A 282,974-nucleotide genomic window follows, 5' to 3' on the forward strand; every position below is an offset into this window, starting at 1 on the left:
CCAGGCCCTGCACTGTGCGGTGGGCACCTTCATGTGCCAACCCGAGGCGGCCAAGGTCCTGCCGTCGGTGGAAGGCCAGTCTGGATGGTGCTGGGCTGGCTGGGTTGCTCTTCTCCAGGTGTGTTTAACTTTCACATCAGCAGACTCGGGTGAAAGAGCTGACAGTCTGGAGTGAGACCAGCGGCCCCCATGGAGGGAGAGTCCCGCCTCCACCTGGCCTCGGCTCCCCCGGTCTCCAGCCTGGGCTCACGGTGGCCACAGTGACACGAGCCAGTTCCCGCCAGCGAGTCTGTGTGATCTGTCGAGCTGGAGCACGTTCGCGCTGGGGGGGGGGGTGGGTTCTGGCTCCTGTGAACACAGGCGAACAGGACCTGAGGCCCTCCCGTCAGTGCCTGGGGACAGACCTGGCGACCCGGAGTGCTGGGGCACTGCGCTCACTCTGGAGGAGCACCAAGCTGCATTCCACATTCTCTCTGGGACAGGCAGAGTGACCGAGGGACAGAGAGGTCTTCCATCTGCTGATTCACTCCCCACGTGCCCCAGTGGCCAGGGCTGGGCAAGGCCGAAACCAGGAGCTTCCTCCAGGTCTCCCACGTGGGTGCAGGGGCCCAAGCACTTGGGCCATCCTCCACTGCCTTCCCGGGCCACAGCAGGGAGCTGGATGGGAGGTGGCGCAGCCAGGGTACCAATCAGCAGGCTGTGGCTTGTCTCACTGTGCCCCAACGCCGGCTCCCCATTTGGCATTCTTACCACAACACACACGAGTTCCGGTTTCCCCGTATCCTCACCAACTCTCCTTTTCTCGCAGTACTCACCCCAGTAGGTGTGAAGTAGGAGTTCTGCGAATCTTTCCATGTCCTTACTGGCCACCTGTGTGTCTTCTTTGGAGAAACTTGGCCAGTTTTTTATCCTTTGCCCACTTTTGAATTATTTTTGATGACGTTTCGGCTGCACAGGCACAGCGCATCACTACCATCGTGGCCGTGTGACTGGGGCCTGGAGCCGTGTACTGCGGGGAGCGGATGGACAAGACGTGTATCTCACGGTGCTGCCGGCGGTGAAGTCCAGGATGTGGTGAGGGCTTTCTTGCTGGTTCACCACGCAGCAGGAGGGCGAGGCTCAGCCGACAACCTCCTCGTACCAGCACCCTGCGGGTCAGGGTTTCCGCCGGTGGGTCTGGGGGCGCACGCAGCCGAGGGCTCACACACCTTCCCACACCTTGCTGTGAGGCTGGGAGGGGCGGCAGGCTCAGGCCACCACCATCAACGCCCCTGTGGCCCTCCTCCGGGCTGTCCTGGGAGCGGGGCAGCCTCTACCACAGAGTGGCGTGGCCATCGGGAGACGCAGACGGGCGAGCTGGGAGCCGTGGGCCAGAGCCAGCACTTCCCTGGACTCCTGGCTGCTGACCGAGGGGGCGAGCAGTCCTGTGCTTCGTCTGCGGCTGGATCAGCCTGCGGCCATCAGTGGAGATGCAAAGCCAGAACGGAACTCAAACAGCAGGCTGGCAGTCAGCCGGGCTCCCGGCGCCTCGGTCTGGGTGCACACAGATGCAAACCTGCGCAGATCGCCGGCCTGTGGAGGCCAGGCGGGGCGTCCTGTGGACGGCAGGGTCTGCAAGGGGGAGGAACAATAGCTATGAAGGCACAGGGACCGGGGGGCGGCGCCTGTGAGAACCAAGGCCCCCGGAGAAGACGCCTCCATCCAGTGGCCCCGTCCATCCTCCGGCTGGGCAGCCGCTGGCCAGGGCTCGGGTTCTGTGCCTCTGTCCTCCCCCAGAGCCAGGGACCGATCCTGAGGGCTGGTCGCTGCCAATACCCCATGGGGTCATGGGCGGCTGTGAGAGTTTACTTCCCCCTGTAGCCCAGGGGCCGGGTCGGGCTACTTTAAGACAAGTATGATCACGTAAATATATTATAAATCTAAGCTGAGAGTGCCACCAGTGATTTGGCCTAAGGCAAAACTGGGCAAACAGACGACAACCAGCGACAAATCAGCCAGGGATCCCACAACCAAGGGAAGGCGCTGTCCAGAGAGTGCCGTTCAGAGCGGGCCACCCTGGGCTGCTTCCCACGCCACCGTCCCACTTCCCGGCCGTCCCAGTGCCCATCTGTGAGGCGGACGGCGACACTGTCCGCGCTGTGAACCCCGCGTCACCTGAGTTCTGACGGCCAAGAGCAGCATGGCGCGCGAAGCCACGGGGAGGGACCGCAGGCTGCAGGCGTCTGGCAGGGAGCCGCGCGGGCGTCACTCGGGAAAGCCTAGGCCCAGGGGAGCCCGAGATCATCTTGTCTGACTCAAGACTCATGTATTTATGTGGGAGAGAGAGAGATAGGGAGAGAGACAGAGAGAGGGAGAGAGGGAGAGGGAGGGAGGGCGGGCGAGCGAGTGCGTGCGCTTCCACCTACCTGCAAGTTCCTCTCTAAGGGCTGCAATGGAACTCAAACTGTGCTCCTCTGGGATGCTGGCGTCCCAGGCAGCGGCTTAACCGGCTGTGCCTGAGCGCTGGCCTGGGCCCCCTCCACGGAGCCAGTCTACCAGGGCTGGAGGGCGTGGCTGCTTTTCCAAGAACTGATTTCCAACAAAAGATTACAAGGTCCACTCATTCCCAAGACCAAAATATGTCCGCAGAGAGCATCCCTAGAAAACGTAAGCACAGGGCTCAGTAGGCAGACGGGGCCGGCGCTCTGGCACGGCACAGTGCTAAACCACTGCCTGCAGCGCCGGCATCCCGTATGGACGCCGGTTCAAGTCCCAGCAGCTCCATTTCCAATCCCGCTCCCTGCTAATGCACCTGGGAAAGCAGTAGTAGATGGCCCAAGTCCTTGGGTCCCTGCACCCACGTGGGAGACCCAGAAGAAGCTCCTGGCCTCAGCCTGGCCCGGCCCTGGCCATTGCAGCCATTTGGGAAGGGAACCAGCAGGTGGAAGAGCTCTGTCTCTCCAACTCTTTCACATCAATAAATAAATCTTCAAAGAGACAAATTAGCTAGATTGTTCCTAAACCAGTTGTCCTGTAATAAACATCATGGTGCACATGAAAGATGCGTACGATCTTATCTGCCTTGTTTTAGAAGTCTTAAAAAATGCTCAGAAAGCTACAGGAAAATATGGACAAATAACCAGAGGAAATGAGAAAAACCAGACGTGAATAAAATATCAACAAAGGGCTAGAAGTGGGGAAAACGAAACACAGAAATCCTGGAGCTGAAAAATACGACGAACTGAGAGCTTCCCTGAGCCGGGCTCCGAGCAGAGGACGACTCCGTGGGCTGGGGGAGTTCACTCAGGATGGTGAAGTAGGAGGAGCAAAAAGAAACAGCGAGCAGCGCCCGGAAGGATCTACGGGACGGCATCGGGTGGCCCAACACACGCATCGCGGACGTCTCAGGACAGGAGACTAAGGGCAACGAGACTTCACGAGGAAACCGTGTCCCCCCCGTTTCCCAGTGAGGAAAGACATCCAGGAGGCTGGACAGACGCCGAGGAGGACTAGCCCAGAGACCGCACCGGGCTACACTGTGCAAACTGGAGACCAGGAGCAGCTCCTGTGCGCGGGGTGGGGTCCCCGGCGAGATCCTAATGGGATTTCTAGAGGAAGCCGGGGAGGCCGGGCACGGCAGTGAGACAGCCGAGCGTCCTGGCAGTTCTAGCTGAGTGTCCTTTGCTTAAAGAAGCAGGACATTAAGGCATTCCCGGATCAACAAGACTTAGGGCATCCGTTTCCACCAGAGCTGGAGGGAGATGGAGGGGGAACACAGGGCGCCTGCAACACACACGCGAGTGGGAGGGGCTCTGAGAAAGGCAGACCGACAGCAGCGCACCCACCCTGGCTTCTGACGCCACTCTGAATCTGCTAGTGGTTTACAAGACAAACACACAGAAATTATTATAAAGCAATGTAAGCAGCACACGGTACGTGAAGGTGCCATTGGTGACAACGCTGCACAAAGCGTGGGAGCAGGACTGTAAAGAAGTGCGATTTTTCTATAGGTTAAAGTTGTGAAAACTCCAACTCGACTGCTGTGACTCCAGGGTGTTCAGAGGCAGCCCTGTGTCAGCCATAAAGAAAACAGCCACAGAACATACACAAGGAGGGGCTGGGGCTGTGGGGCAGCAGGCTAGGCGGCTGCTTGTGATGCCAGCTTCCCACGTGGACGCCAGTTCAAGTCCCGGCCACTCCACTTCCGATCCAGCTCTCTGCTGTGGCTCGGGAGTGCAGTGGAGGATGGCCCAAGTGCTTGGGCCCTGCACCTGCATGGGAGACCAGGAGAAGCACCTGGCTCCTGGCTTTGGATCAGCACAGCTCCAGCCGATGCTGCCAATTGGGGAGTGAACCAATGGATGGAAGACCTTCCTCTCTCTCTCTCTCTCTCTCTCTGCCTCTTCTCTAACTCTGATTTTCAAATATATATATATATATACATATATATATATATATTTTTTTTTTTTTGACAGGCAGAGTGGACAGTGAGAGAGACAGAGAGAAAAGTTTTTGCCGTTGGTTCACCCTCCAATGGCCGGTACGGCCGGTGCGCTGCGGCCGGCGCACCGCGCTGTTCCAAAGGCAGGAGCCAGGTGCTTATCCTGGTCTCCCCTGGGCTGCAGGGCCCAAGTACTTGGGCCATCCTCCACTGCACTCCCGGGCCATAGCAGAGAGCTGGCCTGGAAGAGGGGCAGCTGGGAAATAAATATATCTTTTTAAGATTGGAAGGGCCAGCATAGTGGGCTAAGCCTCCGCCTTATCCCAACTGCTCCACTTCCCATCCAGCTCTCTGCTGTGGCCTGGGAAAGCAGTAGAAGATGGCCCAAGTGCTTGGGCCCCTGCACCTGTGTGGGAGACCAGAAGAAGCTCCTGGCTTTGGATCAGCTCAGCTCTGGCCTTGTGGCCATCTGGGGAGTGAACCAGCAGATGGAAGACCTCTCTGTCTCTAACTGCCTCTCAAGTAAATAAAATCTTTTAAAGGAAAACAAACAAAACTAGAAACACAAGACAGCCGAAGTCTGCCCTTCCCCATCAGAAATGTCAATGTATCCACTGCCCCATCAAGAGAATAGACTGGTGGAATGGATAAAGTCACGTTAGGGCCGGCACCATGGCTCAATAGGCTAATCCTCTGCCTGCGGCGCCGGCACCCCAGGTTCTAGTCCCGGTCAGGCGCCGGATTCTGTCCTGGTTGCCCCTCTTCCAGGCCAGCTCTCTGCTGTGGCCTGGGAGTGCAGTGGAGGATGGCCCAGGTGCTTGGCCCTGCACCCCATGGGAGACCAGGAGAAGCACCTGGCTCCTGCCATCGGATCAGCGCAGCGCGCCTGCCGCGGCGGCCACTGGAGAGTGAACCAACGGTAAAGGAAGACCTTTCTCTCTGTCTCTCTCTCTCACTGTCCACTCTGCCTGTCAAAAAAAAAAAAAAAAGTCACGTTCGATCTAAGTACAGACACAGGTTGAAAGGAGAAAAAGCCCAATTGAGCAGGGGTTGCTCTACTACTATCAACCAGACAAACCGACCTTAAATAGCAGACTATTCCCAGACACTCAGAGGGGGGTTACGTAACGACAGAACAGCTACCACCGCACATCAGAACCAAACACCCGCAGGTGGAACACAGTGGACAGAAGAAAAGGCAGAAACAGCTCCACCACAGTCCCTGGAGACCACTCCCCACTTCCGCTTCCAGAAACCGAGCCAGCGAGAGCGTTAGCAAGGCAGCAGGGGCTGGGACAGCGCTCGCTGCCCCCAGCAAGAGCAGAACACAGCAGAACACAGCTGCCGCTGCTTTCAACACGCGCCCCCCCCCCCCCCCAGCACCGGCACAGAGTCCCCGCTCGCTGTCCCCCAGCAAGAGCAGAACACAGCAGAACACAGCTGCCGCTGCTTTCAACACGCGCCCCCCCCCAGCACCGGCACAGAGTCCCCGCGCACTGCCCGGGAGCCGGGCCCTGCTGCTGCCCCCCAGTGTCACGGGAGGGTACCGCACGTTGCAGCACAGAGAAAGATGCGGTTTCTAAAGCTGATGCAGCTGCGGCCGACTGCGTTTTGCTTTCGAAGCATCAGGAAGGCAAGTCATAAATTAAGCCGCTATGAGCTGGGGACCATCTGTACATTTCTGCAAAAAGCATATGGGGTACTCTCCAGAACCTACATGGCCTGCGTGTTAAGCTGCAAACCAAGTATTACTAAATCTAAGGGGAGCGGCAGCACCTTGGTGCAGTAGGTTAAGCCTCCGCCTTCGACGCCCAAATCCCAAGTGGGCATAGATTTGAGTCCCTCCTGCTCCATTTCCGGTCCGACTCCCTGCTAACGCGCCTGGGAAAACAGCAGAGGATGGCCCAAGTCCTTGGGCCCTGCACCCGCGTGGAAGAAGCTCCTGGCTCCGGCTTGGCGTGAGCCAGTGGGACGGAAGATAGCTCTCCTTCTCTCCAACTCTGATGTTCAAATAAGTAAAATAAAACGTCTTTTAAAATAAGATTTTTAAAATGTTAAAAAAAAAAATAAAAGGGTTGGAATCATACAAAGCATCTTTCCCAACAGGAGGAAGAGTGGAAGGCCAACCACTATGTGAACATTAAATCTAAACATAAATATCCCCAAAACAATCACCAAGCGGTCAAACGAGATGGTGCAAGGCAAGTTAGGACAGATACGGAAACGTAAACTGGAACTCTCCTAAGACCAGGGACAGACAGTCTGACGAGGACCAGCCGGAGCCACTGGTGGGAACGAGTCTTAACTAAAAACCTCCCAGCGACGAAAGCTCGGGGCCAGCCTGTCCCAAACTCCACCTAGAAACAGGCAGGAAGGGCGAGACACTCGTAGGCCGGCGTGGTCCTGACGCACAGCTGGATGGACGCATCTAAGCCAGCCCCAGGCGGGCAGCGTCTGTGAGTCCTGGGGCAAACGCGCCCTTGGAACCCCAGCAAGCCACCGCACAGCGCACGAGAAGGGTTCTTGCCCTGGGCAAGCTGGGTGTCACGGCTGGAACGCACCGGGATGGCTCACCAAGCGCAAGTGTGGCCATGGATAAGCCACGTTCACAGATGGGAGAGCAGACAGCTGTGGGAACACACCGGACAACGCTAACTCCGCTTTGGACAGCAACACGCGCAGCAAACCCGGAGCAGGGGACGGCGTCACGTAAAACCACAGCAGCCGGCCCAAGGTCCAGACTCAACGGCGAGCCGAGGCGAAACCAAGACAAAAGCCAGGTCCCCCCTGCAAGGGAAGGAGGAGAATCGGGCTGTTGGCAGACGGCGGCACAGCTGTGGAATACAAGATCCGCCGGGACAGCTGTGTCCCTCACGCAGGGGACAATCCCACCCACAGCGCCGTGCAAGAGTAGAACAGGCAGAACCTTAGCCAACGGGAGCTCAAAGACTTGGACCCCAAAGCCACACACACTCCCCCCGCCGCCCCAGGCTGGAAGGTCAGCAGAGACCCGGCGGCCTTGACCGGACGGCCACAGACCCGAGGTCGCCAGCAGAAACCCCAGTGCTTCTTGTAGACAGCAAAGGGCATCCTCAAATCCAGCGGGAATCGGGAGGGGTCCCAAAACAGCCCCGAATCCTGGAGAACACTGGTGGGGGTCTCCTACTCCCTGACTTCTCTAAAAGCCACAGGAAGCCACACAGGGCGGAGGTGGCACTAAGGCCAACGGGCACCAGCCAGCAGTCCAGAAACGAGCCATCCCTACACGCACTCGGCTTTGGACGACGCTGCCGAGGCAGAGGAACTGGACCCCCACCTCACGCGCCACGCACAAACTCAACATGGATCAAAGGCCGACACAACCAGCACTAACATAGGACCGTTAGTGGGAAGCCTCACGACACCATACATGACACCACACACGACACCGTACACACCATACATGACACCATACATGACACCACACACGACACCACACACACCATACATGACACCACACACGACACCACACACAATACCATACACGACATCGTACATGACACCGCACAACACCATACATGACACCACACACAACACCATACATGACACCGCACACGACACCGCACACGACACCATACACGACACCGTACACGACACCATACGTGACATCGTACATAACACCACACACGACACCATACATGACACCACACACGACACCGCACGCGACACCATATGTGACATCGTACATAACACCACACACGACACCACACACAACACCACACACGACACCATACACGACATCGTACATGACACCGCACAACACCATACATGACACCACACACAACACCATACATGACACCACACACACCATACATGACACCACACACGACATTGCACACGACACCATACATGACACCACACGACATCGTACATAACACCACACACGACACCATACATGACACCACACACGACACCGTACATGACACCACACGACATCGTACATGACACCATATGTGACACCACGCACGACACTGCACATGACACCATACACGACACCATACGTGACATCGTACATGCCGCACATGACACCGCACACACCGTACGTGACACCACACACGACACTGTACAACACCACACAAGACATCGTACATGACACCACACAACACCGCACACGACACCGCACACGACACCGCACACGACACTGCACTCATCAGCTGTTTTGTAGACAGTAATCAGAAGCATAGGCAACAATAAATGACTCCATCGAAGTTAACTTAGGTATCAAAATACACCATCAGTTAAGTGAGGAACTGTCACTAGGACTCAGAAATGACTTGTAAATAATTTATCCGTAGGGCAGCTGGCGCTGTGGCATAGCGGGTACAGCTGCTGCCTGCAGTGCTGGCATCCCCTATGGGCGCCGGTTCAAGTCCTGGCTGCTCCTCTTCCAACCCAGCTCTCTGCTATGGCCTGGGAAAGCAGTAGAGAATGGCCCAAGTGCTTGGGCCCCAGCACCTGCATGGGAGACCGGGAAGAAGCTCCTGGCTCCTGGATTCGGATCGGCACAGCTCCAGCTGTTGCAGCCATCTGGGGAGTGAACCTGTGGATGGGAGACCTCTCTCTCTCTCTCTGCCTCTCTGTAACTCTGCCTTTAAAATAAATAAATAAATCTGAAAAAAATTATCTGTAAAAGATTAGTATCAGACTATAGTAAGAACTACAACTCAGGCCAGCATTGTGGCACAGTGGGTTAAGTCACTGTTTACAACACCAGCATCCCAAGAGTGCTGGTTGGAGTCTCAGCTGCTCCGCTTCGGATCCAGCTCCCGGCTAATGAGCCAGGGAAAGCAGCAGAAGATGGCCTAGAGTGCCTGGGTCCCAAACCTATGTGGGGCACCATAATGGAACTCCATGCTCCTGACTTTGCACTGGCCTAGCCTTGGCCATTGTGGCCATCTGGGCAGTGAACCAGCAGATGCAAGATCTCTCTGTCTCTCCTAACCGCTGGTTCACTCCCCAAATGGTCACAACAGCTGGAGCTGAGCCTATCAGAAGCTAAGAGTCAGGAGCTTCTTCTGGGTCTCCCACATGCATACAGGGACCCAAGCGCTTAGACCATCTTCACAGCTTTCTCAGGTGCATTAGCAGGGAGCTGGATCAGAAATGGAACAGCCGGGACTTGAACCAGTGCCCATATGGGATGCTGGCACTGTAGGCCGGGGCTTTAACCTGTTGCGCCACAGCTCTGGCCCCAAAATAAAAATAAATAAATAAATAAAAATAAAAAACTCAAAGGCGAGCAAAGAACTAGAATAGACATTTCCCCAAAGAAGAAATACAAGTAGCCCATAGGCACATGAAAAGTTGTTCAAAATTACAAAGCTAAAAGAAACACAAATCCTCACCACAGGGCACCATTTTGCACCCATTAGGATGGTTGTTACTAAACACAAACAGGAGTTAGCAAGGATGTGGAGAACTGCAAACCCCATGTGTTGCGGTTCCTGTATGGTGCAGCACCCCACTTCCGGCTGAGTGCCCAGAGCTGGGAGCAGCGACTTACGTACTTAGAACCATGTCGTCTCGGCCCTCCCAGTGGCCCAAGGAGGGAAACGACCCAGGTGCCCACCGACAGCCGAGGGCGCAACGTGTGACGCATGCACCCCCGGGAGTACTGTTCAGCTTAGAAAAGGAAGAAAGTTCTGACACCTGCCCCAACAAGGCCGGCCCGTGGGCACAACCGTTCACAGTGAAACCAGTGGGGTATACCAGGACCCACGGCAGAACCCACGGCAACCAGGCGCCAGAGCTGTCAAATCCAGGACACGCCACGCAGGATGCAGGCTGGAGGGAGGACCTGTGCGTGACAGGCAGGGTGGGCGTGGGACGAGCCAAGTTCCGGGGAGTCGGGTGGTGGTGGCACTGGGGGTGCCCGACGCCCCCAGACCGTTCCTGCAGAAGGGCTCAGGATGGTAGATTTCACGGTACGTGTGTTTTACCACGATGCAAAAGCTGTCTTACCGCCCTTACCCTGAAATTGTGTTTGAGGCATCACGGGCGTGATGATCATCACCCTGGGCAATGAGCCCACTCAGCTCCCTGAGGCCCAGTCCCTGGCCGCGTCTCCCGGTCCCCCGTCCACGTGCAAGTTGTGGCTGCCTCTCCAGCAGCACAGGCTCCGCCCAGCCTCACGGCCCCTGGCCCCTCGCAGGCGCTCCAGGAGCTCAGGGCGGCTCCAACAGTGGCTGCCCCACCCCGTCAGGCCCACGACACTGCCAGTTGGCCACCTCCTGTCCCCTTAGACTCACGGCTCCTCCAAGCATTCCAGAATCCGAGACGGCTCTGCCAGAACTGGGCGGGCAGCTTCCAGAGCTGCAAAGACAGAAGGAAGAGGCCAGTCAGCCATGCAAACTGGTCCCCAGCCCCCGCCTGCCACGCGGGGCCAAGCGGGGCGAGGTTCAACCCCGTCTCCACGGGTGCTCCGGGACCTGGGACGAGCAACTCACCCTCTTGCCAGAAATCCTCTCTCCGTGCAGCAGAAGGCCCTGTCTGGAGGACGGCGCTCGGCACGGCCTGCTGGACACCCTTGCTGCTCGGTCCTACGCCAGCAACACCACTGGTCTCCGGCTTCCAAGGGCACGCGTGGCCACACCCCTGAGCCTTGTCAGGTGTCAGCTACGTAAACCCAGGCACAGGCATCACCGTGCATCCGGGGACCAGGCGAGTCAGAGGGAGGGGCTGGCCTCCTTGGGGACACTCAGCACTGCCCGACAGGCAAGTCCTTCGCAACTCAGGAGCCATCTCTGCCCGCCTGCGGGCTCTCGTCCTGCCGCCACGGGCTCGCCGCCTCCTCTGGAGGCACACGGGGCTGGCGGGCGGCAGGACCAGGCACACACAGGGGGCTCCAGCCCGAGGCGCCGGGCCCACAGCCGCACACCAGCAGCCCTGGCAGCTGAAGCTCCAGGCAGAGGGGCTGCAGGGCCCGGAGCAGCCACACTGCTGAGGTCAGGAGGAGCGGGCAGCCACACCGGGCACTGCCCCGCGCCCCCAGCGGCCGGAGGCCTCTCACACCAACAGTCACTTCAGCACAAATAAACGATGACAAATCCTTTTATAAAATATTTATTCTAAAAAAATCACGCTGTACAAATTTAGATAGAACATTCTTGATGTTCACATTTATAAAAACGGGAGCTTAACAGAAAGACCAGAGTTAACACACTCCTGTTTCTTCTTTTTAAGTTATGGAGGAGAGTGATCCATGAGGCACAATGTCTGTCAATGCCTACTAACCACAGAGCTGGCGACAGGAAGCGGCCAGCCCGCTCACTCGGCTTCACCCGGCTCAACGTGAACCCCAGACAGCCAGGGAGGGGCGTCCCGCGGAGTGGCGCGGCTTCGCCGACGCTCGCCGAGATCCCCAGGCCAGCTCCGTCTGGTCCAGTGCGGTCGTCCTCGGTGTCCTGCTGCTGACCCCACAGCGCAGCCCGTGCACTCAGGCCGGGCCGCTGTGGCGGTGACTTCTGGGAGGGTTACAATCGCACCTGCGCACGGCCTGTGCACATGCAGCGGGAGGGCACCATAAACAGAGCCACGAAGCAGTGGCCAACGGTGCCCCGCTTCCATGAGACGTGAGAGCGCACTGCGCTGGGCCCCCCACACCTTCGGGGAGCAGCCGAGCCGGGTATGCAAGCCGGCGGGCAGGAGCCCGGGCGGTCACAGCCACGGGTGCCAGGCGGGGTCCATGCGGCACAGGTTGTCCAGGCTGTTGGCCGCGGCCACCAGCGTGTTCACCTTGCTCTCCCCGCCCTCGAACTGGGCCAGGTTGTGCAGGCGGGTCATGACGGCCGTGACGGCCTTCTGCACCAGGGAGACCAGCTGCTGGCTGTCCATGTTCTCGGGCTGCCCCGCGGCCGACAGCGGGGAGGACGTGTCCTCCTGCGTCTTCTTGTGCCAGGCGATGATCTCGTCCCGGAGCACGGTTTTGAGAATGCCGTCCACCTGGGGCAGGGCAGGAGGCAAGGCCCACGTTAGCCGACACGAGCCCAGCTGAGCCGCACCGCTCCCGCTGCTGGGGGTGTGAACGGGCAGCTGAGCTCGTCATGCTGCCCGAGGGGCACCAGCCCCTGTGTCCGCCAGAGCCGCCCCCCGCCGCCCGCCATGAGCTTGGCTTAAAGACGGCCACGAGATTCAGGCTGCTGAGAAGCGTGGGGTCGGGGGTGCGGCAGGCCCGGCTCCTCCCTGTGCGCTGTGGGGACCTCGCCAGGCAGACCCAGCGCCCTCCTATGGGCTGCCCACCAGCCGTCTGCCCAGCAGAGGGCTACCTTCAGAGTTCACAGAGAATGAACGCAGGCTAAGTGCGCTCCGACGCACAGAGATACGGCCATGGCAGGGCTCACACAGGCTGAGGCCCCGCGCCAGCGAGCTAGAGGTTTCCATGGAGACTCTACAGCACAGCCCTGTAACATGTGCACCTCAGCAGAACTTCCGCCTTCCACACTCAGGCCAGAGGCGGGCAGCAATGGCCCTGGTGTCTGCTGCACTGGGACAAACCCTCACCACGGGGGACCCGGGGCCGGTCCTCACCACGGGGGACCCGGGGCCGGTCCTCACCATGGGGGACCCGGGGCCGGTCCTCACCACGGGGGACCCGGGGCCGGTCCTCACCACGGGGGACCCAGGGCCGGTCCTCACCACCGGAAACCCGGGGCCGGTCCTCACCACGGGGGACCTGGGGCCAGTCCGTGCTCTGCTTCCTACGAGCTCAGCCCCAGAGAGCAAGGCGTGACGGAACACGCAGACCCTGACCTGGCAAAGAGCCACCTGCTCATTTCAGCGCTGTCCTGAGGGTGGGCGTTCACCACCGTGTGGGATGCCCACTTCCTGTGCTGGAGCCCCCTGCTGGCGCACACTGGGAGGCAGTGGGCGAGGGCTCAGGCAGAGAGTCACTGTCACCCTCAAGACGACCCAGACTGAGTTCTGGGTCCCGGCCACTGTGGGCACCTGTGCAGTGCACCAGCAGGCAGGAGCACTCTCTGGCTGTCACTAGGAGTAAGGAAAACTTTCTTTAAGAGCCTTAAAATGGTTTTGGGAAGCAACAGGTTTCAGAAGCCTTTCCCAGATGCTAACTGCTTCTCGGAGGAAATATGTGTACAAATAAAGAAAGGTGTGTTTGGTCCCCACTGTGAGGAATGATTTCGGTAGTGAGGAGACAGGCTCCGAGCCAGAATGAACTAGACATGAACCCCAGTCTGGGCCCGCTCCCTGCCCTAGGACCCCTGACACATGGCCCACCTCCCCGAGGGCTGCTGAGAATCCAGAAAGCACCTGGCACAGCGCTGGGCACAGGCCGGGCGCCCAGGGCACGGCAGCCACGGCTGCTGTCCGGCCACTGTGGGCGGCTGTCAGATGCTACCCAGGGCGCCCAGGGCACGGCAGCCACGGCTGCTGTCCGGCCACTGTGGGCGGCTGTCAGATGCTAACCTGGGCACCCAGGGCACGGCAGCCACGGCTGCTGTCCGGCCACTGTGGGCGGCTGTCAGATGCTACCCAGGGCACCCAGGGCACGGCAGCCACGGCTGCTGTCCGGCCACTGTGGGCGGCTGTCAGATGCTAACCTGGGCACCCAGGGCACGGCAGCCACGGCTGCTGTCCGGCCACTGTGGGCGGCTGTCAGATGCTAACCTGGGCACCCAGGGCACGGCAGCCACGGCTGCTGTCCGGCCACTGTGGGCGGGGCTGTCAGATGCTAACCAGGGCTCCCAGGGCACGGCAGCCACGGCTGCTGTCCGGCCACTGTGGGCGGGGCTGTCAGATGCTAACCAGGGCGCCCAGGGCACGGCAGCCACGGCTGCTGTCCGGCCACTGTGGGCGGCTGTCAGATGCTACCCAGGGCGCCCAGGGCACGGCAGCCACGGCTGCTGTCCGGCCACTGTGGGCGGCTGTCAGATGCTACCCAGGGCACGGCAGCCACAGCTGCTGTCCGGCCACTGTGGGCGGCTGTCAGATGCTACCCAGGGCGCCCAGGGCACGGCAGCCACGGCTGCTGCCCGGCCACTGTGGGCGGCTGTCAGATGCTACCCAGGGCACGGCAGCCACGGCTGCTGTCCGGCCACTGTGGGCGGCTGTCAGATGCTAACCTGGGCGCCCAGGGCACGGCAGCCACGGCTGCTGTCTGGCCACTGTGGGCGGCTGTCAGATGCTACCCAGGGCACGGCAGCCACGGCTGCTATCCGGCCACTGTGGGCGGCTATCAGATGCTAACCAGGGAACCTGGCCCTGTGCCTCCCACCTCACCTCCATGCTGGCCTCACCGCAGCCCACAGACAGCGGGAGGACATGAAAAATGGACATCAGAGGCTGCTGTGTAAACTGACGCGCAGTGCCAAGACTGGGGAGAATCAGCCGGTGGAAGCTTCTAGAGCCTCTCTGTGCCCTGGGTTCTGGACAGTGGACATTTCAAAGCCTTTTCCCCAAACAGCAGACGCCCGGCATCCAGCGACAGCCCACGGTGCCCACAGCTCCTGCAAGGCCTCAGCTGCGGCTGAGGAGACGCCGCCCGGACGCACCTTGAAGTTGGGCTGAGCGAAGCACCGAGCCACGGCGATCATGGAGGCGGTGAGCGGGCCGGAGACGCCGATGGTGGTTAGGAACTCCGAGACGTTGGGCGTGAGGCGGAAAGGGACGGGGCGGTTGGCGTCCAGGTCCCCGGTCGCGTCATTTATGTCAAACCGGAAGTAGGCAACGTTCAGCTTCCCGGTGTCCTGCATTTCAGAGAGAGACGTTTCAGGAGCGCCGGCCGGCAGCAGAAGGCGGCCACCGCGAGGACGAGGCCGGCCGTGCAGGCCATTACCTGCGCGATCTGCAGCATTTCGGGGTTGAGCCTGTTGAGGTGCAGCACGAACTCCGCGAAGCCGATGAGCGCGAGCTGGATGGTGAACATCTTGCGGAAGGTCCAGTAGTCCGTGGCGTTGGGGAAGGTGTGCAGGGCCCACTCCTTGAGCATGCTGCGGGGCACCATGTTGCTCTGCACCTCCTTGAGAATGTCCCGGAGGACCTGCAACACACGCACGCACACCTCTGCCACCTGCGCCCGCCTGCAGACTGACCACGCAGTGCTGGCCGGGGTGCACGAGGCCGCCCAGTCCCCCTTATGCCTCAGCTGTGTGACGTGTGGGTCAGTCCCTGAGAGCGAGCGATGCCGCGGACTCTACGAGGCCGGCTAACAAAACACACAGCAGCAGAGAGCTGGACACAACAGCACGGCTTCCGGTCCCAGACTACGCAAGACAAGAGCTCCATGAGGAGCTGGCTGAGACACTTGGACTGCAACGCCGCCCGGGGGCTTGCGCTGTGCAGCACCACAGAGCCAGGGCGGGCCTCGACAGGAGCTGCCCGAGTGCACCGGTTCCTGGCAGGCCAGACGGGAAGGCTGTGGTCCACACTGCTCATCTGCTCCACGCGGGCGTCAATCACAGGCCGCCAGCAGCGCTCACGCCTTGCTCCTTCCCTCATCTAAGGAACGGAACACAGCTCTCCCGGGACTGCAGAGGAGTGACTTCCAAAACCCACTGTCACAGCAGCAAGCGCACGGGCAAAACCGACGCCAACCACGCGTATGCCCACGATCGGCCTCAGGAGGCCCTGGGCTCGCACTCTGGCCGACTCCAAGGCTCCGTGCTGCCCAGGCTGAAGCCCTGCCTCCCACACACAACAGCTGCACGTTAAATCTGTCAACCACCGCTGGCCCCTGAACTGACCGGGCAGGGCCTTCAGTGGCAAAGAATCCAGACTGTGAGCATTCGTCCAGGAAAGCCACTACAGAAACAGCAGCAGCAGCAGCAAGTCTGGGAGAATCCGATTCCCAGATCTGCCAGACCCAGCTCGTCAAAACACTTAGCTTTCTTCTTCTTCTTCTTCTTCTTTTTTTTTTTTTTTTTGACAGGCAGAGTTAGACAGTGAGAGAGAGAGAGAGAGAGACAGAGAGACAGAGAGAAAGGTCTTCCTTCCGTTGGTTCACCCCCCAAATGGCTGCTACAGCTGGCGTGCTGTGCCGGTCTGAAGCCAGGAGCCAAGTGCTTCTCCTGGTCTCCCATGGGGTGCAGGGCCCAAGCACTTGGGCCATCCTCCACTGCACTCCCTGGCCACAGCAGAGAGCTGGCCTGGAAGAGGGGCAACCGGGACAGAATCCGGTGCCCCGACTGGGACTAGAACCCGGGGTGCCGGCACCGCAGGCGGAGGATTAGTGTAGTGAGCTGCGGTGCCGGCCAAAACACTTAGCTTTCAAGAAAGAGTTGTGAGACACACAGCGATAGGAAAACATGGCCAACACACAGGGGAAAGTGAAAACCCTGGTGTCCAGTTACTAATATTCAGACCGTCAAGAATTCCTAGAATCAACAGTAAAGACAAGTCACTCAAATTAAAGATGTGCAAAGGGCTGGAGTCACGTTTTCCCAAAGACCACAGTCAGCCAGCCAACAAACACAGGCCAAGACTCACACACTCCTACTCACCCACGCTGACGGCGCCCCACCTCCCCAGAACGGCCGTCCTCAGAGGACTCCATGCTGACGGGACGTGCACAAGTAGAACCCTCACACGCCACGGCAGCTCATGACAATGAACGTGCACGTTCACACACCAGAACGTGAAGAGAAAGCAAGAAGGAATGCTACAAGCAGATGAACTTGGAGACGCGCTAAGGGAGAGGCCAGACGCAGTGGCCCAGCCCCTCTGAGTGCGTCCACGTCGGTCTCAAGCAGGCAAACGCACAGAGGCAGGAAGAGCCGGGGCTGCCAGCGGGGGGCCGCGGAGGACAGGGGCCCCCTGGCTGCGGCATGATGCCGTCTGACGTCATGAAACTGCCAGACAGTGGTAAAGGCTGCACAGCTGTGGGCGCACTGACAACACAGGGTCACACACTTCCTAAGACTGAACTTCACGGTGTGGGAATTCTAGCGAACAAGAGGTTATAGAAAGAGCAGGCCCGAGGCGTCGGCCCGGCTGGTGTCCCCTGCACACTTCGCAAGCCCCAAGCTGTGTCAGTTACAGAATGAGGACCGTGAAGGCAGCATGCACAAAACCACCTCACTCCACAGCCGAGTCCACAACCACCGGGCCATGACCTGTGCCCCCAGATCCCTGGGGGCCGAGTCCCTCCGCCCACAGAGGCCCACCAGAAGACAGGGAGCCCCTCTTTGCCTGCACAAAGCTCACACTCCAACACCCAGGTGAAGGGAAGCAGAGCCCAGGATATGCCAGCTTTCACAGCTCCCACCCTGGGCTCGCCCCCTCTTCGGGCTCCACAAAACCCCAACCTTCTCATCCAAGGGCAGGCACACAAAGGGAGGGGGCTCTCCACCCTCAGTGAGAGCCACCCAAGACTCCATGGCCAGCCCTGGGCTCCTGCCAAGGCAAGCCCAACAGCTGGGCCCCAAATGTTTCCATTCGTGGCCTTTTTTTTTTTTTTAAAGACTTTATTTATTGGCCGGTGCCGTGGCTCAACAGGCTCATCCTCTGCCTAGCGGTGCCGGCACACCGGGTTCTAGTCCCGGTTGCCCTTCTTCCAGGCCAGCTCTCTGCTATGGCCCAGGTCCTTGGGCCCTGCACCCCATGGGAGACCAGGAGAAGCACCTGGCTCCTGCCTTCGGATCAGGGCGGTGCGCCGGCTGCAGCGCACCAGCCGTGGCAGCCATTGGAGGGTGAACCAACGGCAAAGGAAGACCTTTCTCTCTCTCTCTGTCCACTCTGCCTGTCAAAAATAAATAAATAAATAAAAGACTTTATTTATTTAAAAGATAGAGTGAGAGAGAGATGGATAGATATATCCTCCATCCACTGATTCACCCTCTAAATGGCCACAACAGCCAGGGTTGTGCCAGGCCAAAGCCAAGAGCTAGGAGACTCATCCAGGTCTCCTGCATGGGTGTAGGGGCCCAAGGACTTGGGCCATCTTCTGCTGCTTTCCCAGGCGCATTAGCAGAGAGCTGGATTGGAAGTGGAGCAGCCGGGACTTGAACCAGTGCTCATACAGGATCCCAGCACTGCATGCAGAGGGTTAACCTGTTGCACCACAATGCTGGCCCCCAACGCTGGCCCCCATTTGTAGTTTTATTTTAGCAAAAACAAACATGGTATAGAGGCTGCACACTCCCTCATGCCCAGCAGTGACCCCACCAGACGTGGACACTGAGGGGGCCCATGGAGACCATGAGGCTCCTCCTGTGTCCCCAGGTGGCGCTGGCTGCCAGGCCAGTCTTTAAACTGTACTCCCTGAGCATCTTTGTAAGCATAGGGGAAAGACAATGGATGTGATGTGGGGCCGGCACTGTGGCATAGCGGGTAAAGCCGCCGCCTGCAGTGCTACCATCCCATATGGGCGCCAGTTCAAGTCCCGGCTGCTCCATTTCCGATCCAGCTCTCTGCTGTGGCCTGGGAAAGCAGTAGAAGATGTCCCAAGTCCTTGGGCCCCTGCACCCGCGTGGCAGACCCACAGGAAGCTCCTGACTTCAGCTCAGCACAGCTCCGGCTGCTGCAGCCAATACAGGGATGGAAGACCTCTCTCTCTCTGCCTCTCCTTCTTCTCCCTCTGTGTAACTCTGACTTTTAAATAAATAAATAATAAATCTTAAAAAAAAAAAAAAGACAATGGATGTGGCCAAGGTTGAGGACTTCCTTGTGTCCCGTCCTAACAGCCGTCTGATTCCCAGCTGCTCACGGAGTGGGGGCGGCTATGTCGACGCGAGAACGCCTGCCGCCTCCTGAGCGCGCCGATCACAGCGAGCACGCCAAGCACACCGAGTGAGCACACTCGCCATCCAGGCCCTGCAGGACAGCAGCTGTGCCCGGAGGCCCCGCCCGCCCGGCTGGTACCTGGTGGCTGGCCTGGGTGCCCCGGGCCTGCACTGTGGCCAGCCTGTCGTAGTAGCGGGAGATGGGATTGTCATGTTCGATGCCTTTTTTGGCACAGCGCTGCTTGTAGATCTCCACGAGGGACAGTGAGGAGGGGTTGTCCTCCACGAGGCGCATCTGCGGGGACACGGCCACCACGCGGGGCACTGCAGGGAGAGAGACCACAGTCAGCACCAGCCCGCCCTCCAGGCCCGGTGTGCAGAGGAGGCCGCCGTGCGTGCTGGGGCGAAGCTCACAGGGCCCTGGTCACGCCCCCTTTCCTCAGCAGACGCCAGCGTCACCCGCCTTCAGACAGCCGTCTTTCCTCACAGCGGTCGGAAAATAAAATCAAAGAGCTGCCACAGCCTCTCCCCGGGGCTGAGCAGGTCCCGGCGTTCAGAAACCAGGAATGCGCTATTCCTGCGGCCGACATCCACGCCGCAGCTCATGCTGCGCCATGTTTGAATGCACACAGCTTTCTGACGCTCGGCAGGCTTGCTTTCATTCGAGATATTAACTTCAGCGTCAGAGACTTCAGGCCAACAGGCTGGGCCGCGGCTCAGCCGTCCGCAGGAACACACGCAGGCAGCGCAGCAGCCTCGGCGGCCGCACGCTCAAACACCAGCTCCCCTCCTGTCCAGGGGATCTCAGGTCTCACCTATGCCCGGTACATGCATAGCTGGGTCCCTGACCACCCAGCCACAGACGACTCCGCCCACTGTGGCCACGAAGCAGCACCTGGTGCCACGTGTCAGTGATGCCTGTGGCTTCTCTTTCCTGAGTCTCGCACTCTGCCCCCTCGGCAAACTCGGGCAGTGCCCACCGAGGGTGTGGGGTCCAGGAGGAGCAGGGCGAGGTCTCGCCCACAAACAGCTCAGCCAGGGGTTCCCCAGGGCAGAGAGGGTCCCGGGGCAGCACAGGCGGCGGGCACAGGGCACAGCCCGACCTCCAGCTGAGAAGACCTCAGAGAGACAGGGGTGAGAGCCCGAGGGCCAGGAGCAGTGCCAACTCTGGAGCCGGCGCACGGGAGGCGCCGTCCACGTACCTGTGAAGAACAAGTGCCTCTTGGTGGTCTCCTTCCGCTTCTCCAGGCAGGGGTTCAGCAGGCGGAGCAGCTGCAGCACGCGCTCCTCGCGCCGCGACTCCGTGAGGCAGGCGTCATTCATGACGAGGTACGGGTAGATCTTGCCATTGTGCCCGCGGATGTACAGCCTCCTGGCCGCCGTGTTGTGCTTCTGCACAATCTCCACCCTGGGCATAAACCTGCCGGAACCAGGGAGCCGAGCGTGAAACCAAAGGACGCGCTCAGCCTGGCGCGTCAGCAGTCGCCGACGGCCTCATCCGACAAGGTGGCCATAGGGCGGCCACCCTGTCTAAGTGAGTGGCTGCCCCCCAAGGCAGGGAGAGCAGCGACCAGCTCTCGAACCAGACTGGGAGGGAAGGGAAACATGGTGCTGGGTTGGAGCCAGAAACATCGGATATACCACCGCCGACAGAGCCCCACGCGGGCACCGCGCCTGTGTGCAACAGCACGGTAGTGCCCCAGGGCTTCCCAGCCATCCATGGGAGAGTTTACCTTGTGCAAGGTTCTAGGGCGAGTCAGGAAGGGGTTTGGAACACAACTCCAGCCCGCTGGTGAGATCACACCCTTCCAGCTGCCGCCCGATTCCGGCAACCAAGCCCGACAGGTGCAAGGGCTCACGTGCACACTGCCCCGCCCCCAGCTCTGCGTCCTGGCACGCCAGGCCAGGCTCACTCACCGCGCGATCTTGATGTAGTAATGTGTAGGCTTGGGCATCAGAAACTCCCCTGGGATTTCCACTTCAGCTGTTTGTGCCGAGAAATTGCTCAGAAACCGGCACTTCTCTTCTATGAGGAAGAATTTTGGGAGCTGCTTGGTTTTGGCCTCCAGGATCTTGATCCACTTTTTCAGTTTAGAAATAAGATTGTGAAGCTTCATGGACCCCGGAACGCTGAAGTCGAAATCTGCAAAGGAAAGCGGTCACAAACAGTTTGGTCGTCCAGGCCATGTCCACTTCCAGCCACAACCGGGCCTGTTCCACACATGGGGTGGGGCAAAACAGCCTAAGTCTCTGCTGCCCTCACAGCCGAAGCCACTTGGGGGCGCTCTGGGGAGGAAGAGGAAGCAGCACGACCCCCCACTGAACACAGATGTCAGGGGGAGCCGCACAGGGGGCCCTGCGTGTCCACCTTGGCACCCTCGGGGCCGCACAGGGCTCAGGAGCTGCGGGCAACCTGTGAATCCCAAACAGCAACAGCCTGGGAGCCCCGGCACGCTGGCCACGCCCCTCCCACCACACTGGGAAATGGAGCCACGGGGGCCATCACGGGGACGCAGAGGCGCGACCGAGGCCAGCAGATTCCTTGGCGATCAGTGGGTTCATCAGGAGGGGGGCAAGACACAAAAATGACCCAATCAGAAAACATGTTCACTTGAGCAGTTACAAAGGCCCTGGTTAGGAACAGGCATTCCGCCTGGATGCTGGATATGAACACGCCTCTGTCCCATAGGAGAGTACTGGGCTCAGGGCCAGCGCTGTAGCATGGCAAGTAAAGCCACTGCCTGCAGGGCTGGCATCCCACATGGGTGCCACTTTGAGTCCCGGCTCCTCCACTTCCAATCCAGCTCCCTGTTAATGCACCTGGAAACGCAGTGGAGGATGGCCCAAGTCCTTGGGCTCCTGCACCCGCATGGGAGACCCAGAAGAGGCTCCTGGCTCCGGCCTGGCCCAGCACTGGCCATTGCAGCCATTTGGGAAGTGAACCAGTGGGTGGAAGGTTCTTGTCTATTCCTTTCTCTCTTTCTGGCTCTGCTAGATATAGATTAGATAGATAGCCTAAAAACATTAAAAAACAAAACAAAACAAAAAACCCACAACACGCCTGGGCATGATTCCCAGTTCCAGCTGACTCTAGCTTCCTACGAAAGCACATCCCAGGAGGCAGCAGTGATGCTCAGGTGATCTGGTCCCTGGCCCCTATGTGGGAGATCTAAGCTGAGCTCTAGGTCACTCCAGGCCCGGCCCTGGCCTATGAGAGATTGGGGAATAACCAGGGGAACAGAACTCCGTCCAACTGCTCATCTCAGCAACAACCCTGGTTCTCCTGCACCCTCACCTGCTCAGGCTCTACTTCTGATGCAATGCCCACGGGCCCAGGCCCTGCCCAAAGCCCTCTGCCCCTCTCCCTCCATTCACCCCTCCCTCCTGCAGGTGGCTGGGATTCTAACAGAAGATGTGGCACACGTGAATTCCCGTGTCCTTGCATGGCATCCCACGGACGAGGGCTTTCGGGGTCATTTTCTGGTCAGTGCCAACTCTGGAGCCCAGCCCTGAGGAACTGAAGTTGGCTGGTGGCTCTTCCTGCCAGCTCAGGGCTACCGAGCCCAGAGCACGGCACTCAACCTCGCCTGGCCGCATTTCTCTCTCTGTCAAACAGGAGCAGGACCCTTCGAGGACCACGCTGGACAAGGAGCACACAACGCCTGGCATCGTCATTGTCTAAATGCAGGTGCAGGTGCACTGGGACACGTCAGCTTCGTGGAGCCCGTGGGCCTTCCTACGGCCGTCTCTGGTTCCACTGCATTTCAAACTCGCACCCTGTTCCTTGGTACTCCCCTCGGTGCACGGTCTCACGCTGAGTGACAGGCACTGCTGTCATGGGGTCCACCTGTCTAGGACCCCAGCAGGGTTGTGCACAGGCCTATTCCTCCGCTCTGGACCGAGACGGTGTAGGGAGCACAGGCCTCCTCTGCCTCTGAGGTCAGCACAGCCCTGGCAGGGCGCCCCACACCCACAACCTACACAACCGCAGTCACTGACAGCCCACAGGGCTGAGCCAGACGCCTCTGGTGACACTGCTCCCTTGTGTGTGGCTCTGTGCGGTCTCACACCGCAGTCACCAAGACACTCAGCAGACGTGACCAGACTCCCTCTGTCACCCTTCACAGCCACGCCCTCCCCTTTGTATACCTGCTCTGGCCACCACCGCCCCCTCCCCCGCTCTACAGCAGTCTGCTCACAAATGCTTCATAAGAATCACTCCAGGGGCCAGCGCTATGGTGTAGCGGGTAAAGCGTCTGTCTGCAGCCCAGCAGCCCAGCATCCCATACGGGCTCCGGTTCGAGTCCCGGCTGCTCCACTTCTGATCCAGCTCCCTGCTAATATGCCTGGGAAAGCAGCAGAAGATGGACCAAGTGCTTGGGCCCCTGCACCCATATGAGAGGCCCCGAAGACACTCCTGGCTCCTGGCTTGCCTATCCCTGGCTGTTGTGACCATTTGGGGAGTGAACCAGCAGATGGAATTCCTCTCTCCCTATCTTGGCCTCTCTATAATTCTGATTTTCGAATAAACAAATCTTTCAAGAAAAAAAAAAGGGGGCCGGCACTGTGGCACAGTGGGTAAAGCTGCTACCTGCAGCACCAGCACCTCATATGGGTGCCAATTCAAGTTCCGTTTGCTCCACTTCCGACCCAGCTCTCTGCTATGGCCTGGGAAAGCAGTGGAAGATGGCCCAAGTCCTTGGGCCCTGCACCCATGTGGGAGACCTGGAAGAAGCTTCCGGCTTCAGATCGGCCCAGTACGTACTGGCCATTGCAGCCATCTGGGATGTGAACCAGCAGATGGAAGACCTCTCTCTCTGCCTCTCTATAAGTCTGCCTTTCAAATAAATAAATAAATAAATGTTAAAAGACCCGGTGGTGACTCCCATGGAGGCTTAACTACAAAAGAGAGGCCGCGAATTTCCACACACAAGCACCTCTGGATGAACGAAGGCCCCGTGCCTGCACGTCCTCCTGCCTTGACACAGACAGCTGGGCCCTGGCCCTAGGACCACGGCGAGGGGAGCAGCGTGGCCCACGGGGATCGGCAGGAATGCTGGGAGCATGGCTCTGGAACCTGTCAAAGCCCACGCTCACTCTCAAGCTCCCATTTTTGTGATTTTCTTTTCCACATCAAACCCAGACACCCTTTCCCATTTCTAGTTCTCTAGCTCAGACTTCACTCGCGCTAAGATCTGGACGCAAGATAAAGACACCGAGGAGCTTCCTTCAAGCAGAAGCGGATGGGTTCTGCACAGCTTTCATTCCAGACGCGCCCGTCTTCAAAGGCTGACAGGACGGAGACCTCACAGGGACCTCAGAGAAGGCCAAGATGATGCAAGGCCCTGGGCGCAGACACGAGAGCTCGTGCCGACACCTGACCGCGCGCAGGGCGGCTTGCTCACATGCAAGCCCCAAGCCCAGGCGCATCGTGCTACCCTCAGCGCCCACCTCACACCAGCCACAGCACACACGGCGCCCAGGGCTCATGGGACGGTGACAAGCAGCACAGCCCGTGCCCCAGACAGGCCAGAAGTCATGGCATGACTGTGGCGTCCCGTACAAGTAATGGGACGCTTCATTCTGCACTATTCAAACTGCTTTACGTACAGATACTCTTAACCGTGCTGAGACACGGTGAGTCTTTTAAAAGCATACTTCATCTGGGTTGGCACTGTGGCGTACCGGGTAGAACTGCCGCCTGTGAGGTCGGCATTGCATAGTGGCACTGGTTTGAGTCCTGGCTGCTCCACTTCAGATTCAGCTCCTTGCTAATGGCCTGGGAAACCAGAGGAAGATGGCCCAAGTGCTTGGGTCCCTGTACCCATGTAGGAGAACCAGCAGAATCTGTGGCTCCTGCCTTTGGCCTGGCCCAGACCCAGCCTTTGCAGACATCTGGGGAGTGAACAGTGGATGGGAGACCTCTCTCTAACTCTGACTTCCAAAGTAAATACATACATCTTAAGAAAAAACAGATTATCTACAAATGAGAACCACCGATTCCAACCCATCAGTGAGAAAAGAATGCTTTGAAGAATGAGAGAAGCACTAAGTAGACTCAAGAGTTTTAACCACTGGAAATTGCGCCACACAGCTGTTCTCACAGGGTAATTCACGCGCTGATAACCAAACGGCCTGCAGAAGCCGCGCAGGTGGCTGACGTGACACCTCAGACCAGGCGCTCCAGGCAGGAGAGAGCCCACCCCAGCTCCCTGACAGACGGCTGTTCGGTGGGTAGAGGCAGAATAATGGGCGAGGGTACACAGTGGTGGGTGTGAGGTGGCGGGCGTGTGAGGGGTGAGGGCCCCCGTGTGGCTAAGTGAAACAACCTCCCTCACACCGTGCAGTAAGACCAGCACTCGTGTGCCCGTGGGTCTGGGAAAACTCAACCAGCAACAAGGAAGGAAACTGCTCCCTGTCAGGTGGCCACCGGGATGCGGTGCCACCGGTGCTCCGCGGGTTTCAATCCCAACACCTGACCTCACAGCGCCGCCCCCACCACAGGAACAGGAAGGGAGGGGAGGGCAGTCTGGCCCGAAGGCTTCCCCGTGCCTGAGCCCTGCCCCGGGGCCGGCAGCTCTTGCTCCAAACCTCCACCCACCATGGCAGAGGAGGAGGCCGCATCAGCGGGGATGGCCACAGGTGCCTTGGGTTCTGACGCCTGCACTGTGATCGGAGGCTAACGGCACAGCCAACACAGAGATAAAGCAAAGGACTATAGCCCGCTTCACCCTGAAGACAAGATTCTGGGTGCAAACGCCCACGTGCTGGGAGAGTGGCGTGGGACTCACCGGTCGTGAACTGGCCTTTGAGCTTCTGGAAGACGGGGTCCTGGGCCGTGGCCTGCGCGCGCCTGGCCAGGGACTCGGAGGCAGCACTGGAGAACATGGTGGACACGTTGGACACGTTCTCCAGGCCCACCCCGAACGTGCTCACCAGCTTCTTGACGAAGTTGAGCGTGTGCGGCGTGATTTTGGCATCTGACACGGCTCCGCTCTTCTCGAAGGCCACCGAGTAGCACTTCGCCAGGCCCTGCTGGAGCTGCCGCAGCACCTGGGGCAGAGGAAACAGAGCGGTGCTGAGGACGGAGCCTGCGCCCCCGCCGGCCTCCCCACAGGGCTGTCTCCAGACCCACCCAGCCGCCAGCGTGCTCAGCACCGTGACTGGCATCCTTAACCAGGAGGGGGATGGATGCTGAACGTTTTTAAAGAAACCCGAGGCGGGAAAGCCCTGTCTCCTGCGACCCACACACCCTGGCGGCTACAGACACCTGACCTCCCCTTCAGGCTCTGGTGTCCACACTGCAGGGCCGCACAGTTCATAACCAAGGACACAAACGCCTGGATGGCAACACACACACTACTGATCAGCGGCTCAGGCCAACACTGTCATGGGGGCGGCCCGGCTGCTGCCAAGACCCCCGAGGAACTGAGTCCCACCTCTGGGAACCACGCTGGGGCCACCGGCCCTGCACACCAGTATCGGCTGCCCAGCAGCACTTGCCGACTGCAGTCAGAGCAGTGGGCAGGGTCGGCGCCGGAACAGCAACTGCGCCCCCGCTCCAGGCATTCATTCCATGCTACAGTGGCATTTAGAGCCAAATGACGCGCCTGGTCCACGGCTCCTTTCAACAACCAGGTGTCAATCCCAGAACACAGGGCCACACGAGCACACAAGATATATTCCCTGACACGTCCACAGAGGGACCCATGCCCTGCACGCGTAGCACACAGAGAGACCCATTCCCTGCACACAGAGAGACCAATGCCCTGACACGTACACAGAGGGACCCTCGCCCTGCACAGAGAGACCCATCCCCTGCACGAGTAGCACACAGAGGGACCCACCCCCTGCACACAGAGGGACCCATTCCCTGACACGTACACAGAGGGACCCACGCCCTGCACACAGAGGGACCCTCGCCCTGCACACAGAGGGACCCACGCCCTGCACAAAGAGGGACCTGCCCCCTGCACACAGAGGGACCCATCCCCTGCACACAGAGGGACCCACGCCCTGCACACAGAGGGACCCACGCCCTGCACACAGAGGGACCCATCCCCTGCACGAGTAGCACACAGAGGGACCCACCCCCTGCACACAGAGGGACCCATCCCCTGACACGTACACAGAGGGACCCTCGCCCTGCACACAGAGGGACCCACGCCTGCCCTGCACACAGAGGGACCCTCGCCCTGCACACAGAGGGACCCTCGCCCTGCACACAGAGGGACCCACGCCCTGCACAAAGAGGGACCTGCCCCCTGCACACAGAGGGACCCATCCCCTGCACACAGAGGGACCCGCCCCCTGCACACAGAGGGACCCACGCCCTGCACACAGAGGGACCCATGCCCTGCACACATAGCACACAGAGGGACCCACGCCCTGCACACAGAGGGACCCACCCCCTGCACACAGAGGGACCCACGCCCTGCACACAGAGGGACCCACGCCCTGCATGCGTAGCACACAAAGGGACCCACCTCCTGCACACAGAGGGACCCACCTCCTGCACACAGAGGGACCCTTGCCCTGCACACAGAGGGACCCACGCCCTGCACACAGAGGGACCCACGCCCTGCACACAGAGGGACCCACGCCCTGCATGCGTAGCACACAAAGGGACCCACCTCCTGCACACAGAGGGACCCACCTCCTGCACACAGAGGGACCCTTGCCCTGCACACAGAGGGACCCACGCCCTGCACACAGAGGGACCCTCGCCCTGCACACAGAGGGACCCACGCCTGCCCTGCACACAGAGGGACCCACGCCCTGCACGCGTGGCCATAGTACCTCTTCGTGCCAGTTCTCTCTGAACCAGACCATCTGGTCGACGATGCCTTCCAGGGAAGACAGAAGGGTGGGGTGGAGCTCCCGCTGCATGTGCATGATTCGGCTGCAGCGCCACATGGGTGCTGTCGCTCTTATGGGCCCTGGATCTGATGCAGAATGGGACTGGTTACCCACTGAACTTGGCTGCTGCTGTCCAGAATCTGAGAGCAACACACACAATGCCAACGTCAGCGCAAAACCGAGCCACGCTTCAGCTCAAAGGAACGCCGGTTCCTGCCGGTGTGGGCATCAGCACCAGACCCTCTCCCCAGGGGCCGTGTGGGACACACCCTGGTTCTAAGGACGGGTGCACCGAGGGACTCGGGGACGGTGAGCGTGCTGGTCTACGACCTGCCTTCAAAGGCTTGCGAGAAAACCCAGTGTGCGTGCGTGCTGCGTGCTGGGAGAGGAAGCGGACGAGACACAGTGCTACCTGGCGAGTCCAGGGGAGGTGCACAGGTAGCTTTCCTCAAGTTTCAGCACTTTAAAAGGAAACGTTTGGAAAGTTACCTCACGATACACTCTGGACGCTGACGCTCAGTAGTCACTTAAGGCTACACTTTTCACCCAGGAATGCCACACCACACTTGTCAAATGGTATTTTTTGGGGAAAAAAAAGTCCTTTTCTCAATGAGAAATACATTCTAAAACCCTAATTCAATTATGCTGGCGCAGGCTCGCTTAGTTTTAAAACTTAAAAAAAAAATTTTTTCTTACTTTTCAAATGGCCAAGACACTGACCTGCCAGGCACCCGCACGGACGGGGCCGCTGGCACGGGACACCTGTGGGCATTCAAGCACTGTGCAGTGGCCGGTCCCTCAGCTGCTCACCGAGTACTGGGTTTAGAGCACAGGGGACGCTCTTGAACTGGTCATTTTCTACATACAGGGCTACTCAGTACAGACTCAAAGTCTTGGGTCTAGAGTCGGGTTTCACTAACAGCTGGTTCTTCCGATACCTGTTAACCCTGAACACCACGCACAGCACTTGGCACATCACCCTGCTTATGGGGACGCGCTGTGAGCATGGTGCGAGGCGAACCGTATCACATTCTGTAGACCAAAATCCCCAATCTGTTCTAGTTACGGCTCACTCAGGCCATGTCGGGGCAAAGGACACAGACCCACCAAGACACAGATCTGAGGTTCTCTGGAGGTCCCCAGCGTCCTGTCTGGGCTAAGAGCAGACCAGCTAGAGCCGGGGTGCCCACAGCAGTCCAGGGTGGGAGCCCGGGGGACAGCAGCGCCCACTCCCAGACTCACCGCTCTTGTAGCGCTCCCGCTGCTCTATTTTCAGGGTCAGGTACAGGGTCCGGATCGGAAAGTAGACAGCTTGGGGGTACACGCGTCCAACCTGCTTAGAGACAGGGGCTGTGAGCAGCAGTGCTCCCAACTGTGCGTCTGCGCAGACAACACCCCGTCCCAACACGTGAGCTACATGCAAGACGCCGGCACCCAAAGTTCAGCCCATGTCAGGTGCAGGTGGCGCCCCCCGCAGTCAGGAGTCAGGTGATGCTCAGGAATGCTGCAGAGCTGAGCCCAACGGTGGGATCTGCAACCCAGTCTGAGCTGTACCTAGGTGTCTACGGTCTTATCCACCAGGCTTTCCACAGAGACATCCTGGAAGCATTCTCCAATGAGAGACAGGAAATGCTTTCTCCAGGACCTGGCCTGTCAAACCCCCAGGCACCACCCAGGTCCTGCGAGAACTGAGTGACAGCGGTGAAAGCTCCGCGGGGTGGGTCAGCCCCCACAGCACAGGGCAGGAACCAGAAATAAACTCCTGAGCAGACACACCTGTCACTCTCGCTGCTCTCGCATCACACAAAGATGTTCATGCAAAGAAATTACAACTTGATACGTCATATTTCCTCTCAACCCTGACGTACACTTTAAGAACTTTTAATTAGGCTCGATATTAACAGGTATCTGAATGCGTTAAATCTTCCCATCTCCTGGGCTTACTCTCAATACTCTGAGCATTGAAACGTGCTTTCTGGGAGAAAAAGAATGCAAGCAAAGACACAGTTTGGATTTGGCCAACACAGACACCTTGCTGTTCCCACCTGGCTAATAAGGTTCAGGAGCAGCTTCCCCTCGGAGCCGACCAGGCACGTGAGCAGCTGGGGGATCCAGGCCAGCCACTGGATGGGCGGCACCCCGATGCAGTACTTGTCCACGGCGTCTGCCAAGGTGTTTTTGTCGTCATCAAAACTCAGAAGCCAAAGCACCTAGAACAGAAGCAAAGCCCCGTAGCTGAACAGCACTTCCGAGGGACCTGTCAAGGGGCCTTCGTTCCGACACTGACATTCCACCTCGAGTGGCTTCACTGGCCGAGGTCGCACTGGGCTGCAACTCTCCCTGCGGTGCAGGGGGTAAGCCGCCACCTGCCACACGTCCAGACCTGGCTGTTCTGCTTCTGATAGAGCTCTCTGCTGATGTGCCTGGCAAAGCATCAAAAGATAACTCAACTCCTTGAGCCCCTACCACCCATGTGGGAGACCTGGATGGAGTTCCCTGCTCCTGCCTTTGGCCCGGCTATTGTGTCCATTTGGGTAGTGAACCAATAGATGGAGGATCTCTCTGTGTGTAGCTCCCTATCACTCTACCTTTCAAATAAATGAGTAAATCTTTAAAAAATTATTTTTGGATAGTTTTTCCCTTGGTGTAGCTTTTTTTTATATAAATCTGATTTTTTTTAAAGATCTATTTAGTTATTTGAAAGGCAGAATTACAGAGAGGCAGACAGAGAGAGAGGTCTTCCATCCACTGGCTCATTCCCCAGATGGCTACAATGGCCAGAGCTGCGCCAATCCAAAGCCAGGATCTTCCTCCAGGTCTCCCACGTGGGTGCAGGGGCCCAAGGACTTGGGCCATCTTCTCTTGCTTTCCCAGGCCACAGCGGAGAGCTGCATAGGAAATGGAGCAGCCGGGACTTGAACTGGTGCCCATACGGGATGCCAGCACTGCAGGCGGCAGCTTTACCTGTTTTACCACAGCGCAGGCCACTTGATTTAGCTTTAATGACCATCAGTGACAGCTCCAGTCCGCTGGTGAGCGCAGCCAGTGGGGCGGCAAGGAAGCAACAGGCAGGGGCTGGGGCTCACAACCTGCACATACACTTGTGTGCTCTCAACCAACAAAACCCACTTCCCCTAAAATCTGAGATGACCAGGACCCCACTATCAGGAAGGCCACATGCTGGCAGCCTGGTACCTGCAGATGTCCCAGACAGCGACAGTGAGAGGCAAACAACGCCCGAGTAGGGTGTTTAGGCAGTGCTTCCGCGGTCAGCTCACATTTCCGTGGCTGGCTCAAACTACCATGTGCTAATGCACACTGCAAATTTTCCTGTTAAATTGAAGAATCCTAAAAAAAAAGAACCCAAGCCTTTAAATGGGTAAAATAGCAAAGACTGGGGGTCGGCGCCGTGGTGCAGGTTAATCCTCCACCTGCAGTGCCGGCGGGATGCCGGCTCAAGTCCCGGCTGCTCCTCTTCCAATCCAACTCTCTGCTATGGCCTGGGAAAGCAGCGAAAGAAGGTCCAGACGCTTGGGCCCCTGCACTTGCATGGAAGACCAGGAAGAAGCTCCTGGCTCCTGGCTTCAGATCCGCCCAGCTCTGGCTGTTGTGGCCATCTGGGGAGGGAACCAGTGGATGGAAGACTTTTGTCTCTGTCTCTTCCTCTCACTGTCTGTAACTCTACCTCTCAAACAAATAACTAAAATCTTAAAAAACAAAAAACAGAAAAAGAAAGAACAAGTGATTCTCAAGCATTCTGTAGAATCCTCCTGAGTTTTATTTCTGCTTCCTGGGGGGAGGTGGAAAGCAGCGTGGAAAAGTCCACCTCAGGTGATCTCGGGTGTGGAAAACACAGGACCCCCACCACCCTAGGCCATGCTGGGGCCACGTTGTGGAAGGAGACTCCCAGCCACTACGCATGGGCGGCAGCTCCGACCGCAGGGCTCTGTCTGCCCAGACAGCTCCAGACACGGCCCCCAGGGGAGGCTTCATCACCTGCAAGACTGGGACACTGAGGATGTCCGGGCCTGAGCCTTCTCTGCTTGGAGACGGAACGGCAAAGATGCCCTGGAGGAGGACGGACGGGGAGGCAGGGTGCGAATCCGAGCCTCACACCACGTGGGCGGCTCAACTGAGCGCGGTCTGGACACAGCTCCCTCCTTCGGCCTACCTTGGCTAAGTACTTCCTCGACTTGCTCTCGTTCTGATGGCGACAGGCGTGCAGGTAGCAGGTGATGGCGGACACGCCCAGGTGCAGCTGCCGCTCCTTCACGAAGATGTTCTCCAGGTAGTCGCCCCACATGGCCCAGGCCTTCACCAGCACGTCATGCATCTGCACGGCCGCGGAGAAGGCCTTGTTGGCCTCCTCGGACCTGCCGGGGACACGGCTCCACGTAACACAGACCGTCTCAGCGAACGCTCCCGCCAACTTAGGACATTCTGTAGTCTATGTGCAGCTGTCCCCAGCCTCCAGCCCCTGGCGTCCGCCACCCTGCTCTGTCCCCACAGATGAACTGAAGCCACACATCCTACGCTCCGTGGGCTCTGACTTCTTTCCTGGTTGTAGCAGGGTCAGGTGCACCATCGCAGTGCCCCACTGTGTGCCTAAACCACACATGCTTTCCTCACTCCTGTGCTGTTGGCACAGGCTACCTCCTACGACCACAAACATGCCGGCCTTTTGGCTACACACTGAGCGGAGCCTACCTTGACTTTGCTGTGAACTGCCAGACTGTTTCCCACAGCAGCTCCGCCACTTTACTATCCCGTCAACAATGTGACGAGCACATACACTGGATCAAAGGACAATGTAACAGAGGAGTATCATTTAGGAGCCGAGCACCACAGGCCCTCGAGAAAAACTGGCCCACAAACTCCGGAGACCACCACCACCTGGGATTTAATCCCACTGGAAAAAAATCCAACCGCCTGAGATACCACGTGAACAGAATAAAGGGGAAAAATCCAGTACCAGAAAGAGCCATCCGACAAAACCTGACATCATCTCATGACACAACACACTCGGCACAGCAGGGAGGGAGCACCTGTACCCGAGAAGGCACCCCTGCGAGGCGCTCACGGCCACCACCACACACCGGAGGGACTGAACACCCCTCCCCACGACACAGCAAAGGGCCGGTTCACTGCTGAGCCAACAGGAGAGGCTCAGGGCAACTGGGCCAGAAATGGAAACTAAAGGCATCTGACTGGAAAGAAGCTGTAAACCTGTGCATAGATGACGTGATCCTACTTACACAAAACCCTCGGGAACCCACCAAAAAGAAACCTCTGGGGAAAACACACTTGACAATGTTGAAAACCATTGAAGATCTTTATACAACAATCAACTGCATTTCTGTATGTTACCAAAGAACTATCTGAAATTAAAATGAAGAGAACTCCATTTATAGTATTACTGAAGGGAATAAGTCTTTAGAAATCGCTTTTTTAAAAGAAATTTTATTGGGCCGGCGCCGTGGCTCAACAGGCTAATACTCTGCCTTGCGGCGCCGGCACACTAGGTTCTAGTCCCGGTCGGGGCGCCGGATTCTGTCCCGGTTGCCCCTCTTCCAGGCCAGCTCTCTGCTGGGGCCAGGGAGTGCAGTGGAGGATGGCCCGGGTGCTTGGGCCCTACACCCCATGGGAGACCAGGAGAAGCACCTGGCTCCTGCCATCGGATCAGCGTGGTGCGCCAGCCGCAGCGCGCCTACCGCGGCGGCCATTGGAGGGTGAACCAACGGCAAAAAGAAGACCTTTCTCTGTCTCTCTTTCTCACTGTCCTCTCTGCCTATCTAAAAAAATAATTAATTAAAAAAAATTATTTTAAAGAGTTACAGAAATAGAGGGAGAGACAGAGAGATATTTTCCACCTGCTGGTTCACTCCCCAGATAGCTGCAACAGCCATTGCAGGCAGTGGCTTTACCTGCTATGCCACAATGCAGGCCCCAAGGAATAACAAACATGAAGAAGGACAGGGCTTATAGACTTAAAACTGCAAAACATTGTGGAAAAAACTGAAGACCTAAAGTAATGGAAAGATGTTCTATCTTTCACAGACTGGAAGACATATCACTGAATGGAAAACCTCCCAAGATAATACACATTCAATGCAGTTTCTATTACAACCCCAATGCCCCCGCCACGCCTTTCTGCAGAAATGGGTAACCTAAAATTTGTATGGAAATGGGGCAGATGTTTGGCACAGCTGTTGAGACCTCGCTTGAGAAGCCTAGCCTGGAGTCCTGGCTCTGATCCAGCTCCCTGCTGTGCACCCTGGGAGGCAGCAGGTGACAGCTCTGGTACTCAGTCCCTGCAACCCACATGGGGGCCAGGATTGAGATCCAGGCTTCTGACTTCAGCCTGGCCCAGCCCTCACTGGTACAGTCATTTAGGGAGTGAATCAGTAGATGGAAGCTCTCTCTGCTCTTCAAATAAATAAAAAATTAATAGACATTTAAAAAAAAAATTTTTTTTTTTTAAAAGTTAAGGGACTCCAAGGACCCCAACAGCAGATCAACAGGATACAGAGGCCGGCGCCGCGGCTCACTAGGCTAATCCTCCGCCTTGCGGCGCCGGCACACCGGGTTCTAGTCCCGGTTGGGGCGCCGGATTCTGTCCCGGTTGCCCCTCTTCCAGGCCAGCTCTCTGCTGTAGCCAGGGAGTGCAGTGGAGGATGGCCCAAGTGCTTGGGTCCTGCACCCCATGGGAGACCAGGAGAAGCCCCCGGCTCCTGCCATCGGATCAGCGCGGTGTGCCGGCCGCAGCGCGCCAACCACGGCGGCCATTGGAGGGTGAACCAACGGCAAAAAGGAAGACCTTTCTCTCTGTCTCTCTCTCTCACTGTCCACTCTGCCTGTCAAAAAATTTAAAAAATAAAATAAAATAAAATAAAAAACAGGATACAGAGTCCAGAAACAAGTCCTTACATGGTCAACTTTTTTTCATTTCAGAAATTTATTTTTGACAGAGCTCTAATCCATTAATCCATCTTGAAACGGCCACAACGGCCTCTATTTCAGGCTAAAGCTGGGAGCCAGGAACTCAATCCAGAAACCCAAAGACTTGAGCCAGCACCACTGCCTTCCAGCGTGTGTGTCAGGAGGAAGCTGGAGTCAGGAGTGGAGCTGGGAGTTAAACCCAGGCACTGAGATATGGGTGGGCACCGTCACAGCCAGGCTGAACTCCTGTCCCTGGTCAACTGATTGTACAAGGTGCCACTCCACACAGAAGAACAATGGTGCTGAGACACCTGGAGATTCACCTGCAAATCCAGGAATGTGGCCCTCCATCTCACACCACACACGAATGACTCAGAAAGGATCAAAGACCTAAACAGAAGAGCTACATCGATACAGCTCTTTGAAGCAAACAAGATGTGATCTTGGGTTAGACCATGGATTCTCCCTTTTAAAGATTTATTTATTTGAAAGGCAGTTACACAGAGAGAGAGGGTGAGGCAGATAGAGAGATCTTCCATCTGCTGGTTCACTCCCCAAATGGCCACTGATAGCCAGGTCGACCCCGGGCCAAAGCCAGGAGCTTCATCTGGGAGTCCCATGGGTGGACAGACCCAAGCACTTGGGTCATCTTCCCCTGCTTTCCCAGCTGCATTAGCAGGGAGCTGGATCGGGCGTGGAGCAGCCAGGACACAAATAAGCACCCACATGGGATGCTGGCACCACAGGCAACGGCTTAACCGGCTATGCCACAGCGCTGGCCCCAACCATGGACTCTGAGATGTCACCAAAAGTATGAGCAAGAAAACAAAAACCTATGTAAGCTGCACATCATCAGAATAAAGCCCTGTGCATTAGAGGACGAGTGTGAGACGATACGTGCACACTGGGTAGTGCAGACTTACACTCAGGATCGCACATGCAAAGATGCCGCACAAGCACAAACCGAAGCCACGAGGACACGTAACTGCACGCTCACTACAGTGCCCGCTAATCAGAACATAAAAAGTAGGTGCTGGTGAGGACGTGCAGAGACCAGAGAGCTCAACCAGTGCCGGCGGGAAGGTCAAGCAGGGCAGCCACGGCAGAAGACCGGCAGCCCCTCAAACCCATCAACAGAGGAGGACCTCCCGTGAGCCAGCAGCTCATGCCACGCCAAGATTGGGAATGCTCACAGTGGCACTGTTCCTCGCAGGAGGAACGTGGAAATGCCCAATCGTGCATCAGGTGCTGGACACATGGAGGCACAGTGCAGGTTACCCGGCCCTGAAAAGCGCAGGTCCTGTGTACGACACAGCCTGCAGGAGCCCCGCAGACACCAGGCACCAACGCCCTGAGCAGGCAAACCCAGAAGAAAGCAGGCCTAGTGGGTGTCCAGAACAAGAGAGCGAGCGAGCGACTGCTAGCAGACACAGGGTTTCCTTCCAGGATGGGAATGTTCTGGAATCTGTCAGTGGTGATGGTTGCACAACATTGCAAGTAGAAAAACCACAGGCTTCCAAAGGGAATGTTTTACAACACCTCAAGAAAAGCAAAACCCTTTCATCTTGACAATACTGCTTCCTTATTTAAACCCAAGCTGGAAACATGATCCCCGTATTGGGAACACGTGAATTGCGCTGCAGCATTGGTGCACGGCAATAGGCGTGCCTGCGAGAACACGGTGTTTCCATACTGCTCCCCACATCCCACGTGACGTCCACTTCTCTCAACAGAACATGGCAACCTTTTCCTGTGATGGGCTAGTGGGCGGGTCAGGCTTTGCACATCACAGGACCTCTGCAATCCCCATGCCAGCACGCTGTGCCGCACGGACAGCACCGGTGTCCCTGACCCGAGACCAGTGACAGAGCCAGATGCTGGCTGGACGGCACCCACGGGCCAGTCCACTGACCCGTTCTAAAACAACGATCGCCTCCACAGAAGGAACTGACTGTTCCGAGACGCTGAGCTGAGAAAACGGGGACTGCACACGCTGGGACCAAGCCACGTGCACCTGCACAGCTCTGCGCGACACGTCATCAGCTCTGCAGAGGGCCCACGCCTCAGAACTGCCCCAAATCACGCCGACCCCTAGCTTGAGCCTCCCGTGCACTCCAGCTGTAAGGAACTGTAAGTGCTCTGACAGGCCTTTCTCTGTCAACCCTGCCAGTGGGACACACATACTTGTTGATCTGAGCCAAAAACATCCCCTTCAGGGCATAGAACTCCGCTGTCATCTCTTTTGTGAAGTATTTTAAGTTTGTAGATTCAATGACTTCAAGGCCCTGTTTGGAAAAAAGAAATAAAGAAGTGTGTGGAAAAATCTTTGTAATCGAGGTAACAAAGAACTTCACAGAAGTGCTCATCAACACAACAAATCCTGTGGGTCCTTGCTAAGCCCACCGCAATCAACGGTAGACTCGACGACCGCATCTGATGAGTGACTGAACCCGAGACGGGTGTGACAGAGGCCTGACGTCCTCCAACGTGCCCCAGCCAGCTTCATTCCTGCGCACAGCTTACATCTAATTATGCTCTATGGTTCGGCAGCTGCTTTCTTTCCTACGCCCATCACTAAGTGTGTGGTAGAGAAAGACCACAGGTGCACCAGGGACACTTGAGGCTTCCCAAATCTGCCTTCCCGGTGTGGCAAGGCTGTGCTCCTGCTGAGGCTGGGGAAGTTGGCGTGGCGTGCCCCAGCTCTGGCTCTCTGCTCGCCGAGGGGCGTCCCCGTGCGGGTTGGGGCGGGGTCCGGCACACCCACCTGCATGCACTCGTTCTTGCCCATCACACCCGCCAGCTGCAGGTAGCATTTCACTTGCTGTCGAATCTTCTGGAAGCAGTCCACGATGGGCACGGTTGGAATGGTGTGAATGCGACTCAGTATATCCAGAGCTACGTTGACCAGCCCTTGCTTTCGGGCAATCTTCCCGTACTGGATGATGGCTGAGGCGGACGCGTGGACCCCAAGCATGGCATTATTGGAACTCGGATCGTGCTGGGAGCTATTTTCATACGCAGTTACAATGGCTGGAGGGCAGAAATGAACCATCAGTCCCGTCCAACGCCTTCCCGAGCGGCCACGATGAGGCTTCAGTACAAGTCAAACACGCTCAGGGCTCATGAGGACGGGGGCTCGGCCACAGCCTTCCTGACCATCCCTCTTATCCCGCAAGCAAGTTAGACGCTAACCATGGAGCAAACCACGAAGGCTGTGAACATGAGGACACCCCGCAGGTTCCGGGAGTGGGCAGAAGCCAGACAGCCCCCAGGACTGCTCCTCCAGGAACGGGGCTTTCAACCAGGAGCCCACGCCCCGGGATGCCACGGGCAGTCCCTGGCAGCAACAGTTCTAACAGGGAAACTCACCCAGGTAGGACAAAAAGCTTTCCCCTCCCACTCCCTTCCCTCTTGCCCTCGCCATGACCATGGCCACCAGCGACACCCACCCCCCAAGGAGAGAACTGGGCAAGAGAACACGAAACAGACGCGAAGGCCGCCCCGCGGGCGTCGGGAAATTACATGATGAGTGCATGCCGGACCAGGTCGGTTTACCCTGGTAATGGTGCTGCCGCCACATGAAGATGCTGCTCCAGTGCGACAAGTCGTCCGACACGATGGGCAGCCGGTTCCGCCAGGTCTTCACCACCGTCTTCATGTCGTGCAGGCTGTTGTTCCTGCCCAGGTTGCTGGGCTGGAGACCGGCATTTATTTGAGCAGCTTCCTGGAGCTCAATGATTTGCTGGGCTGCCTAGGGGTCGGCACCGGAGATGGCACAGTGAGTGTTGCGAGAGATGGGGCAGAGAGGCGACCTGATCACTGTCCGTGCGAGCCCTCACTGACAGACGCCCCAGGCCACACTGCAGGGCGTGCACCGCCGCCTTTGCTCCCCACCCGGACGCCGACCTTACAGCCTCCGCCATGGCTCCGGAGACGGGGCACAGACGCCACCCTTGCTGAGGGGTGGGTGGGCCTCGGACCACTCTTCCTCCTTCCTGCTCCCTCGCATGGCTCCGTGGCTGCCAACGTGTGAGAGTGGACGGTCTTGCCCCTCTTTGGCCTCCAGCCAGGTGCGGTCCAAACCCCAGACCCAGCAAGCTCCGAAGACACGGTTCTGGCGAGCTCTTCGGGCTGACGAGCACGTCCTGAACCACAACCCTCAAGTCTGTCTGCTTTATCCCCTTAAAGCCCAGATGTGCCGCCGGCCCCTTAGCTCCGACGCTGGCTCCTCACCTGGCACACAGCCCCCTGCAAATCCACCTGCCTCTTTCCTGGCTGCCTACAGCCCACGGGGACTTCTCCCTGTTCCAAGTCTTTGTTTTTATTTCCTGTCCCATTGGCCCAGCACTGAAGCAGAGCCACCCCTGCTTTTTCTTCTCTCCCAGGCTGCTCACGGCTCTGAGGCAGTTTCCCAAGCACTACTCTGTATCTTCTCGGCTTTTTTTTTTTTTTAAGATCTATTTATTTATTGAAAGAGTTAAAGCGACAGAGGGAGAGACAGGGCAAGATCTTCCATCCGCTGGTTCACTCCCCAGATGGCCCCAACAGCCAGCACTGGACCAGGCTGAGGCCAGGAGGCAGGACCTTCATCCAGGTCTCGCAGGTCTTCCCTCGCTTTTCCCAGGCCATTGGAGCTGGACTGGAAGTGGAACAACGGGGACAGGGCCCAGCACCCCCTGGAATGCTGGCATCACGGTGATGGCTTCATCCACTGTGCCACGATGCCAACCACAGGTATCTTACTTGATTTTCAAAGCTGCCTAGAAGAATGTAAGCTTTCAAGTTTGGTGCATTGCATTTAGATTTCTGAAATCTTTGTCTAATCTCATCCCTCCCGCTACTGCCTGCCAAACGCTTGCTGCAAACAGAGGGATATTGGTTTCCTAACAGCTTCACCGAGATGTCGCCAAAACGGCACGAGGCAGAGGCTGTGGAGCGGCAGGTGAAGCCACCATCCGGGACGCCCAGGCCTCCCATCCGAGTGCCTGGCTGGAGTCCTGGCTACCCAGCCTCCTGCTCGTGGGCACCCTGGGAGGTTCAAGTACGAGAGCCCCTGGCACCCATAAGGGAGACCCGGTCAGAGTTCCAGGCTCCTGGCTGCGGGCTGGTCCAACCCTGGCTGTTGCAGACATCTAGAGAGAGAACCAGAGGATGAAGGCCCCTCCCTCTTTCTCTCTAATGTCTTTTAAATAAAATATAGGAAACAATTACCCTCAGCCCTTGGAGTACACAATTTGCTTGTTTTTAGCATGTTTCAGAGCTGTGCAGCCACCAGCACTAATGACAGAAATTTCACATCACTTCCCCAAGCACCTCCAGGTCCACTAATAGCCATGCTCCACGCCTGTCCCCTGACCCCTGACCACCACTATTCTCTGTCCCTGTTCTTTGCCTGAAATCACCTAAGGTGTGGCCGTCAGGACAGGCTCGCTCACTCAGCAGGTTCTCAAGGTCACCATGCATAGCAGGTATGCACACTTGAGGCCTTTTTACAGCGGAATCCTGCGTGACCGTGTGGATGAACCACATCCTGCTACACATTTGGCTGTCATGACTGACGCTGCCACAAACACTCCTGTACAGGTTTCCGTGGCCCTATTTCCATTTCTCCGAGTGGAACTGCAGGATCACAGGTAACTCAACCAGTTCGAGGACTCTTGGACATACACACCCACTTCCTGTTTTCACGCATCAGTAACTTCCCTAATAGCTACAAGAATAGAGAACTCATCTTGCCACTTTCAGACTGAAAAATCAAACCTTACTATTTTAATAATCTGGATTAGAAATGTTACATTTGTACAAAACAAATACTATTTTAAGAAACAGTAATAAAGTATTAACATCAAAAGAAAACCAGCGACCATCCCAATGAACTTCTGGTCCACCAGGGCAGACAAGTGACTACACTATGCCACCCATCAACGTGCTGGATTAACCTTGAGCTGCTGGTGACGTGCTCCTGCTCTCTGCTGTGGGCTTTCTCCCATGGCACTCAATGTGTAACACGCCCCCCACCACCCTGTGCAATGCCACCATTCAGCCCAGGAAGGTCCCACCCCCCAAGACACTTTGGGCTACTGGGGGAGTGCCCGGGCCTGGCCCCTCCTGGGTGCCATCTACCCTTTCTGACAACTCATTCCAGCCACACCAGCTGCTGTTCAGTGGCTTAAATTTACACCCCCAGAAACTGCCAAGAAGAGCAGCAAGGCCCCTTCCTGTGTCTGCCTCCGCCTTCCTCTTCTAGGGCGTGAGCTTCCGAGTGCGGGCAAGGCGAGGGAACCTGTTCTTCTCCGCTGCCTGGCTCAGCCAGTCTCACCCGGGCCCGAGCTGCACCGAGGTGGGCGCCACACTCACCTGCAGAAGGGGCGTGTGCACGTGGGACACGACGTGGGGCAGCCGCCGCCACTCGCGGATGGCCAGGCTGCTGGCCATCTCCACCAGGCGCTCTATGAAGCTGAGCTGCTGCTCCTCGGGGTGGCAGATGGCCAGGTATCCTCGGTACATGTTAACTTTCCAAGCCATCTCTTTAGGGCAACTCACTTCCACCTGAGAGAGAGAGAAAGACGAAGAACATTACATAGGAAGTGACGGCCGTTCTTCTGTGCGTAAGGCCCAAAAAGGAAACAGTCCACTTTTTTCATCAATTATGCAACGTGATAAACAGAAGCTAAGCTCTAAACGCGTTTTCTTTGCTGAATTCACGCATCAGGCGTCCTATTCCGGCTTTTCCTCCTCCTCCTCTTGCTTTCTAGGAAGGCAGACCAGGCCGCTGGAGAGCTCCCCAACAGGAAAGTGATCAGTTCTGCGGACAGGTCAGCTGAGCAGTGCCCCTCTGCCGCAGTCAGCCAGCGTGCCGGGGTGGGGGTGGGGGGCAAACCGCTCCAGAATGGTGAGCACTGGCACAATTCTCAACTGTCTCCAGTTCACACCACTATCCCAGGCAATAATTCTCAACCGTCTCCAGTTCACACCGCTATCCCCAACCACTCAAAGTGGTTCTGGCACCAATACAGGGGCATTCGCAGATTCTGCTGCCGTCACGTGCAAGCCAGGCTTTGCTACCCTCTAGGAAATGCGCCCCGGGTGCCGATCTGTGCACATGGGGCTCAGGGCCAGCTGCACACCACAGGCTCTACTCCTGAGAGCCCCTCCTTTTTAAAGAAAATAAAGAGCTCTCTAGTTGAAAGGAAGTTATGGGTGTGCGGGGGGATATCTTTTATCTGCCGGTTCACTCCAAGCCAAAGCCAGAAGCCAGGAGCTCCATCTGGGATACCCATATGGGTGCAGAGCCCAAGCACCTGGGCCATCTTCCACTGCGTTCCCAAGCCACGAGCAGGGAGCTGGAAGGGAAGCAGAGCAGCCAGGACCCGACTGGCACTCGTCGGAGACGGCAGTGTCACAGGCAGTGGCTTCACCTGTGACGTCACAGCGCCGGCCCCGCCAAGAGCCCTTCTGAGGGCAGCAGCGTGGCTCAGCAGTTCTATCAGTCTCTTGTCAAGTGTTTGCAAACAGAACTGATAACAAATTCAAGCCCGCGACACCACCTCCGTGGCGACAGATGGTGGCATGTCTGTGGGAGGAGCCCCACAGGATGCGCTGCCAGGACCCAGAGCTGCGCCTCCCGTGGTGTCCCTGGGGAGCAGCGAGCAGACCGCCGCGTCTGAACCCTGACTCAGCACCAGTGACCGGGGTCACACAACACCCGGTGGGCGCACTTCTGACATCCTGTGTTTCTGAAGCACCGCCACAGTGGAGAAACCCAGGAAGACAAGCTCCACACACCCATCTGCTGTCCGTGCCAGCGCGACCCTGAGGACGCCGATCGCCTGTCTCCTGGGCTGCAGGTGAGCCAACATCTCCAGGTTTTGGCCATCGCCACCCCGTCCACCCAAGAACACTGAGAGCCAAGGCATCACTTTCCCCTCACTGGGAAAAAAGTCAGACCAAGACACACATCACAAGCAGCACACCAACACATCACCCGCTGAGCCCTCCCCCTGCCAGTCAGAACGGCGTGAGGCTGCGGGACTATGGTTCTCCGGGATGCTCGTCTGGCATGTGAGCTCTCTCCTCCAGCAGTTAGGGATGTAACAAGAGGAAACACCGGTCAGACTGAGGGACAGCGTGACACCGCACACACCTGGCCACGCCAGACTTCGGGAAGGAGGAAGAAGATTCCAGTGAGCTTAACTCACTCAGCCGAACATTTTATCAAAAACGGAGAAGAACCAACTGAAAGAGCCCTGTGACAGCAACTTCCATTCTCCCGACAAGAGCCACAGATGGCTTCTCCACAAATGTGCAAGTCAAGACCTGGGCCCCGGCCCACCCTCCGGGCAACAGTCGGACACTTCTCACAGTGCTCCTCCATCTATGGGCCGTCAAGGACCACACGGCAGCCACAACACAAGCTAGAGCTTCAGGCTGGGAAGCGCGTGCCCACCCCACCCCAGCATGCCGCTGCTGCTCAGGCACTCACGCACCCCCCCCCCCCCCCGTAACAAAGGCAAAGTCCTTCCTGAGTCAAAGGTGAGACAGGGGACAGCACTTCCTCCCCTCGCCCTCCATGTGAGCGCCACACGGAACGGTCAAGGACAGACAGGCAGAACAAGGAAAGGGGCTGGGACGCAGGTGGCAGGAGCAGGGACGCTCCCAGCATGCTGGGACAAAGCCGCTCCTGGGAGAACCCTACACCGGGAAGCACAGTCTTGGAAAGTATCGAACTGCTGTGCACACACGGACAGGACCCGGTACCATGGGAGGGAAACAGACACTAAAGCAGGGAAAACGACAGATGGGCCCAGGGCGGGGAGAATGAAAGCCCGCCAGGGCGGAAAAGTGCAGTGTGGCTGTGGGTAGAGACGGAACTGCATGGCCCAACGCCCTCAGTGCCTCAGGCAGAACCACACCGGGGACCAGGAACCTGCACTGAGTCCCCATCCTCCCACCATACTCTGGATTCCTGGGGACAATCAAAAAAAGAAAAAAAAAGAAAAGTGCAGCCGAACCAAGTCAGTGACCCCGTCGCTCCCATGGTGCTCTCGCCGGTTCGGCCACATGCAGACTGCTTCACACAAGAGGCTTCCGTGGACTGCCAACAGCACCCTGGGGTCCTGGGCCTGCACCTTGGTTCTCACAGTACTTCTACTGACACAACCACCCACCGTCCTGCAGACCTCCCCTGCCTTACAGGCTCCCAACCCCGGCACGTAGCATCACCACTGAGCGACGACCTAACACCGAGTCCATAACGGACACCGACTCAGGAAAGCATCCGATAGCCACAGGGAACAACCACTTCTTCCCATGAGCCACCTCTCGGAGCAGAGGCCCAGCTGTGAAAAGGGCCCCTGCTCTGAGGGAAGAGGACCTCCCAGGAGACACGTGCTCCGGCGAAGGGACCGCAGAGAGCTGTGGGACACTGCAGCCCCGGGGGGCGGCGGGGTGGGGAGAGTCTCACCTGCACTAGCGCCTCCTTCATGGCAGTCCAGTTGGACACCCGCCACGCGCACTCCAGGACCAGGTAGGGGTTGATGTGGCCCTTGGACTGGCCGTATTCCGTCAAGGCTTCCCACTGGTTCAACTCCTTAGAGCACCTGCAAGCCAGGGCGAACAGAGCTCAGTCCTCAACCAGCCCACGGGCACAACAAGGCGGGGGATGGAATTTTATTTATTTAATTTCAGAGGGAGGGAGAGTCCTGTCCACTGGCTCCCTCCCCAAATGCCTGCAATGCCGAGTGGGGAATGCAGCTGGGAGCCAGAACACCATCCAGGCCTCCACGTGGGTGGCAGGAATGAGCCTACTGGGCCACCCATACTTCCTCCCAGGGTCTTCATCAGCGGGAAAGCCAGAACCAGAGGTGGCACTGAGGAGGCAACCCCAGGCCCACGGACAGGGGATGCGGGCATGGGGGCAACTTAACCGGCATCAACACCAGGCCAGGTGCCTGCCCAAGGGGACAGGACTTCAGCAGCTTATTTCCGTTCTACAGAAGAGAACAGCCTAAGGCGGCTGCCTCGGGTTTCTGAAGCCTGCTGCACCGCAGGGAACTGCCTGCCCTGGACACCACGGGTGGCCCAGCCCTTAGCAAGGGCCCAGCGTGTCCACCGCATGCAGGATCACTCAGGACTGTAACTGCTGCCATGGCAATTCCTGTCCTTTCTGCGGAGCCAAAAAGTAGTGACGTCCCCTCTGAAACACCCTTAGGAGAGAATCTCCCTGTGGGCAAGGACAGGCTCACCGGATCCAGTGGTCCTCCCAGAGCTGGTACTCGGGGAAGATGGCCGGGGACGCGTTACTCCTCTCGTGCTCCTTCTTGGCTTTGTCCATCGCCTTCTCATACGATTCTTGTGCCTAGGAAAGTCACAGATGCCTTCAAGCCAGGGCTTAGAAACCGTGGCTTTTTCTTACTGCCACAGCTCGACTGTTTGGGACAAGCTGGGTCCCAGACCTGGGAGAGCTCAGGCTCAGGTCACATGACACCTGCACCTTTCCATGCAGGGAGGCTGCCTAGACCCAGGATTCACTGCTCCATGTGTTAGTGATCAGAGCAGGAGGCACATGGGTCTCTGTGTCCCACACTGCTGGGAGCCACGTCCTGGACCAGCGGCCCACACCACAGGGAACGGACAGCTCTGAGGATTAAAACGGAGGACTGGATGCAATCCGCCTACCATTCCTACAGGAACAGTGGCTGCAGACCATAGCACATCCATGCTAACACAGTGGATTTAGGACTGTGTTTTAAAGATGCTCATCATGGGAGCTTCCTCCTAAATTGAGACTGTAACCAAAGAGCCTTTCCACGCAGAACTCTGTACACATTCGGTTCTATTCATTTGAAAGGTAGAGACAGACACGGAGATCTCCCACCTGCTGGCCTGCTCCCCGAATGCCTGCCACACCAGGGCTAGGCCAGGCTCCAGGCTGGGCCACATCACCTATGTGCAGCATTTAAATGCTTCAAGCTTCGTGCCTAAATGTGAACTCTGACCTCAGAACGTTCAAGAACCAGGATGAGGGGGCTACGAGTGAGCACACAGCCCACCATCCCGTTCGCCATGGCTACCTGCTCAAAGAAGCCGTGCTGCTCATAGGCGATGGCCGTCGCTGTCTCCGAGTACTTGCACCGCTTCTGCCACAGGCCGGCCCACATGTCTTCCTCTTGGAGCAGGGAGTAGAGCTCGGCGAGGGAGTCCAGGATCTCCTGCAAACACAGGCCACCGTTCTGAGTGCCCGCGCCCCAGCAGGATGCTGTCCAGCAAAGCCAGGTCACCGCCGTGTGGGCCCGGCACGGAAGGCGCAGTGAGCGCGCACCTGCTGGGGCGGTGTGATGCTCTCCTGCTCGTAGAACTCCACAGTCTGCTTGGGCTTCATCTGTAGGCTCAGGCCCTTCTCAAAGGCCTGGTGCTCCAGCATGAGCGTGGACCGCAGCCAGAGGTTGTGCGTCTTGCCCAGGTACTTCAGGACGCAGGGCCGGATGGGGATCGGGGGCACGCACTGGGACATGGCTTCCACAAAGCAGTTCAGCGCACTGGGCTGACAGTCGCGCTGCACCTGGTGGCTGCCGCTGCACAGGAACGGGCTGATCTCGCCTGCCAGCGCCTAGAACCACAGAGCACACGGATTCAGGGCTCAGCGCACAAACCGCCGGGCACCTCCCTCTCTCGCTGCCTCCGGGGTGCTTCTGGGAATTCACTCCTCGATCGCCGTCACAGGACTTCTCTCTGAAACTCGAGACCGAGAATCCAGAATCCTTACCAAAAGCTGAACTACACTTCCCCAAGACAGGATTAGGAAAACACTCACGTGCTGCTGTCTGTCCGAGAGGATTTTCCACAATCTGGGAAACAGCTGGACCCAGGTCTTCTCGGCCAGCGTCGTGGAGATGTGGCACAGCTGGACAAAGGCACTCAGCAGCGCCCCAGTCTGCAGTAGAGGAAGACAAGCTTAGCCGGCCAGGGGCTGGGCGGCACCGCCACCCACGAGACACCACGCCAGGCCCCACACTGGACGAGAGGCTCCTCCACTTTCAAAGCCCTGAGTGAACACCAGGTCGGAACGCAAGCCCATGGTGCACTCAGCACCACTCACCAGTGTGCCCCAGGCTCATCAAGGCCCCTACCCCGCTGTGCTTAACCCTCGAGGGCTTTTCCCAGCGTCAGTGACTCCATCAGCTAAGAAGTGTAAGAGCCCTGACACCTGCGGAACACGGACGCCACCAAGGCAGGGCCCCGCGGGCACAAAGGTAAAGCAGGAACACCAGGCCCAGGAGGGAAAGCCAAGTGCCAAGGAGCTCCATGCTGAGGCACCCAGCAGGACACAGCCAGGCCCGGTCTCTACACTCGGCCATGGATGAGATTGGGAAAGTGGCAGCAAAGGACCCGAACCAAACGGAACAAACTGGAATGGAGCATCCCAGGCAGCTGGGGTTGGAGCCCAACGACAGGGCCCGGCAAATGCAGACGCCATTGCCCTCTGTCCACGGCGCCAGCCAGGCCTCTGGGCCACCTGGAGCGGAGCTGGTCCCAGGGCCCAGCTTCCCACAAGGCATCAGGCAGCAGATGGCCAACACAGCACCACAGGGTCAAGGACATGTGCATCACGACTATGCCAGCCCAAGATGGAATCACTCTCTTGTCCACATCTCGATGGAACATGCAGAAGCCAAGGACACACACACGTCAGACAACGGGACACTGGCACGTGCTGGCGCGAGGCTGTGCGCGCGAGGGGATGTGATGAAGGGAGCTGGGCTCCCACGGCGTGGCAGTGCTTCACCGGCCCGCAGGTGGCTGCTGCCTCGGGCTCACTGCCCAGGAGCTGAGGGCAAACTGGCGGTCAGAGGGAGGCACAGACGGTCTACGCCGTTCCAAGAGACAGGAAGCCGGGGCACAGACACAGCAGCCACGACGTCAAGAGGCAAAGAAGTGAAGAGGTGAAGAGTCCAAGAGGCCGCGGCTGTGCCCGGAGGGAGAGGCCTCCTCGCTCTAATGAGAAACATTCACCCGCCACTTCCCAAGGCAGAGGCAGACAGGCGACACCTTAGAATCTTATCTCGCTTTATGAAAATTGCTATGTAACTCTCCTTCACACACAGAAGACAAAACAGCAACCTTGGGGCAAGCGCTGTGGCATAGTAGGCTAAGCCTCCACCTGCGGCGCTGGCATCCCATATGGGCGCCGGTTCATGTTCTGGCTGCTCCTCTTCCAGGCCAGCTCTTTGCTGTCTCTTGAGAAAGCAGTGGAGGATGGTCCAAGTGCTTGGGCCCTTGCACCCATGTGGGAGACCTGGAGGAGGCTCCTGGCTCCAGCCATTGAGGCCATCTGGGGAGTGAACCAGTGGATGGAAGACCTCTCTTTCTCTCCTTCTGTAACGCTGCCTCTCAAATGAAAACAACAATAAAACAAAACCCAGCAACCTCTACACCACCCTATCCAATGCCCTCATCCATGCCTCTTGTCTCCACAGCACTCATCTCGCTTCCTATCATTTCACTCTTTTTCTAAGATTTGAAAGAGAGATCTCCCACCTACTGGTTCCCTTCCCAGATGGCTGCAGGGCCAGGGCTGAGCCAGGACAAAGCCAGGATCCAGGAGCTTTATCTGGATCTCCCATCTGTGTGGTGAGGACCCAAGCACTTGGGATATATTCCTCTGCTTTCCTAGGCCATTAGTAGAGAGCTGGATGGGAAGTGGGGCACTCAGGACTCAAACCAGTGCCCACGTGGGATGCTGCCATCACAGGTGGGGACTTCACCTGCTATGTGGCAATGCTGATACCTTCTTTGCACTTATGATTTCTTTCCCCTCACTGGAATTCCAGTCCTGTGAGAACTGCCTCCTGGGTCCTACGCCGTGGCACAGAGAGCTAAGCCTCCGCCTGTGACACCAGCAACCCACATGAGTGCAGGTTTATGTCCCAGCTGCTCCACTTCCAATCCAGCTCCACGCTAATAGACTGGGAAAAACAGTAGAAGATGGCCCAAGTGTTTGGGCCCTTGCCACCCTCGTGGGAGACCTGGAGGAAGTCTAACTTCAGCCGTGCCCAGCCATGGCCATTGTGGCCACCCGACAAGTGAAGCAGCGGAGAGATGACCTCTGTCTCTCTTAAACTCTTTCAAATGAAAAGAAATAAATCTTTGGGGGTGGGGGTGGGGGTGGGACTGGCCCCTGGCTCCTTCTGTCTCTTCTGTTCACTGAAATTATTTCCAGAGCCCAGAACACTGCCTTGTGTACCCAGAGCAAGCACTCAGGGAACCTATGCTGAATGACCGAGTAAGAAAATACAGACGATGTGATGTGAAGGAGGAAGAAGAAACAGAGAGCCACACGCTCGTGGGCACGGGTCTGCCCCTGCGCTGTCAGGGGATGGGTAGCACACCTGGCTCCGACGGCCATGGCGTCCTCACCTGTGCTGAGGACAAGTTTGCGTGTCTGGGGGCGTAGCTCTAGATTCCCAAGGAAGGATGCACAGCCTATTAAGGGTGACAAGGACGGGGCTGGAGAAGCAGGTCACGAGACGACCACAGGGACACAGTGGGCAAGATTCCTGTGCAGCCAGATCGGGCCTCCCTGGGCCACAATCCACAGCACAGGCCAGGCCCTGGAAGGAACAACGTGGAGGGCACAGCTGTGACCAAGTCAGCCAAGAAAAAGATCTTAAAGGAGAAGGACCAACAGCAACAGCTTCAGCACTGGCCTACTGAAGCTTACCCTCCCAGGGCTGGCACTGTGGCGTGGCAGGTAAGGCTGCCGCCTGCAGGCTGGCGTACCATATGGGTGCCGGTGCCAAGTCCCAGCTGCTCTACTTCCCATCCAGCTCCCTGTTAATGTGCCTGGGAAAGCAGTGGAGGATGGACCAAGTACTTGGGCTCCTGTACCCACGCGGGAGACCAGAACGAGCTCCTGGCTCCTGGCTTCGGCCTAGCTCAGCCCTGGCTATTGCAGCCATCTGGGGAGTGAGCTAGCAGACTGAAGATACCGCTCTCTCTGCCTCTCAAATACACAAATAAATCTTTACAAACAAAACAAAAAACCTTACTCTCCTGATAGAGCTCCCACAATGAGTGGACCATGAAAGGGGCTACATGGTGACTTACCCTAGTGACCATCAGCCCAAAAAGGCCTTGGGGTTTGGGGACCTATCAAGTTGTCTTGCATGGGATGAGTATCTCATTTGCATATGCATAGATGCCCCACCTCCTATTCCGTCCCACCCAGGAACAAGTGTTTCTATGCTCACTCAAGATGACCGTGGTGTCACTCAGAGATAGATAAAGTTCACAGACTAATTAAATGCATAAATTCAAGACAGGTCACCACAAATTTCTGGTGTAAAAATTGTCCGTGACAGGTGGATCATTCCTAACTGTTCTCCCCTAGCCTTGGCACGAACAGAACCATCCCCGCTTCTCTGCTGCACTGTGGAAACGACTGGGGACCCGAAGCCTGGATGGAGTCTCGGTCTCTAAGCAGAAGCAATGACCTCTGCGGTGAACCAGTCTGTGCAAGCAGCGAGTTTGTATCTGGGTAGCTCCAAGACACAGAGGCGCCGGGAGGTCTCCACCCGCAAAGAGCAAACCTGACTGGCCACTTCTCCCAATGTCATGGTCTTCTCTCACTGCACTTGACAACCATCCGACATCAGTCGTGTGATGTGTGGTCAAGCATTTTACCATCCCTCCGAGGACAGTAATAGGACAGGAACCTGTTTTTCTTATTCTCTCCCATGAGACACTGTCATTGTTCCTCAAGCCCATCCCCACACATCCATCGCAGGGTTCGAGGGCTGAGACAGGAAAGAGCTCAAGTGGTAAACGATACAGGACCGTTTCACACGGTTGTGGAATCATCTGCTTTAGGCGGGAGGCAGAGCGCCAACCCTCTTCCAGACACACACACGGACCTTCACCTCCCGGAGGGTATCGAGAAACTTGTCGTGTCTGTTGGTCAACATATGCAGCTGGTTCCCGATGTCCTTCTCGGAAAGCTCTTTGGTTTTGGGCGTGCTGGTCTGATCTCCGGGAGCCAGCTCAATGTCTATCTCTACATCCTGAAACACAACAGCAAACCAGCAAAGCCAAGAGGTCAAACAATTAAAATCCAACAAACACAACTTCTATAGGCTTCTTGCTACATTTTTGGCAAGTAAGATTTTTACAAGTTTCCTGAAAATCTAAATATTTAAATAATCTTGAATTCTAAAATAAACAAAAGCCAAATTAACTAGACTAGACCTATCTCTCTTCAAAAAACATGATTATTGAGGCCAGCATTGTGGCATAGTAGGTATAGCCGCCACCTGCAGTGCCAGCATCCCCTGTGGGCGCTGGTTCAAGTCCTAGCTGCTCCACTTTCAATCTAGCTCTCTGCTATGGCCTGAAAAAACAATGGAAGATGGCCCAACTCCTTGGGTCCCAGTACCCATGTGAGAGACCTTGAAAAAGCTCCTGGCTTTGGATCAGCCTAGCTCTGGCCGTTGTGGCCATTTGGCAAGTGAACCAATGGATGGAAGGCCTCTCTCCCTCTCTCTGCCTCCCTGTAGCTCTGCCTTTCAAATAAATAAATCTTTAAAAAAACAAGTGACTGGGGCCGGCACTGTGGCGTAGAGGGTAAAGCTGCCACCTGCAGTGCCAAAATCCCATATGGGCGCTGGTTTGAGTCCCAGCTGCTCCACTTCTGATTCAACTCTCTGCTATGGCCTGGGAAAGCAGTAGAAAGAAGATGGCCCAAGTCCTTGGGCCCCTGCACCCGCGTGGGAGACCCAGAGGAAGCTCCTGGCTTTGGATCGGCGCAGCTCCGGCTGTTGCGACCATCTGAGGAGTGAACCAGCAGATGGAGGACCTCTCTGCCTCTCCTTCTTTCTGTGTAATTCTGACTTTCAAGTAAATAACTAAATCTTAAAAAAAAAAAAAAAAAGTGAAGAGCCTCCTCACGGTTGGCACCGTAACCCACACAGGTGGAACAAAGAGCCAACCATCAAGTGCCCGAGTGCTGACTACAGGAAAGAGAATTCAGATCTCGATGATATGAGCAGGCGTCCCGCACATGGGAGGGCCCCCAAACTGCCCTTCCAGAGGAGAGGGTGCAGGAACCCCGCCTTCCACCTGGATGACTGTGGTTAAGCCCCCGCGCTGCACAGACCCCAGCAGAACCAGGCTGTGCCTGGAGTAGTGCCAGGCCCTCCCTCATGGAGGACCAAGGCTGTCGGGACACAGGTTCCAGCCTTGGTTCTCGCAGGAGCCACCGGCTGCAGGCTGCGCACCCAGGACCAGCAGGCTGCAGGTGGAGCCAGGGAGAGCTGCACTTCCTTCAGGGGCACCACAGAGCTCTCTGATGTGGCCTGGGCCTCTTCCCACCCGGAGAGGACAACCACAAAAGGGCAACACGTCTGGGCCAAGCAGCCCCGGCTCAGGGTGAGGTATCGCGGGCCTCGGCCGCCCACTCGGGCCCTCAGGCAGAGGCAGGTTCCGACACCCCACTCGCGTCCTAAGAAGCCCAAGGCTGACGCCCCATGTGCCTGAGGACGCGGCCCTGACCTCCTCTTTGGACTCGCTGTTCTCTCGCTCCCGAGGTTCCTGCTTGACGTGTGTGACCATGGCGAAGGCGGCTCGGTCGTGGCTGTCGGCCAGGTTGATGACGTTGGTGATGGCTGGAAGCATGGCCCCCTGGCAGCTGGTACCAATGGGTGTGCTCTTCTCACACACGGCCAGGAGGAGCTGCAGAGGTAGGGACAGAAGACAAGCCTAAGACAACTAACACTGTCACCCTAACAAGTGCACACACACACAGGTGACGCTGGAGCCTACTGCTCACAACTGCAGCTCTCCCTGAGGCTGGAAGGGGTCTGGACTTCCCTTCCAACGGCCCTTGGCTCAGGCTCTCCCGACTTAGTGCGTGTAAGCGTAGCTCACATCTCCTACGACCCCACCCCAGACAGCTTCCTCTCCTGTCCCCTCAGAAGCCACCGAGTACCTGTGCGTCACCGCCCTCCCTCTCTTCGCTCACGGCCCACATCACAGCCCACACTCTCCCACTTTCTCTCCAGCCCTCAGCCAGTCTTCTTCCACACAGCTGGCCTCTAGTGCTGCCCCTCCCCCCCCCCCCCGACTCAGGGCACAAGGCACGCTCTTCAGAGTGACTCAAGTTGTATGTGATGTGACATGACTGCACTCAGTGGCCAGGCCACTCCCCACCCACACACGCCACTGCACAGCCATTCCCTGCCTGAGGGCTTCACGAGCCCTCTGCTGGCACTAGACTCGACCAGCCACTTGCGCAATCCTGGGGCACCAGGGGCTGAGGCCCTGGAGGGTCAGTGCTCAGCTCCCCACACCTGCACCTCTGCCTCTCAGAGCTGAAGCACTAGAGGGAAGCACAAGACCAGGCATGCGCTCACTGTGATGATGTGGCCAAAGAACAGGTGCACAAAACAGACCAAAGACGGGCACCCACGTTAGCCTGAGAGTCCAGAGTGTGGCCCATTTGAGAACACCGAAGACCAAGGGTACAAAATCTGACAGTCGCGGAAGATGACCCAAGGGCTTGGGCCCCCGCCACCCATGTGGGAGCCCCGGATGGAGTTCCTAGCTCCGGCCTGGCCCAGCTCTGGCTGCTGCAGCCATTTAGAGGATAAACTGGTAGATGGAAGATCTCTCTCTCTCTCTAATTCTGCCTTTCAAATAACTATATCTTCCAAAAAAAAAAGTATCGTGGCTCCCAGGCTTCACTCAGGTAAGCCGACAACAGTTATGGAAACCTAAGCTGCATGGCATATTATGTTGACGAGTAAGCTGAAGATTGAAGGGGACCGAGTCCAGGGGCTGGCTGGCAGGAGCGCCTGATCTGCCCCCACTGACACGGCAGCCCCCTTGCGCGCCACATCACGGCAGGGAGCATTTCACGCATGCCCGTGCCATGGCACCCAGCTCCGCAAGCCCAGGAATCCAGACCGCCCGTCAGGCTGTGCTCGCCCTGGTGCAAGAATGGGCACAGCTGGCGGCCACAGCACACAGCCGGGGTTTCCAGTGCACTTGAACTCAAGCATTTCAGTATTTGAGGAGAAATGAACTTTGCCTGGAAACTAAGAAATGCAATTCAGCCTTCCGATAACGTGTCTAACTCAGCCAACAACCTGGGGGTGACCGCCTGACCAGTCCCTCTCTTCCTGGCGATTCAACATTCACCTCACCAAGTGCGAGACCCCGGGGCCCACTCCAAACACCTCCGGCTGCCCCAGCCGCAGAGGCAGAGCCGGGTCCATCCTACCTCGATGCACTGCTTGATCCAGAAGTGGTTCCCCATGGCCTCCCAGTTCTGGGAGCAGGTCACGTACAGCAGGCGCTCATAGACCCGGCGTTTCATGGAGTTGTCAAAAACCTCGAAAAACTTGGCCCGGATGAGCGGCTGGGCACACCGCAGCCCAGACAGGAAGGCAGGCTCGAGCTTGGCGGTGAGCTCGCTGCCCGACAGCGTCTCGTCCCTGAAACCCGAGTCACAGCCAGAGGTCAGCGCGGGGCACGTCGGCAGGCTCCCCAAGCCACCAGCAAACCACAGGAGATGGGAGGCACGAGGGAGGCCAAGGCACGGTGCCGACCTGCAGGCACAGGTGGCACTGCAGAAGGCTAACGACACGGCGCGCGTCAGCCGGCAGTTAGAGCCATCAGTGTTGGCTACCGCTCAGGATGTAGAGGGACACTTCCTACAGGCAGAGTCCAAGATTAAAGCCACGCTGCACTGGTTGGTCAGAGAACAGGACACGGAGCGATACACACAAAACACCTGGGGAAGGGCGGGTACTTACCTGTAGACATAGTTAACAAGGTCTAAAAACTGGGCGTTCAACTCAAGGTCTTCCGGGAAGCGCTTTTCTATGTAGGTCATCATTTTCACAAGCAAGATGGACTTCTCCCGCAGCGTGGGTGTCTGCACGGAATTCGTTTTTTAGAAGAAAAGGTCACTTCTGTTTCGGCAAAGACATTTGTGCTACTACTTTTTAAACTCCTACAGTTGTATCAAGTACAGTAAGACAGGTCATCACTAACCAGAAAAAAAAAATCCAAGATAGCTTTGGTGACCATTGGATGCTTACAACTAAGACATGCCAGCAGGATTTCTCCAGGGCCTACAAGTCACTTTGGAGAGAAGGCAGTTAAACTATGGAAGTCTATCAGAGGTGTGCAAGCATCCCGCTACGTTAACTAACAGTGCCTTCTTGTCACTAGTGTGTTCTGGCTTATCTTCACCACGGTCAAAGGCTAACAAGGACGGCTCACTTAGCGTCTTAACTCCAGTAAAGCCCCAGCAGGGAGCAGCTGACCCCGAGTTTCTACGGAAAACCTGCCAGGCCCTCTAGGAAAACTCCGTCTTCAGAGAAGGCGTCAGGAATGCGGGTACGGCGGGCGCTTGCTTCCCAGAAGTCTGGGCAGAGCAGGAGGCCAACCCCGCGCGGCCCTCACCTGGTTGGCTGCCGTCGGGGAGCTGCTCTTCACCCACTCTTCCACGATCTTCACCACGGCGCGGAGGATCTTGGCGTCGGGCGACTTCTCGATGAGGGACGTGAGGATGGCCTGGATGAAGTTCTTGCGCATCTCCATGCTCATCACAGCCAGGCGCGTCTTCACCAGCTCCAGGCTCAGCATCACCAGCTCGCTCGTCCCTGCCGTGCCCGGCAAGAAAACAAGTCCCCAGGGGTCCACACAGGCACGCTGGCCTCTGCCCACAGCACCCAGAGCTGCGGAGTCTGAAAGGGGCCATCGCTTTCCTACTACCGCACCTCGCCAGGGCAGCCCAGGCCACCCCAGCCTCTCCATGTCCATCCTGGATCGCACGCTGGGCACTTGGGTTCTGCACCGTGGACAGCAGCCATGCCACCCACAGCCTCCAGCCAGCTGGCACCCACCCCACCTTCCACCTGGATTCCTGGAGCCCTGGGCTCAGGTCCGGAACCCGTGACGTATCCATCAGAACCAGAGACTGCATTATGGCAGACACTGCAAAGTGCTCACTCAGTGGTGACTTCCATAACAGTCCAACCACTCTGCCATTTCTTCACTTCTACAGGGAGTCTCCTCTGACGGAAGAGCCAAGGGCAGCGGACCACACAGGCGCGACAGCTCTCCCAGGGCCCCGCAGCCCCGCCCCGCCGCTCACCTGAGGCTGCGTCTGTGCTGCCCGCCGCCTGGGGACTCAGGTGCTCGCGCACCATCTTCTGCAGGGAGCGCATGAACACCGAGATCAGCCTGTCTATGTAGCTCGGGTTGTTGCTGCAGGCAGACTTGAGGATCATGAGCGTCCCTGCGGCAAGGAAAGGCAGTTGTCTCACAGGAAGCCAGCAACGAGGCACTAACAGAAACGTGCAATTCCAAATACGACTCAGCGGTCCCCTCTTACCTGTGTCTTCTCTTTGTAAGGCTTTAGTTAGCCGAGTTCTGGAAACACGACGGGGACATTTCAGAAATAAGCAATTCATACATTAAACTGCAAGGCATCCTGGGAGCGTGGTGAAGTCTCATGCTACCCCTGCTGGAGGGGACCCTCCCTTACCTAGTGCACCCACACTCATCACAGCGACACCCTGCAGTCAGCTGGCAGCCTTCTCAGTCCTGAGGCGACTGTCACGGTGTCACAGTGCTATGTCCAAATCCCCTCTGCTTAACTTAACAATGGCCTCAAGGCACAGAGGAGCAATGCTGGCCACTGGGATACACCAACAAGAAGCTAGCTGCACATGGGGCCGGTGCTGTGGCACAGCGGGTTAACGCCCTGGCCTGAAGCACCAGCATCTCTAAGGGTGCCGGTTCAAGACCTGGCTGTTCCTCTTCCAATCCAGCTCTCTGCTATGGCCTGGGAAAGCAGTGAAAGAAGGCCCAAGTCCTTGGGCCCTTGCACCCACATGGAAGACCCGGAAGAAGCTCCTGACTCCTGGCTTTGGATCAGCACAGCTCTGGCTGTTGCGGCCATCTGGGGAGTGAACCAGCAGATGGAAGACCTCTCTCTCTGTCTCTACCTCTCTGTAACTCCTTCTTTCAAATAAATAAAAATAAATCTTTAAAAAAAGAAGAAGAAGCTACACAATGCTTCCTTTAAAAGAGAATGTTCTCAGGCCAAGTGTTGGTTAAGCTGCCTCCTGTGTGTCGGCATCCCACATGGGCACCAGTTCAAGTCCCGGCTGCTCCACTTCCAATGCAGCTCCCTGCTAATGCACCTGGCATATCAGCAGGTGCCCGGGCCCCTGTACCCATGTGGAAGACTCAGATGGGAGTTCCAGGTTATTGGCCCCAGTCTGGCCCAGCCCTGGCCTTTGTGGCCATTTAGGGGAGTGAACCAGTAGGCAGGAGATCTGTCTCTCTCTCTCCCTCTCTCTCTGTAACTTTTTCAAATAAATAAATAACCCTTAAAATAAAAAGAGAAGTGAAGCTTCTCTACTTCATAGCATAGGCCTCTATGCCAAGAAGGAACCTTCCACTCACCTAACTGTGAGACAAGAACAAGAGGTGCATGCTAGTTTTGCGGTCCCACTTCAAAGTACAGAAGTCATGGTGACAGCGCTTAGTTACGATGGAAAAAGCATTAACTGTGTGGTGGGCACCATCCACTGGGCATCGGGGGACCACTTGCCATACCAGGATCCAGCACAGATCGACCCAATGCCAACACCACACTCTCCCACGGGGCACCGTGAAGCACTGCTCCACTCCTGCTGCTGCTGCTGCCAAGGCCGCCATGCACACAGCCAACTGGCAGGTGCAGTGCACACAGCAGCCTCACCTCACCTTCAGTTTGGGATTCATTTTCAGACCATGGTGAACCACCCCCTAAGTGAGGCTTTTGCTCTGAAGACATACTTGTGGGGGAGAGGGGGCGTGGGGAAGAAAACTTTTCCTAATCTGGCCTATCTGAACATGACCAATATTCTGAAACATGGCAATAGAGGGGCAGGTGTGTGGCCAGCAGGTTAAGCCACCAGCGGGGACACCCGCATCTCACGTTGGAATGTGCGGCTTAGATTCCCACCTCTGCTTCCGAGTCAGCTTCCTGCTGATGTGAATCCTAGGAGGCGGCAGGTGATGGCTCCAGTACCTGAGTCCCTGCCACCCACATGGGAGACTCAGATGGAGTCCCAGGACCCTGGCTTCAGCCTGGCCAAGCCCCTGTTGTAGGCATTTGAGGAGCGAATAAAAGATCCTTCTCTGTCCCTATCTATGCCTTCCAAATAAGAAACTTCTTAAAAATTCCATGAGACCAATAAAAATCAGCAATGCCAAGACCAGAACATGAACAGGCAGGGTAAAGAGAACATTTTCCGTCGTCTCGACCCTGACCTGCACCTCAAGTCCCGTTTCTGAGTCCATGGACCCCATCACAGACAGGGGCATTTACAGGGGCACCCCCCACACTTGCCCAACACCCTGCACTGCTCAAAGGCCTATTCCAAACAGAGCAGTCGCAGCTCCTCTGTGCGATGTGGAGCACTGGATCAGCAGGAGCTATGGACGACAGGCAGTGGCCCCACAACCAAACTGGAAGCACTGGGATGGAGTGGAGACTCCAAGGAACAGCGGCCTTGAGGGCACCATCACCACACAGATCCTCCAACAGCACAGCAGCCCAAGTTCCTCCCAGAGGCCGCTCTGGGACCACAGCGGACGTCCACTCACCGAAGAGCTGCGAGGGGTTCGCGTTGGCGGCCTTCTCGTAGTTGGTGAGCCCTTCGTAGATGACCTTCCCGACCGCTGCGTACAGGCACTCCAGCTCTTCGTACTTGGAGGCCACGCTGGACGTACCTGGAACACCAGAGGGCACCCGGGCACTGAGGGGAGGGCTCCCCACGCCAGGGGCTAAGCTCTTGTCTGGGGTCTACAGCACATGGCCGGAGGCCTGTCTCCCACTGTGGGACAGGACTCACCTCCGGGCTGCTCCCATGTCACACAGCAGAGTGACAACCTTTCCCCTCACCCTGCCTCCCCACAAGTGCTCGACATTCGCTGACCGCGCCATTTGTTTGACATGTGATACAACACTTCAACCGCGCTTCTCTTTCCGATCTAAAGAGACAGCAGTATTTGCTGGCAAAGAACCCAATGTCCAAAGCAGACAAAAAAAAAAAAAAAAAAAAAAAAAGCAACGGCTGCTGCAGTTAACACATTCTCACATCTTTAAAGAAAGGTTGAATCATCCTGGAAGAGGCGGCAGAGCTAGGCTGCCTCTGTGGCATCAACACGGCCCCTCCGATGACCCCAGGGACTGGAGAGGTGGCCATCAAGAGCCCAGCCTTGGGACACGTGTAAGAGACCAGCTCCGGAGGGAAGCGGCTCGCCATCAGGAGGCTGTGCCCCGGGCTCACGTGACCTTCCTCACTGCCGCCTCTCCAGCAGCACCTCCACTGCCCCCAGAGGCCCCGCTGGCCCGCCACTGAAGACCTGCATCGTGTTCTAGGAAAACAAGCCTCGAGGGACTCAGAACTTGCCCCTGCGTTGGGGGCCTTCGCCCAGGCCAGGGACCCCCTGCCACACTGCAGCTTCCTCCTGTCTGCCCGCTCTGCCCACGGGAGTGTCCAAAAGCCAAGGGGAGCCCCTCAAAGGCTGGGCCGGCCAGGTCCTCGACTTGGGGCAGACAAGGGCTCACTCAAGGCCCTGTCTTAGCGGGAAGGGTCAGGCCACGCGAGGGGGGCTGCCACTCTCAGGGCCCACCCTCGCTCCCCAGGCAAGCCGGAGTCCTGTCCCTGAGCCAAGTGAAGGGCACCAGAGCCACTAAAGGATGCTGGACACAGCCCTCAGGGGTCCTGCTGCCTGCTTCCACCAGCCATCCTAACAGCTTCCTCCCCTGCAGTTATCCAGGCAAAGGGAGAGGGGGAAGGAGCCACTGTGGCGAATGAAGAGGACCCTGAACAACGATGAACGCTGTGCGGAAACTAACGGGACGCTGGCCTGGAACACAGCAGGGGGAAGAGCTTTTCTGAAACGGGGTTGGGAAGGGCCCCTCTGACAGGGAGCAATTGAAGCAAGACCCGAAGGATGAGGGGCTGTGTCTGGGGAGCAATCCGGATGCCATCTGGGACACCGCCATCCCTAACCGGAGCACCTGGGTTTGGGTCCCTGCTCGGCTCCAGGCTCCAGCTTGCTGCTAATGTGCCTCCTGGGAGGCAGTCGGGGACAAGCAGCCAGGTCGCTGCCACCCATGCAGGAGACCTGGGCTGACCTCTGGGCTCCTGGCTTCAGCGTGCCTGCCCCAGCCGTTGTGGGCATTTGGAGAGTGCACCAGCAAAGGGAATGGAAATCTTGTTGTCACCTGGTCTTTCAAGTAGACAAAATTCTAATTTAAGAAAAGAGGCGAGGGTGAGAGAGTGCGGCGGCCCAGAGGCCCGGGGAGGGGCACGTACTCGGCTCTGTCGGGAAGATGCTCATGAGGCGCGAGAGCAGGCTGTGCACGGCCCGCAGCACCTTGGTGCTGCCGCACGCCATGCAGGCGGCGATCCCGCGCTGCAGGGGCTTGAAGCTGCTGAGGATGGCGGGCGGCTGCAGCACCGTCAGCAGGAAGCTCAGCACCTCCAGCCCCGTGCAGATGTTCCCGTAGTTCACTTGGTTCGGCTGCTCCTGCAATGGAGAACACAGGCCAGTCACGGGAGAGGGAGACACACAGAAGCCCAGCAACAGTTGCCACCAACTCTTTGGAAGCTACAAAAAATAAATAAATAAATAAATAATCACTCAAGAACAAATGCATCATATGCATAAAAATGTGCAAGCACAATATAGGATCCCATAAGAACGCTTTTATAAATTTGCTTAAATATTTAGTCAAAATACTCTATAAAAGACTAATACTACTCATGTTCAATGACATTTTAAAAGTCACTGAAATTTGCACTAAAAAGGAAAAGTTCTTGCAATGAATTCCCCTTTTGGGGCCAGTGTTGTGGCACAGGGGTTAAGCCATCACCTGTGATGACCACATCCCCCAGCTACAGGCACCAGTTGGGAGTCCCGGCTGCTCCACTTCCCATCCAGCTCCCTGCTAATGGCCTGGGAAAAGCAGCAAAGAATGGCGCAAGTGCTCTGCTACCCACAAGAGAGACCTGGAAGAAGCTCCTAGCTCCTGGATTCAGCCTGGCCCATCTGGGAATAAACCAGCAGATGGAAGATCTCTTTCTCTCCCTTTGTAGCTCTCATTTTCAAATACATGGGTAAATATTTAAAAATAAAAATTTATGGGCCGGCGCCGTGGCTTAACAGGCTAATCCTCCGCCTTGCGGCGCCGGCACACCGGGTTCTAGTCCCGGTTGGGGTGCCAGATTCTATCCCGGTTGCCCCTCTTCCAGGCCAGCTCTCTGCTATGGCCCGGGAAGGCAGTGGAGGATGGCCCAAGTCCTTGGGCCCTGCACCCGCATGGGAGACCAGGAGAAGCACCTGGCTCCTGGCTTCGGATCAGCACGATGCGCTGGCCGCAGTGGCCATTGGAGGGTGAACCAACGGCAAAAAGGAAGACCTTTCTCTCTGTCTCTCTCTCACTATCCACTCTGCCTGTCCAAAAAAAATAAAATAAAATAAAAAAATAAAAATTTATGGCCGGCGCCGCAGCTCAATAGGCTAGTCCTCCGCCTGCGACGCCGGCACACCGGGTCCTAGTCCCGGTCGGGGTGCCAGATTCTGTCCCAGTTGCCCCTCTTCCAGGCCAGCTCTCTGCTATGGCCCGGGAGTACAGTGGAGGATGGCCCAGGTCCTTGGACCCTGCACCCGCATGGGAGACCAGAAGCACCTGGCTCCTGGCTCGGATCAGCGCGATGCGCTGGCTGCAGCGCACCGGCCACGCCGGCCATTGGAGGGTGAACCAACGGCAAAAGGAAGACCTTTCTGTCTCTCTGTCCACTCTGTCAAAAAAAATAATAATAAAAAATAATAATAATTTATTTTCAATGTGAAAATGAGCCAGTTACAGAGAGAGGGGAGAAGAGACTCTCCCACTCACTAGTCCGAGCACCAGCGTTAGCCTCTGCAGGCCCATGTAACAGATGTGTACAGGATTTGTGATCCTGACAGTGACCGTTCCCAAATTCCATCAGAAATCAGACAAACGGAACCCGCGATGGCAATGAAACGCGACGAGCTGTTGTTGCCACCAGACGATGACGGGCTTGTGGCTTTTCCAAGAACAGTGAGAGCAAAGCAATCAGCACACAGGGCTAGGACCGTGTCAGCGCCCAAGCCCTTCTGAGTACAACCCAGTGCTCCAGGGCCAACTGTGCATCCACCCTCAAAGAGCCATCGTCAAAACCCAGTTTATGTTAAAGGCTGCTGCACACACAGCACTCCGCCCAGGCCGGCTGGTCTGAGTCCAGGCAGCACGCGCACAGAGGCAGAGCCGCTGCTGTGTCTTCAACCCTCCTCAGGGCATCTGGGCGGGGGGTGAGAGCGGAGGTTTAAAAACCATGTTCAGGGAGGCAAACGGTCTCCCCTCAGCAGCAGCCAGAAGACAAAGTAGAAGAGGCCGCAACTGGTAAAGGGCGTGGAAGACTTCGGGTCCAGGACGGGTTCGCACCCACCCAGCCCCGAGCCCAGGAGAGAGGCTCTGGGGGCCTGGCCGGCCGCAGACCCTGGCACGTACCACAGTCATCAGCAGCTTGTCGAACCACTGCAGCTTAAGCTCGGACTTGGACCACATATCCGGGCGCAAGGCGGTCTTCAGAAGGTTGACACAGCGGCGAGACAGCACCTCCCCAGGGGACCCAGCCGTGTTGGTGTTGTCGTTAACCTAGAAATCCGTTCCCACTCACGCTGGTGTTTCACTGCGTCCGAGCTTAGGCAGTGACGAAGCTTCCCGACCCCCCCAGGCCCTCTCTGCGCAGACACCCCTTCTCCTGCCTGACCTCCCGCCCGCCCGAGCGCGCCTCTCCCCCAGTGCTCCCCCCTTCTCCGTGCGCGTCAGAGGCGTGCCCTGGCCGTGCTGCAGGGACGCGAGGCAGAGGCACGGGAGCAGACTCCTCTCGGGACTCGGGCCCTCTCAACAGCAGCACGGACGCACGCTGCTCGGCGGCACAGTTCTCGGGCGGACCTGTCTCCCTGCATGGTCTCGGCTCTCACGCTCCGTACCTGACAGGCCACGCGGATGAGGAAGTTCACCACGGTGTCCGTGTGCTGCTTGTCAATGGGCTTGGCCAGGAGACAGTCAGCGCCTGGCAGTGACTGGCTCCGCCCGAACACCTAGGGCAGCACACACTCAGCCAGTGCCCACCACGGAGGTGGCACCTCTCGCTCCCTGCACACCTGGCAGGTGCGCGGACAACTGACACAGAGTAGCCACGAGCAAGCGACGGAGCAGCAAGAGGACGGCGCTGCACAGCAGCCTTCGAGGGAAGCAGGCAAGGGTGCAGGAGGAGGGGGTAAGAGCCAGCGCACGCGTCCTAGGCGAGCAGAGACCCTGGGGGGAGGGGGGTTTGCACAGTGCGGGGGAGGGGCAGGAGCTCATCGGACAGTGCGGGGGACGAGAGTCCCAGCTCACCAGGGCCCCGGACAGAGACAATGCAAGGGTACACGTGGACGCAGAGACAACGGAGGGGTACACGTGGACAGAGACAACGGAGGGGGTGCACGCGGACAGAGACAATGGGAGGGTACACGTAGACGCAGAGACAACGGAGGGGTACACGTGGACAGAGACAACGGAGGGGGTGCACGCGGACAGAGACAATGCGAGGGTACACGTGGACGCAGAGACAATGGAGGGGGTACACGCGGACAGAGACAACGGAGGGGGTACACGCGGACAGAGACAACGGAGGGAGTACACACGGACAGAGACAATGGAGGGGTACACACGGACAGAGACAACGGAGGGAGTACACGCGGACAGAGACAATGGAGGGGTACACGCGGACAGAGACAACGGAGGGGGTGCACGCGGACAGAGACAATGGGAGGGTACACGTGGACGCAGAGACAACGGAGGGGGTACACGCGGACAGAGACAATGGAGGGGTACACGTGGACGCAGAGACAACGGAGGGGGTACACGCGGACAGAGACAATGGAGGGGTACACGTGGACAGAGACAACGGAGGGGGTACACACGGACAGAGACAACAGGGGGTACACATGGACAGAGATAATGGAGGGGGTACACGTGGACACAGAGACAACGGAGGGGTACACGTGGACAGAGACAACAGGGACAGTCCCTGAGCTCTATAGAGGGGTACACGTGGACAGAGACAACAGAGGGGGTACACGTGGACGCAGAGACAACGGAGGGGATACACATGGACGCAGAGACAATGGGGACAGTCTTTGAGCTCTATAGAGGGGTACACGTGGACGCAGAGACAATGGGGACAGTCTTTGAGCTCTATAGAGGGGTACACGTGGACGCAGAGACAATGGGGACGGTCTCTGAGCTCTATAGAGGGGTACACGTGGACACAGAGACAATGGGGACGGTCTCTGAGATCCATCAGAGGGGTACACGTGGACGCAGAGACAATGGGGACAGTCTCTGAGCTCTACAGAGGGGTACACGTGGACGCAGAGACAATGGGGATGGTCTCCGAGCTCTACAAAGGGGTACACGTGGACGCAGAGACAATGCGGACAGTTTCCGAGCTCTACAGAGGGGTACACGTGGACGCAGAGACAATGGGGACAGTCTCTGAGATCCATCAGAGGGGTACACGTGGATGCAGAGGCAACGGGGACAGTCTCTGAGCTCTACAGAGGGGTACACGTGGACAAAGAGACAACTGGCCAAGTGCCCTAACTGTCGTGGCCGCGACGCTGGAGGTGGGGAGGCTGGGATGATGATGTCTGCTCCCAGCCACGCGTGTGGGGAGAGGGGAACGCCAAGCACACACACAGCCAGCTTTCTCAGAGCCCAGGTGGACAAGGAGCTGGGAAGGTAGAGGCACAGTGAGGGTGGGAGAGAAAAACCGCAAGCCCCATGTGGGCACGCATGCTGACCCAACTCTGAGGGTGTGGAGAGGGCGCCCCGGGAGGACCACGTGTGGCACAGTGGGAACCCAAGGACGGGACTCGCCGCGGAACACCCCCCGCCGAGCCCCCGCTGCCTCGGGCGGCCTCGCCATACTCAGCCCACAGTCTGCACAAGCCAGAAGGGGGCGTGCTCCCAGGGACGGCCTGGGTCTTACCGCGCTGATGGCGCCGGTGGCCGTCCGGAAGCGCTTCACCTCCTGTGCCGAGTCCACGGACAGGCCCCTCTTGATGGACGACGACACTGACGGGACGCCCTCTCCGCTGGAACCGGGGTCCATATCTGAATCCGGCTTAACACGCACACACACATGGCTGTCACCGGCCCGTTCCCGGGGAAGCATGGGGCACCGGCCCCGCCCCCGGCCCCGCCCCGGCCCACCTGCTGGTCCTTGATCCTCTGCAGCTCCCACTTGATGACGACCTCAGACAGGTCCACAGCCAGCCGCCTCTGCTCGATGGTGACGCTGGGCGTGAAGCCCAGCCGCTGCATGGCGCTCACCATGTGCTGCACCAGGTGGTGGCGCACCGGGTAGTACACCTGCAGGCAAGGGCGGCACCGCTCACTCTCTCACACCCACAATCCGCCGGGGCCCCCACAGGCCCCCAGCCACACGCTCAGGGAGCGGCAAGCGTTCCCTCCTCAGCCTGCCAGCAGCACCCTCAGAACTTGACAGACCGAGTTCTCTTTACGTGGCCACCCGTGTCAGATGTCACATCCGACACCATGCAAGTTTAAGACACGGAGAAGCAAATTTCCAATTTGAAAGAGCTGGCTTTAGAAGAATCCCTTCTCCACTCTCCAAAATCTGAGCGACATTTACAGAGAAACAGACCCCACGAGGTGGGTGATTTGGCCATAAAGAGGGGACGGCGACACGAGTCCTCATTAACCACCACGCCGCCATCCTGCCAGCAGTCACCTGTCCGCGCCCAGGGCAGGGTGAGCCGAGCCTCACGCACTCCACGCTGTCCAAGCCACGCACATGCACACGCACAGGCCCACCAGGGGACAGCTTTCCTAACAGGGGACACGCACACGCACAGGGGACAGCTTTCCTAACACATGGATGCAAGCAATGTCCACTGCACACCACCCTCTCGTACTTTCCACACACCTTAAAATGCTGCACTATCAGATGCAAGATGTGAACGAGCTGCGGGACCGTGTGCCCCTCCTCCACGATGATCTTCCGGGTCCAGTGGGTCAGCATCTGGTGCCCGTCCTCCATCCGGGCAGGCACCGCAGGCGTCAAGATGGCCATCGCCTGTCTGACGATGGCGCGTGCTTCCATGGCGTGCGCCTTGAGAAGGCTGTGGAATACCTAGGAGGAGAAGGAACCTCTTAGGCAGGAGACGAACGTCACTTGGCACCAAAGTCCGCAGGACTCTCTTATCCGAACAACTTAATTAAGCTGCCTTCTTGTTCACGGCTTGGCCCGATGAACACGGTCGTTCTGCCATCTGTGGGGGACCTGCCACGGACCCAGCCCTCAGCAACAGAAGGTGGGTACAGGAGCTGACCCCTCCGGCTGCGAGGAGGGGGATGCAGTGGGAGGGGCCGGTGTCAGAGACCTCAGGTCAGAGGTGATGGCCTGCGCAGGGTCACGAGGTCACAGGGACACGAGGACGCCACGACTGGCACTGAGGGTAGAGGACAGGCCATCGTCTGTGCTGGCCGACGGGACAGGCCATCGTCTGGGAGAAGCAACAGAAACGCCTTTGGTTTCTCACCGAGGCAACTGAGGGAGAGCAGTATCCATCACAGGGGCTGGAGCTGCACCCAGGTGCCTGTGGGGGTGACAGACTACTACCTGGGGTCTGGAGCTCTGCCCCCTGCAAGCTCACAAGAGGAAATGCTCAGGGGAAAACTGTCCAAGGCGGCCCCACAGAGCAGAACCAAACATATCAGGGATCGCAAGTCCACACAAGGGGCCGGCACTGTGGCGTAGGCGGTTAAGCCTCCACCTGGGGTGCCATCATCCCATATGAGCGCCAGTTCGAGTCCCAGCTGCTCTTCTTTTGACCCAGCTCTCTCCTGTGGCGTGGGAAGGCAGCGGAGGATGGCTCAAGTCCTTGGTCCCCTGCACCCGCATGGGAGACCTGGAAGAAGCTCCTGGCTCCTGATCAACCCATCTCCGGCTGCTGCAGCCATTTGGAGGGTGAGCCAGCAGATGAAAGAGCGCCCTGTCTTTCCCTCTATGACTCTGCCTCTCAAATAAATTAAAAAAAAAAGTCCACACAAAATCAAATGAACACAGAAGTGTCTTGGTGGAGAACATTTCTGCACTCCACGTGCTGTTTCGTAACCCACACTTCCCATGACTCCCTGTAGACCCTCTGTTTGGCTTTCAGTTCTAACAGGGACATCAAGCTGCCCAGAGCACAGCACCCCGACAGCAGAGCCTTCACCACGAGAGCTCGGGAAGAAGTTCCTGAAGGATCCAAACGTCCTGGCTGGAAGGGGCCGAGTGGACTGGGACTTGACAGAGACTGTCAGAGGACGGTCAGACCCCCAGGGAGAGGGGAGGGAGGGGGACAGGCCGCGGGGTCACCAGGAGGGTGGTAAAACACACCTGCCGTTCACTGCCATCTATCTCCCTGCCACCCTCTGCCACCTCCCCAGCTGGAACTCTGTCCCCGGTGAACACCAGCCCCTGCTCCCAGTAACGCCACTTCTCCTAGGGGTCCGAGCACCCTCGCGTATCCTCCCCCGTGGAGCCACACAGGACTCGTGTTCCCAGGGCTCGCAGGTCGGGGGCAGGCACCTGAAGCACGATCTTCTTGTGGATGGCGAACTTGGCGATGATGTGGGCCAGCAGCAGGTGTCCGCTGTACTTGCAGGCGGGGTCCACGCAGGCCTTGGAGAGCAGGCAGGGCCAGGCGAAGGTCATGAGGCGCCGCAGCTTGCTGTTGCGGCTCTTGTTGTTGTCATGGATGTGGTGGGGGGCGTGCTCCACCAGCAGCGTGGCGTGCTGCAGCAGGTAGATCCTCAGCGAGTCCAGCATGTCGGCCTGCTTCTCGGGGTCCAGGACCTGCCCGCAGAGCAGACGTGAGCCGCGTTACCGCCCGAGGCTCGCCCAAGTTCAAGTCTCTCTATCCCTCTCTCACACACACAGGCTATACTGCACGTAATGTCAAGGCAATGACAGAACCAGTATCTCGTCTCTTCTCCTTTTGTAAGGAAGGACCACAAAGTCACTCTTATAAACCACACGTGGGCTTCGAATTCAGAACGCCAGAGGGGAGAGGGGCTGGGAGGCCCCTCACGCCAGCAGATGCAGGACCGAGTTTCCTAATTTCCTAGTAGTTGAGATTTTTTTTTCCTTGTCAACTTTTAATGATCTATTCTTTGTTTTTCTGCTTTTGGATGAGAACATGTGACCCGGGGAAAAAAAAATCTCTTTTTAACCAACCGTTCCAGCTTCCTATGTGACCAAGTGGCAGGTCGATTTTGGTGTGTGTTTCATGGAGAGAGTAACACAGGTGCAAGCTTGGAGAAGATTCCACCCGCCTCTACTGAACCAAGAATCAAGACTTCCTCCTTCAACTCAATCAGGCGGCTCAGCTGCTTTTGGTCCACCAGACCTGTCAGGTTCTGAAAACAGCCTGGGTCTCCCTCAGAACCGTGTTCCCCACCAGACTGAGGCACAGCGCCCTCCCCCCAGATCTGCTCCTCTGGCTCTCCGGCCCGCCCAGCATGCCTCACCTCCACCTGATGCCCTCAAAATCCCCACCCTTGAGTGGTACCAAGTCAGAGCCCCTGACCCAGAAGATACACAAGGCCAAGGTCAAAGCATGGACCAAGTAATTCTGGGATGGGCTGGGTCAAAAATGGCAGGGAGGAGGAGGACCCTGGCTTATGCAAGGACCATTAATCTGTCAGCCACAGCGCCCTCTGCTGGACGTGTGAGAAGAGCCTCACTACACACGGGCAGCTGCCTCCAGACACTGCCCACCCACACTCCAGTGAGGGACACCACAGCCCACTCACATCCCTACACACACCACCAACATGCGACACTAGCACACTCAGCCTAACATCTCAAGGCCAGCAACAGCGGGCGCAGAAGCCCACACGACAAGCCTCAGGCAGGAGACTGGAAAACAAACTCCCTGGTGCCGGCTGCAGACATTCCCGTGAAGACACAGGGACACAGGCGCCTCACGGGGACACAGCCAGTGCCCGCCCCCAGCGTCCCGATAACCGGCAGCCACGGATCACAGCGGAAACAGGAGCCAGGGCAGTACTCTCACTGGCTTCCAGCAGGCTCTTCGGTAAAGCCGAAGATGAAAACAAAACATCAAGAATCTGCTATGCAAACAGCTGTCGGGTCTGAGTTATCATGGAGCTACGTTCTGCTTCCGCCTGGGACCTGCTCATGAGCGAGGGCTCATTCAGGACAGGACCCCGCCCGTCAGAACAGCAATGTCATGTCCTGCCACCAGCGACTGCCAGAGGAATCAAAACCTCCCCCAGTAAACCCCCAGCACACGGCACACGCTGGTCCCTGGCGAGCCCTGCCAGCAACGCTACCTTGGTGATGAACACGCTGGTGATGCTCTCTGGGCTGTCTCCTTCTGGGTTGGGAGGTCCCAAGAGCTGCTCTCCTTCCCCCTTCTCAAAGCTGTACAAGAAAGCAGGATTCAAGATATGCTGCAGGACCTACAAAGGAAGTCAAACCAAGACACATGGAAACACAGCCCTGCTGCTCACGTCTCCAGCACGCTGGGGAGGACAAGCAGTCTGGCCACACGGCACTGTGAGGTCGGAACAAGCCCAGGAGGTGCCCACCGACAGTGACCTCTGTCCATGGGCAGCCTGGAAGGAGATGCCAGCCGGTTCTTGCCCACTTCAAGCAAGCTGTTTTCTGCAAACGAGGAAACTAACACACACACCACTCTCCAGCGCCGGCGTGCTGCGAGATTGGCCGCACATTGCTTCCAAAGGCATCTCCTGGTCCAGAGGAGACGTGGCCTGACGGGAACCGGGTCCAGGCCCCCCCGCCCGAAAACCAGCCCCGACACCTGCCGCCTTCCACTGCCTCACACGGGCTCACCTTGGCTTTCAGTTCATCTCCAAAGTTGGGGTCATTGAAGTCGACAAAGCGAAAAAACAGGGCGCGTTTCTGAGCGATGCTGTAGTTTTTGGGAATCTCTTCCTCCATATACTCTTTCAGGAACGTCATGTTGCAGAGAAAGCGCCCAGTGAAGGCTCGCAGCAACTGGAAGAGCAGTTCTATATCTCCATAGTTCCTTCTAAAGACCAAGGGGACAACTGGTTAATGCGCACGAGTGGCCTTCCAGCAGCTGAGTGGGAGCCCAGCCCCACCACCGATGGCCCGACTGCATGCAGAGGCCCCGGAGCAGTCATGGACGGGGCCCTGTGCGTGACGCCCTGCGGGCACCCACTTGCAGTAGTTGAGCAGACAATAGGCCAGCAGCTTGGGCTCCTTCCAGTTGGTGGCCGCCATGTTCTCCTTGCGGTGTCTCTCTTGGAAGGCCTCGCTGACCCACACGCGCCGCAGCTGGCTCACCAGGGAGTGCTGATTGGCCAGCCACGAGTCGTCGTTTTTCACAATGATGCTGATGATCTGTCAGGGAAGAGACAGTCAGGGACGGTGACGCGAGCAGACGCTGGGGCTCCGGGGGCCCTGGCAGAGACGGGCTACCTTGATGGCCTGGAACTGGAGGTCCAGGCGCATGGTGCTGGGCGAGCCGGGGCGCACGGCCGTCTGCGCGCCGCCCGGCAGCAGCAGCGTGATGAACCTGTTGGGGTTGGCTGCCAGCACGTCCCGCAGCGGCTTGGCATCTTTGTGCTTCAAGAAACTCTGGAAACACAACAGTAGGGAACGCTGCTTTAAGATGATTCAACACACAAAAGGTGAGAGGACGTGAATTCCCAGGATCTTTCTAATTCTCTCTGGACGGGCTAAGAGAGAATTCACTGCCAACATCCCTGGGAGATTTTTTTCACAGAATCACACTTCCGGGTTCCCAGTCCTGGCAGCAGGTCCGTTTGTGCCACGGAACCCCTGAGCTCACGCAGCGGGGCTGCCAGTGCCCCGAGGCCAGACGTGGGCCGCAGCTCTCACCATGAACATCCTGCTCCACTGGGGGTCGTTGAGCGTGGCCTCCATCATGAACAGCTCCACCGTCTGCGAGGGGTGCCGAGTGAGGAACCTGATGAGGGGCTCCCGGAACGGACTGCCCGCCTGCAACACACGGGGGGGTGCTGTGTCCCTGCGCCGCCACCACCCCACGGCCTCCCAGGCCGGTACTGCCCCGTCACTCATTTCCCATAGCACAGAGTGAACGCAAGGCCTGGGCAGCAGAGGGGAAGGGTCAGGAGCGCCCGGGCGCCCCCACCTCAATCAACATGGCGCGCTCTGTCTTCATGACCACCTCCAGCAGAGGCTTGACCAGGGTCTGAGGCGCGGCTGGGATCAGGTGGAAGAGGTTTATGATTGCCGAACAAATCTTCATTTCCTACCGAAGAAAACCAGAAATCATAAAGAGCCAATCAGCTTTGCTGGTGCAAGAGGCAGCGTCACTAGAGCCTACCACGGTCTCATAGCTCTCAAGGCTGGCCAACGAAGCAGAGGGGACAGGGACAAAGCTGCGACTTACCCATCGCACACTACCCTGTGTGGGGCCTGCGCGAGGGCACTGCTGGAGCTTCAGAGCCCGAGCGTCAGTGGGAGGGGCCTGACCGTGCAGCCCTGGCAGGAGGGCGCGGACAGTGTGGCTGCTGTGCGCTGTGTCGCCTGTGCTGCCCCTCACCGAGGGGACGGGCACGCCGAGCACCGGGACTGCCCACTTTGAGCGGCACCACAGCCTCTTCCCAATTCACTCAGTTCTAGCAGAGAAAAGTTTCTCAAAAAATGCTGACGTTTCTACCTTGGAAACGACATGTCCATGTAAATAAGGCGATGGTGGTACCAGGCATTGCCAACCAGGCCCAAGGGTCAAGCTGACAAACGCAGGGGCTATGCTTGGAGATGCTGGTGGCACTGCTTGGCACTCACTCCACCTTCGCATCCTGTGGCCACAGCTTTCGCTCCTGCCAGGCCCCCTCCGTGTGGCCTCTGCACAGCCCTGAGCCAGGGCAGGCGGGTAAAATGGGGATGATTCGCATTGGACCCGAGGGCCGCGAGCTCAGCAGCCTTGGGGTGCACCTCAGAGGGTCTCCTAAGACCAAACGGAGATGGGGAAGCAACCACAAAATCAGCTCACCCGAGTTCTCTTCTACAGAGCGTTCGAGGCCTCCACCAGGGACGTGCTATGCTGACTCTGCAGGGCTCTCACGTGGTGCACGCACCCCGAGGTTTTCTACTTCTGCAGTGCTGTTATGACCCCCAGCACCGCAGGCACAGAGGACCAATGCTATCACCCCCATTTTCCTGAGGACGGAGGGCCCAGGAGTCTAAGGCTGCATAGGGATGCGACTACCTGTGTGTGCTTCTGCCTGCACCTGTGTGTACATGTGTGCCTTGTACGCGTGTACCTGCACACGTGAGTACACGTGTGCACCTGTGTGTTCGTGTGCCTGAGAGAGAAAGGGGCTGAAGTGCTGACCCACGGCAGGAGACACGAGGACTCCCCACTGTAGCAGGGCTAACACATTCTGTGGGGAGCTTCCTCTCAGGAGGCTGCTGGCTAGCTGAGCAAAATCCAATTCCATCTCACAGAGGCTCGAGAGATGGCGATTCTGACAGGGAGCGAACAGAGGAACTTCGGATCTAGCTTCAAAGGCCCTGATGGGAAACATGCTTAGCACCCGGACACGTCACAGCAATGGTACTGTACGACTCCGCCACAGACAGACACACAGGTCACTGCACTCCAAGGCACAACGCACCGTCCAGTACAGAACCACAGCACAGCTAACAAGTCACGGCAGAACCAGTACGACAACAACCCCCTCCTGCACCTCCACTCAAATTCTCACCTCTACCCCTTCCATGGCAGGCTGAACCAAAACAAAAATTACAGCATGAAAAAAGGCAACAGAAAAGTCCAAAGAAAAGAAAAGAAAGGAAAAGAAACTGTTCTTCACATTGCACATCACAAACTGGCTTTTAATCGGTTGTTCTCACCTCAAACTGACAGAATGGAGACAAGGAGCACCTCCCGCACTCTGAAATGCTCTCCTGAGGATGGGGAGGAAAATCGGCTTTTCTATTGGTGTTATTTACAGAACTCCCCCGACACTCAAGCACGGCAAGGGTCGTTGGGGTTGACAAGACAGTGCAGACACAACGAGGTCAGAGAGACACGGTAACGAACAGATGGACGATCAAGAGTACGCGGGGGGAGTGGCTGACGGCACGCTCCTTCCCCAGGGGAGAAACTGGAATCCTGCTGTATGCAGACGACTCACAAAACCCCTGGAGTTAACGTGCAATGCTCAGACATTCAATGTGAGGAAGACCCAGCGGCACATCCCTCTTCCCAGCGAAGGCCAGACAGGACAAGGGCGTTCGGCCTCGTGGGTTAGGCCACATGAGGACGCCACACAGCTCACGGGCCATGAGCGGGTCACCTTGTGAAGTGACAGCCTGCATGCCACCAATGTGGTGTGTGTGTGTGCGTGTGTGTGCGCGTACAGAATTGGCCTGACAGGGTCACGTGCTCTCTTCCGCAACATGGTGACTGTGCAGAGCCCTGATGGTCAGGGGTACACCAGGTCACACAGGAGCTTGTACTTTTCTCAGGCATCTCATTAGCACCTCTGTGATCACAGCTTCTCAAATAGGCAGTGGTACCCAGGGAGCGTTCTCCACAGAAACAAACTCCTGTCCAAGGCTCATTCCCCATCCAGAACGAAGAGCAGACTCCAGAGCTCAACGCAGGGCCTGGGTGGTGAGGCCAGGCCTGAACTGCAGACGGGTAGCCAAGCTCGCGGTGCCCGCGGCTCCCTGGCTACTCAGGGGCGATGAAAGGATCTGGGGGTGAGGGACGGGGTGGGCAGGGGTGGGGCGGGAAGGGACACTGCCAGTCCCGACTCCATCCCCTCTGCAACTGCCCCACTCCACATCACTTGCTCTCCCCGCTTCCGGGATCTCTGATTCAGTGGAAGCCGCCAGCTACCCAGTAGGTTTTCTGAACGGCTGATGGGGCGGGTGGAAGGGCACGGGGGCCCCACATCTGCTCCCAGGGGCCTCACTGACGCACTGTGCGTGCCTCCCACAGGAGTCCCGCAGTTTCCTCCTGCACAAAAAATTCCCAGCCCTCAGAGGGGCTGCTGCAGTAACAGTTCTGGCCCTGGTTGGCTTAGCTGGCTCTTCACACGCAGCAAGCAACGAGGCACACAGCACACCTCGACACAGAATGGTCAAAACAAAGCATAACAAAGCCAGAAAGAAAAAAAACTCCAGGCTGGGATGGAAAGCGGCGTTCCACGAGCAGGCACAAGACAGACAGGCCGCGTTCACGATGCCTCTGAGCAGCTAGGAGGGGTTCCCTATGGCGACACCGCTGTGCGAGGTCACCAGGCACCATGGAGCTACGGAAAATGCAATTCCACTGACAGGGTACCATCGGGTTAAGAAAAAAAAAAAAAGCATTTTTAAAATGGACACAAATAGTGTTAGATTCAGAACAGCAAGAAGTATACATTTTCAGGAGACAAAGTCATAATAACCAACATCGGATAGTTAGAAAAGATTGAACTACGGTGCTTTTCCCTCAGATACGTTCTGAAGGAGTCGTTTATTGTCTGGCAAACCACTGAGGCGGGGAACTCAGGCCTAGAACACATCCATGCCAGTGTTTCTACGATGTTTCCTTACGTTCTCCTTAGCACTGTAAGTCCTGAAAAAGCTCTAGAAGGTTCCTGCAGGCGCAAACAGTTACACACAGACGTTCCCGACCACCCAGGGATGGAAAGCACTGGACGACAGCTGCGGGGCACGCCCCCACGGTGGCGGCTGCTGCCGTCTGGAAGACACACTGTGTGAAGCGGAACTAGTCAAACGGAAACACTAACGTTCGAGCTGCCCCCAAGTCTCATCCACAGCAACGTCACACGCACACGGACACGTGGGAGACTTTAAAGAACATGGAATGTTCAGCAACTGAGAGAGACAGAAGCAAAACGCAAGGCTAACGGATGGGGCACGTGGACTGCAACCGCACACGCTGGCTTCTGCCCGGCAGTCCATCAGAAGCACTGCTCCAGCGGGAAGGACCCAGCGGCACGGCCCGGGGCCCTGCCCAGAAACAAGCAAGTCACTCACGTTTCCGTCGCTCCTCTGGCCCCCTTTGTGGGTGATGACCACCACCTCCATCCACTTGCGCAGATGTTGCTGTGGAAAGAGGACATCCTTCAATTAGCGCGGCCCCCACGACGGCCGCGGTTCCCCTCCGAAGTCTGCTCTACGGTCGCCAATTCCCGCCGTGTTCAGTGTTCCCGTGACTGGAACAGCCCACGCAGCAGGTTCGCGAGGTGAGCGACTGGCACCTGCGTGCGTTCTGCCCACAGAAAGGTGCATCCTGACATCTGGCTGGTCCTGCCGCTCCCCTGCGGGAGCTGCCCTCACAGCCATTCTCTGAGCACGCAGGTGCACGGGCTACGGGACAGAGCAGGTACAGAGAAGGGAAGCAATGATGCTCGGCCGCCCATGCCCGTCCTGTGAAGCTCGAGGTCCGGCGGAGATCAGATAAAAACAAAGGGACACCCTAGGCGCAACACAGGTATCAGAGTGTTACACAGGAGGGACAGCAAGCTGCTTCAGAGGAGGGCTGGGGATGAGGAGAGCCTGGCGAGGCTGTGACCTCTGTGCAGGGGCTCAAACGAGCGAGGCAGATGCGCTCAAACCAGGAAAGAATGCTGATGCAAGCCAAGAGAAGAGCGCCAAAGGCCTGGGGCCAGAGAGGGAACGGTGGCCACTGTGGCTGAGGAGCAGAGAGCAAGGGGACCCTGGGGAAGGAGGATGGTCAGACAAGCATGGCACCGCACCCAGCCGGGCAGCAGCTCCCCTTGGGCTGACAGCAGGTAGGGATGCTGCACTGGGAGCAGGTGCGTGGGAAGACAGCCCACCCCACTGGTCGAACTGGCAGCCTGTGTCTGGACAAACCAGAAAGACAAGTACTCAGAGCCCAAAGCTCAGACCTCACCTTCCTGCACTGACGCTCAGATCACAGGTACAGTCAGCCACACGGGAACAGTCAGCCACACGGGCGCCCTCACCACCCTGCGCTGATGCTCGGACCACGGTACAGTCAGCCACACAGGTACAGCCAGCCACATGGGCACCCTCACCGCCCAATGCTGATGCTCAGACCATGGGTACAGTCAGCCACACGGGTACAGCCAGCCACACAGACACCCTCACTGCCCTGCGCTGATGCTCGGACCACGGGACAGTCAGCCACACAGGTGCCCTCACCGCCCTGAGCTGTGCACATGACCTTCAGGACACTGACGTCTGGGGAAGTCAGCATGCCACTTCTGTAAGGATTCCGTGGTCAAACAGGCTCAGGGCACGAGGGCACGATGACTTCAACCATCGAAGCCTGCTTCCCTAGGACAGGTCTTCACCACCTGTACCGTCCTTGTCAAACTTCTCAAGGCTGTCTTCCAAATTTCCAAATTCACACAGCCCACGAACTGGTGTCCATGGAATGCCTACCTCTTAAAGGGCCAGTGTTCCAAGGAAGAACATTGAGAAAGACACAAAGCCATACACATTTCCACCAAGTACCAACGTAGCAACATCTGACAACAAAATCCCTGAAGAGCATCCATCACCAGGATGCAAATTCCTTAAACCCACGTTCATTGGAACGGCCGCTTAGAGAAGATTTAAATGACAATAACAGAACCAGACGTACAGGCAATGATCAGACCATGTCGTCCTTTCTGCTTCCAGGTTTCTCAAAGGAAAAACACGACGCTAACTGGCATAGAAAATCCACTTGGAGTTTAACAAGCAGACCGAGCAAGGACCATGCAGGAGACTTCAAGTGTCAAGTGGCTCAAACTCCAAACACAGGAACTGGGTGCCACACACGAAACAAGCAGGCTGACCCCCGTCTCCACCACACACAGACAGTAACTCCAATCACCCACAGAGCTAGATACAAACTCTGCAAGGAGGAAACTTTTCCGAACCGTTAAAACAAGGCTGAAGGCTTGAGCTAGCAACCTCAACACGCACCACGCGAGGGGAAAGCTCCGCCACGGGGCGACATGTTCTCGACCACAGCCCACTCAGGGTAGGTCAGGACAGCCCGGCCAGCACGGGGCAGGACCCCCAAGTGCTAGGTGCCCTGCAAACACCTGGATAACAGCAACGACAGCCATTCTTCTTCCGAGGACACTGGCACTCTGCTTCGGAAGGCTTTTGCAGTCATGCCAGAGAAAGCAGGTTTTAGGGAAAGAGCCCTGGCCTTCGTCAGAAACCGGCGTGCAAGGCGGTTCTCTCCACACTGCCCTCGAACCTCTGGACAGCAGTGCAGGAGGAAGTGCGATTTCTGAAATCTTGGAACGAATGACAACGTATTGGAAGATGGAACACATACAAAGCGTCTACTAGAAATAAACACACATGTGGAACTACCAACAACTTGTTCACCGCATCAGAATCCACAATGGCAAAGGGCTAGGAGCAATCCGAGCGTTCAGCACAGGGAACAGGTCACTGGAGCGACAGCAGGTCGACAGCAGGATGAGACGCGAGAGTCACAGAACAAAGCAGTGCGCCTTTGGACTAACCTGAACGATGGGGCCGAGCAAGCACGGTGTCAACCACACCTCCTCCATGGGGCCGCGAGGACGCACCTGGGTGCTACCACAGGTGGGAGGAGATGGCACCTGTCCACAGGTGTGCCACACCTCCTCCGTGGGGCCGCGAGGACGCACCTGGGTGCTACCACAGGTGGGAGGGGATGGCACCTGTCCACAGGTGTGCCACACCTCCTCCGTGGGGCCGAGGACGCACCTGGGTGCTGCCACAGGTGGGAGGGGATGGCACCTGTCCACAGGTGTGCCACACCTCCTCCGTGGGGCCCACGAGGACGCACCTGGGTGCTACCACAGGTGGGAGGAGACGGCACCTGTCCACAGGTGTGCCACACCTCCTCCGTGGGGCCGCGAGGACGCACCTGGGTGCTACCACAGGTGGGAGGGGACGGCACCTGTCCACAGGTGTGCCACACCTCCTCCGTGGGGCCCACGAGGACGCACCTGGGTGCTGCCACAGGTGGGAGGGGATGGCACCTGTCCACAGGTGTGCCACACCTCCTCCGTGGGGCCCACGAGGACGCACCTGGGTGCTGCCACAGATGGGAGGAGACGGCACCTGTCCACAGGTGTGCCACACCTCCTCCGTGGGGCCCACGAGGACGCACCTGGGTGCTGCCACAGGTGGGAGGAGACGGCACCTGTCCACAGGTGTGCCTGGCAGAGGAGGAGACGGCAGATCCCCTTCACACCTGCCCAGTCATAACCGCATCGACCGACACACCACTCACTTCACAAGCATCGTAAGCTAATGTTTTCCCGTCTAGCACACAGTGAGTTCTCAAGGCATCTGGCTTACCATCATCTGATCACAAAATTTATCGTTGAAGGAATTTGGGAAGAGCCTGGTGACGGACGTCAGCCGATTCACCACATTGAGGGTCAAGCTGCGGTAATCTCCCAGCATCATCAGCAGAGGGCGCATGTGCGTGTGGATCTGATCGACCTCTATCGTCGCGCCTTCTAGAAACTGCCAGAAGGGAAGAGTTACAGGGACAGACAGCACCAGAACGGAGCTCCTGTTCCACCCTGGCACCCAGTGTGTGCTCTCCCCTTAGGAAACGCGTTAGTATGACTATGTAACAAGTAGAGACATTACCACCTCTCGTGAGGCGTGCCCAGGTTTGCAGACCAATTCTCTCTCACGCTCGCTCTCTCTCTCACATACACACACACACACACACCCCTACCTTCCTCATGCAGGCTTCCCCAGCCTCCTGCAGCTCACTGTTGGTGGAGTTGAGGGCTTTGAAGAGCGCAGCGATGATCTTCTCTCTGGACTGAGGAAGGTAATTGCAGGCTGCAAGTGCATCTTGGGAGGGAGACATCAACACGGTCTCATCATTAACCTGAAAATACCTGAGCAGCTTTCCTCTCCAAAGCCTCCTCCCAAAGGACACAAGACTTGACCACTCGCCCTCTCCCTGTATCTGATCTCGAGAAAGGGAAAGCCGGCGTCATCGAGGAGCGATGTCACTGGCCAGCCCCAAGGCCGCGAGGGAGCCAGATGTCTGGCCTGGCAGTTCAGACCCTGAGCAGGACGCCTGCAGCCCACACGGGGTGCAGGTCCCAGCTCCACTTCCAGCTGCAGCCTCCAGCCCTGGCTTGACCCGGGAGGCTGTGGGGAAGGCTCCAGTGCTTGGGTTCCTGCCACTCACGGGGGAGACCTGGAGCGAGTCCCGGGCTCCCCGTTCCAGTCTGGTCCGGCTCTGCCCATTATGGGGGCTTGGGAAGTGAACCAGCAGATGGGAGATTGAGATTTTTCTGTCTGCCTTTCAAATTACAACAAGAAGCCACAATAAACCTCACGCCTCCTGAGGCTAGAGGTGGGTGGAGGAGGGGTCCCCGCTGACATCGTTACCCCCAAGTCATCCTCAGAGGGCGACAGCAGTCACATGTGAGCTACCTGAGGGGTGCAGCCTCTGATATGGCCTGTGACGGGTGATGCAGGGTCACACGGCCCCCTTCGTCCCAGTGCCCAAGTCTATTCAACTTGGGGATTAAGCTCTAAGTCTTTCAAAGTGCAAACGTTCCTTGGAAAGGAGACACACCACCATCGCTGTTAGTTAAGGGAAGTGAGCGGACAGCACCGACAGGCACTCACAGGTGGGGCGTCCCGAAACATCCCCTCGGTGCGCTCGCCTGCCACACAGTGTCCCGGCCCCGGCCCTCAGCTCACCTTGCCCTGTCTTACCATCTGCCTCTCCGTCATCCCACCTCTCATTCAGAAAGGACTCTGGCCACTTCCATCAGGTGTGAAATAACCAACAAAGCTACAGTCAACTAGGAAAGCTTCTACTAGGCATGCATTCACACACAGTGAATAATGACCGGGGCAGTCAGTGTGGCTCTCTTCCTAAACTCTGCACACCCTGTGCACAGGAACTCACGTCCCCAGTGGGGCAGACTTCAGAATCTCAAATGCTCTGGCTCACGAAGAAGCCCACAGAGGCTTCAACGCACCTTACTGCAGCCCTCATCCTAACAAAAATGGCCCTACAGCCAGAACACCTGATTCACACAACCACAGAATACAGAATTACTACATAGCAAAACGCACTGAACTACAGGCAACGGAATTCTTAAATACTAATAACACAGGCAATCTCAAAACATCTAAGTACTTCAGTAAACAAATGAACTTGCTGATCTCACCTTAAGACGACAGAACACCAGAAAGTTCAGACAGTAGCAATAGCAAAGCCACTGTCTCTCACTTAAAAAAAAAAACAAACAAAACAAAGATTTGTTTCTTTGAAAGGCAGAGTTAGAGAGATTCCATCTACTGGTTCACTCCCCAAATGGCCACCATGACATGGGCTGGGCCAGAACAAGGAAGCCACCTGGGTCTCCCACGCAGGTGCAGGGGCCCAAGCATTTGAGCCATCCTCCGCTGCTTTCCCAGGCACACGAGCAAAGGAGCATCAGGGACTTGAACCGGTGCCCATGTGGGTTGACGGCATTGCAGGCAGTGGCTGAACCTGCTGTGCCACAGCGCCAGCCCCTCTTCACTGCGGCTCACCTCGGACCCACGTGAACTTACTCAGGGCTGCGATGCGCAAGGGCACGAGCGAGGGGAGACTTTTGTAGCAGGGCAGCTTCGTTAAAGCCGAGTCTTCGGCCTCACACAAGTTCAACAGCTGGAAAAGACAAGATGACGTCATTTAGCCCATCTCACTGTAGGACAGTACAACCTTGCAAGTACCACAGCACAGCAATCCTCCACACACACTGCAGCACAACCAGCAACGGACAGACAAGCCCAGTGAAGAACTCGCAGAGCGGAAACGGACAGAGCTCCCTGATCCTCCAGCAGCTCACGCCCTCAGCACTGCCAGCCCCTGATCTCGGCTTAGTGAGCGGACTCCAGAAAGGCCGAGGGACCCTGTCCTCCCAGTTCCCAGAGGCGTCCCTGACACAGGGACCCTACCAGGCCTGGACAGTCAGAGCTGGCCCCAGGCCCACAGGACTCAGAGACAGAGAGGGAAATCTTCCTGACCGAAATTCAGACAGCGTGGACTAAGAATTGGCTCGCTGGTGCTCAGAGCTGGACTCAGGCCCACAGGACTGAGAGAGACAGAGAGGGAAATCTTCCTGACCGAAATTCAGACAGCGTGGACTAAGAATTGGCTCGCTGGTGCTCAGAGCTGGACCCAGGCCCACAGGACTGAGAGAGACAGAGAGGGAAATCTACCTGACCGGAAATTCAGACAGCGTGGACTAAGAATTCACTCGCTGGTGCTCAGAGCTGAACCCAGGCCCACAGGACTGAGAGAGACAGAGAGATAAATCTACCTGACCGGAAATTCAGACAGCGTGGACTAAGAATTGGCTTGCTGGTGCTCAGAGCTGGCCCCAGGCCCACAGGACTCAGAGAGACAGAGAGGGAAATCTTCCTGACCGAAATTCAGACAGCGTGGACTAAGAAGAATTCGCTCGCTGGGGGTGCTCGCCTCAGCTCCCTCTGACGCCTACCGAAGTGTGATTCCTGTCCCCTAAATTGCAAATTGGCACTGACCACCAGACCACCGCAGCACCCTGCCTGCGGTAACTCGACTGTCTCCACAGTGTGACGACTGCCATCACTGACGTCACCTCTCGCTGGAACATTCACGGCGACAAGAATCTGTAAGATGCCATCTGCCAGCACATGGATTTGGGTGGGGGCAAATCAAGACCACGGAAGAGCACCAGGGCCCGGCCAGAGGCCGGAGGACGCGCTGACGGGGAACCGTGCTCTGAAGGGACTGCCTGGGTTCACTGCGGAGCCTTGCAGCTCACCTGCTCTGTGGCTCTGGGTGCACCTTAACATTAGAATCAACAGCGTCTACACTCACAGAGCCCAGTGTGAACAGTGTGGGAGCACCTGCTCTCCACCAGCCGTACCCAGGGCGCCTGTGAGCTGGCTGATGAAGGCCACAGGGAATAGCCTACCCTTCAACACACGCCAGGACCCTCAGTCAGAGCCGGGCCCTGGAGGGCTGACATGGCTCTTAGGATCCGAGGACACCGACCCTATGCTGAGCCTCTCCTGCCACGGGGCCTCCCTTCCACCAGGTCCAGGGGCAACACCCCGGCCCAGAGCACAGTGCCAGGCCAGGGCTGGTTACCTGCATCACTTTCCGAGCCTTCTCTGAATGCAGCCTGACCAGTCTTGGCGCACGCACAAAGACGGGCTAGCAGACACACGGCAGCACCACGCACACGGCCCCGCACCCCCGCCCCTACCTCTGTGTAGAACACCTTATGCTCCACCACGTTCAGGTCCATGGTGAAGAGGCGGGGCTGTAACGTGGTGCAGAATGTGTTCCCCTCCATGAGGCCGATCTGGGCGTTGGCCGGCTGGTGTCGCAGCAAGTGCTTCTTGGGTGGGACCATGTCCTGGAGGACCTGGGAGGGCCGAGGGGGATGCACCGCTCACTGGCGGCCCTCGAAAGCAACACCTCTCAGCACAGCATTTCACAACCATTAGTTTACCAACGATCACAGCTGCCCTTACACCAGGGAAGGAAGGACGTGACCTGCGCTGGCCTGGCCCTGGGAGGCACAGCAGGCACGGCCAGCGGCCACGGGGCAACCACCAGTGCTATGCAGGCCAGCAATCTTCCAGCCTCCCAACACCAACAAGCCCCCCACTACCCCAGCGTGAGCTGCTCTAAACCGAGCAGGCACAGCAGTACTTTCTGGCGTGGACACAAAAGTGTCAAGAGCAGCACCCACAACCCAGACTTGAAAACAAACACAAGGATCTAAAAAATGCTATCCCGATCATCCGCGTCTTGGCGACAGAAATCTCACCTCTTTGTGGGGTTCCATTATCACTGTCACACTTTTTCCAGTGACCTGGGCCAATACCTGCAGGGAGTGCATAGCCTGTTTTCTCACGGTGGAGTTCGGAGAGGTGACTTCTCGAACCAGGTCATGCGTCACGTGGTGGAAGGACTTCTCCTGAGCAGCCAGGATCTCCTCGGCCCGCTCCTCGTCTTTCAAAGGTGTCGCACACCTCATCAGCAGCTGTTCCAGGGTGGTCTTGGCCATGGCGACAGCCCCATTGGAAACCTACAAGTCAAGGCTGCCTCAGAACAAGGGGCTGATGCCACTCACCACACCCTCTGCCTCCCACCTCCGTCCCAGGGTCCCAGGGCAGGTGGAGGAGAACCACGCCCCTTACACCAGCTGCGTTAGCAAGACTACATTGTAACTGCTCAGTGCTTCTTCCTGTAAGTAGCTCCTGCTTGTCAACCAAGAAAGAAAACATGGATCGAGCCACGAACCAAGAAAGAAAACATGGATCAAGCCACGAACCAAGAAAGAAAACATGGATCGAGCCACGACCCCAGCGTTTAGCACATGGCAACGCCTGGCATAAGTTACATGTGGACATCAGTCCACAAAGAATGCAACTCGGAGGAATTATCTCTGCTTCCTTTCAGATGTATGCCGATGAACACTCTGGACGTCCCTTCTCACAGCCAGCAGGTATCCAAATACCCAGAGGGCTGTCGTGAAATCGGAGTCTCTGAGCACCTGCCGCGAGGAAGGCACTGGCACAGCTGTCTCAGGCAGAATGCCCTCCGGGCAGCCCAGCACCTACCTCTCCGGTCAAGTCCATCATAACGAACAGGAGCGCTTTGAGGAACGTCTGCTGGTTCTGGAGAACCCACGTGAGAGGCAGCCGCTCCATGAGGAACTTGATGGACACCACGCCCCCCAGCTTTGCATACCAAGCCTGCTCGTAACAACACGCGCACAGGCGCTCCACAATGTAGGAGAACAGGGGTAGCTGGCATGCCTGCGGGGAGAGAACAAACCCCAATGCCCAGCTGCAGTGGCCGCACGTACAGACACCCCAGACCGGCACACCGTGACCGCTCCTCACCCTCTCCTTGGAGCCTAGGATGATACTCGCAACATCAAATATCACAGCCAAGGCCACCTCCCCGATCTTGCAGAGTTCCTTTTCCTCGTAGGCCATGCAAATAGCTATGGCGTCGATCAGAACCAAGGGATCCATTCCCTTCGACCCGTTTTCTTCACTGTGAAACATGGCTGTGCTGGGCTGGCTGCCCACCTGGTAGCAAGGCAGCAAGAACGGACCTGAAAGGAGAGGGGAGGGCAGGAGAAGGTCAAGTTCACTGACATGGGCCCTCATCCCTCACTCTTCTCTTGAGGTCAGGAACTCGATGCAGTGCACACACTTATAAACTAAGTGGCCTGATCCTCACCAAGGCTGATTGCCGAGTGTTTTCCATGACACACCGTGTCTCACATTTTCTCTCCCATTACTCAAAAGCATACTGGTTTAAACCGAGACTCCCAGTCGGGTATCTTTAAACATTATCATGAAACAGATGAAGGTAGGAGACATGGGAATGACCCCAGGTTACACTCCACATAGCCGACACTGGAACAATGCAGCAGCAGCCAGCGGTGACGGAAGGAGAACACAGCCGGACAACAGCCGGCTGCGGCCACCGGCAGTCACCACCTCATGAGTGCCCAGCACCAGGCAAGATGGAATCGCCGAGCAGAGACCAAGGCACCCCCCTCCACAGCGCCGACTCTTCAGGCCGAGAGGTACGGGGGGAGTCCCGAGTGCTCCGCAGCGTCCGGAGACACTGCCTGCTGATCGTCAGTGTGAGGGGCTCTGAGGACAGAAACCAGGGCAGGGGGTCTGCAGACTCAGGGCCCAGGGTTTTCAGGCACTAACAGCAGCTGGCAGGGATGTGGCCACTGTGTGTCATTTACAAACACACCAACTGCAACGAACCGGCAATGAGACTGGACGAACTCAATCACCCTTCACACCAGAGTCTGGGAGCCATGCAGCTGGGTGTCCCAGGTGGCTACCCCGGAGCAGAAATGGGCACAGCTTGGCACCCAGTGGAAGGAGGAAGCCCGGCCTCGGGAGAGACCACCCAGGGGAGGAAGAGCATCACCCAAAACACCATCCGGGATTCAGAAGTGCAGCGTCCACCAGCACCGGGACCCAGTTCTCACAAAGATAATCGGCCACACGACGTTCCAGCCGGCGCTGACATTTTTTTTTTTTTTTTTTTTTTTGACAGGCAGAGTGGACAGTGAGAGAGAGAGAGATAGATCTTCCTTTTGCCGTTGGTTCACCCTCCAATGGCCGCTGCGGCTGGCGCACTGCGGCCAGCACACCGCGCTGATCCGATGGCAGGAGCCAGGTGCCTATCCTGGTCTCCCATGGGGTGCAGGGCCCAAGGACTTGGGCCATCCTCCACTGCACTCCCTGGCCACAGCAGAGAGTTGGCCTGGAAGAGGGGCAACCGGGACAGGATCGGTGCCCCGACCGGGACTAGAACCCGGTGTGCCGGCGCCGCAAGGCGGAGGATTAGCCTAGTGAGCCGCGGCGCCGGCCGGCGCTGACATTTTACAGCTGAAACTTGGCAATGCCCTTCACATCGGCCCAAGGTGCCCACCACAGAAATGACCTTTGCCAGTGCAGCGTGCGGAACGTCAGAACACAGAGGCCCAGACGCAGCGGGGCAAGCTTAGCCTCTCAGAAACAAGGCAGCCTGACCAAGTTTTTGCGGCGGTTCTGAGAGATGAAGTCACCACTCCCTCCCGCCAACGGAGCCCTCACTCACCACACTGCTGGGCCACGGCCACCATGGTGTAGTGGCGAATCAGGCTGGCCACGAAGGGCAGGGCGCTGGGCCGCAGGTCCTTGATGACAGCCGACATGAAGGCCCCCGTCAGAGCCTGCTCGAACGTCTTCCGGGCTGGCGTGTCCTGCGCCTTGTAGCGGTGGGATATGATGACGTTCGGGATGGTCTTCTCTGTGAAGCTGGGCGACACAATGAAATCATCAAACCCCCAGTCCCGAGCTGCTGGTGCCACAGGAGCCCTGCCACTCGTTTCCCGCCTGAGTGAGCTCATTTCTGCTTGGAATGCAGCATTGTCTGGAATCAAGGATGGTTCTCATCGTGAACCTCATAGCCAGTGCCAGCAAATACCCAAATGTACTTTTTTTTTTTAAAAAAAAAAGATTTATTTTAAAGTCAGAGTTAAACAGAGAGAGGAGGAGAGGTCTTCCATCCACTGGCTCATTCTCCAATTGTTAGCAACAACCAGAGCTGCACCAATCCAAAGCCAGGAGCTTCTTCCGGGTCTCCCACGCCAGCGCAGGGGACCCAAGGACTTGGGCCATCTTCCACTGCTTTCCCAGGCCACAGCAGAGAGCTGGATCGGAAGTGGAGCAGCTGGGTCTCAAACCAGCGCCCATATGAGATGCCGGCACGGCAGGCAGTGGCTTAACCCGCTACGCCACAGTGCCAGCCCCACAAATGTATGAGCATGGGCAATGACTTAGAGGTGGACCAAGAAATGTGATCTTCAGTCTTTCAGTCATTATCCTCTATTTTAAGAAAGTCAAAGTTTTTGATATTTTATAATTAAATAAGCCAAAATTCTAAGTAACTCTGATCAATGATCAAACAGGCATGAAGGACACTATGCCCTAAAGGTACTTACTCAACAGTTAACGCTTGAAAAACCACTCCAAGAACACAGAATCACGTGGGCCAACGGACCTAAGCAATAAAGCATTTCCTGCCAGTTGCTACATGAGATTCACTCAAATTCCTTAAGGCAGTCAGGGAAACACACCCAACACTGAATTGCTTAGTAAGAAAAAGCCACAGTTCTCCATCATTTTAAAAACAGTGTTAGTGGGGCCAGCGCTGTGGCTTAGTGGATAAAGCCTGCAGTGCCAGCAGCCCAAATGGGAGCTGGTTCAAGTCCTGGCTGCTCCACTTCCGATCCAGCTCTCTGCTATGGCCTGGGAAAGCAGTAGAAGGTGGCCTAAGTCCTTGGGCCCCTGCACTCTGCATGGGAAGACCCGGGGGGAACTCCTGGCTTCAGATCAGTGCAGCTCCAGCTGTTGTGGCCAATTGGGGAGTGAACCAGAGGATGGAAGACCTCTCTCTGCCTTTCCTTCTCGCTCTGTGTAACTCTGCCTTTCAAATAAATATATCAATCTTAAAAACAACAACAAAAAAGTCATCTTGAGGCTGGGACTGTGGCATAGCCAGTAAAGCCGCCACCTGCAGTGCCGGCATCCCATACGAGTGCTGGTTCAAGTCCCAGCTGCTCCACTTCCAATCCAGCTCCCTGCTCACGTGCCTAGCAAAGCAACAGAAGCTGGCCCAAGTGCTTGGGTCTTATACCCACGTGCAAGACCCAGAAGCAGCTCCTGGCTTCAGACTGGCACAGCTCTGACCACTGTGGCCATTTGGGGAGTGACCCAGCAGATGGAAGACCTCTCTCTCTCTCTCTCTGCTTCTGTCTCTCTGTTACTCTTTCCAATAAATAAAATTTTTCTAAAAAAAAATAGCGTTAGCTTCTTCCAATCTAACACAGCTCTGCGAACCGAGCACCTTGCAGAATTCGTCCCAACTGCCTCGTTCTACTTCTGAAGCCAAAAAACCCTTCAAGGCTCTTCATTATCAGACGTCCCCAGACGTGGAGAGAGGGTGGTCACGCACCCAGCTGGACCTGCGAGGCCGTCCCGGCTACCCTCGTGTTTGTGAAGGTGCCCTAAGTGTGCTGCCGCCGTCCTTCCAATCTGCTCTTGCCCAGCGTCCCTGTGGGTTAAGCTGAAGCCTGCCGTCAGCCAGGAGAGCAGGACCTTGCGTTCGCCTCCTTGACAGTGAGCGCACTTGAAGCTCCCGGCAGGCACAGTTCAGATCGGCTCTGCCCAGCTCTCTCCGTCTTACCTACTGCAGGCATGTGGGAAGTGAACCAGATAGGAGCTTTCTCCATCAGTCTGTCTCTCCAAAAAATGAATGAATACTTGCAAAAGTGATAACCTTACAGGGGACAGACCAGACAGGCCTAATAATGCCATCTAGGCAGCATCTCTTGCTGGCCTCTTTCACTCGTCGGAGACGACACACCCACACTGCGCACGGGTCAGCAGTGCACTGGTCTCATTGCTGAGCGGCTCCTGTGTCCACCAACCACGTATTTCCTATCTACCAGACAGTAAGCACTCGGACTGCTCCAGTCTGTGTGATCTTTAAGGTGGAAGCTTCCCTGTAACTGTCACTTTAGCTGTGTCCATCTATGTCCGGCCACCGTCCATCAGGCCTCAGGATCCGCGGGTTCTGTGTCTGTGGACTCGGCCAACAGCACAGGGGAAGGTCTGACTGCACGTGCACGCTCTCCTCTCGTCCTTATTCCCCTCACGATGCAGTGCAGTGCTCCTTTATGTGACATTTAACATGCCAGCCAGGGTTCAGTCTACATGTGACCACAGCAAACACCACCTGCAATGCCGGCATCCCTATGAGCGCCAAAGTCCTGGCTGCTCTACTTCCAATCCAGCTCCCGGCTAATGCGCCTGGGAGAGCAGCAGAAGATGGTCCAAGTGCTTGGACCCCTGCCACCCATACCACAGACCCAGATGGAGCTCCAGGCTCCTGGCTCCAGAGCCTGGCCCAGCTCCAGTGCGGTAGCCATTTGGGGAGTGAACCCTCAGTTGAAAGATCACTCTCTTTCTTCCTGTCTTTTAAATAAATCAATCAGTCTCTTAAAAAAAAAAACCACCACACAAGAAGGTACACGCGGGTTCCAAGCAAATACCACAGAGTTCATTCCAGGGACTTGAGCACCTGTGGGTTCTGACATCGGCAGGGTTCCTGGAGGCAGCCGTGACCACAAGGAACAGCCGCACGGCTGCACTGCCGCTGTCTCTACTTTGTTCCTTCACCGTCTCACAGCTTCCCTGGGGGAGCTTGGCTGTGTCTGCATCTCCCACCTGGAACATCTGTTCTGAGTTGAACATACCTCTGTTTCCTGAACGCCCTTCACGGCGTCTTCTCACCTCAGATCTGCTCTCTCCCTCCACGTGGAGAGCCCTCTGCGGCCTGTGGCTTCACAGCTGCCCACCCACCGCCCACAGGCAGCTAGCCTCATGGTCACCCAGCCTGGAACATGTCCCCCGTCTTATGATCTGTGGCTATTTCCCCATCCTGTGTCCACGTGTGGATTCGTGTTTCCGTGTCCTGCTCTGGACTCACTGAGCAAGAGCCTGTGTCTCTCACTTCTCGGCCACCCCCGCCCCCGTCCCTGGGGGCCTCCGGCAGCACACACCTTCCTCTGTCCTTCACCTCACTCCCTCCCTCTTGGACTTTTCCATCTTTCTCTCTGCGTCCATCACCGGTAAGCACTGCGCTTCTTACCTAACAGTTCTGTTCATTCTCAAGTCTAGACAATTTCTGTAGGTCTTTACCTCTTGGAGGGATTCTGAGGTTCGCCTTTACTTTAAATTTCCTAACCCAGGCATGATAACCCAGCCTGTGCAGGTCTGCCCCTCCCGCTTCCTGCTGCGCTCTCACTCACGTTGCTGTTTCCCATGGAACGGCTCCCTCCAATGCCCTTTATATATATGTGTGTGTGTGTGTGTGTGTATGTCATATAATTATATATTAGAATTTATATGTGTGTATACACACACAATCTCCAAAAGACCATGATATATATGAAGGTCATGCACAGCCTTAAGTTGTAAGAGGAAAATACACACATCACATGACAGGTGTCTGGACAAAGATCAGTGCCAGGTGCTGGGACAACACAGGGAGCACCGGGGGAATGGGACAGGAGCACGATTCCCTGTGGTATAAAACCAAATGGAGGGGCCAGAGCTGTGGCACAGCAGGTCAAGCAGGTTAGCTGGCATCCCACATGGGTGCCAGCTCGTGTTCCAGCTGCCCCATTTTCAATTCAGCTCCCTGGTAATGACAAGTGTTTGGGCCTCTGCCCGCTACATGGGAGACCAGGATGATGCCCTGGCTGTTGCGGCCATCTGGGGAGTGAACCAGCAGATGAAGATCGAGCTCTCTGTCTCTCCCTCTCTGTCTTTCCCTCTAACTCTGTCTTTTAATTACGTAAAACAAATCTTAAAAAAAAAGTGGAAGCAACACGGCAGACAGCAAGCGAGATCACCCCAATCCCCAAGCACCCGGATTCTCCTCTGTTCTCCAAGGCTAAAGGAAGAGCGTGTGCAAACACAGAAACCTGGGCAGTCCCTACCCACATCCCATAGCGAAGACCCACACCGGCTGGGGCAGAACGCACTTGGGGAGGGCCAGGAGCTGGCAGAGAGGTCCCCCCACCCCGCCCACATCCCACGGCGAGGGCCCACTCCCACAGGACAGAACGCACTTGGGGAGGGCCAGGAGCTGGTAGAGAGGTCCCCCACCCCGCCCACATCCCACCGTGAGGGCCCACTCCCGCGGGACAGAACGCACTTGGGGAGGGCCAGGAGCTGGTAGAGCACCCCGCACCCCGCCCACATCCCGCCGTGAGGGCCCACACCCGTGGGACAGAACGCACTTGGGGTGGGCCAGGAGCTGGTAGAGCGCATGCTTGTTGTCCTCCAGGCTCATCATGGCCACCAGGAAGCACCGGATCACCTCCCACGCCTGCCGCCGGTAGTAGGGCTCCGTGTTGGCGCTCTTCAGGCAGTCCAGAGCCGTTTCGATGGCCTGCAACACGAAACACAAAACCGCGGCGTGTACGGACATCACGATCTGGAAAAGCCTCCCTGAAAGCACGGGTGGCACACATAGACCCCAACAAGCGCTCCTCCAACAGGCCTTCGGCCATCCCCAGACGGGACTGCACGGCGCCAACTAAAACCTAAGACCCAGTCCAACACTCAGGGGAAGACCATGGAAGTCTCCGGGGACACATCTGCTGGCCTGAACCTGCAGCTGGGAGCATGCACACACACACACACACACTGATCCTGTGTCATCCACACTCAGACTGATCCAGATTCTGTGTCATCCACACACACGTCATCAGTTTGCTGTCATTCATACACACATGTCGAAGTTCTAACAACAAGAAAGATGTGTTGGGGCAGGCGCTGTGGCACAGAGGTTAAAGCTGCTGCCTGCTGTGCCACAGAGGTTAAAGCTCCTTTATGGGCACTGCTGCTTCGAGTCCCAGCTGCTCCATTTCCCATCCAGCTCTCTGCTGTGTCCTGGGGAAGCAGTGGAAGATGGCCCAAGCCCTTGGGCTCCTGCAGCCGCATGAGAGACCCAGAGGAAGCTCCTGGCTCCAGATCAGCACAGCTCTAGCAGTTGCGGCCAATTGGGGAGTGAACCAGTGGATGGAAGACCTCTCTCTCCCTCTGCCTTTCTCTCTCCCTCTCCCTCTCTCCCCCCCCCACACCTCTGCCTCTCGTTCTCTCTCTGTGTAACTCTTTCAAATAAATAAATCTTTAAAAAGAAAGGAAGGAAGGAAGGAAGGAAGGAAGGAAGGAAGGAAGGAAGGAGGGAAGGAGGGAGGGAGGGAGGGAGGGAGGGCTTAGGGAGGGAGGGAGGGGAGTTTCTTGAGGCCACAGACTCTGAGATCAACCTAAGAGACGGCCGTGTAAGCTTTTTTTTTTTAAATTGTCTCTTCAAAAGAGAATAAGGTTTACATCATTTTTCCCCCAGAAAACCTACACAGACAGCTACACACACATTTTTATCATGCTCATTTCAATTAGCTCCATCAGGAACACGGGGTGGCACAATCACACACAAAATTAACTTGAAGCCTTCATGGTAATCATACACAACTCAAGGAACAGGTCTGTGTTAACAGTTAACACCTCTCTCTCTGCCTCTGCCTCTCTAATTCTGCCTTTCAAATAAAAAAGATTTATTCATTTGAAAGGCAGAGTTACACACAGAGAGGAGAGAGAGGTCTTCCATCCACTGGTTCACTCCCCAGATGGCGGCAACAGCTGGAGCTGTGCTGATCTAAAGCCAGGAGCCAGGAGCTTCTTCTGGGTCTCTCACAAGGGTGAGACTTGGGCCATCTTCCATTGCTTTCCCAGGCCATAGCAGAGAGCTGGATGGGAAGTGGAGCAGCCGGGACTTGAACCAGCACCCATATGGGATGCCAGCACTGCAGGCGGCAGCTTTACCTGCTACACCACAGTGCCAGCTTCAATAAATTAATCTTTAAAAAAAGAAGAAGAAGAACCAGCAGTGTATCCTGTGCGTCAATGACCTGCGAGGAAGCCAAGGGTTGCTCACTGTGCCAAACGCAAAGCTGCCTCACGCAGTCATGGCACCCGGCCTGACCAGGGCCCGTGGGCTGTGCTGCAGCCAGCCGTGCCTGCAGCCCACTGGGACAACACCTGCTCGCCCAGAGGCCTCCGCAGTACCTCCTCCTGTCCGGGCAGCTCAGCGCAGCACCCAGCTGCAAACCCTTACCTCTCCCAGGCATCAGCTGCTTTGGGCCAAAGCCACTTCTAAGGGATCTGTTTGCTCTCCTCAGTCTGTACAGAGGGCAAGCAAAATCAGATGCCTTAGTCTCCGCTGCTTCCACCAACCCTGCCACTGCCAGGGTGCAAGCCCGGGGACACCAACCTGAGGAAGTTCCCAAAGACGCAGCCAAGTGCTTCAAGCACAGAGATGTTTGCAGGAGTGGTTTCAACATAAACAGAGAATCCTGGCCGTCGGTGCTCTCTGGGGAGCAGTGTGCTCCCTGCAGAAGGGCTGCACGACGGGCTGGGGTGGGCAGCCCTGCTCCGTGGGGCCGGCGAGAAGACACAGCCCTGAGAAGTCGAGGGGCAGGCGGAAGGAGATGGCCAGAGACAACCAGTCCTCCCTACCTAGCATTTGGGAAAGTCTGGTATTTAAAAAAAAAACCACCAGACCCACTGTGGGGGGAGCCTCTCACACGGGAGAGCCAGCCGGGCCCGCTGCAGGCCGAGCCTGGCCCAAGGAGCGGGGAACGCGGCTGCAGGCCGCACAACACTGGTCGGCAAGGCGCATGGGAGTCCGGCTGCGTCACTCCGCAGCACCCCACCCACAAGGCTACCGCAACGTCCTCTCAACAAGCAGCCGACGTACAGGAGCCAGCTAAGAGTCCCGGACCACAAGGCAGAACGCCAGGACGTGAGCAGGAAAGGAGCGGCCAGGACCGTGGGCCGGCCCACAGTCGGCGACAAATGCAAGCGTGAGGCAGTAAAGGGGCGAACAACACGCAAGTGCTGAGACCCATCACAGCGTCTGGCAAGATGCCAGGAACCCGGAGAGCGGCCCAGGAGCCGAGCCGTGTCTAGGGAAGGGCAGTGACCAGGCAACCCGAGTTCTAGATGGAGCTAGAGCCCAAGGGACCGGGAAGCCAGAGTCTAAGGGCACGAGGGGCTGGGCATCACCTCCCAGTCACCAGGACAGAGGGAACCGTGCCAGGGCCCCAGGGCCCCAGATTCTTGGACAAACATGCTGCCATGGGCGCCTGCAAAGCCACCTGTGCAGATCGAAGTGATCCGGAGCGGGAAGTTCCCCCAGGGAATCCCACCGTGTGTACATGCTTTCACACAGACGTCCACTCTAACAAGGAGACACAGAATCCGCAGCAACCTGCCCTGCCTCCCACTTTACCTTCTCCATGGGGAGCTGAAGAGACGCTTTACAGTCGGCAAACTCCACGGTAATGCTGGGGCCTTGAACTTCCGTCACGACGTAGTGCAGCTTCTGGGACTCCTTTAACATCTTCCTGTTGCTGCCGCCAAATTTGCCCAGGACACGGTAGGCCACGTGAGAGATGCTATCGGCAGGATTGCGTAAAGTGCGCCACAGAGCCTAGAACCCAACATGCTTGTGTGAAATCATCTCGGGGAACACGGTCACAACTCCAAATGCCAAGTCACAGCACAGCGCGACGGCAACAATCCCACCCCCCCACGCCCCAGAGGCAGCTCCCTCCTCAGGCACACATGCCCACGAATGCGCCCTGTGCTCCCGCGAGATGGACGAGGGAGCGCGCTCCAACCACGCACGGAGCACCACAGGAAGACTGCCAAGCCAGAGCAGACAGGCACAACGGCCAGGCGTGAGCTGAGTCGGGGAGAGCCAGCGAGTTCCCAGGCTTTGTAACATACAGACTGGGTGAGTGAGTGCCACATACAGGTCAGAGAGGACTGGACACGGGGAAGGCGCGGGTGCTGGGGTCACCTCCATCACAGAACTACAGGAGCAGCGAGTTCGTGCACAGCCCCAACACTCAGCTGTCACCACCACCCAGTCAACGCCTCGTCTCTTCCCTTGGATCATCCTAAATCCTAGAGGTTCCCACAGTCCACAGCTACACTACCTCTCCAGCAGGGTAAGCACCACCACCCAGTCAACGCCTCGTCTCTTCCCTTGGACCATCCTAAACCCCAGAGGTTCCCACAGTCCACAGCTACACTACCTCTCCAGCAGGGTAAGCACCACCACCCAGTCAACGCCTCGTCTCTTCCCTTGGATCATCCTAAACCCCAGAGGTTCCCACAGTCCACAGCTACACTACCTCTCCAGCAGGGTAAGCACCACCACCCAGTCAACGCCTCGTCTCTTCCCTTGGATCATCCTAAACCCTAGAGGTTCCCACAGTCCACAGCTACACTACCTCTCCAGCAGGGTAAGCACCACCACCTGGCAACACTCAAGCTGAACACACTGTCTCAGCAAAATCCCCATTCTCTCGTTTCTCCAGGCCCAAAGGTGGGTCTGAGCCCTTCCCCAGCACCAAACCTCGTGGTCCCCAGGAGCAGGGGCCTCAAGAGACCGCCACTGCGCCACGTGTAAGGACTGCGGGGTTACTGTGCTGCAACCTTGCCCAGCTTAGGCATCGCCGGCCTCAGGATGTGGCAGGAAGGCCTGGCTCCCGCACACCTGGGTCAGGACCGGGCCTGCCTGCCAGAACCAGCAGTGCTGCTCCTAGCCCTCTAAGTGACTGGAGACCCACGTCCCACCCCCACGCCGCCTCCTCCCAGCCCAGATGCAGCCCAAGGACTGAACATCAGAACGGGCAGGAAAGCCTCCCAGCCACCTTCTCAAGTCCACACTGCAGAGACCTCCGGCCTCTGGAGTGACCAAGTCTCTGTCCCACAAAACAGGCACCCCGACCCCTCCCCAGATCCAGTCTTGTGTCCTAAAGAGCCAGATGAGAATGTAACAGCCCAGACCTGCCTTGAGTCCCAGCCACATCAGCCATCAGCAACAGCAGCAAAGCATGAAGGGAAACCCTCAGACGCTGAGCACACCATACCCACGGAACAAGAGCTTCGTCTTCCGAACAACCGCACCACCAGCTGCCCCTCCCCAGGGCGGGGTGGGGCCTGCTGCCCTTTGCTATCTGACCGCCGGTCTTGGGGTTCGTCTGTGGCCACACACTGACAAGTCGCCCTCCTAAGTCACCACCTGAGACCACACCACTTGCAGAAGTGCTCTGACGACAAGGGAACCCCGCAAAACAAAGATCCGTTCAACGATCCCAGTATCTCTTTCCATCTTCTAATACATCAGCCAGCAGAGTCCACAGGAGGCAGAGGCCAAGAGAAACTGGAGTCCAGTGGCATCTGGCGCCCCCTGCTGGTGAAGGGAGCGCACACTTACCTGCATGAGCTCTGCGCGCACTGGCTGGATGTGGTCGTACAGGAAGTCGGGCTGCAGGTTGTCCACGCACAGCTCCAGGGTCCGCAGGCCTTGGCTGACCAACGTCTGCGAGCCATTGAGCGCGGACACCAGGGGATCCATGAGCATCGGCAGGTAGGGCAGCAGAGAGCTCAGCCGCACGGGCACCGTGAGACACAGCTCCACGAACAGGTCCTTCATGTGCTGCTTGTGCAGGCCGCTCTGCAGCATGTTCAGTCCTGCAAGGCGGAGGGCGGTGAGTGCCGGCACCGGCAGCACGCGCCGAGGGCAGAGTCCCAGGCCCTGTGTCCCCTCTGCTCTGCCCCTGCACCTGCGAACCCTTCCATGGTAGCCACAGCACACTGAAGACTATAAAACTACTAAGTTCCGTATGTAATATTAAATTTAATTATGTCCTGAAAATGTAAATAACATGGGCCAGTCCCGTGGCATAGTAACTAAGCCAATGCTGCGGTGCCAGCATCCCATAGAGGTGCCAGTTCAAGTCCCCATTGCACCACGTCTGATCCAGCTCCCTGCTGATGGCCTGGGAAAGCAGAAGATGGCCCAAGTGCTTGGGTCCCTGCACCCATGTGGGAGACCTGAAAGAAGCTCCTGGCTTTGGTTTGGCCCAGCTCCCGCCACTGCAGCCATATGGAGAGTGAACCAGCAGATGGATGACCTCTCTGTCTCTCCAAGTCTGCCTCTCAAACAAATCTTTAAAAAATTTCAATGAAAAAAAAAAAATTTTCAATGACAATACCAGTCATTTTTCAAAAACCACATTACGCTATTGATAAGCCCTATCTAAAGCACAGATGTCAATGGGATGCGTTCATGTCAAGGCCACAGTTGGCAAACTTACATCGTCGGGCCTCCAACAGAACATGGTTAAGGTCCGTGCTCTAACAGAAACATTTCTTTTTGAAACATTTCAATTTGAGAGGTAGAGACGCAGAGCCTGTGCCATCCACTGATGCACTCCCCCAACACCCCAAAGGTCAAAGCCAGGAGCCAAAACGCCACCTGGCTCTCCCACAGGTGGCAGGGACCCGACCACCTGAGGCATCGCTGGTGCCTCCAGAGTCAACACCAGCAAGGAGCTGAAATCGGGAGCTGGAGCCAGGGCTCGAACCCAAGTGTTCCAGTGTGGAACGTGGGCATCCTAACCAGGACCTTAACTGCTAGGTCCCCTTTTGTCTGTTACAGGGAGGAGCCTCCTGGGAAAGCCAGCCCAGCCACCTGCAGGACGATGAGCCACCGTCCCACTGAGGACCAAGAAACAAGAGTGGGCACCGAACACGGCACATCCGACGTGGCACAGGCCGCAGCAGAATGGCACAGAGCTCACCCGGCAGATATCACAAAGCACGAGGATCACACTCAGAACACAAAGGAGGAGACCGTGGCGAAGGGGCCCAGCGCCAAGCTGCCGGGAGAGGATCCCTGTTAACAGCCAGGAGGGGAGAGAGACGCTGGGGACAGCAACGTGAGCACAGCAGGGGACGTCAGCCAGCCTGGGGGCGGGGACGACTGCACGATGGGTTAGCGTGGACACGGGAAACTTCAGTCTCTTCCCAAGGGCTCATCTTAGAAAATAAAACAAGAACCCTAGGCCGGAATTTCCAGTCAGTTCACACCCATGAATACTCCAGGGACCAAGCTCCCTCGAACCGTGTGTCACTGAAAGCACCCCTGATCACAGGACTTTAAGTTTCTGGCGGTACAAACAAGAAACTAGAAAATGTAAGTAACTGCAGATCAGCTTTCCAGCCCGCGTTTTCCTTCTTTCTCTTTGTCTAGGCATTCCTGACCTGACCAAGCCCCTTTCTTTCTAGACTTGCTCACCCTGCACCACAAAAAGGCAACCGCGTTGAACTGGGGTAACCCGCATCTCCCAAACCCCATTCCAGTCTGGGGAGGGCACAGAGCACCCTGCCCACAGCCTTGGAAGAAGGGCAGGGAAGGCACCGGGGATGAACTCCAGCAATCCCCCAGCAGCCCCCGCACGCTTACCTTGCAGGAGGTTGGGGAGGAGGGGCAGAAACTCCTGGTACAGGAGGTCGTGGCTGCCCCCGCCAATGGAGCGGAAGAGCGCCCGGAGCAGCAGGAAGTAGTTGTAGGGCTCCTTGGCTGTCTGTGCGAGCTCCATCGAGCTGTTCACAATCTTGTGCAGGTGAGGCTGTGGGGGGAGGAGACCAATCAGTGGGCTCCAGATGAGGGTCCCCACACCCGCCTGGAGCAATCCACAGCTTCCCACAACCCAAAGCAACCCAAGGCAACTTGGATGAGTGCGTTAGGAAAGAAAACGATACAGTAAGCCCTTCCCATCGTTTATTTACTCAGATTAACTTCTCCTGAAGGGCAGCTCGTCTGGGGGAGCAGCAGTGCACAGCCCCTGCCCACAGGAAGGGGTCAGCCCGCTGCACACTCCCAATGCACGCACGGTCACTCCTGGAGGGAGCCACACAGGCAAGCCCGGTTCCTGTGACCACCTTCACGTGAGATGTGACCTCAAGGAACTGAAATCTCACGAGCAATCCAACCAAAGATCGTGTTTGCAAGATTCAAAAACAAAGCATTCACAGTGACCCTCCTTTAAAAAACCTGCTTGTTCGCTCTTAAGGGGCTTTAATCCACACTGTAAAGCGCGTTAGCTTTGCACTTCAAATGCCAGTCTTGGCTTTGACGTGTCGGGGGCTGTTTAACCTGAAACCTTCCCGCACGTGTCTGAGGGCATGCAGACTGCTGGCAGTTAGATCTGCTTCCAAACTGCACTGTATGTGGCATGATTACAGAATCCAGAAGTCCTTCTATTCAGTCTAAGTGCTATCACGGGGCCGGCGCTGTGACACAGCGGTTTAAGGCCCCGACCTGCAGTGCCGGCATCCCGTATGGGCGTGCTGGAGTGTGTTTCTGGCACAGTATCCAGCACGCTCGCCTCTCAGTGCGTCCTGTTTGCGTTTATTCTCCTTCCTTCGCGTCGTCCTGCAGTGCTGGTGAGAGGCGCTGCACTGATGCTCACGGATCACGGGGAAGCTTCCCGTCTTTAACTTCCACGCTGTCACAGACACCGTGTGAGCTTGCCGGTAACTGAACGAGGGACGGCCCCGGCAGCACCAACCCCCACCTGCACACTGCCCCCAGGAACAGCACATCCTGCTGCGCCCGCACTCTCCCCGGGAAGACGTCTCCTCAGACCCCAGTGGGGACAACATCCAGCTTGCTGCAGGGGGTAAAACGTTGTGCCTTAAGAGGGAGTGAGTTTTGGCGAGGTTTGTTCTGCCACCTGCTGCTCCTGGTAGGTAACAGTGGGCAGGTTTCAGACACTTGCTAGATTCAAGTTAACTGGTGAGACCCAATGAGGCAAGATCTGTGATCTCTGGGAATGTGTGGTGAGACACTTCCTCCACGGTGGTGATAAAGGAACACACACTGGATTTGACGTGGAACAGTAAGTAAGAGCTCCTGAAACACACTGCTGCTCATGGTCAGAGCGAACACCAAGACGAAGACCTGTGCTCCTTCTGTGTCCTTGGCCTCACTTCATTTTAAAACCAGTAAGGACGATCAAGGTGCTCCTGACCCGGGGGTCCACAGAGAGAGATTAACGGTGGCACCACCAATCACAACGTGCCAGCTCACCAAACGGCCTACGAGACAAACTGGGTACTCAGCCAGTTTCCACTCAAAGTGACAACCAAATCTGACGTCAAACCCTGAACACATGAACCACCCCAACAGGGAGCCAGCCGTACCTTCAGCATCTGCTCGTTTTCAGCTGCGAAGAGGGAGACGGAGCCAAAGACCAACTTAAACAGCTTGAGGTACAGGTTGGAGAGCTCCACGTTGGAGCCCATCTCCGGCAGCCGATCCAGGAGATACTCCACCAGAATTGTGGCGAACAGCGCAGAGGTAGTGGGATTCGCCAGGAAGGAATTGGCAACAATCTGTCAAAACAAGAGCTGCGTGGGACTCACGGCATCCCTCCCCCAATACACGAAACCGAACCCCAGTCAGGCACCACTAGGCAATTAAGCATCCACCGAGGAGGAAGCCAACACCATGGGTTTGCTGAGCTCCGAGCAGAGCTTCAAGCACTGACTGCGACTTCATCCTCACTACCAACAATGACAAGCCTGCGGTTAACGCACGCTTCATTTCTGCGGAGGGGGACATTTCCAAGCGCGCGTCCCAGCCATGTCTCTGGATTCTGCTGCACAGGCACAGCTTTCGCAACGCTGTGTTTAACATCTCTAAAATAAAGGTCGCCAAGGATTCAGCAGACAGCCGAGGACGGTGACCGCACCTGCAGAGCGTAGTTCTTGGCGATCCTCTCCACCATGTAAGGGACCGTGGTCTGGAAAATCTCCTTGAACGTCAGGGGGTTCATCATGGTGAAGACGCCGGCGAAGTGCTCCAGCACCTCCTTCTCCTCCTTCATCCGCACCGTCTGGCAGTTGGCGACGCGGATGTAGGTCTGGCCGCTGCCTGCGATCTGGACCTGGTGCGGGGGAAGCACCGCGGGCGTCAGAGCACAGGCCCTGTGTAGACTCTGCCACCGCTCAGGTCACTGAACACGGCCCTCAAACTTCCTAATAAAGCATCCTCCCATCTTTTCAATTCATTTTTCTCATCATAGTTGTAGAAAAGAGTATTTTTTACAAAGTCTTCGCTAGGAAAAAAAATTAGCAGACCCCAACTCTGTTTCTACTGCGTTCCATTTATGCCACCTGCACTACAGCATGCACCAGCTGCGACCCTCACCGGTAAGAACACTCTCCACGAATGCGAGGCCAGGCTGCCGGGCGCGGGCGCGGGCGCAGGGCCGGCGCCTCTGGCTCTAAGTGGCATCCTCCCACCTCCCACAGGGCACGCCCTGACCTGGTAAATATCCAAAGCCTGCATGGCGTATTTCACGAGCTTGATGTAGATCTGTGTTTCCTTGGGCTGCAGCTGCTTGTTGGGGATGAACTGAGCTTCTGGAACAGAGGGAGCACCGTGAGCGCGGGCCAGGCCCTGCCTGAGAGGCCCGCTCCCCACGAGGCTCGAGGGCGGAATTACCACCGGGCGCTTTGCAGGACGTGATGCCCCACGTGATGGTCTTGACGCCACACACCAGCGTCTTCACCAGGCTCCGGCAGTCCGTGACCTGGAACGTCTGCTTGTCTTCCTTGTCCTTTTCTCCTTGCTTCTCAAAGGGCGGCACAGGGGCTGGGGTCACAGGGGTCACAGGGGTCGCGGGGGTGGGAGGTGGGGGCGGGGCGGGGGAGGGGGCGGGGCCTGGGGCCGCGGGGGCCGCAGGCACCCCAGGCAGGGCGGCTTCCACAGCTCCGAGTTCCGACTGAGGCTTGCACTTCTTGAAAATGGCAGAGAGCTGGTACCGGGCGATGGTGTGGAATTTGAGGACAAAAACCTGACGGGAAGAGAAGGTTGAGGAGGGAAGACAGAAATGAGGTCACCCCTTACTCTAACAGAGGCGGGGAGGCGCCCTCACCCCTGGCCTGTCTCCACCTCTGCCTCGGGGGAGGGGGCGACTGGCCAGGTGGGCAGGCGTGGGTTCCACCCAGGCCACCGGCCTCAGCAATCTGCTTTACCCCTCACCCAGGCACCCACCCGGGGTCTCCCCGGAGGTGTCCACAGCCGACTGCGCACTTGGCCACGGTGCCTGGAAAGAACTCTTCCAACCAGTCACGGGCGCTTCCGTGTGGGACTGTTACCCAGTGCTCCCGGCACTCGGGGAGCAGACACTCATCATCCATGCCTACGGGCTGCAGGAGCAGGCACAGCAGGGCAGCTCACGTGGCTGGGGGCGCGGGGGTCCCTGGGCTGCACCTGGCTGGCTAACCGCGGGCCTAGTCAGTGTAGTGCCGGGCACGAGGAGGAGCAGGGGGCAGCAGGCGCCTGGCGAGCGGTACCTCGAGCATGCGCATCAGCACGTCTCTCCCGTTGCCGCTCTCCTGCTCGCTCTTGGAGCGGATGCAGTCCACCAGGTTAAGCAGGAGCTTGCAGGACATGGTCTGGATGCTGCTGGGCAGGGACTCATCGTCGATGTTCTTGGCGAAGAGCTGGACGGCGAGGGAGAGGTCGCTGAGGGGCAGGTGCTGGCGGACGTGGTGCACGAGGTCAGCCAGTGTGCTGTAGGCGAGCGGCCTGCGGGCAGAGACCCCCCAACCTGCGCTCAGCCCACCGCCAGGAAGGCACGGCCATGGGGCGCACTGCACACGGGCACCGTGCCCCCCACGTCACCCTCCAGGCCCCCCACTTCCCAGGTTACGAGGCCGACTTGGAATGTGTCACACAGGCCCTAACAGTCGCCAGCGGGATCATGCGCTGGATGGGTTCTGTAGCTCACAATAGTCTGTGTCCACTAACACCTGACAGACTGGTCACTCGCACGACATTAACATGCAGGCTGCTAGTTCTTCCATTAAACAAGTGGACGTGTGCCACGTGCCAGACCCTGGGCTAAACACCAGGGCCCCCCAGCGACCATAGTTAACAGAGCCCCAGCCCTCACGAAACTTACTTATAGGAGGGGAGCTCGCAAGAAAGAAGCTACGCATGTTGACAAGAGGCCAAGCGGATGGGACGAAGGCAGGGTGAGCTAAACCTGTGGGGTCTCCTTGAGGACAAAAAGGAACCAGGAGGCAAAAACACACCAGAGAAATTTCCAGATGGGGCAATGGGAGAAGACACAGGCCCGAGGGAAGCTGCCCGGAGCAGCTGAGTAGCTGCAGGGCCAGAACGGCTGCGGCAGGTCAGGGAGGGGACAGCAACACTGGCAGACGCAGGCCGGGTAGGCAGAGCTGACCCACACAGAGACTTCTGTGCCGTGGTCGAGTCTGCGTTTTGTCTAAGGGCAACAGGAAGGCACTGGGGGTTTCAAAAGGAGCCACAGGATCTGATGTCCGATTCCAGGCAGACCCAGCTCCCAGGGCTCACGTGGTCTCACTTGATACTTTCTAACAATATTTTGATACAGAATACAGTGTGTCCATCCAGAGCGCCCTGTGCATTCTTCAAAAGACCCATCATACTCCTCATTAGGAGCAAAAGTTGACAAACATTGATGCATACACGTAAAGGCCACGAAATACTAACTCCCTCCTTTAGAAAGGGTAACTTGTCACGTTTTCGTAAGTGCAAGCGACAGAAGAAATACTCTAAAATATCAGCAACACCGGGTGAGCTCCCTGTGCAACAGCAGAAATCCTCGAAAATATCCCCGGTGTCACGTGAGCTCCCTGTGCAGGGCCCACAGGCTTTTTCCCCGCTATTTCTTAGCAGATTATCAAATATTCTTTACCCTTTTTTATTACTTGAAAGGCAGTCAGAGGAGGAGAGACAGAGAAATAGAGGTCAGCTCTCCATCCACTGGTTCATTCCCCAAACGGCCGCAATGGCCGCGGCTGGGCCAGGTCAGAGCCAACAGCCTGGAAGTCAGGGCCTGCACTGTGGCATAGCAGGTAAAGCTACCGCCTGCAGTGCCAGCATCCCATACAGGCACCGCTCTGTCCTGACCGCTCCACTTCCAATCTAGCTCTCTGCTAACGGCCTGGGAAAAGCAGGGAGGAGGGCCCTAGAGTTTGGGACCCTGACGCCCAGGTGGGAGACCTGGAAGAAGCTCCTGGCTCACATTGTAGTCTGGTCCAGACCAGGCCACTGCAGCTAACTAGGGAGTAAACCGGCAGATAGAAGACCTAACTCTTTCAAATAAAATTTTTTTAAATCTTAAAAAAAAAAAAAAAGAGCCCGGAAATCCATCCAGGTCTCCCATGTGGGTGACAGAGAGCCAAGCACAGGAGCAGGAAGTGGAGCCGCTGAGACTCAAACCGGCATTCCCACGAGCGGACAACTGCACAGCCGCAGGCTCAACCTGCTGCACCACACCAACGCCTAGATTATCAAATAGTCTTAACCAGATCATCAAATACTCTGATAAAATACAATCTGCTACACAGAAAGCCAAAAAAGAAAGAAAAAAAACTAGTAAAGTTTTTACCTACAATTCAAAACAAGACAGTTCTTCTGGCTTCTTCCTTTAAGCTACGACACAAGAAGCAAACTAAGGCCTTTCCAGATATCCAGCCATCCTAACTCCACGCTTCTTGAAAGGCTCAGGACATTACGAGCTGGCGGTCGCCACCCAGCGCCTGAGCACCCAACGTCCAGCCCAGCCTCGTACCTTAGCGTCTCCCGAGCGGTGTACCCCGAGCCAATGAGAATGGACTCGTCGAACAGCTTGTCCATGCACGGGATGAACTCTGCAAGACAAAGGTCCACACGCAGGTCACTCACAGCCAAGCACAGTGCCCGGGACAGCAGGCCAGACTTGAAGAGGACAGAGAGGACACCAGGAAGGTCACGTGCCTCCGTCTAGGACGGTGGCGAGGACGGACTGAGAGCTGACACTAACACGCCACTGCTGTGAACACGTCATTCTGTCTGAAAGGTTGCTCCCACCCACCCAACCCGAGACACGGGGTGGACCTCCAGAAGGCATCCCCAACGGTGTCACAGCTCATCACTCTGAGCAAACAAGGTCACCCAGGTCCGCTACAGAGGTCGAGCAAATGTCACTGTGTTCTCACAGGCACGGCTCCTGGCCCACTAGCCTGTCACAGGACTCCCTCCTGCTTCAGTCCCACAGGTGGAACCATCGCCAACCTCTGCTGCTCCCTACGCGCCTGACCCTAATCAGAGTCCTGCACAGTGGCCACCATGTAGGGACGACCCCCATTTCTGAGGATGTGCGGCAGGGTGGAGACGGCGTTCCCTGAGCCCCGACCTCACCCACTCAACGGGACAATCAGATTCTGGCGCAGGCCTGACCAGGGGGTCAGATGAAGCCCGTTTTCACCAGCAAATAGCCACTGAGGGCCAGACACTGAGAGACCCAGGGCGCACCCTGCTGACCTCTGAAGGAAGGAGCCCAAGGAGAGCAGCCGCCAGCAGCCCCCGAGGTCACAGGCAGGGGCCTGCCGGGACTGTCCTCAGTGAGGCGTCCAGGGCTCAAGAGGAGGCATAGAAACACTTAGCAACCACGCCACGGCACGGGCCAGCACAGAGCCCAGGCCCAGGGAGAAGGTACAGGAAACTCTAGGGGTTTCTGAACGCTCTCCATGACCACAGCAGCAGCCCCGGGAAATTTGACCTTTGGCTGGTTTTCTCAGAGCTCGGGCAAACGCTTCACCACCTGGCGTCATTCCAGATGCCACAAAGGCGAGGCTAAGAGGCAATGCTAGTATATGTGGGCATTTGAACCAGGACATGCGTTTTATATTTTATGATAATTATGGCTGATAATTAACACTGAAGTTCCTAAGTTCCCTTCAAACAAAACTTGGAGATCTGATGTTTGTTACCTGCTTGAACCCAGAAAATACTATGAGCTTCAAAATAGGTTCCTCCGTTATCGTCTGACCAAGAAAACCAATAGTAAAGGGACCCCAAAAAGGAAGACTCTGAGAGCTGAAGTCAACAAGTCTGAGGCTCAAGCCTGGGCCTTCCCCCAGCACTCCCAGCAAGCAGGTGTCCACAGCCAAAGAAGCCATCAAAAGGTCCACGTGCACAGTACGGGCCAAGGGCAGCCGGGAACAGAGGTGTCTGACGTCACCACTCAGAGGGTGGAGACGCCCAGGGCCATGGAAGCATTGCCCCCTGGCAGGAATCCCAAGAGGTGATCTGAGAACAGCACCTGAGTGTGACTCCCTCACTTCAGTGAGCAGACTAAAACATGTGCCACTTAGAACCCTTCTGCTGTGGCGCTGCTCGGAGGGGAAACTCGCCCAGCACAGGCAGCGCCGCTGAGCTGCCCCGGAGCTGAGCAGGGACTGACGCTCTGGCCCCCAGCCTGGGCGGGGCTTGAGCAGGGCAGCTCTGGCATCTTGGATGACATCTTTCTTCAGTGCACTCTGCTCTCGGGGCTGCGTTCCTAAACAGGGCTTTGAAACTGTTCCTCTGGGATTTCAGCTATAGCACACAAACACTAGAGACTCACTGCACTAACGTGAGACTACACCCTCCTGCGTAAGGAAGCCCAGTCTGTTTTACATTTGCTCCGATTTACAACCCAGTCCACACGCTGCAATACAACACTTAAGTATAGAAACTTACTCCGAAAAGTGATTATCACCTGTAAACAATTAGATACAACTTCAAACTAACAGTTTGGACATATCAAATATGCAAGATTATTTAAAATGATCAATCCATGCTGATTTGAGAAAAAGCCTAAGTATTCTGTTTTTATGCCCAAGGATCAGCCCTGTGCATAAATACAGAACCAACCCATCACTCCCACAGCACGGAGAATGAACTCACTGCTTCACGCTCACCGTGAAGGGACAGAGCAGAGATTTTTGCAATTTCAAAAGATGTGCAGTCAAAAGGCAGACAAGCGCTAATGCTAGAACGTAAGCTATACCAAGGAAGCTGGATTCGCTGTTTAATTGTGAGCATGTTGAGAAGTGAATCCTGGTGCCAGGCAAGAGGGAGCAAGCAGAGGAAGAGGGAGGCCCGGGCGGGGGGGAGGCAGAGGCAGAGAGGACAAAGAGGAAGCCCCGGGGGAGCCTGCGCCCCACGCCCACACCCCCGACGAGGTCGGCGTACGGTTTCTCAGCTCGGTGGTGAGGATGTGCTTGGCGGCAATGAGAAGCTCCTTCCGGAGGTGCGCCGTCTCCGCGGGGCAATTTGAAAGCAGCTGTAACATGCCTTTCACCATCTGCTGGGAGTACTTGGTCACCAACTCCTGTGAACAGAGGGACAGGTGCAGGGCACACAGCTCGCCCCCAGCAAGAACCCCTACCAGACAAGAGCCGACCGGCACGGCCATGCTGGGAGAGACGCCCGCCACCACAGGCAGCCGTTTCTTTTACACAGCCTGTGTGTGGATGTCTGCACTTTTCTTAGAGTCCCCACTTCTGGAGTGCATGCACGTTGTCAGCAATGCCCTTCACGCAGTCACCTCACTGATCTAAGCTGTGGGCGACCCCAGAGACAATGCTAACAGACCGGGTCACGGTCTCCCTCCCAAGTTTAAGGTCAGTCCCCAAGGTAACACAGGCTGACTAGCATACCAAGGGGAATCCAGACGTTTCAGCATTGGCTTTGAAGGGACAAAGCGAGCACCGTGAGCGCACACCCACACACCTGCTGCTGCACTCCCCAGCTGCCCTGAACAGCAGGTCTCCCACAGGGAGGCAGGAACTCTGCTGCCTCCCACCGTGTGCCCTGGCAGGAAGCTGGAGGCAGGAGCCAGAGCTGGGGCTGAACCCAAGAACTCCTGGGGGTGCAGGCAGTTTACCCACTGGCCCAAATGCCCACTCCCTAACCGAGACTTCTTAGCCAACGCTCTCATTTCTCAGTGTGTGTTCATTACCCTTACCTAAATACATTCAGGGAGAGTCGGGGAGGACAGGTAGGTTAGAGACTTTCAAACAGTTTGTGGGTTTTGTCCAAACATGGTTTTTACGTCTAGCATGTGTAGGTTTTCACTTCTATTCTATGATGTTCTGCATCAGGCACAACAGCTGGGGCACAAAACCAGGCAGCGCTGTGCAGCCTGGGGAGAGCACAGCTGACAGGCGTGTTCAGGGAGGGTGGGCGCCTCTACACTGGGAGGGTCAGTGCTCCCCAACAATAAGCCCCTGGAGCACAGCTGACAGGCGTGTTCAGGGAGGGTGGGTGCCTCTACACTGGGAGGGTCAGTGCTCCCCAACAATAAGCCCCTGTGGACCCAGACGTCCACACCCGCCACAGGTGAACTTCACCACACGGAAACTAACTCAGGAAACGTGACACCAAACAAAGTGAACCAACTTACCTGGTAAATTCTGATGATGTAGGCTAAAAACGACAGTGTTTTAATCTGGGCAGCAATGAAGTCAGCATACAACTCCTTGTTGTAAAGCTTATGTTGCCTGAATGAGCATGGAACAGGGGTCACAGGATGAGTGCCCAGCCTGCGGGTGACATCAGTGCTCCCAGTCGCCTGCACCCACAACGAGACCCCAAGCTCACAGGAGCTCTCGAGACCAGAGCACCACAGCAGCACACCTGTGTGCAGTCCCAAAGAACCTAACGGGTTTAAGAACCCAAACCGAACAGTTCGCCAAACCATTCCACAGTGGCCACACAGCACGCGCCTGTCCCTACAGAGCCAGAGCCACAGGATCTAGTGCGACCCAGGAAGGGCGGATGGCCTGTGGGCGGTCAGAGGGGCCTCCTCCGCAGATCCTGGCCTAAGGGACTCAGTGGGACAGTCTGACACGCACCGTCGGCCTGCTCAGAAGTCCGGGGGACAGGGAAGGGCACGCATCTAGCCCTCCAGCAGGAAGGATGGGCAGGAACAAAGTTGTGACCCGAGAGCACCTGGCGGGCCCAGGGCTGAGACGGGCACAGCGATGCCTCGTGAAACACCCACACTTACACGCTCCACACCCCAGCTCAGGACTGGATCTCATCTCCCCAGGGTAAGGAACTCAAGCAACCACAATCACTGACACCGGAGTGCAAAAGGGCGGACGTGTGCGATTATCACAGACGCTAACACTGCTGGTTTTCGTGTGTTAAGAATGGTGCCAGCCAGTGTGTTAGTACTTGGAGTCAAAGCGCTGGCAGCCAGCTGTGTCGCTGTCCGCAGAAGTCTCACCTGGCCTGCGCAGATACCTGAATCGCAATGGTATTCATGATCAGAGGCACAAATTCAGCAACAACGTTGTGGATGTTCAGTTTGTAGAGCTGAAAGCAAACACAGCAGATGGCCAGGCTGGTGCACTCCACCAGTCACAGTCATCGGGCCGTCAAGGGGACTGCGGGGTTCATGCCTTCGGTCAGCCCGCATCTCATGCACACCCTCCGCCGTGGAGATTAGAGGGGACGTTGTCACAGTCCGCCACAGAAAGGTCAGGAAAGCAACGGGCAACACGCTTACCTGGTACATTAAGACAACAATGATGGGCAACTCGGCCAACACCTTCAGGGACAGCGAGCCTCTGGGAATGATGGAGTGCTGTGGACGCAAGCGGAGAGGCTGCAGTCAGCGCTGTGCGGACCTCGGGCCCCCGCCGCTGCCCCCAAACTGAGCACAAGGCTAACACGACACCGGTACAAGGCCCCAGCTATTCTGAAAACCAAAGTGCACACAGCTCTCACCTGACAGAAGGGTTTTTATATTTTCCAACACAATCACTGACAGTAAACACTTCCGGAAGGATTTAAAATTATCACCTATTATCCTACTTAGAAGAACAGCAGGAAAGTTCAGTGATCCAGCAGTTCTATTCAAAGCTATTTCCCGTGCTTATTGTACAACAAGGCCTGCTGGTGGCTGGTGGTTACCAGCTACAAGCCACTGTGAATTCAAATAGGTCCAATGGATGAGAAAAATGAATAGTCTTAATAGATGAGGACTCGGGGGCCAGCCCTGTGGCCACGCGGGTAAAGCCACTGCCTGCAGTGCTACCATCCCACATGGGCACTGCTTCAAGTCCCAGCTGCTCCACTTCCGATCCAGCTCTCTGCTATAGCCTGGGAAAGTAGGAGAAGATGGCCCAAGTGCTTGGGCCTCTGCACCTGCGTGGAAGACCGGAAGAAGCTCTTGGCTCCAGATTGGCGCAGCTCCGACCTTTGTGGCCAACTGGGGAGTGAACCAGCGAATGCAAGACCTCCCCCCCCCCCCTCTCTGCCTCTCCTTTTCTGTGTAACTATTTCAAATGAATAAATAAATCTTTAAAAAATAATAGATGAGGCCGGAGCCGCAGCTCACTAGGCTAATCCTCCGCCTGCGGCGCCAGCACCCCAGGTTCTAGTCCCGGTTGGGGCGCCGGATTCTATCCCGGTTGCTCCTCTTCCAGTCCAGCTCTCTGCTATAGCCCGGGAAGGCAGTGGAGGATGGCCCAAGTCCTTGGGACCTGCACCCACATGGGAGACCAGGAGGAAGCACCTGGCTCCTGGCTTCAGATCAGCTCAGCACGCTGGCCATAGCAGCCATTTGGGGAGTGAACAATGGGGAAGACCTTTCTCTCTGTCTCTCTAACTCTGCCTGTCAAAAAATAAATAAATAAATAGATGAGGACTCCAAAGAAAAACGTCACATTCAAAATACAAATGGGCAATGGCTGTGAAAAGGGGGGAAAAAAACGAAGAAATGACTCACAGAAATCAAGTACTTAATTCAAAAAATGCCAGGAGAGCGTAGGAACGGAAGTTTCATCCTCATCCTAGCACAAACACTCCACGTGCAGACACGTGATCAAACAGCTTTAAGTCAGTGAAGGGAAGTGGGTCACAGAGAACGGCCAACAGCTGCCGCCTCTGCAGGCACACCTCCCGCGGACAGGAGCAGCGTCACCTCTACAAACCGACGGGCACTCAGAGCAGGAGAGGAGAATCAAGGTCGGAAGGACGACCGTGGGACTTTGCTCAGCCCAAAACCCGAGCGCTGAGGCTGGGACGTGCCTGAGCCACTGAGCAACATTTATCTGCGGTTCCCAGGGACCTCGTCAACGTCAAGACAGTCCACATTAACGACAGGACAGGGGCCCTCAGCCGGCCTGCGGTCCTCCCAGCAGCGCTAGGGTGCCCACACATCTCCACATCCTGGCATCAAGGGTGCCCGGCAGTGCTGGTCACACAGCAGAGCGCCGCTCGGCCACACACAATGCCTCACTCACCCAACGCCACCAAGCACTCAAAGGAAAAACTCGGGAGGACTACACAGTCTCGTTTCCCCCACGGAGGAAGGGGGTCCAGCAGAGCCGGACGACCACACTCACCGTGCGTGTCTCGCTGTCCTCGCGCTCTGGGCTGACCTTCACGGCGATTGTCGTGATCATACCAACCATTTCCGGGGGAGGGACTGTGTTCTCAGGGATCACCTGTGGGTTCTCAAAGTAGCGGTTCTGCACGGAGAGAGAGAGAACGTCATGCTACAGTTGCACGCCACTCCTCACGGAAACCTGCTAGCCAGGCGGAAGAAACCAAAATGCTCCACCTGCTTCTGTACCTCGGGCTCGAGCCCCCAAGTGCAAGCCGGCGCACACTCGGGGCCCCCTCCATTCTCAAGCCACAAACCCAACTCCTCCGACACAGGGCAAAGACTCACCTGGCAGAGCCCCTACTCCTTCCTCCCTGGCCAGTAAGATCGAGCACACGCTATAGTCCATTCCCGCCTTGTGGAGCAGCATGGGACCCACTCCACCCCGCTGGCAGCACCCCCCACCCTTCAGTCTCCCCAGAGTGGAGCCCACTGCCATCTTCCTCCCAGAATTTGGCGTCCATGTTAGACAAGACAGCTTCTTAGGCAAAGCAGAGAACTGAAACAGCTGGCATGCCAAGCCAAGGTGAAGCAAAGCAGTAAATTCTCAGTTTTGCACACTCTGACCAGACTCAAATACGTAAAATATAAAAAGAACCCGGGACTACACTGAAGCATGATGGGTTAAGCCGCCACTGCAGTGCCAGCATCCCATATGGGCGCCAGTTCGAGTCCCAGCTGCTCCCTTTCCGATCCAGCTCCCTGCTATGGCCTGGGAAAGCAGTGGAGGATGGCCCAAGCGCTTGGGCCCCTGCACCCATGTGGGAGACCAAAACGAACTCCTGGTTCTTGGCTTCAGCCTGGCCCAGTCCTGGTTGTTGCAGCCATTTGGGGAGTAAACCAGATGATGGAAGATCTCTGTTTCTACCTCCCTCTCTCCCCTTAACTGCCTTTCATGTAAATTAAAATAAACCTTAAAAAAACATGTGTAGTGGCTGGCACTGTGGCACAGCAGGTTATCACCCTGGCCTGAAGCACCGGCATCCCATATGGGCACTAGTTCGAGCCCCGGCTACTCCACTTCCGATCCAGCTCTCTGCTGTGGCCTGGGAAAGCAGTGGAAGATGACCCAAGTGTTTGGGCCCTTGCACCCATGTGGGAGACCCGGAAGAAGCTCCCAGCTCCTGGCTTCGGATTGGCACAGCTCCAGTCATTGCAGCCAACTGGGGGGTGAACCATCAGATGGAAGACCTCTCTCTCCCTCCCTTCTTCCCTCCCTCTCTCTCTCTGTGTAACTCTGACTTTCAAATAAATAAATACATCTTTAAAAATGTATATACATATACACACAAACACCAAAGAACCAACCTTGTTAACTTAAATTGTTCTAAGTTTAATAAGAAACCTTATTTAAAAGCCAACATAAAAATGGATTTAGGGGCCGGCGCCGTGGCTCAACAGGCTAATCCTCCGCCTTGCGGCGCCGGCACACCGGGTTCTAGTCCCGGTCGGGGCACCGATCCTGTCCCGGTTGCCCCTCTTCCAGGCCAGCTCTCTGCTGTGGCCAGGGAGTGCAGTGGAGGATGGCCCAAGTGTTTGGGCTCTGCACCCCATGGGAGACCAGGATAAGCACCTGGCTCCTGCCATCGGAACAGCGCGGTGCGCCGGCCGCAGCGCGCTACCGCGGCGGCCATTGGAGGGTGAATCAATGGCAAAGGAAGACCTTTCTCTCTGTCTCTCTCTCTCTCTCACTGTCCACTCTGCCTGTCAAAAAAAAAAAAAAAAAAAAAAAAAAATGGATTTAGGCACAGTAATATTTACCAAAGCATTATTTGTGGTAGTAAAAAAAAAAATCGAAAATCAGAATAGCTACTAACAGGGAAACAATCAAGGGCTATGCATGTGCCAGAAAATGCTGTGGCCACTGAGGATCACAGCTGCCAGAGTCTACGGAGAAGACGTTCCAAGCTCGACGCTGGCTTCTCCTGAGTGACAGCAAGGGGGAGGGGCGCTCCTCCTCCTCCGCCCACACCTGTGTGCTGTGGGCACTGCTGTGCCGAGTTCTTAGCAACAGCGGAGGAAAAGGAATCATGCTGAAAACATACAGCACCTGCCCAGAGGGCCTCAGCACTGTGAGCTGACAACCATCCACCTTCCCAGGAAACACCGCAAAGCCCTCTGGGAGACTCCGTCTCCCCCTCCCGGAGGGCACCGCACGGAGCAGGCGTGAGAGAGCAAGCTGTGCCCTGCGCCGTGGACAGGCACCACAGACCTGAGGGTGTGGGTTCCAACTGGGACGGATGTCCATGTACACCCGTGCAGACAGGTTAACTAAAATGTACTTCAGGAAGGGGGAAAGCCTATAAACAAACCGATTTATAAGCTAAAAAAAATAAAATGTACAAAACCAAACCTCAATGTTAGTGTTGAATTACAAGTAAGGAGTTATGGGTGGTTACTGTCGCCTTTTTTCAAAATTTCTACAATAAGAATATAATGCATTTATGTAAAAAGATTATTTAAACTAAACAGGAAACCAAAACTGAATGGCAGATTTATCAGCCATGTTAACAATCACTAACATTCATCATCCTAAAGTTAACATCCTCTCTAAGAATTTCTACAACCACACTGGTCCAAGTTCCCTGAGGGAAAAGCAGGTAAATGTAATGGATTCAAACTGCAGTAAAACATACCACAACTTTCGGAAGCTCCTTATAAATCTGTTTCACGAAATCCAAAAAATGATGGATCTAAAAACAAAACAAAAAGACACTTTCATTTTAGAAGCTAAATGCTTAGAAACATAAAAATTTTACAAGTTGTAATACCCATGTGAGAGACCCAGAAGAAGCTTCTGGCTCCAGATCAGCCCAGCTCTGGACACTGTGGCCATTTGGGGAGTGAATAGCAGATAGCAGACCTCTCTCTCTGTCTCTCCCTCTCTCTGTAACTCTACCTCTCAAATAAATAAAATCTTAAAAAAAAAAAAAATTAGCTTTATAAGGAACTTTTTATGCACAAAGAAGAGATTAAGAAATGGAAAGGCTAGCTGCCTGGTTTGATCAGTTTATACCCTATACATATATACATGGAAATTACTGCACCACAACCCATAAAATGAAAATATTATATCAATCAAAAATGGTTTGAAAAATTAAGAAAAAACAAAAAATTTTATGACTGAGAAAATGCTTAGGGGCCAGCGCTGCGGCACAGTGTGCTAAACGCTTAGGGGCCGGCGCTGCGGCACAGTGTGTTAAACGCTTAGGGGCCAGCGCTGTGGCACAGTGTGCTAAACGCTTAGGGGCCGGCGCTGCGGCACAGTGTGCTAAACGCTTAGGGGCCAGCGCTGCGGCACAGTGTGTTAAATGCTTAGGGGCCAGCGCTGCGGCACAGTGTGTTAGACGCTTAGGGGCCAGCGCCACGGCACAGTGTGCTAAATGCTTAGGGGCCAGCGCTGCGGCACAGTGTGTTAAAGCCCTGGCCTGCAGTGTCAGCACCGCATGTGGAAACCGGTTCAAGTCCTGGCTGCTCCACTTCCAATCCAATTTCCCTGCTGATGTGCCTGGGAAAGCAATGGAAGATGGCCCAAATGCTTGGACCCCTGCAACCACAAGGGAGACCCAGAAGAGGCTCCTGTCTCCTGACTTCAAATTGGCTCAGCTCCAGCCATGGCAGCCATTCAGGGAGTGAACCAGCGGATGGAAGACCTCTCTATCTCTAACTCTGTCTTTGAAACAAATAATCCTTTTTAAAAAAGTGTATCCATTTAAAAAAAAAAGAAAATGCTCATACATAATGTGAAGGGAAATGATCAGGATATAAAATGTTGAATACTATACAGTATGAGAATTATGCAAGAAATATTAAATATTTTAAAGTGAGAGAAAAGGAGGCAAATCACCAATATACTAAATGTTGTTTTTAAGGTGGTAGGAACCCTATTTCATCTTCACGCTTTTAATGTTCCCATGACCTCCAACAGGCCCTTGCTGAAGCTACCACAGAAGACGCGGCAGCACGCTGAGGCTGTGAGCTTGCCGGGCCACGAGGATACGCCACAATCGTCCCCAGGCCACAGGAAAGGAGCTCACCCCATGTCACAGAGCTGAGATACAAACCCAGATATGACTTTGAACCATGTCGCCATGAAACAACAGGTGTCCCTGGGGCAAAGCACATGGGTAAACAGAGCAAGCCACACAGGCCCACCCCCGCTCGGCCCAGGACCACATTTCAGCTTCTGAACAAATCCAGAAAACACTGAGATACACAATTTTAAAAAAAAGTCATTGTTAGACCATGAAGAAATGCCCCCAACTTAGGCTGCGTTTTGAACATGGGCAGCAGTGTGTGTTCAGTCAGGCCTAAAGGAGAGAAAGCCACCCACCCAGCAGGCACAAGTCACACATGCTATTGGAAAAACAACTTACTTCTTGCGTGATCGGTGGTCGGAACTGTTTATGTAGCTCAATAATTATTCTTAGACAAATAAGAACATTTTCTTCATTTTCCGTCTTAAAGAAAAAAGCATTAAAAAAAGTTACACTTCTGAGATCTGGTTTTATCTAAAGAGGAAAGACTGATTTTCTCGGCATCTTCTGCACGCACACTAGTTTCTATTTAACTTGTTGGAAACTCGTGCACCCTGCCCAAGGCAGGGAGCCTCATGGCTTGGCCGACCACGAGATGGCATCTCACCAGCAAGCCAGGCCCACCTGACACGTCTCATGACTTGAAAATACAGGCTGAACAAATTTAATCCAAAATCGGAAATTTTCTGTGCACCAACATGAGACCACAAAAGGAAAATCCCATATCTGACCTCCCGGGACAGGGTTACAGTCATAACATGGTGCAGTGGAGCTGGCTCCGTGGCACAGGTTAATCCTCCGCCTGCGGCACTGGCATCCCATATGGGCACCAGTTCTAGTCCCGGCTGCTCCTTTTTTTTTTTTTTAATGACAGGCAGAGTGGATAGTGAGAGAGACAAAGAGAAAGGTCTTCCTTTTTTGCTGTTGGTTCACCCTCCAATGGCCGCTGCAGCCGGCTCATTGCGCTGATCAGAAGCCAGGAGCCAGGTGCTTCTCCTGGTCTCTCATGCGGGTGCAGGGCCCAAGGACTTGGGCCATCCTCCACTGCCTTCCTGGGCCATAGCAGAGAGCTGGCCTGGAAGAGGGGCAACCGGGACAGAATCCGGCGCCCCGACCGGGACTAGAACCTGGTGTGCTGGCGCCACAAGGCGGAGGATTAGCCTGTTAAGCCACGGCGCCGGCCTGTTCCCCTTTCAATCCAGCTCTCTGCTATAGCCTGGGATAGCGGTAGAAAATGGCCCAAGTGCTTGGGCCCCTGCATCTGCATGGAAGACCAGGAAGAAGCACTTGGCTCCTGGCTTCGGATCGGCACAGCTCTGGCTGTTGCTGCCATCTGGGGAGTGAACCAACAGAAGGAAGACCTTTCTCTCTGTCTTTCCTTCTCACTGTCTGTAACTCTACCTCTCAAATAAATAAATCTTAAAAAAAAAAAAAAAAGAAAGAAAAAAAAATACACGGTACACTAATAAAACATGGTACAAAATTCCTTCAGGCTCTACGTACTGGGGATACGGTGAACATAAATTAATTTCCTGTCTAGACTAGGAATCCGTCCCCACGGTATCCCAGTACGTACATGCAAATACTCCAAAATCTGAACAATTCCCTTCTGGCCCCAAGCATTTTGGGGAAGGACTACTCAGCCGGTATTGCAGAGGAGCACAGGCTGCGGGCCACAGCTGCTGCCAACACTCTGTGCGCAGCAACGCCACGTCTCACTGACAGGGAAGCGAATCCTCAGAAGTTAACACGGCTAACACAGCCCACGTCTGAACCATACTCTGTCCCCTCCAGAGCACGTCCTTCCAGGGGGCCCAGCACAGAACCCTCAGCGCACCAAGGTCAAGGACAGAGCCATCGGTCTCAGCCACTGACTTAACAGGCACCACAGGGATTCCAGACACTCTTGGGGGTGTGCACGTGGGTCAACACTGTGCTTCTGACACATGATGCAAACAAGCCCCATCTCCGAGCTCCTCCACCACTGCCCAATTCATTTCCCACAAAGTTTTCATTTATTCCCACTGTCTAGTCAAGTCTCTGGTCATAGTTTTCAATCATGTCATCTTTCCTAATAATTTAAGTTGGGGACATGGAGGAACAAGGACATTCACACAATTTTTTACTCTGGAGGACGGCATTGTGGTGCAGCAGGTAAAGCCCAAGCTTCCAATGCCCATCTCACAAGGCATCGGTTCAAGTTCCGGCTGCTCCACTTCCAATTCAGCTCCCTGCACGGCCTGGATGGAAGCTATCTCCCCTGGGCCCCCGCTGTCTCTCTCTCTCTCTCCTCCCCTCCTCAGCCCCACTAACTCTGACTTTGAAAGAAATAAATCTTTAAATTTTTTTTGCTCCTGTGATTCAAAACTTAAGTGAAAGAGGAATAGTTGTCTAACACCGAATTTTACCCTAAGAAAAATCATCGAAGGCTTTCTAAAACAGCTATCCATTGAGAATTTTCCAAAAGTTACCTCTAAAAAGCGAAACATCACAGACAAAACATTTTTTGTATGAGGACGAAGATGTTCGTTGGTTGGTATTCGATGAATTATCTCAAGTACTAGTTTCCGAAGTTGCTAAGGAAAAACAATAAAAAAAATAAAGATAAAACACTCAAGAGTTTCAATGTCACCAGCTCGTAGGCATGAGCGTCACACATCGTCTGCACCCAGCAGTGGTAACCACCACACTAGAAGATGGATCCAAATTTAACAACAGTCCTGTACAGTATCTAAACGGAATCCAAAGTACGTATCGCAAATCACTATTTTCAATAATTCTACAAGGGGTCTTCATAAAAACATGTATTATAAAACAACTGGATGGATTTCAAAACTTTTTCCCACCAAAATAAACTCAAACCAACTTGCCAATACCATGTCTGAAAAAAAATCTAGTTTGAGGTACCATGTCAGTAAGTTACCAGTTTAAAAAGAGCCCTGGGGCGGGCATTGTGGCACAGCAGGTTAACGCCCTGGCCTGAAGCGCAGGCATCCCATATGGGCGCCAGCTCTAGTTTCAGCTGCTCCTCTTCTGATCCAGCTCTCTGCTGTGGCCTGGGAAAGCAGTAGAAGATGGCCCAAGTCCTTGGGCCCCTGCTCCCGTGTGGGAGACCTGGAAGAAGCTCCTGGTTCCTGGCTTCAGATCAGTGCAGATCCGGCCACTGCGGCCATCTAGGGAGTGAACCAGCAGATGGAAGACCTCTCTCTCTCTCTCTGCCTCTCTCTGTAACTTTCAAATAAATAAAAAAGAAAATTGAGGTTTAAAAAAAAAGAGCCCCCCCAATCAGAGTGACATGAATTGTGCTGAAACGCAGGTAAGACCAAACAGCAGACTCTGGAGAAGCGTGGGTGAAGAATACTGAAATCACTGTGCATCACCAACAGTTAATCCACAAGGAAGACGAAGCCCACGGCAGAGCACACATCGGTCTGGGAGGAAACAGATGACTCGTCTGTGCCCTCATGAAGAGGCATGAGCGTCACCACAGGCGCAACAACCAACAGAGACAGCTCAACTGGCACAGGCTGACTTTCCACGCGCCAGGCTGCCAAACCGCTGCTCCACCATCAGCGGCACACGAGGCCAGAGCTTCCGCGAGCCCAAGCTCCTGACGCGTTCACGGCTTCACCACTATCATCCTGAAGACAGAGCACGGTCAGGGTAATGGCTACCAAGAGGGGGTGTGGTCTGATCTAGCAGCAGGCACAGCAATGGCTTTTGGGGACGCCCTAGGCATTCCGTTCACGTCTGGAGGCCACAGAACAGAGCATCTGTTTATTAGCCATGTTTTGAGAAGGCCGAAGCCTCCACAGGAAAACGCTCAGGAAGGTGTCAGAGGCCCTCTCCACCCCCACAACCCTCCTGCCGCTCCTCTGTCAAAGCTGGCTTGGGGGCACTCTAGCTTGGGGGTGCTCTGGCGGCCAATCCTCAGGCATCCACCTCCCAGTCCCGGTTTGCCTCCTTCTGACCTTTGTTTCCTAGTGTTAAGAAACCTTCGCAGGGCATCCATTTTTCTTCAGTTGCTAATGTAAGCTGCATAGACAAGGTTAGGGTCCCAGGACCCCCAGGGGACGGACTCAAAGGCTGGTATTGTTGGCTACCACAGTGTCTTGAATTTGATGGAGCTGATGTTGAGAAATAAATATAATAATCGCTAGCTTTTCATTTGACTTTCCCTGAATTTTCTCAAAGTCCCTTGTGCAATTATTAATCAAATAGGCCCATTTCCCTTCTTTCACAGTTTATCAGTATTTCTAGCAGAAGGACACTCATGGACAAATATCAAGGAGCGTAAAGGTGAGAAAGCCAAACGTGGACTAAACGTCCCCTGGGATCGCCCTTCTAATCCGAGTTCCGAGCCCATTATGTCACCTCCAATTACCTGGGGCCCAGGGACTCGTCCCACCCCAAACTGTGCTAAGCTGCCACGGTTCTGTGTGTGGAGCTGACAGCTAAAAGGCAGGACAAATACGTAATATCTTCAACTGGTACAACATCAAAATGGTTTACCCAGCATTTAATTTTCATTGGTATTACGGCAACATTTTAAAGTTCCTTCTAAGAGAGATATATTCGGGGCCAGCACTGTAGCATGGCAGGTAAAGCTGCTACCTGCGATGCCACCACCCCATATGGGCGCTGGTTTAAGTCCTGGCTGCTCCACTTCTGATCCAGCTTCCTGCTAAAGCACCTGGGAAAACAGCAGTCAATGGCTCCTGCACCCATGTGGGAGAGCGGAAGCAGCTCCTGGCTCCTGGCTTCTGAATGGCCCAGCCCTGGCCATTGCTGCCATTTGGGGAGCAAACCAGCAGATGGAAGATTCTCTCAGTATCTCAACCCCTCTCTCTAACTCAATCTTTCAAATTAATAAAATAAATCCTTTTATTAAGGGAGAGATATATGTTCAAATATCTTTTTTTAAATGGGGGAGGTGGGCCAGGCACTGAGGCCCAGTGCATTAAGCAGCTGCCGGGACACCCGCACCCCACACTGCAGTGCCTGGCTTCAGTCTCAGCTCCTCCGCACGCCAACCCAGCTCCCGATCTAATGCACACGGGAAGGCGGCGGAGGACGGCCCAGTCCTCCTACATGGAGACTGAGAGGGGGTTCCTGGCTGTGATCCAGCACGGACCTGGCTGTTGCAACCACATGGGGAAAGAACCAGTGGCTAGAAGGTATCTTTTTACTGTTTGTCCCTATCTCTGTCACCCTTTCAAATAAATAAATAAATCCAACAACAACAAAGTGGGGGGGGGGGGGTGGAAAGAGGACAATAGATGAGACCAAATTGGCCATACATTCTAAGAACGGAAATTAACACGGACAAGAGGTCCAGGGGCTGTCATGAAAGCATTATTCTTTCTTGTGTTCATTGTTTGAACTTGTACATGTGACACAGCGCGCGTACACGTATGATCAGTTGGCAAATGCAGACAAACTTGTACATGTGACACAGCGCGCGTACACGTATGATCAGTTGGCAAATGCAGACAAACTTGTACATGTGACACAGCGCGCGTACACGTATGATCAGTTGGCAAATGCAGACAAACTTGTACATGTGACACAGCGCGTACACGTATGATCAGTTGGCAAATGCAGACAGCGCAGAGTCAAAAACACAGCCCTGACAGAACAAAACCGAGACAGTTAAGTGAGGAGGCAACGGTCTGGGACAGAGCCCAGCGATCAGCGATGGAACCTCTTCCACCTTCCACGTGGAAGCCCGGCTCCCCGACTTAATTCACGCACGCTCACGGCTCCAGAGCAGGCTCGCGCTCCCAAGCAGGTTACCTGGGCGGGCTTCTCCTGAAGAAACTGAACCTCTCCGTCCTGAAGAAAGGTAAGAAACCGAGGGATAATGTGTTCCAGGAATGTAGAATACTGCGGCGAGGACGTCACATTCTGATGGGGAAGACAAGAGAAGCCCTGTCGTCAGTTCTGTGTTCTCATTTGTACTTCAACTTCACACGAGCTCCAACCAACAGAAAAGCTTCTGCAGAGTCAACAGTAATCCGCAATTTCTGCGGTAACACAGTTTCAGATAAATCAGGATTTCCAATTTGGGGGAGCCGGTACTGTGGCTAAGCCTCCGCCTGCCGTGCCGGCATCCCATATGGCATGAGTTCAAGAGCCAGCTGCTCCCCTTCCAATCCAGCTCCGTGTTAATGCGCCTGGGAAAGCAGCAGAAGATGGACCAAGTGCTTGGGCCCCTGCACCTACATGGGACACCCGGAAGAAGCTCCTGGCTTCAGCGAACCTCCAAATAGAAGCTCGCTGTCTGTCTCTAACTCTGCCTTTCAAATAAATAAAAAATAAATCTTAGAAAAAGAAGGAATCCACCCAGATTGGAAGCAATCTATCACATAAGGTAATCTTCCAAGAAGACTCTATAAAGAAAGGGACAAGGCACAAGTCAAAGAGCAGGCAGTGCCACAGTCAGGGCCAGAAGCCAGCGCAAGCCCTGGGGCTCTTTGTACGAGGGGCAGCCCTGGAGCTGTGCATTATCTCAGCAGCTCCTCCTCATGGAGACCCTGTTTGTCATCTTCCATCCCTGAAGCCTAAGGCCTCTTACGAAACACCACATTCAAGGATGACAGGGTAGTACTCCCGCCACCGGATCACTCTCTGCAGGCCAGGTTAGCAAATCATGCGCACCTGCACCGCAGCCCATGCGAACCACGGACTACAAAGCATTCAAACACCCGAGTGCCACATTCCTCCAATGACGACGATTCATTCGGGAAGCCACCCTGTTTCCCTGCAAGTGACTGCACGGAGCCACCAGCTTTCTGAGACAATGAATTTTTCATGTCATTTCTAACATCAGGCTTCTTTACATAACAACCACTTAGCCCAGAATTCTATCCCTAAGCAGTTTAGTGAAATGAATCTGTAATACTACTAAAATCATCAGGAATTTTTTTTTACCCCCATTCACTTCATTTAAATATTTTTCTGGGGTAAGAATGGTAGTAAATTAAAACTGCCTATTTATGGTCAGTTCATTATTTGATGATCTCAGTCATCTGAGTTTCAGTTAAGGTAAATGTTGACATCACAGACTTCAAAAGTCATTATTTGGAAAAGCCCCAAGCATACCACCCACTCTCACTCCTATTAATTTAATCAATGCATCTGAGACCAGAGCCAAGAACTGACTTGCTATCTGCCAGAAACTACAACGGAGATTAAGTCTTGGACGCCACTCTACAAGGGCCAGACCCTTGGTCCTGATCACCCCAGGCCCGTGTGCTTGCTCCTGCGGTCACAGGCTGCCCTAGGACCTCAGCCTCTCTGGGTTCTTGCACAGCAGGAGCAGGCAGATCCTCTTACATACTTTCAACAGCTTGCTGTAGCAGCCCGAGCAGAAGACAAAGCTCTGCAGCAACATCTGTTATCTCAGGATTTTGTTTTTCCGGCTAACCTCAAGACAAGTCCTTGAAAATGTCCATTTGAAAAAAACAACAACAAAAACAAAAAAAACTGGAGTCTGTGTTTGGACGCAAAGGGATAAGCCACCAGTGTGACACTATTCCCTACCGGAACACTGGTTCACATCCTGTCTGCTCCACTTCCAATCCAGCTCCCGGCTAATGCACCTGGGAAAGCAGCAGGTGATGGCCCAAGTGCCTGGGCTCCTGCACCCACATGGGAGACCCGGAAGAAGCACCTGGCTGCTGGCTTCATCCTGGCCCAGCTCTGGCCATTGCAGCCATTTGGGGAGTGAACCAGCAGATGGAAAATTCTGTCTCTCCCTCTCTTTGCCTTTCAAATAAATCAGTCCATCTAAAACACAAACAAAACCTGAAACACTATCTATAAGAGTATCTGACTCAATCTCACTAGCATTTCCCTAATGTTTATGAATTCAAAAAACCATGCAGAGGCTAGGAAACATTTTATCGGTTGAACTTAATCTTACTCTGTGCGAAAGGTTTTATCTTCCCCATGTTAAAATAAGAAATGTGGGGCTGCCACTGTGGTGTGGCATCTGCCTGCAGCACCAGCATCCCATACGAGCACCGGTTCCTGTCCCAGCTGCTCCTCTTCCAGTCCAGCTCTCTGCTGTGGCCCGGGAGTGCAGCGGAGGATGGCCCAAGTGCTTGGGCCCTGCACCCCATGGGAGACCTGGAGGAAGCTCCTGGCTTCATATCAGCTCAGCTCTTGCCACTACTGACATTTGGAGAATGAACCAGCGAATGGAAGACCTTTCTGTCTGTCTCTCCCTCCCTGTCTCTCACTCTGCCTCTCAAATAAAGTCTTCGTATATATAAGAAATGCAACTTTCAGCCGGCGCCGTGGCTTAACAGGCTAATCCTCCGCCTTGCGGCGCCGGCACACCAGGTTCTAGTCCCAGTTGGGGCGCCGGATTCTATCCCGGTTGCCCCTCTTCCAGGCCAGCTCTCTGCTATAGCCCAGGAAGGCAGTGGAGGATGGCCCAAGTGCTTGGGCCCTGCACCCACATGGGAGACCAGGAGAAGCACCTGGCTCCTGGCTTCGGATCAGCACGATGCGCTGGCCGCAGCGGCCATTGGAGGGTGAACCAACGGCAAAAAGGAAGACCTTTCTCTCTGTCTCTCTCACTATCCACTCTGCCTGTCAAAAAAAAAAAAAAAAAGAAATGCAACTTTCTCATCTATGAAACTGGAACCAGAAGAACCTTCAAGGTGTGCAAATTACGAGATACATCTTTTCAGGTGTGGGACAAGGAACCCCACAAGATCATGATTTCCGATTCCAGCGGGCACGTTCACGGGGTGAGCCGAGGGTCACCAGGGCTCTCTGCCTGTGCACGGTTTCCTGACGGAGGCTCGGCAGGCTGGGTACCAACAGAGCAGAGGCCTGCTGCGCTGAGGAAACACAACAGAACTCAAGCAGCTGCAGTGGCTGGAAGGGGCAGGGCACAGGGTGCTGGGACATCCTCCTGTGGCTTCCCCAGGCCTCGGCTGGGGGCTGCACAGACAGAGGGCAACAGCGTAGCCCTCCCTAGAGCCCGCCAGAGAGCGGCAGCTTTAGGATTCCAAGACAATGAAGACACGAGGAGACAGAGCACCGTGAGCCTGGAGCACAGAGTCAGGCGGGGTGCAAAGCTCTCCTTCACACCTTGATGAGATCCCAGACACCACGCCACCAGGTGCAAGGACCATGATGCCAGCTCCCAAAGCCTCAACTCAGCGTCTGGCAAGCATGGAGGCTGGATCCCCCAAGTCCTAGGGACACTGGAAACGCGTGAGCTTTCCTAAGATCTCCCCGTACAAGACATAAAGCCAAGTCCACACAAGTTCAGTGAGATCAGTTAGCAAATGAAGTGCCTAGGACAACAGATCTATCGACACTCTTCAGAGAGAACGGAACAGAGTCCTGCGGCCTGCATTGTGACACAGTGGGTTAAGCTGCCGCCTGCGACACCGGCATCGCATACGGGCGCCACTTACTGTCCTGGCGGCTCCACCTCTGATCCAGCTCCCCGCTAATGCACCTGGGAAAGCAGCTGAAGATGGCCCAAGATTGGCACCCACGTAGAAAGGGTGAAGCTCTTGATTTTGACCTGCCCCAGTCCTGGTTATTGAGACCACCTGGTAGAGAACCAGCCTTTCAAATAAATAAATAAATCTTAAAAAAAAAAAAAAAATACACAGAATCGGGGCCAGCACTGTGGTGTAGTAGGTTAAGCATCTGCCCACAGCATCAGCATCCCATAGGAGTGCCAGTTCAAGTCCCAGCTGTTCCACTTCCTATCCAGCTCTCTGCTATGGCCTGGGAAAGCAGCAGAAGATGGCCCAAGTCCTTGGGCCCCAGCACCCTCGTGGGAGACCCAGAAAAAGCTCCTGGCTCCCAGTTTCAGATCAGCTCCGCTCTGGCCATTGCAGACATTTGGGGAGTGAACCAGTGGACCAAAGACCTCTCTGTCTGTAACTATGCCTCAAGTAAAAAAAAAAAAAAAAAAAAAAAAAAACTTAAAAAAAAACAAACAAACAGAATCCTTACAACATTTTACACATAACGTCCTCTGCATAATCAAAAGTTACTAGATAAGCAGAGCAACAGGATAATGTGACCCACAGCTGACAGAAATGAACTCCCAGACAGTCCAAATGATGTCACACTCAAAAAGCAATAGAACAGGACTTAAGCAGTGAACACATAGGGATCTGCAGAGAAATGAGATCTATAAAGACTCGAGTGGAAATTCTAGAACTCTGAGTACAATAACTAAAATGTTTAAATACAAAAAATAACCTGAAAAAAAAAATTGTAATCCCCAGCAGACTGGAAAGGACAGAACAGTAGCCAGCGAAGCCGAAGGCTGCTGGAGAGAATTATCCAGTCAAAAAGAACAAACGGGAAAACAGGCAAGACAGAACGAGCATCGTCTGAGGGACCTGGGAGAGGACACAAAACCGTAGACTGGGCAGTGGCAGAGCCACACAGGCCTTTAGGTTACCCCACGGCTACACAGGATCTGCAACCCTACAGCATGAGCAAGTGCCTGAAGACACAAGGGTTTCAAACACGGGAAATGTTACAACAATCACAAATGCAACATTTTCCAACAGGGTTTGGGGTTCGTCCACACTAGCGTGGAAAGGATGGACAACTCGACACACAGATTTTCACGTTTCGGTTCTGAAATACAAAACAAAACGAAATACAATGCAGGAACTTCGTAGTTATTACTTAAAAGGTTGACAGAGCAGCAATAGGCAAGCACATAGGAATACTGACCTCAAAATGCAAAACATAAAACAGAGAGCTCGTACCTCAAAATTTTCACTAACTTCTTGCATCATTTTTAACTTCGTTTCATCAGCTGTAAATGGCAAAACAAACCATCAGGTAAGTGAAATTAGATGAAGGACATTCCAAATGACTGGATTTAACACTCTGCGAGAAGCAATCAGATCTTATCAGTTTGACTGTCATGGCCCAACAGAAGGCACACAGCTAGTTCCCTATAACCAGACACACACGCATAGCCAGACACACAGGGAGCACACAGACAAGGATGGACGCGGACGGACGGACGGACACACACACACACACACGTGCCTCTTTGGGGATCCAGCCAGTGTGGCTCATCATTTTGCTTCTCCATCAAGTACAGACAAACAAGGATAAAGCTCCTCCTTGCTACCGCCAACACCGTACCACCTGAACTGAGCCGAGCCAGTGACAGGAAGGCATTTCCACTCACGTGTATTTACATCCGTGAGAGCCGCCACAAACTGAAGGTACTTTTTCATCAGAGTGGTTTGGTCAACCACGGTGGCCCCTTGTGTTGCAACGAACGCCATTTTCCCTTTGAGCTGGTTTACGTCTCAGGAGAAAGGTATCGGGCCCATCAGCTCACCCGGCCTGCGAAGAGAGCGGACGGTTAACACCTAGCAAGGGAACAGACGCACTCACTGGCCAAATGGTCCCCAAGTGCTTGCCTTAACCTCAACACTGCCACATGAATCCAGAACGTAACAGTATCCCCTCTGCTTTTTTTTTTTTTATGTAAAATCTATGCAAATCCACTCTGCCTACTGATTCCTGAACATGATTCTTAGACACAAATGCTTCTTTCCTACTCTCTCTCCTTCCTCCCCTGAGCCAGGGGCTGGCAAACACCTTCCATAAAAAGCCAGATGGTAAACACTGATGCCTCTGTGTGGCCACGCCGTCTCTGACACAGCCTCTCAGCTCCACCGTAGTCACACAGCAGAGGCAACAAGTAAACGAACTGGCAAAGCTGCGTCCCGGGGAAGCTTGACAAGTGTCATTCTCAACCATCAGAAAACACGGTTCTTCCTGTTCCTTTCCCGCAACCATTAAAAATACACAAACATGTCCATTCATGGGTCGCTTGCAGACAGACAAGGGTGGATCCGGCCTCACTGCACTCTGCGACCTCTGCCCTGGTGATCTGCTCTCAAACTTCACCATGCATTACAAGCTGCTGGGAGCAGCCGGCAGTGTGCACAGCCGCCGCCTGCAATGCTGGCACCGCACACGGGCGCCAATGTGAGTCCTGGCTGCTCCACTTCTGATCCAGTTCCCGGCTAATGCGCCAAGGAAAGCACAGAGGAGTGCCCAAGTGGTTGGGTCCCTGCCACCCATGTGGGAGCCCAGGACGGAGTTCCAACTCCTGGCTTGGGCCTGGCCCAGCCCTGCCCATTGTGGCCAACAGTGGATGGAAGATCTCTCTCTTCCTCTCTCTCTTTCCCTTTGTGTAATTGTATGCCCTTCAAATAAATAAATAAATCTTTATTAAAAAAAAAAAAAAAAAAAACAGCAGGTGCCAAAAGGTGGACTTGGAAGCATCACTCTGGAAACTGTGAATGCTGTTTATGGCGGGCACCTAAACACTCCGATAGTGAGCTCTCGCTTCCTGAAGCACCTCAGTGACCACACTTTTTTTTTTTTGGACAGGCAGAGTGGACAGTGAGAGAGAGAGACAGAGAGAAAGGTCTTCCTTTTCCGTTGGTCCACCCCCCAACGGCCACAGCGGCCAGCGCACCGCGCAAACTGCTGCCCCAAGCCCACACACAGAAGCAGGCTTGGTTTCTGTTTCAAGATCTGTCGGGGCAGAGCTGTGGCACAGCGGCTAGAGCCACCACCTTGGACACCGGCGTTCGTATCCGGCTGCTCCACTTCCGAGCCACTGCTTTTCCAGCAGTGGAAGGAGGCCCAAGTGCTCAGGCCCTGCGCCCGTGTGGGAGACCGGGACGCAGCTCCTGGCTCCCACCTGGCCCAGCACCGGGGGTGAACCAGCGGATGGAAGACCTCTGTCTCTCCTCGCTCTTTCAAATAAATAAATAAGCCTTAAAAAAAACAGAACCTTCAACGAAAGTGCATCCAGGAGCCAGCCTCCTTCACGTAATTCCACTGAGCATAAGAGAAGTGGCTTCCACACCTTTCCCGCACTAGGGGACCCGCTCCCTCGCAGCTGACACTGGGAGGGGGGCATACCAGGACACCCGCGGGCCACTCTCGGAGGGTGCCCACGCCCGACCCTCTGGCCCAGGGAGTCCCTTCCAGGTCGAGCCCTCCACCCAAACACCACCCAAGGCCACTCCCCCATCCGAATCCCCCGGGGCCCCAGGACGCAGGGTCCCACCCTCCACCCAAACAGCCCCCATGACCACTCACAGGCATCCCCCAGGGACCCCAGGACACAGGGTCGTGCCCTCCGCCCAAACACCCCCTAGGACCACTCCCCATCCGCAGCCCAGGACGCAGGGTCCCGCCCTCCGCCCACACACCCCCCAGGACCACCCCCCATCCGCAGCCCAGGACACAGGGTCCCGCCCTCCGCCCAAACACGCCCAGGACCACTCCCCATGCGCATCCCCCGGGGGCCCCAGGACGCAGGGTCCCGCCCTCCACCCAAACACCCCCAGGACCACTCCCCATGCGCATCCCCCGGGGGCCCCAGGACGCAGGGTCCCGCCCTCCGCCCAAACACCCCCCAGGACCACTCCCCATCCGCAGCCCAGGACGCAGGGTCGCGGCCTCCAGGGCCTCCCTCCGCCCCAGCAGCCCCCGCCCCGGCCCCGCCTCGGCTCTTTAAAGCTCCGGAAGCCGCCAGCCCTCCCCGGGGGCTCGTCCCCGCCCGGAAGCAGCTCCGAGGCCCGGCGCGCCCGCCAGTCGCGGCCCTGCGGGGAGGCCGGGGCCGCACCGGGCCTGAGGCGGCGCCGCCGGGCCAGCGGGGGCGCTGTCGGCGCCGCTACCTGGGTTCCGCGCGCCGGGCCCCGGCGCGGACAACGGGCGGTGCCAGGCCGGCCGGGGTGGCTAGACGCGGGCCCAGGCCCTCGCCCGATCAGTGCGGCCGCAAACGGCCCTCCGCTTCGCTCCTTGTGTCGCCGACGCCGGGCTCTCCGCGACCGCCTCCCGGGCCGCGCTACGGCGAGCGCCGAGGGCCAATCCCCGCGCCCGCGCGCTGCCTGCGCGTCTCCCGCCGCTTGCTCTCGCCGAGCGGAGGTCCCAGGGCCGCAGCCGACCCCCGCCTCTTCCCGCCCCCACCCTCGAGCGGGGTGGGCTGCAGCGAGGGGGCGTGCGGCTCCCCGGAGCGCCCGCAGCCCCCTTGTCGCGAAGCCGCGTCGCGGAAGACCCTCCCCACGCTGCGGCGGACGCGTGCGCCTCCCGGTGCCGTTCGGCCGCCCCCTGCCCCCCCCCCCCCCCCGCTTACCTGGCCCTCCGCCGCCGGACCCCCGCGGCCCCCCCAGCGAAGCCCGCGCCGCGGCGCGCCGTCCCGCCCCCGCTTAAAGCGGCTGCGCCAGCCGACCGCGAGCTGGGCCCCGGCGCGCCGCCCCCAAGTGGGTGCGGCCTGGGCGGGAACGGGGAGGGGCGAGCGCGGCCCGGGTGGGCTCGCCCGCACACCTGGGCCGGGGTCCGCAGGTGCTGGGCTTCCTCGGGCGCCTTCTGCCCTCCCGAGGGCCTTCCCGGGCTGGCGGCGGCGGTCGGGCCCGGGGTGGAGGCCTCGGGTGGGATTGAGTGGGGCGGGGTCTCTCCCGCCCGCCCCCTGCCTGGGGTCGAGGAGGAAGGAGCCTTGAGAAGTTTGGAGACCCTGTTGGTGAAGGCAGGCTCGGGCGCTCTGCCTGGAGGTGGCGGCAGGACCGCCTTGCACCCGCTCCTACCTGGCGGGCAGGTGCGGTCCTCTGAGGACAGAACCTCGTGGAAGGAGCCCTGGGGCCAGGCCAGCGATGGAGACCCGGAGAGGACAGTCCCGTGGGCTGCTCCTGGCAACATGAGGCCGCTGTGTTAAGTGCACGGAGCGCCGAGCCACGCCTTTGCCTCACCTTGGTGCGTGCGCCTTGCTGTCTGCCCCACCCTGAACCCATCGCCCTTAATCCTCCCGGATCCCCTGCTGTCACGCCCCATAGCTAGGTTTCACTGTGCAGCAAGTAGGGTTGGCCACGCCTGCAGGCACCCCTGAGGGTGTTGCCAGCTCCTAACTAGCCCCTCAAAGGTAGGAACGTGAGTGGGCGTCTTGTCCCGGCTACTCCACTTCCAATCCAGCTTCCTAATAGTGCGCACCTGGGGAGGCAGCACACGGAGGCTCAAGCTACCTGGGTCCCTGCCACCTCCTTGGGAGACCAGGTGATGGGAGTTCCCGGTTCCCCACTTCCACCAGGCCCGGTCCTGGCTGTTGCAGTTGTTTGAGGAGTGAACCAGTGGATAGAAGATCTCTCTCTCTCAAATAAAATGCAAATAAACATAAAATGCAAAACCCTCCAAGCGAGGGGGCGTGGACTCATCCTCAAGTGGCCCTGCTTAGCGCCCCAAATTTCCTGCATTTCACCATGTCTGTTGCCCCTCCTCCTAGACCGGGAGCTCTTTTGTCTTGGTTCACCAATGAGTGCCATCACCGGTGTCAGACACCTCGGTCTGCTGCAGCCCAGACATGCATTCGGGACACCTCTGAGGGCTGGTGCTATAATACAGGTGCCAGCCGGAGGAGGCAGCCTTCATTCTGAGGCCTTTGACCCAAAGGGGGGACCAGGCAATGTGCAACAGTTACCTACAGGGAGCCCTTTGTAGGAGGATATTCCTGGAGGCTGTCTTGCAACATTGTATCCAGAGGAGGCTAGCGGTCTCAGGCAAAGGAAAGCTACAGGAGACCAGACCCGGATCAGACAGTTTTGAAAATACAATGTATGAAGATGGGTGATGTCAAGAGCCCCCAGCAGGAGGGCATGTACATGTATGCCCCCACATGTACATCTTGTCTGAACCTTGGACTTACCCCTGACCCCCTGGCAGGGGCCGGCACTGTGGCACAGCGGGTAAAGCGGCCATTTGCAGTGCCGGCATCCCATATGGGCACCGGTTTGAGTCCCAGCTGCTCCACTTCCGATCCAGCCCTCTGCTTATGCCCCCTGGGAAGGCAGCAGAAGATGGCCCAACTGCTTGGCCCCTGCACCCACGTGGGGGGCCCAGAGGAAGCTCCCAGTTCCTGGCTTCAGTCCGGCCCAGCCCTAGCCATTGCAGCCATTTGAGAAGTGAACCAGTGGATGGAAGACCTCTTGATCTCTCTCTCTCTCTCTAATAAGTAAATAAATCTTTTTTTTTTTTTTTAATTCCTGGCAACCTGCTTCTCACAGAGGCTGCTGCTTTTGGGAATAGTGCCTTCCCACTGCCTCCTCTACTTTCACAAATCCACAGTTTCCTCTGAGCCACGCCCACTTGAGGCTGTTGAGCCGGTGACAAGCAAACCTCCCCCATCCACTGACAGTCCCTTCCCTTAGCTTGCAGGTGGTCGCCCTCTGGCCTCTTGGTGGTGGGTGCCTGGGGGAGGGAGGGACTTCTGGTCCCTTCTTCTTAACTAGGGGAGCAGTTCTGCAGGCCTGGGTCTACCCTTATGACCTCATTTAACTTACAAATTATCTCTTTAAAGTCTCTCTCTAAATATAGTCCAGACTGGAGGTGAGGACTTTAAGAATGAATTTGCTGGGGGTAGGGCAGGAACACAACTCAGTGTGTGACATATTTAATATGCAAATAAACAAATGAGCACTTTGTCTGGAGCAGGGCTGTCCACTGGATTAGGGTCAGCTGGAGCAGGAACAGGAGGCTATTGCTCAGAGGAATGGATAAAGAAAATGTGGTATACGCACACAATAGGGAGGACACCATGTTGAGTGAAATAAGCCAGACCCACAAAGAAAAATACCGCATGATCTCCCTTATATGTGGGAGCTAAAGTTTAAAAAAAACAATCAAAAGGGGCTGGCACTGTAGTGTAGCAGGTAAACTGCCACCTGCCTGTGACATCAGCATCCCATATGGACACCAGTTCGAGTCCCGGCTGCTCCACTTCCGATCCACCTCCCTGCTCATGCACCTGGGAAGGCAGCAGAAGACGGCCCAAGTGCTTGGACCCCTGCCATCCAGGCTCTTGGCTTCCGCTTGGCCCAGCCCTGGCTGTTGCTGCCATTTGGGGAGTGAACCAACAGGTGAAAGAGTTCTGTCTCTATCTCGCAGCCTTTCAAATAAACTAAAAATGCATTTTAAAACTTTTTTTTTTAAATTTACCATCTTGGGGTTGGTGCTGTGGCTTAGCAGGTAAGGCTGCCGCCTGCAGTGCCAGCATCCCATATGGGCGCCGGTTCGAGTCCTGGCTGCTCCACTTCTGATCCAGCTCTCTGCTATGGCCTGGGAAAGCAGTAGAAGATGGCCCAATGACTTGGGCCCATGTAGGAGACCTGGAGAAAGCTCCTGGCTTCGGATCGGCACAGCTCTGGCCGTTGCAGCCAATTGGGGAGTGAACCAGCGGCTGGAAGACATTTCTCTCTCTGCCTTTCCTCTCTCTGTGTAACTCTGACTTTCAAATAAATAAATAATAAATCTTTAAAAAATTACCATCTTAATCATTTTCTTAAAAAACCCACTCTGGTGGGCATGAACAATCTGCAGGGATTTCCCCACTGAGGGGTGAGGGGGCACCAGGCCTCTGCCTGATTTTTGCTTGTCATTGTTATGTTGTTTTGTTTTTTGTTTTTTGTTTTTTTGACAGGCAGAGTGGACAGTGAGAGAGAGAGAGACAGAGAGAAAGGTCTTCCTTTGCCGTTGGTTCACCCTCCAATGGCCAACGCAGCCAGTGCACCACGCTGATCCGAAGCCAGGAGCCAGGTGCTTCTCCTGGTCTCCCATGGGGTGCAGGGCCCAAGGACCTGGGCCATCCTCCACTGCACTCCCGGGCCACAGCAGAGAGCTGGCCTGGAAGAGGAGCAACCGGGACAGAATCCGGCGCCCCAACCAGGACTAGAACCCGGTGTGCCGGCGCCGCTAGGTGGAGGATTAGCCTGTTGAGCCATGGCGCCGGCCATTGTTATGTTTTAAACTATTGATTTATTTTATATTTTTTCGACTTAGTATTTTAATTATTCATCTTATTTCAAACTTATATTCTAGTCAAAGGCTTAATGGCTCTACTAAATAAAAACTTCAACAAACAAAAAGCAAGAAGACCAGCAGGAAGATAGGCAAGGGCTAGAAACAGTAATACAATGAAGGCTTTGACCTCACTCATGAAAGGATTGACAGCCACCCGGAGGCCAGGCCCCCCTCCACTGCCCCCTGGTGGCCAGGAGTCCTGCTTGCCTTTACCTTACCCTGTCTTCCTGCAGGCTAGCTCTGGGAGCTTGTCCCTGCCTAGAGCCTTCCCCAAGCATGATTTTTTTTTAAAGATTTATTTATTTGAAAGGTAGAGTTACAGAGAGAGAGGGAGAGACAGAGAGATTGTTCATTCGCTGGTTCACTCCCCCAGATGATTGCAACAGCCAGCATTGTGCCAGGCCAAAGCCAGGAGCCAGGAACTTCATCCAGGTCTCCCAAAGGAGTGGCAGGGACCCAAACACTTGGGTCATTTTTCACTGCTCTTTCAAGGCCATTAGCCAGGAGCTGGATCGAAGGTGGAGCAGCCGGGACTCGAACCGGTGCCCTTATGGGGCGGCGGCATTGCAGGAAGGGGCTTTACCTGCTATGCCACGACACCCCCAAGCATGAGTGAACAGCCCTGCACCTGATGCTCCCACGACGTCTTGTGGAGAGAGGGGGAAGCTCTTACCAATCACTTGCATATTCATCATATGCTGAAATGGAATTTTGAATATCTTGAGCTTACTAGAGCATTATAATTGATCTCACCTTCTTTTTTTTTTTTTTTTTAATGTGGCCAAAGGGAACTTTAAAAAGTTATATCCATGGCTTGAATTATATTTCTTTTTTAAAATAGGGATTTATTTATTTGAAAGGAACAGTTATAGAGGAGAGAAGGAGAAAGAGAGAGAGATCTTCCATACACAGGTTCAGTTCCCAAATGGCGGCAATGGCCAGGATTGGTCCTGGCCAAAGCCAGGAGCCTGGAGCTCCATTAGGATCTCCCACGTGGGTGGCAGGGGCCCAGGTACTCGGTACATTAGCAGGGAGCTGGATGGAGAGCAGAGAAGCTGGGACTCCAGCTGCGGTTCCTATGCGATGCCGGCTGTGGAAGGGGGATTAACCCAGTGCACCAACCACTAACAATCGACCTTCAGATAAAGCACAATGGTCTTAACTATTTGAAACTCTGTAACTGACCCTTTTAATTTCTTCTCGGCACATTAAACGCCAGACACACAGGCAAAGCCACAGAGACAACCAACACGAGCTCACGCGGGCTGCATCCTGCGCACTGTCCGGTGGTGGTCTTTGCCGTGTCCTGCTGGGGTCTGGACTCACACATATGAGCCTCATGCTAAAGGAAAAAGGGGAGGCGAGGCAGAGAGAGGAAAGTGGCTTTTCCAAGGCCGGGTAACACTCCGAGGGAAACAAAGTGTCCAACTCCTAGGCCTGCTATGCCTCACCACTGTGGTGGAAGATGGGGAGGAGGGGTGACATCTGGCCAGCTCCCTAAGGGGCTCACTCAACTCTGTTTCCTCTCCATTGCCATGAGAAAGCAGTGGGGACCCATCCTCAGGGGAGCCCACAGCTGTCCCAGAGACAGGAGCCATGCCCTTAGCAAGTCACCTGCTTGTGGTCCACTGGTGCCCATCAGGCAGAAGAAGCCCCCCAGACCCCCTGGGCAATGGGACCATCCCTTGCCCAGGAATTCAGCCGTCCAGAGGCCCAGCTGAGACCAGGACACAGGCTAAGGTCGCCTAGGGTTTAACCCAGCCCGGCCAGGACAGCTAAGAGGTGGCATATGCTGACACCAAAGAGCGACAGGTCCCCCTTCGTGGCGGCGTCTGACCCTCCTGACAATGAAGTGACCATGGGCGCAAGTGTGAGCACAAGCCCCATTTCACAGCAGGTGCAGGGGGTGGCTAAGCGGGGGCAAGACCCCAGACCCTCACGCCTGTGCGCTCAAGCCCCAAGGTCTGCAGGGCTTCCAGGCCTTTTGCTCAGCGCCTGGCACCCAGGGGCACTGTGAGAGCGGCATCTCCAAGCGTGCAGCGAGCCCCCCACGGGTCCTGCGCGCGCCCCTGGAGACGCTGAGTCAGACCCGGCCTGTGCGGACGTGGGCGGAGAACGACCGGGCCGCGGAGCCCCGGCAGGGACACGGGGAGGGGGCGCGGCTCGGCGGACAGGCTGACGTGGGCCGGGGTCGCGCGGCAAGGTGCGGACAGCGGCGGCGGCGGCGGCGACGCGCAGCGACACCGCGGCCCCGGGCGAGGACGAGCGCGCGTGGCGCCCGCGCCTCCCGGCACAAGAGCCTCCGCTGCCGCCGCCGCCGCCCTCCTCCGGCTGGCTCTGAGCCCCGCCATGGCCCCAGCCGTGTGGTCGCGCCTCGGCCGCCTGCTCTGGCTCGCCTGCCTCCTGCCCTCGGCGCCGGCGAGGGTGGCCGCAGGTAAGGGGATGTGCGGGCCGGGCCTGGGCTGCGCAGCCGGCGCCGAGCGCCCTGCGCGCGCCTCCCGCGTTCCCGGAGGCCGCCGCGACGCCCCCTGCCTCCCTCCCGGCGTTTGAGGGGACTCCCCAGGGGCCCCGTTTCCAGGCCCCGCGGACCCTGCCCCGGGAAGCACGCGGGGTGGGCGGCGCGCCCCTCCTGATCGCTTGGGGGACATTGGGTCCCTGGGGGAGAGCGCGGCGAGGCTGGGGGTCGGGGTGCCCAGGCCAGCCATGACGCCCCCACCCCCGCCCCGGGAAGCGCAGACAGGTTGTCCTGCTGAGTAGTATTTTTGTGCAACAATGTCGCGTTTTTGGAGAGGTTTTGGTCCCCGTCGTGGGGGCCTTTTGGGGGGTGTGCCGTGGGGGGCTGCGAGTTTAAAGCCAGGAGGCCCATCTACCATGTCCTCCCCGAGTGCTTCCCAAAATGGACCCCATCTGCCAGGTTCCTCCGAGCGCCCACCTCCCTTCCGGTCGTTTTGCCTGTCTTGGGACCAAGGAAGGGACTCCCGTTGGAGCGCGTTCGAGGGTCGGGTCTACGCGCGGGCGGCTGCGCGGGTCCCACAGCAACCAGCGGCCTTCCCTGGCCGCCTGCCCACCCATCCCATCAAAGAGAGGTGGAGAGAGGAGGGGATCCTGATGCGTATTTGTGCAAGGCAAGCCCCAGGCACCATAAAAACCTGCATCTAGGAAGGAATGCATTTGGAGAACTGAGCCCTTCTGCCCTCGCTGGCTGGCTCGGGCACTTCTGTACAAATGGGAGGGGTCTCTCCTCCATAGGTTTTTAGGTTTTTAGGTGTCCAGAAAGTGGTATTGTCCTCCGTTAAAAAACTAAATCGGAAAGACCAAGAGGAAAAGAACAGGGGATCGGTTCTTGGAAAGACCTGTGGTTCCCAGGCAGGCCGGTTGCACTGTTAGGTGGAGAAAGCCTCTTCCAGCACCCCCTACCCGCACCCCAGGAGGGTCTGCCTGCATGGCTGCATCGGGCACCAGGGCTTTGCATCCCCAGTCCACACACTGCACCATTGGCTCATTGAGGTAGTCGTGGACCATCTACATATGATGCCCAAGAACTGGTACAGCCGTTTTTCTAGAACATTCAGCACCCCACAAAAGCTGTATTGTTGGTCAGTGTGGAAGCCCTGGGGGCTTGGTAGGCAGGAGTTTATTCCAGGGCTAGGCTTGGGGGACAGTGCCCCTTTGCCCTGGCTCTGGGGCAGGTGAGGCCCCTTGGAGCCCTCTCCCAGCTCCCCCGCATCCCCAGGCGTTGCCTTGGCTGCACCAGGGCCCGGGAAGATGAATTTGCTTGGGTGGAGCAGCAGGCTCAGCACTTGGTTCGTTCAGCCACATTTTAGCAAAACTTTCACAGCCTGGGGCAGCCCTGCTTCTCTGGACACCTCCAAGAGCCCTGAGCAGCAGCGCCGCCCAGCGCCCTTGAAGCACCTGTTTTTTAAGAGCAGCAGGGAGAAAAGCCTCCTGGTAGCTGGGTTTGTAGCAGGCTCCCAGGAGCTGCCTGGAGGCTGTGACTGCTGCCTCTCCCCTCCCCCCAGCCGGCCGCCCTCCTGCTTCCATTCCCTTGGCAACAGGTCTGCCGCGAGCTGACAGGCGTCCATCTCGCTGCGCATGCTGGATGGCCATTAGCCGTAGCTGAACATCCCTGCCACCTGCCAGCCTTGCTCCTGCCCACGCTCCTTGGCTGGGGGTGGAGGGATAGGAGGGTGCTGGGAGCAGAGAGAGGAGGGAGGAGGTGGCCCCTAGGGTGCTGGGAGCAGAGAGAGGAGGGAGGAGGTGGCCCCTCATCTCTACAGCCTGGCTCCATGCTGCCTCCCTGACAAGGGGGAGGGGAAACAGGGTTCTGCCCCAGGGACCGCGGCCAGGCCAGGAGGCTCCTGCTGGCCTCAGGGTCCCGAGGAGAAGCCACCATCGCAGTGCCGGAGAGGTGGCAATGCTTGGGGTTAAGACTCTGTCCGTCACTCCCTGCCTACCTTTCTCTGAAAGCCAACACATTGGAGTAATTTAAGTGTCGTTGCCTGTAAGTGGTATTTTCTGTGCTGGGTGGTGCAGGGGCCAGAGCTCAGGAGGAGAATCTGGCCCTGGGTTCCGTCTGCTTTTAAGAAGCACTTGTGGGGCCAGCACTGTGGCACAGTGGGTAAAGCCGCCATCTGCAGTGCCGGCATCCCATACAGCTCCGGCTTGAGTCCCGGCTGCTCCACTTCCTGCTCCGTGCTATGGCCTGGGAAAGCAGCAGAAGATGGCCCAAGTTCTTGGGCTTTTGCTACTCACGTGGGAGACCCAGTTGGAACGCCAGGCTCCTGACTTCAGCCTGGCTCAGTCCCAGCTGTTTTAGCTAGTGGATGGAAACCCTCTCTGTCTCTGTAACTCTGACCTTCAAATAAAAACAAATCTTAAAAAAAAATGTGGGGCCAGTACTGTAGCGTAGCAGGTAAAGCCACTGCCTGCAGTGCCAGCATCCTGTATGGGAACCAGTTCGAGCCCCAGCTGCTCCCCTTCTGATCCAGCTCTCTGCTATGGCCTGGGAAAGCAGTGGAGGATGGCCCAAGTGCTTGGGCCCCTGCACCCGTATGAGAGACCAAGAAGAAGCTCCTGGCTCCTGGCTTCGGATCGGCGCAGCTCCAGCCATTGTGACCAACTGGGGAGTAAACCAGGGGGGATGGGAGACCTCTCTCTCTCTCTCTCTCTCTCTCTCTCTCTCTCTCTGCCTCTCCTTCTCTGTGTAACTCTGACTTTCAAGTAAATGAATAAATATTAAAAAAATAATTGCGTGCAGGGTATGGCGATGGCTAAAATGTGAATGATTTGACAACTGTTGCCTTTGGGAGGTGGGTCCATGAGGCTGTTCTGATGTTCTTTATGCATCCATCAAAGCAAACTTCAAAAACACTTGTAGGAAAGTGGAATTAAAAGATAATCTTGGGGGCTGGTGCTGTGGCACAGTAGGTTAAGCATCTGCCTGTGGTGCCACCACCCCATATGGGCGCCGGTTCAAGTCCTCGCTGCTCCACTTCTGATCCAGGTCCCTGCTGATGGACTAGGAAAGCAGAAGATGGCCAAGTGCTTGGGCCCCTGCACCCCCGTGGAAGACCAGGAAGAAGCTCCTGGCTCCTGATTGGTGCAGCTCTGGTCTTTGCAGTCATCTAGGGAGCGAACCAGCAAATGGAAAACCTTTCTCTCTGTCTCTCCCTCTCTCTGCAACTCTGCCTTTCAAGTAATAAATAAAAAATTTAAAATAAATAGATAAATTTGGGGGCTGGTGTTGTGGTGCAGCAGGTCAGCTGGCCACTGGCCATGCAGGTATCCTATATCAGAGTGCCAGGTCGAGTCCCAACTGCTCTGCTTCTGATCCAGCTCCCTGATAATGCACCTGGGAAAGTGGCAGAAGATGGCTCAAGTGCTTGGGCCCCTGCCACCCACATGGGAGACAAGGATGGAGAACCTGGCTCCTGGCTTCAGCCTGGACCAGCCCTGGACATTTGTGGAATGAATCAGCACTCTGGCTTTCCAATAAATAAAAAATAAATCTTTTTAAAAAGATAGGTTTAGAGGCCAGTGCTGTGGCATAGTGGGCTAAGCCTCCATCTATGGCACCGGAATCCCATATGGGCACCGGTTTAAGTTCCGGCTGCTCCACTTCCGATCCAGCTCTCTGCTGTGGCCTGGGAAAGAAGAAGATGTCCCAAGTCCTTGGGCCCCTGCACCTGCGTGGGAGACCTGGAAGAAGCTCCTGGCTCCTGACTTCAACAGACTCAGCTCCACTGAGGCCATCTGGGAAGTGAACCAGCAGGTGGAAGACCTCTCTCTCTCTCTCTCTGCTTCTTCCTCTCTTGGTAACTCTATCTCTCAAATAAATAAAATCTTTTTTAAAAAAAGATTTATTTTGGTGCAAAAAATTTGAAGTCCATGCAGTTTTTTTCATAATAAATATTTCCACAGACTTTTTAAAGACCCTTTGTGTTGCTATTATGATGGAAATAAACTTTTTTTTTTTAAAGAATTATTTGAAAGTCAGAGCTACAGAGAGAGAGGGAGAGACAGAGGTCTTCCCTCCACTGGGTCACTCCTCAAATGGCTACAACAGCCAGGGATGTGCCAGGCCAAAGCCAGGAGCTTCATCTGGGTCTCCCACGTAGGTGGCAGGGGCCCAGAGAACTGGATTGAAAGTGGAGCAGCTGGGACACAAACCAGTGCCCATTTGGGATGCCAGCATCTCAGATGGCGCGTGCTATGCCACAATGCCAGCCCCAAGGAATTTATTGTTAAAATCTTACCTTGTTATAACAATTTTATGCCACTATCTAAGATACTTGAAGAATAAGGACTTGAGAAAGTGCCCATGACACAAAAGTGAAATATATAATCTTAGATAAAGAGCGTGATTCAAAATGTAAACCCATACAGATCCGGCATCCGTATCTGTGGGTTCTATATCCATGGATTCAACCATGGATCAAAAATATCCAAAACAGTGGTTCTGTACTGCGCAGGTCCAGGCTGTTCTTTGTTCCCTAAACAGAACAGCATAACACCTGTTTCTATAGCGTCCTGGTGAGCTCCAGGTGACTGTGTAAGATGTGTGTAAATTAAATGTGAACACTGCATCCCGTCCTGGAGGGGACCTAAGTATCCATGGATGCTGAGGGATGCTGCGTGTGACAGGAAGTGACAAAGCAGGGTAACCGTGGCTGCTGCTGTTCTAATTTTCAGTAAAAATTTAAATCTTAGGTTTTTCTTTCTTCAGATTTTTCTGTTTCTCTTCTCTTCCATGTGGTAGGGGATGCTGTTTTATTTATTTGGTTTTTTTTTTTTTTTTTTTTTGGACAGGCAGAGTGGACAGTGAGAGAGAGAGAGAGAGAGAGAGAGAGAGAGAAAGGTCTTCCTTTTGCCATTGGTTCACCCTCCAATGGCCGCTGTGGCTGGCGCACCGCGCTGATCCGATGGCAGGAGCCAGTTGCTTCTTCTGGTCTCCCATGTGGGTGCAGGGCCCAAGCACCTGGGCCATCCTCCACTGTACTCCCGGGCCACAGCAGAGAGCTGGCCTGGAAGAGGAGCAACTGGGACAGAACCGGCGCCCCGACCGGGACTAGAACCCGGTGTGCCGGCGCCGCAAGGCGGAGGATTAGCCTAGTGAGCCACGGCGCCGGCCAACCGGCCCTTGTTTTATTTGTTTTTAAAAGATTTACTTATTTGGAAGGCAGAGAAATAAGACAGAGAGAGATCTTCATCTGCCGGTTCATTCTGCAAATGGCCACAGCAGCCAGGTCTGCGCCATACTCAAGCCAAGAGCCAGGCCCTCCACCTGGGTTCCCCATGTGGGTGGCCCAGGTACTTGGGCCACCATCTGCTGCTTTCCCAGGTGCATTAGCAGGAGCTGGAAAGGAAGCAGAGCAGCCGGGATTTGAACCAGTGCCTGTTGTATGCGATGCCGGCATAGCAAGTGGCGGCCTCACCCCTGCACCACGACATCAGCCCCAGCACGCGGTGTTTTGTTTTGTTTTTTTTTTTTGTTTGTTTGTTTGTTTATTTGAAAGGCAGAGTTACAGAGAGCGGAGGCAGAGAGAGAGACAGAGACAGAGACAGACAGTCAGACAGAGACTAGGTGGCCACAATGGTCAGAACTAGGCTGGCCCGAAGCCAGAAACCAGGAGCCAGGAGCTTCCTCCGAGTTTTCCGCGTGGGTGCAGGGGCCCAAGGACTTGGACCATCTTCTGCTTTCCCAGGCCATAGCAGAGAGCCGGATCAGAAGTGGAGCAGCCGGGACTCGAACCGGCGCCCATATGGGATGCCGGCGCAGTAAGTGGTGGCTTTACCCGCTATGCCACAGCACAAGCCCCATAGACCATGTTATCTTAAGAACCCCTTACCTGGCCTCCATTCCATGTGCCGAGGCCCTGCTGTCTGCCTGCACCCTACAGTATACTACGCAGGCTCCCCTAAGAGCTGTGGGCTCGTCCTAGCTAGAATCCCCTAGTTCCAGGGTTGGCCCTGGCAGGAATCCTGGAGGTGACCAGCACCAGGGTGGCCGTTAGTGCTGCCCTTGACCTCTTCAGATGAGGCTAGTGTGACAGAGAAGCTGGGCTTTCAGTCATGTTTCACTCTAACGGGAACTCACAGAGCCACATGTGGCTCATGGCTACCACGGTGACCAGTGCCAACATGCAACCTCTCACTTGAAGGACTTGGGAATGAGACAAGGGAGAAATGGCTGGCCCCTGCACTAGAGGGGACCTCCAGGCTCTAACAGGGTCTGTTTTGAAGGAAGCAAACCTTCATTTAAGAGCTTGTTTAGGGCCTGGCACTGTGGCATAGTGGGTAAAGCTGCTGCCTTTAACACCAGCATCCCATATGGGCGCCGGTTCGAGACCCAGCTGCTCCACTTCCCATCCAGCTCTCTGCTGTGGCCTGGGAAAGCAGCAGAGGATGGCCCAAGTGCTTGGGCCCCTGCACCTACATGGGAGACCCAGAAGAGGTTCCTGGCTCCTGACTTCAGCCTAGTTCAGCTCCAGCCATTGGCATGAATCAGTAGGTGGAAGCTCGCTCTCGCGCTCTCTCGCTCTCTCTCTCTCTCTCTCTCTCTCTCTCTCATTCTGCCTTTCAAATAAATAAATCTCAAAAAAATAAAATCTTGTGTATATGATAAAATACCTGCCTGCAGTAGTTGAAGAAGAATTAATGCCATGTCTTTCATTCCACTTCACCTCTCAGACTTAGGCTTTGATGTGCACAGCCCAGTGCCACAGAGTGAGTTAGTGGTGGTGGCAATTTCTTTTTACAAGGGTTTTATTAATTTGGAAATGTGACAGAGAGAGAGGTCTTCCATCTGCTCTTTCACTCCCCAAATGGCCACAACAGCCAGAGCTGAGCCGATCTGAGGCCAGGAGCCAACAGCTTCTTCCGGGTCTCCCATGCGGGTGCAGGAGCCCAAGGACTTGGGCCATCCTCCACTGCTTTCCCAGGCCACAGCAAAGAGCTGGATCGGAAATGCAGCAGCCGAGTCTCGAACTGCACTGTATAGGATGCAGGCATTGCAGGCGACTGATTAACCTACTGTGCCACAGTGCCGGCCCCTGTAGTGGCAATTTCCTAATAGCAGGTGTCGAGCCGGGACAGGTCTGGTGGCCCCTCCAGAGACTAGAAGGCCGAGGCGTGAGTCTGGTCTGGCCTGAGCCACACACGTGGTCTATAAGTCTTTGCTTGGCTGGTGTCACAGGAAACACGACTTGGGGACACTGGGAAGGGGCTGTCATTTGGGGGCAGGCTTGAATCTTGGTTTGACGGTGAATTAACCCTGTGACCCTTGAGTCACCCAAGTCTCAGTCTCTCCACCTGTGAAATGGGATCAGAGGTGGCCCTGGGACTCCCTGCCACGCCCCCTCCTAAAACCCAGTCTTGTGTTTCTGGACTCCTAGGCCCGTATGAACTCAATCTCACCACCGACGGCCCAGCCACCACTGGAGCAGAGGTGACCGTCTCGGCCAGCCTGGTGGCCAAGGACAACGGCAGCCTGGCCACGCCCCCTGACACCCACCTGTACCGCTTCCACTGGATCCACAGCCCGTTGGTGCTCACCAGTAAGACGGAGAAGGAGCTCACCTCCACCATCCGCGTGCTGGGCAACCTGCCTGGCGACTTCCCTGTGTCCGTATGGGTCACCGCCACCGACTGCTGGATGTGCCCGCCCGTGGCCAGGAGCTTCACTGTCCTCACCATCACAGGTGCTGGCGGGGCAGGGGGTGGGGAGGGAGGGTCCTTTCCTGTTTGCTAATTTGCCCTCAGGGTCCTCCTCCATGGTCAGCTGAGCTAAGAATCAGGAAATGCAAATTCCCATGGCAGCAGGGTTGTGCTGCTGTAGACACGATGACTGTGGCCCCATGGAGAGCAGGCGATCCGTGTGCCGTGCCAGTCATGGGTTATGCTGGTCTTTGGTCCAAGCACTCATTCAGCCATCTCCCCGTCTCTTCCCTGGCTACCATCATGTCTCCTTTCTGTTGACTCTCTAGATCTACATGCATCTGTCTTCCATCTTCTATCCATACCTAGCTTCTGTATCTATTACCTGTATCTCCTATCATCTGTCGTCTATGTGTCTTCCATCACCTATAGCTATCTTCCACCTACTTATATCCACCTCCTATCATCTATTTTCTGTCTCTGTCTGTCTTCTATCTTTCTATCTTTCCATCCATCCACCCATCCCCTATCTCCATTTTATTCCAAGGGGGCTCTCTGTGCTCTTGCTTTTTGGAGCTGACAGCCCAAGGAAGAATTTATCATGAGGAAGCAAACCTGTATCTGGGTAGTGCTTGATGCACGAAGGTGTTCATTGCAATGGTGTTTACAATAGCAAAAGAAGATACAAACGAGCCAAGTATGTAGCCACGAGGCGACCGGTTAACTATATTGAAAGAATCTGTACAACTCGTAATAACAATGACACAGGACTTTGCAATGTCAGGGGTCAATGCCCATGCTTGTAAAATTATGTATTAAAAAATCGAAGCACAGACTTGTATCCTAAATGCTATACATTGTGTTTAACATATATGTGCATTAAATACACGTGAATGCCAGTCCCTCACAGTGCCAGAGGCAGCGTTTGAGTGGTACTAGGGTCTTTTTTTATTACCCTACTTCTGGGCATTTCCATATGAGCTCTGAAGAGCATGCCTTACTTCCGGCTTTTGTGGGGAGGAAAAAAAAAAATCAACATTTTGTCTTAGAGACGGAGACACCGGACAGTGGCCTGGCATGACCCACCAGGCCAGGTGTGGAGATGCAGCCAGTACAGCTGCTCATTTTTGTGGGCTCAGAAACATTTTGAACCGTTTCCCCAAAGTTCCCTCCAACGCCTGTGCATTTCCTTCTGGTTGGAGGTTCAGGTCCTGGCAGAAGTGGGGGGCAGGAGCAAAAGCCGTGCCCGTGACGCCCACTCTGATTGTCCACCTGCATTCCTGCGGCAGGGACCACGAGCTGGACACCGCCCAGCTCTGCCAGCAGGGAGCCGGGTCGACCAGCCGCCCGCCAGGTCCCTGTACCTCCGTGGACTCACCCTTCCCTGTCTCTCCCAGATTCTCTGGTGGGGACCCTCGTGGTGACCCAGAACAGCTCCCTGCCCTGGCCCAGCTCCTACCTCACCAAGACGGTCCTCAAAGTCGCCTTCTTGCTCCACGACCCCAGCGACTTCTTCAAGAGCGCCTCGTTCCTCTACAGCTGGGACTTCGGAGATGGGTATGTCCCGGCCCCCGTGGTGCCCCGCTTGGCTCTGGCCTGCCCTCTGTGGCCAGCCCGGGGCCCCTGGGAGCATCCGTCCATCGCTGCCCCTGCCTGGGAGGTCGTCATAGCCACGTAAAAGAGGCCACCAGCACCCACAGCAGCCCCTTCAGGAAGGCCACGGTGGGCAGTTTTCCCATTTGACTTCGAAGGGTGCCCAGCAGCCCACGCAGGTACAGGTGGAACCCAGGTGCTGGAATGAGCCAGGCTGCAGGAGGCAGCACGAGAGAGGATCGGGCACCAGGCTGGGCCACGCCACACTGTCCACAGTGAGGCTGCTCAGTCCACGAGGCTGGCAGAGGCTCTGCACCCATCGTGATGGGCTTGGGAACTGGCCCGCAGCCCTGAGAAACTTCCTGTCGCACTTGCTTCCCTTGCTTTATGGGGAGATGCTAGTCTCCCCTCTTTCAGAGAGCCTCAGCCCTCCCCCCAACCCAGCAGCAGAGAGCACTTCCTGTACATGGACATTAAACACGCGATGTGGCCTGATCTTCACACTCAGCCTGATAGGTAACTGCCATTAACCCCATATTACAGGTAAGGAGGTGTGGGTGCATGGCACCTTAGGGAGCCCTTGTCCCCTTCCGAAAGATGGGCTAATAACATCCGCGTGACTCAACAAGTTGGTATAGAATTGTCACTCACAATTAGGGCTGCCTTTGCTTTTCTGCCAATGGATGTCAGGAAATCTCTCAGTGTTCTATCCAGTTAGCCAGCCTAGGGCTCTGCAATTTTTTTTTTTTTTACGAAGATTATTTATTTGAGAAGTAGAGTTATAGACAGAGAGAGGGAGAGTCAGAGAGAAAGGTCTTGCATCCGCTGGTTCTCTCCCCAAATGGTTGTAACAGCCAGACCTGAGCCAATCCAAAGCCAGGAGCCAGGAGCTTTCTCCAGGTCTCCCACCTGGGTGCAGGGGCCCAAGCACTTGGGCCATCTTCTGCTGCCTTCCCAGGCACCTCTTCTGGGAGCTGCATTGGAAGTGGAACAGCCAGGACTGGAACCCATGCACATGTGGGATGCCAGCTCTGTGCACAGCCCCAGTTTAAACTCCCAAAGATCCTGTAACTTGGGGCAGGCATCTGACAAAGAGGTTAGGACGCTGCTTGGGGTGCTGTGTCAGAGTGCTGGGTTCAGGTCCCACGTCCACTGCCAACTCCAGCTTCGTGCCGACGGTGGCTCAGATATCTATCTGGGTCCCTGCCACCCACGTGGGAGACGTGGATGGAGCTCCAGCATCCTAGCTTTGGCCTGGCCTAACCTTGGCTTTTGCAGGCATTTGGGAAGAAAACCAGCAGATGGAAGATCTGTCTATCTCTCTGCCTCCCAGATAAAATTAAAATTAATAAATGACAAATCATTTTAAAAATCCAGTAATTCTCCTGGAATGATAGAATGTCTTGCAGAACACAAACCAAGAAAGCAAGCATCTCGATTATTCTACAAAATGAACATGGCTCAAAAAAGTGTGTTATCCAAAAGTAGGCATGATTTCAAAAAAATTTTTGCACAAAAATAAATTTATCTCTTAATTCCATTTTCATGTATTTACTTGAGTGACAGAGAGTTGGAGAGATACAAAGAGAGAGTTGCTGTCTGCTGGTTTTCTCCCCCAATGCCAGTGATGCCCTGGGCTGGGGAGGAACAGGGAATTCAAACCAAGTCCCTCACGTGGGCGGCGGGGACCCCACTACGGGAGCCATCACCACTGCCTCCTAGGGTAAGGTCTCGAGCAGGTGGCAGGAGCTGGAGCCAAGGATGGAACCCAGGCTCTCCAATATGGGACACAGGCATTTTAACTGGCATCTCAATGGCTAGGCCAAATGCCTGCCCTGAATTCCATTTTCTTCCAAGATGTTTAAATGTCCTTGTATGTTCCACAGTGAAAACGGATGCTCCTTTGTTCTTCACAGGTCAAACTAGCAGATGGGAGCTCTGCCTCTCTTGCCTCTAACTCCCAAGTAATTTTTTTTAAACTTTTTTTTTTAAAGATCCATTTATTTTCTTTGAAAGACAGAGTTAGAATGAGAGAGAAGAAGAGACAGAGAGGTCTTCCAACTGCTGGTTCACTCCCCAAGTGACCACAATGGCTAGGGCTGGGCCAGGCTAAAGCCAGGAGCTTTTTCTGGGACCCCCACCCCCACCCCGCATTGCGGCTGCAGGGGCCCAAGGACTTGGGCCATCTTCTGCTGCTTTCCCAGGACATAGCAGAGAGCTGGATTGGAAGTGGAGCAGCTGGGACTCGAACCAGTGCCCATATGGGATGCTGGCACTGTAGGTGGCTCTGTAGGTGGTGTAGTGGGCTCTACCCACTATGCCACAGCGTCACCCTCCCAAGTGATTTTTAAAAGCACAAGTTAAAAAAAAGAATAAAGTAACCAAATGAAATTGTCTATAACTTTCTAATTAAAATATTATTTTTTCATTTTATATGAAAGAGAGAGAAAGAGATCCTTCATCTGCTGGTTCACTCCCCAAATGCCAGCCGAAGCCAAGAGCTCAGAACTCCATCCAAGTCTCCCATGCCACCATGTGGGTGACAGGGGCCCACATATGTGAGCCACCATCAGCTGCCTCCTTGAGGTGGGCACCGCCAGGAAGCTGGATCAGAAGTGGAAGAGGGGCGGCGCTGTGGTGTAGCGGGTAAAGCCACCGCCTGCAGTGCTGGCATCCCATATGTGCGGCGGTTCAAGTCTTGACCACTCCACTTCCGATCCAGCTTTCTGCTATGGCCTGGGTAATCAATAGAGGATGGCGCAGGTCCTTGGGCCCCTGCACCTGCGTGGGAGACCCGGAAGAAGCTCCTGGCTTCAGATTGGCTCAGCCCTGGCCATTGTGGTCATTTGGGGAGTGAACCAGTGGAAGGAAGCCCTCTCTCTGTCTCTCTACCTCTCACTGTAACTCTGACTCTCAAATAAATAAAATCTTAAAAAAAAAAAAAAAAAAAGGCGGAGGAGTGAGGACTCAGCCAGCCACTGTAGTACAGGGGCCTCCGGGCGGCAGCCCAGTGCTGGCCTGACTCCCATCCCAGTGTCCGCAGCTTGCATACGCAGCAGTAGGAAGTCAGGAGGTAAAGACGGGACCCCTACTCATAAAGCAAACACAGTGTTTCTGAGAAACCTGGGGACACGTGTGCCCGGAGATGCTCTCGATTCTCTGTGGAGCAAAGCCAGAGCTACTGAGAGGTCTCAGCTCGGGTGGTGGGCGGGCGCCCCAGGCCCAGGCTGCTCACAGCTGGCCGTCACCTGTCCACTTCCCCTCTCCCCAGTAACACAAACCGCTGACATTCCAGTAGGGGTAACTGAGTAATTTTTTGGAGTATGACAAAGATTCTAATGTTCATATAATCAAATCATTTATTTATCAGGGTACTTCAAATAGTTCGTGGAAAATGGAATTAAAAGGTACATTTAGTTGGTGCAAAAAAAATTTGAAATAGATCAGTACGAAAGGTTTCCAATAACTCTGGAAAATACAACTAATATAAAAGACTCTGCCTGAGTTTCCATGTTTTGCACCAACATAAACATTTCTTTAAAAAATGTTTATTTATTTATTTGAGAGGTAGAGTTACAGACAGTGAGAGGGAGAGACAGAGAGAAAGGTCTTCCACCCACTGGTTCACTCTCCAAATGGCCACAATAGCTGGAGCTGCGCCAATCCTAAGCCAGGAGCTTCTTCTGGGTCTCCCACGCAGGTGCCACCTTCTACTGCTTTCCCAGGCCACAGCAGAGAGCTGGATTGGAAGAGCAGCAGCTGGGACTAGAACCGGCGCCCATATGGGATGCTGGTGCCGCAGGTGGAGGCACTGTGCCATAGTGCCGGCCCCCGTAAGAACATCTTGAATTCCATTATCTGTGAACATTTCGAAGCACCCTCGTACATACGGCTATTCAACTTCCTTGGAGAGACTCGGGGACGTGGGGGGAGGAGCTGGCTGTGGTGCACCCGATGTGCTTCTGTCGTCCTCTGTGAGGGAGGGCCAAGAAGTGAGGCCCGAGTCACGGAACCCGGAGCTGAGATCAAGCCCGGTGTGTCCTCGTGCCAACGCCGATGCTTCTCGCCTCCTGTATCTCTGTCAGACTCCTGGCTGGGCCCCACATACTTCCCGGGCAGCTCTTCCACCGGCAGCCGGCAGCCACTTCACCAGGTTCTCCAGCGGGGGACTGAGGGCCCGGTGGGACCCAGGACGTGCAGGTGCCAGCGCAGGTGACGGCACTGGCAGCTGGCACAGCAAACCCCAGAGAGGGGCAGCCGCGAAGACGCCCCTTGGCACATCCACATCCCCATCAGGGTGCCCGGGTTCGAGTCTTGGCTCTGTATCCACTTCCAGCTTCCCGCTGATGTGCACCCTGGTGGGGGCAGCAGGGGACGGCTCAAGTCACTGGGCCCCGGCCACCCACATGGGAGACCTGGATAGAGTTTCAGGCTCCTGGCTTCGGTCTAGCCCAGCTTCAGCTGTCGTGGGCATCTGGAGAGTGAACCTGCAGATGGAAATCTCTGCCTGTCTCTCCGCCTTTCAAATAAATAACAAATCAGTAAAAATTAACAAACGAACCCCTGGGTGATTCTGACAGTCTGCAATGTTGAGAACTGGGCTGTGTGCTCCTGATTGAGGCCGATGGGCTGTCCCTACTGCCCCGGGAGAACATGGAACCCATCATCCGTATCAGAGCCTTCTCTGCCCTCCCTGGCCCCAGTTTTGTCGTCTGTGACATGGGCCAGCTGTCCTGGGGCTCTGGGGCTACTGCTGTGGGGACGGGTGTGCTAACTGCTAGCCCGCGTGTCTGTACAGCCTCCGCTGAGTGCAAGAGGTCCCACGCGTCACCCGAGCCACAGGCAGGGGAAGCAAGTTCCCATCATCTTTCTCCCCTCTTCCCTCTGTCACCGCGCAGGACCCTGATGGTGACCGAAGATGCTGTGGTCTACTACAACTACTCCATCATCGGGACCTTCACGGTGAAGCTCAAGGTGGTGGCCGAGTGGCAGCAAGCCAAGCCGGGCGCCACCATGGGCGTTGTGCAGAAGACCGGCGACTTCTCCGCCTCACTGAAGCTGCAGGGTGAGCCGTGAGCCCCGGGCCCCGGGCCCCCGGCCCCCGGAGGGAGTACCCGTGCCTGGTCTTGCTCCAGCTTGGGCACGGGGGCAGCAGAACTCGGGCAGCTATGGAAGGCTTCCTGGTGCTTGCTAACGGGACGAGGGCCGGGGGAAGGTATTCTCCCAGGCACGGCTCGTGGCTCGGTGGCAGTGAGCGTGAGTCGGCCTCTGCCTGCTTCTCCAAGCTTCTCCCTCTGAGTTGGCTGCACACCTGCTGCTGATGGGGCAGGACAGAACCCAGGGGGTGCCCTGGACCCTCCCCTGAGTGGCGGCCACGTGGCCCAGGCCACCAGCCTGGCCTGACGGGGTTCTCTCTGCCTTTACAGAAACCCTTCGGGGCATCCAAGTGCTGGGGCCCACCCTGATCCAGACCTTCCAAAAGATGACAGTGACCTTGAACTTCCTGGGGAGGTGAGTGAACTGCCCTGTGGCACCTGCTCTCTCTCTAACAGATGCCCTGAGCCTGCTGTCGCATCCCATGATGAGCCCTAAGTCGGGGGGCTGCTGGGATGACAGCTGTGCCCTGGCAGGAGTGTGGACATGTTGGGGTGGTGGGCATCGAGGCAAAGGCAGGGGAAGGGATGGCTCCTGTGTAAAGCCGTCCACAGATGGGGTGCATCTGTTTTCCAGCCCCGTGGCCTTTGCCTGTCCAGCTCGTGCCCTCTCCCTCTCCCTCTCTCCCTTCCCTGCCCATCCTCAGAAAGTCTGTGCTACCTTCCAGCTTGTACAGGGCAGCCAGCAGAGGTCGGCAGAGGGGGCTCTGGCCATGCGCCATTCTAGAAGCTGGAGAGATAGGCGTGGACACCACAGAACCTCTGCTTCCAGGGCTGTGTGCAGGGTGGGGTGGCCCCCGAAGGCATGGACACAGGGGCCTGTTGCAGGTGCACCTGCTTGGCTGGACCAGCCCAGGCTCTGAGTGAGGTGTGCAGCTGGGTTTTTAGTGAGCGAGGAAGCAGGGGTACCTGTGTAGAGGTCAGTGGTCAGGGACCAGCCTGCATCAGGCTGTGGGCCCCACTCCCGCACACATGAGAGGAAGCGAGGCCACAGAGGAGAGAGAGAAAGAGACGGCAATGTGGGGATCAGAGTTCAGGCCGTGAGCACTGAGTTCAACACGTGAGCACTCGTTATGGCAGTCCAGGCATATGCTTGATGGCCCTGCCAGCCTGGGACCCCCTTGAGGCCCGGGGCTGCCTCTTCCACATCACTGTGTTGTTCTGTTGGTCTGGAAATACTCAGCTGAGCACAGCCCGGTGCCCACCCGGCCTGCCCTGGACGTGCTCCGAGCTCATCCTCCTGGGGGAGCTGCTTCTGAAAACCTGTCCACATTGCCCGCAGCCCGCCCCTGACCGTGTGCTGGCGTCTCAAGCCTCAGTGCCTCCCGCTGGAGGAAGGGGAGTGCCACCCTGTGGCCGTGGCCAGCACAGCTTACAACCTGACCCACACCTTCCGGGACCCGGGGGACTACTGCTTCAGCATCCGAGCCGAGAACGTCGTCAGCAGGACGCACCAGTACCACAGAATCCAGGTGTGGCCCTCCAGTAAGTGACACGGGCAGCAAGGACCTGGCAGTCCTGCCACCACCTCCACCAGCGTGCCCCGGTCAACCAGCCCCACCAAAGTCAGCACCAGCCCCCCCCCCCCCCGGCAGAGCACCATAGACTCAGCCAGCCCCAGCAACCACCACCACCACCACTGACCAGCTTAGCCAGGCCAACACCACACCAGCACCACACAGCAACAACCGCTCACTCCCACCATGACCACACCCATCAACTCCGCCAACACCATGGACACCAGCACCACACACCAACAACCACTCCCTCCCACCGAGGCCACACACCATCAACTCTGCCAACACCATGGATACAGCACCACAAACCAACAACCACTCATTCCCACCGTGACCACACACCCATCAACTCTGCCAACACCATGGACACCAGCACCACACACCAACAACCACTCCCTCCCACCGAGGCCACACACCCATCAACTCTGCCAACACCATGGACACCAGCACCACACACCAACAACCACTCCCTCCCACCGAGGCCACACACCCATCAACTCTGCCAACACCATGGACACCAGCACCACACACCAACAACCACTCCCTCCCACCGAGGCCACACACCCATCAACTCTGCCAACACCATGGATACAGTACCACACACCAACAACCACTCACTCCCACCATGACCACACACCCAACAACTCTGCCAACACCATGGATACAGCACCACAAACCAACAACCACTCCCTCCCACCATGACCACACACCTATCAACTTTGCCAATACCACCATGGACACCAGTACCACACACCAACAACCACTCACTCCCATCGTGACCACACACCCATCAACTCTGCCAGTACCACACCAGTACCACACACCAACAACCACTCCCTCCCACCATGACCACACACCCAACAACTCTGCCAACACCATGGATACAGCACCACAAACCAACAACCACTCCCTCCCACCGAGGCCACACACCCATCAACTCTGCCAACACCATGGACACCAGAACCACACACCAACAACCACTCACTCCCACCATGACCACACACCCATCAACTCTGCCAGTACCACACCAGTACCACACACCAACAACCACTCACTCCCATCATGACCACACACCCATCAACTCTGCCAGTACCACACCAGCACCACACACCAACAACCACTCCCTCCCACCATGACCATACACCCATCAACTTTGCCAATACCACCATGGACACCAGTACCACACACCAACAACCACTCACTCCCACCGAGGCCACACACCCATCAACTCTGCCAAAACCGTGGACACCAGCACCACACACCAACAACCACTCCCTCCCACCGAGGCCACACACCCATCAACTCTGCCAAAACCGTGGACACCAGCACCACACACCACACCAACAACCAGTCACTCCCACCGAGGCCACACACCCATCAACTCTGCCAACACCATGGACACCAGCACCACACACCAACAACCGCTCACTCCCACCATGACCACACACATCGCTGACCACTCTTCCGGTGCTGCCGTCACTCCCAATAGCTAGAATTGCCTCAGCTACCCCTGACCCCTTCTGTAACCACTCAGCTGTAACAGCAGATCCTGTGACCACTCCACCAGACACCACCAGCCCCTGCGCCAACCATCTGGGCAACACCACTGTTGCTGAACTGCTGCCCCAGAGTCACCCTACGTCCACCTCTCTGTCACCAGCATCATCTCCTCCACGTATCCCGAGACAGACACCCTCAATGAGCCCCAATCACACGGTTCCCCCGCCCTGGCCCAGCTCCCAGCCTGTGGTGTCCTCCAGGGAGCGAGAGGAGCCCAGCCAGCTCCTTCTGGAAGGGCTTCCCCAAGTCCGTCATCGGGCCTGGCTGCCGGCTTACGGTCATAGGATCAGCTGACGACAGAGTGATGTTCCACTCCCCAGGGGAACTCTAGGACACAGAACACCATGTCCATACACAGAGGAGGAAGTCAGACCCCAGGCCCCTAAGGGTGGCCTTTCTCTGATGCCCAACCTGTTCCTCCTGTCATGCTACAAAAGGGTAAACGAAGGCACACGGGGGCAACAGGAGTGGCTGGCAGCCGGAGCCAAAGTCCAGGCTCCAAGCTGCTGGCCCAGGGCTCTCCTCTGGGGTACGAGGTCTTCCTGCTGCTCCTGAACTCATGTTAAACCCTGCCAGCTGCATCTGCCCTCCAGGTTGGCCCTGCAGGTGCGTCCAGCACTGCCCTTGTCCCCTCCTACCCTCCACAGTCCCTCTCCGAGCAGACGCCGTGCCCCATTCCGGGCCCTGGGTGGCCGTATGGACCTCACCGGGGGCCTTGGGCCCTGATGCCTCCAGCACCCCCTGGCACTGAGCCCCAGGGACTCCCTGAATCCAGCAGGAATGCACATTTCCCCACCGCCCGCCCAGTGCCAGGCACATCCCAGCCTCTCACAGCATCGCATCTCCACGGGCCAGCAGATGCATCGCGTGGCCTGGCCAGAACCGGCACTGACCGCAGGACCACCTAACTGCCCGTGCTGGCTTCTCCACCCGTCTGCTTCCTAGCAAGAGTTTGGGGTACAGGGGAGGGAGGCTGAGCTGGAAGTGGGAGCTGCCCTCACAAGGGGGATGCTGTCACAGTGTCTCTCCCCTTCCCCAAAGCACTTGCGAGTAGGAAGCACCTGTGAGTGTTGTGTGGCCTCAACTTGAGCCTTGAACTTGTCACCTTGCCTGCTGCCTGCTCTGCGCTGGGAGCTAACCAATGACCGAGTCCAGCCCACACTCCAGGGTCAGGGCGTGCAGCTGCCCCTCTTGGAAGTGACCATCCCATGACTTGTGGACACGCTTCTCTTTTCAAATCCACATGCCTCCTCGTTTATTTTGTGTTGAGCCCTGGGCTTGCCTGTTCTGGCTGCCTGGTCAAGATGCACACACATGAGAGAAAAATACGACCACTGGGGGCTGCCTCTGCTCCCCACCACTGTGCCCGAGGACCAGCCTTCGGCACCAGCTCCCCACCTCCTTGTTCTAGTTCCCAGGTCTCTCCCTCCCAGGCATCCAGCCAGCCGTCTTTGCTTTTCCGTGCGCCACGCTGATCACCGTGATGCTGGCCTTCATCATGTACATGACTCTTCGCAACGCTACCCAGCAAAAGGACATGGTGGAGGTGGGTGTTCCGTAGGCTGTTTAGGAAGGGTCCCTGGGGGACCAGGCCAGGATGCCTGGAGGGGGGTGGTCTTGACCTTCAAGCACGGCCCTGGGGCTTGGGGAGATGTGGCCCCGAAGGCGCCGTGACGGATCTCCTCATGTGCATGATGCCCGCAAGGCAGCTGAGCTCGTAAGGCCACCTTCCGCTGACGGCGCTTGTGGTGGGCGGCTCATTGACCCGTGGGGTTTTGTTCACCATAGGTGGCTGATTTTGACTTTTCCCCCATGTCTGACAAGAACCCGGAGCCGCCCTCTGGGGTCAGGTGCTGCTGCCAGATGTGCTGCGGGCCCTTCTTGCTGGAGACCCCGTCCGAGTACCTGGAGATCGTCCGCGAGAACCACGGGCTGCTCCCACCCCTCTACAAGTCCGTCAAAACTTACACTGTGTGAGCGCCACTGACTCGGGCACGTGCCCCTGAGCGGCGGGGGTTCACGCGTTGTGGGGGGGGGGGTATCTGTCTGTACAGGCCAGCGCTTGCCACCCCCTCCAGACCATGTGCCCATCTGTACCACAAGCCCTGCTCAGTTACCCTCAGCCCACCGCCTGCCACAGAGGACCCTGCCAACAACAGGTGTTGTCCCTGTTCCCGGACCACTGGGTCCCGCTGCGCCTCACCCATCCCTCTCATACTAGCCTGGCTGTCGTCTGTCCGGAGGCTGTTGGGAGTAGATACATAAGGAAAGATTGCTCACTCCATGAGTGCGGACACAGACACACACACACACACTCACACAACCACTCAGAAACACACACAGCAACACGCACTCACACATGTCCCATAGGCGTCTCGCTCTGTATCTGCCGAGGCACCTGCTGGGATGCACCTGAATTGGAACACAATGCAGTCTGGCCCCCTGCCCAGCTCCTACCCCCACCCCGTGCATTGTCCCCGCAGCTCCCAGGTTGCCTCTGGAGGCCACCACCTTCCCTGCCTGTTTGCTGGGAGCTAGAGGAGAGCAGGATGAGACTTTGCGAGTGACACAGTTTCTGTTGAGGAAAAGGAGAGGTGGAGTCCCTGGGGACCTGGATCCCAGGGGAGCAGGTGGTAGGGTGCGGCAGCCCTGCCTTCCCAGCTGTCCCCCGGGGCGGTGGCAGGGGAGCCCAGGGACGTGGGGGAGGCCCCGCAGAGGAGAGAGCAGGTGCTAAGGGTGGTGAGGATTGAGCTCAGGTGTGCAGCCTGCACCTGTGGGGCAGGGACGGGCAAGACAGCAGGGGCGGGGCTCTGTGGCTGTCACCGTTTGCTCTCCGATTCTGTGCTAGAACCCACACTGCCGTGCCGTCACTTTCATGAACCACCGCCATTCCTGCTGGATAAAGCTTGTGTGTTCCAGGCACCACCCGTGTGGCCCCAGCCTCTGTCATGCGTGGACGCTGCGGGGGAGGGTGGAGGGTGCAGACAGAGTGGGATATTCCCGTGTCAGGCGGGGCTGGACCATAACCCCGATAGGGAGCCCGGGCGGAGTCTGGAATCAGAGCATCAGAGTAGGACATTGGCTGTGCCTGGAAGGCTGTGGGAGAAGGCAGGCGCTGGGGGCCTCCTCCCTGTGGAAGCAGCACCCTGGGATGGGGGCAGCCGCCCCTGCCACCCATAGCTCGCTCGCACCCAGCCCACCTGGAGGCCGTCATTCCTCCAGGTGGCTCCGACACAGCCCAAGGGCCTCAGGCTGTCAGGATCTGGGTCTAGGGTCTGGCCCTAGCTTTTCGGCTGGGGGGCGTGTGGGACCCAACCCACGTAGCAGGTGTGCCACAGCTTCACAGAGCCCGACACGGGTGCGGGTGGGTGCCGTCCTCACCCACCCCTGCTCCACTGTCCTTTTCTCTTTAAATGGATGTTTCATTGCATCCTCCTATGACGGAATCCAGTAGGATCCCGAGGCTATTGTTAGGCACAGAAACACAAACCCCTGGGGCCGGCGCTGGGGCGTAGCTGGTAAAGCCGCCACCTGCAGCAGCAGCAGCCCACAGGGGCGCCAGTTTGAGTCCTGGCTGCTCCACTTCCAATGCAGCTCCCTGCTAATGGTCTGGGAAAGCGGCGGAAGATGGCCCACGTGCTTGGGCCCCTGCACCCATGTGAGAGACCCCCAAAGAAACTCCTGGCTCTTGGCTTCGGCCTGGTCCAGCCCTGGCCATTGTAGCCATGTGGGGAGTGAACCAGCAGATGGAACATGTCTCTGCCTCTCCTTCTCTGTAGCACTGACTTTCAAATAAATAATCTTACACACACACACACACACACACATACATACACACCCTGCTAAGTCAGGCTTGTACGACTTGAGCACGGCTTTTTTTTTTTGTAATTTAAAAAAATTTACTAAAGTGGCAGAGCAACGGAGAACTTCCGCTGCTGGTTTGCTCCTGAAATTCCCCCAGTGGCCACGGCTGGGCCAGGGCCACAGTCCGGGTCTCCCATGTGGGTCCTGGGGACCCAGTTACGGGAACTGTCACCACTGCCTCCCAGGGTGTGCCCGAGCAAGAAGCTGGAGTCAGGAGCAGAACCAGAGACCTGAGCCAGGTCTCACTGCGACCACCCAGGTCCTCGCTGTGACCGCTCCGCCCGCCCCTCCCAGCACTGCTCTCAGGAGAGCAGCCTCCGTCCATCGTCCTGCCGGTCTGGGCGGTGGCCCGATCTTGCCAGACACACAATCGTGCCGTTTCTGTCTTCACTTCCAGTTTGCTTTGTCCAGTGAACATGGGTCGTGGCTCTTTCCCCGACTGTAGCTTGGTACGCGTTTCCATCACCAGGACTCATTTTAACCGACGTCGTCACGTTTTCTTTCCGCCCTTTTCTGCTCCGAGGGTTCCATGTTCACCTCCACAACGGCCCTGGCTCTCACGTCACCAACCTGAGACATGATTTGCTTCAGTGTGATCTGCCGCTGTGGCGTGGGGGCCACATCCTTGGGGACAACTTCGGTGGTGGCCTCCGGATCTCTTTTTCTAAGATTTGTTTTTTATTTATTTGAAAGGCAAAGTTACAGAGAGAGTCTTCCATCTACTGGTTCATTCCCCAAATGGCCACAATGGTCCGAGCTGCACTGATCCGAAGCCAGGAGCCAAGAGCTTCCTCCAGGTTTCCCACACAGGTGCAGGGGCCCAAAGGACTTAGGCCATCTTCTTCTGCTTTCCCAGGCCACAGCAGAGAGCTGGACTGGAAGTGGAGCGACCAGGACTTGAATTGGTGCCCATATGGGATGCTGGCATCACAGCTGGTGGCTTTACCCACCATAACACTGGTCTAGATCTTGACCAGAGGTGAACTCTCTGAACCCCGCTGCCAGACTTAGCTCTCTCTTGGGGGACGTGGAGGGAGCCACGGGGCCATGGCACAGGTCACAGTGCGAGGCCCAAAGCCTTCTGCACGTGCTCCTGTGCGGGGTCTTAGTCCACCCGAATGAGGATGGACTGGGTCTGAAGAAAGGTAAGTGCGCCGCTCACCCGTTCCCCAGCCTCCCGATCCGGGAGACAGTCAGACTCCCCAGCCTCCCGATCCTGGAGACAGTCAGACGGGGAGTCAAGTCAAGCAAGCAAGAACTCGGTTTATTGGCACATAGCAAAGCCTTTTAAAGCACAAGACCGCATGATTACTGGGGCAGGGCTTAAGGACCAACCAATTACTTAAAAGGTCATTTTATGGGCAACTTTTTACAGGACCAGCCACATGTCTGTATACACATCATCAGTTGTCATCACCTCCCTTGAGGCTGTGCGGCCAATCAGCTTTGGTGGTAAACGACTTTGGGTACTGCCCACCTTACTTCCTTTGGGCGCCATCTTTAAATTGCCACATGTGTCCCTGCACTCCTGTGCCCAGCTATGGGGGGCAGCGGGTCTGGGGGACAGGCTCTCCCAGCCACAGTGCGGCCATCTCCGGTGCCACTGTTGCTGACCAAAGGCACGGCCCAACCTCAGCATCCCTGGCGTGTGGGCACGTGCTGCCACCCCAGGCAGGCCTTGGGATAAGAGGGAACCTGGACGTGGTCAGGGACCCTCATGCCTGGGGCAGCCTCTTTGAGGGTCAAAGCAAATCGTACAGAAGTGTGTATGTGTGTGTGGGGGGGGTACGTTCTCACCTTGAGCTACTTGAACGTGGACTTAGTCGCCATGGGCCAAGACTCGTGACAGGTCGTCCCCCTGTGAAACCGTACACAGCTCCCCGCACCACTGTTGCTGCCTTCAGGGGGGGCAGCCTAAGATGTAGAAATTTCCAGAGGGGGCAGTGCTGGGGCCTAGCAGGTAAAGCCACTGCCTGCAGTGCCGGCATCCCATATGGGTGCTGGTTCGAGACCCAGCTGCTCCACTTCCGATTCAGCTGTGGCCTGGGAAAGCAGTAGAAGATGGCCCAGGTCCTTGGGCCCCTGAACCCATGTGGGAAGACCCAGAGGAAGCTCCTGGCTTCAGATCAGCACAGCTCCAGCCATTGTGGCCAATTGGGGAGTGAACCAGTGGATGGAAGACCTCGATCTCTCTCTCTCTGTCTCTCACTCACTCACTCTGCCTCTCCTTCTCTCAGTGTGTAACTCTGACTTTCAAATAAATAAATAAATCTTTAAAGAAACGTCCAGGCTGTTCACGCTTGGAGAGGAGCTACAGCTTTGCAAAAAATAGGGGTATGGGGTGTTCGGTGTACACAAGGTTTGTTTTAAAGTTTTATCTGTTTCTATTTGAAGGACAGAGGGAGGGAGGGCAGAAGCGGGGGGAGAGGGAGAGAGAGAGAAGGAGAGAAAGATCAGTCTTCCGCTGGTTCACTCCCCAAATGGCCGCAATGGCCAGGCTGAAGCCAGGATCCAGGGTCTCCCACTTGGGTGCAGGGGCCCAGGCACTTGGGCCATCTTCTGCTGCCTTCCCAGGTGCGTTAACACAGAGCTGGATTGGAAGTGATGCGACCGGGACTTGAACCAGCGGTCTGCTGTGTATTGCCGGCGTTGCAGGCAGTGGCTTCACCCACAATGCCACAGTGCTGGCCCCAGATGAAATCGATGGGGAGGGAGTTGGGTGCACGGGGGAAGCTGCTGCGTGGGATGCTGTGTCAGAGTGCCTGGTCCACATCCCGGCTCCGCTTCCACTTCCGGGTCCTGCTAACGGGCACCCCGAGAAGCAGCAGGCTCTGTGCCACACACGTGGCAGAGCCAGGTTGGGTTCCGAGTTCCTGGCTTTGGCCTGGCCCCGCTCTGGCAGTTGTGGGCCCACTGAAATAGGAGAGGGACCTCTCTCTGCCTCTCAGAACAACAGAAAAGTAAACAAAGAATTGTTTTAGAAAGAAGAACAACATTCTTTTGGGTGCAGCCACAAACACAGGGCGGAGTCCCCGTGACAACGATGGAGGCAGAGACTGGAGCCACGGGTAGGGGGTGGGGCAGCCCCTAGACCCTGCACTGCCGCACCTCACTGTGACACGCGCTGTGAGCACCTGCTCTCCCTGGCTGTGACAGTGTGCCGAAGTTAGAGCGCGGGCAGGCAGGGCGGCTACAGCCCTGGGTGATGGCCTGGAGGAAGCCGATCACCACTGTCTAGGGGTCTCCCATCACGAGGGGCATCCTTACTGACTTCTGCATCACCAGGTGCCCAGGTGACCGCCACAGGGAGCCAGGAGCGGGGTGGGGGGATGCCCCTTCAGGTGTGTGCAATCTAGGAAAAAGAAGACTGCAGTAGGGAAAGGACTCTCTCAATATCTGTCTCTGAGTCAGAAGCCCCAGGGCTTGGTGCCGTGTGGGTATCAGGGTGCACCTGTGCCTTGGAGGGAGGCACCCCGTCTGCCCGCTGGAGGGGCTGCCTAGGCACGGCTTTCCGTCCCTGTCTGTCAGTAGAGCGGAGCATGGTGGGCTGGGTCCAACCAGAGGCCTCCTTCTGTGTTGGGGACAGGGCTGGAGGGTGGAGGCAGGGGCTGTGGAATGGGCGGGGTCTGGGTCTGGGATTCCTAATCCGAGTAGCCCCAGCCCCCGCGGAGTTCGTGGAGAAAATCTACAGATGTGCATGGGAGAAGCGACGTCACTTTGGTTGCAAATCCTTAATCATACGGCACCTCCTTCCTTCCTAGGTACAGGCAAGTGTTTATTGCCATTGGTGTTAACGGTGCCTTTGCCGCTCTGTGTTCAGTCCCCGCAGATCTCTCAAAATACCTGTGCTGATCGTGGGGTCGAAACGGCTGCTGCCACCAGGAGCCTCTTCCTGTTTTCGATGTGTGAATGTGTATCTATCATCTATCTCTAACACATCTTTAAAAATTAAGTCATTAACTCGCATATTCACTTTGAGAGAAGGGGTGAGTGAGCTCCCATCAGCTGGGTCACTCCCCAAATGCCCACCACAGCCAGGGCTGGGCCAGGTTGCAGGCAGGAGCCAGGAATTCTACCCAGGTCTCCCACATGGGTGGCCGGGGCCCAAGTACTTGAGCCACCACCTGCTGCCTCCCAGGGTCTGCATTAGCAGTGTGCTGGAACCGGGAGTGGAGCTGGGACTCGAACCCAGGGCCTGTGACAGGGCGTGTGGGCATCTGAAGCCGTGTCTTAACTGCTAGGCCAAATGCCCAGCTTGTGTATCTTATGTAATTGAAAGACATACACAGGGACTTCAAAAGTTTGTGGGAAAACGAAAATCAAAAGGTGTCATGTTGGTGCATAGTCTTTTTTTCCCTCCACAGCACACGTTGCTGTGAACTTTTGGGAGTCTCCTCGCATATTGCTACTACAATTTTCCTAACTATTCCAGACTGATTTCCTTTGCAATTCTGCTGTTCTATGCTTTTGAAAATGTCATTCTGAGAAACTTGGCTTGACTTACAGGGGCTCACATCAGGAGGACATCAGGACATCAGGACGCCTGTGAGGCCCCTGTGGTTGCTTGCTGGGGAAGCCCACAGCCCACTGGGAGAGACGCGGGCCACTGCTTTCTCTCGACCAGGGGAAAAAAGACCACCTTGGAGCTGTAAGGGACACAGGTGCCAGGTTCCACGGGCATCTGCCTGCAGTGCCCAGTGCTTCCAGCAGGTGGCAGCATCTTCCCGACCATGCTTCTTGTAGGTTCCCTCCCAGCCTTGGCCAGGTGCACCTAGCTGCGCAAGGATGGTGCAGGCCCACAGCCATGGCACCCGCAGACATGCACACATCTGGGCACAGGCGTGGACACCTGGGCACACGCAGGTGCACTCATCCAGGTGTAGCAGCCGATCTTGGGAGTCAGCTTCCAGAACTCTCGGCTCCTTCAAGGACAGAAGGCAACCCCAGGGGCCCTTTCAAGAGAGGAGGCTCCCCCCATTCTGCCTCTTCTTTTTCTTACTGTGTCGCTGTTCTGAGGCCCCTACAGGGCAGCCCGAGCCAGCAGCTCCAGGCACAAAGCAGTCTTAGTGGCGCCTGAGTGAGTAGGTGGAGGGCCGAGTTGCAGCCTGGCTCTGTGACCTCGGGCACAAACCGTATGCCTGAGCTTCTGTTTTGTCCCATTGCACGGTGAGTACAAAGAGTGGAGCCTCCAGTCAGCAGCCCACAGCCGAGCCAAGGGGCAGGAAGGGAGTGCCAAGATAGTCTTAGAGTTGTACCTACGAACTATATGGAATCTGAGAAAAATGGATTCAAAATTAAAATATGTACAAATAAATATGTACAAAAAAGAAAAAAAAAAACAGCCAGGGGCCAGTGCTGTAGTGCAGTGGGTTAAGCCACTGCCCTCAATGCCAGCATCCCAAACAAAAGCGCTGGTTCGAGTCCCAGCTGCCCCACTTCCCATCCAGCTCCCTGCTAATGCTCCTGGGAAAGCAGCAGAGGGTGGCCCAAGTGCTTGGGTCCCTGCACCCATGTGGGAGACCCAGATGGAGTTCCTGGCTCCTGGCTTTGGCCTGGCCCAGCACTGGCTGTTGCAGCCATTTGGGGAGTGAATCCGGGGATGGAAAATCTCCCTCACTCCTCTCCCACCCCGTCACTCTGCCTTTCAAACAAATAATAAAATAAATCTTAAAAACATAAGCACAGGATTTGAATAGACTTTTCTCCAAAGAGCATAAACTACTGACCCCAAAGCACAGGGAACAATGCTCCACACCATCGGTCACCAAGGCAACACAAACCAAAACCACACCGTGGGACCACTTCACACGGCTACAACGAAACGACTGACGCTCACACAGCAAGCACTGGCGAAGGGGTCGCGAAGGAGGAACCCGTGGCCGCGGCAGGTAGGGAGGCGAAATGGTGCAGCCACTGTGGAAGCTGGCCGCATGGTTCTGCGCACGGTCACACAGAATCTCCTGCTGACCCCGCGCCTCTGCTCCCAGGCACACACACTCGAGAGCCGGACACGGCGATGTCCGAGGCAGCCCTGCTCCTATGGCCGATATGCAGCAATGACCCCGTCACCACCAGCGGACGAACGCATGTGGCAATCCCCCTATGACAAAATACTACTCAACTTAGGAAAAGGAGTGGAGGGGCCAGCCCTGTGTCCTAGCGGGTAAAGCTGCCGCCTAAGATGCCAGCATCCCATACAGGCACTGGTTCAAGTCCCAGCTGCTCCACTTCCCGTCCAGCTCCCTGCTAATGCACCTGGGAAAGCAGCCAAAGACGGCCCAAGTGCCCGGGCCCCTGCACCCATGTGGGAGACCTGGATGAAGTTCCAGACTCTTGGCTTAGGCCTGGCCCAGCCCTGGCTGTTGTGGCCATTTGAAGAGTGAACCAGCAGATGGAAGATCTCTCTCTCTCCTTCTCTCTGTGTGTAATTCTTGCAAATAAATCAATCTTTAAAAAATTATGAGAGAGAATGTTTCATCTGCTGGTTCATTGCCTAAATGCCCCCCAATAGCCAGGGCTGGGGCAGGCCAAGCCAGGAGCCTAGAGCTCCACATGGGCCTCCCTTGTGGGTGCAGGGGCCCAGGCACTTGGGCCATCTTCCTCTGCTTTCCCAGGTGCATTAGCAGGGAGCTGGATCTGAGGTGGAGCAGCCGGGACTTGAACCGGCGCTTACATGGGATATTGGTGCCGCAGGCTGGGGCTTTAACCCGCTGCGTCAGAGTGCCAGCCCCTGATGCTGGCTTCTTGACCCTCCTGCGATTCCAGATCCGTTCGCATTAGTCACTACCAGCACCGTTCCTCCCTCCCTGAGCAGCTGTGGGGCCACTGCCTCCCGGTATCCCCGTCCCTCTGACAGCCCCCCATCTCCTCCCTTAGGAGGAAAGCCTGGCCCCGCCCACGTCTGTGCGCTAGTCTCCGCCCCCTCAACCCTCCGCCCTGCAGGGTTCACTCTCTAACAAGCAGGCGTAGGGCAGGGGGCAGGCAGGGGCCTGCGCTGGGCGGCTCCCCAGCGTCGGGCAGCAGCAGCCCACGGTCTCTGCCTTCTCCTCCTCTCTCAGACGCCAGCCACCAGCTCTGGCACTTGGCACAGCAGTCACGAGCCTGCTCGGCCGCCCACGTGGCCTAGCAGAGCGCCTGGCTTGAGACTGGGCTCTTGGCTTGAGCTGCCGGCCCCAATGCGTGGGTCCCGCCACCCGCGTGGGAGACCTGGATGGAGTTCTGGGCTCCTGGCTTCGGCTTGGCCCAGCCTCAGCTGTTGAGGGTATCTGTGCAGGGGACAGTGGATCAGAGACCTCTGTCTCTTCTTTTCAAATAAAATTAAAAAAAAAAAAAAAAGGAGGAAAAAGAAAAGACTCCAGCCGTCGGCCCACCCCAAGTCCGTGATGACCTCACCTCGGAACTCTGGACTGAGCTACGTCTGCAGAGACCCCGTTTCTAAACAAGGCCACACCCCAAGATTCTGGGTGGACACGGCCTTGTGGGGGACAAACCTGGAGCTGTCCCGGGACATGATGAGAGGTGTGTGGGTCCCCTGGAGAATCACGTTTGCCCCGAGAGCCAGTGACAGGGCCCTGTCCAGTCGGGTTGGAACCATGGTCAGCAGAGGGCCCTGAGGGTGGAGGCCCCACCTGGCTGGGTGTGGATCCAACCTCCAGGTGCATGTCCAGAGACAGGCACCAGGGGGCGCCACAAGCTCTTCAGCGCAGAAGCCCCCAAAGAGCACCGCCCCTCTCAGGTCCCCAGCGAGTGTTTGGCCAGACACAAGGACCCCACTAGCCTGGCCAGAGAGGGGGCCGGAGGCTTCCTCTTCTCTCAAGCAGAAACCACAGCCCCCGGCCGCCAGCTCAGCCCCAGGAGCTGTGCCCACAGCCACGGCAGGATCACTGCCCCACCCCACCCCCAACCACCCCAGGTCTCCCCACTGCCAACTCCTGGAGTTCCAGCGACTCCTGTTCACAACCCCCAACCACCCCGCCTCGCAGGCCGCAGCGTTCCCCCCTCACCGCCACCCACAGGGTCTGCGTCAGCCCCTCTCTGGTGCCGGGTCTCGTTCCTTGCCATTCACCAAAGCAAGCACTGGTGATGTAGCCACGACCCAGCCTGGGCCGGCCCGGGAGCTCCCTGTGCCGTGGGCGATCGATCAGCACCAAGGCCAGAACCACACAGGCAGCTGTGAACTCCTCCTCCCCTCCCCCCCCATCCCTCCCCCTTCCCCTCCTCCTCATCTTCCCCCTTCTCCCCCTCCTCCCCGGGGCAGCACATCTGAAGTCTGGCTGGTTCCCAGCACTGCTTTTGGCTCACAAGAAGTTGCATCTCTTGACTGTGGCCCAGGCCACAGTGAGGAGCACCTGGTGGCCACGTGTGGCTCTGCAGGCAGAAAACCCCGAGGCTGGCTGTGGGGAGACGCACAGGCCGAGTCCTTCCCCAGCTCAGACAGAACCAAATAGCCAAGGACAGGGCACCTGGCTACTCCGAGTGCGCTGGGCGGAGGTCACGGAAGGCGCAGGTGCAGGGAGGCCTCCCAGGGCCCTCTTTCCTTGTGTGTCACACTCGGGGGTCTCAGGAGGGAGGGCAGAGGGGCAGCAGCGATGTCCCCCCCCCCCGGCCCCCCGCACCTGCCCCGCTGGCCCCAGCGTCTGCCAACTTTCCTGGCTGTTAGAAACACGGCGAGTGCCCGGGACCTGCCAATGCCTGTCGTTCACCCTCCACACGACAGTCTCCTATCTTCGGATTGAACCCATTCATGAGGGCAGGTCCTTGGCCACATCGGGTTGCACTTGAGCCTGGCTCCTGGCAACAGCCAAGGTTAAAGGCATTTGCTCACCTGCCGTGTCCCAGAAAACAGCTTATTGCAAAGCACCTCCTTCCCTGGGGGAACTCAGAGATACAGTTTGTCCAGGCTAAGACAAGTTCAGACAGACCCTCAAAACACCCCTTTTTCTTTCTTTTGCCCCCTAAACGATCGACTGACCTGCTCATCTCTTATTAATCCATCAGAATGGAAAGGGGGCAGCTGAGGGGGTGACCCCTCTCCTGCCCGACGTAGAGCATCATAGCCACCATCTCCATAGCAACAGGCAGGTGCACGAGAGACGAGCCCTGCAAACTTACCTGGTCGTGGTGCATGTCTCCCGGGAGCCTTCAGAGCAGACGCCAAGACGTGTGTGAACTGTGCAGGTTGAGGTTGGGGTCCCACGAAGCTCGGGCAGCTGTGTGGGCACAGAGGGTCTGAGTGAGGGCCACAGGCTCAGTGGGAACCCAGCCCGGATGCGTGTCCAGCCTCTCCACAGCGCCTCTTCTTCCCACGTGTGGGGATTTGTTTTATTTGAGATTCCTGGGAGCGCCTCCGGTGAGGGCTGCGGTTAGCCACTTTCATTAGGTCCAGCTGGTGATGGGGAAGCCAGACGCCGGCCCTCCCTTCCCCTTCCCCCACCTGGATATGCAGGCACCGCCTGCTGTCCTAAACAGGTCGCATGGGTGTCGGGGAAAGTGCTTTGGTGTCCAAGCACGACGGGAACCCTCAAAACTTCCAGACTCTGTCCTGACAAACAGACAGGGCTTCCCACCCAGCAACCTTCTCAAAACCCCTCCTGGCCCAGGGCAAACGTAGTTCAGGGTTCCAGGTGAGAGCCAGAAATAGTGATCCTGAGATTTAGAGACCTGGAGGCAAAGGGACCCCAAGGCTCCCTCTCTTCCACGGACCAGGAAGCCAAAACTGCACGGAGAGCAGAACCCGACTTCATCCTACCTGAGCACCTCCGCCGGTTCCCAGAGCTAGGGGTGGCACAACTGCATGCAAGTTCCTGGCCTTGGGGGTCCGGTGCCGTGGCTCACTTGGTTAATCCTCCCCCTGTGGTGCCGGCATCCCATATGGGCACTGGGTTCTAGTCCAGCTGCTCCTCTTCCAGTCCAGCTCTCTGCTGTGGCCCGGGAAGGCAGTGGAGGATGGCCCAAGTGCTTGGGTCCTGCACCCACAAGGGAGACCAGGAGGAAGCACCTGGCTCCTGGCTTCAGATCAGCATAGCGGCCATTTGGGGGGTGAACCAACGGAAGGAAGACCTTTCTGTCTCTCTCTCACTAACTCTGTCAAATTAAAAAAAACAAGTTCCTGGCCTTGGCCTGCATGGATTCCTCGCCACCCCCGTAGATTTCCCAGGTGCTTGCTCCTCGAGCCTTCCTGCCCAAGGCCCACCTGGCCCAGGCCCACGCCCACCTGGGCTGGGAGTGAACAGGTGGAAGCTGGACCAGGACGACGGAGGCTGACCTGCAGGGGCTGCTCTGACCACCAGGGGGCGCCCAGGCTCCAGCAGTGGGGAGGGCCTAGGGCAGAAATTCGGGTTCCAGTTCCTGTCCCCTACATTCTGAGTCTCCCCCAAAGCCCTCGTGATGTGGCTGCGGGGCTGCCCCGGGCGGGCGTTAAGTCCTTGCGAGCCGTGTGTGACCCTGCACAAGCCATTTTGCTCCTCTGGGTCTCACTTCCCTGGTCTCCATTGGGGGAAGTAATGGCCCACAGTGAGCACTCGGTGGATGTCAGCTGCGACCATCACCATGACGACCCCAGTCGGGAGCCCCTGAAAGGCAGGGGTCAGCATATGGGGGGAGGGGAGGGGAGCAGTGGATGCAGCAGAGGCTTATTTTTATTCATTTCAAAGGCAGAGACAGACAGACCTTTCATCTGCTGGTTCACTCCCCAAATGCTTGCAACCTCGGGGGCTGGGCCAGGCCCAAGCCAGGAGCCTGAAACAGCCTAGGTCTCCTGCATGGGTGGTAGGGGCCTGAGCCATCACCATGGCCTCCAGGGTGCACATTAGCAAGAAGCTGGATTGGCAGAGCCGGGACTTGAACCCGGGCCATCTGATACAGGATGCTGGCGGCCCAGGCAGCATCCTAACTCGGCCTCCTGACAGCCCAGCGCCAGGTTCTCCCTGAGCGCCCGTGACCTTCAGGGATGGCTCCCTGTGACTTTGGCCTGCAGCGCCGGCTTTAAAAATAGGTGCAGAAAAGCCCATTGCTTATTCAATGAGCTCTTTTGTTTAAAAAAATGCCCTGCAGCTTCAGTTCGTGGAGCTCATAAAAGGGCCCACGGAGGTTCTCCAGGGCGGTGTGGGAAGACGAGAGGGCAGGCATAGGGGAGGGGTGCGTGGGGTGGAGCCCAGCCCAGCTGGGGCCGGCCAGGCCAGGCTCAAATTTCCGGTCCCCTCCTTGGACCTGGGGCAGCCAGCCCACCTCTTTGAGCGTCAGCTTTCTCAGCTGTGAGTTGGAAACAAGAGCAATAATATTAATACCAATGGCAGGTGCTTGATGTGGTAGTTACCACCCCCCTCGGGGTGCACCCCCCTTACCGTGTCTGAGTGCTGGTTCAAGTCCCAGCTGCTCCACTTCCAAACCTGCTTCCTGCTGAGCCACCTGGGGAGGCAGCAGGTGATGGCTTGAGTACTTGGGTCCCTGCCGCCATGCGGGAGACCAGGAGTGAGCTCTGGGCTCCTGGCTTTGGCCTGGCCCGCGTCGTAGTACCTGAGTTCAGTGCCTGGTGCTGGTTCCCGATGCCAGTTTCCTGCCAACGTGAGCCCCCAGGGGCAGCAGGGAAGGCTCAAGGAACTGGGGTCCCTGCCACCCACATAGAAGACCTGGGCAGAGATCCCAGCTCCTGGCTGTCGTGGGCATTTGGAGAGTGAACCGATAGGTGAAAGATCTGTCTCTTCGTCTCTCTGTTGCTCTGCCTTTCAAATCAATAATAAATAACTAAACAAACAAATAAATAAACAAATCTGAGATGATGCTGGGTGCTGGGACCCAGAGCGCCATCAGTCTCGCCCTCTTCCCTCCCAGCCAAACTTCTGGGGACAATGGCGCCCCCTAGTGGGCTCTCCTCTCACAATCAGTGGGTTTGGGTGACCAGCCCACATCTACTCTGAAGAGGTGGCCACGCCCACCTCGCTCACCTGCTGGGACCCAGGCAGCTTTCAGGCCCTGAGTTGGTCCTGGGCCCCTGCCCTGCCCCCGCAGGCTCCGCCTTCCCCCCTTTCCCTCGACTTTGACAGGTGCCATCCTGGGACCTGGGCTGTGTCACCCGCTCCCAGTGGTCTCCGCTCCCCTGGGGGTCACCTTCCTCTCTGCCCGTAGCAACCAGGGGGACTCGGAACTCGAACCCTGGCATTGGTTTCCTCCCTGGCACAGTTTCCTAACGATCACATTAAAGATATAAAAAGCAGCAAGCCAGACTACTTTAACAATACACTTTCTATGATGCACCATATCCGGAGTATCAGCATCTCCCTGTGACATCCACATAAAACTTATTAATGAGGTCTTTTACCTTCATCTTTTGGTGCTCCGTCTTTGCCATCTGTCGTGTGCATTTCCCTCTGATGGGCGTATTTCAAACTTGCTGTGTATTTAGATTTCGTGATGTGTGCCATTTAAGAGCGAGATATACACGCCTGAGTGGTTCCAAACCCGCTTAAAATATTCCGGTGACAGAATGAAAGATCTTCTTAACATATTTTAAGTTGAAGTAATTACAATGAAAACACAATGCAACATTTAGAATCAATTTAGAAGGACTTAAATTGAAATAGCCTGCCCCCCACCCTCCCCCCGTCAGCAGTGCTCAGTATCCCTCCTTCCCCCGGACACCCTGGACCCATCCTGGCTCTCTGGCCGCTCCTGCATCAGGATTCCTTTGTGCCACACACCTGCAGCTTCCTTTCGGCTGAGTCACAGATACCAATTCATGGTTAGGTTCCTGCCTGGCCTCTGATGCCCCGCTTTGGCTCTCAGATGAATGATCATAGTTTTATTGTGATACATTGTTGCATTTCTCCTCCCTGGTAGAGCGTGAACTCCCTGAGGGCAGAGAGATTGTCTGTCCGGGTCATTTTCCATGCCCAGTGCTTTCGGACCAGTTCCTAGTGGGTGTCCTCTAACCTTGAATGAGTGAGTGACTATTCAAGAGTAAACGCAGTGCCTCCTCGCCTAGGGCACCATTGCTTTTTCGTCTGTGAGCACTGCCTTTCTCTTTGCACAACACCCGTGTCCTCCCTTTGCAACCTGGCAGCGCCCAGCACCGGTGGAACGATATACGAGCAGTTGCGATGTGTCAGGAGGCGTTTGCTCCCTTCCATCAATCAGCTCACTTCATCCCCCACGGCAGTCCAGGGCTGGGGCAGGGGCAGACACTGGATTTTAAAGGCGCGGGAACCACGGCACAGAGATGTTTAGCAACTTGCTCAAGGCCGCACAGCCAGGAAGTGCAGCACCGGAAACGGGCAGCCTGGTTCAGAGGCCACGGCCAAATCAGCTATGAGAAAGGCTTTTCCAGCTCACCTGACCATGACCCACAGTAAGAGGAGTGTTTTATATTCAGACCCAGGACCTCCCCCCCCCACCCCAAGAGTACTGCAGAAATTTCATGGAAGGGGCCGGCACTGTGACTTAGTGGGTAAAACCGCCACCTGCAACAGCCAGGGCTGGACCAGGCAGAAGCCAGGAGCCTGGCGCTCCATCCGGGTCTCCCATGTGGGTGCAGGGGCCCAAGCACTTAGGCCATCCTCCGCTGCCTTCCCAGGCACATTAGCAGGGAGCTGGATCAGAAGTGGAGCAGCCGGGACTCGAACCGGCGCCCAAATGGGATGCTGGCACTGCAGGTGGCGGCTTTACCTACTGCGCCACAACGTCGGTCCCTCGATGTACTCTTCCCGTCAGGGTTCTGCTCTGGTTGGATCAGAACTCACCCTGATGACCTCATTTAATTTCATTTCCTCCTTAGAGACCCACATCTCCAAGAACAGAGCTACCCTGGGAGCTGGGGCTGGGACATATGAATCTGAGGAGGTCCATAACCATCCTCAATGTTTGACCCATAACCATGTGTAGTGGCTTTAGCAAGGGTGCTCTCCCTTGAGGGGGAGGGGGTACTTTGGGGAGGAGTGGGTGTGGAGGGACAGGAAGGCGTTAAGTTCTACCCACCTGGTCGCCTGCACCCATGAACCTGCAGAGAGAAGGAGAGGGAGGTAGGAAAGGTACCCAGGGCCGGCCTAGGACAGATTTTGAGCTGTCTAGAGGTGGAGGACTCTGGGGTACCCCCGCACTTATAGCTCTGGCCCCGAGGATTGTGGTGGTGACCCCGGCAGACGGTGACCTGTCAGCTCCTGCTCCCCAGGGCCGCTGACTCACGGTGTGGCTCAGGCAGGTGGATTCTCTCTCCCTGCTTGGTTTCCCGTCGTACGTCCAGGGGTGTCAGAGCAGCATGCCCCTCCCTGCCCAGCTCAGGGCTCTCCTGGGTTCTCACTACCCCAGCCGGGGCTGGGAGCTGGGATCGAGGCAAACGCCAGCAGCTCCGGGCATGCTCCCAGAAGCAGCCAAGGGCCCTTCGGCTCAGAGAGGGCGGAGGAGGGCCTGGCAGGCTGGGAGGAAGCCCAGGCGTCCAGGGTCCTGCAGGTTCCAGTGAGGTAGGGGTCGGGGGTGGACTAACGAGGGGGTCTCAAGGCACCAGGGGAGGGAGAGGATGGGGCCAGCGCCCAGGGACAGGGCTGAAGAATGGACTTCCAGGGCCAGGGTGTTTGGTTACCCTTTAGAGACATCTCACGCTGTGATGGAGCCTGCCTGCCTGCCACTCCATACTGGGTCGCCTGGCTGAGAAGGGACGGCTGGCACAGGCCACCCTGCGGGCAAGGGCAGATGGAGTATTCAGAGAAAGCCGGAACTTGGTGCCAGACGGGCCTGGAGCTGTGTCAGCCCACAGAGAATCCCCAGGGAGCTGGCAGGAGCCTGGCATCCCTCCCAGGCCCTGGACAGGGGCCAAGTCCAATTTTGTGGCAATGTAACAGGACAAGGTGACCCCCAGACAGCCGGAGGGCTCGGGGGTGAAGCAAGAGGCTGGTAGACGGGCAAAGAGTGGAAGGAGGTCCATGCTGTGTCCTTGGCTCCATTCCCACTCCCCAGCCCTGAGCTGACACACGGCCAGCAGGTGCACACACCTGCACAGGTGTGCCCACAGTGCGCACCTGCCCCTCCAGCGCCGCCGCCGCCGTTTCGCATTCCTGGAGGTGTGCTGTCCTAGAAATACCTCTCTGTTCAAGAATTTCTTGGATGCTGCAGCCAATTTTCATTCCTGCCATGAGCTCTCTGGCAGACCCTGCCAGGAATGCCTCTTCCTCATTTATTTCGGGCACGGGAGAGGCAGTCGGAGGAAACACCCGGCAGACATCTCTGTGGTATTTTCATCAACGTGACAGCCTCCCCGGGCACGGACACCCTGAGAGCCAGGGCCCGGCCGCAGAACCTGCAGGGGATGGCGGGAACAGAGCCCCCGGCTGGGAGGCAGGTGAGCAGTGTGGAGGGGCAGCCTGGCGCACCTCCCCATCCTTGTGTGCTGATTTCCAAATCTGAGGGCAGGGACCAGCCCTGGGGTCAGCCTTTGGCGCGGTGCCCTGGTCCACCGTGGAATCAGATGCCAGCACAGTATCCATGGAGACATCTGTCCAGGGGGCTGAATAGTGTCCCCCCCCCTCCAAACAAAATTCACGTCCATGCATATCTCAGGCTGTGGAAATCATGTGTCATAATTTGTTAGGGATTTTTTAAAAATATTAGGAACTGGCACTGTGGCGCATTAGGTTAATCCTCTGCCTGTGGTACCAGCATCCCCAATGGGCACCGGTTCTAGTCCTGGCTGATCCTCTTCTGATCCAGCTCTCTGATATGACCTGGGAAAGCAGTGGAAGATGGCCCAGGTCCTTGAGTCCATGCACCCACATGGGAGACCTGAAAGAAGCTCCAGGCTCCTGGCTTCGGATTGGCCCAGCTCTGGCGATTGCAGCCATTTGTGGAGTGAACCAGTGGATGGAAGACCTTTCTCTCTATCTCTCCCTCTCTCTGTCTCTTCTTCTACCTCTCAAATAAATAATACAATCTTTTAAAAATTAAATAAAAAATTTAAAATGTTATATTTTATTTATTTGAAAGAGTTACAAAGAGAGGCAGAGAGAGAGGGAGAGAGAGAGAGAGAGATCTTCCACCTGCTGGTTCACTCCCCAAATGGCTGCAACAGCTGGAGCTGAGCCAATCCAAAGCCAGAAGCCTGGAGCTTCTTCTGGGTCTCCCACATGGGTGCAAGGACCCAAGCACTTGGACCATCCTCTACTACTTTCCTAGGCACATCAGCAAAGAGTTGGATCGGAAGTGGAGCAGCCGGGACTCGAACTGGTGCCCAAATGGGATGCCAGCACTGTAGGCAGAGACTTAACCTACAATGCCATGATCACTCTGGATTTTGGGGGGACCCTCAATCCAATGAAGGGTGTCCTGATGAGGAGAGAAGACATACAGACACACAAAACAGAGGATCACACGGCGACAGAGTCCGCGATTGGAGCAGCGTGACCACGAGCCCGGGGAACACCAAGGTTTTCCTGCAGAAGCCGGGAGAGGGAAGACACAGATCCTCCTGCAGAGACGCCAGAGCGAACCAGCCTTGCTGACACCTTGAACTTGGACGTCGCCACTGCTAGGCCAAATGCCTGCCCCCAGCCAGGGCCTCTCGAAGTCCTCAAGATCGCCTCCCAAGTGCTGGTGGCAAAAGCCATGCCTCTCTCCTTGGACGAGGGTAACTCTTCCCGCACAGCAGCTGGGCAGCTGGGTTCACACAGCTGCACACGTGCACGCGTGAACGGCTTCCTCCCGGTGTTGTCCAGTGCGGGGGTTATGGAGGAAGCCATCCGTCCGCGCTTCCAGCCCAGCGCCCGGCACACAGCAGGCTCTCTGTGGATACAGACTGTATGAATGAATGAGAGAGCCCCCAGCCCCGGTCCCCAGGAAGGGGCCGTGCCGGCTCAGCCTGGCGGAACGCCTGAGTCACAGGTGAGCCGCCCCTGTCTCCCGGCAGCGAGATCGGAATGTCCTTGGCGAAGGTGCAGGCCGGCAGCCGGCTGCAGAGTGAGAGCCGAGCTCATTACGGGTGGCCTTTTTGATGAATTATACAGAGCCCCAGCCTCACGCTGGGAGAGTCGAGGCCACCGGCAGATGTGTGCATCCTAGTTCCGCAAGAACCAAGACCGAGCAGGCTCAGGGCTGGGGCGGGGGCTGCCGTGCGGGGTCAGGGGTCAGCTGTGCCTTGACCAGGTCAAGTCCAGGGTCGGGTCGTCTGCAGCAGGGAGGGGGAGGCGGCACCTGTCTGATCTCTGAATTCTCAGGCAGCTGAGCTTGGGGTGGGGTGGGTGGAGATCTTCACTTCCTGTCTCCTGACACGTGTTCCCCAGGGACTCTCAGGGGACCCGCGGGTCTCCCTCCAGCCTTGTCCCCTCCCACCTCCTCGTCCCTGTCTCCATCGATGGTGACTGCACCTTCCCTGTGTCCCAAAGCTCAGAGCTGCTCCTCCTTCAGCCCTTTCCCCAGCTCCCCTGGCGACCTCTGCAGTTCACCCAGGGCCTGCTGAGTCTTCCCACTTCTGCTGCTCCCACGCCGGTCTGGGTCAGCCCCGGGCCCCTCTGCTCTGGTCTCGGCAAGCGGCCTGCGAAGACCCCCATGGATCAAAACCTCCAAGTCTGCCGGCCCCGCCAGGAGCCCCCTGTCTGCCCCCTCAACGCCCAGACGTCACTGTGGCTCGCTTCTCCGTATTTCCTCAGGTGAGGTGCCCGGGGGCCGGGGCAGGAGGGGAGACCCAGGCAGGTCCTCCATGCTGGAGACGCCGGTGCGTGATCGGGCACCAGCACAGGGGCCTGGACTCAGGAGGTGAGCGGCGCCTCCTCTGCCAGTGTGGACAGCAGTGCCCTGTGGGTACCCAGAGATCTCCCCGCGGGAGACACGCGGGCTGCCATTTAGTTTCCTGATGGCAGCCAGAATCCCCGAGAAAATTCTCTCTCACAGGGACACAGACACGTATGAGACACACACGGATACCCACAGGCACGCAGATGTACACACACTCAGACACAGACCCAGAAATCCGCACCCCCCCCAGTCCCGTACACAGAAACACACATGGAGAAAGACACACACACATACAGACACAGACACACACAGTCATCCCCGGGCCCCCGTCCTCAGTGACTCTCACTGTAGTATCTGCACTGCTGCCCCGGGGGTTGCCATGGTTACCTCCAGACGCCGGATCCCACTGGGCGCCCCGCACCAGCACTGAGCGTACCGTCCACGACAGCCCATTCTCCGGGACTTCCTCCTGGGACAGGTCCCTCGAGGCTGCAGAGGCGGAACACAACCCCTTTGCCTGACCAATGGGGCTCAGTGGCCGCACCTGGGAGTGAACTGCTGCCCGCTCTGCTTATTCCGGTGGCGCAGCGTGGGGCAGGACCACTGGCCGTGCTCCTGGCTGCTGGGACACGCCGGGAATCTCCACGCTGAGCTGCCGTGTGTTCTGTACTCGCTACGTGCCAGGCGCCCCACTAAAGCCTGGGTGCGCCAGGGGTTAGTCCTGCCAACCACCCAGCGTCACGGGGGCTGGGCGTTCCATTTCCCAGATGGGAGGACTGAGGTGCAGAGAGGCCAGGTAGCTTGCTGTAGGTCATTCTGCAGCAGAACTGTAGAGCCAGCCCCTGCTGACTCCCATTCCTGTCTGTCCCCACGAGGGCCTCTGCCCCTGGCAGAGACGACACCCACATTCACAGGGGAACTCAGGGATCTCCGGTCCCCCTCTCTCTGCCTGGCTGGGAGGACAGCTGCTCTGTGGAACTCTGGCCAGTTGTACCTCCAGGATCACCGGTCTCAGTCTTCCAGCATTCTGGCCACTCCTTAAACAGACTCTCCAGGCTCTGTTCAGGGACCCATCTCCAAAAATACACATTGGCTCCAGCACGAGGCTGCAGGTCAGGGCACCCGGGAATCGGGGAGGGTTGGGGCTGTGCTAAGAGTCAGCTGGTGCCACTTCAGGACAGGAAATTTTGCCCAGACTCCCAGACCCAGGACAAAGACCCACTGCAGGCTCTGAGGCACACAAGTGGGGAATGTGTGTGTGTCCCCCGGGCAAAGGGTCTCCCAGCGTCTCACCTGCAGCCTCCGTGGGACCGAGCACCAGGGAGAAGGCTCTTCCCATTGTAGAGCCAGAGCTGTGTGGGTAGGGGAGGCAGGAAGTCTACTGCGTTCACCGGCGAGGGGACATCTTAATAAGAGCCACTGGGCATCCGCTCTAAGGCTGCCCGTCTGATGAATGGCTCGGATGAGCCTAATAAAGTTACAGGTGAATGGAAATGAGGACTTTAAAAGGCCGAGAGACACCAGGGATCGCTCACATCGCCTTTTTATGAGACCGGGAGAGACTCCCCCTCCTTCTTCATTCCTTCAGTTCCACCTTGGAGCAGAAGTTCTCACAGTGGAGACCTAGAATGTTCTCTCACCCCCCCCCCCATGCCCTAGTTCCCTGATCTTTTATCTTTTTGGCTAAACGGGACCAAGAGGGGTGTAGATGGTGCCGGCTGGAGAGCGCTGTGCTAGGAGGGGAAACAAGCCCGCAGACACAGCGTGGTGAGAAGGCACGGGCGCCACAGCCACCAAAGCACCTCCTGCCCTACAGGACAGGGCCCCCGCGCCCCGCCCCCATGCCCTCCCCTTCCTCCCGCCACCAAGGCCCGGGCTCAGTGCTTGTCTTGGTGGAGCTCCCCTGACAGCGCAGGGGGTGATCCTGCATGGAGTTCCTGGGCCCCAGGCAGCCCTGGAGGAGGGCGTGTGTCTGTCTGTGTGTGTGTGTCTGTGTGCGCCCATGTGTAGGGGTTGCCCCAGGCTGTTGAGCCCGGGAGCTGTACAACAGGAGGTGTGGGACATCCGCCTTCCAGCCCTGCACAGTCCCGGCATGGTGCTGCTCGCCCTGAAATGAGTTTCAATTGCTGGTGGGAGCTTGAATAATGTAGACACCCACAGATGCTTGACACAAGGTGTGGGCTGCGGGCGGCCCATAAAACACACTTTGTGTGTATTAGGATGGAGGGAAGTGGAAAGTTTTCTTAAAATAACCAGAAAGAGAGACACATGCACGGGCACGTGCAAACACGGACACACAGACATGTAGACACACGGACGAACACAGACAACACATATACATGCATGGATACACACACACGGACAAACACAGATGAACACAGAGACACACGGTCACACACACACACACGGTTTCCCGAGGGCTGACACTCCCAGGGCTTCGGGTCCCCCTAAGGAGCCGCTCAGGGGCACAGGGCATCAAAGCTTCGGCAGCCAGGACGTAGCCATGACATAAGACAAGCAGGGTGGATGGGAGGTGGGAGAGATGTCTCCGCAAGCCCCACTCGTGTCTCTAGCTCATCTGACTGTGTCTGTGTGACTGTTGGCAGCTCAGATAAACTCAGTACCTGTCCGTTGACCAGGGGCACCATGCCAGGGCCTGGGGACACAAGTTCACAGCCAAGGGTGGGCGGCAGCAGCCAGAACACAGGTACTCAGGGCCCTGGGTGTGAGCAGGGGGTGACCCAGCCTGGGTGTCCATGCACCGGAAGCTTCTCACCCTTTAGATCTGACCTTGGAACCATCTGGGAAGAGACGGGTTTAGAGGGAGAAAGATGGGAGGAAGCGTATCTGTCTTTCAAGGTTGTAGCTAAAAATATAAATTCTTCTTTTTCCCTTTTGCTCAGTGATTATAATTTACTCCATATGAAATCTTCATTCCGTACGTTTCATGTGTTGAGAGTAAATGGTTAAATGGTTTAAAGAACAGTTGTTAGGGGCCGGCCCAGAGGGCAAAGTCGCTGTCTTTGATGCTGGCATCCTATATCATGTCCAGGCTGCTCCACTTCTGATCCAACGCCCTGCTAATCGTCTGGGAAGGCAGCAGAAGATGGCCACGTGTCACATACATGGGAGACCTAGATGGAGTCCCTGTCTCCTGGCTTCAGCCTGGTCCAGCCCCAGCTATTGCGGCCAGCTGGGGAGTGAACCAGTGGGTGGAATATTCTTTCCCTCTCTCTTGGTCACTCTGCCTTTCAAATAAATACATAAATACTTTTTAAAAGATTGATGTATTTATTTGAAAGACAGAGAGGCAGAGAGAGAGAGAGAGAGAGAGAGAGAGAGAGAGAGGTCCTCCATCCACCAGTTCACTCCCCAGATGGCTAAAACAGCCAGAGCTGGGCTGATCTGAAGCCAGGGGCCAGGAGCTTCTTCCAGTCTCCCACGTGGGTGCAGGGGCTCGAATACTCGGGCCATCTTCTACTGCTTTCCCAGGCCATAGCACAGGGCTGGATCAGAAGCAGAGCAGACAGGACACGACCCAGCGCCCACATGGGATGCCGGCACTGCAGGCGGCAGCCTTATCCACTACACCACAGCGCTGGCCCACATAAATATTTTTAAAAACCAAGTTGTTAGACCCTGTTGAGAACCTCACAGCTTGTGGATCCAGTAGCCAGGAGCCCGCTGGCAGTGACTGGGCTGGGGTGGCCAGGTGGAGGGGGAGAGCTCAGAGACCCTAACTGCCCAGGGAAGTCACCTGGACGCTGGCAGAACCCCTACACCGGGGCCACCACCCCATCCACGCCACCACCCCATCCATGCCACCATCCGATACTGCTTTCACCAGCTGGGGTGTGGGGGTTTAAAACCTCGCTGTTGAGGGCTTTGCTGATCCAGGTGCAGGAGGCTGCTGTGGGCTCTCTGTCCAGCTCTGCCCCTGCCTGGCTGGGTGACATTGAGGCCAGCTGGGTTCTTTCCCAAGCCCCAGTTTCTCTCAAATGTCCTGCATCATGGGGGCTGCAGCATTCGGCCACCCCTGGTCAGCAGAGGTGGGCACTTGGGTCTGCACCAAGGCAGCCCCCCACTACTGTTCTGCGGGGGCCCCTGGCCACCTCCTGCCTCCCACAGTCCCAGACGGGCACCATGTGGCCACGTGCAGGCTCATCCCACCTCGGCCCCTCGCACAGCCACTCGTCCTCGCCTGGTTGACCCCAACAACCACTGGGAGGGACAAGGAGGAAATGTAGTGCCCCCCCCCCCGTCCCCAGCCCCCTCCCCTTCCGCTTTCTCAGTTTTAGTAAGATATCAATGGAAAATTCCAGACATAAATAATTGAGAGGCAGGTCTCTGGTACAGCAGTTAGGACGCCACTTGGGACCCTCACGTCCCATACCAGAGTGCCCAGGTTTAAGTCCTGGCTCTGCTCCCAATTCCAGCCTCCTGCTAGCGCACAGGGAAGTAGCTCAAGTGGCTGGGGAGACCCGGATGGAGTCCTTGGCTCCTGGCTTCAGCCTGGCCCAGCCCTGACTGTTGCAGGCGTGTGGGAACTGAGCCTACAGACTGGAACTTATCCTCTCTCTCTCTGTCTCGCTGCCTTTCAAATAAAATGAACGGGTGAGTGAACTAATTTGAGCAACGATTTGTCCACTTTGAGTTGCACGCTGTTCTGCATATCGCGAAGCAGTCTCGCGCTGCCCACTCCCTCCCACCTGGGGCACGCAGCACCTGTGTCCAGGCTACCTGTGCTGCGTGCCCCACCTGCCCGACAGCCACAGAGCAGCGTCTCAGGTACGGGGTCGACTTCGTCACCACGCTCGAGTTCTAATCACCCTCGTCTTATTTTATAGGGTCCCAAAGCACGGGGGCGGTGAGGGCACCAGACAGGGATGGCGGAGGGACTCTGGGGCTGTGTCCAGTGTCACCGGGCACATGGGGAACACAGGCTCCCTAGAGGGTCCCGTGCTGTCATGGTGGCGGTCAGGCATGCCAGGGGGGCGGGGTGGCGTCTTGGGTCATGTCCCTCACAGATAAGGGGGGACCACAGTGTGTGCTCCATCCCTGGACTCAGCCCAGCCCCTGAGCTGCTGGCCAGCCACTGGCACACCCCTGCTGTCTCCGATGTTCCGGTTCCTGTGTGGGAAAACACACACAGCACCTGGCCCCGCAGCCCAGGGAGCGACTGCGGGCCTGCCTTCAGCCTAGGGTTTCCTCCTTCCTGTCTTGTAAGATTTATTACCTATTTATTTGAAAGGCAGAGTGATGGAGAGAAGGGAAGAGAGAGAGATCTTCCATCCGCTGTCCACTCCCCAAGCGGTCTCAACAGCCAGGGCTTTATAAGACAAAAGTCGGGAGTTCCGCCCTTGTGTCTCCCATAGGTGACGGGGACCCCAGCACCTGCGCCGTCTTCCCCTGCTTTCCCAGGCACATCAGCAGGGAGCTGGGTCGGAAGTGGAGCAGTGGGAACCCGAACCGGATTGGCGGATTCACGCACGGCGCCCCCAACACCAGCCCAGCCCCGGGTCTCTGCTCTGCCTGGGCAGGGCCCTTTCTTTCTTCTCCAAATTCTAAACAGTTAAAAGCCGGTGTGGCCAGCTCAGGGCCCGGGGCCACATGGACCTGTTCCTGGGACTTGAGGTGGGTGGCAGATGGTCCTGGCCCACTTGGTCCCCTCCCGGGGTGAACTCTCCGATCCCGACTCTGGTTTGGGTCTGTTGAGGCGTGAACTTGCCCTTCTCTGTTCCTCCCGGGAACTTTCCCAGAGGCTGACGTCCATGGCGACACCTGCACCCCTGGCCCCGCCCCGTGACCTGCCCCCACGACCCTAAGTCCTTCCTGTCTCTTTCAGGGGGGTGGGAGGTCTCCGCCCACCGGTGCTCATCCCACACTCAGGTGCGCAGCTTGCCACCTGCAGACAGGAGCAGACCCTTACTGCTTCCAGGCCCTGCCTCGGTGTGGGGGTACAGGGTGGGGGAGGGGGGACACTGCATCCATCACCCCAGGCACGTCCTCGGGTGGAGGCCCTCACACCTGCCATTCTTGGTCTGACCTGTACCATGTCGCTGGATTCAGGTACAGGAACAAGAACAGGTCCTGTGCCCTTTCTCACGCCCATCAGTAAGGGGTGCAGGCTGGAGCCGGGTGCGGCTTCCCCATCCGTCAGGGCCTCAGCCCGCCCCATCATCACCGGGGCAGTCCCGCGCTCCAGCGGCACCGGCTTCCCCGCGATTGGCCAACTCAGACCGGGCTGGGTTTTTTTTCTTAACTTCTGCTGACAGCTGGAGAATTGCGTGATTTATACGATTAATATGAGAAGCAACATCATTATTCTGCTAATATATTATTCATTTCACTGGTGATCTATTCTCTCCACGCCCAGCTCCGTGAGTCAATGTTCCCTCCCCGGGATGTTAATAGAACTGCATTTTAAGCGGCAGGAACGGTACATTAAACATGTATAAGATGTAATCTCGTTGAAGATGCTCCCTTCCAGCCGTCTGCCTCATAAGCAGAAGAACAACAAGGCTGCTGCCCGGTCTTTTTTTTTTTGGGGGGGGGGGTGGGGAACGGGTGACTAAGAACAAAGCAGGCTTCTAATTAAAGCACTGGCAAACGCTTCTGTGTTGCGCCTTCCCACTGGCAAGGGGAGCGAGCCTCTCCTCCCAAGTCCTGGGATGGTGGATGTCCCTCCCACTGTTTTAAAAAATTCATTAAGGAGAGAGGGAGAGAGATGGAGAGAGAAACTCTCATCTACTGGTTCACTCCCCAAACGCCCACAGCAGGGCTGCGCTGGGCACTCCAGGTCTTCCACGGAGGTAGCGGGAGCCCAATTACTTGTAGCAACACTGTTGCCTCCTAGCATCGGCATTGACAGGAAGCCGGGGTGAGGAGCCGGAGCCGGAGCCGGAGCTGTGTATTAAACCGTGGCGCTCTGCTAAGGGACCCTGGAATCTTCGCCACTAGGCCAAACGCTCAGCCTCATCTCCCACTTTTTTTTAAAATGATTTATTTATTTGAAATGCAGAGTGACAGAGAGAGGGGAGAGAGGAGAGAGAAGACAGAGCAATGGCTTCCGTCTGCCAGTTCACTTCTCAAATCCAAATGCCCACAACATCCAGGAGCCTGGAACTCCATCAGGGTCTCCCATGCGGACCCCCGAAGATAAGCCCGCGAGCCAACTCTTGATGCATCCTGGTGCTTGAACTAGCCCGAAGCTGGAGGGTGAAGCGGAGGTGGGACTCGAACCCAGGCACTGCCCTGGGTGAGGTGTGGGGTGGGGTGGGGGTCTGTTGCAAAGGGGCTTGGGCCTCCCTGGAAGACGCGGCGCCCAGGACCCCAGCATTGGAGCCAGCATGTCTTCCCCCAGACCCACAGCCCAGGGTCACCTCCACAGCCTTGGGACCAAGGAGTCACCCAACTCCCGACAGATGAGGTCTTGAACTTGCTAGCCCTCACTCCAAGGCCACAGCCCCATGCCACAGGTTAGAACTCACGCTTGCTCCATCCTCTCTCCAAAGGCCCTTGTCTCTTCTTGCTAGGGTGTGGGAGAGCCAGCCCCTAGGTCCCGCCCCAGGGAGTCTGCACACACAGCTCATGGGCTATGTGTTCCTTCCAATTGCCTGGGTCAGGCTCAGCAGGAGGGGCTGGACCACCCCCTGCCCGCTTGCAGCCTGCAGTGGGGACATGGACCCCTCCTAGGTCTCACAGCCTCTGTTCCTCCCCAGCTCCGGACATCAGGAGCCACGTGGCACAGAGAAGTGTTGGCCTAGGGTCCCCACGAGTGCATCACTGCCTCCCGCCTTCTGCGACTCCCTGATGCTCCAGTGGTACCTGCGGGTGAGCAGTCTCTAGCAGACTCCACACCAGAGCCACGAGGTGGGTGCTGAGGCTTCCCACGCTGGCTCAGGCCCCCCACCCGGGCCTGTACTCGGTGGCCCTGTGGCCCAACGTGCCGTTCCACCATCCGAAGCTCGTCTCCCTGCTGCGAGCCGTGCAGCACCGGCAGGCTGCCTCGTCTCTGAAGGGAGACTTTCTTTTGTACAAAATAGGACCTGTGAAGGTGTGACGCCCACCTGAGGGTGCAGAGAGGGGCCCCGTAAAGACACCAGGGTGACAGCACAGACCCCACAGTCCCTCACTGGCCGCTCCGGGCTTGCACTTCTGCAGACAACAGCGAGTGTTCGCCAGGGCGGGCAGGCAGGAAGGGGAGGCCTCCCGGGTTGGGCCTCCGGGCAGAAGGGGATACCATCAGCAGCGGGGATGAAGTCTATGTGGGCTAGCCTGGGAACCTGGGCATCCACCTGCCCTGACACCAGCACACCTTGGGCGTCCAGGCGGATGTGGGAGTGGCTTGTTCTCTGCCGGACTCAGGGCCACGCCAGGGGCCTCTGTCTCCCCGTGTCCACCGTCCAGCAGGAAGTAGGAGCTGGGAAGCGGCTTGCAGGTGGAGAGGGGCCGTCCACCTCTGGCCTCCTGCTCCTCCCCCTTTACCCTTGGGGACAAAGTGGCCACGCAGGGCATAACCTCAGGGTGCAGCCCTCCATCCAGCGGCTTCTGATCCTGTGTGGTTGTCCACGGGGCTGCACCTGGAGGCCCGGCCCTGGGCTCTGGTCTCCCGGTCCATGTGGCTGCTGGGGTTCAGCACATGGCAGGTGTAGGGACTGGCAAGACAGACCCCTTGGGATCCGGGCTGGGCAGCCGCCAACCTATACCCAGAGCCCTGTGTTACTCACCTTCCTCCCTGCTCCCTCCTCCCCTCCCCCACCTTCCCTGTCACCCCTCTCCACTCTGCTAATGAGTCCCAAGCAGATGCAGCCTGGCGGGTGTCGCCTCTCGGGCTGGCAGACACGAGGCCCTAAGAGCCGCCGGCGTGTTTGGCTCCGCTAAGTGTGGCCCCAACTCGGGGTTTCCATGGTGATGGCACTCACAATGAACAGCCTTGGCTTGCTGCCAGGGCGGGTGACAACCGTGACAGTCACTCACAGCGCGTCCAGCTGCACCCATTGCCGGAGGGGACAGGGATGCTGCCCACCAAGGTCCAGCCTGCAGTGTAGTGGCCTAGGGGATCCTCCCGCTTGCCTGGCAACCTCAGCAGGGACTCTGGGTGCAGGGGGAGTCCCAGGTGGGGACTTAAGGCCTAGCCTGGGCCATTGGCTTGCTGTGCAAACTTGGGCAGGGCTGGGCAGACCACAGGTTGAGGGCCATCAGCTCTCCTGGGAGCAGTGCAGGTGCCAACATTGTCCCCGCCTGCAACCCTTCCCATCCCATAATTCATGGTGGGTCGTGGGTGCCAGCCCTTCCCTTTGCTCCCACGACAGCCTGCATCCAGGTACTGGGCTAAGAGGCTTCCATATTTGGCCTCACTCTCCCTGAAACCAAGGGCCACATAGACATCTTTTCTCTGTAAGGTATCTGCCTCGGGTGTATTGTAATAGCCCCACAAAGCCGACGGAGCCAGGGGCTCAGGGCTCCCAGAAGTGCAGGTTCTGAGAGGGACAGGCAGGGTGTCCCGTGACGCTGTCCTGCTCCCAGGCCCAGTGTCCACACACATGCATGAGGGTACAGCCAGCAGGAGCCCGGACTTGGCACTGGCCACCCGGGGGTCTATTCCACCGTTCCAACCCACAGCGGAGAGAGTCAGGGTGAGAGCAGTCTTGGGACTTAACACTGGACCCCGTGGCTGGTGTCCATGTGAAGAGAGGCGAGCAAGACACACACACACACACACAGGGCCGTGCTGGATGCGGGCTGCCTCGCGTCCCCTCTGCCTCCCGAGTCTCTTGGAGATTGAGTTTTTCAACTAGTGATTTAAAAAAAAATATTTTCATTTCATTTGCAGGGCAGACAGAGACAGAGAAAGATCTTCCATCGGCTGGTTCACTCCCCAGATGCCCACAACAGCCAGGGCTGGGCCAGGCTGAAGCCAGGAGCCTGGAACTTAATTCAAGTCTCGCACGTGGGTGGCAGGGACCCAGCGCCTGGGCCATCACCTGCTACCTCCTGGGGTGTGCAACAGCAGGAAGCGAGACACTCGGACACGTTAACGCAGGCCTCCCAAGTGGCATCTTAGCTGCTGCATCACCCCCCGCCCCCTCCAAGTTGACATCTCATATTCAAGTCCTGGCTCTTCCACTCACTGGCATATATCTGGGGACAAAGTCATGGCACCCTTTCAAGTTTGTCTCCTCATCTATGAGATGGAGATGTGCGTGCCCGGCATTGTGGTGCAGCAGCTTAAAACATCCCATATGGGCGATGGTTCGAGTCCTGGCTGCTCCACTTCCAGTCCAGCTTCCTGCTAAAGTGTCTAGGAAAGCAGCGGAAGAGGGCCCAAGTGCTTGGGCACCTGCTACCTACATGGGAGACCCAGATGAAGCTCCTGGCTTTGGTTGTCCAGTCCCAGCTGTTGTGGCTATGTGGGGAGTGAATCAGTGGGTGGGGGATGTCTCTCTTTGTCTCTGTCTCTCCCTCTCTCACCCTGCCTTTCAAATAAATATTTTCTTTTTAAAAAATCGAGGTGAATGCATTTCGTGGGGCCACCGTAGGAAGTCGGCCCCCGCTGAGCGGCTGACCCGGGGAGCTGCATACTTCCACTGTCCTGGAGGCTGGCTCCAAGGTCAAGGACTTGCAGGGCCGTGATCCCCCCTGAAGGCTCTGAGGCAAGGGCCTTCTTTGCCTCTACCACAGCTTCTAGTGGCTTCCGGCAACCCTCGCTCCTAGGCCTGCGGACGTGTCACTCCAGTCTCTGCCTCCAGTGTTCCCATAACCTCTGTGTGTGTCTCTGTCTCTTCTAAGGACACTGGGTACTGAATCTGGGGTGCACCAAATCCGGAATGACCTCATCCCAGCTAACTCTATCTGCAAAGGCCCCTGTTTCCCAACCAGAGTGCGTTCTGAGCGGACACGAGCTCTGGCTCCCAGCCCAGAAGGCGCCCTCCCAGCCTCACTCGGGGCCGAGAAGGAATGCCATCACAAGCACTGGGCACAGCACCTGCTGCAATATAGGCGCTCGATGAACAGTCCTTATTGCTGCCTGGGACACACACACACAGAGATGCTACCAGGCCCCGTCTCAGCAACCACAGCTGAGCACGGAGGCCCCCCCCCCGTGGAGTCTGTGCCTGGAGCTCCACCCCCACCTTTCTGGCTGCAGGAGTGGGGCCATGATCCCTCTCGTGTGGTAGACACAGGCAAGATCCCTCACATGGCTTCTTCCCCTGAAACCCGTGCTGGAGCTCAACCAAGGAGGCGGTGCTTAGAGGGGCAGCCTATGGGGGGATTAGGGTTAGGGAAGATGATCGGGGGCACACCATGATTGTATTGCTGGCTTTGTGTGAAGAGAGACCGGAGGAGAGACACACACAAGCATGCATGCCCTGTCTCCCGCCATGTGATGCCCCTGCACCTCCCTTGAACCCTGCAGCATGGATGGCATCGCCAGAGGTGGCCCCCCAACTTCACGCCTCCAGGTGCGTGAACCGAAATCAAGCCAATCAGCCTGCCTCATGGAGCGTGCGCTGATGGGATGTGTCGGAACTCAAAATAATCTCATGCGTGGCTCTCAGCATCTTCTTCATCAACTTTCACAAAAAATATTTGCATTTTATTTGAAAGGCAGAGAGACAGAGACACAGACAGACAGAGGTTTACTCCTCAAATGGCTGCAACACCCGGGTCTGGGTCAGGCTGAAGCCAGGAGCCTGGAACTCAATCCAGGTCTCCCATGTGGGCGGCAGGGACCCAAGCACGTGAGCCACCACCTAATGCCTCCCAGGTGCCTTAGCAGGAAGTGAATCGGAAACAAGGGGAGCTGGGAGTTGGACCAGGCACTCCGAGGTGGAAAGCCGGCCTCTCGAGCAGGATCTTCACCCTTGTGCCGAATGCCAGCCCCTAAACTTTTAATGCTTTCTCCATGATCATTGCCAAGTCCTCAAATGCAATGGATCATTTCATTCCAGCCCCACAAAAGTCTCGAGAGGCAGGTACAATCATGACCCCGTAAAAATGGAGAGGAGAGCCGGAGGTGAGGGGTGGAGTACATTGAGGTACAGGGGTGAAGCCGCCCCTTGGGAAGCCCACATCCCATATCGGAGTGCAGGTTCAAGTCCTGGCCACTCTGCTTCCAATCCAGCTCCCGGCTAATGTACCTGCGAAAGCAGCAAATGACAGTCCAGGGACTGGGGTCCCTGCCACCCATGTGGGAGACCCAGAGGGAGTTCCTGCTTCCTGGATTCAGTGCGGCCCAGCCCTCGCTGATGTGGGCATTTGGAGAGTGAACTAATAGGTGCAAGATCTCTATCCCCCCCATCTCTCTGCCAACTAAACCAATCAATCCATCAGCATGTCTTTTAAAAGATGCACACAAGGAAACTGAAGCCCAGAAACACCGAGTGCTGCCCAAGGCCACACGGCCGGTGAGAGGGGAACAGAGACGGAGACGTTTGCAGTCCAATCCAGAGCCCTTGACCTTTCCCAGGGCGAGGACAGCCCCCCCTTGCTCTGCCTAGGAAGTAGCATCTGTCTCCAGAGAGGGCCGACCCCCCTCTTGTCTCTTGAGCAACTGGAAAGCTCTTGCGGCAAGGTAGTGAGCTCCCCGTCACGAGGGGCGTGCAGGCTGGGACATCGTAAAGCGGTCTCTGCATAGACTTTTTTTTTTTTTTTTTGGACAGGCAGAGTGGATAGTGAGAGAGAGAGACAGAGAGAAAGGTCTTCCTTTTTGCCGTTGGTTCACCCTCCAATGGCCGCTGCGGCTGGCGCATTGCACTGATTCGAAGCCAGGAGCCAGGTGCTTCTCCTGGTCTCCCATGCGGGTGCAGGGCCCAAGCACTTGGGCCATCCTCCACTGCCTTCCCGGGCCACAGCAGAGAGCTGGCCTGAAGAGGGGCAACCGGGATAGAATCCGGCGCCCCGACCGGGACTAGAACCCGGTGTGCCGGCGCCGCAAGGCAGAGGATTAGCCTGTTAAGCCACGGCGCCGGCCTGCATAGACTTTTGTGACTCTGGGACTGCTGGTAAATAAAAAATAACGTGACCTCCTGCCGTGGTTAGGGAGGAAGAGAGAAATCAGCCTCTGTGGGTGTGTGTGTGGTCTATAGACAACAAAGCACGGGTAGAAAGGAATGCGTCCATCTTGGAGGTATTGTGTGTTCTACACTACCAGGTCCTGCCTAGCCTGCCTGGTAACTTTACAGGTGGTCCCAGCATTCCCCCCAGGAGGAAGTTCACACCCAGGAAACCCTTTGTCCCTGAGAAGGGTGGATGGGGGAGAAACATAGGGAAGAGCTCCTCCCCCTGACCCCCTTCTCGGTCTGCGGTTCGTGTCACCCACTCAGAATCCAGCGCGTTCTCACGGTGTCTCCTGCACAGCCATGGGCTGGCAGATTGGCAGCTTGCAGGGGGTGTGCGTCGGGGCGGGGGTCTGGGTTACAGAGGAAGCAGGCTGCCTCCCAAACTTCCTAGCATCTGTTTCCAAACATCTGTCGTCTCCCAGGAGCACACGACATCCTCTGCCCCCGATTTCCATGCAAATGCTTTTTTCCCTACCTAGCCCCCAGCCCACACCCCCAGGCCTGGGCAGCGCTGGACAGAGCTGCACGGGGTGGGTGAGGCCAGGGCTGGCCACTGTCCCCTGCTGCCTGCCCCTGGCGGAGGCTGCCAGGGCCCTGGCTCCCCCAGGAGCACAGGCAGGCGAGAGCAGGCTTTGGGCTACGGAGACCTCTCTTAGGGGTGCTGGGAAACACGGCCCGGCTGAGGCACACGCCGGGCGCACCCTGCTCCGAGCAGCACCAGAGGCCAGGTGCCAATGCCTACACCTGTCAGGGAAGGCAGGAGGCAGGACCTACCTTGGCAAGAAGAGCAAGAAGACCCTTAGCCCTTGACCCTGACCCTGGGGCTGGCACTCAGGGCCAATGTCCACACAGCGGCCCCTGTTGTGGTACCGTGTTAAGTTGCTGCTTACAGATCCGGCATCCCATGTCACAGCACTGGTTCAAGTCCCCACCGCTCAGCTTCTGATCCCAGTTCCTGCTATGGTGGCTGGGAAAGCAGAAGAGACAGCCCATGTACTCGGACCCCTGCCGCTCACAAAGGAGCTTTGGATGGAGAGTTCCAGGCTCCTGGATTTAGCTTGGTCCAACCTCAGCATCTGGGGAGTGAACCAGCAGACAGAAGACCTCTCTCTCTCTCTCTCTTCCTCTAAGTTAGCCTTTCAAATGCACACATCTTTCAAAAAGGACGACGTCCACACAGACGGTTCCTCCAGGGTCGCTGCTGCCCAGCCTCCCGACGATGGGCTCAGACACAGCCTGGGAGCCCGGCCAGGGGCCTGACCCGGTGGGCATGCTGCACAGTAGGCGTGGCGCACAGTGGAACTCTGGGCAGGGGTGGCTCCTGGCCTTTCAAGCCAGCAGCATCTGCAGAGCCCAGGGGTTGGGACACTGTCCATGGGGACCTTGCCCCGCCCCCTGGGTGCCCCAGGTCATGCCACCCATCGCCTTCAGCACCAAGACCAGGCTCCCACCTCAACTGTGGGCCCAGGGGCTCCAGGATAGGGAGAGATTGAAGGAATTAATGCAGGTTCAAATCCTGGCCTCACCCTGAGCCAGTCGTTCAATGTCTGAGCCTCAGTTTGTTCATCTGTAAAGTGGACACAGGAGCAAAACCGTCTCCAGAAGTCATATACAGTACGTGCAGCTGGGACAGCCCCCGTGAGTGTGGCTAGCGTCACTGCAACAGGGGTGCTGCTGAGGATACAGCAATGGCTCCCAGGCCGCAGCCCTGCCCGGCACTCCCTCTACCCCACCCCCCCGCAGCCCAACCCAAGAAATGAAAGGCTCAAACTCACCGCACCTCCCCCGATTGTTTCATTCCAGAAACCCTGACCTCGCCTTTCCTGCCCCTCACCGTCCTCAGAGAGTCCCTGCTCAGAGCTGGAGGCGGGGCCAGTCCAAGCTGGACGGAGGCCCTTCCCACTCGAAGCACCAGCCAGGGACGGCCTGTGGCCTGGCCCAGCCGGCACCTTCCAGCTCTGACCTGCCCCGCTCTGGGACCCCCCTCCCCACTCGAGTTAGAAGTCAGCCTGTGTGTGTGCGAGGGGCTGAGGAAGACCACACCCACACAGCCCACCTGGGAAGCAGCCCGGGGCTTCGCGCGGCCAAGTCCTGCCCGTACCCTGAGAACTTTCCGGGAAGACCCCGTATTCCTTACCCATCTGTCAATGTGTACCTGGCTGCTCGCACCTCGGGGTGACTGAGTAACACTGCCGAGAGCCCAGGGGCGCACAGAGCTCTCAGGGGCCCTGCTCTCCCGCTGCAGGGGTCCCGATTCAGGAGTGGGACTGCTGGTTTCTGCAGTAGCTCTATTTTCAGTTTTCAGAGGTTCCTGGTCCACTCCTGGGCGCTGCAGCTTTGGAGCTAGCAGGGAAGCCAGGTGCAGGCATGGCGAAGTCCAGCATCTCCTCCCGCGGGCGTGGGCAGTGCAGCCAGGGACCGCGGGGCTGGGCACGGCCTCTGTTGCTTTCTTTGGTAACTGTTGACCACCAAAGCTGACCCTTGGGTCTCTTGACCTTTTCAAGGGAAGGAAGAAAGGGATTCCAATGGACAGATGAGACAAAGCCGCCTCTGGAGAAATTCCATGATTTGGGGTGCAGCGAGGGGGCTGCCTTTGCTCGCAAAGCTGCACCCCAAATGCCGGCTTCGCAGCTGCCGGGGAGCACCAGGCAGGGAGACAGCAGAAAAGGGTTTCAGGAAGGGTTGTTTAGGAGTGGGCGCTCAGCGTGGCAGTTCAAAGACCCGGAGTATCTGGGTTCCATGCCCGGCTCTGGCTTCCGACTCCAACTTCCTGCAGAGGTGATGGTCAAGAGGCTGCGTCCCTGCCACTCACGTGGGAGACCTGGACGGGGGTCCTGGCTTCCGGCTTTGGCCCGGTCCGGCCCTGGTCATTGCAGGCATTTGGGGAGTGAATCAGAGGATAGGAACACACACTCTCTCTCTTGTCCATCTCTGCCTCACCAAGTCAATTTCTCTTAAAAAGTGTAGCTCAGCAGGGTCAAGAGCCTGGAATTCTGTACAGTGAACCAATCCAGTGATGGCCTCGTGTTGCAGGGCCCTGGGGTCACATCCCCACGAAACACTGGACTCCAGCAAGGGCTCTCCTCCACCAATCTGCTGTAATCCAGCCTTTAGACGAGAGCAAGCAATAGAAGCCCTGGCAGCATTGCTGCTGTGCAAGCCATCAGCAAGTTGTGGATGCGTTCGTTGGAGGACACTTCACTGGGAGGCGACAGGTCAGAGTTCCAGGGAAGACGAGGACGGACCTGGGAGGCAGGAAGAAGGGAGCGCAGAGCTCAAAGGCGGCACAGCCCGCATTGGAGCCCCGTCTCCGGTCGGGGCTCACTTGAAGGATCTGCAGAGAATGGAGCCCACCAGAAACACTGGGCAGGGCTTCTGTGTAACGTTTCGCCTTGCGATCAACCTGTTCTGGGAGGCAGCCAGGTACCGGTCTCTTCCGCGTCCTTTACAGCCGGTTGGGAGCCCGTCTTCCCATGAAGCAGTCTCACCAAGAGACCCAGGCCAGAAAGAGACAAGATCAGAGGCAGAAATCAACTCCCATCTTGTGAGCCGAGGACTCAGGAGAAGGGATTCGAGCCCCACCCCTGTGGGAGCTCTGTCCCTATAGGTGCAAATGACCGCTGTACGGGACAGCACCGAGGCAGAGCTGCGATTCCAGGACCCCTGGCGCGGGCTGTAGGGTCTGCTCATTGCTCTAGGCTCCTCCAGGGCCATCAGCTACAGCCCTGAGATTCGCATCTCAAGGCTCAGTGAGCTCACTGGGAACCAGCTCAGCCGAGTCCCGGCTATGACCAGGAGGAATCAAGTGCAGAAGCCCGGGGCAGTGACCAGAGGATCGCCAAGAGCTCACTGGAGAGAGGGGCCGGCACTGCTCACTGCGTTGGCCCTGCTCTGGCTCCACTTGATGAATTCACGTGTGCCGCAGCTTCTTAGCCTGCCCCGTGGCTGGTGTCTCTGTGCAGGCTCTCGTTTGGTGCAGGCTAGGTTGTCCCTGCCCTAAAATTCATTCACTGAAAACCTAACCTTGGGGCCAGGGCTGTGGCGCAGTGGGTTAATCCTCCGCCTGTAGCGCCGGCATCCCATATGGGCGCCGGTTCTAGTCCCGACTGTTCCACTGCCTAACCAGCTCTCTGCAATGGCCTGGGAAAGCAGAAGATGGTCCAAGCGCGCTTGGGCCCCTGCACCTGTGTGGGAGACCTGGAGGGAATTCTGGGCTCTTGGCTTCAGCCTGGCACAGCCCTGGCAATTGTGATCATTTGGGGAGTGAACCAGCGGATGGAAGACCCCCCCCCCCAAACTCTTCCAAGTAAGTATATCTTTCCAAAAAAAAGGGATGACGACACAGCCGTACACAGAGGGATGGCTGGGTGACGATAGGGAAGATGCCATCCACAAGTCGGGGACAGAGGCCTCAGAAAGGATCCGACCTTGGCCTCTGGCCCCCAGAACTGTAAGAGAACCAAGTTCAATTGTGGGAGCCACACACTGTGTGCTTCAACAGGCAGCCCAGGGAGGCAGGTGGAGACGCGATCCCGTGAGCGCCGCTCCATGCCTAAGAGCAGCCACTGGCTGCTGCCTCCCCCAGCAGGTTCCCCGGGATTGGCGGCTGCACTGGCTGGGCTCTCCCAGACCCAGGCCTGAAGTCATCGGCAGCCTTAGTTCCCATGTGGGCTGTAGCACCGCCTGTGTTTCCCACGGGCAGCAGGGAAGGCGGGGTCTGGGCCAACTGCATCACTCAGGACAGGATAGCACAAGCCTGAGTTTTCCCTGTCAAGTCCTGGACTCTGCACACAGGCCAGGGGCTTGGCCTGAGGGCTGAGGCCCATGCCAGGCCAGCCCCAACCCCCGGTGCGTGGGTTTGCACGGCTGGCAGCGACACCGGGCTGGCAACGACACCATCGTGGCACAGGTGTGGCCCAGCTGCAGGACTGAGCCCCCTGCTGGGCAAAGCCAGGCTTCTGGCCACGCCTGCAAGGTTATCTTTCATTTGCCGCAGAAATCCGCCCTAGCTGATGGGCTTCCTGGCCATGTAGCCTGTAGCTCACCTTCATTCAGGATCCCCTGGGGCTGCCCCTGACCAGCACCTCCCCCCACCCTGCCTTGAGCCCTAAACATCCATGCTTCCCTTCCAGAGAGCTCAAAACGCCATGGGGAATCCACACCCCCACTGGCCGTGCAGCAAGCCGGGAAGCGGGCTCCTTTTCAGCTCCGTGATGCGCTGTGTTTTCCCCAGCTGCTCCCCCTCCTGACTCCTGGAGTCAGCCTCACTGGTTGGATGCTGGTTGATGAGGCAGGGGGTCAGGGAGACTTCCCCTTGGAGCAGAGGGAGCCGTGCCTGAATCACCCTGGGATCTGTCCTAGTGCCACGCCAGGCACGAGTTCCCCGGTGGAGTTCTGGAGAGGAAGGACCGAGTTGTAGGCTGCCCCTCCACCTGCGATCCGAAGCTGAGTGTAGAATGACTGTGACACATACACAGGGTCCAGGCGCTGGGGTGCTAGGAGCTGTGACACACTCGCTGGACTAAGAACTGCCCCGGGGGAATCCCGGGTCCACTGGTGCATCCTTGTGTGGGTGAACCGACTTGGATGCTACTTTCCTGGCACTCGGCTTGAGCCACGAGAGCTCTCCTGGCAGGCTGTACCCACCCCTCCCTACAGGGGCAGGTACCACCCCTCCCTACAGGGGCAGGTAAGCAAGGAGCCAGGCTGGACACAGCCCGGGGGGAGGGGCAGGGCTACCTGTGGCCTCAGGACAGGGCTGGTCACAGCTACTGCCACAGAGAAGGAACCTTTCATGGCCAGTAAGCTTGGGAGTAGGATGGAGGAGCTGCGTCGACGTCTCCCCGCTGAGCTGGGGAGGAGGAGGGAGGGACCCCATGAGGGCGGCAGGTGCAGGCAGAGGATGCAGGAGGCTGCATCGCCCAGGATTCCCAAGGCCACCGCGGCTCTGTCCCCAGGGACTGACCACGCAGGTGGCCTGGCGCTCCTAGGTTTCTTAGAACAGTCTAGGACTCTCAGCGCTAAAACCAGGACGGTAACCCCAAGGAGACAGGGACAACGGGTCACCCCAGCTCCCGTGCTCACCCCTGCATAGGTGGGGGCCCTATCTGCTCTCCCAGCATCCGCTGGCTGCACTGTTCACTGCCCTCAGGGTCTCTCAGCCTGAGCCCTTGCAACACCCCCAGCCAACTTTCCACCTGCGTTAGCTGAACAGCTGCAGCGCGCCTGCTCCCCACTGAGCGTTCGTCCCTGTTGGTGCCGTAAGGGGAAAACAGGAGAGGCAGCCCCCACCCTCCCTGCACGGCCTCCCCTCTCCCACCCTGGTCCTCCTCGCTGTGGTTTCTCACAGGATTCCAGCAACGCTTGTGCTGGGAGGACGATGGCCGTCGGAGCTTAGCCTCCCCACCCCCTCCTCGCCCGCCCGCCCCAGGAGCGGCCGAGCACACGCCCCCCTGTACCATAACCATACACTGTCTGAGTCCCTTCAGGCTGCTACAACCACAGAACACGGACGGCTCCTTACGGTTCTGGAGGCTGCAATCCCAGGAGTGGGGCCTGGCAGGGGCTGGGTCTGTGGGGGCGCAGTCACCCATGGGCGCTGCCTCCTGGCCGGGTCCTCACTTGGTGGAAAGACCAAGCAGGCCCTGCGCAGGCCTTTTATAAGAGCATTGATTGCCTGCGCTCTACCCTCGTGCCTCAGCCGCTGTGGGGGCCTCATCTCCTAATGCCGGCCACCTGTCACCTCCCCCTTGCGAGAGCTTACGGCCAGGGCTTGGGGGCAGGGCCACACGAACATTGAGACCTCAGCGGGAGTTTGTCAGATGCAAATTGCTCCCCGAACCTCATTCATTGTGTGCAGTAATTAAATAGAAGCTGCTTGGAAATATGATTATAGATTGGCCCATCAAAGCAAATTCAATCTTTGAAGAGTAATGGCCTAATTAGCTTCAGAACTCTGCCATTTGAAGAAAAAAAAAAAAAAACACAACAACACCCAAATGCCCTGTTGTCCCGAATTAGGGAATACCGGGCCGCCCGGCCCGACTGGCTGTAAAAGGCGTCTACGCAGACCCATTTGTCAAAGACGGCTGGCCGGTTTCCGGTTTCTGTCCCTAATGTATCTCTCTCTGGTTGTATTTTTCTGTGGATATCTGTGTATCGGGGGCTCCAGATCCTGGAGGGGGTCTCTCCCCCTCCCCCTGCCACCCCCACCCCCGTGCTTGGTGTCTCAAAGTCGACCGTGCACCACTGTCTCAGCTCCTCTTGGCACACTTCCCAGTCTGGATTTACTGCACCATCATAGCTTTTTTTTTCTGCTGACCTGGAGATACGATGGATCAATAATGGAAGATTCTGGAATCCCATGGAGTCTCAGCCCCTGTGGGCCTTGGGTTCCCTCTGCTCAGGTGCTGCTCTTGCCTGGGATGGCCTGTCCCGTGTTCAGTAGCTACACCTGATTTTCCTGGGAACCCTCCCTCTACTTGGGTTCACCACACCCACTCCCGGGGTCCAAGAGTGGAGATCCAGGCCTGGCCAATCAGAATGCTGGGCTCCCTGGGGGCAGGACAGGAGACAGGTGTTTCCCTCTGCTCCTTCCCTAGTGGGGAGTACAGGTGAGCAGGTGAGCAGGGTGCGTAGCAAGATGTGCACCAAAACCTCCCATGGAATTGTCTGGAAAGCCCGCTGGGTCCTCGCTCCTTAAAGGGGAGGCACCTGGAGCGTACCCTCGGCCAAGGCCCCTTGGGTGACCCCATGAACCCCGATTCTCAGGACGAGTCCTGAGGACTCCCACCAGGAGAACCCTCCCATCTTCCTGCACCCTCAGACTCCCCCCTGGCCAGGCAGCTGGGGCTGGGCAAGCTTTGATATATTCGTGTTCATTATACACGAGCTTGGCAGACTTGTGGAGAAGATGGGCCAGCAGGCTGGGTTGCAAATGGAAACCAAGCACATTCTAAATTATGAAATGTACAAAAAAAATAATAAAAGACCGGGAAAGCCAGACTCTTTCATTCAGATCCCGAGGACCGGATGCCGTATCCTTGGCAACACAGGTGCAGAAAAACAAGTCTTTCTACTGCTGGCCAGGCTCCTGTTAAGATAAGGAGGCGTCTGTCCTGGGATAGGAGAGATGGCTGTCCGTCTGCTGGGCCCCCATCCTCTCCTGATCCACCTTTTTTGAGGAGGGGGACAGAGGAGAGCACTCGATGCCATTTGAAAAGCTCCCTGGACCCAGCTCCAACAGTGCAGACCTCAGGGTCATGCTGATGTCATTTCCAGAATTGTTACAAAACAGTTCCCACTCACCCATTTCCTTAAGCTTTTTGAGAAATGCGCCCCAGGTCTGCACCTCCTTCCGCGATGCCCAGCGACAAAAGCTCTGAGCCTGGGAGGTGGCAGAGTTGCTTTGCCATCGCACTGTGCAAAAGGTGACAAGGAACACGTCCAGGATAAATTCAGGTTTGCATTTCACTTGCTCCGTATTGATTTTCATCAACGTGATTTCAGCAATTACCTCGGAGCTAATTCTTGGTGAAAAAGCAGAAGTGAAAAGTGACCCGACGCAGACATCAAGGTCTTGGGGCTTTGTGACCCAGAGAGCTAAGGGAGTGGGCATGTAGCCACCACTTGCATCCATTTAAAAAAGTTGTTAATGTATTTGAGTGGCAGATGGGAGAGAGCGCGAGGGAGAGAGAAGGGAGAGGCACAGAGAGACCTCGTGTCTGCTGGTTCACTCCCCAGCCAGGACTAGGCTGAAGCAGGAGTCAACTCAGCCTGGGTCTCCCTCGTGGGTGGCAGGGACCCGAGTACTTGAGCCATGGCCTGCCGCCTCCCAGGGTGTGCCATAGCAGGGAGCTGGGAAGGAGAGCTCAGCTACGTGGCAGAACAGCAAGGAGGGGCTTGGCAGGGCGTGAGGGGCCGTCCTCTGGTCAGGCGTTGGACCTTCATGCCCTGCATGTCCACATCTCTCAAATACTCCATGGGTTTGAGGGGGGCCGGGAGCTACAGAGAGTCTCTGCTGCCCACCCCCGGCCCCTCTGCCAAGCCTCCCCCAAGTGATCAATACCAGTTCGATGAAATGTCTCGGTATGCCCCCTGCTCTGACTCTGAGGCGACAGCTGTGTGGTTTGGTCCTTGAGGCCATGGTGGTCAGTGGTGGCCAGGGTAAACCCTCGGTGGTGGTTCCTGCATCCTGTATCGGGCAGCCTAGCACAGCAGAGGTGGCTCGTCACACTGTGCCCGAGGGCAGAAGTCTGATATCAAGTTCAAGTTCAAGCCAAGTTTGTCCTGAGGGTCCCAGGGGAAAAGCCTTTCTGGCCTCCGGCAGCTTCCGGTGGCTGCTGAGGGTCCTCGGTGGGCTTGGCTTGGAGCTAATGTGCCCTATTCTCTGCCCGTGGCTCTGTGGCTGCCTTTGTCGTGTCCCTTGCTATTCTGGGGGACTGGTTCCAGGTCCCCCTTGCAGACCCCAATCCATGGATGCTTCAGTCCCTTATGCACCATGCATAGAAATGGCACGTAGGCTCCCTGTACTTAAAATAGGGAATACGCCCTCAGTGCTGAGTACAGTTACTACATGGTGGGGTAACAGTTGTTACATTGTGGGGAAATAGTTGCGATGCTGTACCCTTCAGTGACAAAAAAAGGTCTGTCCAAGTTCAATGCTCTGCTCCGGGGGTTGCGGTCACCTGGGGATTCCCTCTCTCTCTCTTTCTGCCTCTCTGCCTTTCAAATAATTAATTAATTAAAAAAAGAAATACTGATGTGAACAGCAATCAGATCAGTTTGACAGGCAGAGACCCAGGCGGACAGAGGGAGCTCCCATCTGCTGGTTCACTCCCCAGTTGTTCACATGGCTGGGGCTGGGTCAGGCTGAAGTCAGCAGCCAGGAATTCCATCTGGTTCTCCCCTGTGGAGGGCAGGGACCCAGCTACCCGCTGCTTCCCAGGATGCTCGCCAGCGGGGAGCTGGCATCAGAAGTGGAGCTGGGACTTGAACCCGGCACTCCGGTACGGGATGTGGATGTCTCAGCCGGCAGCTTAACTGTGGTGTCCCACGCCTGTCCCGCGAGTCCCCAGTGGTTTGGTGTGGACTGTGCTCTAAGTCCCAGAATCTGTCACAGAAAGCAGGAGCTGTTACACAAGTAGCAAGTGCAAGAGTGGGGGTTTGAACTCAGGACTCTGCAGCCTGGACCTGCCCTCGCAGTGCTGTCCCCTTGGGGAGGACACGGAGGTGGAGAATTGGGCAGGGCTGTGGGAGAAGAGGGGAGACCAGGAGGACCCCTGGAGTCCCCAGGCCGGGGGGGTGTGGCGCTTCCTCGATGTAGAAGGGCGGGGTCCCTAGGAGCACTGCTCTGTCTAGGGCTGGCTCAGGGAGGGATTTGGGCAGTTTTCCGGGGGTTCACAGCCTGAACACCCGGACCAGTCAGCCCAACAGCCCTCCGCGCCCCTGTTGCTCCCCACACCCTGCACACTCAGGCCCCTTCCCTCGTGGCCTCGCTGCAGCCCCCCACCCCCCCGCCCCGGGGTTGGGGGTTGTGTTCTGCTCGGCCTTCATCTCCGTATCCTTCCTGCTCCCACCAGTTCTATTCGCATGGGCTGTTGGGCACAAGGCTTTGAATTGTTGGTTTTTGTGCTGAATTCATTTCCCAGAAATGTCAAGCGGCACCAAGGCCACGGAGAGTGGCTCTCGTGCTGCCTCCATCCTTTGTTCCTGGGCGGCTGCGTGCATCCACACACTCAGCAGTAGCAGCCGCTCTGCCTGGAACCCAGCCCCCCGCCAGGGGCCCTGGCTGCGCCCCACGCAGGGCGCCCTCCTCTGCACCAACGCCTTGGAAATCAGCGCTTAGAGGAGGCAGGGAAGGGCTGGCTGAGGCTCGCACCCCACGAGTGAATTGGGTGTGCACAGTACCCACCTTCTGGGCTTGTCTCCGACAGACCCTGTCCCAAGAGCTCTGCAAAAAACGTCATGAGGCGGTGTGCTGGGCTAGAACACGGGCCGGGCACCAGTGTTCTGCTGAGCCCCCTGAAGACCCTGGTATTTGCCGACTCGGCACACACACCTGCTGCACGGCATCCTACGAACAGCCAGTGGTACACGCGGTGACGAGGCCCTGGAGCGTGGAGTCTTTGATGGTCACATCCACGCCGCAGGTCGGGGCCACTGGCATCCTGGTCCTTGTGGCACTGGGCGCTCTCCTCCCCAGAGGACCTTTTTATCATGCGTGCTTTCTGCTGTCTCCAAGCTTGGACGACTCTGTCCCACACCTGTCCCTGGGAATTCTGAGCCAGGAGAGCCCGCCAGGGCAGCTGCTGTGGCCGGGTGTCCCCCTGCAGGGAGGAGCAGGAGGGTCCAGGCCTCAGAGCCTGCACTTGCACCGTCTTGGGAGGTTTATTATTGCCTTGTTGCATTAGCAGGTAAGCCTGCTAGCTGCAGGCGATGCATTTGTCTGGGGACATCTGGACTCAGACACGCAGAGCCGGAAGAGGTGAGGACTCAGGGACCAGACGGCCATCCCTGGAGGGGCTACAGAGAGACCACAGAGGGACCGATGCAAATGAATAAAACAGCAGGTGTTGTATTACGGACATGCTCTCCTGGCGACAGGTGAGGAAGTGGGCGAGGAGGAGGGGCGAGCAGGAAGGCAGGCGAGGACTCCAGAAGCCAGCTCGGGAGGGGCCACACGGGGCGTGGGGCGTGGAGTTGACCTGAACAGAGCTTACACGGAAGAAGCAGGCTTCTGTCTGAGGCATTCATTCAGCCTTCACTCATTCACTCCAAGAAGTTGTGTTGGGGTCTATTATGGACCAGGTTTTCCAACTAAAAAAGTTTGAGGGAAATTTTTAAAAATTATGTATTTGAAAGGCAGAGTGACAGAGAAAGGGAGAGACAGAGACAGAGATGTTCCATCTGTGGGTTCACTCCCCAGATGGCTGCAACAGCCAAGGGCTGGGCCAGGCTTAGGAGCCAGGAGCCAGGAACTCCACCCAGGTCACCGATGTGGGTGAAAGGCATCCCTGTACCCAAGCCATCACCAGCTGCCTCCCAAGGCAGCCAGAATCAAGAGTGGAAGCAGGCGTGCAACCCAGGCACTTTGACGAAGGACGCAGGTATCTCCAGCGTCATCTTTTTTTTTTTTTTTTTTTTTTTTGGACAGGCAGAGTGGACAGTGAGAGAGAGAGACAGAGAGAAAGGTCTTCCTTTTTCCGTTGGTTCACCCTCCAATGGCCATCGCGGCCAGCACGCTGCGGCCGGCGCACCGCGCTGATCCGATGGCAGGAGCCAGGTGCTTCTCCTGGTTTCCCATGGGGTGCAGGGTCCAAGCACTTGGGCCATCCTCCACTGCACTCCCTGGCCACAGCAGAGAGATGGCCTGGAAGAGGGGCAACCGGGACAGGATCGGTGCCCCGACCGGGACTAGAACCCGGTGTGCCGGCACCGCAAGGCGGAGGATTAGCCTAGTGAGCCGCGGCGCCGGCCTCCAGCGTCATCTTAACAGCTATGCCAAACACCTGCCCTGTTGAGTCCATTTTTAATACCAAAATGAAAATTCTAGGAAAAAAAAAAAAGTTGGATTCAGAATTACCCCATCCTCGCCCACTCTGCAATTTCATGAATTTTGAGGCTGGCCTTCTAGCTTCTGTTTGCCAAGATGAGTGGATACACACGCGTACGTCTACCTACTTGGTTTCCTTTCTTATATAAAAAATTGTGAGTGCTCTTTTCACACCTTTCTGGCTTTCACTAATATAGTCTGTTACATCAGTCCACGCAGCTCTTCCTCTTGTTTTTATTTTTTATCAAAAAGATTATTTACTTTGAAAGGCAAAATTGAGAGAGAGAGAGAGAGAGAGAGAGAGAGAGAGAGAGAGAATCTTCTATCTGCTGGTTCAATCTCCAAATGGATGCAATAGCCAGAGCTGAGCGAGGCCAAGGCCAGGAGCCAGGAGCTTCTTCCAGGCCTCCCACATGGGTGCAGGGGCCCAAAGACTTGGGCCATTTTCTGTTGCTTTTCCTAGGCCATGAGCAAGGAGCTAGTTGGATCAGAAGTGGAGCAGCCGGGACTTGAACCTGAACCCCTGTGGGATGTTGGCGTCACTGGTGGCAGCCTAACCTGCTCCGCCCCACTGGCCCTGCTGCCTCTTCTTTTTGAGCAAGTGCCCCACGTGTATGACCTGTGTGGCCGCCCTCCTGTGGCTGAGCCCTGGGGGCAGAGGGACTCTGTGCGTGCCTGTCTGCAGCAGACTGGCCCTTGCAACCAGGCAGGGTGAGGGCTCCAGGAAAGGTGGGAGTCCAGCTGCCCACTGGTTCCCTGAACAAGACACCCTGCTCTTCAGAGACGTCCTGTGAAAACATCTTCCCTCAGTCCCACTTCTGCGTGCCCTCCCGAGGGGGCAGGAATGGGAGGGAGAGTCCATCCAGCCAGCCGTCCATCTGTCCATCCTTCCCTCCCTCCATCCACTGAACATTTCCGGTCTACATCCTGTGAGACCACTCTGATGGGCACAGGGACTCCCATCCACGCTTGTGGCACTCATGCTACCTAAAATTCCCAGGGACTTGCTGCAATAAGTGTTTATTTTTCTTGTGCATGGGTCTGTAGATCAGGTGGGGTAGGGCTGGGCTCAGCTTAGTGGGGTCTCGCTCCACACCACGTGTTGAGTTGAGGTAAGCAGCAGGGGTCAGCGCCACTCCTTCACTGCTCTGGCGCCAGAAGCACATTTCAAACCTCTATTTACATCCTATCTGCCGAAGCGGCTCCCAAGGCCAAGGCCAATGTCAAGGGGGGCTGGAACGTGTGCTCCAGCCATAGCAGAAGATGCTGCAAGACACAGGGCTGAGAGCATGCTGTCTTGGCCACATCACCCAGGCACAGGGAGACCGGAACTGGGAGGAGTCCAGTCTGTCCCAGGATCTCTGACCAGGACAGGGACCGCTCACTGCTGAGACAGCAACAGCTGGCGAGCCTGGGTGGTGGGGAGAAATTTCAGGGACTTCCAGGTCATTGATGGTGGTGCTGGGATGGGCAGGAGGGTGGGATGTGGCGCCACCTCTGCCTGCTTTCCCGGGGGGGGGGGGGAGGGTGTTGGGATCTCCCCAGAACCTCTCCCACCGTTCCGGGTTTGGAGTGTTTTATGGACACACCAGGCAGAACATCTCATTACATAACGCTCCGTGTCTGATACAGCGGCTTGGATTTAGGGCTGGAGTCTGTATCCTTAGCCCAAGGAGCTTTCATGTCTAAGCTTTATGGAGCATTTTTTAAAAAATAATGACCTATCTACGATTTCTGAACAAAGTGTAATCAAAGTGACAAATATTGGTACACGGTACACAGATTGTCACCTTGGATTACTGCCCCCCCCCCCAGCTTTGTCTGGTAAGTCATGCCAAATTTATGCTCTAGAGCTTAATCCATCACTCTATCTTTTAATGCAGTATCTAATCTCACGGCTTCCCCTCTCCCTCAAACACTGCCTCTCCCGAGGTGCACTTGTGGGGCTGATTTCTGTTGTTTGCACTGTGTTTAAAGTAACACATTCCAGCTACAAAGTAGACACCTTTATTGGGGGGCTTGAAAAGTCACTTTAATTTTTTTTTATTTTATTTATTTTTATTTTTTTATTTTTATTTTTTTTTTGACAGGCAGAGTGGACAGTGAGAGAGTGACAGAGAGAGAAAGGTCTTCCTTTTTCCGTTGGTTCACCCTCCAATGGCCGCCGCGGCCGGTGCGCTGTGGCCGGCGTACTGCGCTGATCCGAAGCCAGGAGCCAGGTGCTTCTCCTGGTCTCCCATGCAGGTGCAGGGCCCAAGGACTTGGGCCATCCTCCACTGCACTCCTGGGCCACAGCAGAGAGCTGGTCTGGAAGAGGAGCAACCGGGACAGAATCCGGCGCCCCGACAGGGACTAGAACCCGGTGTGCCGGCGCCGCAAGGCAGAGGATTAGCCTGTTGAGCCACGGCGCCGGCCGAAAAGTCACTTTAAACACAATACATTCAGGGACCAGCACTGTGGTGTAGCGGGTAAAACTGCGCCTGCAGTGCTGGGATTCCATATGGGTGCCAGTTTAAATCCTGGCTGCTCCTCTTCCAGTCCAGCTCTCTGCTGTGGCCTGGGAAAGCAGTAGAAGATGGCCCAAGTCCTTGTGCCTCTGCACCTGCGTGGGAGAACTGGAGGAAGCTCCTGGCTCCTGGCTTCAGATCAGCGCTGCTCTGGCCATTGGGGCCAATTGGGGAGTGAACCAGCGGATGGAGGACCTCTCTCTCTGTCTCTCCTCTCTCTGTGTAACTCTGACTTTCAAGTAAATAAATAAATCTTAAAAAAAAAAAAAACCTCACACAATACATTCAGTGCCTCTGATTCGCCCTGGGAAATCGGCTAGAAGAGGAACTGAAGCCCTCTCGAACTCTGGGTACCCAGGAATAAGCCCCTCAAGAAGAAATCCAATACTTCCGCCCACAGAGGCGCTCTCCAGTCTCAAGACTTGCAATCCTTGGGCCCGGGACTCAGGAATCAAGGTCGTACAATATGGTGGTAGAGTCTTCTGGAAGGCAGGCACACCTTGTTTTGAATCCTAACTCGGGCACTCACGTACGCGCTGGGTGGCCTTTGCCTAGACACACAAGCTCCGTGAGCCTGTTTCCCACCTGTCGGCCGCAGACGCACTGCCTCGCTCTGAGCTGTCGTGAGAAGGAGTGAGGAGGCCTTGTGTGGGTGCGGCTGGCATGCAGCAGGTGCTCAGTAAGTGCCCACACTGAGGTGGCCCTGTGAGGAACGCCTCTCTCCCTGCTCGGCCCTGGGACCTGGGACACACATCAGTGTCCCCCCCCCCGCCCCCTCCATGGTGCAGCTCTGCTCCTCCCACAGCTCAGAGGAGGGGCCGGCATCTCAGAGCCCGCTGCTGGGGGGTGGGGTGGGGGGAGGGCTCCCAGACTCCTGTCCCTGCTCTGTGCTTTGCTTAGGGCGACCCCAGAACTGGCTGGGCTTCCAGGCGCCACCTGTGTCCCCTGTGAAGGAAGATACAACCCACCTGTCAGGGCAGGGGCCAGGAGCCAGGTTCCCTGTGATCTTCCCTCCCGTCTTCCAGAACTTTCCAGGGGAGGAGACCAAGGCCCCTCCCTGGCCGTGTGCCAGGCAGACGGGCACCCTCCAGCCTGGCTTCATCATCAGGTCCAACAGCCTCGGGGGAGACCCAGCAGGACAAAGGCTCAGCCGCCACCCCCGGCTCAGGGCAGCAGCATGAAGGAGCCACAGCAAAACCTGGGGAGGCGGCATCCACCCTCACGTAGGTCCCCTCCCCCACTCACTCACCTGCCCTCCACCCCACCCCAGGCTCCTCCTGGGTGCCAGGCTCTGTGCAGAGCACAGCAAGGCTCACTCCCAGGCCCCGCCCCTTCTGCTTCTCATGTTCGTGCTGTTTGAACACATGAAGCCACCCCAGGGCCTTTGCACAGCCATGCCTTCTGCTGGATGGATGGCTCTTCCCTGGGACACCCACGTGGCAAGGAGCGTCCAGTCTTGGGGAGCTTTGGTCTGGACACAGATGCTCCCAGCCCAGTGGGGGCAGGGCTGTGGTCAGAGGAGCAGGAGGCAGGGAGAGCCCAGAGGGGGTGGGGCTGTGCCTGGAGGCTGGGCAGGTGCCTCTTCTCCCACCCTTCCCCCGCCTCTTCCACAGGGCACCCCTCTGTGTGTTGACTCCGTCCCAGCCTAGAGCCAGGGCCACCCAGGAGCTTCCTGTCACCTTTCCAGACCCCGGTCCTCAGGGACCCACTCAGGACACAGCTTCTCAGAGAAAGGGTCCAAGGGTCCCTGGCCACCCTGCCCGGCACCCTCCTCCAGGCTTCCCACGTGCCTCCTGGACGCCTCCCTGGCCCTGGGCTGGGGCTCCCAGGGGGCCGCCGGGTCTCTGGGGCAGGACTCAAGGTCGCCCCGGGCTGGCGGCTCATTCTGGAAGCAAGGCAGCTGACACTCAGGGCAGATAAGTGGCTCCCAGCACCGTCACCGTCACCGGCAAGACGCCCGGGATTAGTCAGCCGAAATGGCTTTATTTGGTTTTCACTGAGAATAGCAGCGAGATTATTCAGCGGGGAGGGGTTGAGGGGGCAGGAATCCACCCCGAGGAGTCAGGGGCAGACGGAGCAGCGCCATCTGTCCGGGGGTGGCCACCTCCGTGCCTCCTGGATTTGGCAAAAAGCCCCCTGGGGCGGGCCACCCGCAGGCACGACTCCTCCTACCAAAGTCGTTCCTGGGGGCCCCGCCTGCTCCAGTCGCTGCCCGCTTCGCCGCTCTACTTGGCCACAGAACTCCTGGCTCCCTCTGGCTCCTCCTCTCCTCCTTCCCCATGCCCACCCTGCCCCACGGGGCTGCCTGCCTGAAGCCCCACAGCCTCCACGTTGGGCTCCGATGCCCGCGAGGGCTCCCACCTGCACTTCCTTCCCAGGACCCCGCACGCCCAGGTTAGCCTCCCACCTCGCTGGCTGGCTTCTCCAGTGACCTCTGAACCCCAGGGCTTTCACCTGGCCAGAGCAGGGGGCAGGTCCCAGTCCCTGCCTCACCCTGGCCTGCCCGACGTGGGGACGCACTGGCCGGGGGCAGAAACCCAGAGTGGCCGCTGATGCATTTGCATCGTGAGGGCAGAGCCTGTCGGAGAGCAAAGCCAGCCCAGAGCGGCCTGGAGTCAGGAGCTGAGGGCACAGAGATCCCTGGAGAGCCAGGTCAGCGCCTGGATCCAGCTGTACCTGAAGCCAAGCGCCCCTCCTTCTAAACCTTCAGTTGTGCGGGCTCAGGGATGGCCCCTGCCCAGACCCATGATCTGATGTGGCCTGAGAAATTTCTGCTGTTTGCTACCCAAATGTTCTAATATAAAGGGTCTTCAGGAATTTACGTGTGGCACCAGCCACACACAAAGCAAATGGGAACCACTCTTCCTGCAGGCGTGAGGTGTGTTTGCTGCTAGCAACCCGCCTTGTGCCGTGGGTTGAATGGCTCGCTCTGCCCAGAATGGGGCTCCCTCTGCCCTGGGCCTGTGGCTGGACTTGTTGGTTCAATGCTGGGCGGAGACTCGGGATGTCCAGAGAGCCCGAGCTGGGTCCTCGTCGGGAGCAGGGGTGTCCCGGGGCCGCGGGAATCCAGCGGAGATCGGGAGGCGCTCTCTGCAGAAGCCTGATCAGCCCATCAAGCTGGTGGGTAATTAACTCGCCTAATTAAGCCGTGCAGGCGCAGGGCTCCCACAGGAGCACTGGGGAGCTGTGTGACCCCCGGCTCCCTGGCACTGTTGGCACAGCACATCAGGGGCTGGTGGGAAGAGACTGATTACTATGTGGGTTTGGGGAGTGCAGGCCCTGGCAGCAGAGGTCTCGGCAGGAGGCCTGGGTGCAGGCAACCGTGGTGATGGTGCTGGTGGGAGGTGCACGGGGCTCCGTCTCCTGGGGGGTGCCCCACCTGTGTGGGTTTGGGGGCGGCATGGGAAACAGCAGGTGGTCAATTCTGCACCCACTCCTTTAAGTTCTGTTCCCAGAATGCCCAGGGAAGACCCCTGCGTCCGCAGGCACGGAGGCTGAGCCGCCGCTGGCCCTGAGTGTGCAGGTGCCCCAGGTGTGAGGGCCAGGGGGGCCGGTCGGAAGGCTGGATTACAGCCAGGGCCCCAGCCTGCTGTCCGCCCCCAGCTGGCTCCACAGAGAGAATGAGCCAGTGAGCACTGGGCGGGAGGCCGGCATCCGTGGTGGCTGGGGAGCGGCCCTCTGTGGAGGGAGAGCCTGTTGGGGGCGAATCAGGAGCCCCAGCACGTGTGTCCCAGAGCCCTCGGAACCTCGGAGTGCCGCGGTCTCTCTAGCTGGAGCCTGCTCAACTGACCATTCACGGGCCTTCGCGTTCTCTCAACACTGTTGGACCTTTCTGAGTCCCAAAGCGCCTGCACCATTCAAAACACTCCCCAACAACACAGCCAGGCACCTGCGCTGAAGCCGGCCCGGTGGGCGGGGACTGTGACGTCACCGATGGCACAGCGTAGCAGCCTGGTGATTAATGAATGACGTGGAGAATTGTTGTGGGCTTGTTGGCCGCGTGTGTGTTTTCTTTGGAGAAATGTCTATTTGAGTCCTTTGTGCATTAAAAAAAAAAAAAATCTGGGTTATCTGTGCCGTAGCACTGTGGGAGCTCTTTTTATATATTCTGCATTCTCTTATCCCAGGGATGACTTGCAAGCAAGCCTCTTCTCCCACTTTGGGGCTGTCTTTTCACTTTCGCGGTTGTGTCCTTTGAAACACAGACGTTACAGAGTTGGATGAATGTGTCAGTTTGTGCCTTAGGTATCAGATCTAAGAGTTTCCTTTACCCTTAACCTATCTGAGTCTCTGTATTTAAAGTAGATTTGTTGTGGGTAACATATTCAAGTAACTGCTGCTGCTTCTTTTAAGGTTATTTACTTATTTGAGAGGCACAGTGAGAGAGAGAGGGAGAGAGAGATCTTCCATTCACTTGTTTATATTTCCCAAATGACTGCGACAGCCAGGGCGGGGCCAGCCCAAAGCCAGGAGCCAGGAGCTCCATCCAGGTCTCCCACCCGAGTGGAAGGAACCCTAATGCTTGAGCCGTTGCTGCTGCCCCCACCCAGGGTGCGCATTAGCTGGGAGCTGGACGGGAAGTGGAGGTGGAGGCGGGACTCGACCCGGCCCTCCAATATGGGAGGTGGGCATCGCACGCAGAGGTCTTGCCCACGGCCCCACTGTGCCCACCGCACCTGCTAGATTGAGCTCTGGGCATTTGGTGTTTGCATTTTCTCCTGGTTTGTCCTCGTAGTGCTCGCCGTCGGCTGCCGTGAGCATCCACACACTCGTTTGCCGGCCCCTAAGATGGCCGAATGGACCACAGCTGCCCACTCCACAGATGAGGAGCTGAGGGTGGGAGAGGAGCGGTTATGGCTGAGCGGGAGCAGCTTCCAGTCCGCCCGAGGCCAGATGCGGTACTTTGTCTCCCCCGGCAAACATCCCAGTCCCCAGGCCCCCCGGGGGTGGATCCCGAGGGGCGCCACAGGGACCTGAGCCGTGGGCGAGACACGGTGAAGATATGAAAAGATCTCCCCAGCGAGACTCTTCCCAGAGTCCAGCTGGGCATCCAGCACAGGCCGGAACCGGGCAGGACCGAATGCCACTGGCAGCTGTGACCTTGACCCTGGCCAAGTTTCTTGGCTTCTCTGCCTTGTAAGGTGGTGGCAATAATGCGACTCTCACAGGGACCTTGTGGGGGGGAAGGAGACGATGGGGTGGAATGGCAGCCTGCGTTGGGGGCAGCTGTGGTGGCTGCTGGTGCACTCGCTCCCCTGCGCGCCGGACCCACTGGGCCCCTTGGGCTCCCCTCTGCCCTGGACCTGGTCCTGGCCGCCATCTGTTTGCTTCTCTTCTTCCAACTGACCAACCGTCTTTCGGCTCCACCCCCGTACTCGGGCCAGCTTTCTGGCCGTCCAACTTGGGGACCCAGTGTGTGACACGCTCCCTCCTCATGTTAGGGTGAGGGGTTTGGGGCAGGTCCTCGGGACCATGGCCCTGAAGGAGGCGCTGGTGTGCAGTAGCCGAGAAGCCAGGCTTCCAACCTTGGGTTGGAGGACAGAGATGGGGGGTCCCCTGTTAGTGGGCCTGGGAGGGGCGCTCCCACCTGAGCCAGCCCCGCCGTCTGCCCTTGCTACGGCTGGGTTGTACTAGCGTCAGTCGAACTTGAGTTAACACCCCTAACTTCAAGTTCAAGGGTTTCCCAAAGTTACCCTCAGGCACGCATTTGCCCTCGGTTAGAGTGAAGCCTGGTTTACCATAGCTTTTTATTTTATGTTTAAATTTGGTTATTTGGAAGACAGAGTTACAGAGAGTGGGAGACCCAGGGAGGGGGAAGGGAGGGGTCTTCCATCCGCTGGTTCACTCCCAAATGGCTTCTCTGGCTGGGGCTGGGCCAGGACCCAAGAGCTTCATCTGGGTCTCCCACGTGGGTGCAGGGACCTGGGCACTTGGGCCATCTTCTACTGCTTTCCCAGGTGCACTGGCAGGGAGCTGGATCGGAAGTGGAGCAGCCAGGACTTGAACTGGTGCTCACATGCGATGCCGGCGTCACAGGTGGCGGCTTAGCCTGCTGCACCACAGCACCAGCCCCCTGCCAGAGCTTAACTGAGACACAAGCCCACAGGTCGTCCAGGGACAACGGGCTGTGGGTCTGGGAAGGAACCCAGTAACGAGGTGTTTCGCGGTATGTGCTGTGGACAGCTCGCAGCTGCAGGCCCTCCCCAGCCGTGGCCTACAGAAGCAGGGAGGGGCGGGGGTCACACATCATCCAGGCGGCAGGATGAGAAGGAACCGGAGCTGCCCCAACCCCTACCCCCGACAGCTGTGCCCTCATCCCGACATCTCCAGGGATTACGGCCTCCTGCCACCCTCCCAGCTGGCAGCCCTGGAGCCCCCGGATGCCTGGGGCTTGTGGCTGGGGAGAGGTGGGAGAAGCAGAGCCTACTGAGAGGGATTAAGACACGGCTTTGAGAGGCACCATCTGTGACAGAGGCCCCAGCGTCCCAGGGGCCTGCCTCTCCAGGCCAGGTTAGAACCATCTGGGAGGCACGCAGGGGCCTTGTGGGACGATGGCACCCCCAGGGCAGGTTGTGGGGGCAGGGACATCCTGTTTGCCTCTCTCCTGCACGACCTGGACGCTGGACAGTGACAGGGTGAGTCCCTTTCCTATCACCGCGGAGCACCTTGCGGGCTCCCGTAGTTCTGTGGTCATTCAGGCAACGTGGAAGGCGAGTCACGTCCCAGTGCCCACCGTGGACAGTGGCTTTCTCCCATCATCGGGAAACACTTGGTTTCCTCTCCTGCCGATCCAGCCGCTGCGTCCTGAGCCCGTCCTCTGCAGGCCTATTCGACCAGGGATGGAACAAAGGCCGCTGATGACTCCGGGTGAGAGGGGGTGTGTGTGTACACGGTACTCGGTGGGCCAATTCCGCCGTGTCTTAATTACAACGCCGGATGGCATTACAAATTTGTGTTCAATTAGGCTCAGGCCATCAACGGCTGAACGCATTACCCATCTTGTCGGATGAGCCCAGCTGACGCTATTAGCACCGCGATAATAGCCTGCAAAGATGCCGTCGTCCGATTAACTTAGCCCTCCCATGCCGGTCCGACGCGAGTGTGCAGCCGTAAAACCAGTGCATTGTGGGAAGAACAACCTCAGAAGCAACATGAATGCGGCTATAAAATCAAATCGGGAGCACACAGCAAGTTCATGGATCTGCCCGGCCCCTGCCCACCATTCTACCCCAAGGCAACTGACCCCACAGAGGTCACAGGAGACGGGCCGGCGCTGCGGCACGGCATCTCGGAGCGCTGGTTCCAGTCGCCACTACTCCACTGCCCATCCAGCCAACGCACCAGGGAAGGAACGGCCCAAATACTCGAGTCCCTGCACCCACACGGGAGACCCGGATGGGATTTCTGGCTCCCAGGTTCAGCCTGATCCAACCCTGGCTGTTGTAGCCATTTGGGGGAGTGAACCAACAGATGCAAAAATCTCTGTCTCTCTTCCTCTCTCTCTGCTTTTTAAATAAATAAATCTTTTTAAAAAGCCCATGTAAAAGGTGTATTATGAAAAAAAAGCATGCATGGTTTTCGAAAAATGTTTTTGCACCCAAATAAACTCATGTTTGCATTGCACGTTTTCAAGAACTCTTTGAAACACCCTTGTAGAAGGGACCGGAACAGAGAGGTGACCCAGAATTCTGTGTGCAGGGCGATTCAGCACCTACTTTGAACGCCATGCGCAGTTCAGTTGAGTAGTCTGGCTTTTGTTTTCTTATCATTAGAACCCCGGGGAGGAAAGGACTTGTCCTCGGTGCCACCTCCTCTGAAGCTGGCCTCTGGGCTCCGGAGTCCATGAGCCAGCACTGCCCAGGGGCCCGGGGATGAAGGCCCCACCCACCAGCCCCTCTGTGGGTCCTGTCCACCCGGGGGAAGCCCTTCAGGGACCCCCTCCACTCCCTGGCTTCAGGCCCCAGCCTGCCTCTGTCACGCCCCCTGTCATATACTGCAGTCCCCCTTATCTGGGGGGGGGTGCATCCCAGCACCCACAGAGGACAGGCAAACAGGACAGTGTTGAACCTTATACACGTACACGCTCTCCCTCTCTCTGTAACTCTTTCAAATAAATAAAGTAAACCTTTATTAAAAAAAAAAAAAACACACTGTGGGTGGGTGGGGGCAGGGTGGGCACTGTTCCCCGAGTTGGGGTGGGGGACAGCTGCAGCTGATTGGGAGGGGCAGTCGGCTCCCCAGCAGGGTGTGGTCTAGGTGATGACTGCCCCCTGGCTGGGTGTGGGCCCCACAGCTGCCTGGAGACCCTCCCCCACCAGTAGCAGGGTGCAGTGGCCGCCCGCCACTGACTCCCCCTAAGCTGTGGTCATGAGCACTTGGCCGTGTCCTGCGGTTAAACAGGACTCCACTGGGGCAACAGCCCAACAGGGCCATGTGGACGCCATGTTTGTCTCAACAAAACCATCACTTCCCAGGCCACAGCAATGCCTGTCACACGGAGGGGACACCTGCTGTTGGTGGCCAGATTCTAGAAGCCCACCTGCTGGCCCACCCTGCGTGATTCCAAAGCCAAGATACAGGGCGGGGGGTGTCCCTGGAGCTCACGTAGCTGCAGCTTTCACCCTCGATGTCCCCTTCTCTCCTCAATCCTCACATGCATTGGAGCCACAGCCTCCCTGGGGCGGGACCTGGCCACCCACACTTCTTAAAGCTCCCAGGCTAAGGCCAGCCTGCAGAACAGCCCCGCCAAGGGATGCTGGGAGAAGCAGGTGCAGATGTCCAGGCAGGAAGCAGGGGAGACTAGGCTGCTGGTATGGACTTGACCTGTTGTTAGCGTCTGGGGTGCTCGAGAGATAGCCGCTGCCTTGTGCCCCCCAGGCAGCCAAGCGCCAGAGTTGCCGCTGTCCATGGGAGCCGACAGAACATCCTGGAGTTCTGGCTGAGGTCTGGAAGCTGTGTGATGTGGCAGAGAACCCATCTTAGATCTTGGGGTGGGTCAATTACAGGTTGACCAAGGCCCCTTGAACTTCACCCCCTGACTTCTTCGCTGACAGCCTCACCATTCTGGTTTTGTTGTAACCCAGAGGAAAGCGTTTGGCCCTGGCTTTGGCTCCTAAACCAGCAGCCCCGTGATGACGGAGAAACTCACCGAACCCCTCGGGCCTCAGTCAGCTCATCTGTAGAATGGGGCCACTCCCCAACCTGGCTCGGGTAGGACTCAATGTGATCCCATCGCTGAGAGTGCAAACGGCCCAGGGCTCAGCTGTCCATCACTTACAGACACCTGCTGATGACCCCGCCCACCAGGCACAGAGCTGTTGGCCCATGCCCGCTGGAAGAGCTTCCGCAGGGACTCACGGCGAGGTCACGGCCCTTCCTCTGTAGGTCAGATTGTCCGTGGGTCAGTGGGGGGAGACACCCAGAGACGGATTCAGAAGGGGGTCCATCAAACCTCCTGGCCCCCTCACAGCATGCAAGGGGCAGCGCCTGGCACGGGTATCTGGACTTTCAATCCAGAGTCTCAGCCATGGCCGCCTCCCCCCGGCTTCCTCCTCCCCCTTCCCTCCTCTGTCAATCATTTATCTGTTTGTAAATATGGGGACTGCTGTTCCTGTTAGCAGCCTTGGTTCTTCCCCGCCATTTCCCTTCCACCCCGGAGCCCATGTCTGAGAACAGCTGTTGCGACCGATTGGCATTCTGACAGCTGAAGTCAAATATTTTAAAACCGGGTGTGGAGAAAGCTGTAAATCCACACCTGGGCTTCAGACCAAAGCAATCATCCACGCGATCTGGAGTGGGAGGAATGAACCACAGGAACGCAAGGCTCGTCGGGTGCAGGGTGCGTAGTGCTGACGGACAAGGATTTTTAATGAAAAGGGAGAGGCTGGTGAGCAGTGAGGATGCTCGCTTTTCCCCCTTTCCTCTGGGGCCTCATCGGTGTGAGCCCAGGCCATCAGGCTCGGGAGAGAGAGAATTCTGATGGGCTCTGGTCTCTATGAATACAGCATTCAGAGAGACGTCCACACAGAGGAAGGATGAGCGCCGTAGTGAGCAGTCCCTGGGTGCGTCTGTGTCGGGCCAAAAACTCCGCTCCGGCTGGCGCTGTGCATGGTGAGCTAAGCGTTGTTTGCAGTGCCGCCATCCCATATGGGCTCAAGTTCGAGTCCTGGCTGCTCCACTTCCGATCCCACTCTCTGCTATGGCCGGGGAAAGCAGTAGAAGGTGGCCCAAGTCCTTGGGCCCCTGCACCCAGGTGGGAGACCCAGAGGAAGCTCCTGGCTCCTGGCTTCAGCCTGGCTCAGTCCTGGGCTGTTGTGGCCATTTGGGGAGTGAACCAGCAGATGGAAGATATTCTCTCTCCCTCTCCTTCTCCCTCTCCCTCCTTCTTCCCTCCCCCTCCCCTCCCCTCCCCATCCGCCTCCCCATCCCTCTCTCCCTCTCCCTCTCCCAACTCTACCTTTCAAATAGTAAATAAATATTTTTTTTAAATAAAAGAATAAAAGTAAGCAGGAGTAGCTATACTTCGACAAAGCAGGCTTTCAGACAAAAGCTGTTAAAAGAACCAAGGTCACTATGTAAGGATTAAGCAATCAATTCGACAAGGAGATGTGACTATGCACCTAACACCAGAGCACCCAGTTTTATAAAATGAAGTTAATAGAGGTAAAGGGAGTCCCAGACTCCAATACAATAACACTGGGGGGCTGCAGCCCACTTTCATCGATAGCGAGATCCACCAGAGAGAAACATCAGCAGGAAACAGCAGAGTTCGTCTACACTGTAGACCAAACGGACCCAATAGACAGTTACAGAACATCCTGCCCCCAGCTGCAGAATCCACGTTCTTCCCCTTGGGGCACAGACCATCCTTAAGGACAGCCCGGGCCATAAAACAATGGTCAACAGGTTCGAACACTGACACCTGTCCTGGGGCTTTCTGCCCGTGACGGCATCCAGCTGGAAATGAACCACCGAAGAAACCCTGACGTGCTGCCGATCCAGGGAACCGATCACCCTGCTCCTGCATGGACAGCGGGTCACTGAAGAAACCCTGACGTGCTGCCGATCCAGGGAACCAATCACCCTGCTCCTGCATGGACAGCGCGTCCCTGAAGAAGTCAGGAGGAAATTAAGAAAATTCCTTGAAACTGACGGACATGGAGACACAGCACATTACAACTTACGGGATGCAGCAACATCAGCGATAAGAGGGAAGTTTGTAGCAGTAAATGCTTCTACCAAGTAAACGGAAAGATACCAGATAAAAAAATCACCAGACAATGCCTCTTAAGAGGCAAAAAAAACCACAAACAAACAAACCTCAAACAAGTCAAACCCTAAGTTAGTAGCAGGGAAGAAATAATACAAATCAGAGAAGAAATAAACAAAATAGAAAATTACAAAATACAAAATGTTAATAAAATGAAGGGTTGGTTTTTTAACATGATAAATAAGATTGATAAAACATTAGCCAGACTAACCAAGAAAAGACTCAAATCAATGAAAGAACTGAAAAGGGAGATATTGCAATGGTTACTGCAAAAATACAAAGAATCATTAGCAACCATTATGGAAAACCATACATCCACAAATTGGAATTCTTAAAAGAAATGGATACATTTCTGGAAACATAACTTTACTACAATTGAATCACAGAGAAACAGAAAACTCAGATAGACCAATACCAAGGATGAGACTCGGTGAGTTATGAAGACTCTCCCAACAGAGCGCCCAGGACAGATGGGCTCACCGTGAATCCCACCAGCTTTAAGGAGAACTAGCTCTGATCCTTCCTAAACTATTCCCAACAACTGAAAGACAGGGAACCCTTCCCAACTCATTCTAGGAGGCCTGCATCACCTTAATTCCAAAACAGAAAAGGATGAAACAAACAAAAAAGAGAAAACTATAGACCAATATCCCTGATGAACATAGACGCAAAATCCTGAACAAAATCTAGCAAATCAAATCCAACAGCACAACAAAAATATCATTTACCCTAACCAAGTGGGACTTGTCCCAGGAATGCAGGGATGGTTCAATGTATGCAAATCATAAAAGCGATGCATCACTTCAATAGAATGAATGATAAAATCACATGCTTATCTCAATAGATGCAGAGAGGCCAGCACTGCGGCTCACTAGGTTAATCCTCCACCTGTGGTACCAGCACCCCGAGTTCTAGTCCCAGTTAGGGTGTCAGGTTCTGTCCCAGTTGCCCCTCTTCCAGGCCAGCTCTCTGCTGTGGCCCGGGAAGGCAGTGGAGGATGGCCCAAGTGCTTAGGCTCTGCACCCACATTGGAGACCAGGAGAAGCACCTGGCTCCTGGTTTCAGATTGGCGCAGTGCTGGCCGCAGCACACAGGCCGTGGCGGCCATTTGGGGGGTGAACCAACAGAAAAGGAAGACCTTTCTTTCTCTCTCTCTCTCTCTCTCTCTCTCACACTGTCTAACTCTGCCTGTCAAAAAAGAAATAGATGCAGAGAAAGCATTTGATAAAATGCAACATCCTTTCATGATGAAAACCTTATGCAAGTTAGGTATAGAAGGACCATACCTCAGTATGGTAAAGCCTACGTCAACATCATATAAAATAGGGAAAAACTGGAAGCATTCCACTAAGATCAGGAACCAGACAAGGATATCCATTCTCACCACTCTTCTTCAATATCGTTTCAGAGGTCTTAGCCAGAGCCATAAGGCAAGAGAAAGAAGGAAAAGGTACACAGATCAGAAAGGAGGAAGTCAAATTTTCCCTGTCTGCAGGTGACATGATTCTTCTATACACCAGGGAAACAGAAGACTCTACTGAGAGACGATTAGAACTGAAAAGAGAATTCAGCAAAGGTGCGGGGTACAAAATCAACAACGCAAAAATCAAAAGCGTTCTTGTACACCAACAATGGTCTTACTGAGGAAGAACTTTTAAGATCAATCCCACTAGCAATAGCTACAAAAAATTAATTATGTTGGGATAAATGTATTGAAGAATATGAAAGAGCTCAGGAAGTGACGTACGGATGGCGGAGGGGCGCGAGGTTTCAAGATGGCGGGGGCTGGGTGGTTGACCGAGAGGCAGAGGTGAAGGCCCCTCCGAAGTAAAAGAGGCCAGCAGTCGTCCCTTCCCCGCTTCTCGCAGCCCTGGGAGCCCAGCAGAAGTGTATTTTTTTTATAAAAAAGTGAACCACACAGATTGTCAACATGGGACGAAGATCTACATCATCCACTAAGAGTGGAAAATTTATGAACCCCACAGACCAAGCCCGAAAGGAAGCCCGGAAGAGAGAACTAAAGAAGAACAAAAAACAACGCATGATGGTACGAGCTGCAGTTTTGAAGATGAAGGATCCCAAACAAATTATCCGAGATATGGAAAAATTGGATGAAATGGAGTTTAACCCAGTGCAACAGCCACAGTTAAATGAGAAAGTACTGAAAGACAAGCGTAAAAAGCTGCGTGAAACCTTTGAACGTATTCTCCGACTTTATGAAAAAGAGAATCCAGATATTTATAAAGAATTGAGAAAGCTAGAAGTAGAATATGAACAGAAGAGGGCTCAACTCAGCCAGTATTTTGATGCTGTCAAGAATGCTCAGCATGTCGAAGTGGAGAGTATTCCTTTGCCAGATATGCCGCATGCTCCTTCCAACATCTTGATCCAGGATATTCCACTTCCTGGTGCCCAGCCACCCTCCATCCTTAAGAAGACTTCAGCCTATGGACCTCCAACTCGGGCGGTTTCTATACTTCCTCTTCTTGGACATGGTGTTCCACGTTTACCCCCTGGTAGAAAACCTCCTGGCCCTCCCCCTGGCCCACCTCCTCCTCAGGTCTTACAGATGTATGGCCGTAAAGTGGGCTTTGCCCTGGACCTTCCCCCTCGTAGGCGAGACGAAGACATGCTATACAGTCCTGAACTGGCTCAGCGGGGTCATGATGATGATGTCTCCAGCACAAGTGAAGATGATGGTTATCCTGAAGACATGGATCAAGATAAGCACGATGACAGCTCTGATGACAGTGACACTGACAGATCAGATGGAGAGAGTGAGGGGGATGAATTTGTACATCGTGATGATAATGAACGAGACAACAATGAAGAAAAAAAATCAGGTCTGAGTGTACGATTTGCTGATATGCCTGGAAAATCAAGGAAGAAAAAGAAGAACATGAAGGAGCTGACTCCTCTTCAAGCCATGATGCTCCGAATGGCAGGTCAGGAAATCCCTGAGGAGGGACGAGAAGTAGAGGAATTTTCAGAGGACGACGATGAAGATGATTCTGATGATTCTGCAGCAGAAAAGCAGTCACAAAAACAGCATAAAGAAGATTCCCATTCTGATGGCACGTCTGCATCTTCTCAGCAGCAGGCTCCTCCACAGTCTGTTCCGCCTTCTCAGATACAAGCACCTCCCATGCCAGGACCCCCTCCTCTGGGACCACCACCTGCTCCACCCTTACGGCCTCCTGGGCCACCTACAGGCCTTCCTCCCGGACCACCTCCAGGGGCTCCTCCATTCCTGAGACCACCTGGAATGCCAGGACTCCGAGGGCCTTTACCCCGACTTTTACCTCCAGGACCACCACCAGGCAGACCCCCTGGCCCCCCCCCAGGTCCACCTCCAGGTCTGCCTCCTGGCCCTCCTCCTCGGGGACCCCCACCAAGGCTACCTCCCCCCGCACCTCCAGGCATCCCTCCACCTCGCCCTGGCATGATGCGCCCACCTTTGGTGCCTCCACTTGGACCTGCCCCACCTGGGCTTTTCCCACCAGCTCCCTTGCCGAACCCCGGGGTTTTGAGTGCTCCACCCAATTTGATTCAGCGACCCAAGGCGGATGATACAAGTGCAGCCACCATTGAGAAGAAAGCCACAGCAACCATCAGTGCCAAGCCACAGATCACTAATCCCAAGGCAGAGATTACTCGATTTGTGCCCACTGCACTGAGAGTACGTCGGGAGAATAAAGGGGCTACTGCTGCTCCCCAAAGAAAGTCAGAGGATGATTCTGCTGTGCCTCTTGCCAAAGCAGCCCCCAAATCTGGTCCTGCTGTTCCTGTGTCAGTACAAACTAAGGATGATGTTTATGAAGCTTTCATGAAAGAGATGGAAGGGCTACTGTGACAGCGTTTGATGCCCGAGCAGGCTTCTATTACAACAGCAGCTCATGGAGAAAGAGGCTGTTATTAGACTTAGGGGAAAGAGCTACTTCCATTGTCAGGGTATTTTCTAATTTCAGTTCGAGGAATATCCTAAAGTTTAGCCATGTTCAGAATTTACTGCATACAAGAGAGGGTGTTGCATTCAGAATAGATGGGCTATTGAAGCAGTGCTGCTAACACCATTCCTTGTCATACCACCATTTCATCCTGTTTCGCCCCTTCTCCAGCTCGTTGGAAATTTGTGATCAGGGGAATCTTAGTTATTATTTGTTTTGACTCTCTTCTTGTGTGCTGTGGGCACTGGAATAGAGATTCCTGAAAAACCAGTTTATTTCATCTTGCCTTTCGTGTTTGAGTTATTTTTAATATTTTCCTGTAAATATTTTGTAATATTTTACTTGTAGTGAAATGGATCACAATGTCATTTCCTAATACAAAGCAGGATATGTGGGAAGAAAATGTACAATTCTTTGATTAAAATTATTTCCCACTGACCTAAACTTTGTGTGTTTCATGGAAAAATAAATAAATGTTCTACATCAAAAAAAAAAAAAAAAAAAAGAATATGAAAGAGCTCTACAATAAAAACTACAAAATGCTAATGAATGTAGTAGATGACGGGAAGACCTCCCAGGTTCATGGATCAGAAGAATCAATATTATCAAAACGTCCATACTACCCTAAGCAATGTACAGGTTATACAATCTCCATCAAAACACCAATGACACCTTTCACAGAATTAGAAAAACCAATCCTAAAATTCATATGGAAACACAAAAGACCCCACAGAGCCAAAGCAATCTTGAACAATAAAACAAAGCTGGAGGTATCACAACGCCGAAGTTCAAGACTTTCTGTAGGGGGCTTATAACTGGACAGCGTGGTGCTGGCATCAAAGCAGACAGGGAGACGAAGGGGCAGAATATAGAAACCCCAGAAATAAATGCAAGCATCTATAACGAACTTACCTTTGATAGACATGCTGGAAACACATTCTGTGGAGAGAGGATGGTCTCTTTAACAAACGATGTTGGGTTTGCACAATGGAAGTTCGAAACAAGACCCCTACCTTACACCCTACATAATCAACTCACAATGGACAATGATCTAAATGTAGGACCTGAGACTGTGAAATTATTGGAAGAAAGCACAGAGGAAGCACTTGAAGATCTTGGCATAGGCGATGACTTGGGATAAGACCCCAAAGCACAGACAGTAAAAGTGCAAATAGACAAATGGGTTAATATCAAACTCAGAGGCTGCTCCCGAGTGGAGAAACAACGGGCATAGTGGACAGACAACTGACAGAAATGGAGAAGGTCTTGGAAAACTATGCATCTGAGAAAGAATTAATACTTCAATATATGAAGATCTCAAGAAATCTAACAACAACAAAAGCAACCAACCTGGTTAAAAAAATAGGCGAAGTACCTGAGTAGTCACTTTTCAAAAGAAGCACTACAGATGGCCAATGACCACAGGAGAGAATTGCACATCGACACTGGCTATCAGCCGCTGTGGCCTGTTGGGGAGTGAACCAGTGGATAGAAGACCTCTCTCTCTCTCTCTGCCTCTCTTTCTCTCTCTATGTAACTCTGACTTTAAAATGAATGAATGAATCTTTAAATAAATGTTGCTCTCACTGGTTCACTGAGTTACACCCCTTGCCTAATAATGCCCCTTCTTTGCTCACTCTTGCATGTTATGTAATTTTACTATACTTACGCCTAATTTAAAGAAAAATATATCTAGCGCGGGCATACGATGTGCACAAGCCAAAATTGCTATTCTGTGTGCTGACTGCACTCTTTATACCTGACTGAATTATTTGCAATACTTTACAATAAAAATTAAAAGACAAAGAAAAAAAAAGAAAGAAAAAAAAAAAAAGAAAATGTTAACACCTGGTGTGGCCGCAGCCCCGTGCCTGCCTGCCTGTCCCATCCAGCAGGGGGCACTGACAGCTGGGTGGGCTGTGCTGGGGACCCGCCCTGCCCTGTTTCCGTTCTCAGTAGCAGAATACACACGTGCTCAGAGGACAGAGGGACACAGGGGTTTGCAGCCCAACCAGGATGTGTTCAGAGCACGTGGTTAGCGCTTCCCCTCCTTGCGAGTGCAGGCGCCAGGCGGGTCTGGTGCACAGCCTCCACCACGGGCTAATTCAGCGGTGATTTGCGGTGCACATTTACGGTTTAATAAAGTGACTTTCCAGTCGCCGTGTTGATCACAACTCAAGCGAGGCGTCTCGCTGGGGAAGCAGCTGGTGACGATTATTATTAAAATAAAAAAACACGTCGGTGAGCTATTTTCTCAAGTTCCTTCTGAGTGACTCAACCTCCCTGAGCCTGGTGGCAGAGACGAAGAGGGAGGAGCTGGCGGGGAGGAGGACCAGAGCCAGGCTTCTCCCAGCGGTGACTCAAAGAACCACCCCACCCACCACCTCCTCACACCACCCAACTGCCACCACGGCAGACTCGCCAGTGGGCTGCTGGCAGAGCGTGCTGGGGACACGCATGTGTTATTCCAGGAGGCCACCACAGCCATTCCAACACACAGGCGCCCCCGACTCTGCTCATTTCTGAGTGCGGACGGTTACAGCTTGACTTTGTCCCTGTAGTGCTGTGCACTGAAATCCTAATTCTTAGGGCCTCGGAATGTGGCTGTACTGGGGAGAGGGGTTTCCGGTGGTCTTCAATCCCGCCAGGCTGGTGTCTTTATAAGAAAAGGAGGTTAGGGGCCAGCGTTGTGGCACAAAGGGTTAGCCCACCCACCCACGACGCCGGCATCCTGAATGAGTGCTGGTTCAAGTCCTGGCTGCTCCACTTCCAATCGAGCTCCCTGCTACTGCACCTGGGAAGGCAGCAGAGAATGGCCCACGTGCTGGGGCCCCTGGCACCCACGTGGGAGACCTGGGTGGAGCTCCATGCTCTTGTCTTTGGCATGGCCCAGCCCTGGCTGTAGCAGCCATTTAGGGTGTGAACCAGCAGGTGGAAGTGCTCTCTCTCTCTTTCTCTCTCTTCTTAGAAAAGAAAGCCATTTGATCACTTTATAAAAAGCAAGAAAAGGAGATTGGGACCCAGAGAGATGACTGAGGTGTCCAGGTACCAAGGAGAGGAGCCCCAGGGGAAGCCAGTGCTGTCCACGACTTGGTCTTGAACTTGGAACTTTCCCAACTGGGAGGAAGCCAGCGTCTGGTGTTCCAGCCTGCGGCAGGCCTTGGCTGAGGGGGCCTCGCCAATGTACACAGCCACAAATCTATCCTTGGAAGCAGAGGGTTGTCAGAGAGGGACTCTCCTGACACAATGCCAAGGCCAAACGGTGGCTGCGTATCCATCCATCCATCCAGCCAGCCAGCCAGCCAGCCAGCCATGCCTTCACTCCTCAAACGCTACTTTAGCACCGGGTGTGATGACCGCAGCCCACATAGAGACTGCCTCCCTTCCAAGTGTGGCCTTTGAACCACTGTTAATCATTCAGACTCCTGAACCCCACCCCAGGCCTGCGAGTGGGGCTGGGGCCTGGGAACCTGCCTCTGGGGCACGTTTTCAGGGCGATTCGGGGGCAGAACAGCGTTTGGGTGTCACTGCCATGCGGTAGCTCCTGGGAGTGGCCTGTCTGTCCCTGTCCAGCAGCCTGTACCCTGGAGTCCCGGCTTCAGCCTTCCAGGCCTCGCCCCCATGCCTGGATGCCCGGCTGGTATCTAAGGACGCTGTGTGTGGACAGAGAGAGGCGAGGTGCCTGGGGAAGCAGCTGAGAGCTGAGCCCCGGGGTGGGCAGAGGGGTTGTGCTATCCGGAGACAGGATCCCATCCCCCAAGGAAGGCAGTGGTGCAGAGATCAATACACAGTGAGAGGATTTTCAAGAATCATCAGTTAGCCGGCGCCGTGGCTTAACGGGCTAATCCTCCGCCTTGCGGCGCTGGCACACCGGGTTCTAGTCCCGGTCGGGGCACCGATCCTGTCCCGGTTGCCCCTCTTCCAGGCCAGCTCTCTGCTGTGGCCAGGGAGTGCAGTGGAGGATGGCCCAAGTGCTTGGGCCCTGCACCCCATGGGAGACTAGGAGAAGCACCTGGCTCCTGCCATCGGAACAGCGCGGTGCGCTGGCCGCAGCGCGCCTACCGCGGCGGCCATTGGAGGGTGAACCAACGGCAAAAAGGAAGACCTTTCTCTCTGTCTCCCTCTACTGTCCACTCTGCCTGTCAAAAAAAAAAAAAAAAAAAAAAAGAATCATCAGTTAGGGGCCAGTGCTGTGGTGCAGTGGGTTAATGCCCTGGCCTGGAGCGCCGGCATCCCATATGGGCTCTGGTTCGAGTCCCGGCTGCTCCACTTCCAATCCAGCTCTCTGTTGTGGCCTGGGAAAGCAGTGGAAGATGGCATCAAAACTGGATGTGAAGACAGAGCCAGCCCTATGTGTGCACGCACTCACCCCCATGCCCAGTCCAGGGTCCTATTCCTTGCTTCTCCTCCAGGACTGTGGTCTGGGCAGGATGGGTCCCAGCCCCTTCTTGAGGCTGCTTTGTGATCCAGGATTTTGCAACTAAAGTCACCATCTGCATTAGTTATGTTTTGCTCCATAACAAAACCCTCAGGAGTGGTGGCTTAAGGGGACAAGACAAAAAAAAAAAAAAATCACTGATATCTGCTGGTTTTTGCGTGTCAGGTATTTGAGAGGGAATTCACGGGCTGGCTCTGGCCAGGAGTCTCTCAGGAGGTTGTAGCAGGTGGTCAGCCCAGCCTGCTGCTGTCCAGGGGCTGGACAGGGGCTGGAGCCCACATGTGCCACAGCTCGTTCACTTTTAGTTTTGTGCCGCAGACCACGCAACAATGACATCAGCGTGCGTGGCTGGGCTGAGTGACACCAGTTCTTCTCCACCTGGACCCCCTCCCCCGCGGCTGCTTGCGTGTCCGTATGACACAGGGTGGGGCTGTGGGTGGGGGGAGTTGGCTTCAGTGCAAACCAAGCAGAGCTACAGTGTCCTCTCTGGCCGATGCTCAGAAGCCACGCCCCACCGCTTCCCAACCTCCTCGGGGACCCAGGGTCTGCCCCACTCTGTGCACCTGGGGGTGCCGGGTATGAACACCAAGCGCCGTCTGGAAGGCGGCTTCCACACCTCCCAGGCTTGCAATGTCTTGGTACATGTTTTCTTTGTCCCTTGTCTGTCTGTGTCTCTGTTTACTCCCCCTCCCCAACTCCACCCTCCTTTTCACAGCAAGACATTTGAGCTGGCTGCATTAGTGCGCATCTTCGGTGACGGAAAACTAAAAATAAGAGCAAGTGAGTCACAGCATCTCCGGGCTCCAGCGCCCAGCATCGTCTCAGTGCCGACTCCTCAAGAGCCCCCTGGGGCCCTGGTCCACCTGCTCCTCCAGCCTGCAGACCCTGTGGGGGTCAGCGTTGCACCCCAGAGACACACTGGCTGCAGGCCTGCCTCGGGGGGAGGCCTGTGGGAGGGGCATCCGTGGACACTATGAGCCCCAGGCCCACCTGGACAGAGTCGGGACCCATAGGCTCCAATGGGAGACCCGGGCACAAGATTTGCTGGACTCTGATGGCGGCTAGATGGACCTGCACCTGCACCTGTCCTTCCTCGTGGTCCTACTTTCCAGTGGCTGTGTGGCTCACCGGCACCCAGGTGACCCCCCCAACCTGAGCATGAAGGAGGCTGCCCAGCGGAGGGGGGCTATGCGCCTGGGGTCGTTCCGATCCATGCGTCAGGCTAGGGCCCTGGCCAGCTACAGGAACAGACCTGTGACAAGAGGGGGATCGCCAGCGCCTCTACCCGACGTCAGGGAATTGATATGGAGTTGTGGGGGTGACTTGGTTGCTGGAGCAGGGGGGCACGTGAGTCAGCTCTTCTTCACCACAGAATCCCTGACACAGCTAACCGCATTCACTTAAAAATCTATTTATTTTTATTTATTTGAAAGGGAGCATGAGAGAGAGGGAGAGAGAGAGACACCCCCCAGGGAGTGAACCAGCAGATGGAAGATCTTTCTCTTTCTCTACACCCCCAGCCCCGCCCCCGTCTGTGTCATTCCCCCTTCAAATAAACAAATCTTTTTAAAAACATATCTCCCTGAGTTCTGCGAGTTGTGTTGCTGAACATCTAAGGCTAGGCTCACGGGACCAGCCAGCTTCCAGCGGGGAGCTGCCAGGAACAGGAGAGCCGCTGGGCCCCGCAGTAGCACGGACGCCAATGCCAGAGACCGAGAGCCGAGGGCTGTGGGGAGACACACTACGTACTCAGACAGCCCCGGCAAACCGGGGCCCTCGGGAAGGGGCTCAAGAGAGATCGGGCAGGGGCCCGTGGGGCTGCGGCAGGAGACCGGACTCGATGCCCGGCCAGGAGCAGCCCTGTCTCTCGTTGTTGATGGGATTGCGATGCCAACGCCGCGCGATGTGTCTCCCGCTGCACATATTTGGAAACCGGCTTCTTACGTTGCTCACTTGGAGAAGAATGAAACACTCCTTGGAAGGCAGGTTGCCATCACTAAGTCTGAGCCAAGGAAACACGGCCAGCACCACGCGCCTGCGAGGGAGTGGGAGCCGAGCTATTAATTTGGAGCCTGGTACAGCCAGGCTCTCGGCAGCTCAGCCCTGCGCTCCTGCCACGAGACGGCGTGCCTGCTCGAGGAGGGAGCCATCCCTCACCCAAATAATTCCTGGCTCTGCCTAGCTAATAATACAGCCCCCCTCCAACACGTCTCTGCATGAGCTCTGGCCGGGAAGCGAAGGGTTGGGGAGGGACGGGGAGGGAGACAGAAGGGAAGACCGGAGGACAGAAGGGACGAGGGCAGGTCTGCCCTGATGTGGCCCCTTCCTGCGGCGATCTGAGTCCGGCACTGCTCCGGGCATGGAGCACCCGCGCTTGCCGGGCACAGAGGGCTCCCGCGCTCGCCCGTGGCGGGTACGCGGCTGTGCTGGCTTGCCGAAGCTGCTGACAGGCAAAGGAGTACGGTTTACTGTGTGTCAATGATGCTCAGTACATCCAGGAGAGGGAAGAGGAGAGAGGGAGGAGAGGAAGACAGAAAGAAAGGATGAAGACCGGGTGGGGTGGGGGAGAGGGAGAGAGGGAGGGAGGGGCTCTGAGACTCAGAGCACGTGGTGCAGGGAGGGGCTCACTGTCATCCAAGCTTCCAAAGTCACCACAGTTTGGAGTGGGCACTTGGCACAGCAGCTAAGACGTCACTTAGGGCACGCACCTCCCACACCAGATGTCCTGGGTTCGAGTCCTGGCCCTCCTCTCAACCCCAGCTTCCTGTTAATGTGCGCCTCGAGAGACAGCAGTGATTGCTCAAGGCCCCGGGGCCCTGCAGCCCACGTGGGAGACAGGGATGGAGTTCCCAGCTCGTCTTGGGCTTGGCCCAGCCCTGGCTGCTGCAGGAATTTGAGGAGTGAACCAGTGGACGAACCATCTCTCCTAGCCTGTCTCCATCTCTGTGCCGTTCAAATTAAAAAATGTAAATAATTAGATGAAATAAAACTTTGAAAACTTTAGTCATCACAGGCAAGCAGAGAGGAAGCCAGGGGCACTGGGCTGGCACAGGGGCTGGCCAGGCCCAGACTTAGCCCTGGTTTGGGATGGGAGCTGGGGGCAGCCACCTGGGGGATCCAGGCCTCAGCCTCTGAACATTGTTCTCTCTTCTCTTCATTCTGATTTATTTATTTGAAAGGCAGCATAACAGAGAGAGAGAGAGAGCACGCGAGAGCACACTTCCATCTGCTGGTTCACTCCCCAGATGGTCACAATGGCCAGGGATGGGCCAGGCCGAAGCCAGGAACCAGAGCTTCTTCCGGGTCTCCCACGTGGGTCACTTGGGCCATCTTCTGCTGCTTCCCCAGGCCATCAGCAGGGAGCTGATCTGAAGTGGAGCAGCCGGAACTTGACTGGGTGCCCATGGGGGATGCTTGTGTCGCAAGCAGCAGCTCCATCCACTGCACCACGACGCTGCCCCCTGAAACTTTTCTAAGATGCATCACCGAGGCGGGGGGAGAGGGGGGCGGGGAAGGTGAATGTCGGGAAACCCTTGGTGGTCTCGGGAGGCCCCTGCTCCATGTCTATTCCAACAGGGACACAGCGGAGGCCTTTAGGACCCTCAGCCTCCTCCCCTCTGGCCACACCCAGGGCCTGAGTTTCCAGTCCAGAGGGGTGGGTGCTGTTTACCCGGCTGCACCCCTTCCAGGGAGGCTCCCAAGGACAGGAGACCCATCCTGCACACGGCCGGAGGAACCCACACCTGCCCAGCTCGCACAGAACCCGGCAGGTACTCCATCTGCTGCCCACTTGTTGGTGGACGTGAACGTACGCCCAAGTCGATCAATCAGACAAACCAGTTTTGGCTTCCAGCCCTGTGTCCTGGCCAGCGCTCACCCCCACCCCGCCCCCACCGCCCCGTTCCCTGTGCAGGCCTGGCCCTGGGGGCTGCACAGATGGAAGCCCCAGCAAGGCCCTCCCCAGGGAGCGGCCGCCCTCCCCATGACCCAGTGTGCGCTGGCCCAGGGGCTCCTCTGAGGAGGCCAAGTTCACCGGACCAGAGTGCAGGGGTTTTATGGTGCTCAGCGCCCCAGGGGAGCTCTAGCCAAGGAGGCTGCTGCAGTAGAGCTTGGCCTTGGCAGCCGTGGGGTCCACAGAGCCCACGCTTCTGCTTCATGGAAAACAGTGAGGAGGCGGAGCTCCCCGCCCCCACCCAGAAGCCCAGTGCAGAGGGGAACAGGTGCAAGGTGCTGAACTTGGAGGGATGATTGTGTGTGTGCCGGCAGGTGAACGAAGGGGTTCATGTAGCTGAGAGGTGCGGCTGTTACAACACCCCCTACATTCTCATGTACTCACCTTATGAGCCTGTAATTTTTTTTTTTTTTGACAGGCAGAGTGGACAGTGAGAGAGAGAGAGACAGAGAGAAAGGTCTCCTTTGCCGTTGGTTCACTCCCCAATGGCCGCTGTGGCTGGCGCACCGCGCTGATCCAAAGCCAGGAGCCAGGAGCTTCTCCTGGTCTCCCATGGGGTACAGGGCCCAAGCACTTGGGCCATCCTCCACTGCACTCCCGGGCCACAGAAGAGAGCTGGACAGGAAGAGGAGTGACTGGGACAGAATCCGGTGCCCTGATCGGGACTGGAACCCGGGGTGCCGGCGCCTCAGGCGGAGGATTAGCCAAGTGAGCCGCGGTGCCAGCCATGAGCCTGTAATTTAAAGTGTTATTTATTTGAGAGGTGGTAGGGTGGTAGCAGGGGTGTGTGGAGCTTCTAGCCACTAGTTCATTCCTCAAATGCCCGCCGTGGCCAGTGCTGGGTTGAGGCTGAAGCTGGGAGCCAGGAATGCAACCCAGGGCTCTCAGGGGGGTGACAGGGTCCCAGGAACTTGAGCCACCACCCTCTGCCTCCTGGGGTCTGCATTGGTGGGAAGCTGGAGTCGGGAGTTGGAGCTGGGGATGGAACCCGGACTCTGATGTTGGAGGTGTGAGTCGTAACCGCTGTCTTAGCTGCTGGGCTGAACACCCGTCCCATGAGCCCATATTTTTTTGATGCTTTTGTTAAAGATAAACAAGGAGAAATGGGAACAAACCCGAGGCAAAATTCTGGATGCTCTCAGCAATAGCATTGAGGCACGGACTCAAAACTCGTTGCGAGGAAAAGGACAGCTCCATCCATCTAATTAGGAGATGCAATTCTAAGAAAATTTTTATTTTTATGCTTAATAATTATTTACAAAATGTGTAATGAATTGGTTTTGATAAATTGGATACTCATAGGAAGCTCAGACCAGAACAAAAAAAATTAACTCTGGAGCTTGTTGGTCACAGGTAATTAAAAAGTTTTAACTTCCATGCTTTTTGTTGAGAGAGTCATGACAGGGTGATTAATAAAATACCTCCAAGCATAAACATGCACTGCATAGAAGACAATTCGGTGGAGGAAATGGAATAGAAATATGAGTTCAAGGAGAGAAATGAGAATTACGAAATTCTTGATCATTCCGAGAGAGCGTGTCTATGGTGTGCATTTCAAAGAGTGATCAGACGGCTTCACTCTTAAGACGCCAGCATGTATGATCCATCAGAAGTAGTGTCGGGCCAGCGCCGTGGCTCAACAGGCTAATCCTCCGCCTTGCGGCGCCGGCACACCGGGTTCTAGTCCCGGTCGGGGCACCGATCCTGTCCCGGTTGCCCCTCTTCCAGGCCAGCTCTCTGCTGTGGCCCGGGAGTGCAGTGGAGGATGGCCCAAGAGCTTGGGCCCTGCACCCCATGGGAGACCAGGAGAAGCACCTGGCTCCTGCCTTCGGATCAGCGCGGTGCGCCAACCGCGGCGGCCATTGGAGGGTGAACCAACAGCCAAGGAAGACCTTTCTCTCTGTCTCTCTCTCTCACTGTCCACTCTGCCAGTCCAAAAAAAAAAAAAGAAGAAGAAGAAGAAGAAGAAGAAGAAGTAGTGTTGTCTGCAACCACTTACACTCGGGGAAAATTGCAACTGAACATCCAAGAGAGGCAGGCACCCAGCCTGGCAGTGTGGACACGCGTGTCCCACACCGCGCGCCTGACTCCGGCTCCCAACCCCCAGTGCAGACCCCAGAGGCAGCAGCGGGGACTCAGACAGCTGGGTTCCTGCCGCTCACCTGGGACACCCGAATTGTGTCCCCGGCTCCTGGCTCTGGCCCTTGCCCAGGCCCAGCATCTAGGGGAGTAACCAGTGGGGGGGAGCTCTCTCTGTCTCTTTGTCTCTCTCTGCCTCTCAAATAAATAACTACATGAATAAATCAACATTTTGTTTGAAAGGCAGAACAGAGAGAGAGATCGATCTTCCATCCACTTGTGCACGTCCCAAATTGTTGCAACAGCCAGGGCCACACCACGCCGGAGCCAGGAGCCAGGAGCCAGGAGCTCCATCCAGGTCTACTGCGTGGATGGCACAGACCCAATGACTTGGGGCACTTCCTGCTGCTTTCCCAGGTGCTTAGCAGGGAGCTGGATCAAGGGTGGAGCAGCTGAGACTCGACAAGTGCTGCCACGTGGGATGCCGGCATCAAGAGCAGTGGCTTGACCTGCTGCACCATAATGCCAATATGAGAGAATATGATTGTTTCAAATTTCTTGCAATGATGAAGGAGGGATACGAAAAACAGAGGTAAAAGCAAAGTTTGTGGTGGCTCAAAAACATTTGAACTCCGTGCATCGTTTATTCAAGATCGGCACTTTTAACGACCCCAGGCACACTCACATCCCCAAATTCCTTGCATCAAAGCAAACTCATCGTTTAATTTCATTTTCCCGTGGACTTTTCAAAGCGCCCTTGTGTGAGCAGACAACGCCACCAAGAGAGACGGTATCCTGAGAAAACACAGACACGAGAAGAGAGAACCTAAAATGGGGTGGGGTGGGGTCTTCAGCAGGGGTCCCTGTGGGTCGTGACAATAACCAGAGACGCGAGAGGTAGACACCAGGATTGAGCATTGCACTCGTGGGGTGCTTTCGGCTTAGAGCAGGTGCCCGGGCCACCTCCCCCACCCCCCCCCCCAACCTCATCCTGACCCAAGGACAGGTGTGTGCGGCCAGGACCGACTGACTGGCCGCCACGGCTGTCAGCCGCCAGCGGCTGTGTCCTGAGACTCTGCTGGGGAATCTGTAACACGTTTCAGGGACGTTTCCACAAACGGCCTGAACGTGAAGGCACTGAAAAGGACACGCTTCAGTGCACCCCCCCCCCCAAAAAAAAAAAGCATCCTCCAACACAGTCCAGCAGACGAGCTTGGCTGGAACGCCACGGCAGAGCAGGTGCAGCGTGCATGGACATGAGACAGCCCTGCCGGCTCCAGAGCTGCCTCAGACAGGCTCCGCTGGACACTGGTCACGCTTCCGGCCCCAGAGGATGTGGGCATTGTGAGAGGAGTGCAGAGGACAGAACGGGAGCCTGCTCAGGTACCTGATTGCAGATCCCCTGCACCCGGGGACCACGGGGCACAATCTCACTGCCTTCTAAGCGCCAGGTGCATTTCTGAGCAGTTTCCACGCCTTCTCTCAAAGAGCCCTGGCTGCTGTCTTTCGAGGTTGTGTAGTTGGCTGCCCGGGGTCACCCCAAGGTACCAGGCCCTGCTCGCAGAAGCCTGTATGTGTTACCTTATGGGGCAAAAAGGGACTTCGTGAATGTGATGAAGTTAAGGACAGTGAGAGAGGGGTTTTTCCGAACTTTCCAGATGGGCTTAGACACCATCACAGGTGTTCCTGTAGGTGGGAGGGGAAGAGGGAGATCGGCACAGGTGGAAGCGACGGTGCTGCCCACCGGAAGCCGGAGAGGCAGGGAACGGATTCTCCCCGACCTTGGGGGCCCACAGAGGGAGCGTGGTCCTGCCGTCGACATCCTGATGTCGGGCAGGGAAGCTGGTGCTGGACTTCTGGTCTCCGGGCTGTTGGAGGAATAAATGCCTGTGGCTTCAAGCCACGGAGTTAGTGGTAACCTGTTAGAGTGGCCCTGGAGTACAAAGACAGGGAGGTTCTATTGTCCCATTTCACAGAGGAGGAAACTGAGGCTCAAGGTCAGGGCTGCAGCCAGGGTGCTTTGGACTCCAGGCTCCTCCGGCCCCAGCTGCACTGGCTTAAGGTGTGGGGTTGTCCTCAGAGCCCATGGCTGGTCCCAGGAGGAGCTCCCTGGAGCCCGGGCTGCCCCTCACACCTGCTCTGTATCTGTGGGCACGCAGGCGAGGCCAGCAGCAGAGGACCCTCCAGATCCCCAGAGATGCCCCTGGCTTCAGGCCTCCCATGCGGGCAGGGACCCCTCGTGTGGCACCGGACGCCAGAGAGTGACTGAAAACCCCAGGCTGGGGGAGGGGATTGGAGGGGGGGGGTGAGCGTTTAGCCTGGTGGTGAAGACGCTGGTTAACCTGCCTATGTCCCACATCGGAGTGCCTGGGTTCCATCCCCACTGCAGCTCCGGCCGCCAGCTTCCCGCTGAAGTGGACCTGGGATGGCCCACGGATGTAGGTCGTGGCTGTCTGTGCATGTGGGAGACCCGAGTGAATTCCTGGCTCTCGGCTTTGGCCCAGCCCAGCCCCGGCCACCGTGGGCATTTGGGGAGTGAACCAGTAGATGGGATTCACTCTCTCTCTCTCTCTCTCTAAAATAAATAAGGAGGGGTTGGGGGAGAACCACAGACATTCCTTTGAACATTTACAGAGCAAACTCCCTGACCCCTAGGGACCCAGAGGGCTCAGTCTGATGACAGATAGATCAGCCCGGGGTGGAAATCAATCAATCAATCAATCAGCTCCTTGGTGGAAAGGGGCCTTGTCCTGGGATACCAGCACCTCCTTTTTCAAGTGGAGTCTGTGTGGGAGCGAGGAATCTCGACCTACTAGGGGTTCTTTGTAGCTACAGCTGCCCCAAATGCAAGCCACTTACAGACCACACCTTCAAGGCCAGGCAAAGGCTCTTAGTGAACAAAGCCGTGGTGGCCAGGGAAGGCACTGGACACAGAGAGCGGGAGGGACCGACTACAGATGACATTTCAGGTATCAGTGACCTGGGGCCAACGGCACTCATGAAGTATTACATGGACAATTTCAGAAGTAGACAGTGTGTACGCTTTAAACCTCGAAGCACTCTGAGTCATGTGAGCAAAGTGTGTGCCATCCCACGCCCCTCCCCTCCCTGCAGACGTGAGTCATCCCTCCGGCTTGCTCATCCACACCGTGTCCACGCCGTGTCCACGCCACGTATGCCACCCGCCATCACTCAGCAGCCATCTTGGTTGTTGGATAGACGGTTGCCATCTCGCAATGCTTGTTTTCAAAAACCCCACGTTTTACTTCTAACGGCCCCCAAATACAGAGAAAGCAAGTTTTCAAATGAGCATCTTGGTAAAAGGCACCAACCAGAGGGATAAGCCAGGCTGGTCTGGGCAAAACAGCCCCACTGTGTCTCCTAGAAGTTCCTGTGGTAGAAACACAACCCCCCTGGTCCACGTGCTCGCGGTATCGGGAGGTGATGAAGCTCAGGAGGGGACACGGAGGTGGCATTAGGGACTTTACCAGGTGGGGAAGATGGACCTGAGCTAGCACCTTGCTGGCTGTGACCCTCACCAGAGCCAGCTCCCACGCTCTTGGACTCCCCAGCCCGCAGATGGTCTCCCGTTCTTGGTAAATGACACAGTCTGGAGCACTCTGCCATAGTAACAGAAAACAGACAAGGCGATGCCCCCGATACGGGGGTTTCCATCCTGCACGGGAAAGCCAGCCTGACCTGGCTCGGTACTGGCGTGGTACCGATGCAGGAACTCCCAGGAGGGGTGGAGAACGTTCCAAGACTGCTGTGTCTCAAGTGCTCGGCTCCGCTGCTGGACCAGACGCAGAGCAAAGCGACTCACCTGTTACAGGACGTTCACTCTGCCGTGTTAACTTCAGCCATTTGTACGAGTAACTTCCTGAAGTTCAAGTCCTGGCTGCTCCACTTCTGATCCAGCTCCCTGCTAAGGCCTGGGAAAGCAACAGAGGATGGCTCAAGTGCTTGGGCCCCGGCACCCATGTGGGAGACCCGGAAGAAGCTCCTGGCTCCAGCCGTTGTGGCCATTTAGGGAGCGTGAACCAGCAGATGGAAGACCTTTCTCTCCCTCTGCCTCTCTGTAAGTCTGCCTTTCAAATAAATAAATAAATCTTTAAAGAAAGAAAGAAACTGCCCAAATGCCCCCATAGTTCAGAAAGGGCTGCTCCTGTGGCTTGGTCACCTGGATGTAACCAGAACACAGAAGTCACATCCCAAAGTCTGAAACGCAACCAACCGAGAAACAGCGGTCCCCACCTTCACCACCCTCTCTGTGCCACGTCACCGCGTGACGTCACTCCGCACAGTCAGTGGAAACACTTCACTCTGTTTTCCCAGGACCTGGGGCCGTGGGAGATGCTTCTCCGTGCCTGGCCTGACCCACGTCCGGCCTTCCTGGGAAACCGAATATCCCAGCGGCGAGGCATTGGCTGGCCTGGGAGAGAAATCACCAAGCACCACAAGAAACAGCCCCAGAGCTTTCCCTGTGCAAAAGCCTTCCTCCCGACGCCACAGGGGCCCCAGCGCAGCCTAGGACAGGTCTGTTCCCTCGTGGCAGGACCACGCCGCCATCACACAGTCTCCAACGCTCACGATTCCGGCAGCAAATTGGAGGCAGCATCTGGCGCGCGCTGTTACGAGGAAATGAGTCGCTTCCTTGCATTTGCTTAATGTGGGTGATCAAGGCCGACTCCGGTTCATTATGGGAGCGCTCGTGGGAGCCGGGAGCCGCTGAGACGGATCGCTACCAAATGAAATCAGTCTTTTGCTGCTTTGGATACTGTTTGGCTTGACGTTTTACAAACACAGTTGGAAAGCAGCTCCAATCCGCGCAGGCCCGTGGGTACCCGGGCTCCCATCTGACGGAGGGCAGGCTGCCCGGCTTTCCCAAGCCAGATCCAGAAAACGCAGGGTGCTCTCATGGGTGTGTGCTTAGAGAACCTGCCATGCTGTGTCTAATCTCAGCATGTGACAAGTGTCCCGTCACAGCCACAATGCTTATTTTCTGGGGACATGGGCAACTTGGCCGAAAAGCAGCCCCGAGGCAGCCTGGTGCACCCACCATGCGAACAGACTCCCATTCTCCAAACACAGGGGAGCAGCGGATCCCACGCCGCAGGGAAGATGGACGTGACGGATACCACTGGTGTTGAGCCTGAGGTCTGGGCAGCGACACGCACTCCCCCACCTCTCCACCGACACCCGAACACCTGGCACCTAGCCACAGAAGTCTCCGCGTGGACTTCTGGGAGACTGAGGGCAGCTGGGAAGCCCTGCTGCTGCCTCACTGCGTGGGGGGTGGTCTGTGCCGTGCCCTCTCCCCGCAAGACAGCCGAGCTCTGTGGACCTGCGTTGTTGGGTCTGGCGAGCAGGCCAGGAGGGGTTCTTGGCAAAGAGGGGGCCATAGCCCCTTGGAGTCTCCAGCTTTTGGAAAATAAGGCCACATGAAGAGATGGGGAGAAGGCGGCCATCAGCAAGCCAGGGAGGGAGCCCTCACCGGAAAGCAACCCCGCCAGCACTTTCACCTTGGACTTCTGGGCTCCAGAGCTGTGCGGGAACGCACCTGTGCCTCCTCAACCACACCGCCTGTCACTCGTTACCGCAGCCCAGCCGACTGCCACAGAGCCGAGCCGGGAGCCAGCCGGGTCGCTCCCAGGCACGAAGTGAGAATAAATCACGTTGTGGTCTCACAATGGAAGACCAAACAGGACCCAGAAAAGAACAAGCCACAGAACTGTGACCTCATGGACGGACCTAAAAGCACCAGAAAGAAACCAGACACACCACCAAGTTCTGTCTCTAGAAGTTTAAAGACTTATTTATTGAGCCAGTGCTATGGCATAGCCTGCTAAGCCTCTGCCTGTGGCACCGGCATCCCATGTGGGCACCGGTTCGAGTCCTGGCTGCTCCTCTTCTGTTCCAGCTCTCTGCTGTGGCCTGGGAAAGCAGTAGAAGATGGCCCAGGTCCCTGGGCCCCTGCACCCACGTGGGAGGCCTGGAAGAAGCTCCTGGCTCCTGGCTTTGGATGAGCCCAGCTTTGGCCATTGTGGCCATCTGGGGAGTGAACCAGTGGATGGAAGACCTCTCTCTGCCTCTCCTTCTCTGTAACTTCACCCACCTTTCAAGTAAAATAAATAAATCTTTAAAATAAAAAAAGAAGACTTATTTAATTATTTGAAAGGCAAAGTGACAGAGAGAGCGAGAGAGAGAGCGCTTCCACCTGCCGGTTCACTGCCCAAATGGCCACAATGGCCTGGACCAGACAGAAGCTAGGAGCCAGGACTCCATCCGGGTCTCCCTCGTGGATGCAGGGTCCCACAGACACAGGCCACCTTCTGCTGCTTCCCCAGGTATATTAGCAAGGAGTTGGATAGGAAATGGAGCAGCCGGGACTCGAACCTGCACTCATATGGGATGCCGGATTGCAAGTGGGACTTAACCCACGGCACGACAACACTGGCCTTCGCTTCCGTGCAGTTTAGAACCAGCGAAGATGAATCCTGGGTAACAGAGGCCAGAGCGGTGGTCACGGCCGGGGGCTGCCGACCGGGAGGGGCCGCGGCGGCCCTCTGGAGAGCGGCATGTTCTAGGCCTTGATTTGGAGGTGGTGGCTCGGGACACGTGCATAGCTCACTGGGCTGTGACCACAGGGCCGCTCAGGTCACCGTAAACCACAGCTCAACTGCACAGTGCAAGACGGAAGACGAGGCGAACGAAGAGGGGCCGTGTCCTGGAACCAAGTCTGGACAAACAGTTCGGGCTCTAAGTAGAGAAATGGTCGGAGGGCATCTCACCGCTCCGTGTCGGAGGGGTCAGCCTGCCGGGCTCCCCGCTTGGAATGTCAGGAGCCCCCCACTTCCTAGCCACTGCCCGGCCTCAGACAGAGCCCTGACAGCATGCCAGGCTTGTAAAACTTGAAAGGAGATGAATTAAAATATCAAGGCTGCAGAAATGAGTATTTAGAGCACGGAGCGCACACCAACATCAGCGTGAGGCTGAAGATCAAGTCGGACTTCCCCGAGCCCGGGCGGCTCCTTTCATGAGCGCCCTTTAAATATTGCATGCCGCACCCTCTCCCCGGGGCTCGCAGGGCCTGTGTTTCATCTTCCGCCTCCTTCAAAGGCGGGATGGGGGCCTCATCACCGATTCTGCGTCTTCTGCTGGCCTCCCTGGGGGCGGCCCCAGGAATTAGCATTTTCTACCCGCAGCCGATGAGATGTGCCGTGAAATCGGCAAGACACTGCGAAGAGAGGAAATAGGGCCGTGGCCCGTGAGGCCTGTGGTTTTGTGGGAGACGGTGGGTTCCATGGCGGGTGCAGCCAGGGCAGGCTTCCTGGAGGAGGCAGAGGTGAGACGGACCTGGTGTCATAACAACGACGATGGCAGTAATAGTAATGATGTGTTAGTTTGAATTCCGCCTGGAAGCAGCCCTGTGACAGGCCTCACTTACTTGGGGGGCAGCAGGTGAGGGAGGTGACACAGGGACAGGAACACCCAATAACGCACACAATGAGCGGCCAGCCGCCACCCTGGGCCACTGGCCCTCACCCCGCTGGGGGGCACACACTCCCAGTACCACCGCGGGAAGGGGAGCCATCCCCACCTGTGTCGGAATCTAGAGTTTGTTGCTGATGCTTCAAACTTTTATTTCCATTTTATGTGAAAGCCAGACACACACACACACACACACACAGATCCATCAGCTTGCTCTCCAAATGGCCAAGCCAAAGCCAGGCAGGGCCCGGAGCTCAATCCAGGGCTCCCCACGTGCTCGGCGGGGATCACTTCCTCTGAGTGAGCCCCTTCGCAGGAGACTGAACCGGAAGTAGAGGAGCCAGGGCCGAACGCAGGCTTTCAGGTCTGGGACGTGGGCGTCCCGGCGGTGTCTTTGCCACGTGCCAGATGCCGAGCCCTCCGGCTGCTATTTGAGGAATAGCAGTGGTGGCAAAAATGGGACGATCGGCGTGGCTGATGGAAGCCAGGTTTCACCCTCGCTCGCAAGGGCCCAACCCAAGGCCCTGCTGCCAGAGGTGGGTGCCAAGTCTGCGTTTTCCTCTTAGAGAGAGTCCCCAGCCACAGCAGCTTCAGATCCCCGCCAGTGCGGACCCCCCCTGTCCTCGTCCTGCTGCACACTCGGGACAGGGGGCCAAGGGCACCAGCACAGCCTTGGCCACGTCCAGTGGTTCCCAAGGAGCCCATGGCCACGGGGCCCTCGGCAAGCTGTGGTTTGCTTGTTCTGACTTTGCCAGGGCCTCAAAGGTTAGCAAAAAAGGAGGAAGCTGGAAAGTGGGAAAACATCCTTGCCTGCGATCACGTACACTTGCCACGCAACGCACAGAGTCCACCGCAGGGTTTACCCGAGGGAAACAAACACGCGTGTCCACGCGAGACTTGTGCACAGGCGTTCCCGGAAGCCCAAGCCAGAAACAACTCACACGTGCATCAAGAAGCGAACGGATGAAAAGAATCCGGATTGATCGGTGACACGGAAGCTCCACCCAGTCTCACTGGGGACGGTGACCGCACAGGTGCGTCCCAGAAACCTCACGGGGATGCCAGAAGCACAGATACACGTGCAGCTTCTGAGACACGGGTTAACTCCCCCAACTGGCTACAACGGCCAGAGCTGTGCAGATCCGAAGCCAGGAGCCAGGAGCTTCTTCCAGGTCTCCCACATGGGTGCAGGGGCCTAAGGACCTGGGCTATCTTCTGCTGCTTTACCAGGCCATAGCAGAGAGCTGGATGGGAAGTGGAGCAGCCGGGACTCAAACCAGCACCCGTATGGGATGCCAGCCAGCCAGGACTCAGAGCAGGGCTCTGAGGCCTGTGGGAGAGCTGCTTCCTCCTCCCTTACTCCTCCCCCATCCTCTGGCCATCCTCCCCATGAGAAGGAAGCTGCCTGTAGTTGTGGGTGCCTTGGCAGCCATCCTGTGACCACGAGGGAAATAGAACGGGGAGGAAGCGGAACAGGCAGAGAAACCGAGTCATACTCGGCTCGGATTTGCACCGGAAGTGGAGCAAGGGCCGAGACAAGAGCCGGCTATCATTCGGGGACCCCGACATTGCAGGCGATGGAGAGACCCGGCCGCACCTCAGCACTGGCCCCAGGACTTCAGTTTCTTTCTTTTTTTTTTTTTTTTAATTTTTTTTTTTTTTAGTTTTTTTGACAGGCAGAGTGAACAGTAGAGGGAGACAGAGAGAAAGGTCTTAAGATCAGAAATGTCCCCTGTGGGTAGTTTGTTGGGAAATTTCCACCATTCCCAAAGATGCCCTAAAGACAACAACTCCCTTCCCCTCCCCCTCTTCTCCCTGCCCATTTGCATTTCCCTCTTAGACCCACAACCCATCCTATCCCATCTGGAATGCAAACCTGGTGCTTATCTTGTTGACGCAACTGCTTTAATTTCAGGCTCTCGCAATCGCGGGTTATTCTTACCCGGGCGCCTGGCACCATCTTCCATTAACGTGTCAGCCTCGCACCGCCCGGCATAAAACATCGGAGCGCAACTGTTGTCCTGGGCTAATTAAAGATGTGTATCATTGGTGGAATTGTCTCTTTGGAACCAAAAAATTAATTATGTTTCTTTGGCCTGGTGATCAGACGCGGACAACAAACCCGCAGCCACGCATCGCTGTTTGCTCTCTGCGCTTCTGCCAGTGCCTTCTCTCTGGTCCTCCCTGGGTTTTCCGATCCCGTGGGGCCTGGGGGACGAGTGCCCCACGGACAGTAGGACAGCGCCTGGGCTGTGCTCAGTCGGCTCCCAGGATGCAAGACTGGGGAGAAAAAGCCGAGAATTTGGAACCAACAAAGGAGAGCACAAAAGGCCACAGCCCGGCTGGAGCCGTGGCTTAACAGGCTAATCCTCCGCCTAGCGGCGCCGGCACACCGGGTTCTAGTCCCGGTTGGGGCGCCGGATTCTATCCCGGTGGCCCCTCTTCCAGGCCAGCTCTCTGCTGTGGCCCGGGAGTGCAGTGGAGGATGGCCCAAGTGCTTGGGCCCTGCACCTGCATGGGAGACCAGGAGAAGCACCTGGCTCCTGGCTTCGGATCAGTGAGATGCGCCGGCCATGGCGGCCATTGGAGGGTGAACCAACGGCAAAGGCAAGACCTTTCTCTCTGTCTCTCTCTCACTATCCTCCACTCTGCCTGTCAAAAAAAAAAAAAAATTAAAAAAAAAAAAAAAAAAAGGCCACGGCCCAAAGATGGGTTCAGAACTCAGCGGGGCTGTGGGCTGGCACCCAAACAGGGAAACGGGGCTTCCCACAGGGGAGGCCGGATGCCAAGACCTGGATTTCCCAAGCAGAGCGGCTGTGGGTTCCACGGGGAGGTGTCCAGCGCGTGCCGGGCAGGGCTGGTTGCTTGCAAAGTTGCAAGGGGCCTGAAGACCAACACCTACGGTGGAAGACCCAGAAGCCCAGCATCTAGCACTTCCGAGTCCTGCTCAGACCCTGATACCCTCCCAGGTGGTCCCAGCCCTTCCCCCAAGGCAAGCTCCCAGGAGAGTTCTCTCTCCTCAGGACCAAATGGGTTACCTGACCTGATACCATGGGGCAAGAAAAGCCCCCTCTGCTCTGCCCTCTGCCAGCAAACCTGAGGAGGAATTTGCTAATTTTTACCCAACAAACCCTTTATCCTGTAGGCAAAGGGGGAGGGGGTAGAGACGCCCTTAAAAATCGGAGTCCGGGGGCTGGCACTGTGGTGAAGAGTGTTAAAGCCGGCGCCTGTAGTGCTGGTATCCCATTTGGGCGCCAGTTCGAGTCCCATCTGCTCCACTTCTGATCCAGCTCTCTGCTGTGGCCTGGGAAAGCAGTAGAAGATGGCCCAGGTCCTTGGGCCCCTGCACCCACGTGGGAGATAGGGAAAGGAGCTCCTGGCTCCTGGCTTCGGATTGGCCCAGCTCTGGCCATTGCAGCCAGTTGGGGAGTGAACCAGTGGATGGAAGACCTCTCTCTGCCTCTCTGTAACTGCCTTTCAAGCAAATAAGTAAATCTTAAAAAACAAACAAAATTTGCCACGGCTTCCCATCTACGGCCACATAGAGAAAGCCAAAAACAGCCCCCGGCCAATCACACGGCACGCCAGCCTTGGTGTCCAGCCTGGAGCTTGCCTGCCCCCGCCTGCCCTCAGGGACGGGGCCGAGTGGGGGCTGCGGGGGCCGCCTCTGCTTCCTCCCACGGGCTCCCCCTTATCCAGCCCCATACTGCCTGGCCCGTGCCCCCGGCCACCTTCCCCTCAAACCAGGGGCGTCGGCAGGCTCAGAGACAGCGTCCCCTCCTCGTGTCCTCACAAGTGCGACACCCCCAAAGGCCCCGCCTCCAGATGCTGTCACACGGGGGCGAGCTGGCGAGGGGGTGCAAACGGGGGAAAGAAGGGAGGGAGGACAGAAGCAGGACCTGGGGGGGCTCCAGGGGCTCCCCTCGGGTCTCTGCGCATCTCCACTACACTGCACCCCAACTCCTGCCAGGTGCAACACACACACACACACTCCGGGCCGTCACTGGGCGGCCGCGGCCGGCCCCGCCCGGCCCCCGGAGCTTGGCCCTGCGAGGGGCCCAGCGTCACACACAACTGCCGGTCTCAGGGTCCCAGGTGCTGTGCTTGTTCCAGGCCGCTAATGGCCGCGCCACAAACTGAGCGCGCATCCCAGGGATTGCAGCTCGGCAAGAGCAGCAAACGAGCCACTTCGGGGATGAATTATTCATCTGCGTGGGGCTGAGCACAGATTCGCACGAGGAGCTGGGGTAGCTCCAGGTAAATCAAGGCAGCAGCCACAGACGGACAGACAGACGGACGCTAGGGAGCCAGGCTGTAGCACTAACCGCCTCCTGGCCACGCCCAGCCGTCCCCGGGTGACCAAGTGACCCTGGCCGGCAGTGCGTTAGGGATGCGCGTGTCTCAGGGGCTGGGTGAGTGGTGCGGTGGTTAAGACGCTGCCTGGGATGGGACGTCCCTGCTCCACTCCACACACCCGCTCCCTGCTCACGCGCACCCCAGGAGGCAGCAGGTGACAGCTCCAGTCCTTGGGCCCCCACCACCCACGTGGGAGACCCGGGCTGGCGTTCTGGGCTCCTTGGCTCCAGCCTGGCCCGGCCCTGGCTGTTGTGGCTTTTGGGGAGTGAACCAGCAGATGGGAGATTTCTTCTCTCTCTCTGCCTTTCAAATGAAATGGGAACAAATTTTTACAGTTAAAGATGCGTGAGATACACATCTCCAGAAAGTTCCTGCCTGTTCCAGAAAGTGCTGGTCTCTGCCAAGGCTCCTGAACCCTCCCTCTCCAGGAGACCGAGGTCCAGGCAGGGCGGGGAGCGTCTGGGCCACGGGCTGTTCCAGGCCGCAAAACCAAACGTTTGTCCTGGCTCTGCCAAGGCAGCCGCAGGCAGGGACTCAAAATTCAATGGGACCCCCTAAGGTGATCATTCTGTGTGGCCCGCGGATGCCGCTGTAACTATCCAGGCGGCCCTTGGCAGATAGAAGGTTCTGGACTCCTTGGTCTTGAGGGAATTCGCCTTCTGGTTCTGAGCCGGGAGGGCTCTGAGCTTCTCCCCGACACCGCGTCCAGAACCGTGTTCGGGTTTCCCTCTCCAAATGGCCACACAGCTGGGGCTGGGCCAGGCCAAAGCCAGGAGCCAGGAGCTTCTTCTGGGTCACCCACATGGGTGCAGGGGCCCGGGGACTTTGGTATTTAGTACCAAACAGGCAACTTCTTTTCATTCATAGTCTGCGTGACCCATACCACGGTGCCACTGGCCGTGTCGGCCGCCCAGCCTCAGCTGGGTACCAGTGACAAAGTCCCGGTGTCTTAGGGGCCCAGGGAGAGGCTAGAGGCGAGAGAGACAAGCGGCAAGCGCACCGGCCGGAAAACAGCAGGAGCCCCGGAATGTTCTGGAGAGCCCCTCCCTGTGCAGGGCGGCCCCACGATCCTGTTACAGGGAGGACACAGTGGTCCCCAGAGGCTCACGCGCTGGAAACCTGGTCCCCAGGGCGAGGGTTGGGAGGTGGCGCAGCCCGGGGCAGGGTCGTCTGGTTGCCGGGGGCATCGCCTTCAGAGGGGATCAATGCCGATCTCTGGGGATCCTGTGAGTGCCCTTGGGAAGGATCCATTATCAACAGAGCCTCTCTGGTTTCCTGTGCGGCCCCTCCTGCTCCCCTCCCAACGATTGCTCCCTGTGGGACACAGTCCGGGCTCTGGGCTGTGGCCCTGGGGGCCGCCCCGGCACCCCTGCTGCTTCCTGTTTGCAGCCGCAGCACGGAAAAACCAGGTTAGCAGCCCGGGCCCCTTCCAGGAAGTCTCGAAGCTGCGCCCGCAGGGACGTTTTCTGGGGTAGATTTCTGAGTGATTCGGCCTGCTTCAGTAATTTTCCGAGAAGCATGCGCGGGGCCTGCAGCCTGCCTTTTTATGTAAATATCGTTTCCCCAAGATGAGAACAATATTTACAATGTATCAGATTCTTACTGTATCCCAGGCGGCAGCCCTGCGTGGAAGGCCCCGCAAGGTCCTACTTTCCTGAGTTAACGGGAAGTTCGGACGAACGCTTTAAGGGCACGCTCCAGCCGACATGGCCAGAGCTGCCTGGCTCTGATGGACAGCAAGGACTCGATGCCCCACGCCGGGCCCCAGACCCCCTTTCCTTGTCTTCCTCCTCCAGAGGGGAAGCAATGCTAGAATGCTTGCTCACCCCGGCTTTGTGGGCTTTGTGGCGGGAGTTCTGGGGTCGGGGTTGTAAGGGAGGCAGCAGGAGGGGTCTCCCGGGGTGCCGCCCAGGGGTACGGCTGTGCTACATTGTTGCAGCTCAATGCCACAGTTCCTCCAGGGCTGGCTGAGCCCTGTGGGTCACAGTTTCTGCTCTCCGCCAGCTCCACTGAGTGCTGCCCCCTCCCCTCCGCTGGCTCTTTGTCTCTTGACCACGAAGAATGAGGCACCTGGAAAAGTTCTAAAGCGGGAAGTTCTCCCTCATTGGGCAAGGAGCATGCTAATGAGGCATGCTGTGTGAACCAATCAGGGAACAGGCATTGGAGCCGGCACAGAAGTTTGCAAGTGCTCAGTCCGGCCCCAGCAGCGTCCTCGGCAGATCACGGCGTGTGGGTTTCTCCGTCTCCCATGTCCCCTCCCCCAGGGCTCCTGCCGCCTGCCTGCTCTCTTTGCTGTCTTGTCTCCCCCTCCCAGGGCCCCTGGAGTCCCTCTCAGGTTGCGCGCAGGGGCTCAGTGCACCATCAGCAGGGATCAGAGGCAGCTGGGACACACAGCCCTGCGGGGCGGGGCCCCGTGACACAGCACACTCCCCTTCCCCGGCCAGCTGGGACAACGCAGACAGCTCTGCCCAGCCACGCTCCCACTGAGCATCATGGGAGGGCAAGAAGGGGCACCACTGATGACCAACCAAGTGGGAGACTGGGTGCCACAGCCCCTCCCCTAGCAGTGGGAGCACCCAGCATGCACAGTGCCAGTACCATGTCCATGACACAGATGGGGACACACGACGTGCCGGTGGATGGAGCCAGCTTTCCAACCCAGACTGTCGGACCAGCGCCTCCGCTCTCTCCAGCAGGTCACTCGGGGGTGTCCGGGCAGATCTGGGACAGCATCCCGGTACCTGCCACCTGGCTGGACCACTGCGGGGGTGGGATCCCTCCCTCAGAGACCACGGAAACGAATGTGGCCCAAAAAGGTTCTGCACAGGTACCTGTGACAGTCACTGAGACACGAGGTCCAAAAAGCCCTGATGTTGCTCCCAGGGCTCTGAGCCAGGCTCAGTCCTGGGGAGCAGACCCTCCCCCCGCCCCCCGGCTCCAAAATTGGCTCAGGAGAGTGGCCACCCTCTGCAGCCCCCACTGTGGGCCATTGTCTGAAACAGGGTCCACAGCCCTCGGGATGAAATATCGCCTGCATCTGGTGGGGAAATTAAACTCCCGCTTCCTTCGCTGCCGTTTTAATGACTTAATATGCAACAAAAGGAGCTCTTCCCTCCCGGGAGGGCCCAACAGATGCTGCCGTTTTAGGCCCGGCTGTGCGCCTCCTCCCAGCCGCCCGGCGCACGGAACACGGCTGTGCGATCGTGGCACGGTCAGGAAGCGACACAGCCACACAGCGGGAGCTGTCGGAGCCCAGTGTGGACTCCTGGTGATGGCAGGGGGCCGGGGGGCGGGAGTTTGAGTTTCCATCAGATATCCCTGGTTTTCTCCCAGGTGCAAACCCACTTGCCCTGAGCCCAGGACCTACCTCCTCTGCGGCACTCCCACACTCAGGCCTCTGTCCACCAGCTCTGGTCTCGCCACGGCCAGCGCCCGACAATCTGGGATCGCCCCTAGATCCCAGAGCTGCTGAGGTCTATCCGACAGCTGACCCTAAATCTGCTCCCCCCTCCCCTTTCTCTGCTGCTCTCCTGTACTACCCCTCCCCCGCCTCCAGGCCCACCCTAGTGCTCCCCCGTGTGGCCGCCCCTGGCATTGCGTCCTGTGCCCCCTCTTGGGAACCGTCACAACCTGTGTTTTCAGCACTTGGCTTTCTCCATGGCTAAACCGTAACAAAACCTGCATTCTAAAACCACTCCCTGCTATTTGGACCTTAATCTGCTCATCCCGAAAATGGAAATAAAAACAGATTTGCCCCCCAGAGTTGTAATCAGGATCCAGCGAGTTGGTGGCCATCAGTTTGCCACACAGTGCCCATCCGCCATGAGCCAGCTTGGTGACGACTGGCAATCGCTATGGTTGCCATGAACCAAGCGTGCTTCTGAGGCCGGAGGTTCAGTCCCTGACCCTGACACTCCCAAAGGGCTACTCAGCCTCCTGGGGAAATGGCACGTGGGGGGTTGGGCATGTGGCCCAGGGGTTAAGATGCTCATGTCCCACCGCAGAGTGCTGGGTTCGAGAGCCAGCTCCGGCTTCTGTCTCCCATTTCCTGCTAATGTAGACCCCGGCAGGCAGCAGGGATGACCCAGGAGGGTCTCTGTGGCCCACCTGGGAGACCCAGATCGAGCGCCCAGCTCCCGACTTTGGCAATCCTGGCCAGGAGTAAACTCGCTGATGCAAGCTCTCTCTCTCTCTGCCTCTCAACTAAACTAAAAATCTTTTTAAAAAAATAACAATTAGTAAATTTAGAATATCATTCTAAACAACGTGTCGATGGTGTGATGCTGCTAGGAGGTCAAAGGTGGCATCAGGGATGTAGGACCACGGGCTCCAGACCAGCTCATCAGAGCAGGAACAGGATCTGGCTTTGGCAAATATGAAAGAGCAGGTTTCCAATCCCAGCGATCGATCGAGAGCTTATTTTGATCTAAGCCCACAGGGAGAGTCGCTGAGCTTTCTTTTACCCTGGGCTTTTTTTTTTTTTTTTTTTGGCCACTTAGGATTTCAGTAAGCTAGGCTGCTGCAGTGGGGTGGGGGAACCCACCCTTCACAGCGCTCTGGCTCTAGAAAGTTCTTCTAGAAAGTGACTCAGGCTGCCCAGGTCAGAAGCACTGGACCTGGGGTGTTCAAGTTCCCACCTCCACCACCTAGAGAAAGTGAGTTTATTGCCATGAGCCTTGGTTTGTTGATCTGTAAAATGGGCTCCCATGTGCTCTAGATGCAGCACGAGTCTGTTGCCAGCTCCTCTGTCCTCTGGGTGGCACGCACCAATGCCTGCTGGGAGACGGGGAAACCAAAAGCGGGCAGCCCCGAAGAGAAAGAGCTCCCGGGAGAGCAGCTCTGGTTGCTGGACCAGGGAGGTCCAGGCGCTGGAAGCTTGGTCCCTGGTGTGGCACTGTGGGACCTTTAAGAGGCGGGGCCTCGTGGGAGGGGGTTAGGTGACTGGTTTAGAGCAGTCCTGGGCCTGTCCCCTGTAGCTCTCAGCCCTGCCCACCATGCTGGGTCGCAGCCAGAGGCCCTGCCCAGAGCCCAGCAGATCTGGGAGTGGAAGGAGGCTCTTTGTAAAGGTTACACAGCTCAGGTATCTCAGACACAAAGCGGGCTGACCCTTTGTCCTCCTGCCCCAGCCGCAAATAGCTGTGGAGCACCTACTGTGTGCTAATGAGCGCCTACTGTGTGCTGAGCACAACTCCAGGTGCCCGGGTTCTGCTCCCCTGGAGGAGATAGGGACCAAGAAGAACACCTGTAGAGATGTTGTCACCTGTGCTAGCAACAAGAACCATGGAGGGAAGATAGCGGTGACCCCTCCCACCTCCAAGGGGCCGTCCTGGGTGGCGAGCTTAGGGCAAGGGTGACTCCAGAGCTGAGGCTCAGGCTGGGACACAGCCCCTATGTGGAGTCTACGCTTTCTTCCTGGGGCAGGTAGGAGTGCACAGGCCAGAGTCAGGGATGGGGGTGGGGTGGAGGGGTGGAAGGCCGCAAGAGCCAGGGGAGAAGCCCCTCAGTGCGGCATTAATGGGAAGATGGCTTCTTCCGTGTGCTTTCCACAGGCAGCAGGGGGGGGAGGGGGCTTTGAATTAAACATGAGCGGTAATTTATTTATCAAGTCTTTGAAAAAGTCCCTCTCCAACTAGGATGCCGTGTGCGGCTCCAGTTAACCCTTCCCAGCCTGCAGGTGTCCCAGGCCCGGGAATGGGAGGAGGCCGGGCACCTCCCTGGGCTCCCCATCACCAGGAGACCCCCGTGTGAGTCACAATTCTTCCCACCCCTTGCCAGGGCCTGGTGGCCGGGGCAGGAGGAGGAATTGGGGGGGGGGGTTCCCCACCCACCGCCCTTGGGCTTGGCCTTGCGATTTGCTTGGTGAGGCATCAGGAGACTTGAGGTGCCTTTGCACAGTGGGGCCTGTCTCCCCGGCTACTGCACAGGCACGAGCAGACGCAGCGCCTCCAGCCTGGGCCACAAGGCTGCCCCCATGCACCCTCGCCCCCTGGAGCAGGAGCACAAAGCCCCTGAGTTCGGGGTCTGTTTCTTATCAGCAAGAGCTGACCCCCCCGGGAGGCACTGGCAGGTCAGAGGGCGGGAGGAAGGGGGTAGGGGGAGTCCTGCTCCCTCTCCTGGGTTCCAGGAACCGCATTGGGCCTGCTCACACCCGCCCCGCCCTGGCTTGTTCAGGCCTGCAGGGGGCGGTGTGGAGCTTCCTGCTCTTGGGGCCCTCAGTGGATGGCCAGGTGTGGGGCAGGGGAGAAGTGGCCCTTCAAGGTCCACTCACTGGCCGTCTCTGAGCCTCAGCTTCTGGTTCTGAGACACGGGAATAACACCCACCTTGGAAACATTCCCAGAAAGCCCCGACAGGTGGTCACACAGGTGGCCCCTCTGTCACCTCCCTCCTGGCTGCCTGACCCACAGCCTCCAGCCCCCTGACACACACACACACACACACACACACACACGGCGCTGCACGGCCGGGGCCCCGCCCTCTCGCTCCCTGCGTCCCACCTGCAGCCTCCCCTGGGTCACCCCAGCTCCTGCCAACCTCAGTGCAGCTTCCGCACGGCCGGCTCCCTTCTGCCTTGCTCGTCCCAGCTAAAACACTCACTTCCCCAGGTGCCACATGTCCTGCACCCCAGTCTTTGTGACCCACAACACAGGGGAGCCTTCAGTTCCGGGAAGTCCCCCGAAGCCAGAGCTCACAAGGCCTGGGTGGACACAGGAGCCGGAGGGGCGGGGGACACAGGTCTCTGTCTCTGCACCAGCCGAGCAGTGTGGAGGTGGGGGGCGGGGCGGGGGGCTGGCCACTCCACAAGGGCTCACTCTGCTCCCTGTGGACTTGCTTCTTGGGGGCGGGGACCTGGTCTGGCTGCCGGCTGCCCTGGACAGCACCGGGCACAGAGCCGGCGGAAGCACAGACAAGTCCCCTAATCGCCCCCCCCCACCCCCACACACAGGTGCAGCTCAGGCGGCAGGAGGGCGGGAGCTGGGGCGGACACAGCCCCCCTGTAGGCCCTCCCACCCCGTCTGCCACCACCTGGCTTCCCACCTGGACGTGCCCAGAGCGGGCGGGGTGCCTGATGCTCCCCGAAGCCTGGAGACACGGCTGGGCAATCTGATTAGCTCGCCTGATGAGCTCTGAATTCACTCCATTTTTTTCCCATGACAACTGTATTTTCTCCCTAAAATTGTTATCGATTCCTCCCATGTGGAGACGTAGGTGGGACAGGGACGCAAGCGTGCTCTGCACACCACTTGGAGGGGGCGGGGTGGCTGTGAGCATGACTCAGCGTTTATCTTTAGCCTTGTCACTGTGCCGCCCTGGATCTGGCCCTCCGTTGTGGGGTGGGGGAGCGACCGGAAATAAAACCTGAACTCAGGGCCCGGGTTCGGCCTGGCGGTGGCAACGCCTGCATCCCACACCTCCACTCCCGGCACTGGGTCCTGACTCCAGCTTCCCGCTAGTGCAGGCCCAGGGAGGCAGCCCTGGGACTGAGCGCCGGCCACGCCCCTGGGAGACCTGGGTGAAGTTCCTGGCTCCCAGCTGTCCAGGCCAGCGTGGGTATTTGCAGAGCGAAGCAGATGGGTGCTTGCTCTCTCGCTCTCTCCCCAATAAATAATTCTGAATTCAGATACACGACACATATGTGGTAGTATAAGTATAGCCCGTGCAATATTTGGAACATAACCTCTATTAAAAATGTACCCGCGGTTAGCCTTCAGGCTCTTCTGGGTGTCCTATGTTAGGAGCGCGGGGTGCTATGTCCCCAGATGGGTGCAACTGAGCACAGTGCGCAGTCCCCGCCCCTCCTCCCCCAAGGTGGAGCCAGGCGGTGACCCCTCCCCCGCTGCCCGGCCCAGCCCCGCCCTCCAACAACGCAGCCCCGCAGCCCCGCCTGCTGTCTCTTCCATCCTACCCTGCAGGCATGGCTGGGGCGCCTGCCTGGGGTCCCACCCCTGAGCTCCTATCTGCTGGAGTCAGGGGCTGGAGCCCAGCCTTGAGCCCAGGCCCCCCGAAGTGGAATGAGGGGCCTTAGCTACGAAGCAGGCCATTGGCTGAGGGCTGAGCCAGCCTGAGGTCCTCCCAATCGACTTCACCTGGGCCAGTCTTGTTCCGAGGGTCCGGGCGGGAGCGCGAGGCCGCCCCTCTTCCCGGCTCCTTTTCCAGGCCCTGTGCCCGGCCCTGCCCTCCTGGGGGTGGGGGTCGCCAGGCCCAGTGCCCTGCCCTCTCTTCCACAACGACCTAGCAGCTTAGATTGGGCCTGCCGCCTGCCCCCGCCCACCCCGACCACGCCCCCCGAGCCAGGCTGCGCGGTGCACCTGTGCACACCTCCACCTCGTGCCTCCAGAGACGCCCCCCGCCCCCGGCTCCAAGAGACAAACCCGGGCCCCAGCACGTCCCCGAGCCCACTCGTCCCCGTGCTCCGTCGCAGCAGTCGGGGGCGTCACCATCCCCCAGGCTCTGGCAAACCCTGAGTCACCTCCTGCCTCTTCTCTCGCACCCACGGCCAATCTGCCAGCAGCCCCGTGAGCTCCGCGCCCAGAACACAGCAGAGCCCAACCCCTTCTCACCTCCTCCACGGCCCGCACTGTGGATTAACCCTCCGGGATTAATAGAGCAAGCAACTCAGCCTCCTGCCTGCCCCCCACCCCGGGGTCCCGACCGCCTGCTCCCACCGCAGCCAGGCGGCTCGGGTTCAAACCCAGCTCGGCGATGCCCTGTCTCCACCGAGCCTTTGGCAGCTTTCCACGACAGAATGGAGTCTGAGGTCCTAGCCATGGGCACCCGAACCCCAGAAGCCACCGCCCTGGACGCCGCCGCCTGCTCCCACCTTACCCCTTGCCTTCTCGCCTCCAGACCACCCAGGGCCCTTCCAGCTCCGAGTCACCCAAGAATGACCCGCCCCTCAGGGTCCCCACCCTTGCTGTTCCTTCTGCCTGCATAGAGCACACTGTTTTGCCTCTCTGCAGAACCCTAACACAATGCTAACTGTGTGCATGTGTGTGCTATTAAGATGCTAGGCGTCTGCTGGCTCTGGGTTTTCTGTTATTTGTATCTGGTTTGTGTAGGAGGTTGAGTGGGGAGTTGGGTTTTCTTGCCGCGGGCTGTTCCCCTCATGGTGGCACCGTGGCTGCAGCAGCTCCAGGCCTCGCATTTGTAGCCTCAAGGTCCAGAAGTAGAGTGAGCTGACTTGTGTTCCAGCAGGCTGAGTGAGAGTCTGAAGACTGATTTCTGATTGGACCTCCGCAGTCCAGGGCAAGGGACTGTGTCTCAGCCAAGATCATGTACGCCCCAGCCGCCTGCATCCGTGGACTGTCTCAGGCTCAGAAGGGACATCCTGGGTGGCCACCCTCTCCCCGGAGTCCCCAGGTCAGCTGGGGCTTTGCTGGACCTGCAGCTGTGCCTGGTGTGCCTGAGCCCAGTCCTGGTCCCACCTCCCTCCTTGCACCGTGTTCCCTGTCGAGGCGCTGTCCCCCACCCTCTGCCTCCAATACACACTTCCGCCATGTGATTGACAGCTACACAGCACATAGAGGCCAGCCCTGTGTCTCAGCAGGTTAAGCTGCTACTAGCAACGCTGGAACTCCAAATCGCAGTGTTGGTTCGAGTCCCGGCTGCTGCACTTCCGATCCAGCTTCCTGCTAATGTGCCTGGGAAAGCGTTGGAAGATGGCCCAAGTGCCTGGGCCCCTGCACCCACATGGGAGACCTGAATGGAGTTCATGGCTCTATCCCAGCCCACCCTGGCTGCCGACGACACTGTCATCCCATATCGAAGAGCCACTTCCAGCCCCAGCTGCACCAGCTCCCTGCAGACGCGCCCGGGAAAGCAGCAGGTGATGGCGCCAGTACCTGGACCCCTGCCACGCATGTGGGGAGACCGGGGTGGAGTTGCTGGCTCCTGGCTTCAGCCTGGTGCAGCCCTGACCACCACAACCATTTGGGGAGTTAGTGAGCCGATGGGAGGCCACTTTCTCCGCCTTGCCCTCTCTCTATCACTCTGTCTTTCAAATAAATAAAAATTGTTTTTTTAAATTTAGGGCTCACCCTAAATCCAGGATGATCTCAAGATCCTTCATTTAATTATATTCTCGAAGAACCATTCCCAGGGGAGGCCTCCTTTGCAGGCATCAGGGATTAGGACCTAGATGCCTCCCTCGGGGAGGCCACTGTTCCACCATCCGCTCCTGGCCTTTCTCCTTGCCCCTGCCCCTCCTGGGGGGCCCGTCAAGACCCCTAAATTCCTCATTCCCTCTCCCCCATCCCTCACGGGCGTATTTCCCCCTAGCACACTTCTCGCAGATCAAATCCAGTCTAATCTCACGCATTGACAGCTGGTTCTCAGAGAGCCCGAGCTGACCCATATAGGAGTCCTGCAAGGGGCTGGGCACCCGGTCCCCCACCTTGCTTGGACTTCAGTGCCGTGTCACTCACACAGACCTGCAGGGCTGTTTGAAGAGCTGCGGGGTAGGCTGTCTTGAGCTACAGGCAGTGTTTCGGAGTATCTCTGTATCTAGTGTTTGTGGAGGTTGCTCTGGGGGTTGCCATGATGGGATTTATTGCAGTCTCCTGGCATTCGATGGAAGAGCGAAGGGCTCATTTCCATTTAGATCTCTAAATTAAAATGTCACTCTTTTTTAAGATGCTTTTTTAAAAAATTTATTTGGAAGGCAGAGTTATAGGGAGAGAAGGAGAGAGAGAGAGAGAGAGAGAGAGAGAGAGAGAGAGAGAGAGAGAGATTTCCATCTGCTGGTTCAATCTTCACACGGCCACAACGGCCAGGGCTGGGCCAGACGGAAGCCAGGGGCCTGGAACTCCCTCTGGGTCTCCTACGTGCACGGCAAGCACGTGGGCCATCCTCTGCTGCTTTCCCAGGTGCATTAGCAGGGGGCTGGATCAGAAGAGGAGCAGCCGGGACTAGAGCCGATGCTCATGTGGGAAACTGGTACCCCAGGCAGTGGCTTAACCTGCTGCACCACCATGCACTATCTTGAGTATCAGGATAACTTATGTTTCAAACATCAAACTTACAAAACTCCTGAGGAGGACAGCCTATTTTACGTTACCATGTTTCTGTTCTCCTTCTTGCTTCCTGGTGCTCCAAGATTCTCTGATCATTTCCTGTCTGATTCAATAACTTCCGTTAGCTAACAGTTAAGGGGAGGTCTGTTTGTGACATATTCTTTCTGCTTTTCCTTCATATGAGAATGCCTTTATTTTCCCCTTCCTATCTAAAGGATAGTTTTGTTGGATATAAAAATATTTCATATCATTTTTTATAGTTGTTATTGTTAGAAGTAAAATCGGGATTTTAAAAAAGATTTTATTTATTTATTTATTTGAAAGGCAGATTTACAGAGAAATCTGTAAAAAAGCCTTCCATCTGCTGGTTCACTCCCCAAATGGCTGCAACAGTCAGAGCTGAGACAAAGCCAGGATCCAGGAGCTTTTTTTGGGGTCTCCCACGCAGGTGCAGGGACCCAAGTGGTTTGGGCCATCCTCTACTGCTTTCCCAGGCCACAGCAGAGAGCTGGATCAGGAGTGGAGCAGCTGGGATACGAACTGGTGCCCATATGGGATGCCGGCGCCGCAGGCAGGGGCTTAGCCTGCTATGCCACAGCGCCGGCCCCCAGTCTGGATCTTTTTAAAACTATGTCCTCCATATGCTCAATCAGCAAGCCCAGTCTCTCCTCCAACTTACATAATACGAGGAGTCTTCAAAATGCTCACGGAAGATATGTATTATGAAAAAACTATGCATGGATTTTGAAAATTTTTCCACCAAAATAAACTTACTTTAAATTCCTTTTCCACAAACTTTCTGAAGTACCTTCGTATGTCCCTTTTGAACTATTCTAGCAGTTCTGGCTCGGGGTTAATGCGTTTGTTTTTCTCCTCATTCTTGGTTCCATTTTCCTGCTTCTTTGAATGTCTGGACAATTTTTACCGAATGCCAGATACTGTGAATTTTACCTTGTGCTTTCGTGTTGCTGTAAGCAGTCCTGAGTTTTGTTTGGGGCCATTGGTAAGTAGCCTGGAAGCAATCTGATCTTTTGGGTCTTGTAGTTTGAGACTTGTTAACTGGGACCCGAGAGGCATTTAGCTGACAGTTAATTTCCCCCCGCTGCTGATTCAAGGCTCTTCTAAATCCTCTACTTAATGCTTGCAAATTTTGAGGATTTTACCCCTGCTCCTGGGAATAGGAATTATTCCAAGCCCTGAGTGAGCTCCGGGAGCTTTTCTCTCTGATCCTTCTGGGCGGTTCTGTCCCTGCGCTCTGCAGTCTTCCTCACGCCCGCGTGCTGATTCGTCCTCAGTGGGGACGAGAGGGGACCTGCCATCTCTCTCTCCCTGTCTCCAGTCTTCCCTTGGACTGGAAATCTGTCCTCCACGGAAGCCCACTGGGCAAAGAACGCCCTCCGCTGCTTTTAGAACCAAGAGATTGGCCTTTAACTAGAACAAAGCGAGACCAGGGCAGACAGGGCACTGCCTGTCCGCACAGGGTCTAGAGCCCCCGCTGAGGATGAAAAACCCCTCCAACAGGCAGGGTAAGGGCCAGATCCGGGCTTTAGACATGGCCCGGCTGCTGGGTGGAGAAAGGATGGAGCACGGGCTCATCGCAAGGCCATGCATGCTGGGAAACAGGAACCAGGCATCCTGGGAAAGTGGAGCAATGCATGCTGGGAAACAGGAACCAGGCATCCTGGGAAGGTGAACCATGAATGCTGGGAAACAGGAACCAGGCATCCTGGGAAGGTGAGCCATGCATGCTGGGAATCAGGAACCAGGCATCCTGGGAAAGTGGAGCAATGCATGCTGGGAAACAGGAACCAGGCATCCTGGGAAGGTGAACCATGAATGCTGGGAAACAGGAACCAGGCATCCTGGGAAGGTGAGCCATGCATGCTGGGAATCAGGAACCAGGCATCCTGGGAAAGTGGAGCAATGCATGCTGGGAATCAGGAACCAGGCATCCTGGGAAAGTGAGCTATGCATGCTGGGAAACCCCAGTGGAGCCAGAGCAGGCAGGGCAGAGCTGAGACTCACCCAGAGCTGACTCTCCCTTGGGCTCCTGCTCTTAACCCCAAGGCCATTTCAAGAGGGCACCTGGCTGGGCAGCCGCAGCGACTCCCCAAGCAGCACCTGCCACTGTCAGCTCATAACGTACTGCGAGGTGGAGCAGCGCACCTCCCAGCCCCCGCAGGTCCCTGGGGGTGAGGCCCGGGGTCTATGTGTGCGTCGGACGAGTTCTGTCCTTTGATGGCCCTTGGAGCTGAGCCAGGACGCCTCACACCACAAGAGGTGGAGCACTCGATGACAAAGGGCTCCCACGAGGGCGGCTCAGAACACGCCAGCTGCCCGCACAGGGGCCTGGCCTCCCCTGCTCACTGCACACAGCCGGAAGGAGCCCCACAGCAGCCAGGAACTGTGTGCCTGGCGCGCTCTGCCTAGCTCCCTGGGCCACACACCCGTTCCTCATCAGGCCTGAGTCGCTGACCAGGGCAAGGACGTCCATCCTGTGGCCACCACAGCAGGGTGCCAGCCTCAACCCTGGGCATTTATATGCCCACAGTTCTGGGGGCCTCTCCTTGGCCACCCTCTCCCCGCGTCTTCCCTGGGCGGCGTCCCCTCTCTGTGTGTGTCTGTGTCCCAGGCTCCTCCTCTCAGAAGGACACGAGGCAGCTTGGATGGGCGCCTTCCCAGTGGCCATCTCACCTGATTCACCCCGGCCCCAAAGGCAGTCTGGCCGGAGGTGCTGGGAGTTGGAGGAAATGCCATTCACCTGCTATGATACAGTTACCCAGCCAGCTGAGACCAGCTAGGGCCCACCCCTGCGGGCAGGTGCGGCCTTGGGGCCCCTGCCCAGCCCTGGGGAGAGGGATGATCAAAATTTAAAGGGCCTGTGCTGTGGTGCGGCAGGTGAAGCCAGCGCCCCCTATCAGAGTGCTGGTTCCAGTCTCAGGGGCTCCGCTTCCTACCCGGCTCCCTGCTAATGCGCCTGAGAAAATGAGACGAAGGCCCCAGTGCTGGACTCCTGCACCCATGTGGGAGACTAGGATGGAGTTCCTGGATCCTGGCTTCGACCTCGCCCAGACGTGGCTGTTGGAAGCATTTGAGGACTTCACCAGTCTCTCTCTGTCTCTCCCTGTGTCTATGTCACTCTGCTTTTCAAATAAGTAAATCTTTTTATTTATTTCTTAAGGACTTATTTATTTATTTGAGAGGCAGAGTTACAGAGAGGCAGAGGCAGAGAGAGAGGGTCTTCTATCTGCTGGTTCACTCCCCAAATGGCCGTTGTGAGCTGGGCTGTTCCGAAGTCAGGAGCCAGGAGCTTCTTCTGGGTTTCCCATGTGGGTGCAGGGGCCCAAGCACTTGGGCCATCTTCTACTGCTTTCTGGATGCTTCTATGTGCATTAGCAGAGAGCTGGATCAGAAGAGGAGCAGTCTGGACGCCAACCAGCACCCATATGGGTTGCCGGCACTGAGGTAGAGGCTTAACCTACTGTGCTACAGTGCTGGCCCCCAAATAAATACATCTGAAAACAAAAACCAAAGTGCCAGGGCCAGCGCACACAGCTCTGTGAATGCCGGCGCGAAGTCACAACGTGGTCAGGGATGCTTCCTGGAGGAGGGGGCCCCACCAGGCTCTGAGGACAGGTGGAGTGTCCACGGGCCCCGGCCTGAGCAGGGGCTAGTGTCTTGGGACTCTTCCTGCCACATTCCCCGCCCCTCCCAGGACACAGCAGGCACTTAGCAATCGCACAGCTGGCAACTGTACACAGACCGGCACGGGGAGCCCCTCCGTTCTCTCTGCTCGCCCAACTCCCGCCCCCGCTCCGAAACAAGAGCCCCAGAATGCAGCGGGGCTCAAAGACAGGAAAATTTCCCTGAGAATGTGGAAAACGTGATTTACATTCCAGTCGGGCTGGCGTCTGTCTCGGGTCTCCCTTTGCTTCTGGCTAATTGGGATTTAATATTTGGCACAGCCCCCCGTCTCCCCAGCTCCAGTGCGGAGCCTGCATCTGGGGCTGACTGGGAATCAGGCCCGGTTGAGCTCCACGAGACACCGCTGGGGAGGACTCGCTTGTGGGTAAAAGGAGCGAACCGGGGCCTGAAGCTACAGCTGGAGAGAAGCCGATTGGTCCCCGCTCTCCAGGCCTCGGGGAGAAGGAGGCTTAGGGGCCATGCTCGCACAGGCTAAGACAGTACGGCCGTTCAGTTGGCCTGACACCAGCTACCTGCCTGCCAAGGGCCAGTTGTCCTGGCCCTGGCATCATTGCCCCTCCCCCCACTCACTTCTTCAGTCGAAGCCCCAGTCCTGGGGGCGTAACTGCACTTAGCACCCTTCCCGGGGTCCTCTCCTTGGCCGTGGAGAAGCGGGCACTGCTGTCTGTTCTACTGATGTGAGAACCTTCTGGGCCCTGGCCCCCCGGCTGGGCTCAGGGACATAGGACAGACGGGGTCTCTGTTGGTCCAAAGCATCCCCTCCCACAGCCAGCCAGCAAACACGCGAGATGATGGTGGACAGCGGTCTGCATGTTGGATGCGGAAAGCAGGGGGAGGAGAGGGGGAGAGAGGGGAGGAGGCTCTCCGGGCGGTGTGGCTTGAGTGGCTCCCGGCGGGGATGGGCAGGAGTAGGCGCGTGGGGATGCCTCGCTCCCGGCTGTCTGCAGCCTCCGAGCTTTGGGGGATTATAGAATTCATTCATCAGCCTGGAGTGGCTGAACGGAGCCACGGGAACACGGCGAGTGACGAGAGGCCGGGGAAGGGAGCCTGCTGCCTGCGGCTCGGCACGTACTCAGAGGGCAGCCGTGGGAAACCACGCGGAGCTACACGGGGAGGGGGGGAGGTGTGGACTCGGCGCGTGCAGGGACCAGGGGTGTCTACGGCGTCGGCAGCTCCACAGACAGACGCTGAGGACAAGCCTGGCTCTGCCGAGGGCTTCAGGGCGAGGCAGGGTGGCTTCCAGGCCCTCGGCTGTCCCGACTCGCATCCCGTGCCTGACTCCTGGCTCCCTGCCTGCTGCTCCTGAGCTGTGGGTTCCGTGGCTCTTCATGGCTCCAACCCTTGGAGCAACTCCGCCAGGCAGGAATCGGCCGCTGGGAGTCACGTGAGGCGCCCATGCCAGCCCGTGGGCTTCCCACCCGCACACAGGGCTTGGAGATCTGGTCCCTGTCATGAGGACGAAGAGAGGGGACTCTCCATCCGGCTCTGGTGTTCGGAGGTGGAGCCTTGGGAACTGAGTATGCTTAGCTCAAGCCATCGGATGGAGGCCCTGTGACTTGGAGGGAGCGAGAGCAGACAGACACACAGACGTGTCCTCCGTCTCTCGCCACGTGCTGCCCTCCACGACCCGAGACTCTGCCGGCAAGAAGCTGTCCCCAGATGCTGCCTCTTGATCTTGCCGCTGCAAAGCCAGCTGTCCAGGAGCAAACTGGGTCATTGGAGCCAGGGTCCCTGGGACCCCTCCATCCCAGGGCTCTTCATGGGCAGGGGTCCCAGCTCTTCTTCCCATACCCCCAGGGCTGTGGAGTCTGGGGAACCCTGGAGCCACCGCCCTAAACCCCAGGCGATGGGATGCTGTCACCTGCAGGACTGGGGTACTGCAAAGCAGCTGTTTACTCTGGTCTTGAATTTTAAAGAGGTTTAAAGTCCAACTTGGACCCCCCAGCTCCCGGGATGCCTGTAACCATGGCAGCTGCTCGAAAGAAACAGCAAATATTTGCCGAAGGAGAAAGAGCAGATTTGGGGGGAGGGGGAAAGCCGGGGAAGTGTTGGGGAGGCCTGCAGATGGCCGGGCTGCCCCTGGGCACCCAGGGTCACTCAGATGCCTCCAGTGACAAGCCCTCTCCCGGCCCATGCCAGTGGGCGGGGAAGGGGCAGGTGCCCCACCTGGGGCCCCAGTCTCCCAGGGCTCCCTGCATGAAACACCCAGGTCCTCTGCCCTCATCATCCAGGCCAGCTCAGACAAGTCCCTGCTTTTGCCTGAGCCTCAGCTTCTGCATCTGAGAAATGGGAATAACGAAGCAGTTTGCCTTCCTGGGGACCTCGTGTGGCTAACGTGAGTCCCTCATGAGGGGCTGCTGCAAAGACCACCCTGGCTGGGTTCCAGGATAAGAGGACATCGAGAGCTCCGAGCCACATTCCAGGCAGCCCAGAGAGGGGAAGTGGTTCGCCCAAGGCCACACAGCAAGTGCCACCGGGCCCATATCTCGGTCACTTAATCCCGGCCATGAGGGCTTGCCCTGCCCATCTGAGCAGTTGTGAACAGGCCACGGTGTGCATCCTACGATGGTGCTCACAGCACAGCCATAATCTGGGTCAGGGCCCTAGGTGTGCCAGACACAGGCACAGTATCTGCCGAGCTGGTCTCAGCAGGGAGAACCAGGGGAGCAGAGCCCCGCGGCCCCAGGCTGTGGGGAGGGTCTCCCTGTGCGCTCCCCCCTCCCCCGCAGGGCAACCTCCTCATCACCACGGGTTTCCAGGTTAGCGGTCCCAGTGCACACCTTGGTTTGTAAATAGGCCAAATGCTGCACTTATTTTAAAATTGCCCCTCCAGGGGTGAACAGGCCTGCAGTTAGCGAGAGAGTTGGGGTGGAGCCCCAGCTTCTTGGGGAGCCTGGGGCCTCGTTTCCCCCTCCTGTTAACAGGCGTGGTCTCTGAGCTCCGCCTGGCTGGGAGCGAGCCTGATCATCCCCCCCCCCCCCCAGAAGGTCTCCACGCTCCTCCTCTCTGCTGGAGATGCGCACGGATCTGTTTGTTCCATTTTCCAGTTTGCTGCACTAGGAGGTCCTAAAATAGAACAGGAGGTGGAGCTACCAGGAGAGGTCCCCAGGGCAGAAGCTTCTCTCTGAGGTCCCCGAGGAACAGCCCAGGCTCTGAGACCCAGCAGGCAGTGGAGCTCTGCTGCCCACAGGGTGGCGAGCCCTTGAACTCCCCCGTCCATACCATGGCCACACGAAAGCTGCCCCGAGCCCAGACCACAGCGATCCCACAAAGGCTGAGACACCCTCCTGGCCCAGGCCACACCTGCCCCCTTCCCTGGCCCTGGCTTCTCACGGTCAGCCTGGGAATGGCTGAAGGGATGTCCGGGGACAACAAGGGCTGTATCTGCAGCACCTGAGCTTGCTGGGTCCCGGGCAGCAGCCGGACCGTGGGGAAGGGAGCTGCTCACCACACGGGATCGGCTCAGCATGGGCGGGGGCTCCACAGGCCTCATGGAACGTGACAGCCGAGGGTCCCTCCCAGTCAGGCCCATTGACCTGAGCCCTCACTCTGGACAGCTTGGTCACTGCGTGGTCCCTGGACAGAGGGGCACGCATAGAGTGGAAGATAGTGGACATGTTACAGCTAAGGACTTAGCCCCAGGCTGGAAGCTCCCGAGGACGTGTAGGGAAGGGGCTGTTGGGATCCAGGCCTGCTCCATGGGGCAGCTGGCCAATGGTAGGCCTTCGTCCTCACAGCTCTTGGCCAGGCCACAGCCCCCATCAGCAGGCTGACCTCAGCTCCTCATCCAGCCACAACCCTGGCCCAACCTTGAACAAAGGTCGAAAAACTGTGTGTACCTCATCACCACACTGTCCAGAGCCAGTGATCAGTAGCCACAATAAATGTAAATGGTTTAAAATTCCCCAAGTTACAGGCAGAGTTTGTCACATTGTATAAGAGAGAGACACCCACCTCCGTTGCCTATGATAGATACACTATACATATTAAAAAATAAAAAACAATTTAAAAGTAAAGGGAAGGGGAGAGATACACTATAACCCTAATGAAAACGAAGCTGCAGTGGCTATATTTACATCAAAGTAGATTCACTTCAAAGCAGATAAAGAGGGCATTTCACGATGATGAAAGCATCAGTTCGTCACAAAGACGAAACAATCTTAAATATTTATGCACCCAGTAACTGAAAGAGGAAGTCTGTGGACTGGAAACAAGCATTACAACACACCTAACTGTCAAAGGACAGGTTTCTAGAACCCAAAGAAGTCCTAGAATCAATAAGAGAAAGGCGGGGCTGGCACTGTGGCGTAGCAGGTAAAGCCACCACCTGCAGGGCTGGCAGCCCATATGGGCGCCGGTTCGAGTCCCGGCTGCTCCGCTTCCGATCCAGCTCTCTTTAAGATGACTCAAGTGCTTGGGCCCCTGCACCCACGTGGGAGACCCTGAAGAAGCTCCTGGCTCCTGGCTTCAGATAGGTGCAATCCCAGCCATTGTAGCCATCTGGGGAGTAAACCAGTGGATGGAAGACCTCTTTATCTCTCTGCCTCTCTCTCTCTCTCTCTCTTTGCCTTTGCCTCTCTGTAACTCTGCCTTTCAAATAAATAAATATTTTTTAAAAATAAGGGAAAAGCATGCAACTTAAGGGTGAAACACAAAGAGTCCTCTCCTGGAAAGGAGACACAAATGTCTTCCAACACGTGAGAAGCTGCTCCACCCCATCCGTGAGCAGGGAACTGCGACGTACAGGCAAATTAAATGTATTCTATTCCCACCACACCGGCAGAAATATTACAAGCCTGAGCAAGCCAAGCACTGGTGAGGATATGGAGCGAGGAGGGCTCACTCTTACCAGCAGAGATGCAAAAAAATCCAGCACAGCCTCCTCGGAACACTGGCTGCTACGGCTTCCTGTGCTAGTGTGCCGGGGCTACTGCAACAACAGACCAAAACCCCAGTGGCATGGACAGCACCATCTCTCGTCTCACAGGTCTGGGAGCTGGGAGTCTGACATCAGGGTGTTGGCAGGGCTGTTCCTGGCTTCTGGTAGCCTCGGGGGGCTCCGTGGCTGTAACTGGAGGTCTCCCCTCATCCTTACAGCATCCTATGCTCTATGCATGCCTATCTGGGTGCAAATCCACCCCCCTCGGTCACAGTGCATTAGGCTTTACCCTGGTGACCGTATCTTGCTTAGACCGCCTGCAAACACACAATTTCCGAATAAGTTCATAGTCACAGGTATCGGGGCTTAGGGTGTCCACATCTCTTGGTGGTGGGAGTAGGAAGGGGAGGACATAACTCAACCCCTAATATCTTATAAACGTGGAGATGCTCATCTAACCTTTCATCCCACGTGCCAACCAACAGCACCCAACCCCGTGCAACATCAGCGGGAGAATGCACAGACAGGTGTGGTACGCGCGTTAAAGAAAGGCTGTAGAGCCGTGCGAATGGACAGATGACAGCCACGCGCAGCAGTCGGGGCGGGGGGCATACTCACACACAATACTGAGCACCAAAGCAAGTCGTGGCACTCCACAGACTGTGCAACAAACAGCGGAGGGATCGAGTCTCTCACTTCCTTGGCTCAAACACCAACTTCTCAGCGTCACCTCCTCCCTCGCCCACCGCCCACAACCACATTCCCAACCCTCCTTTCCAGGATCATTATCAACTCCTAATGAAATACAGGAGCGTACCTCAAAAAGCTTGTGGCAAATGGGATTTAACAATTATGCTCACTTTGGTCCAATTTTTTTTTAAATCCATGGATATGAGGGATATTCAAAAAATTCATGAAAACCATATTTTTAAAAAACTGGGGCTGGTGCTGTGGCATAGCGGGTAAAGCCACCGCCTGCAGTGTCGAGATCCCATATGGGTGCCGGTTCAAGTCCCGGCTGCTCCACTTCCCATCCAGCTCTCTGCTATGGCTTGAGAAAGCAGTAGAAGATGGCCCAAGTCCTTGGGCCCCTGCACCCATGGGGGAGACCTGGAGGAAGCTCCTGGCTCCTGGCTTCAGATCGGCTCAGCTCTGGCTGTTGAGGCCATTTGGGGAGTGAACCATTGGATGGAAGACCTCTCTCTCTCTCTCTGCATCTCCTCTCTCTGTTTAACTGTGACTTTCAAGTAAAATAAATATTTTTTAAAAAACTATGTATAGCTTCCAAAATTTTTTGCACCAAAATAAATTTTGCTTTTAATTCCATTTTTCACAAACTTTTTAAGGTTCTGTCATGTAACTTATTCACTCAACTGTCTAATGCTATTGTCAGTCTCTTCCTACCAGAATATTTAAAAACCTCCACAAAGCCGGTGCCGCGGCTCACTAGGCTAATCCTCCGCCTTGCGGCGCCAGCACACAGGGTTCTAGTCCCGGTCGGGGCACCGATCCTGTCCCGGTTGCCCCTCTTCAAGGCCAGCTCTCTGCTGTGGCCAGGGTGTGCAGTGGAGGATGGCCCAAGTCCTTGGGCCCTGCACCCCATGGGAGACCAGGATAAGCACCTGGCTCCTGGCTTCGGATCAGCGCGGTGCGCCGGCTGCAGCGCACCTACCACGGCGGCCAATGGAGGGTGAACCAACGGCAAAAGGAAGACCTTTCTCTCTGTCTCTCTCTCTCACTGTCCACTCTACCTGTCAAAAATAAAAAAATTAAAAAAAAAAAAACCTCCACAAGACTGGAATATTTTTCTCTTTTCTTGCTGCCAACCAAATACCTAGAATGGTACCTGGTGCACAATAGACATAGAATAAATATACAATTACTTTAAAAATTCATGGAAATCTACAAACTACATTGAATCAGTTAAAAACTAATTAAAAGTAAACAAAAGGGCGCTGGCGCCATGGCTCACTTGGTTAATCCTCCGCCTGTGGTGCCAGCATCCCATATGGGCGCCAGGTTCTAGTCCCGGTTGCTCCTCTTCCAGTCCAGCTCTCTGCTGTGGCCTGGAATGGCAATAGAGGATGGCCCAAGTGCTTGGGCCCTGCATCCATGTGGGAGACCTAGAAGAAGCACCTGACTCCTGGCCATTTGGGGGGTGAACCAATGGAAGGAAGACCTTTCTCTCTGTCTCTATCTCTCACTGTCTATGACTCTACCTCTCAAATTAAAAAAAAAAAGTAAAGAAAATAAAAACAGTTAAAAAGTTCATGGAAAATGGAATGTAGATAATGTGCATTGCCCTGAACACAAATGTTCATTTATGATCTTTATTTCAACTGTGCATTTCAGCTTCCTTGTCACTGGCATCCAGGATGTCGCATCATGAAATACTCTTTGAAAGAAAAAACGTGCGATGTTTCTTGCAAGACCCGAGTCTTACGCTGAGACAGACCCTCTGCCATCTACGCTGCCCCACAAGCACAGAGAGCCAGGGTCTGCCTGGGCCACCCCCCCAGGACAGGGCCACTTGTGCATGGCGGTGAGTGACAAGGCAACCTCCGTCCACTGCCCAACGGCAGCCTTCTGCGGTTTATTTCTGCTTGAACAAGGTTTTAAAATGTGTGTGTGAATATTTGCCCTGACAACGACGGAGAGCAGGGGAGTCCAGCAGCCTGGCAAATTTGCCTTGTGCTTCTGTGAGAAAACAGTGGAAATCCAGCAGCCTGTCAAAGCCAAAGGAGACAAGGAGAGGCACGACCCTGGCCTTGACAAACTTCTTCCTGTGTTGAAACCCCTGTTAATGGTCATGCCGACGCTGCGTCCGAGCCGAGCCAACGGGCTGAGCCAACGGGCTGCTCTGTGAGCCACCACGGCCGAGGCAGCTGTAGCTGTTCAAATGATTGACGGGCCTGAATTCCCAAAAGGCAAGTGCCCATCGGCCTACGATAGCTCAGACTGGGCATGGATGTGCGGCCCCCGGTGATGGATACCTTAACATGAAGTTGTCTTTGGCAATTATACTTCGGCTTGGAAAAAAATGGGACCCTACGGACCTTCCCCCAGGCAGAGTTTGATGCAACCCACTATAAATTAGAACAGGACGTCAAGGATTGAAATCCAGTATCCAAGACCTGTGTAGCGAAGCGCTGGTTACCCCCACGGCCTCTCAGTTAACATCCCGAGTTGGCCTGTTCTTCAGCTCGGGAACAACGAATGGCACCTCACGGTGGCTTTGCTACCTTAATGGTGCGGCTCCACCCATCAGGGCTCCCACGCCGGAGTATGGAAACTTGAAATTAGCACCTGCTCAACATTTTGCTCTTAGAGATCTGATTAGTGTGTTCTTTCCTGTTCTTCTCAGTGCCTGTTTCCACAGTCCATCAGGTGGAGTCTGCCTTCCCCTGTGGGACCACTCTGCACCGCCACCTGGCTCTCCGGGTACCTCCACAACCTCGCCACTGCTCACCGTCTTTGCAGGCACCTGCTTTTCTCCAGGAGCACGGGTATGACGCCACCCCCGATGCCACCCTCCTCCAGTGAAATTCATCGGACATCCATTCACAAAGGAGTTCACAGCAAAGGAACAAGCCACTGTTCTGTGCACAGTGCAAGGCCCAAAGTTTGCAAATTTTGTTAATTCTCAAACATTTTTCAATAACTGAAGGCCATCCATCTTTCACACTGTCAAAGAGAGAGCTTTCCCAGCATCCACAATGTTAAGCTTTTTGTCTCCAAACTACATTTTGTCTGATGTTAGCACAGCCACTCCAGCCTCTTGTAGGCAGTATATGGTTGAATCATTTAAAAAATCTTCTCTTGCAAACTCTGCCTTCGAATTGGAGTGTCTAGTCCGTTTACATTTAGTGTGATTTCTGGGAAAGGAGGTCTTGTGCTTACATTGGGGTACTCATTTTCTGTATGTCTTGCATGTTTTTATTTTCTCGTTATTCCTCTATCACTGCCTTCTTTTGTGTTCAGTGGGTATTTTGTGGTGATGTTTTAATTCATTTGTTGTTTCTTTTCAGGCATTTTTGAGGTATTTTCTTAATGGCTGGATGGACAGTACACTTAACATCTTAATTTACAACCATCTAGCTCAGTCTACTATCAAATAATTAAAGGAGTACCAAAAACTTTGCTCCTCCCCACTTTTTATTCTCCAAGATTTTTTAAAAAAGATTTATTTATTTTACTTGGAAGTCACAGTTACACAGAGAGAGAGAGGGAGAGGCAAAGAGAGAGAGAGAGAGATCAAGAGATCATCTATCCATTGGTTCACCCCCCAAATGGTCACCACGGCCAGCGCTGTGCCAATCCGAAGCCAGGAGCCAGGTGCTTCCTCCTGGTCTCCCATGGGGTGCAGGGCCCAAGGACCTGGGCCATCCTCCACTCCTTCCAGGGCCACAGCAGAGCTGGACTGGAAGAGGAGCAACCGGGACAGAATCTGGGATTGGGCCATTTTTTACTGCTTTCCCAGGTCATAGCAGAGAGCCGGATCGGAAGTGGAACAGCCAGGTCTGGAACCAGCGTCCATGTGGAATGCTGGCACTACAGGCTGTGGCTTTACCCACTATACCACAGCGCCGGCCCCCAGATTTTTTTTAAATAAAGGAATGGATTGAGATTTAAAAAAAAAAAAAAAAAAACTTAGAGGAGCATGGAATAGAAATCAAATACAAATGTGAATTGTTTGCTTAATTGTTTTATAGCCACAACAAACTAGTGTAGAAACCCTGTAAAAACGTATGAAAGGGGCAGGCAGATGACTTGTGGCTAAGTCGTCTGTGTCTCGTATCTGGTGCCTTGGTTTGCATCTTGGCTCCAGCTCCCGATTCTAGCTCCCTGCTAATGCAGGCCTCAGGAGGGAGTGATGGGTCGCTGTCACCCACAGGGGAGACTCAGGTTGAGTTCCAGGCTCACAGCTTTGGCCCGGCCCAGCTCCAACAGTGGGTGGCATTTGAGGAATAAACCAGCAGTGGGAGCTCCATCTGTCTGTCTCTCTGCCTCTCCATAACAATAATTTTTAAAAAATCACAATGCAGATTCAAAGATTGAGGTGGTCTCTTAGCAAGTCGGCGGGGATGGGAACTTACGCTGCAGCCTGTGTTTCTGGATGGGGCACTGGGTGTGTGGCACAGTCCACACGGTCAACCAGACTTAAGCACAGGGATGGAGGCTTGCCAGAGGAAGCACGTGACGTGACTCCCAAAGCTCCTCCCCACAATGCAGTGCCAGGTGGGGTGGCACTTCCTGTCTGACTCCTAGGTACGATCTGCAGTGTCTTTTCCCAGGTCCTACTTCTCCAGCACCCGGGTAGCCCACTCCATCCAGGCCGGTTGCCTCTCTGGATCTGTCCACCCTTTTGATCACTGCCTTGTGGTCATGCGTGGTTACCGTGGGGCAGAGTTTGTGCAACCAGAACAACCTCCCAGGGGAGGCACTGGCATGGATCAAACCCCAGTAGGAACTGCCATTGCTACCGGAACCATGACACATTCAAGCCACAAAGCAAAAACTGCTTTTGCATAGCTTCATCCCCTCCTCCTCTTGCTATTGTCATACAAATGACATCTCCATACCCTTTCGCCCATCAATGCAAATGCATTATTATTGCTTTATGCACTTGTCTTTTTGATCAGATGGGAGAAGGAAAGAGCTATAAACACCAATTACATTCCTAGTGTCTCTTATAATTCCCCGTATAGTTACCTCTGCCGCAGCTCCCACACCACTTTCAGACTTGGTCTTGAGCTTCTGACGTTTTGATTAGGACGTGTGTGGGTGTGGTTGTCTCGGTGTATTGTGTTTGGGGTTTGTTAAGCTTTCAACATCTCACACTCATACGTGATTGTTCTAGCCCAAATCCTAAATATCCACAGGTCCTGACAACTAACTCTTCGTCCAAGTATCTCCTGGGTCCTCCGACTTCTCTCTGCCTGCTCTGCTACTGCCCCCATCCAAGCCATCACCACCCCTCTCAGGCTCACTCCCCATGCCCCAGGACTACTCATCAAACCACCACACTCTCCTGCTTAAAACCTCCAGTCTTCTCACTTCATCTTGAGCAAGACTGGAACTCGAGCCCTGGGTGATGTCTCCCTCCCTGCTCCCCGGTGAACCTAGCCGCCCTGGCTGTGGCTCCTCGGCAGCTTTCCCAGCTCCGCCCTCCCCGCGGGCCTTCCCGTCAGCTGTCCCCTCTGCCTGAGATGTTCCTCCCAAGGTCGAGCCCTTCTCTTCACTCAGGCTGCAGCTTACTTGTGACCCCAGGAAGTAGTTCCCCATTAATGCCCTACCGCATCACCAGGACTTTTCCTGTTCATACACTTGCTTTCCCCCCCGGCACTCTCCACTGGAACTAACCTGGATTTATAGGGAGACTGTGCTGGGCGTGGGCATTGTGGTGCAGTGGGTTAAACCTGAGATCCTGGCACTGTTTCGAGCTCTGGCTGCTCCGCTTCTGATCCAGCTCCTGTGAATGTGCCTGGAAAGCAGTGCATGACGGCTTGAGTACTTGAATTCCAGCCACCCACACCCGAGACCAGATGGGGTTCTCGACTCCTGGCTTCAGCCTGGCTCAGCTATTGCAGCCACTGGGGAGTGAACCAGTGGATACAAGATGTGTGTGTGTGTGTGTGTGTTAAAGGGGGGGGGGGGGAGAAAGAGAGAGAGAGAGATGGGGGGCTGCCTTTCAAATAATAAATATTTAAAAAGAAAGACAGCATGACTCTGCTAATTCACTGTATACCTGTAGTATCTAGAACAGTGACTAACACACAGTAGGTGCCCAAATACTTGATAGAAAAATGATAATACCTGTGGTCAACAGGAAGACGCACTTTCTTTCCAGAACCTTCCATATAAGGAGAGCTGGTGTCAGAGCCCTCAAGTCTGTCTGCCCCATCAGGAGAGATCTGGACCCATGCTGCCTCTGTTCTAGCTGCCTCATTTTATCACTTTTTCAATTCATTAATCATTGATCACTCAGCTCCAGTTTCCATGACAACCCTTAACCAATCAGAATATTTCATCAACCAGGACACCCTTCTAGGAGAACCCAATTCACTATCAAGGTGCTTTCCAGCCTCAAGCAACGGGTGAGGGTCCTGCTGGGGGGAACTGAGGCCACGGGTGTCCTTTAGATGGGAAACTTGGGGCACAAAGACCTCGCTGGATTGCCCGAGTGCTTCTTGCCTCTGCTTTTATGTCAGAAAGGGCCATGAAAACAGGAGCGTTCTGTCTGTCAGTGGCAGGTCAGCTCAGCGAGAGCCTCCAACCACTGACAGCACCTTGTCCAACTCAACAGAGGCCCTGATGCAAATGTGCTCCTGGACCAGGTGGCCCTGAGGGATCAGGTCAAGCTGGCCGCTGGCACACATGTGAAATAGAGGAAGCGCTCGGCACCTTTCCAGGGGAGAGGGGAGAGCCGGCGTTCTCACCACGAAGGGGACTGAAAGGGAACCGCTCTCAGCACTCGAACCCCAAAGCCGGGACTCCGGCCTAACTTCATGTCCTGCCCTGCACTAATGATGTTCCAGGCCCTGCCAAGTTGTACTTCACAACAGGTGATGGACTCCAGGAACCACCGTGACCCCCAAGCTCAGGCCCGTGGCAGCCTCAGTGTCGAGGGTCCCAGGACACAACTCCAGCCCCTATGGTAATGGAAACTGATGTTGCTACTTGGGATGGGCACACAGCATCAGATCGCGCAGCTGCCAGGATAAAGGTATAAGGACAACGGAAAGTGCTGGGGGAGTGGGAGCAGGTGCCCAACTTCGCAGAGGTGGTGGGGCTATTACACCGGCCAGCCGGGAGGCACAGAGGTGCCTCTGGGAGGACATGGCGGCACGAGGCCCCCCGGAGTGACCGGGAGCAAGCAGTGGGAAGGACGGAACATTCTAAGCCGCAGGCCGGCTTTGATCCCGGCTCTGCCCTCGATCAGTTGTGAGATCCAAAGCCAGCTCTAATTGCTCTGTAAATTGGGATTCGCTCCTTCAGGCGGTTGTCAGGGGGATTAAATGGGATTCCGTGTGAAGAGCGCCTGCACGGAGCAGGTGCTGAGACGGCATGGCACCTGGAGGCTGCTGGGGACACCGGGCCCGCTGGACGCCACAGCCAGGGCCTGGCCTCGAGGAGCGATGGGGCCACCTCCTCCCACAGGTATCCGCAGCTCCCCATGTCCACAGGACACAGGCCTGCTGTGGTGAGGCCCTGGCAAGCCCGAACAGCCATCCTCTGGCCGCCCGCCCCAGCCCGGGGGAAAACACACGCCGAAGCATCTTCCAGTGCACTTTAATCAAAACTCCACCGTCAGAAGAGTTTGCGCGGCACACAATGTCAAGATGGACATGTCGGTTTGATCCTACAAATGGAATTCCCACAGATTCGCACCTCAAACATGTATGAAAAATAAAATATATAATATTTAGCTTTAGAAATCTCCCCCGCATAATCACTTTGTCTTAAACGACCATCCCGTCCGCTACGCGGCCTGGAGTCACTAAGCGAGCATCAGTCGACGACCTCCTTTTTCTAGAAGGTTCTGTGGGATGTACCTGATGGGGAGAGTCAAATGCTCACAGGAATCAACGTGGATTAAAAACTAGCACACTCCTCACAGTGGGTGAACGCCAGAATGGGGGCCTTCGAAAGGCCACGCCTTTCTTCTGGGAAGCCATCAGTCCCCGGAACCCCATGGAATGGCTGTAAAAGCTGCAACGGAACTTTTGGCACCAGATGAGGAGAGAGAGGCCTCTCGGAGTCATACCTAGCAATGATTCAGTCAAAGCACGGTGCGGGGAGCGAGGTCAGAGGGGAGGGGGCGGCAGGTGCGGCCGCGAGCTCCCCGGCGGGCAGGGCTTGGTCCGGGGGCTCCGCCAGCTCCAGTTCTCCCGACAGGTCGCGATGCTCAGAGCACAGAGGGAAGGGTCCTTCTGCAGATCGGGCGGCTGCGTTGCCGTGTGCTCAGCAGGGACAGACAGCATACACGGGACACGGCTACTCCAGCGGGCTGGCTGCAGCCATTCACGGGGACAGATGGAGGTGTACACAGTACACAGGGGACGTGAGGGACATGAGAGGGCAGGCGGGGTGTGGGTGGGGGCTGCAGGAGCATTTACTGGGACAGGGGCAGGGTCTGAAACGGGGGCGTAAGGACCTCCAGCCTTCTCACAGCAGGAAGTGACATTCACCTGTTGTGGCTCGGGGCTTCCTGGCACCGGCCCCCGAAACTGGGAAGCCTGGGGAAGGAGCCGGCCACAAAGTGCCACAGAGGCTCCGTGCTCGTGGGGCCCCGCCCAGGCTGGCAAGAGGTTCCACGCAGTTGAACCGGGAGAGCGAGTGGCCCCGAGCCTCCGTCTGTCGGGGGGCACAGAGGGGGAGGCGGCTACAAGTCGAGCAGCCGCTCCTCGCAGCTCTCCACGGGCCACTTGGAGGCCCCCCCGAACACGTCCACGTTGGTGTCCACCCACGGGATGATGTTGCCCGGCATGTTGGTGGAGCAGTTGGCGATGTTGATGATTTCCTGGGCTCGGAGGACGCGGTCCCATATGTTGAACTGGCTGAGCTCCCCCACGAACGCCTGCGTGGCATCGAACCTGCCCCCCACGGTGTCCTGGGAACGAGGACAGAAAAGCCACGTCAGGGCAGGTTCACAGGCACCCAGGAAGGGGGGGGGGGGGACGTGAGGACTTTCCTGAGCCCCTCCCCCAACCCTGACCCCTGAAGACAGCTTTACTCTAATCACATTCACACAGGGGAAACTGAGGCCAGGAGGCGGGAGGCTTGGCCAGAGTCCCACCCTGGACTCAGACTGGCTCCATGCTCCCGAGCACCTGGGGCCGGTCACTCTGCCTCCATCAGGGAGGCTCAAGCACAGCCTGCCCAGCAGCTCCTCTGCCCAGACCGGACGGACGGCCCCCAGCCCTCCCCGGGCGCGAGTTTCTGGAGGGCAGCCCCGCTTCTCTGCCCCGCGCTCTCTCTGCCCACCCACCTCTCCTTCAGACCGAGCCCCTCGGACCCCAGCAGCCGCCATCTCCTCAGTGGCCCCTGCTGGGTTCCAGGGTTGTCGCCCTAGGCGAGAAGGTCCCAGCCAAGGCCAGATACCCACAGGGACTCAGGAGGACCCGGGAGGGGCCGTCCCACACCCTCACACCCACCCCCAGCCCCTTGGGCCACAGGACAGCATGAGCCACGGCGTCAGGGACCTTGCCCGCCCAAGCAGGCTGTTGGGTCTGAGAGCGAGGGCGAGGAGGTGGTCTGCGGCCCGGTCCTTCCTCGTGGCGCCCACCTGCTCCTGCCCGAGGATCAGGACACCCCCCGGCTTGATGGGGTGCCAGGGGGCCAGGTTCTCCCCGGTGCCGAGCTTCTCCCCATCCTGGAAAGCCTCCCACATGCCGTCCCGCGTGGTCCACGTGACACAGATGTGGTGCCACTTGCCGTCGCTGACAAACAGAGGCAGCTGTGCGACCTGTGGGTGACAACATGCAGGTGGGGACCTGCCGGGCCCTGTCCCCTACTGGGGCCCCTCCCCGAGGCACCCCTGGGCCACTGCTCCTCCCACTGCCCCAGCTCCCTGGGGTCTCCCCTCCCTGCTCTGGGGTGGGGACATGCCTGACCCATCTGCCACGTATGTGACCCGGTCACCCAGAGGTGGGGGTGGGGCACACTCTCGGTGCCCAGTGGCCGGGAACCAGGCAGAGATGAGGGGCAACCCTTGTACCCCGGTCCCGAACACTGCACTCAAGAAGCCGAGGGGAAAACAAAGCTGCACTGGGCCACTCTGTCCTGGGGTCTGTGCCCCTGAGGCAGGGCCCCAGGCCTGCAGGGATGCTGGGGCGGGAGGACTGGGGGCCACTGAGCCTCTGTGAGTGCTGGGGGCAGGGAGTGGAGGTGCACACAGAACTGCAGGCCATGGCCACAATGGGGCCAAGGTGCGCGTGCAGCCCTGCCGACCCTTGACAGACAGCCCTGTTGTCACTCTCATCTCCTAGCAACCTGGAGTCTCCCTCCCAGGAATTCAGTGCTGACAAGGCATCCAAGGCTCTCCGTCCTACCGCGCCCTAGCGTGTTGTCCAGAGCAATTAATCCTGGGCTCGGAGAAGGGGCCGCTGTTAGGAGGACATCGGCAGGCCCACGCCACGGCACTCCAACTTGAACCAGCTCTGCTCGGGATGGTTCCTAAGTCAACAGCAGCAGGGCCGGGCTGCAGCCCCAGAGGGGCCCGGGAAGCAAGAGCGCTGGCGTAGTCACTGCAATGCTCAGATGCAGCCGGGGGCTCTGAGGATGCTCTTTCTGTCCCGCTGAGCCTGACTCCAGAGAAAAAGCTTTGAAGTGGGGCCACTGCAGGAGTCCAGGACGGAGCTCCTGGGGACCGCACGCCTGAGCGGCCACTTGAAAGGGGCAGTCTCTCTGCGCAGGGCAAGGCTGTGTGGGTCCAGGGGACAGATCGGCAGCGGCCCTCACGCAGGAGCTGACGACCGAGGGGGTCTGTGCGAATCTGAGAAGTGAGGATGCTATCTTGCAGTTTAAATCTTGCAGTTTAATTACAGGTGTGGGGTATACACTGGTCAAAAGTGGCATTAAAAAGGCTACATTGGACCGTTTATACATTTGGTTTCAATAAACCTGACATCTCAAAAACCATACCCACACGAGAAGCCTCTTACTCAGACAACCCTATCCTAGCCTGGGTAGCCTGGGAACAGCCCTCTCTGGCTGGCCTCAGGGCCTCAGACAACTCCCACTGCACCTGCTGGTACAGGACCCCTCACCCTGCCCACAACACCTGGCCCTCTGCTCCCTCTCGGCCACAGTCGCAGCCTGGATCCCGCTGAGCTGCGGCTGGCCCCTGCCCCAGCCCCACAGAGGACGTGACCGGCCTAAGGAGGGCAGCCCCTGCCCTGTCGGCCTGGGAGAGCGTGACTGGCTGCAGCCTGAGCTCTGGCCCGCCCCCGGCCGCTGGCCCTCCTCGGCAGGGAGAGGAGAGGAGGAGCCAGGCGCCCTCACCTTGTCGTTGATGAGCAGCTCGATGGGGTTGTTGCCCCACTCTATCAGCACGATCTCGTTGGCCTGCCCCGGCACCGCGTAGGAGAAGGGGGTGCCAATGCCCGGCGAGGCGCTGGAGCGCAGCCACAGGCAGATGGTGAAGGCGTACAGCTCCGGCAGCGTTTTCTTGATCTTGCCGTACAGGTAGTTCGTGCGCAAGGGCAGGGAGACTTTGAACGCATCGGGCGACTTAAAGGCACTATTGCCTGCCGAGAGGAGAGGAGAGAGGCCAGCAGGGCGTTAGGCCACTCTCACCCGCACGGCCCCCACGCCCGCGCCTCGCCTGGACCCCCGGCTCAGGCAGTCCCTGGAGCCACTGGGCGCCTGCCCCACACCAGCCACGGCCCAGTGCCGGGAGACAGAGCCTCACCTTCAGGGAGCTCACGACCTAGGGGGGAGGCGGGCAAAGGGAGGTGGGGAAGGAGTAGTTAGTGGGCGATTCACTGGGCGGGGCAGAGAGAGCAGTTCTGCCTTTCAGGACAGGGAGAGAGGCCCCTGCAAAGCCAGGAGACGACTTCTGGGACCGACTACTCCATTTTCATAGTCCGGCCCGATGGCTGGAGAACTTCATGAAGGCGACAGGGGATGCTGGACTGAACTTTCTGGTGGCATTGAAGCCAGACAGCTCCACCTCAGTCCAATCTTTGGACCTCGGGTTCGTCCTGAAATTCTGGCCCCTTGGGTTTCGCGGCAAGGGCAGGGTCTGGAGCCCCTCAAGCGCGGGCAGGCAGGATGAGTGGAGCCGGGCACTGGGGGAGCAGCGCTCCACCGGAAGCCCACTTCTCACAGTGAACGCTGACCGGCACCCAGGCCACAGAGCCGGCTCCCGGACCGCAACCCAGAAGTGGCTTTTTGGTGGTGAATTCTCAGGGACCAACTCTTCAATGGGTGTAAGTAACTTTCAGTGCAGTAGTGCAGTCCTGGTTTAAGTTCAAAATGGGTAACAGCAGGCCCCTGTCTCGTCATCACAGGTCCCAAGTCTGCAGCACCATGGCAGAGCTCTCCTCCCACTCAAAGGCCAGGCCCGCCGGTGAAGGAGCCAGACGCCCCTCCCTCGTTCTCCCAGTATTTATTAAACGCCCCCTGGGTGGGGCAGGCTGGCTTTCAGAGCCAAGCTGCCCGTGCCACGCGGCACTGAAGCAGCCCTTGCCTCACGCCCTCTGTGGGGCAGGAGCGAGAGCGATAAACCTTTCTCCAGTGCACACCCTCGAACCCAGCTTCCAGCGGACTAAGTGGAGCTCCTCAGGGCCAGAGCTCACACCTGAGGAGGCCCCCTCCCCCCACAAAGGAGAGCAGCAAGTCCACATCCCCCTTCCGACCTCCCTGGAACAGCAGTGAACAATAGCAGTCTCCCCTGATCGCCCAAGGCAGGCTGTGGTGCACCTGGCGAGGGTGGGAAGAGCCGGCCATGGCAAAGGCCAGGGCTGGCTCCTCGCCAGCTGAAGTGAACGCGCGAGGACCAGAAGGCTCCGGCTCCCCCATTCTGCAGGCGGCACAGGTGGGATGCCGAGGCCGAGAGAAGTGAGGCGACTCCGCCAAGGGCACCCAGCCGGTGAATGACAGGGCAGGGACCAGAAGTCCCTCCCTGCGCTGCGTGCAGCCACTAGAACTGAATCTTGAAGAGGCAAACGACCATGCTCTTAATGAAGCCATCATTATCTAATAGAGAGAAGCGGCTCTCTGTGTGCAGGTGGGCCGGCTTGCCGATTTAATGAGACTTGGTGGCGGTAACGCCGTGAGCCGGGTGGCAGTAGACAGGCGTGATTATCGCTGGGGGAGCCCGGGGGCCAGAGGAGAGGCCATAGCCTGAAAGCAGGTGCCCTTTATTTAACTAAAACAGCCCGGAAGGTTCAGAGGAAACTGAGTTAAAACCAATTAAGGAATTAAAAGGCCTGCGCAATAAATCAGAAACTGCAGGCGGGGGACCAGGCTAAGGAGGGGGTAGCAGCCTGGGGCTAAGAAGACAGAAGGAGGCTTTGGTCCTTGTGCCGCCAGCGCCTAGTTCCACGCTGAGCTACGCTGCACCTGGCCAGCTGGCCCAGCTTCCACAGGGTCTCGCAACAGAGAAACACGTGCATCCGTCGGATCCACTGGGTGGGTGGGGTGGGGTGGGGTGGGGGGTTAAGCATCCTCCTGCAGGGGCTGGACACCTGCTGCTAGGCTACAGGGAGCAGATCTGTCCCACACGGCTGCAGTCCACGCACCCCCACCCCCAGCCCAAAGGCTGCAGCCTCCATGGCTCCTCAATCCCGGCTCTGTAGGGGGGGGTAGTGTTGGGGGGGTTTGGGGGAGGGCAGGCGAATGCAGGCAGCACTTAGCTTTCTGACTTCAGTACCTCGGCAGTAGCTAACACCTGCCGCACAGGGTTGCTGCGGGGTTACGTTCCGATGCCAAGTGAGGAACTCACAGCCGAGCGCCAGGCAGGCGCAGAAGAGGCACTGTTAGGCAGAGGACGACGGGCACCTCGGGCAGAGGCCGCCAACCCCACCCCCCACCCCCTTGCCGCATGGCTGAGTCTCCCATCTCCCAGCTCAGCGGGACGTGGCTACGGAAAGAGGCTCATTATCCACTCCTGGTGAATTGAGGGGCTGGGCATTTGCATAGCCTTTCATTGCTGTCACAAAGAGGTCAGATCTGAACTCGGAGTCGCCCACACATAAACCGGCCAGCCACGACCACACTGCAAAGGCTCCTCCCAGAACGGAGTTGGTGGAGCAGCCAGAGGGATTCGAGACGTCCCAGGTAAGGTCAGGGGGCAGCGGACGACAGGCGCTGAGCTGCTCCTCTGAGCCGGTCCTGGGGACTCGGCTAGAATGGGTATCTGGGGCTCTGCCTTTGACTGCACTCAGAGCAGGGCCAGGCAAGCTCCAAGGGCTTTGAGTGCAACCTGAGGACCAGGAGCGTGGGAGATGGCGCCGGGCCAGCTGGGCCCCAGGCCTGCCTGTCTGTGGTGTGAGCAGACAGGCTGGGGAAGGGAGGGGAAGTGGCACAGTGGCGACTCTGCGCTACCTAAGACCTCACTGTGCAGAGAGGGACACAGCCTTCCGGGCCTCTGGAAAAGTTCTCTCATCCCAGGAACTAAACCCCTACTGCATGTCGGCTCCGCGGTCCCGAAGAGCCGGAGGATCCAGCGTGGGTGAGGCTGGGCCCAGGGCCTCCCCCTTGCCTGCTGGGCAAGAGAGGCCGCAGGCGCAGCTGCTCTGCCTTGGGGGAGGCTCTCAAGATCTAACGGCCTCCTGACACCACCCGCCGCAGAGGCGAGGCAGGCAGGAGGCTGTGCTGGACAATTGGGAATCCGAGCCCGACAGGTCAGCCACGCGCAAGCTTTCGGCTGCAGGGCTGGAGACGACCCTGTGGGACGGACGCGGGACAGCCTGCCGCGTCCCTGCAGACTCACTGGACATTTTGCTCCTGAACATCCTCGAAACATCTCGAAACTAAGTCATCCGAAAACGGCCTGTAGTGTGCCTTGGGAGACTGTAACCCTACACCCACTCCCAGCAGCCCTCAAACCCCACAACCTGGCCCCCAGCCATCTGGGAGTGCACAATGCCCCCTAATTCTCCAGGGCCCCTGTGGGAGAAATGTACTCACCACAGTGTGCACAGAGAAAGACACACACTGTCTGCTGCCAGGGCCAGGTAAGAAGGGCCGGGAATTCCCAGGGGGCCGGGGGACCGCCACCAGGGACAGCCCTGAGTTCATTCAGGTTTCCAGGGGAAAGGTCCCTGGGGCTGGGGCTCATCCCCGGGATGCCCATCATCAGTCCCCTTTATTTGCTCAAATATCTGCACACCACCTCCGTGCTGCACCGTCCGTGACCCCACATCCTGGGTCCCACACCCCAAGCAGGAGGACCAGGCCACGCCCAGAGGGAGAGGCCAGCAGGGCGCGTACCTCGCTCCAGCTCGGTGACCCGCTGCAGCAGCGCGTTCAGGGCGCTCTCGGTCTTCTGCCGGTGCGCCGAGGTCTCGTTGTGCAGCAGGGACTTCTCGTCCTCCAGCTCGGCCACCTTGCGCAGCAGCTGCCTCTCCAGCTCCCCGAGGCGCAGCTGCAGCACCTCGCGGAAGTCGCCCGGCAGCCCGGCGCTGGACACGTTCGCGCGGAGCTGGTGCTTCGGATCGGGAAGGGGGACAGAAAAGATGGAGGTGCTCAGACCAGTGGGAGAGAAACCGAGCAACGTGCCCGCGCCATTGACCTCCACACACGGCGAGAAGCTCGTGGCACGTGAGCGCGCAACCCTGCCAAGGGCACAAAGGGGAGCTATTTCACGGGTGCTTCTGGGGGGGAGGTACGGAAGGCAATTCAAAGTCAGACAAGAATCATTTTTGCTTTGACATCTGAAACTTGTGACTCTCATTCTCCCCTCTCAAAAAAGCCATCTTCCTCCTCTCACTGAATCAGCAACATCTCAACCAACACTTTAGACAATTATATGTCAGATAAAGACCAAAACACACCAAGGGTCTTTTTTTTTTTTTCCAAAAAAAAGTTACTGGGGGTACTCCACACCGCTGAGCTGTCATCTAGCCGTGGAAACAGCCCCCAGCTTCCAGCATGACGCAAAGGTAGACGCCCGCCGAGATGCCGCTGGGGAGTGACAGGCGGAAATCGCTTCTCGATTCCAGGAATAGTTAAAGGCTCTTCCTATGCCTTCACTTCCCACTTGTTTTTAAAACTGTTATTTATTCCGTGTCTGCCCCACGTCTTATCCCTTTTATTCCTCTCCCGCCGTGCTGGCTCTGCGGGCATCCTACTGTCCAGTCCTGAGCCCTGGGCAAGCTCTCTGCCTCTTCTCCATGTCTAGGATTCCAAACGTCAAAACGCAGGTACGGGGACCCGGATTGCAAGGGTTAAAATTAAGTAATAGGCCTCGCATTTAGTACTCCAGCAATAAGAACCACAATAACACACTAAATACAGGTATTTAGCCAAGTCTACCAAAAAAAAAAAAAAATCCTCGGATGATCCACTAATAATTACCACCTGTAAGTCAAACCTAGCTGTGCGGAAAGGTTTTTTTTTTTTTTTTTTTTTTTTATCGCCCACGCTGCTTTCAACAGGGTGGGAAGTTAAGACGGCGATTAACTGCAGAGGTCTCTCTCCAACTTCCGAACCGAACACATCTTCCGAGACACGGAGAACGGACCCGCGTCGCCTCCCCCAAGAGAGCGCCTTAGAAAGGTCCGACTTGGAAGTTGACAAGCGCGACCCGATTCGCAGAAGGAAACCCCAGGCGCGCCGCAGCCAGCCCCGCGCTCCCCGCACCGCCTGCGGGAGCGCATCTCCGGCTCGCCGAAACCCCCGGAGCTCCGCAAGGGGAGGAAAGAGACCGCGCGAGCCCCGAACCCCGGGTATTTCGCGGCGCCGGGCTGGGCGGCCTGGGGGACGCTCGCGGCAGGTGCACCGGGAGGGTTCAGTTAACCCCTGCCTTCCAGCAGCGGCCGGGGGCAAACCAAACAGCACATCCCCAACCCCAGCTCGCCCCGCGGACGAGCGAGGCCCGTGCGCCCCCCGCCCCACGGCCCGGGGGCGCCCACCTCCGATGCCCCTCCTCGCGCCCCGCTACCTCCAGGCTCTCCAGGCGGTCCTTGAGGGTCTGCAGCGAGCGGCTGAGCTGCTCCACGACGTGCCCGGGGTCCCGCGGCAGGTCCCCCATGGTGTCCTTGCCCGCGGCCGACGCGCCCCGCGCCTTGCCGCCCGCCAGCCCCTCGCAGCGCGCCAGCTTGCCCGTGAGCTCGCGGATGGCCTCGCGCTGCGCGCCCAGCGTCTCCTTCTGCTGCACGACGGTCTCCCGGAGCTGCAGCACCGCGGCGCGCAGCTCCTCCTCGGGGCTCGGCGCGCCGCCCTGGAGGGGCACCGCGGGCAGCGGGCAGCCGGCGCGCGCCGCCTCCGGGGGCAGCGCGGTGCACACGAAGCGGCTGCCGGGCACCGGGCTGTCCTGGGCCCGGGCGGCCACGGCGAGCGCCATTCCGGCGGCCAACAGGGCCAGCATCCTGCAGCCGCCGCCGGGGCGCTCAGTTCAGCGCCGTCGGGGCGCGCGGCGGGAGGCGCCCGAGCGACTGCGTGGAAGCCGCGCGCCGGGCTCCGGGACCCGCGTGGACCCCGCGACGGGCGCCGCCTCCCTCCCGGCAGGTGCACCCTCCGCCCCGCGCGGCGCTCTGGCCCGGCCCGGCCCGCGCGCCCTTTCTTAAGCTGCGCGGGGAGGAGGCGGAGGCACTGGCGCGTGGGGCGCGCGCCGCGAGCTCTGATTGGCCGAGCCGGGCGCGCGTCACGCAGGGGGGCGGGGCCGAGGGAGTCTTCAGCGCGCGCCAGGCGGCCAGGCGGGCGCGTGGGCCAGACCCTGAGGCAGAAGCGCGGGTCGGGGAGCCTCCCCTCAGCACCCCCCCCAAAAAAAGGGGGTGAGGGCTGAGGTAAAACAGCGACCTCGATGCCCTCGGGAGCCCCGACTGGCCGCGCCCGGGCGCCCCTCGGACCCACGCGGGCGTCGCAGGCTGAGGAGAAGCTGAGGGGGCGGCTCGGGCTTCCGGCGCGGCGCGAGGCCACGCCGCCGCCCTGAGGGACGTGTCAGCCCCACTTCCCACGGAGGGGGCCCCCCGCGGGACTCGAGCCCTGGCCGCGTGGGCCTCGTCGTCAGGGCCCGGCGGGAAGGAGCCGCACGACGGCCGCCTCCGGAAGCCGACTCGGAGGCGCTCGGGAAGAATCCGCGGAGCGCAGGATGCTGACGGGCGGCAGGGGGCGCCCGCGCAGGCGAGGGGCGCCGGCCGGGGGCTGGAGTCGGGGGGCCACCCCCCACCCCGAGCCTCTCGGGTGCGTGTCCAGTGACGGCCCGGCCAGCAGTGAGCTTATTGAAGACCCGAACGTCGCGGAGATCCCTGACCGGAGTGGAGTTGTCGTAGTCACAGTACCCGATCCTTGAACGCGGGTGGCCCGCAGTGTCCAAATTTGAGACCGTTGCCCTCAGATTCTTGGATAATGTGCAGAAACCCCAAACGGATGGAGCACAATTTTTTTTTTCCCAAAAGCTTATCTGTGGCTTACAAACAAGTTCAGAGATACTCTTTTGCACTACTAGACTGAGCTGCTTTACTGTGCATTATAAATGGAAATCTCTATTTTTTTCCCTCTGTTTTTAAAGAAAAACTCTTGCAAGGTCATTAATCACATTATCCATTATACCAGAAACAAATGGATTTGTCACTTGTGCACAGAAGCTGAGGTTGATTCTGAAAACAAATTGTATCAAAATAAATGAAATTATTATGATAATATAAAATAGACTGCAGTGATTAATCTCTAGAAACCAAATTCTGACCTGCTTTACACTTCAAACAATAGCTTCTGTTATGTAAATAGTTGTGGGGTTTTCAAGGACAATGCACTAAATTACAAGAAAAGTTCTATTCATGAAGATCCCTTCATGGATAATAGACTGAAGAAACTTGCTCCACACAGTATCCTAAGCAGAGGACAAGGGAAGCAATGACGATTCAGGTAAGACTGTTCATTAGTAGAAAAGGTATAGGGTGGGCGATGGCGGTTAGTAATGGGCTGATGTCTCTGTTGGCCTGCATCACCAGGACTATCAGTTTCACCTTGCAAATATGACCTTGGATAGATTCATTCTTTCTGTAGCCTTGCTACAGGTCCTTGAAAACTCCAACATTTCACATACGCCCAGATGGTGATAATGAAGGCAACAAGGTTGCAAAGCACTTTATATTATATCTAAGGTGGTGCTGTGAGGCTCCGAATCCAGATGTGGTCAGAATTATCCATTTGAAGATGTGACTTTTCACTGTTCACCCATAGGTCTGATGTTCTTTTACTCGTAGATCTAGCTAGATCATAACTGGATGTGACAATAGAGTATTATTATTATTCCTCTGTTGTTCCATATATCCTTTCTTTACACAGACTAATACATTCATATTTGCAACTACTTGACATAGAGGCTTGTTCTTTTAATAATTAAATAAGATCAAGTGTATTTGGAGAATTCTAATTTCATCATGAACAAAGAAAGCAGCGTACAAGAAGACATAAAAATAGCACATATCCCAAAATAATTATTCTGCAATTTCTTAAAAGATATTCCAGTATGAGAAGTGATCAGTGAAATTGCCAGATCCCAGATGGAAAGACCCAGGCATTTGAGATGTTATTTTCTTCAGAGGCAAGAGTAATTAGAGGGCTCAGTTAACAGCGTGTATGCCATTTGGGATTTTATTTTATCTTGGTGCAGTGGAAAGTCTATTGGCTCAGAAATGAGGGGTTCAAGGCCTAATATGAACTCTGTCACTGGCTAAGTGTCTTTGGGCAAGTCATTTCTCCTCTCTAGACTTCAGTTTCCTTGTGTATAAGCAAAGCAGGTTGGATTAAACTTTCCAATTCTGGCTATACTAGAGCTTGATAGTTTGGGAAAGAAGGAATCAGTGTTCAGTGAGATGAACATTTCGGAATCGTGTTATTTTCTGTGTAGGCCCTGAGCCACGTGTGGCCAAGGATGAGTTTGGAAAGTCAGGGTAGTTTTGTAATGTAGCAGGCAAACCTTTATACAAGGTAGTGCTGTTACTGTGGTTGAAACCTGCTCTCAGCAACATGAAACTCATCCTTGGTTTACTCACAGCGCAAAGGCTTGTACACCTGAAAGATCCAGCATGCATGACTCATGCTACCCATGAGAGTTGTTCTGTGAGTGGCGGAGACCAGGGCCCACAGATTTTGCTCCACTTGAAAAGTCGTGCGGATCTGCAGCTGTGAATCAGCGCCACCTAATCTCTTAGTGTAACTGATGCTGCAGCATAGTAACCACCCACTCATTCACTATGTCTGCTGGTCCCAGGTCAGCTGAGAGCCCAGTATGGACTTACACCATGTGCTGGGAATCCTGATGAGCTCATGCCGCCTCCATTTTATTGCCCCATCTGTTTGGTTCTCTTGCTCTTCTCACATGCATTTTTATCTTGGTCTTCTGGGAAATGTGCTAATTTCCACCATTGGTGTCAGAGGATCCCATCTTATACTTTCTTACATTTCCCCCTCTCTTTCTCCGTGCTACTTGGGAAGTCAAGGATGGGGGTGTGAGCTCAATAACAGAATCCAAGGACAGCTTCCTGCAACTATGACTCAGGAACTGTCCTTGGTGCTGAATTTCAATGGGAAGGGGAAGTAAGAGTGGTGAGAGAGAGTGTGTGTGTAGGATTCAATGCAGATACAACAGAACCAGGAGGCTACAGAGGATGCTGACTAAATACCCTTTTATGTATGAAATACTAAGACCCTTTCAAGAGTGGATTTTTCGCTTTACTAAACTGCATGGTAGAGTGGAAAGAGCTTGAACTCTGGAGTCAGACAGCTCTTGTTTGAGTCCCAGTTTTATAACATGCCAGTTGACCTTGAAAGAGTGAATCTCTCTGAGCCCCAGTTTTCTTATCTTTAAAATAAAGGCTGAATTTACTATTCAGTATTGTTGCCATGCTTGAATGAGATAATATATGTGAACATATTTGGCATATAGTAGGTACACAATAGATGTTAATTGTCCCTTTCTTCATTTTTCTCCATTGAATTCAGAGCTGAATTATATGTCCTCTTGAAAGCAAAGTTCCAGTTTTCCTTTATCTTATACAATATCTTTTAGAATTAAGTAGGCAAGAATTCTTGAGAAAGAACAGGCTAACCTCCTTGAAGGGAAGACAAGGGGAAAGAGCTCCAGAAAACTTACTGATGTCTCAGCAAGAGAAAGATGCCTTATTCTCTGTTTTTTTTTTTTTTTTAAGATAAAGTGTGGTCTCATTGGACTTCAGTCAGAATATTGACTCAAAGTGAACTGTCTCACATCTACACTTAGAATAGAGTAGATACCACTAGACCATTGCCTGAATCCAAGTAAAAGATTTGTAATATTTAACATTTCAGTGATTCTGAGTTGGTATTGTTCTGGGATCCCAATAGATATAAGCCCCTCAGATAAAGCAAATGTTCTTCAGCGCATCTGGGTTCTTACTGAATAACATATTTCTGGTTTAATTTTGGGAGCATGTGATACGAGACATTGAGTTTCAGGAAGTGTTCCTGTACAAGGACAAGTCTGATCACATGTAACTGGAAAGCTAAAATTTGGGGAAATTGGTTGTTAATATTAGTCAACTGATTTCCACAAACATAGGGATGCTGGCATCCTCTGATTTCAACAATATAACAGGTCTCTATATAAACCAGGGATACCGTCTTAATTTTTAAAAAATAATTTTTAAACATTGAATTACCAACTTTATTTTTATTTGAAAAGCTGAGAGACAGATATCTTCCATCCGCAGGTTCACTCCCCAAATGTCCATAATAGCCAGGGCTAGGCCAGGCTGAATCCAGGAGCCTGGAATTTAATCCAGGCATCCTACATGTGTGGCATGGACTGAAGTACTTGAGCCACCACCTGTTCTGTCCCAGGTGCACATTAACAAAAATCTGGAATTGGTAGAGGAGCCAGGTCTAAAGCCCTGGCACTTCAATGTGGAACGTGGGCATCCCACACAGTGTCTTAACTACTGCACCAAATGTCTGCTCTTTAGCTCAGTTTTTAAAAGTAAAGGATAAGGGCCGGCGCTGTGGCACAGTGGGTTAAAGCCGCAGCCTGCAGTGCAGGCATCCCATATGGGCGCCAGTTCAAGCCCCAGCTGCTCCTCTTCCGATTCAGCTCTCTGCTATGGCCTGGGAAAGCAGTGGAAGATGGCCCATGTTCTTAGGCCCCAGCACCCATGTGGGAGACCAAGAGAAAGCTCCTGGCTCCTGACTTTGGACTGGCCCAGCTCTGGCCGTTGCGGTCATTTGGGGAGTGAACCAGTGAAATAGAAGACCTCTCTCTCTCTGGCTGTACCGCTCTCTGTAACTCTTTCAAATAAATAAATCTTAAAAAAAAAAAAAATTAAAGGATAGTGGAGGGATGTTGGAGGAAGGAACCTCATCAATTTGATTTGCTTTTAATAAAGTCTTCTAAGAATATCGTCTCAATTTCTCTGTATTCAGAAATACTAAGAGAGTATCTCACTTTTATACAAGTTACAAGTTGTGAAATTGCTGTATTTCTGGTAAAGATTGTGACCCAGTATCTTCATATGACTTAGGTACACAGGTAATTTTTATGAACCTTTGAAGGTGAGACTTGGTATATAGCAGGATTCATGTACCAAGACAAGACACCAAGGCCTCTTAACAGGAAGTAGTCTTTTATTACGCTGGATAAGCCCCAGGTGGAATTTCTTATCCAAAATTCTGAGCATGGCACAAAGAAGGGTTTTCCCTTATATACAGTGTTAGCCTCTTTGTCTCCCTCGATGGTTACCTGCAAACATTTTATTGGATATTCTAATGTTATATGGTGGCCACAGGATTGATAAAATACTGTGTATGCGAAGGTAGTTACTGAAGATTTTTTTTTTTTTTTTACACACATACTGAGCCAACAGCCATCTGGCAAGGGTTAACACCATTGCCCTGTTCTAACAAGCAGAACTTACAATGTTTACATAGAAGCAGCTAGGGACTACAGTTGAAGCATTGATAGGTAAGCAGATAACAAATACATTTCATTCCCAGGAAAGGTGCCTCCCTGTTTCTTCTTCTAGTCTTGGAAAGGCCTCTACCACAACTTTAATCGTGTCAGAAACAAGTTTAATTAAACGACAGAGGCCTCTGCCACAGATAGAGATGTTTATAGAATTCTGAAGACTAGGAAACAGTTTAAGAAAGGTTAAAAGGTCATGTGACTGTTTAACAGCAAA

The 282,974-nt window shown here is 56.6% G+C and overlaps 4 protein-coding genes and 1 non-coding gene across 13 annotated transcripts; 2 read left to right on the forward strand and 3 right to left on the reverse strand.

Annotated features, from left to right (window-relative positions):
* Positions 1-11,511: 11,511 nt before the first annotated feature.
* TRRAP (transformation/transcription domain associated protein) lies at positions 11,512-128,704 on the reverse strand. Of its 6 annotated transcripts, none has more exons than XM_062180149.1 (71): positions 128,639-128,704; positions 125,660-125,820; positions 125,226-125,275; positions 120,256-120,366; positions 116,931-117,035; positions 114,799-114,882; positions 113,059-113,115; positions 110,382-110,507; positions 108,539-108,616; positions 108,257-108,345; positions 107,429-107,525; positions 106,216-106,354; positions 103,790-103,868; positions 101,520-101,754; positions 100,666-101,017; positions 100,486-100,580; positions 99,911-100,105; positions 99,360-99,551; positions 97,618-97,783; positions 95,584-95,840; positions 93,586-93,786; positions 90,530-90,681; positions 85,777-85,976; positions 84,042-84,259; positions 83,757-83,954; positions 82,961-83,221; positions 82,391-82,552; positions 80,706-80,802; positions 78,853-78,974; positions 78,462-78,632; positions 75,156-75,224; positions 71,284-71,403; positions 71,010-71,129; positions 70,587-70,745; positions 70,327-70,508; positions 69,975-70,173; positions 69,452-69,580; positions 67,683-67,949; positions 66,033-66,239; positions 65,297-65,455; positions 65,073-65,207; positions 63,025-63,135; positions 62,540-62,686; positions 60,318-60,531; positions 58,597-58,722; positions 56,090-56,233; positions 55,396-55,595; positions 54,741-54,862; positions 54,206-54,419; positions 52,477-52,656; positions 50,844-50,990; positions 46,745-46,864; positions 46,253-46,540; positions 46,005-46,142; positions 45,177-45,289; positions 44,396-44,531; positions 41,290-41,481; positions 38,488-38,683; positions 37,697-37,962; positions 37,117-37,217; positions 32,165-32,366; positions 30,039-30,203; positions 29,236-29,326; positions 27,934-28,133; positions 25,926-26,187; positions 21,052-21,277; positions 20,337-20,554; positions 19,274-19,458; positions 15,252-15,455; positions 14,968-15,162; positions 11,512-12,400 (listed from the first exon to the last, which is right to left on the reverse strand). In XM_062180149.1, exons 2-71 carry the CDS (start codon positions 125,757-125,759, stop codon positions 12,116-12,118), a joined length of 11,523 nt encoding a protein of 3,840 aa, XP_062036133.1. In that variant the 5' UTR covers positions 125,760-125,820; positions 128,639-128,704; the 3' UTR covers positions 11,512-12,115. The 6 variants fall into 6 exon arrangements, with proteins under 6 accessions (XP_062036133.1, XP_062036135.1, XP_062036132.1 ...); XM_062180151.1 differs by having other exon boundaries at positions 27,934-28,079; positions 100,486-100,583; XM_062180148.1 differs by having other exon boundaries at positions 100,486-100,583.
* Positions 125,356-125,558, reverse strand: LOC133751153 (small nucleolar RNA ZL1). The gene has a single exon (XR_009864785.1). It is a non-coding gene; the product is annotated as a small nucleolar RNA ZL1 (small nucleolar RNA).
* A 5,990-nt stretch (positions 128,705-134,694) lies between the features above and the next one.
* Positions 134,695-155,238, forward strand: TMEM130 (transmembrane protein 130). 4 transcript variants are annotated; one of them, XM_062180041.1, is made up of 8 exons: positions 134,695-134,779; positions 142,239-142,544; positions 143,898-144,057; positions 148,992-149,158; positions 149,520-149,604; positions 150,529-150,731; positions 153,742-153,869; positions 154,112-155,238. In XM_062180041.1, the coding sequence occupies exons 1-8, from the start codon at positions 134,695-134,697 to the stop codon at positions 154,298-154,300; spliced, it is 1,323 nt and encodes a 440-aa protein (XP_062036025.1). In that variant the 3' UTR covers positions 154,301-155,238. The 4 variants fall into 4 exon arrangements, with proteins under 4 accessions (XP_062036025.1, XP_062036027.1, XP_062036026.1 ...); XM_062180043.1 differs by having other exon boundaries at positions 154,148-155,238; XM_062180042.1 differs by having other exon boundaries at positions 153,757-153,869.
* Positions 155,239-215,032: 59,794 nt separating this feature from the next.
* LOC133750751 (WW domain-binding protein 11-like) lies at positions 215,033-217,674 on the forward strand. The gene has a single exon (XM_062180413.1). It carries the CDS (start codon positions 215,220-215,222, stop codon positions 217,140-217,142), a length of 1,923 nt encoding a protein of 640 aa, XP_062036397.1. The 5' UTR covers positions 215,033-215,219; the 3' UTR covers positions 217,143-217,674.
* A 49,812-nt stretch (positions 217,675-267,486) lies between these two features.
* NPTX2 (neuronal pentraxin 2) lies at positions 267,487-277,186 on the reverse strand. Its single transcript, XM_062180284.1, has 5 exons — positions 276,761-277,186; positions 275,089-275,305; positions 271,153-271,397; positions 269,435-269,614; positions 267,487-268,759 (listed from the first exon to the last, which is right to left on the reverse strand). The coding sequence occupies exons 1-5, from the start codon at positions 277,184-277,186 to the stop codon at positions 268,532-268,534; spliced, it is 1,296 nt and encodes a 431-aa protein (XP_062036268.1). The 3' UTR covers positions 267,487-268,531.
* Positions 277,187-282,974: the final 5,788 nt, after the last annotated feature.

This window comes from Lepus europaeus, chromosome 21, assembly GCF_033115175.1.
Source record: "Lepus europaeus isolate LE1 chromosome 21, mLepTim1.pri, whole genome shotgun sequence".
In the NCBI taxonomy this organism is placed as follows: domain Eukaryota; kingdom Metazoa; phylum Chordata; class Mammalia; order Lagomorpha; family Leporidae; genus Lepus; species Lepus europaeus.

What these genes read in the sequence shown, in the direction of transcription:
- TRRAP (XM_062180146.1), bottom strand. Translation starts at nt 125,759, where the DNA reads ATGGCGTTCGTTGCAACACAAGGGGCCACCGTGGTTGACCAAACCACT. An exon ending in TGCGCGCAGAGCTCATGCAG is followed by an intron (nt 93,787 to 95,583) that starts GTAAGTGTGCGC and finishes GTTGGGTTCTAG; the next exon opens with GCTCTGTGGCGCACTTTACG. An exon ending in ACAAGAAGATCGTGCTTCAG is followed by an intron (nt 66,240 to 67,682) that starts GTGCCTGCCCCC and finishes TTCTCCTCCTAG; the next exon opens with GTATTCCACAGCCTTCTCAA.
- TMEM130 (XM_062180041.1), top strand. Translation starts at nt 134,695, where the DNA reads ATGGCCCCAGCCGTGTGGTCGCGCCTCGGCCGCCTGCTCTGGCTCGCC. An exon ending in CGCCTCACTGAAGCTGCAGG is followed by an intron (nt 149,159 to 149,519) that starts GTGAGCCGTGAG and finishes CTGCCTTTACAG; the next exon opens with AAACCCTTCGGGGCATCCAA. An exon ending in AATCCAGGTGTGGCCCTCCA is followed by an intron (nt 150,732 to 153,741) that starts GTAAGTGACACG and finishes TCTAGTTCCCAG; the next exon opens with GTCTCTCCCTCCCAGGCATC.
- LOC133750751 (XM_062180413.1), top strand. Translation starts at nt 215,220, where the DNA reads ATGGGACGAAGATCTACATCATCCACTAAGAGTGGAAAATTTATGAAC.
- NPTX2 (XM_062180284.1), bottom strand. Translation starts at nt 277,186, where the DNA reads ATGCTGGCCCTGTTGGCCGCCGGAATGGCGCTCGCCGTGGCCGCCCGG. An exon ending in ACCGCCTGGAGAGCCTGGAG is followed by an intron (nt 275,306 to 276,760) that starts GTAGCGGGGCGC and finishes CCCGATCCGAAG; the next exon opens with CACCAGCTCCGCGCGAACGT. An exon ending in GGTCACCGAGCTGGAGCGAG is followed by an intron (nt 271,398 to 275,088) that starts GTACGCGCCCTG and finishes TCCTCTCGGCAG; the next exon opens with GCAATAGTGCCTTTAAGTCG.